Genomic DNA, 249,408 nt, shown 5'->3' with positions numbered 1-249,408 from the left:
GCAGGCGGACTCTCAACCACTGCGCCACCAGGGAAGCCCAACATTCAGTTTTATGATGGGCAGCTCATGTTGAATGGTCACTTGGTGCACATTGGTCAGGCACTCAGTCTCTATTAGGGCCCAATATCGAACCAGGAGCTGTTTTTCAGATGTAATTCTTTGTCAGAGAGGGCATAACCTTGTTCCAGAATCCCAGGGTATGTGCTGCAGTTCCCCATCAGAGCTTGCCAGACTCCACACAGCATCCTTATCCATCACAACAGGGATTTCTAGCACCACTGAACGTGCTGGATCGCAAGGCCCAAGAGGCGGGGCAGCTTGTTTACAGCCTGGACCTGCTGCAGGGGACTGTCTTGCTCTGGGACTCACTTAAAACTGCCAGCCTTCTGGATCACCTCACAACTAGCTTGAGGTGATATTCTCAAGTGCAGCACACCTAGCCTCCAAATCTGAAGAGTCCAAATAAATGATGTGTCTCTTTCTTAGTGCTGGAAAGTTTAAGGAGCAACATCTTGTCTTTTATAGCAAGGTCCAGACCAGGGCTTTTGGAAAGGAGGTGACAATGGAGGGAATCTGAGGAATCTGTCCAGCATAGCAAATATACAAATACACAAATATCTTTCTTTACTTTTTCATTCCTACCATTTGCATTCAGGAAACAAAAGTGTGTGTGTGTGTGTGTGTGTGTGTGTGTGTGTGTGTACCATCCTACCCTGTGTTCAGACTTTACCAACGGCCCACCATTACCTTGTATAATCAGTTATTACTTGATAAATAACTGCCAAGGGCAGGCTTTGCCTTATTTGAGGGTTACCTGGCATCATTTTACAGGTGAGAAAACTGAGATCAAGGTCAAGAGTCTTAGCTTCAGTCACACAATGAGAACATTAGTCTTAACCTGGGGCTTCCAACTTGGGACCTCTAGGTATGGGAGTGGGGAGGGAGATTAGAGCCACCAAGTCTTGAGTGTTTGCCATTAGCAAGCACCGTGCTAAGTGCGTTACAGGCATAGACTCTTATACCCTTATACAGACCCATGAAGGAGATGCTCTGATTATCATCCCCACTTCACAGACAGGGAATCTGAGACTTAAGAAGGTCAAGGGACTTGCCCAAGGTCACACAGTCAGGAAGTGGGCATTAGAACCAGGTGGTCTGGCTTCAGATATTGGGATCAGATCTGATTAACTACTAGCCAATACAGATGGCAAGAAGTTAGGGACATAACCCCATACGGATGGGTGGGCCCTGCTTCACTGCTTTCCCACTGAATGATTTCATGTTAAAGATACCTGAGAAGACAAGGCTTCCCTGGTGGCGCAGTGGTTGAGAGTCCGCCTGCCGATGCAGGGGACACGGGTTCGTGCCCCGGTCTGGGAAGATCCCACATGCCGCGGAGCGGCTGGGCCCGTGAGCCATGGCTGCTGAGCCTGCACGTCCGGAGCCTGTGCTTCACAGCGGGAGAGGCCACAGCAGTGAGAGGCCGCGTACCGCAAAAAAAAAAAAAAAAAAAAATGATACCTGAGAAGAGCAGAAAAGGTGCAGACTTTTCAAGACTTTAACTATCACCAGAACAAAAAGCCCTCTAAGGAATATGCCTGTGAAGACCAAAATGTTCAATCTGTAAAAAATCAGAATCCAGGAAACTTTTCTAACCACAGGTCATAACTGTACCCTTTTAGTAAACTATGCTTTGCTGCAATTTCAACTCACAACATGGACTCATTTGCAAAACCATAGTATCTTTGAATGTAGTTTTTCATCCAGCAGAATGTGCTTTGCTGACATGACAAGCGATCATGACACACTTCCACAATGCTATGGAAAGGAGCAGTGATATTTCAGATTTCACATAATGCCTTTTCTCTGAACAGCTCTAGGCATTTACAGGGCCAAAGGCATTACTTTATAGTTACTCTTGCTCTATCTATTTAGTCAACAAGTATTCTCTGCCTACAGAATACCAAACATGCTAGGGGCTAGGCATGCAAAAGTAAATAAAAACTCAACAACCTGTTCTTTTGGAGTTCACATCTGGGTGAAGAGAAGTGCCCACGGCATATTAACCTTTTAGTGCCTCTTACTTCTTATTGAAAACCAGTAGGTAACAAAAGAAGCACACTATAAGTGAGGGACTGTGAACTGAAATGTTCACCCTTAGCCCTCCCCTCAACAGCCCCTTTCCCCCATGGGTCTGCATGTGTCTGGCTGCGTTTCTAAATCATAGCTTTATTTTAGAATTAGTACATGAATTTGTAATGAGCCAGGCCTAGTAAAGCTGTTCCTTGTTCTTATGAAGGTATGAAAAAAACTTCCTCTATAAAGTAATATACATAATAACTGTATTTACAATTTTTTGGAAAATTATAAGGCCTTTTGCAAATGTAATATTAGTATTGACACTGATAAATTAGATCAATTTCTTACTTTTTAATAGTAAAAGAGCTCAAAGAGCATCCGATTTCCTCGAGTCAACAATGAATCAGATAGAGAAGATCAAGACGGCCAAGTAGAAGGACATGGAGCTCACCTCCCCCTACAAACACATCAAAACTACATCTTTATGTGGAACAGAATACTAGCTGAAAACTGGCAGAAGATCTCTTATAGAACTAGAGCCACAAGAAAGATCCCCATGTAACTGAGTAGGAGGAGAGGAAAAAAAAAAAAAAAGGAAACAATGAATCAATGGCAGAAGAGATAGGTTTCCGAGTTTCTTTTCGTTCTTTTCCACTCCAAGGTGAAAATCTTCTCTTGTTTATGTTGAGTTCCCAGTACCTGGAAAAATGCTAGCGTGTCCGAGATAGTCACCATATATTACCATGTTGAGAACATTTTTAAAAGGAGAAAAGAAAGCTTTTAGAGAATTAAAGACAGCCCTTCTGCACATGAAAAGATGCTCAACATCACTAATTATTAGAAAAATACAAATCAAAACTACAGTGAGGTACCGCCTCACACCGCTCAGAATGGCCATCATTAAAAAGTCTACAAATGGGCTTCCCTGGTGGCGCAGTGGTTGAGAATCCGCCTGCCAATGCAGGGGACACGGGTTCGAGCCCTGGTCTGGGAAGATCCCACATGCCACGGAGCAACTAAGCCCATGCGTCACAACTACTGAGCCCATGTGCCACAACTACGGAAGCCCACGTGCCTACAGCCCGTGCTCCACAACGAGAGAAGCCACTGCAATGAGAAGCCCACGCACTGCAACAAAGAGTAGCCCCCGCTCTCCACAACTAGAGAAAGCCCGCGCGCAGCAACGAACAACCAACACAGCCAAAAATAAATAAATAAAATAAATAAATTTTAAAAATGTCTACAAATAACAAATGCTGGAAGAGGTGTGGAGGAAAGAGAGCATCCTATACTGTTGGTGGGAATGTATATTGGTGCAGCCACTATGGAAAACAGTATGGAGGTTCCTTAAAAAACTAAAAATTGAGTTACCATATGATCCAGCAATTCCACTCCTGGGTATAAACCTGAAAAATGTGAAAAGATACATGCACTCCAATGTTCATGGTAGCATTATTTACAATAGCCAAGACATGGAAGCAACCTAAATGTCCATTGACGGATGAATGGATAAAGAAGATGTGGTACATATATACAATGGAATATTACTCAGCCATAAAAAGAATGAAAGAATGCCATTTGCAGCAACATGGATGGACCTAGAGATACTAATTGAAGTAAGTTAGAAAGACAAAGACAAATACCATATGATATCACTTATATGTGGAATCTAAAATATGATACAGGGGCTTCCCTGGTGGCGCAGTGGTTAAGAATCCGCCTGCCAATGCAGGGGGCACAGGTTCAAGCCCTGGTCCAGGAAGATCCCACATGCCACATAGCAACTAAGCCTGTGTGCCACAACTACTGAGCCCACATGCCACAATTACCGAAGCCCAGGCACCTAGAGCCCATGTGCCGCAATAAGAGAAGCCACAGCAGTGAGAAGCCGGTGCACCGCAATGAAGGGTAGCCCCTGCTCGCCGCAACTAGAGAAAGCCCGCGCACTGCAACGAAGGCCCAACGCAGCCATAAATAAATAAATAAATAAATAAATTTATAAAAAATAAAATAAAATATTATACAAATGAACATATTGACAATACAGAAACAGACTCATAGACATAGAAAACAAACTTATGGTTACCAAAGGGGAAAGGGTGGGGGAGGGATAAATTAGGGCTTTAGGATTAACAGATACACACGACTATATATAAAATAGATAAATAACAAGGTCCTACAGTAGCACAGAGAACTGTATTCAATATACTGTAATAAACTATAATGGAAAATAATATGAAAAAGAATATATATGTGTATATATTTTTTGTGTATATATATTCTTAAGAATATATATGTATAATGAATATATATGTGTATATATATGTATAATGAATATATATGTGTATATGTGTATATATATGTGTATATATATATGAATAATGAATATATATGTGTATATATATGTATAATGAATATATATGTGTATATATATAATGAATATATATGTGTATATATATAATGAATATATATTTGTATATATATATATATATATATATATATATATATATATATATATGTATAATGAATCACTTTGCTGTACACCAGAAACTAACACAACATTGTAAATCAACTCTACTTCAATTTAAAAAACAAGCCCCTACAAGCAGAGGTGGCTCCATGTTGGCACCTCCCCATCTCCTCATGCTGTGCAATGGTCCCCTCCACAGGCCACTCTTCTGCAGTTCCATATGTGTCTCCTTGCACACAGTTGCAGGACAGCCTCTGTCACGGTGAAGACTTCTTCTTCCCCATGCACACTTGTGCCTGCCGTGGGCACCTGCGTGGATGAGAATGTCAGAGGCAGAGAAGACTCTAGGGCTGTGGAAAGAGAATAGAAGTTGGGTCTGTTTGAACTCCTGCTCCACCGCCTACCGGCCCTGTGACCTCGGGCAAATCCTGCAGGCCCCCTGAGCCTCAGTTGCCTCACATATAAAATGGGGATAACCCAGACTAAGCTGTTGTATGTAGAAAATATGCTGTGACTCATGCAATGCTTCGTCAATTGGAAAAGTCTGCTGTGTTTCTGTATCATTATTTTATTTATTATATCAATAGAGTAATAAGAAATGGAGATCCATCCAGTTGGCCAGTTCAACAGAGATGAACCTCCCAGGATGTGTCAGGCAGCCTAGGCATTGGGAATGCAGCAGCAAAGATGTGCATGGCCCTTGCCCTCTGGGAGCCTGCGTTCTGGGGAAGGGAGAGGAAAAGAAATGGGTAACAAATCAGAAGGATAATTTCAGATCGTGATACGAGTAATAAGATGATACTGCAGGATGTTAGATGTAGAGTAGACGCTGCTTTGGGAGGCCACTCCTGAGGAGGCGACAGACACTGTAACCCACTGACCAGGTGAGAAGGAGCCAGCCCTTCAAGGTCTGGGGAAAGTGTCCCAAACAGGGGGAACAAGAGTACAAAGACCCAGAGCACTGTGACAGTCACAGGGCCAGGCACCCAAAGCAGCTGCCTGCCTGTGGGATGCTGACCTTTCCTGAGAGCCGCCCGCAGTTGGGGCCAGTGTGGCTCCCTCGCAGGCCTTTCCCATGCCAGCCACGCCAGCCACAGCAGCCACACCAGCACTGGCTCAGTTACAACCTCCCGTAATAGCCTTTCCTTGGGAAGTAGGGAGGGCTGGCCCAGGCCTGGGGCAGGGCAGAGCAGGCCTGAAAGGTGTTGGGGAAGATGGAAACAAAGACAAAGGGCAGAAAGGAGGGGTGTGGAGGTGCTGCAATGGTCTCTCCAGCCCAGATCTGGTCTGTCTACCCAGCCCAGATTCTGCAGAGATTCTGCAGAGAATTCCAGAATCCTGGTCACCCCCGTCTTGGGATTCTGTCTTTTGGACAGGGAGGACCCTGGGATGGACTCTCTCTCTCCACCCCCCTGAGTAGGAGGACACCATGAGGATGAGCACTGCTTGGTATTAAGTACCTACTCGCCACCCTCCCAAGAGAGAGAAGAATCGAACAGCAGAGCCTCAAGTCTGACTATCAGTACTCAAACACCTGATTGCCATCTTCTCCAAACGTGCCGTTTAATTGATCACCAAGTTGGGGGTGTGGGCGGGGAGGTGGCAGGCTTGGTGCAGCTCCACCAAACGCCACGACTCTGCTCTGGCTGCTCTGTGTGCACAGCAACCACCACACCCCACCTCCCCCCACCGCACCCCCCTGCTTCTGGAAACCATACCCACTGCTTTGATACACTGTGTGATAACTGCAGTGGAAGTACTTTTCACCTTTAAAATGGAATAACTCACTCTCTTTGTCTGGAGGCCTGGGCCCAGGCCAGCAGCCTTGGCAAGGAATTAATTCTCTTAGACCCAGGTACAGCGGATCCCTACCATAAATGCAGACCGGGTTCCTGTCCTGTCGCCAAAATCTTGCGTGTGCCTCAGCATTTTGTCAGGTAGGTGCGCTTGGAAGAGCTCTAGCACCTTGAAGCTGTGACTGTCTCTCACCCTTATTTGTATTTTCATCCCCCTCCACCCTTGTGCCAAGGTCAACCTGGGCAAGTTGCTTGATCTCTCCAAGCTTTGGTTGCCTGGTCTGGAATGTGGGAGAACACCTCTCTGGAAGGGCAGTTGTGGGATTCCATCAGCAAATGGGTGCTGAGCCCAGCAGAGGGTCTGTCTGATCTGCAGGAGGAGCTCAGGAATTGTTTTCTCTTCTTTCCTATAAGTTCCTAGCAATGTGATGGGAACATTTAACCACTGTCTCCTCAGGGCCGGGGCAGAGGGTCAGACCTCAGGTCTTCCCTCTGGCTGGGCTTGTAGCATCTGGGTCTGGTCCCTCCCCTCTGTCCTGTGAGCTGCCGGGTTGGTAACGGGAAGGACTCAAGAGCACATGTGAGATGGCTTGTCTGCTGGTGTTCCCTTCCCAGAACGCTTTCCCTGAGTTCCTGAATGTATTAGTATGCTCGAGCTGCCATAACAAAACCCACAGATTGGGTGGCATAAACAACAGAAATTTATTATCTCATAGTTCTGGAGGCTGGAAGTCCAAGATCAAGGTGCCAGCAGGGTGGGTTTCTGGTGGGGTCTCTCTTCCTGGCTTGCAGGTGGCTACCTTCTCACTGTGTCCTGACATGGCCTCTCCTCTGTACTCACGTGGGGAAGAGGGGTATATCTCTGGTGTGTCTTCCTCTTCTTTTTTTTTTTTTTCCTTGCGGTACACGGGCCTCTCAGTGTCGTGGTCTCTCCCGTTGCGGAGCACAGGCTCCGGACGTGCAGGCTCAGCGGCCATGGCTCACGGGCCCAGCTGCTCCGCGGCATGTGGGATCCTCCCGGACTGGGGCACGAACCCATGTCTCCTGCATCGGCAGGCGGACTCTCAACCACTGCACCACCAGGGAAGCCTGTCTTCCTCTTCTTATAAGGACACTAGTCCTATCAGATTAGGGCCTCACCCTAACGACCTCTTTTGACCTTAATGACTTCTTTCATGGCCCTATCTTCAAATATAGTCACATTGGGAACAGGGCTTCAACATATGAATTTTGAGGGGGGCAAAATTCAGTCCATACACCAAATGTCAAACCTGTCCTCTTCCCTCAAGGAGCTCAAGTTCTAAGGTAGCTAGGACCACAGAGGAGAAGCGGTCATGCCCAGAGCCATGTGCATCCTCCAGGACTTGAGAGGAGAGAGCTCTCTTCTGGCTGGGGTGATGGAGGAAGGAGTCTCAGAGGAGAGTGCAATGTGGGGGCATCTGGGCTGGGCCTTGATAAGAAGTTTTGGGCAGAGGGGTAGTCCCAGGCCCAGGGGAAGTCTGGGCAAAGACTTGGAGCCATGTGAAGAGCAAGCCGGGTCAGATCAGTTTGCCGTTCCCACTTCTCTTCTGCTTCTCTCCCCTGCTGTGGGTACTTTGGGAATGTGTGTGCTGCCAGAAGTTTCCTCAGGCTGAATTTGCTGTTAGAGTGAATTGCAACATGGCAAAGGAAAGGGCTGGCTGGGCGGCAGTGACAGGAGTGCAGCGGAAGGAATCCTGCAGCAGCTTGAGCCCCTGCGCCAGCTGGCTGGCCTCTCATCCAGATGGTGCAGGGTTAGAGCTGGCAGTGCCTGGAGGGGGCGGAGAGGGATTGCAAGGACCGTGGGACCCTGGGAGTCTGGAGAGACTGCGGAGAGGGTTCTTGGTGATTGAGAGTCAGGTTCCAGGACTGCTTGGAGGTACTGGGGAAGGGAGAGTGGTGGAGAAGTGTAGAGGATCCTGGAGATCTCTAGGGACTCCAGACCACCAGAGGAAGCTCCAGATGTGCTGAGGTGCCTGTGAAGCTGGGGGCACCAAAGGCACCAAGGGCGTTGTGGGTCAGCACAGGAAGATGTTCAAGGGAGTTTGGGATCTCGTAGACTCTGGGGGGTGGAACTTGAGGTCTAGGGCAGCTGGGGAGATTTAGGGTTCCCACTCTCTCTCCTCTAGCATGTCCAGCGTGTAGACTTTGTGACTGGGAAGGAGTCATGGCAGTCAGGCCTGCAGACTTCCTAGTGCAGCCCTTGGGGCTGAGGCCCTCATAGGTGGCCTGGACCTCACCCACGACCACCTGAAGGAGAACGCAGGTAGCCCTGCAGATGACTGGGTTCAGGCATTGTGCTGTGAGGGGTGCAGTGGACTTTCCATTTGACAGAGGCCAGGAGCAGTAAATTACCAATAACTTGCTCAAGCAAACTAGTAAGTATGTTTAACTAAGATTCAGTTCAGGTCTGGCTCCAAAGGCAGTATTTTTTTCTTCTCTGCACTCCCTGCCCTTGGCTGGTTTGTTATCATGAATTCACGGAACATCTATTAAAAACCTATTATGTACTGGAGTGTGTGATAGTTTCAAGGGCTACAAAGATAAATAAGACTCGAGGGCAGTGGAGATACATAGGTAAACAAACCCAGATAATTCAGAGTGACAGGAGCTAAACTAGAAGCCTGTGGTTCAGGGGGCGTGTAGGAAGGAGTGGTCCATGCTGCCCAGGATAATGCTGTGAAGGGGGAGCGAAGTCAAGAAGGCTTCAGTGGGGCTTCCCTGGTGGTGCAGTGGTTGAGAGTCCGCCTGCCGATGCAGGGGACACGGGTTCGTGCCCCGGTCCGGGAGGATCCCACATGCCGCGGAGCGGCTGGGCCCGTGAGCCATGGCCGCTGAGCCTGCGCGTCCGGAGCCTGTGCTCCGCAACGGGAGAGGCCACAACAGTGAGGGGCCTGCGTACCGCAAAAAAAAAAAAAAAAAAAAAAAAAAAGAAGCCTTCAGAGAGGAGGTGGTAGTTGAAAGAGCTGGTTTAAAGGGTGAGCAGATGATCCTCAGGATGCACGGGAAGGGGAGGGTGGAGAGAGTGGAGGACGTTCTGGGTTGAAGGAGCAAAGTGAGTGAAGGTGTGGAGGCTTAGAGCTGCGGTGCCATCTGGGGGTGGCATGGGTGTGAGGGGCAGACAGCTTGAGAGGTCAGCCTGCTTGGGAGCTTTGCCTTTGCTGGTTGGCACCGGGGAGCTATTGAGGAGCTTTCAGCAGGGAAGTGATGAGATCTGAGTTTCAGTTACAGTGCTCTCAGAGCCCTGGGTCTTGCACGGCTCCATGGGACTGTCGTGGTGCACTGCAGTGATCTGTCTGCATGCCTTCTTGCCCAGGAGACAGTGCGCTCTGCAATGGTAGGGCCTGGCTTTTGTCCATCTTTGTGGCTCCTTCACCCATGGCAGGAATTACTGTAAGCAGGGGTTTAGCACATACAACATGCTCAAGGAGGTTTGGCGCTGCAGCCAGACCATTGTACAGTCTGCCATCCCTGCCCATAAGGACTTATGCCCATCCCTCTCTGGAGCCCTCTTAGCCCAGTGTGGGACACCTTGTAGAAAACAGGATAGAGTGGAAAAATTGTGGACTTTCAATCCCAGCTTTGCCATTTATTAGTTGCAGAACTTTGGGCAAGTTATTTCTCTTCCTGAAGGCACGGTTCCCTCATCTGTACAATGTCAGTGATAGAATGAAGCTCACAAGATTATTCTTTTTTTTGTGTGTGTGGTACGCGGGCCTCTCACTGTTGTGGCCTCTCCCGTTGCAGAGCACAGGCTCCGGACGCGCAGGCTCAGCGGCCATGGCTCACGGGCCCAGCCGCTCCGCGGCACGTGGGACCCTCCTGGACCGGGGCACGAACCCGTGTCCCCTGCATCGGCAGGCAGACTCTCAAGCACTGCGCCACCGAGGAATCCCCAGATTATTCTTTAAAAAAAAAAAATTTTATTTAGGCTGTGCCAGGTCTTAGTTGTGGCATTCGGACATCTTCGTTGTGACATGCAGACTCTTAGTTGTGGCATGCATACGGGACCTAGCTCCCCGACCATGAATTGAACCCAGCCCCCTGCACTGGGAGTGAGGAGTCTTACACATTGGACCACCAGGGAAGTCCCCACTTTATTCTTTATGTTCGAATGTATGTCAAGTGTAGATATGTAGAAGGTGCTCAGTACATTTGAGGTCCAATAATCATAATAAACAATGACCCTCATGGGTGCTGGTCACTTACCTATTGTCTCTCAGCTCTAACCCTCCCTTCTATACTCTGCTCTGTGAGGCTGGGGCTGACTCTGCAAACCATATTTTGCAGAGCGTATTTTGCCAGTGGGCTCTTATTAAGTTCTGCCAACAGGGAGGTTGCCTACAGGGAGAGAGGGGAGGACTTGCTTCTTCCGGTTGCTTCCTTTCAACGTTGCTCCAGCACCAGCTGGGCAGCACTACCTCCTCCAAGATCTGGATCCCACCTCTGGGGTATCCCTTCCCTGAGGTTCTAGACTCTGACAACCTCAAACTTACCTGCTTGTTTTCCCAACCTAGGGGTGGGAGCTTCCTCTTGCGGGTTTTCTCTGTGTTACTTAGTGTTCCCTCTTTGCTTTTCAGCCCTCCCACACGAGTAAAGCCAACCCCTTATATTCAATACTCTCTGTAGAAATACCTAGCGTGGTTTCTATTTTCCTAAGGGGCGTCCTGACACTAAAGTCATGGCTATATAAGGCAGCAGGTACTCAGTGCCCTGTGGATGGTGCAGAGTTCAGAAACAGCCTCAGAGGGAGCCCCAGAGACCAAAGATGAGTCAGGGAGTGGGGCAGATGTGGAGGCAATTCCCAGTAGAGCGCAGGTCAGGTGATGGGCAGCATGGTGCAAGCTGGTGGATAGGGAAGAGTCTAGACTGATTAGAACATGAGGTTTGTTTTGGGGTGGGGCAGATCATGATGCTGGAAAGGCAAGTTGCAGCTAGAAGTGGAAGGCTTACATGCCAGGGAAGATGCAATTTAGAGATAAAGAAGGGACTGAAGGACAGAGAGGACAAATCAGTTTACTCTCAGCCCTTGAGGCTGGGTTCGTGGTAGAAGGGGCTGGACCTCCAGGAACTGGTTATGTGATCTTAGGCAAGTCATTTGGCCTCTCAGATCACTGATGCCATCCTCTCTAAGTGGATTTTCCATACACTTTGGAAACAGAAAGCGCTTTGCCAGCATAAGGAATTATCGATATTAGATACTATTCTAAGTAGCTCTGGGGGAGGGGCTCATAGGAAGGAGGAGGGTGTTTTCAGGCTGGGAAAAAGACAAGGTGAAGAATGTGGGGGGAGGCCTCCAAGGGTGTGATGGTCCACACTCAGATTGGGAGGCAGAGGGTGGGGGAAGGGATAAAAAAGGAAGCCACGTTTGGGTGTTGGCGTGGTATGTGGGTAAGGCTGAGGAATGAGCGGGGGTGGGAACCTAGGTTGCCACAGGCCCTGGAAGCCACTATAGGTGGAGGCTGATCCTGCAGGGCTGGTTGGGGAAGGTGGTCCCAAGGACTCTGCAAGCAGAGGACTGTGGGCCTCCCTGTGGGTGGGCTCAGAGTTGCTGGGGATCTCTGTCTGCTTTTCTCTACCTCCCCCCTGTTTTATATCTTTCCAGCCGGAAACATCGTGGGGTTACAAAAACATGCTGCCAATTCTAAATTCACGCAAACCGACTTTGGCCCAGCCTAGAGCATAGAGGAAAAAAATGTTCATGGAGAATATGTATTTGTCAGACCCCAAGGTAACCAACCAGGCAGACAGAGGGCAGAGCCAGGGCCCCGCCCGACTCTGACCTCACCCTTCCTGAGCCCAGGACTTCGACCAACTGGGAGGAAGTCTCATTCCTTTCAAAGCAAACTGCTTGTTTTTCACAACATAAATAATGTATGTTCTTTAAAAACATAAAGAGAAAAGACAGATAAGCAAAAAGAAGATATGAATCATCCACAACCCCATCTCCCAGATGTATATTTACACTTTCAGATACTTCTCTGGGTTTGTACATGTAAATGTAAAAAATGGCATTTATATTATTTGCAACCTGCTCTTTTCACTCTGCAGTTCATCATGGCCATCTTTCCATGGCACTAAATGTACTTCTGCAGCATCTTTTTAAATGATGTCACAATTAGATAACAACAACTATAATTTGTACAGTGCTCTATAGCTTACAAAGCACTTGGTGTCCATTATTTTATTTCAGCCCTTGGCCTTCTCTCATGGAGGTCTCTCCTTTAGGTAATTCTGCTGCCAAAAGAGGCCACCCCTGCCTCCTTTGCCCCCTGCCCCCCCCCGACCCTGTTCCCCGGAAGTCTTTCTATAGCTCCACCTCCATTCTTCCTGCTTCAGCAGCAGTCAGTTTCTACTCCAATTGCCATTTGGAGAGATGCATGCTGGCTAGACCCCTCTCCTCCATCTCTGCTTCTTCCTGCCTGACCCAGCTGTCAACCTCTGTCCTTTGGTCCACATGCTCGCCTTTCTCTGCCTCCTAGAGAGGAAGGAGCCTCTGTCTCATTTGCTTAAGAATCCTTCTGCATAGTCTCAGAATGTGGTCCCCACTGCCACCCTAGCCATCCTTCCCCTCTCTCCCCCTGCACCTCTGCCCACTTCCCCTCTCCTGTCCAATTCTGCTTGAGGACCAGCTTGATACAACCTGAGAGGGTGGGAACCTGCGTGACCCTCTGCTCCCTCAGGATGTGACCCCTCTTCATCTCCAGATACGACCAAGCACAAAGTTTCCCTGTTGTTGCTCATGAGTGGGGGTGGGTGGGGGCCAGAACCACAGAGAGCCAAGGGGCAGGCTGGGGTGTCCTCAGAGCCTCCAGTGCATGTGTGAAGAGGGGTTCTGAACTCCTGCCTCCCTGCCTCTCTGGGTCTCCTCTCTCACACCCCCTTCCTCTGCCTGTTTCTCCCGCCTCACTACCTCCCCAGCATCCCCATCCTTTCCTGTCCTCCCTCGGCCTGACATCTGACAATGTCCCTGGTGCTTGAGAGCTGCAGCCACTGGGGGCGGGGAGAGAGACAGGAGGGAATGTCTTGTGCCCCTCCTTCTTTGTCCTAGGATTTCAGTTGACATCTTTATCCTGGGAGTGCCTCCCTCTGCCCACCCCCACCCTGACCCTGACCGGCGGCCCCATCTCTCCTCTCTCCCCTCTGTGGTGGAAGTGAAGATGGGAAGAGGAGCTCCTGGCCTGCTCAGTCCAAGATGCCAAACTCTTCAGATGTCCTGCCTTCCCAGGGACCTGATGAGGAAGCTGGGCTGGAGTATCTACTCAGCCAGCTACCATCCTGGGCAGGGGGCTACGTCTCCTGGCTTTGGAGAAGAGCAAGTGCCCCTGAGTTTGGGTGATCCAGATATTCGGGCCCAGGAGGCACTCCACCCCTCACCACACCCACCCTGAACGCCTGCCCCATGGCCCTTAGGCCTCCTTTCCACAGCGAGGGCATCAAAACTCTTAGCTGTGTGGCCCCTTTGAGACCCTTCCTTCAGCCAGGCATCAGGGGTACCTGAGCACTTGATCTCAAGCTCCTGATCATGTGCCCAGGGGCTCACAAAATGCCCTCCCTTCTGGCTCCATCCCAACCCCACCAGCCTGGATTCTTGAGCTGGCACATTCAGCTTCACTTCCCTCACTCTCTCCAGGGACAGATAGTGTCCACTCACTAGTAGTGCCTTTAGATGAGTGACCCAGAGGGGCTCCTGTTCATGGCAGGCAGCCGGAAGAAGCCCCAGGTGTTCAGGCCCTCTGACTCCTGGGCAAAGGTCAGGAGTGGGTAGGAGGTACCAGCACACTGCCCACCGGCCTCACAGGGATGAGAGGCCCCCAGACTTTCCCTTGTGCCCCTGGGGGTGGGCACTGCTGGCCTGAGGAGTTGTTCATTGAAGCCTCATGCTGGAAGGAGGAAGACCCTCGCTGTGGGGTAATGGCTGTGACTAACATCTCCCTTGTCCTTCACCTCAGCTAAGGTTGGAGAAGAAGACAGACAACTCCTGGACCAGGGGAGGGGCTTCCACAGCGTTGTTGACACTAGGCCAAGGGGAAGGTCCAAGTTTCTACTCCAGGTTTGCCCCCTGGCTGGGCATCTAAGACCTGGTGCCCTGCCATCCAAGCTCCCTGGGACTCGGGGGGAGCATGAGGCTGTGGGGCTGACACAGGAGCAGCATGCTGACCTCTCCTGTCTTCGTACCTGGCTCTTCCTCCTACGTGATGATAGCCAGGAACCACCCTGGCTGCAGCCTTCTGTTCTCTACCCAGAGCCTAGAGGAAGAGGAACTGTGAACACCCCTATTTGTCCTGCCTCAACCAAGGTCTGGTCCAGTGGCACAGCTCACCTGACCCTGGACCACTTGACCTCGAACCCTCCTGCCCCAGGCCTTTGGGCCTCTCACTATGGAGGACTCCAATCTCTTCCTCACAAAGATGCATCCGTTGCTCCTGAGCTGGGAGGGGGTGGGACATGAGACCTAGAGCCTCCAGCATCCCTTTGCCCAGGTGGGGGACTTGACAAGAGGGCACAAGAACAGTTCCAAGGGGGTAGATGTTAAACATGTAATTCTTTTATGCTAATCTGTCTCCACACCATTTCCTACCCTTCCTAGCCAGCTGCAGGTTATTTTTTTCTGGTCTTCTGTCTGAATCGGGGTGGTGGTGGGGGGGAGGAGGAAATCAAGAAAATTGTTTCTGGACTCTCTATTTTAGTCACTGCCTTCATCTTTCTGCCTCTGTGGTAGGTGTCCATCACTCTCCTTCCCCGGGCCAACCTATTGTCTGTATTTAGCTGTCTCTGAGAGAGAACACTTCTTCCCTCCACAAAGCTTCCCTGTATAGTTGGGAAGTCCCTTCTGAAGTCTAACCACCATCTTTCTTGCTACCTTATTACATCTACTTTTTTTGTCTTTAATTTTATTGGAGTATAGTTGATTTACAATGTACATCCGCTTCTTTTCTAGGACATAGATGGCAGTAGAGTTTGTCTTCCAGCATCCCTACGTCTTTCTCCAAAACGTTCTTTTGGGGCAGTCACCACCTGCTCATCTTTGGGGGTGAAGCACAGGCAGTGTTTTTCTGAAGTCCTCTTTTCTTCAACTCCCAATCCCTTCTTTAAGCCCTTCCACATCCACATGCCCAGCGCTTCCTGAGCGCACAATGTCCCATCCTGTGGAGGTTAGGGGACATGGGTGGTGGGGAGAGGGCTTGACCCCAGTGCTGCCCTCTGGGCCTGTACAAGTGCAGGTGTGCCTGTCTGCTGTGCGAGTGTGTGGGTCTCAGATCCAGGGCTTATGTGTGGAGTCTCTCCTCCCTTATACTCGCTGGTGGCCTGAGACCAGCCACTCAGGGAGGAGAGAAGAACCTTCCCTACTCTTTTTTCCCCAAGCTGTGGTTCCGCCAGCAACCATTAGGGGTCACTGTTGCCTTAGCCAGCAATGACAGGCAGGGACAGGGAAGGGCAGGGGTGCGTGCGGTGGGACACGTGGACCCTAACAGGATAGTATCTGAGTTGTGGTTATCATAGAGACGGCCTCGCACAGACTCATGCACACTCCACTCATGCCTTAAGGAGCTGTGGTTTTCAGGACAGGTGCTGGAGTGAGCAAGCACGCTTAGAAGTATAAACCTCCGCAGGACCCCTGTGTGTGGCAGCATGGGAGCTCTGGCCCTGAGGACCTGGATGCAGGAAACGCTGATACAGGATGCGAAAAAGCCTTGAGCCAGGCCCAGCCCCTTCTGCTACTACCCCCTTCACCAAGGTTTTAAGTCGTTCATCTGCAGCTCCTCCCCTTCGAATGCCCTGACGGCACTGGCATAAGAGCCTGGAAACAGACTCCCATGTGCTCCTTTAACCTGCCTCCGGGGCATCTCTGCTCCTGGGATGGAATAACAGTAGGGAGCCAGACACACAGACTCTGCTCTGATGTGTGTCCCCTGCCTTGCCTGGGGGGCATCCAGCACGGACTGGTGATGTCATCAGTACCCCTCCCCCACCCCAAGTTCTGCCCACTTCAAGTCTGTCTTGTGATACCCCAGGAAATGTCTGCCCAGTGGAAATAGGGAGGGGTGAGGTGTGGGGGACGGGTTGGTGAGGCTGGGGGGCCAGATACGAAGGTTCCCCTTCCGGGCTCAACCACTTCTGGCCACCTGAGCCGCAGATAATAGCAGGATGGTCCTGCTTCACTGCCATGGCAACCCTGGCTGCTCAGTCCTCATGGAGGTGGTGTTTGACAGCAGTGTATTTATCCTATATCACTGCCTCAGGGTCACCACCTCAAGTCCCCAAGGAGGGAGGGAGGAAGTTCATCCAGTGTTAACACCATATAGATGGAGAGATAATGGGCTGCCCGGGACCAGGGTATAAACAGACCTCGGCCTTTATTGTGCCTTCTCCAGTCTTCCCATGAGAGGCAGGGGTGGGGGGCAGAAGTGAGGGCAGGGAGGAAGCAAGGCTATTAAAGCCTTAATAATCCAAGGGTAGGAGGGGGATTGAGGTGGAAAGGACCGGGAGAAGGGGTGAATCTGCACCAAGGGAACGCCCTGGAGAAGAGGAAGGGGGAGCACCAAGCTTGGGGTCTTTGGGTATGGCAAACGAGAGGAAGGGGGGTGAGGGCAGGCCTCCAGGCCAGGCTGGGGACCCACTCGCCCGGGTCCCTGGGTTCTCCCCACAACCCCTGCGGAATGGGGCAGAGGGGAGGAGGTGAGAGGAGCAGTCACGTGGACGCCCAAACCCAGCCTCCCAAACACACACAGAGAGGGTTCCAGGCCCGATTCTGGCTGCTCATCTGGTTTCAAAGGCGCTGATGGCCCCAGATGCCCACAGGAGCTCCGAAGCCGAGGGTGGGGTTCTCCAGACCCTGCCTCTGGGGCGGGCAGGCCTCTCTTCCTAGTCTGAGTAGGCTCTCTCACTCAGAGGGCAGGGTGTGTTGTCCACCGTCTAACCTCTACTTGTGTTGTGGCCTTCATTACTTTTTCATGGAGGATCAGATTCCTGAGAAAATCTGTCCTGCCATGACCCTGCTCTGCCCTCCCCATCACCCCCGATCTGTCCTGCTCCTGCTCTCCGTGCCCCCCTCGGCCACCCCCTGCCCTGTCTCAGCATCTCATGGCTGCAAAGGTCAGGTCCCTTCCTCTCTGCCCATGGGAGGCCAACCAGCCAGGGAATGGGGTGCCCCTCAGTGCACTGGACCCCCATTTTGGGGGCTGAAGTCTGAGGAAGCCCCTTGAGGGGTTGGCGGGGAGTCGGGCTCTGCATCTGTGGGCAGCAGGGAAGCCCGGGCCCCCCGGCACTCTGGGCTGTAATAGAAGGAAAGGAGGCGGAAGGAGGGCCGCAGCTCTTCCTGTATGCTGTCCAGGATGTGGGTAAAAGTTGGGCGCAGGCGCGGGTTCTGCTGCCAGCAGCGGTGCATCAGCTCCTGCCTGGTGGAGGTTGGGGGGCAGTGTCAGAGGGGTGCACACGTCCTGCCTCCTGCACTGAGAGGGTCAATCAGTGTGATTGTAGGGGGTGTCATGGGGGATTATGTCTGTGAGGGTCACAGGGGAGTAAATGGGGGTTGTACTGGGGATTTTGAGTTGGAGGGCTCAGAGCTGGGAATCAGGGCAAGTAAAGGCATCAGAGGAGGTGGGCCAGACTCACGGGGGTGGGACAGGTATAGGCAGGGCAGACTGGGGTGACTCACAGCTGAACGGGACAGCTCTCCAGCTCCTCTAGGACCCCGCCATCCATGACGAACTTGAGCACCTGCTCATTGGATAGGCCCTGGTAGGGTTGTTCAGCCAGGGTCACAATCTCCCAGAGCACCACGCCAAAGGACCTGGAGGACGCGGAGGAGGGCCTGAGCCCAGCACCCTTAATGCAGCTCAGCGCACCCTAAGGAGTGCACCCAGGCCTCTCCCAAGGCCCTGCCTCCACACCCCCTGAACCCTCTGCTCCAGCCAGGCCCCACCAGACATCCGAGTGGGTGGTGAAGATTCCATCTTTGAGGGACTCAGGGGCCATCCAGCGCACAGGCAGCAGCCCCTTCCCGCCCTTGCGGTAATAGTCTGTCTCATACACATCTCGAGTCATCCCGAAGTCTGGAAAGTGAGGGTAGACGGGGTGTGGGGCAGCAGAGCCATTCACCAGCTCCTGCCCCAGGAGTACCTCTCCCAACCCTCTCCACCTCCACAGTCTCCAAGAATCCTGGAATGTGAGGGCTCAAAGGACCTCAGAGATCATCCCATCCAAATCCCACTGCCCTCGGACGAGGAGACTGAGATCCAGGGTGGGGGGGCTATCAGGGACAGAGCTGTGGGACAGGCCTGGGTCTCCTCAAGCCTCGCTTAGGGGGAGTCACTCTACCCAGGCTGCCCTCACCCGCCTGGCCCCCTCTGTACCCCCGATCTTGACGGTGAAGTCCTGGGACACCATGCAGTTTCGGGCCGCCAGGTCTCGGTGCACAAACTTGTTGGCAGCGAGGTAGGCCATGCCATCCGCGATCTCACCAGCCATCTGGATCATATCTCCCAGTGCTGGCCGAGGGAGCCCAGGGTTGTTCTAGAGCCAAGAGAGGGGGATAGTGAAGTAGGAACTTGAGGCTGGACTCCTGCCCGATGATTACCCCTACAACTGTGCCCAAGTCCTCTCTAACTCCCCAGCCCCTCACCCAGGATCTTCCTGGTCCCTACCTCTGCCTCAGGCCGCAAAGATCGAAGATGGCTCTTGAGGTCCCCTCGGGTCATTAACTCCATGATGACCAGAGTTGGCTGGCCCTGAGACACCACACCCAGGAGACGTACCTGGGATGGACAAAGAGCCTGGTTGCAGGTCTACCCAGTTCCCTTGATCTTTCTGGACAAAAACCTTGTTGTGCTGCCACAACTGACCCAGACACCAACCCTCCCAACCCCAACCGTGACCATAACCCTAATCTTGACCTAGCAATGACCCTGACGCTAACCCATGATCTTCGTCGATCTGACTATCATCCCAATCTTCATGATTGAATCAACTCTGACCATGATCCTGATAATGATGTGAACATTCAGTATTGACTTCCACCATGACTGACTTCAGCCCTAGCCACGGTCCTACCTTGGCCCTCTGATGACCCTGTTTCGACTCTAACCCCAGCCATGAGCTTTACCCCAATTAGGATCCTAACCACAGGCCCAACCCTGAACTTGATGGTGCCCTGAAATCATCTCTGATCTTTTCCCTCTTACCACATGAACTTCACCCTAATTTTGACCCTGACGATGCCCTTGACCCTCCCTTACCACATGGTGACACTTGAATGCCTTCATGACAGAGGCTTCCTTGAGGAACTCAATGCGTTCTCGTGGGCTGGCCAGCTCATTCACGGTCTTCAGGGCCACGGGCGTGAGCTCCTCTCCAACCTCAAGTCCTTGTGCCAGCCCCTCGTATACCATCCCAAAAGAGCCCTGGCCCAGTTCCCGGATTATGGAGATCTGCTCCCGAGGCACCTCCCACTCATCAGGGATGTACACTGAGAGGAAGTGGGAGTCACAAGGCAAGGGTACTGCTCTCTGCCACACCTCCACCCACTTCTCTTCTCTTCTGAAGTGCTCGGGTCCCAAGGCTGCCTTCTCCAAGATGGTCTGGAAGTCTGCCTCTTCTCCCCTCCTGTCTCCCTTTCCCACACCACCCGTCCAGCCACCCCCAGACCTACTATGAGAGGCACTGAAGTACTCCGGATTCACAGAGGTATACAGCGTGCTGTTTCTGCAATGGGAGGTGAGAGGGTCAGGCTGGAAGGGTCCTCGGGGAGGAAGAAGCAATGTCAGAGGACAAGGAAGAGGGACATTACAAGGAGGAAGGAAGTTACTGATCATACCCCTAGCTCTGATCAGGGTGACCCCTGGGGAACACCAAGCACTTTCCAAGCTAGTCTTGGTCCTAGTCCTGGGATCTGGGATCTGACAGGCTGGGAAAAGGGAGGACAGAAGTAGAGAAGCTGCTGTCTGTTCAGCTAGTCCTCAGAACCCAGCTAATCAAAGTCCTGCCCTCAGTTCCCTCTCATATCCAGCCCTATAGGGGGATCTGACTTCAAGAACCTCACGATCCCAGGACACATCCTGAGGTCTCCTGCTTCTCCCCCTGCTATGATAGGACCAGTTTCATTAGTTCTCAGGCTAAGAGTATGGGGACCAACAGACCCCGTATGCCCAGACGGAGGGGTTTCCCAGGATTTGGGACTTTCACTACCAAAATCAGGAAAGTCCCAGGCAAACGTGGACAAGTTGCTCCCCCAAACTGAAAGGTATGTCTCTTTCCTCCATGCCGCCCCCAGGGGAAGAGTTACTGCTTCTAAGGAATTCCTTTCTGCTGCCTCTGATTGCACTGACCTTATGATGAGGGCTCAGGGAAGGGGGGGGTTGGGAACGAATGGGACTTGTCATCACCTCTTCTTGCTGTAGAAGAAACCGAGGGCAGCAAGAATGATGAACAGCATGAGCCCCACAGGGGTGACAGTGAGAAGGACGTGCAGCCCCCCGGAGTCTTCCTCCTCTGGTGGCCAGAGGGCAGCAGAGGGTTGGGTCAAAGATGGAAAAGTCAGAAAAAAAGAAAAAAACAATAATAATTTTAAAAGGTGGAGAAATCAGAAGGTAGAGGACATTTCTCTTTCCACAATGGGAGGTGAGGATGGGGGAGGGATGGGGTGGAGGGGCCTGTGGTTTCCACAATGGGAGATGTGGCTGGGGACCCAGGTGGGGCTGTTTGGAAGTACAGGTCTGGGACAGCGGCTCTGCGTACCTGGGCCAGGGATGTAGAAAGCGACACCGTCTGTCCAGGAGCCATTGCCAGCCAGTGAGGTTGCCCGAACTCTGGCAGAGTAGTTTCCAGGAGGCAGCAGGGCCAGGTGGACGCCCCCAAACTTGGCATATCGCAGGCGGGACACACACAGCACTGTGGCCTCCTGAGGGCAACACAGAATAGCTGGCTGGGAAGAGGATGGAGGCACAAACTGGGGCTAGGTTAGGCTGTCTCCTGGGGTACCTACCTCTCCCAAGCGGCGGTACTTGATTTCGTACTTGAGAATGAGTCCGTTGGGGTCTGGTGGCTCAAGCCAGCGTAGGAGAACACTGCTCTTGCTGGCTGCCTCCCAGGCCACCTTCCCCGGGATGCCGTCAGCCTCTCCTGCGGGAGAGGGCATCAGGCAGCCCGGCCACAAGTATTTCCTCTCACCTTCATGTTCAAACCCAAGGGCGCTAAACTGGGAGGTTTGAGGAAACGCTGGGATTATGGGGACTGGGAAGGTTGAGCAAACTGCGGCCCTGAGGTTGGCGGGAGGTCAAACTGGCTAGTTGGAGCACTAAGTGGATGGGGTCCTTGGGGTCGGTGTGTGGGCGGGGTAGAGCTGGTGGGGGGGTGTCACCTACTGTGGGGCATGGTACGCGCAAAGACGAAGGTGGCAGCGCTGCAGCCCACAGTGTGCGCCGCGTGGTTGCAGGCATGGATGTCGATCCGGTACTCTGTGAAGTGGCGCAGGCCCCTCAGCACCGCTCGCTCCCGGGGCACTTTGTCCTCCTGGATCTCGAAATCCGAGCTGTTCCCCCCCAGCCGGAGGGCCCCGGCTGCCCGGCGGTGCCTCCCTGAGTCCCTAGGGAGGGCGCAAGTCAGAGCCAGGCCCCGGTCCCGGGAGCCACGCCTCTCGGCCCCTGCTCCGCCTCCGCTCACCTTTGAGGGCTCTTATTGATGGACGTCACCTTCCAAGGGGATCTGGGGAGACCGGGGGATCGGGGGTGGGTGGGCCCTGTCAGGCCCGCCTGGAAGGCGCCCCAGTGCCCTCTGCAACGGCGGACCGCCTCCCAACCCCACCCACAACCCAGGCCCCGGCCCACCCCCACCCCCCGCCCCGCAGACCCCGCTCATCAGCACCCTGGCCTCCCGGCTCTCTCGTGCCGAGACGCACTTGGGGATGGTGATGGCGTTGTGTAGAAAGTTTTCAAACTTCTTCTGGAAGGAGGCCTCCTGTGCCTCCAGCGGTGGCAGGACCTGCCCAGGAGGTGGATGCTGGCAAGGGCAGCAGCCAGGCTCCCTGTCGGCCTCGAGCTCCCCGTCTTCGCGGTCGAAGCGGGGGTCGTTGTTGCTGGTGGGCAGCCGCAAGCCTGGTGCGGCAGCGGGAAGGAAAGAGTTAGACTGGCAGCGCCCGCGGCCCGACACCCCACCCCTTCCGGTCCGCGCCTCCTCCCTGCGCACCGCGGTGGCAGTAGTCATTGAGGTAGAGGTCGCTGTCCTCTGCCAGGCGTTGCCACAGCACCAGGTAGTAGGTGATGTTTCCGTTGCGCTGGGTCGGTGGCTTCCAGCGCACCAGCAGGTGGGAGGAGGAATTGGACGTGGAGATGACGTCCTGGGGCACTGTGGGTGCTGGGGGTGTGAGTAGGGTACAACTGAGGGGCTGCAGATCCCCCTTTCAAATACTGTCTGGTTATGGGTCCCTCTCTCTGAGGTCCAGCCTCCCAGCCTCTATAGGCCCGGTGTTCAGTGACCCAGCTTCTCTATTTCTGGTGCTTGGGCTCCCCCATTCTCTCTAGGACCCAGGCATTTAGCTCCCAACCCCCTTCAAAGTCTTCAGCCTACCTGCAGGTAAGGTTCGGAGGTAGATGATGGGGCTTTGGGCTCCTTGGTGGGGGCTGTCCTCTGCAGTGGTCAGCGTGATGGCCCGCACAAACACTGCATACTGTGTCCAGGGCTTGAGCGGGGCTAGGGTCACACCTGGCTCCTGGGTGCGGCTTAAGGGCAGTTCCACGTCCAGTAGGTTCCAGCTCTGGGCCCCACAGGCATCTGGACCTACATGCTCTGTGGCATTCTGGAATGGGCTGAACACCCCATCGCTAGAGATGAGGGGCAGCTCAGCCCCAACCCCAGTTTCTAGCATCCCCCTCCTCTCTGAATCACTCCAAGACTGTCATTGTCATGCTTCTTCCAGTATGAGGGCATTCAGAAGCAGGTGTGGGTCTGCCCTTTGGGGCAGGTGCCTTGTGGGCATGACACACTCACTGAGTGGGTCTGCTCAGAGCTGTAATTGAGCCAGGATCCCCAGTATATCTCTAAGGGAGCACAGCCATAGCCACACTGCAAGGCAGATGCTAGGGGAGTTTCCTGAAAGACCTCGAAGATTCTCTGCCCTTTGAGTCCAAAGGCAGTGGTGTATAGTCCTGCAGAATGTGAGCTGTACAACCGGTGGGTAGGGGTGGGAGGCCGGGGCTTTACATTGCAGTCCATGTTAGCATTCCTTAACGTGTGGTCCATGGCCCAGAAGATTCAGCATTACCTGAATGCTGAAGCTTGTTAGAAATGCAGATTTATGGGCCCTGCCCAGGACTAATGGAATCAGAATCTGTGGGAGCGGGGCCCAGGAATCTGTATTTAACAAACTCTCCAGCTCCTCCTGCTAGAGTCCTTCATCTTCCACTGAGGCCTAGGAGGGCCTTGGCCCTGTGAGCAGGCCTCCCACCATTAGTTTTTCTCCCTTCCTCCCAGGCCAGGACCCGTGCTAGTGGGCAACTAAGATCTCTCCATTTTAATTCACAGGAAATGATTCCAAACCAGGTGGCTCCCATATTCTATCTACCACAGAGGGCTAGTACTCCTCACTCCTGACCTCCCAGCTTGCCTTCCCAAATCCATCTCTCTACTCTAAAGAGTTCTGTTTTTGATCCCTAGCCATGCTTTTGGAGAAGTTCTTCCTGTGGTCTAACCACTATCCATCCTGCTATGGTCAGTACATTCTCTCCAAAGAAAAGAGCAGCTGCTGGTCCTTGGTTGTCCCTGCTCCCTCCCTTCCTCAGGCTTTAATGAAATGCTGGCAAAGATATGCATAAAACTGACCAAATTTGTGGGTACTTCCCAAACCGCTGCTGGGGCAGGAGCATGTGGTCGGTACAAAACATTAGCATAGTGTATTGAAGTTTAATTATCCGGGCCTTCCCAGCAGGGCGCCTCTCCTGGGCTTTCAGAAATCCTGATTGTCCTCTCCTCATCACTGGTTAAGGTGAAACTGAGGCAGGAAGGGATGAAGAAGGTGAGAGGAGAGAGCCAGACGTGGGCCCTACGAGGGAGTGCGACTCTGGGGTCCTGGCTTGCTGGCTCTCCACAGCCCCCCCGGGGCTCTGCCCTCAACTGCCTTCAGTCGTGAACAAATTGACGTGGTCGGGCTCTGACCCCGGCCCACTCTGGCCCCGCCCCCGCTCTGGCCCCACCCGCTCTGGCCCCGCCCCCGCCACTCACGACTCTTTGTAGTACACGATGAAGCTGAGTAAGTCGCGAGCCTCCAGCGGCTCGAAGCGCTCCCAGCGCAGCAAGATACGGTCGGCCTCCGTCACGTTGGACACGAAGCGCAGGGTGCGTGTCTGGCCTGTTCGGGGTGAAGGGCGAACACTTGCTCTTGACCTTGTTGAGTGCACCTGCTTGAGCCGCCTACTCCCAACTCCCACCCTGACGCCGCAGCATCCCACCCCCAACGTGGCCTCTGAAGAGAAATTATCACATTGTCCCCTTCAAGCGTCCCCTTCCACCCGGGAGCATGTCTGGTGTATTTCAGTGTGTGTGAAAGTCAGCATGTGCACGCGTTTGGGTGTTCCTTGGGGTTACATCTCTCACTGCCAGGGTGCCAGGGGTTGGGGTATTGGGCCTCACAGGCAGATCGGTCTCCGTTGGTGCGGGGGTTGATCTCTGCCTTGTTTTGCCGTCCCTTCGTGCCAGTCACCTCCTCCAAGCGGTAGATGTGTTCCAAGCAGAGGCGTGGGTTGAAGGCGAAGTATATTTTGCCCACGGGAATGGTGAGCCCCGCAGCCACCCAGGAGCCCAGCTGCTGCAGGTTCTGGTTGTCCAGCACGTACAGAGTGTAGTTCCTGGGGGAGGCCAGGGAACCTTGCTCTGCACGGCCAGTGGGGGCAAGGGGTGAGGAAGTGGGTGTCTTATGGGTTCTTCCTGAAGGGGCTGCACTGGGGGCACAGGGAAGGAGCGGTACACAGCAGCCCACCCACACCAGTACATACGGGGCATTCGTACACACCCACTCGGTGCCACTGACCAGAAATGTGAGGTCCGGCAAGTCACCCACACTCTGTGTTTTCCTCATCAGTGAAATGGGGTCAACTGTTTTTCTGCCTCCCTCCTTCCCTCATCTCACATTAACTGAGCACCTGCTATATGCCAGGCTCGGTCCTGGCTTTGGGGACACAGGGAGGAGTGGGACTCAGCCTGGGACTATGCCTCTCCAGCTGGAGCGGGGGCACCCCTGGGGGTACATGAGAAACCACTTGGCTGGATGGATGGTAATTTAAAACATTATTTTGAAAAATCCTGGCTACATTAAGGGTAGGCCTCGACTGGTAAAGGTAGGAATGGGTTTCAAACCCAGGCAGTCTTGCTCTGCAGCTAAGAGGATCAGATGGTAACAATTATAGCCAATACATATAGAGTTATATGTAACTATAATTTTATGTAGTAATATATACTTTGTTTCAGGCTCCGTTTTAAGTGCTTTATGCATAACAACTTAAGTAATATTCACAACAGCCCTAAGAAATAAGTAGAGTTACATTAACCCCATTTCACAGATGAGAAAGTTGAGGACCAGAGAAGTTAAGTAACCTACCCAGAGTCACACAGCTAGTAGGTAGCAGAGCTGGTTCCCATACTCTTCACCACAGTTTTGGGAGTGTTGGGGAGGAGATGAGATAGAGGGAACTATTTCTGACCCCTTACCCATCCACCATGGTGTCCCCCCGGATTAGTTTGAGGTTCTTGAAAAAGCCTAGGGACACGAGGGCAAAGGAGTGCTTGATTTTGAGGAAGCCAGTGATGGTCTCTACCAGTCCCAGGCTGTGCTGCAGCTCCAGCTCCAGGTTATCTGGGAATGGGGAAGACAGGGCTGGAGCAGGGGCAAGGAAAGTGATGGTTCCATTGGGAGGGGGGAGCTGAATGGGGGCCAAGGGAAGGGGGCCCTCAGGGCTGGGACCCAGGATGGTGGAAAGTGGTGCTTTAGCTGGATCATTGTAAGGGGTGTGGCCAGGAGGAGAGGTATGGTCCTGAGGAAGGCACTAACAGCCTTGACGAAGATTGAGGATGAGGCTCCCTTCCACGTGGGTGCAGCCCACCAGATCCTGTGCTGCCTGGACAGAGTCGATGGTCTTGGTGCCCACCTTGCACTCTTTGGGGCATAGCCCCTCGCATTTGTGGCAGAATATGCTAGTAGGGGCAAGCAGAGGATGTGGCATGAGCCCTGGACCAGTGTGGGCCTCCTCACTGCTCCAAGGGTGCCCCCCGCCCACCCGACACTCACCTGCTGTCATTACGGGTGAAGCCTGGAGGGCATTGGGCCAGGCAACTACCCTGGTGGATGCCAAAGGTGGAGGCGCGGCCAGGCACAGAGCGCAGGCTGGCACAGTGCTCGGCCGTGACGCAGCGCCAGGACTCATGCTGGTAGGTGCCTGGAGGGCACGCCCTGTGGCAGGCACCCTGGAAGTAGAGGTGGCGGCAGGCGACACAGGCATGGGGGTCTTCTGGCCGGCTGCAGCCTCCCAGGCATTCAGTGTGGCAGCACTCACCCCTAACTGTGCAGGCCAGCCCACGGGGACAGGGGCACACTGTGGGCAGAGGGCTGCATTAGACCTCACCCACGCCTCCTTGGTCCTGGCTCCACCCCCTCCTCCTGGGCTAACTCTCTTAGTCTGCACCCAAACCCCTCCAGCTCAGATGACACTGGTTGCCGACTCTGTTTTCCGCAGACAAGGGCTCTTGAAGATAGGGACCGTGGCCCCTCTCTGTGACCCCTCACCTCCCACAGTGCCTAGTCAGGGGTGTCAGAACTCAGGACCAAGCAGTGACCTTGTCTATCAGGGCTGCTGCTCCCCAGCCTGCTGTCCTGTCTAGGCCTAGTGCCCAGATCATTGCCAGGCATGGGGCCAAGGTGAACAAGTCAACTTCTCCTGAGGACTGAGGTCCAGGGCAAGGTGGGTCTGGGAGTGTGTAGAAGGAGGGGCCATCCCTGGTCATTTGACCCATGCCCCTGCCCATACTTCCTCCCTCCTTCAGCACTCTGCCCTGGGTGGGAGGTGGCCCCAAGCAGATGTGGATGGGTTTGGGGCTGGGTGCCAATGGCCTGGCTACTCTGCACAGCGGCAGCTGGATGTCTGTGGGAGCGATGCGTGTGGCAAGGGTCAGCCAGGGTGTGTTGACACTATACAGAGAGAGGACGTGCAGCAGCTGTGTTTACAGCCAACAGGGAGATATTGGGGAGGTGGGGCCCAGTGGATACAGCAGGGATCTGGTTACTCTTCTGCCCTCACGCTGAGGCATTGGGGTGAGGGGAGCTGACCTCCAGGAGCTGCGTGGAAAGAGCCCCAGCTTGGGGACCCCAGATCTGCTCCCAGTCTCTGAAGGTCTCCTTTCCCTCCCCTATAACTTTCACTTCCTCCTCCCACCATCCCCTCCTTATTCCACTCCTCCTTTTCTCCACTCTTTCCTTCTGTTTCCCCTCCATGCACCTCACCTCCTAAAGAAGATCCCACTTCACGTTATTTGTCCTCACCTGCCCTGTCAGTCATCTGTCACCTCCTCCTTTCTCCTTCCACCCAGCTCCCAACCTTCCCATTTCAATACTGCCAGCCTGTGTGCTGTGGCCATTTTTATCAGAAGCATAGAACTGTTAACATGGCCCAGGCACTGCTCCAATGTTTTACAGAGTAGCTCATTCTTCATCACAATGCTCTGATCGTTTTAGGAAAGTGAGGCACAGATAAGCTAACATAGCTGGTAAGTACTAGAGCTGAGATTCAAACACAGGCCAGTCGGCTTTGCTCTTGTCCACGGCCCCATACTGCTTCTTGTGCAGCTGCCTTGTATCCATTCATGCCACCCTTCCCCTCCTCACCATGTCCAACTTATACCTATCTTTTACTGTCTCTCCATAAGTACCTGATGCTGTCTTGTGCCCACCCCTTGACTGCCTTATGCTACATCAGTTGTTTAACTTTTCTGAGCCTCAGTTTCCTCATCTGCAAAACTGGAATAGCAACAGCACCTCCCTCATAGGATGAGTGAGGATTAAAATAAATAGTGTCGGCAAAGTACTTACCCATACCATCTTATGGCCAGCCAGCCCCATTTGACCCTGCCCCCTCTGTGCCCCCTAGTCGTGTTCGTGCCAGTGCCCACCTCTCTGGCAGTGGCTGGAGGTCCAGCACCTGTAGTCGGTGTGCCCGCTGAAGGTGGTCCTGGCACAGGGCTCGCCAGTGGCACCCAGCACGCCAGGGCACACGTTGGCACACTCCTCGCCCAGCTTGTTGCCCACAATGTGGTTGGCGCCAGGTGAAGGCTGCAGCAGGCCCCAGTCAATGGTGGAGAGGTGGCAGAGCTCCTGGTTCTTCTCCACGCGCACGGCCCCACTCAGCACGGCCCCCAGCGCTGGCAGCCCCACGTCCCGCAGGTGCGGCATCTCGAAGATGACCAGCGCGTAGCCCAGGAAGAGGCGGGCACCGCGGATGACCGCTAGGTTGGGGAAGAGGTCACGCAGGCTTTCCAGGCCATAGACACGGAAGAGCAGCAGGTAGTCGGTGACCTGAGTGAGGCGTGGGAAGCTGAGACCACGGAAGTCCTCGCCGGTGGCTGTGAACATGAGCAGGATCTGCAGGTGGCCCTCCACCACGCTGCAGTTTTCCAGCCGACGCAGCTCTGCCACCTCTGAGCGGATGTCCAGGCTGGGGCACACTGTGGGTACAAGTGCAAGTAGCCCTCAGTACCATTTGGGCCAAGCACCCCATGCGTGACCTCCTCCCTGGGCCTCAGAGGCCTCATTGGCAGCTTGGAGGATTCCCACCAGATGAGCCAACATGGACAAAAGTGAGCTCCTGAACTTCCCTCCCAAACTCACGTCCCCTTCTCAATTGATTGCAACTTCATTCTTGCAGTCAGACTCCAAAGCTAAAGCCTCTATGATTCCTTTCCTTCTCTAACCCCTATACTCTGTGGGCTCTACCTTTAAAATGTATCCAGAGCCACCTGAACTGCTTTCACCATCATCTTCTCCTGGCTTTACAGTAATAGCTTCCTAAATAGTCTCCTCACCTCCACCCTGTCCCCTCTTTCTTCTATCCTCCACTCTATAGCCGGAGTGGAAACACAACGCACAATTTGGATCACTTTCCTCCACTGCTCAAAACTCCCCAATGGCTTTCATCTCACTGATGAAAAGCCAAAGTCCTTACCGCAGCCTACAGGGCCCCTGCAACTCTCAAACTTCACCCACTTTCTCTCCTTCAGACACACTGGCCATGTTGCTGTTCCTCAAGCAATCTAGCCAAGCTTCTGCCTTGGGGTCTTTGCACTTTCTGTTCCCTCTGGCTAGAACACTCTTCCTTCTCAATGGTTCCCTCACCTCTTTTAAGTCTTTGCTCAGATGTCACCTTCTCAATGAGGACTTCTCTGACCATCCTATTTAATATGGTAACACTCCCTACTCCCTTTCCTACTTTTTTTTTTAAATAAATAAATTTTTAAATTTATGGCTGTGTTGGGTCTTTGCTGCTGCGCGGGCCTTCTCTAGTTGTGGTGAGTGGGGGTTTCTCTTCTGGCGGTGCATGGGCTTCTCATTGTGATGGCTTCTCTTGTTGTGGAGCGTGAGCTCTAGGCATGCGGACTTCAGGAGTTGTGTCACTCAATAGTTGTGGCTCGCGGGCTCTAGAGCGCAGGTTCAGTAGTTGTGGCGCACGGGCTTAGTTGCTCTACGCCATGTGGGATCCTCCCGGACTAGGGCTCGAACCCGTGTCCCCTGCATTGGCAGGCAGATTCTTAACCACTGCGCCACCAGGGAAGTCCCACTACCCTTCCTAATTAATTTTTCTCCAAATGCTTAACACTGGCTAATATACAATTTACTTATTTATTTTGTTTATTGTAAGCTCCAGAAGGGCAGGGATCATTGTATAATTCATTGGTGTATCCTTGGTGCCTGGTATAGTGCCTGGCACGAAATTGGTGCTCAATAAATATTTGATGAAGGAATGAAGGAATGAAATCTGTGACTGGGCAGCAGTAGTCTGAGCTTCAGACACTCCACTTCTCTCCCAGGCCTGAGAAAGCTAGATGCCTGGTGCCTGCATCTGTTTACTCTTGAAGGGACATTCCGTGGTTCCCATTGCCAAAAGTTCAAGTTTAACTCACTCAGCCTGACATTCCAGGGTGTTGATAAACTGGGCCCCGCTAATACCTCCAGCCTCAGAAGAGTTCCTTGGCCTGCCAACACCCTCAGTTCTTGTCCTGAAAGCCTCAGGTCAAGCCCCCACCTTCCCTGACCCTCTGAGTTAATCACTTCAGGCTCAGCTGCACTTAGTCCAGCACCCACACCAGAACACCTGGGGTATTGCCCCAACATTGCTTTCTGTCTGTCTGTCACCCCCTCCAAGGAGGGAGGCTGCTGAGGGTGGGACCCTTGTTAGTCAGCATCCCCACATGGTGCCCAGTTCAGGGCAGGAACCACTGGGCACTTCAGGGATTGTGGGTTGAATCGATGAACATCTGGATCCCAAGTCCACTCCTCCCTGGGGGACCTGGGTTTGTCTGGCTTCTTTGGATCGCAGGGCCCCAGCCCCCCTTTTCTTTCTTTCCCCAAGGCACGTAGGACCATTCTCGTAATGGGCTGGATACCTGGTCCCTGCCCTCACTTCTCCCAAGGATACCTTCCATGGTCCCCACTCGGGAAGATTCAGGTTTGAATCCTTCAGCTTGCCATTCAAGTCCTGCTAACCTCTCCAGCCTCCACTCCCTCCCTTCCTACCCAGCCCTCAAGCAACAAGACAGCCATCATACATACCCAGGCCCATCTCCTGATGGTGAAAAGGGGGTGGCCAGGCTAGGCTGGCTCCCTGGGGCTTACTCCACACCTTCTCCCTGTTGTCATTAATGGTCCCTGTGCCTGGCTCTACCCAGCAACTGTGTGTGTGTGTATGTGTGTGTGTGTGTGTCTGAGCACATGCAGGTACACATGCACACACACAGAGAGGGAGAATGAGAAAACACTTCTAGTCCCTCCAGGCAAAGGCCAATCAGGCTCTGCAGGCAGATGGGGGGTTCTCTCAGGAGCCCACATGCCACTTCCCATCATGCCCCAGCCTCTCTAGGGCTCCCCTGATGGGAGTCATTTGGAAAAACAAATCTACGACCTTCACAGGTTAACCCCTGCCTGCCTCCCCTCAGGACACGGTGGTGTGCAGAGTTGCACTGGGAACAGGACATCTGGGTCCCCTGACCAAACACCGCCCTCCCTCGCCCCGCTGCCCCCAGGGCCGTGCTCCTGTCCTGACAACTGTGCTCCTGGCTGGCACTTGTTATGCCCTGTCCTGGCACAGCAGTGGAGGAGGGGAGGGGTGGAGGAGGGGAGGGGTGCGGGGGTGGGGCTATGCCTTGCAGGCAGTGCCTCTGTGACTAGCACTCTTCAGGGGACCCCCTGCCTCAACCCATTTACATCACTCCTCTATCTCTGCAGGAAGGGGAGACTCTGCTCTGCCCCTGGAAGTCCCAGTCTGAGGGCATCATGGGACCCCTCAGGCAGGCACAGAGAACTGGATTCCTGAGTTTCCTCAGTCTGGAAGGGAGTGGTGGGTGTGGGGAAAGGGACATCTCTTCATCCTGCCTTGGAACCTTCCACTCTCAGCACTTTTTCCTCTCCCTGCCAAGCCCCCAGCACCCTCATGAGGGCCACTTCGTCTACATGGTCCCAACCCCCAAAACCTTACACATGGGAAGTGTTTAGCCTGGGGACTAATTAAAAGAAGCTCCCTACCCCAGCGGATGGGCCCTCAAAGTGGGGGACATGGGACAGAACCTGGAGGCAGGAGCTCAGGACCCCAGTCTAGCTTGATCTCTCAATTCTCTGAGCTTCAGTTTCCTGTCGGCACAATGGGTTCAGTTACTTAATGGTGCCTAGTTTTCAGCTCCCCTTCCCATCCTGGCCCCTTTCCCATTCAGTGGCTCTAGAAAAGACCTCTAAGACTAATCCCCTCATTTTGATCCTCATTCAGGGTTTACTGGGATCACTGTTTCATAAGCAGGAATGGAGGACATCTATTCATCCCTGTTTCAGGGTCCTTCTCATTTCCCAGGGAACTGAGAGGAAAACACCCACCTCTGGGAAACTAAATGCTCTTCCTGGTGGGAAGTCCTTCTGAGACCTAACCCCAGTCTTCATGTCGAAGGAAGTAAATAGATGTGTTCTGGCTGGAAGCTCAGTGTTTGGCCTCCCAGTCTGCTGGAAGGGAGATGGGGCTCCAGGAGACAGTGCTGGGGACTCACCCTCGCGAGTGTCCAGGCTAAATCCCAAGGAGAGGAGGATCACAAGCAGGCAGGCTACCCATGGCCACAGACTGGGCACTGCCATTGTCTTAGTCCTGCCTTGTGCCCAGTCCTGGCTCTTCTCCAGATGGCTCCAGGGAGGAGAAGGACCTGACAGGCCCTAAGGGACACAGAGATGCAAGCTTCAGAGGGAAGGGGAAGGGAAGGGGCAGAGCGACAAAGAATCCCCCACAGAGATGGCAGGAGACAGAAAAAAAGTGATGAGACACAGGGACACAGACGGTGACAGGCCGCTGGAGCCGGAGACTCAGCGTGACAACCGAGACAGAGAGATGAGGACAGAGATGCAGACAGCAACGGGAAGAGACTCAGAGAGGCTTCCAGGGAAAGAAAGTCACACAGGGTGCAGAGCAAAAGGCAGCGCAAGAGGCCGGTCAACCCCGAGGGCGGAGCAGAAGCCCGGGGAACAGGCAGAGGAGAGTAGCGGGGGTCCCGGGGAGCGCGGGACTCGCCGGGGACAGTCTCCCCGGGTCCCTCTGGGCGCGCTCGGCTCCCCAGCGCCAGCTGGCCGCGCTGCCGCAGTATCTCCCTGGGTGCACGCAGGGGCCGCGCCCAGCTCCCGCCTCCTCGCCCCAGACCGAAAGGATTGGTTTGCTGGGACCTCTCGGTTCTCTCCGCCCCTCCTGCCAAGCCAAAATATTTAGCCTGACAACTCAGGGGTGGACAGGTCTGTTGGGGAAATAAGGCCAAAATACAGGGGGATGGTGGGCCAAGAACAGAGCTCCCCCCAGCCCCGCTGCGGCTGAGGTGGGTCCCCCCTCCCTCGCCCCTGCGGACTTCTCCCAATTGGGGCTGCACTGCCGGCCGAGCGGCGGCGAGCGACCGGGCTCCTCGGGGAGGGGTGGTTCTAAGTTCGGCCACCTGCTGCCTTGACACCTGCGGGGTAACTGCTGGCAGCAGCGACCCGGTGAGCTTGAAACCCGGCGGGAGTGCGACCTGTCTCCGGAATAGTCAAGTCCTTCACTTCTTTGAGCCCCTGGCAACCTCCTTAGGAGCCTGTCACTTCTGCTTTCGGGCGCAAGGCTCTGTCCTAGTTAAGTCCCTTGGTTCCAACCAAAATCCTCGTGGAGAGGGCAATGACCCCGTGGGGCCCCGCTTCTGTCTGGTCACCTTCCTGAATTCAGGCTACTTGGTCGGTCGGTCTGTCTCTGTCTCGGGAAATTAGGGGACAGTCTGTGCTGGGGCCCTGATGGAGAAAACTCTCCTCTCGGAAGGCTTCCTTTGCGGGTTCCTTGGGCCCTTGTCTGCCCTACCCTTCTCCAAAAGTCCCTCCTCCAGAACCCCTCTTCCTTCCCCTTTCCCCGGCTTGAGGCCCGCGGGGTGAAGGGGCTGGGGCCTGTCCTCTGACTGCTGCTGGGGACCCGGAGCTTTCCGGGTGCGCGGCCTCCTTGGACCGACGGGTCCCCAGCTCCGCCCGCGGGCGGCTCCCGCGTCCGAGGAGCTAAGAGAGCTATTAATTTCTCCGCGCAGAAATCGATGCTCTTGTCAGAACGGCGATCGATGCCAGCCCAGCCCAGCTTGGCCCTGCCCAGCCTGGGGGCCAGTGCCGGCTGGCTCGGGTCAGTGGCTGATGCTGGGTCGCCAGGCGCCGCGCAGTGGGGGCTGCAGACTGCGCCCCCACCCACCCAACCTCGGCGGAGCTCACACCTTTGCGCGCGGGCTTCCAGCGCCACCCTGTGGCCTCTCCTGGAAATCGGCGTCTCGGCTCCCGGGTCTCCATTCTCCGGCTGTTTGGGGGCAACACCTTCCCTTTCTGTCTCTTCTGTTTTCCTTCCCCAGGTCTTGCGTTTGGTCACTTGGGGATACCTTCCCATTCCTTTCTAGGCTTTAGAGAGTGTTTCCCCTAATTTATCCCAAGTGACATGCACAGTCCCTCAGGCACGCGTCCCGTGCGGAGTGAGATCTGAGGCCGGGAGCTGGCTAGGATGACCTGGACGGCAAGCTTTCCCAAAGCTCAGTCATCTCCCCTCCCCCCTAAATATAGCTTCTTTAGGCTGGAAGAAATAATGTATCAACTTCCCAGTTCCCCTACTCCCAGCAGACACCTCCGAGGAGTTCTGCGGCTGCCCTTCCGCGTCTCCTGGAGCTGGGGGGATCTTGGGGGAGTAGGCTGCCAGGGTGGGGGCAGAGTTGGGGACTTAGAAGAGGAGGGGGAGGGGTTGGAGTCAGAGGGGGCGGAGCGAGGCCGGGCGGGGGCCGCTGGCTCCGCCCTTTCCTGGCGGCTGGGTCTTTAACACTGCCCAGCGCACATGTCGCGGGAAGCCAGGCAGCCGCCGCTGGAAGCGCACAGACGGCTGCCCGGCCGGGGCGAGGCGGGCGCCGCCGCGATGCTGCGAGGCGGACGGCGCGGGCAACTCGGCGGGCACTGCCGGGCTACGGGGCCGGGCAGCCTGCTGGCCTGGCTGATGCTGGCATCTGCGGGCGCTGCACCCTGCCCCGATGTCTGCTGCCCCCACGGCCCTTCGGGGCTGCGCTGCACCCGGCCTGGGGCCCTGGATAGCCTCCGCCACCTGCCAGGCGCCGAGAACCTGACGGAGCTGTGAGTGTCTGACGGGCGAGGGGGCGCAGGGACAGGCGGGTATAGCAGTGCCCCGTGGGCACGGGCTCGCCGCTTGCTTGCTGGATCAGGTGGGGCGGGCGCGGCGGGAGGCTGATACCGTGCAGCCCGCGGCTGTGCCTCGGCTTTCCTCCGCTGCCCTGGCAGCCTCCGCAGTTACTGCCTGGAAGTTGGGCTCAGGGCAGCTGCGGTGCCAGCTTCGAGGAGAGGAAAGGGGGCTCTCTGTGGACCAAATCTGAGAGAGCCCAGCCTTCTAGAAACCGCTTTCTGGAGCTCAGCCAGGAGTCCACCCTCTGCCCTATGCAGGGGGTGGTTATCTGCAGAGACATCCCCCCGCCCCCCAGTTTGGCAGCCTCACCATTTCCCCTTTCCAGGGAGAAATCAGCCCCTCCCCCTTCCTTGTCATGACCAGGCAACACCAATTCTCTCTGGAATTGGGAATTGAACTGGAATAGGTGGGAGGCGCTGAGGAGCCATAGCTTGGTTGTTGAGCTCTCTTCTTCCCGCTTCCACCATCTCTTGTCCACACCACCTCTTTATTTGGATGTGGGAAATGAGAGCCCCACCTGGCTTCCCTCTCCCCACCCCATCTCCCTCACCACCCTTGTCTCCCTACTTTGGGCAGGGAGTCAGGGGCCTTGCTGAGAGACTCTCCTCCCTTCGGGACCGGAAACTAAGAGGAATCTCCAGCATTTGCAGTACTCTGACATCCTGCAGTAATTGGTTACAAAATACTCAAGTACTTTTTAGCAGTGGGTGAAACCTATGGGAGTATTCTGTACTTACTGGCCTAGAGGTACTCAAGTATCGCATGGTGGTGGCTGGAAAATACTTGAGTATTCTATGTGGCTGGCGGGGCCAGCAAGACTTCTAGAAGAAGAAAGGAACTGCTAGAATATTCTCCTCCTGTGGCCTGTGTGACAGGCTGGAAGGTATCTGAGGCAGGGGCCATCGATGTCTGGAAGTGACTTGAGCAGCCTGTGATAATCTGCACTGAGTTACTTGGGTATCTTGTGGTAATTAACAGGAAGGTACTTGATCTCTCTCCCTAATGGCCCTAGGGAGATGAGGAGGCAAGATGGCCTTGTCTTGGTCTGGACCTAGGTTTCTGCATGATGGAAGGGGGCCTGAGGTCCAGACTGCCACCCCCAGTCCCGTCCATTCATCACTCTGGGCCTTCAAAGCAGGGCCCAGGCTCCTGAATGCTCCCCATCAGCGCTCTCTTTTTCTGATTCCCTTCCAAGCCCCTAGTAGGTCCAGCTGGGGGAGTGGGGGGTGGGAAGTGTGGACAGGTTGGGGCTGTGGGGGTGGGAGGCATGCAGGGTGGTGAGCTGAGCTGTCCCTCTGGGTGGGGTGGCAGTCTAACCCCTGCCTCCACCTGCAAGGTCCCCTCCTCCTTCCTCACCCGGCAGAGCTAACGAGGAGATAATGGACTCGAATAGACAGATTGATTATGAATCCAAACGAATGAGGCAGCTTTGAGCACGCTGCCTGACAGTTTGCACACACCCAGCCACACTACGTTCTCACCCCCTCCCGGGGTCCCTATAGCTCTAGGTCCTTTGGGCAGGGGCTGGTGGGGGGTTGGCAGGACAGGGACCTACTCTCTCTCAGAGTCACTGGAGTTGTACTCCCGAGACCTCAGGGGACTGAGGACCTGATGCCTGGCTGTCCTGCAGGGGCCAAGTCTGGGAAGGGCTGGCGGGGAGGGGTCATTCAGCCTGGTCCTGGTTCCCACAATTGAGGAAAGTACATGGTAGAGGGGGAGAGTTCTGAGAACAGGCAGTGAGTCAGGGGCCCCTGTGTGTGGGGGAGGCAGGCCTGACGTGCCACTGCAGGGCAGCTGACTTCTCAGGAACTCCCTGGCGTGCCAGATCCAGAAGCTGGACAGGGCCTGGGGCGTCAGAAATCCCCCACCCCTGCATGTCTGCTTTTACTTCTTTCTTTCTCTTCTTCCCATCTTGCTTTCTCTGGCTCTCTGTGCTCTCTGTCCCTCTGTCTCCCTTTTCTTATCTGTCTCTCTCCTTGTCTGTCTGTCTCTGTCTCGCTGCCAGTCTCCTCCTGTCAGTCCTTCCTCCTAGGTGTCCCTGTTTTGCTATCTCTTTGTTTTTCTGCACCCTGCTCCCCACCCTCCGCCTTCCCATTGCCCTCTCACTGTGAAACACAGCCACTCGGTGCCTCTCCACTGTCCCCAACTCTGACTCCCTCCTCTCATTGCCCCTCTCCTCCTCCCTGGGTCCCTCCTGGGGCAGGGAGGGGCTCAAGGGGTCCCTGACTGACAGCCTCTATGCCTGTCACTCGCTTTGCTGAAAGATGGGGGGGCGATGGAGGGGTTGCTTCTTGAATGTGGGGAGGGACCAGCTATGAGGGGGAGAAGGTGGGGTGTGTGCGTGTGTGTCTGCGCGTGTGCGCGTGCACAGCAGTATGGGTGAGCCCAGACGGTGGCCCCTGAGCGGTGTGTTTGGGAGCGCATATTTACATGGCCACAGGGCTTCCTTTGTGCTGGGTGGGGCAGTGGCAGGGATGAGCGTAGGCCCTTTGTGGAAGCGAGCGTTTCAGCGCGACCCCCTATTGTTGAGCGTGTGCAGGAGAGGCTCTGTGTTTAAAAGCAGAACGCCAAGCTGCAAATGGACTTGTGTGTGTTTATGAGTGTGAGTATGCCCACACATTCTCACATGTGTGTGTGTGTGTGCGCATGAGAGTTGTGCAGCTATGTTTGTCCCCATAGGAGAGCGTGAGCATGCACATGGGCACACCTGGGGGTTCACGCATGCATGTGTGGACGTGTGTGAGGAGATGTGTCTCTGTGCATATGTTTACACATCTGTGTGTGTGCATGCTTGAGTGTGTGAGAGTGTGCATGTGTGGTGGTGTGGGGATGCATGCATGGGACGGTATGGCTGTGTGAGGTGGTGGATCTCCATGCATATGAGGATGCATGTGTGTGGGCATGCCTGTGCATGTGTACGCGTGTAAACAGGTTTTTGTGTGACCGGGTGCATGTGTGCACACGTGCATGTGATTGGGAGGGAGGGAGGTGGGTGGGTGTGGGAACTCGAGTGTGGGCCTGGGCCCCTGTGACTCCCATCCCCTCTCCCCACAGCTACATCGAGAACCAGCAGCATCTGTGGCAGCTGAAGCTCAGTGACCTGAGGGGCCTGGGGGAGCTGAGAAACCTGTGAGGGGCTCCACACAGGGCCTGGGGGACCAGAGGGTCAGGGAGGGCTCAAGGGGCCTGGGAGGGGCGTGGGAGGACCTGAGAGGCTGAGGATGGAGGGGCTGGCTGCTCAGTGAGCTCAGTGGTCTCAGGGGTCCAGGGTGGCTGAGAAAGCTTTGAGGAGGGTGGGGAGGGGTCCAGGGCTCAGCACGGGGGACCGGAGGGCTGGCATGGGCAGAGAGTGTGACCCAGGGGGGCTACGACTCTTGGTGTTGATCCTGCTGCACCCTCCCCAGCACCATCGTGAAGAGTGGTCTCCGTTTCGTGGCGCCAGATGCCTTCCATTTCACTCCTCGTCTCCGTCGCCTGTGAGTGGCCAGGGCTGGGCAGAGGGGGGTGAGAAGACACCTAGGCTTGGGTGGCTGATGGGCTTGGCCCTCCCCAGGGAACTGTTCTGAGGAAGGCCCCAGCCTGGCCAGGGAAGTCATTCCACCCGTTCTCCTGGGGCCTTCTTCTCATCCACTTCAGGGATGGCGGTACCCTCAGCTCCCACCCCTGCTAGCTGGAAGGTCCTTCTTGCTGTCTCACTTCCATGCTTCATGCTACAGGGACACTTCTCATAGGTGCCTGCCTCAGTTTTATTCCCAGGGCTCAGATATACAGCAGTCCAAAGGGAGCAAGGATCGGGAACAGGGCCCTGGGTTCTGGCCGGGACTCTATCTCCCACCTGCTCCCTGGCCCCTGGGATAGCCTGGGAGCTGGGGGATCAGATCTGCCACTCAGGTGTACTCCCCTGGGAGTCACAGCCACCCCTTCCGTAGAGGAGGGGGAGGGGCAAGGGTGGGCAGGAGACACCTCCAAAGGAGAGACCCTTGGAGTCCCTGGCAGCCCCTCTGAGGGTAGGAGTTCAGCTCCTCCCCTCACCACTGGCAGGTGGAGAGATGGGAAGTGTGGTGGGAACCTGCCGTTCAGAGTTGTGCTGGGTACTCTAAACTCTCTGTGCGTCCATGACTTAGCAACAATGACAGACAAAATGAGGTGATGTTACCCTCACTGACTGTGTACTAGGGCTTCAGTTAAAAATGCGTACTCAGTGACACCTCACGATACTTAGGTCAGTGGATCTTCACAATCAACCTGGTGAGAAAGGTAGTGTCATCTCAATTTTTTTTTTTTTTTTTTTTTTTTGTGGTAGCGGGCCTCTCACTGTTGTGGCCTCTCCCGCTGCGGAGCACAGGCTCCGGATGCTCAGGCTCAGCGGCCATGGCTCACGGACCCAGCCGCTCCGCGGCATGTGGGATCCTCCCGGACCAGGGCACGAACCCGTGTCCCCTGCATTGGCAGGCGGACTCTCAACCACTGCGACACCAGGGAAGCCCTGTCATCTCCATTTTATAGATGAGAATTCTGAGAATCAGACGTGTTCAGTTTCTGGGCTGAGGTCATGCAGGTGTAAGTGGCAGGACAGAGGCACACTCGGTTCTGTCTGGCGCTAAGGCGGGTATTCTTGGGGATCCCCCTGTGGTGGCCACTCTCCATCTCAGCCTCCACAACCTGAAAGACAGCTAGGCAAGGGGAGGGGTCAGGGCAGGCCCCTCAGAGGCAGAGGGTCTCCGGAGTGGCAGCCTGGTGCAGGGCACAGAGTCCTGGAGCTGGCCCCTCACCCAACTCCCTTTCTCCATCTCTACAGCTAGGGGGCTGGGGGCCTGGGGTCCCTTGCAGCCAACTTTCCTTAGTCCCTGAGGAGGGGAAAGAAGGAGGAGTGGGGAGGGAAGCCGGGGAAGGACTCTGAGATCCTCGGCACGGCATCCGTCCGGCAGGCAGCAAGGGAGTGTGGAGGCCCCGTGCTCCCCCTCCTCCTCTGGCCCCGTCCTGGGCTCTGTGGGCAGGCAGCACAGATGGAGCCCCTGCCCCCAGCTGGGGCCTCAGCACTTTGCCAGCTGGGGCCAAGGCTTGGGGAGGGGCAGCGGCTGTTCCCTCAGACCACCCCGCCTCCCTGGGGTCTGGGGAGGGGGTTCAGTGCGGTTAACCCTTGTTGTCCCAGGGAGAAGAGCGGGACTCAGAGAGCCCAGCCGGTGCCCCCTCTCCAGTGACTCGCGGGCTAGTTGTAGTTGCCGGGGCTGGGGTTGGGGAAGCCAGATGTCAGCTTCCTCCTGGATCCTCCCCTCCCTCACACTGGTCGGAGCGAGGTCGCTCGCTCACAGGGTCTGTCTGCTCTGTCTCAACTCCCGCAGGGATCTGTCCTTCAATGCTCTGGAGTCTCTCTCCTGGAAAACCGTCCAGGGCCTCTCCCTACAGGAACTGTGAGTGTGGGGACTTCCAGGGGCAAGAGCAGCAAGTGTGTGTGTGTGTGTGTGTGTGTGTGTGTGTGCCCTCGGGCACTTGAACCTCTGTGTGAAGGTATGTGTCGCTGTGTCTGTGTGGAACTTTGTGGGGGGGGTGTTCTCTCTGGGGACCGCGTGTTTGGCTGTCCACATGCATGCTTGTGAACCCCCCCATCAAAGCAGAAGCTTCAGGCCCACCCATTGACGTGTGATTGCCCTGGGCACATTTGGGGTGGGGGGTGGAGAGCTGGCCTGGACAACTGATTGTGTGTGTGCTTGGGGGGCTGGGGGCTGGCATGGTTCTCGGGGCCTGTGCACACGGGCACATCCGCCCACAGTGTTCATGGGATGGGTGGGACGGCAGTGGTCCACGTGTGTTTGGTGGGCGCCTAAGGCCTCTGGGTCACCCCAGAAGGCTGTGCCCTTCTCTCCTTGTCACCCTACTTGGAGCCCTCACCTGGCTTTTCACCCTGGGGAGCCCAGGTGAGGGAATTCCACGTAGCCCACAGCTGGCTGTCTTTGACTTTCGGCATTCTATTTCTTTCAGCAGTGTCTTGTGAGGGGGGTCCATGAGAGGAACTTCTCCCGTGTCCCCACTCCTTCACCTCTAGACAGTCCACCCTGCTGTCTAACTGCACTCCCTCTTGCTGTAGTACTTCCTTCACATCTGCCATTCCCCTGACTCTCTTGGTGTCCCCCACACCCACCAGAGTCCTGTCGGGGAACCCCCTGCACTGTACCTGTGCCCTGCTCTGGCTGCAGCGCTGGGAGGAGGAGGGGCTGGGCGGAGTGCGGGAACAGAAGCTACAGTGTCCCGGGCAGGGGCCCCTCGCCCTCATGTCCAACACCAGCTGCGGTATGTGCTGGAGGTGATGTGAGGGTCTGGGAAAGAGCACCGTGCTTGGGGAGAGGGCACTGGGCAGGGCTCAGGGGGTGAGCCCTGAAGAGGGACTGGGAAACGGGCATTGGCAAGAGCTGGGGGAAGCTGAAGGTTGGGGGGCAGGGGCAGGGTCTCTGAGGAGGGTGGGAGAAGGAGCACCACCCTTGGGCGGGGCTCGGAGGCTGCTCCCAGCTCTAACGCCCCTCGGGCATCCTGGGCCACCAGGTGTGCCCACGCTGAAGGTCCAGATGCCCAATGCCTCCGTGGACGTGGGGGACGACGTGTTGCTGCAGTGCCAGGTGGAGGGGCAGGGCCTGGAGCAGGCTGGCTGGATCCTCACGGAGCTGGAGGAGTCAGCCACGGTGATGGTGAGAAGCCCTCCACCGCCCGTGCCCCCATGCCCCCCTCCTGATTCGAGGCCTGCACAGAGCACAGGAGACAAAGACAGGGAAAGAGAGACAACAAATAAGAAGCACATAAAGGGTGAGGGATGGACAGAGATGGTTTAGACCCCTGGGACTAAGGCTTGTGCTGCTGGGCAGCCGCAGGCATGCACTTGCCCTCAGGCCAGGCCCTGGCCCAGCAAGGACCCCAGGCTCCACCGATCCGCCAAAACTTAGGTCCCCACTCTGAGATCACGGTGCTGGCCACAAGAGAGAGGGTCACAGAGCCCTCACATGTTGGAGCTGAGCAGGGGAACCCAACAGACCAACTCTCCCATCCACCTTCTTTCTAGATAAGGAAACTGAGAACCAGGGACAGGGTGCAATATTTGTGGTCCTGCACCCAGGCCAGTTCTTGGGGGCCTTTCGGTCATTTTCTGGAGATTCTGGAAGCAACATCCTCTTGAGTGTGTGATGAGCATATTAATAAAGGAGGCACAGGTCTGGTTCCAGCTCTCTCACTAATTAATTCTTGGAGTGACTTTTGGAAAAATCCCTCAACCTGCCTGCATTTTGGTTTTCTTATCTGTCAGCTGAGGAGGTAGATATGATGGCCTTCTGATGTCCTGCCTGCCTCTGGGCACTCTCTGGCCTCTATATCTCTTATCCAGATCGGTCTTTGGGCATCTTCCCAGGTCTTGCCCTTTGTCCTCAGGCTGGCGGCGGGCAACTGAGAGTAGCTGTAGTTGACTCAGGAGGCCTCATGGACAAGGTCAGCAGGGGCTGACGTTGGACTGTGCCCACCCTGAAAGCTGGCCCCTCATGGGTGGACACAGAGGGTCCAGTCCCTGGAAGGAGCTGGGTCAGTGAAAGCAGGGGTGTGGTGTTCAGTTTGGAGGCCCTCGCTTTGGGAGTGGAGTCAACCCCAGAATTGCTGGTGGCCCCTGGAACAATATTGAAGGAGGAACCACTGGACCCCTGAGCAGGGGGTCCAGACATGGTGGAGGGACCACAAGCCACTGAGTGGTTTCTCCTCTCCCAGAGATCAAATCCACTGAGAGTGAGTAATGGAAAAGGGGACAAGACAGAAGCAAGAGGCTGGGCATGACCATCTGTGGAGAGACCTTTGATAAGCTATCTGTTTTGGGAAGCTGCAGGTTTTTGCTTTTCTCTTTGGGAGCTTTACATGTTTGCTACCACTTCTGTTTTCTGGAGACTTCCTATAGAAAAGCCATAGCCTAACTGGGTTAAGTGGAGGGGAGGGGAGGCTGGTCCCCCTCAGGAGTGTGAAGGGTGGCAGAGCAGCTCAAAGGGAAGAGTTCATGGGACCCCATACCCCAGGGTGACTTGGAGGAGATGGGACAGCTGAGAGAATCTTAGGGCAGGGCTTCCCCTTGGGGTGGCTGGAACCCAGGCCTTGAATAAGAGGCTGCAGAGCTCTTCTGGAATCTTTGAACTCACATATTCCAGTGGAAGCCCAGAGAAACTTCACCTTTCGTTGTATTTATTCAAGGGATTCCACATTTACAAAATTTCCAGATAAATCAGATTTGTCCACTACTTCATCTATGTTCATCATTTTATGAAACTAGCTTTCTAAAATGTCAAAAGATCATTTTGTTTACCTCTTCAGCTTACAAAATAAGAAAATCTTGGTTTAGCAAGATTAAGAATTGTCTTAAGGCCGTATAACGTCCATGGTGTCTTAGGAAGAGAATCTGAATCTGATTCAGTCTTTTGATGATGATTCAGAACCAAGTCACTTAGCTTCTCTCTAACTTCACTCTCTTTTTCCATCTGCCAAAGGTAGTCATCATGATTCTACCGTTGCTTCTAACTGCTGCCCTGTTACCAGCACCATCTCTTTGTTTCTGATCTTCCTTGGGCTGAGACTGAGTTTCTTAGAACTATGTGTAAAACAAGAATGAGTAGGTGGTGAGGTCCTAGCTGGTTTTCCAATTAGTTGTGCATATGTAGTACTTGGGATTTGTGACATCTATTTAGCTGTTTAGATGGGTGGTTTTATGGCTTGGGGTACTTTGTGCCTATTTTGAGGTTATTGGTTGTGTTCTAGATTTTTCAGATCATTAAACAAATGATCCAGGAGAATCTGCAAACAAGCTCTAAAGGAGGGCCATTCTCTGCTATATTCTCTCCCACACCTTTTTCCTTCCCCTCCCTCCCAGCCTTTCTCCCTTTTCCATCTGGGCCAGAGGGGGTCCCCAAAGACATCAGCTCCAGCTGCCCTGCCTCCAATCCCAAGCTAGCTGAAGCTTTTCTTGATTTTCCCCTTTCTTCTCTGACCCAGCAATCTGGGAGTCTGCCGTCCTTGGGACTGACCCTGGCCAATGTCACCAGTGATCTCAATAGGAAGAACGTGACGTGCTGGGCGGAGAATGACGTGGGCCGGGCTGAAGTCTCCGTCCAGGTCAACGTCTCCTGTGAGTCCCAATGACTGCCCCTGTGCCCACCCCCATCCCTTCTTCCCTGAAAAGAGCATGTGAGCGTGGGGGGCTGCAGGAAAGGAGTGGGATGTGTGTGTCCACAGCTGCTCCCTCCCAGCTGTTTCCAGATTCCCATGAAAACCTGATCCTCCTCCTTTGAGGGAAGTCCTGGGGGCTCGTCAAGGCCAGAGGGCTGGAGATAGATTTATTTTTGGCCCCTGCCCAAGTCTTGCTACCTGAAGCCCTCAACACCAGCTGCCTGCCCGTTCTCACTGCTCTGCTGTATTTCTTCATGTCCGTTCCTCCTTAGAACTTTTGCCCTACATCCTAGTTTTATTTTTTTTAATTTTAATTAATTAATTATTGATTGATTAATTAATTAATGGCTGCGTTGGGCCTTAGTTGCGGCACTCGGGATCTTTCATTGCGGTGGGCGGGCTCTTCATTGCAGCGTGCTGGCTTCTCTCTAGTTGTGGCCCGGGTTTAGTTGCCCCCCTCAGCATGCGGGGATCTTAGTTCCCCCATCAGGGATCGAACCCGTGACCTCTGCATTGGAAGGCGGATTCTTAACCACTGGACCACCAGGGAAGTCCCTACATCCTAGTTTTAAAAGAAGAAATTCCCCACCTAAGTTCCCTTTAGGCTTACTGCCTAACTTCCCTAGGTCTGCCACAAATTATTTAAAATCTTCTATGTTATATAAATTTTTCTTCTTGTGAAACATAACATACATAGATATGTACATAAAACGTATACACCTTAAACAGCAATTATTCTTACCAGCAGTTCAGAAGACACTCTCTTCCTCTCCCCATTCAGAACCCCATCCTTCTCCTCCACCCCATCCTGACTTTTATGATAATCATTTCCTTGCTTTAAAAAATAATTTTAGGGCTTCCCTGGAGGCACAGTGGTTGGGAGTCTGCCTGCCGATGCAGGGGACACGGGTTCATGCCCCGGTCAAGGAGGATCCCATGTGCCGCGGAGCGGCTGGGCCTGTGGGCCGTGGCTGCTGGGCCTGCGCGTCCGGAGCCTGTGCTCCACGACGGGAGAGGCCACAGCAGTGAGAGGCCCACATACTGCAAAAAAAAATAAATAAATAATAATAATAATTTTACACACGTATGCTTCTCTATCAATATGGTTGAGTTTTGTCTGTTCTTGTACATTATATAAATGGAATCATACCTCGTATTATTTTGTGTCTAGTTTTTTCTGCTCAACATTTTTTTTTTAAGATTTATTATTTATTTTATTTATTTTGGCTGCGTCGGGTCTTAGTTGCGGGATCTTAACAGGATCTTTGTTGAGGTATGAGGGATCTTTCGTTGACGTGTGTGGGTTTTCTGTTTCTAGTTGTGGCCCGCAGGCTCCAGAGTGCTTGGGCTCTGTAGTTTGTGGCACGTGGGCTCTCTTGTTGAGGTACGCTCAGTAGTTGTGGTGCATGAGCTTAGTTGCCCTGCAGCATATGGAATCTTAGCTCCCTGAGCAGGGATTGAACCTGCGTCGCCTGCATTGTAAGGCAGATTCTTTACCACTGGACCACCAGGGAAGTCCCTCAACATTATTTTTGTAAGATTCGTCCACGTTAATGGGAGTAACTATTAGTTCATTCAGTTCACTGCTGAGTAGTATTCCATTGCATGAGTGCTGGCTGGAATTCCAGTATCAGTTGTGAGTGTGTATGTAGGTATATATATATTTTCTATTATTGAGGGGCTTTTGCTTCTTTCAGGTTGGGTCTATTTCAAACCCATAACTTTTTTCAAAAGGTTTTAAACTGTATATATATATATATTTTAATATATATTTGTTTGATGTTTAGGCCCCCTTCCTGATCTTTTTAGGCTTGATTACACTTAATTTTTCTAGATCCCTCATCCAAAAGACTCCATGTCTAATTTCCATAAGCTGGTACCCTACTTCTCTAGGACTGTTACTTATTTTCTTTAAAGCCACCACTTAAGTTTTTTAAGCTTGGGTTTTATATACCTGCTGCCTGATTTATTTCAGATTTACTGTCAGCTTTCTTCAAAACGTCTCTCCTTATGAATCTCTTAGGGCCTGCTGACCAGTTTCTCTTAGGCCTACCCCCTGATTTCCAGCTATACACTCCCACCCCCACCTAGGATTGGTCAGGTCTGTAGCTGCTTCCAGACTCTCTCTGTCCCCCTCTCTGGCCCACAGTCCCCGCCAGTGTGCACCTGCAACCAGCAGTGGAGCAGCACCACTGGTGCATCCCCTTCTCAGTGGACGGGCAGCCCACGCCCTCTCTGCGCTGGCTCTTCAATGGCTCTGTGCTCAACGAGACCAGCTTCATCTTCACCGAGTTCCTGGAGCTGGCAGCCAATGAGACCGTGCGACACGGCTGCCTGCGCCTCAACCAGCCCACCCACGTCAACAATGGCAACTACACGCTGCTGGCTACCAACCCCTTGGGCCAGGCCGCCGCCTCCGTCATGGCCGCCTTCATGGACAACCCTTTTGAGTTCAACCCTGAGGACCCCATCCCCGGTGTGAGGGCCACCCTGAACCCTGCCCCCTCTCCCTGGGTTCCACCTGGGTACAGATCCAGGTGTCCAGGGATGCCTGGCCCACTTCCTGCTGTGATCCTGACCTCAGAAGTTGGAGTGCCTGGTCTTGGACAGAAAGGAGCCTGGGGTTCTGGTGTCCAGCTCTGTGCTGTCCTCCTTTGCCCCTGCCTCCCCCAAACTCCAGGAGTCCTGAACCCCTGAGCTCTTCCATTCACTTGGGCTGGCTGAAGAGAGAGCCACGCACCAGGGCATCCCTGGCCCAGCTGGAAAAGGGCCAAGTGCATCTTCTCCCTTGAGGTCCAGCAGCTCCACCTCCCCATCCCAGCCCCACCCAAGAAGGGATGAGTCCCAGAGGGGGAAGGGGACGCGCTGCTCTTTTCCCCATCTGATTGCTTTCTCTCCTCCCTCCTGCTGCAGTCTCCTTCTCGCCAGTGGGTGAGTAGCCCAGGCTGGAGGGCAGGTTCTGTCTGGTCCCTGGAGCTGCGGCTGGGGCAGGGGGTACAGTTAACCTGATCCTTGGGGGGTCAGCTGGGGCCAGGGTGGGGAGTCGGTAGAGGAGACAGTGTGTGCCAAAGCCTATCCTTCCTGCCCTGTGTCCCCATAGACAGCAACAGCACATCCGGAGACCCAGTGGAGAAGGATGAAACACCTTTTGGGGTGAGCGTGGGAAGTGGAAGCTTGTCCAGGACTTTAGGATCAGGAGGCCGGGCTAGAGGCTCATCTGCATGTCATTTCTGGTCAGAGCACAGAGATCAGTAGAATCTGGCCTGAGCTTAATCAGCCTCCTTCACAGCCGTGACTTGGGGGCCCCAGGGGAGGAGGAGGCAGGTCTGGGGGCCTGGCTCTGGGCATCTATGCAGGATGGAGAAACAGTTTGCTATGGGGGAGCTCTGAGAGTGCAGACAACCCCCAAATCTGACCACCCCACACCCTCAGGTCTCCATGGCCGTGGGTCTGGCTGTTTTTGCCTGCCTCTTCCTTTCTACGACATTTCTTGTGCTCAACAAATGTGGACGGAGGAACAAGTTTGGGATCAACCGTGAGTTGGGGAGCTGCAGAATGGCTGTCTGTCAGTCTGTCCATCTGGCTTTGTTTCCTGCTGGGTCTTCCCCACTCTGTCCACTGTGTGAGGGCCTGTGCACACGTGGAGTTCTACAGAGTGTGTGTTTGGGGTATACGAGGACTGGCTATGGGGCTTGTGAATATGAGTGTGTCGGTGCTGGAGCTGGGGTAGTTTCAGAGGTAGCATCTGCTAATTGGTGGCTGGATTGTAGTCAAACACTAAGTGGGTCTGGGAGGTCTGGGCTCTGCGGGGGGGCAGTGGGGGGTTCTCTGGTGGCCCACGGGGCCTGGGGTTGGACAGGAGCCAGACAGAGAATGGCCTTAGTGCCTCCCCTTCCTCCTGCCTGCTGTCTTGCTTCCTAGCTCTTCCGTTCCTCCCGTGCAAGTTATGACACCCGCAGCCTGACAGGAGCTAGAGTGTGTGCCTGGGCTGTGACCCTTCCATGTGACTGTGTCTCCTCCCCAGGCCCCACCGTGCTGGCTCCAGAGGATGGACTGGCCATGTCCCTGCATTTCATGACATTGGGTGGCAGCTCCTTGTCTCCCAGCGAGGGCAAAAGCTCTGGGCTCCAAGGCCACATCATTGAGAACCCACAGTACTTCAGTGATGCCTGTGAGGGGCTGGGTCAAGGGTGCGGGCGAGCCTGTGTGTGTGTGTGTGTGTTTGTACATGTGTGTGTGCATGTGTAGGAGCCCCTGTGTGTCATTGCCTTTGCCCACCCCAGGCCTGAACAAGCCTTCCCTCCCACCCCGCTGCCACCCATGTCCACATCATGTCATGGGGCTTGGTGAAGGTGTGAAGGCTCACTTTCAGTGTCCATCCTTCCCTTTGCCTGGCACACCCTGTGCAGAGCACAGCCCTGCTGGACAGTCCTGTCCTTGGCCCTGTCCCATCCTTCCCAAGACTGGGGCTCTTGTCTGACCCTGCAAGCCCCCCGACAGGTGTTCGTCACATCAAGCGCAGAGATATCGTGCTCAAGTGGGAGCTGGGCGAGGGCGCCTTTGGGAAGGTCTTCCTAGCTGAGTGCCACAACCTGCTGCCTGAGCAGGACAAGATGTTAGTGGCCGTCAAGGTAAGACCTTGGCCATGTGATATTGCCGGCCCGGGCCCCCCTCCCAGAGCACCATCTTTCCAGGATGGGGTGCTCAGGCTGGTGGGTGGGAGGCTGAGGTCTGGCATGGTTCATGACTTGGGGGTGGATGGGTCACCTTGGACGTGGGGAGGTCAAGGCTGGGCCCTCACCCGGGCCTGTCCCTGCCCCTGCCATCCAGGCGCTGAAGGAGGTGTCTGAGAGCGCCAGGCAGGACTTCCAGCGGGAGGCCGAGCTGCTCACCATGCTGCAGCACCAGCACATCGTGTGCTTCTTTGGCGTCTGCACCGAGGGCCGCCCGCTGCTCATGGTCTTTGAGTACATGAGGCACGGTGACCTCAACCGCTTCCTCCGGTATGAGGGCCTGGCCCTGGCGCTGGCCCCTGGCCCGTCGTCCCTTCCCTACAAGCACATCCCTGCTTGTCTGCTGAACTGCAGGGGGTGGGACACCAAGAAGGAGCAGGAAGGCCCTGTCCACAAGGCAAATGTGAGGCAAATGTGTGAATGTGAGGAGACTCCATGCGGAGGACAGAGCGGCAATGTCAGGGAGGTTGCCTTAGCAGAAGTCACGAGCTGAATCTTCAGGATGGGTGGGCTTTGCAGAGAGTGTGTGCACTTGCGTGTGGCACACAGAAGCCAGGCCTGTAGGAGGTGGCCGTTTTGATAACTATGATAACAGCAATAACAGACATTTATCAGGCACTTTCCACGCTCCAGGCACTATGCTCTATATTTTATAATTCATTCTAATTATGACTGTCTGTGCTTATACATATATGTCTGTATAATAATATAAATGTATATTTATTTTTCATAGTCTCCTAGCATATATGGCAATTTATACTTGAAGAAAGTTACCAAAAATTCATTTCTTTGGCTTTGGACAGAACAACTCTGATATGTTAACTAATTTGTACTGATAATTTTAATAACTTCAAGAAATGTACCCATTTCTCAGATGAGGCTTAGAGAGGTTAAGTGACTTGCTCAAGGGCACACAGGTAACAAATGGTCCAGGGAGATGTGACCCCAGGCGGAGCCCTGCTCTCAACCCCTGACTGTGATGGTCACTTATTCCCTTCGTCGAGTCCTCCTCTGATGAGGTGGACCCCCTGTGAGTTTGGGGCAGTGTGAAGGCAGGGAAAGGGCCAGGATTTGGAATCAACTGTGACTTATTATCTGAGACTACTTTGCCAAGTAGATTTCCTCTCTGGCCTCAGTTTCCCTACCAGTAAGAGGGACAACGGGGGACTGTGGTTCTGGATGAGTGTGTTTGTACAGCTGATGGTAGTGATTTGGTCTCCAAACATTCCTTTGGGAGTGACAGGTCATTCATGTAGCCAGGTCGCAAAATTCAGCTGGGAGAGACCCCAGAGTATGAGCTTATCTTGAGCATGGGGAGGAGCCTGTGGAGGATGTGGAGCGGGAAGGAGGTGAGGGCAGACCTGAGGTTAAATGTGGAGGTGAATTGGCTCAGAGGAACCCAAGTCAAGAGGAGGCCAAAGAGGAGCCCTTCCCCTTACTCACCAGATGCGGTGTGGGCTCTGTGCTAGGGACCGGATGCAAGCCAGGATCCATCTGGGGTCCAGGATGGAAGAAAAGCAGCTTTATATAGTGGACAGAGCACGGGGAAACCAAAGGAGGGAAACATGAGATCTCCTAGATGAGTCTGGAAGACTTCCCCTAGGAGGGGCCTATTTCTATTTCTCCTCGCCTCTGGGCCTCTACCTCTGCCTGGTACACTGGGTCTCCTTCCCAGCCCCTTCACCCACCCCTATCCCCGACCCCTTCAAGTGGCTTACCCACCTCCCTTCCCAAGGGCTTGAGTATCAGTTTAGATGTCTCTTCTTCCAGGAAGCCTTCCCTGACTTCTTCCATCCCTACCCTGAGAGCCCATCAGGTGCCCCCCACACTGTACTGCTGTAACCTGTTTATCTGCATACTACCCTCCACTGTAGCTCTGGTGCTTGGCACATTGGAGATGTTACCTGGAATAAGTGAAGAAATAAATTGTTGAGGAGAAAGTTGGCCAGTAGGAAAGGGCAGTACTGACAAAACCATCAGCTCAGACAGCTTCAGAAGAAGGAATATTTGGAGAATGGAGATGAATGATCAGGGACTGGTCTAGAGGGATGGCTGTGGGGAGGAGGAGGGCATCCTGGAAACCTTTGGAAGGAAGGCTGGATACCGAGGGCAAAGGTGAGAGAGGCAGGAATCAAGGACTACCAGATTTCAGGCTCACAGCCTGGGTGGGGGATGTTCCCTTCATTGAGGCAGGGGCAGGCCTGGGGGACGATGCTGAGCATCTTCGCAAGAGCTGAGTCGGAGGTGTACCCGGGCAAGAGATGTAGGGGCCAGTGGGCAGCTCCAGTGGGCTTGGAGTTCAAGGGGGCTGCCTGAGAAGAAGGCATTAATGTGGAAAGTGTGGGCACCAGTGGAAGCTCTAGAGGTGGGGCACACCAGCCGGCCCCCATCCCGGTCCCTCCAGACAGCTGCCTCCCCTGTTCTTTCCTTCCTCCATTCCCTAAGTCCCTTCCCCTACCCCCCAACCCCCAGCTCCCTGGGCTCCCTTCTCTCAGGCTCCTGGGGGTTCTCTCCTCCCAGCCTATCCTTCTCCCTCACTCTTTCTCGAAGGTCCCACGGGCCTGATGCCAAGCTGTTGGCTGGCGGGGAGGACGTGGCTCCAGGGCCTCTGGGCCTGGGGCAGCTGCTGGCCGTGGCTAGCCAGGTTGCCGCGGGGATGGTGTATCTGGCGGGTCTGCACTTCGTGCATCGGGACCTGGCCACGCGCAACTGTCTGGTGGGTCAGGGACTAGTGGTCAAGATCGGCGATTTCGGCATGAGCAGGGATATCTACAGCACCGACTATTACCGCGTAAGTCTTTCACCCCGACCCCTCCCACAGCATCCAAACTGTAGACACGCTAATGCCGAGTCCCCCTCTGGTGCCTGCCCTTGCTGGGCATGCCTTCCTCTTCCTCAGGCAGTGTGGTGTCTGAGACTCTCTAGCTCTGATTTTTAACCCTCCTCCTACCCCCTCGGCCCCCAGTGCAGGAGGGTCTGTCTCCACTATCACGGAGGGAAACGGCACCATCGGTTTTTCCCTTTTAGCCCTGGGCGGGTGAGCCACTTCTATTTATTTTTAATGATGGGACTGGGGGCGGGTCCGCGTCAGGAGAGGCTGTCCGCGGTGGGCGCCCGCAGGAAGTGACGCAGCGCCCGCACGCCGGCAGGTGGGAGGCCGCACCATGCTGCCTATCCGCTGGATGCCACCTGAGAGCATCCTCTACCGCAAGTTCACCACCGAGAGCGACGTGTGGAGCTTCGGCGTGGTGCTCTGGGAGATCTTCACCTACGGCAAGCAACCCTGGTACCAGCTCTCCAACACAGAGGTCAGCCCCGCTCCATGGGTCATTCCCTGCCGGCCACCCTTTCCCCGCTCCTTCGGGTCGCTTTTTCAGGAAATTCTGTCCCCTTCTGCCCCTCATCCCACTGCCGGCAGGCCGGGCACCCATCCAGCATGACACTGCTAACACTGCTCTCTCCACCCCAACCCTGTTCTTTTCTCACATTCTTCCTTCTCCTATTCTAACTGGCTCCTGGGGGAACCTCAAAGCACTTATAAATGGAGCCCAGACCTCCATCCCTAGCTGCATTTTATAGACCTAGTAGGCATCATCAGGGTGAAAGGGAGAGGCATGGAAAGAGGAACACAGCACGAGAGGGCCTGATGCTGCAGCAGGAAAGCTGGAGGTTAGACTGTAAGAAGGATGGTTCTACACCTCCCCTTGCGCTCCTGGCTGGACACAGGTGTTCCCTCTCCCAGAGCAGCTCCCCCCACCCCCTCCTTGGCTCGCAGCTGTCAGTTTCCATTTCTCCTCCTAATGCAGTCTGCTCCCTGAAGGCTGGTGGCGTGGGAGAGAGGGTTATAGATTTTAATTTTCTCAAGCAGTGAGAGAAGGAATGGAATTAGTGCCGCCCATAACCCAAGCCCTCTAATGGTGAGGGAGGGAAGAAGGGGGGAAGAGACTCCAGGCCCTTCAAGCATCTCCCTGCCACAGTCTCTCCTTCTTTGGATCCCTTAGCTGCTCTTGCAGTCCTTCCTGTAGTTTAACTTTGATCTTTCCTGCTGCAGTTTTCTTTTAAGAGCAGCTAGGTCCCCACAGAGTGGCACCTACAGAAGAGAAGAAAAGTGGGGTTGCCCTCCACCTTAAAATGCAAGCCAGCCACTTTTCAAGGCCTTTACCTGCAACCCTGCTCTGTTTTCTTTTTGCCCTCTGGAGCCGAGAGATGGAGAACCCTTCCCTTCATCCATGCAGCCCTCAACACTAAACTGATGGATTTGGCAAATGCCTTGGCCCCTCCCCTTCCTTAGCCCACCTGGCAAGTCTTCCTAGGGTCTGATTCCAGCCCTTCGGGATACAATTCTACCCCAGCCCAACCCTCCCAGGGTCTCTCTAACTTTAATCCTTCCACTGCTCAGTGTCAGAGTAGAAAGGAATCTCGGGATTCACTGCATCCTTTCAGATTATCACGAGGCCCAGACATATCGTATGACCTGCCTTGGGAGCTTCAATGAGGCAGAGGCAGTGCTGGGTCTGGCCTCACTCTCCTGCCCCCAGCCCAGTGTGCCCTCTTCTCTCTCCCTCTGGTGGCCCCAGGCGATCGAGTGCATCACGCAGGGACGTGAGCTGGAGCGGCCGCGTGCCTGCCCACCGGAGGTCTACGCCATTATGCGAGGCTGCTGGCAGCGGGAGCCCCAACAACGCCACAGCATCAAGGATGTGCACACCCGGCTGCAAGCCCTTGCCCAGGCGCCTCCTGTCTACCTGGATGTCCTGGGCTAGGAGGCTGGCCCAGGGGCTGGGGCTGGGTAGCCGGAATACTGCAGCCTGCCCTCAGCGACCCCCATGGCTCCCAGCAGCCCCAGGGTGATCTCAAAGCATCTAACTCACCCTCAGCATGCGGGAGGGGACAGGTGGGGTCTGAGAGCGGAGGATGTTCCTGCTTCTCTAGGCAGGGTTCCGCCATAGCAATTATATTTATTATCCCTGGGCTGTGTCTCTTGCCAATTCTTGGGATGATGTCGTTCTGGGAGGGGGTTATTGGGGCTCTCTGGGACCCTCCCCCTCTCTGCTTAACCTCAGCCACGTACCCCTGCTGCATGAAGCTGTCACCTCCACCTCGTAGTTGTGGTTTTTGCCTCCCAGTCCCATGGTCATCCTGTCCGCCTGGTGGTGAGGCAGCCTCAGGTCAAGCCTCCCGGACCTTCAGACCCTAATTGCCTGTGTCTGTATTTCATTCAGGAAGGCTGCAGTAGGAGGGATTGAAGGTAGATGTGGAGGTGGACAGGATGGAAGCATTGGTGGGGTGAGTGTTCCTTGTATTGGTGTGCCCAGAACAGAGCAAGCACACAATACAACAAAAGGTTGAGAAAGAAAAGGGGGGGACGGCTTGCGTATGTGGGCGCATGTATGCATGAGAGCGCACGTGCGCGTGCATGCGCACGTGTGTGTGTGTGTGTGTGTGTGTGTGTACATGTGGCAGGTACAGGGAAGGAGTAGGATAAAGGAATGGTTGAGGGCAGCAGGACCCCTTGTTCCTTCCCCTCTGTCACTCTTCTTGGCTCTAAGTTCTTTGAGATCCATACCTGGAGGCCAGGAATTGAGCAAGGTGGCTATTTCCTAAGGACCAAGCCATCTCCCCATTCCATTCTGCCCGAGGGAGGAGGTAAGCTCTCCCTTCCCCTCTGTCCCTTGAAACACCACTGGCCCGAGGCCACCACTGGCCCGAGGCTGGGTGAGGTCCCCCATCCCAGAACCTGGGCCCTGCCCCCATCTTCCTCACCCTGGAGCCAGGGAGGAGCAATTTCCTCCCACCCTCAGCCCCATCACTTCCAATCACCTGCCCAGCTCCTGCAATAACCCACGCTCCCCATGGCTCCTCAGGGCTAATGGCGTGGCTGTCTCATGTCCCTGGGTGCCCAGCTCTCCCCACCCGGTGATTCAATCTGGGTCTTATCACCCCTAGGCCTAGCCCGATGGTGTCTGCCTCTTGTCCAGGCTGGTTAGTGCTAATGGAGGTCTGACTCAGGGCTGCGGGCTGATTGATGCGGGGGTCTGGTCCTTGAGGGCCAAGTTCAAAGGCCCTCCTCTCATGCCCTGGGCTGAGTGGGGCTGATGCTGCGCCACCCCCGGGAGGGAGGGCTTCAGCAGAAGTGATTGGGAGGAGAGGAGGTTGGAACGTGCTGGGAGAGATAGGGTCAGGGGATCAAATCCAATAGGTGAACCCAGAGACAGTGCAAAGAGAGAGACAATGCAGACACAGAGAGGGACAGGACCTAAAGACGTGGAGACAGGCTGAGAGACTGTCGAGAGGGTGCAAACAGAGAAGGAGAAAGAGACACACAGACGGATGGACACAGATGAAGAGACAGAGGTGCAGATGAGTGACGTAAACAGACACAGGTGGGACAAGCAGCTGAATCAGAGTGTCCTGCAGAATAGCGTGGCCTCCTTGGAGGGTGCCTTCTATCTCACCCACACTCCCATCCTCCCCACCTCCTCAGGCCCCTTGAGCCTGTCTTCAGGGCCGAGGAGGGAAGTGGTACATACTTCCAGCTTTGGAGACTCTGTGGGTAGAGGCGTAGGGGGCCTGGGGTTTGGCCTACATTGTGCATCACTGAAGCAGAGGGGATGGAGGTCAGGTGGCCGAAGGAACCCGCCAGGGCATGTGGAGCGTTACCAAGGTCGAGAGCATCAGAGTCTCAGAGGCTCTTAAAACCACAGCTGGAGGTATTGCTGGAAAAGCTGGACAGGTGAGGTGAGGGGTTCTGGGAACAAGGTTAGGACAGGGAAAGGAAAATGCTGGGAGACTGTGGGAGAGGGAATTGGATAGCTTTCATCGATCTGGGAACAGGAGCTTAAGCCAGTGACTTTGATTCCTTCAGGCAATCGGGGCCTGGGGCCTTGTCCTGGGTGGTAAGGAGGGAGCTTGCACCCACTTTGCCAGCTTCATGGCCTAAGAGCCCCCGTAGTCCGTTCCCTTCGTTGATGGGCACGTAGATGAGCACGTTGACAGGCACACCAGCCTACCCTACACAGCCAGGCGTGCACATGCAAACGTGTACACACATGGCACCTCCCCCCTCCCCGACTCATAACTGTTGGATCCCATTGTCTTTAATGGTGCTCCCCCTCATGCCACTGTGACACATGCCCCATCCCTGTTAATTACCTCCTGGCTGTGCCAAGTCCATTAACTGCCACGCCCACCCCTGCCACACACACACCAGGGGCTAAGCACCAGCTGAGATGAACGCCTGCAGGGGGATCAATGGAATGGGGCCCTGAGGACCCCATGGGGAGCTGGGACAGGGACAGCCACCTGAGGCTGTGGGGATCAGACGTCTGAGTCCCCCAGACCTGGTGTAGTTCCCCCTCTACCCCTCCCTCTCAGAGATAGGTGTCTCGGTTGGGAGACACAGGCTCAGATGAGGTGGTGGATACTGCAGGAACACCCAACATTGAGGAAAGAACCCAGAACTCCCCTGTCTAAGGAAGCTTCTGTCAGCATCTCCACAGGGCTCTGGAGAGAAGGAATCAGTGATGCAGAAGCCAGTGTGGCTCCCCAGGGGCCCCCAGCAGGGGGGATGGGCTCTCTACAGAACCCAAGGGTCCAAGCCTTCCAAGGCTGACCCCCTCAGCCTTCCTAACCAGCCTCTGCCTCTTTCCTGTCTGCTCCCTTGGGGGCTGGATTCCCGACAGGAGGGCGGAGCATCTGTTCAGGTTTCCAGGAACAGTGCAGGCAGAGGGCTGGGGCAGCCTGGGTGGACAATGTCCTGTCCTGTGTCCCCTTGAACCACCAAGCTAAAGAGAGGTCCTAGAGAAATTCCAGACTCCATAGGCCCTGGACTCTCTAAGTACCAGCTGGAGAAAGCCTGTTTTGCCCAATTCCTTACGTGGCCTTAGACAGGCTGTCCAATGAGAGAGGGGCTGACAGTCCTGGGAGGAGCCAGGACCCAGAAACCCCAACTTTCAGTCTACAGCCAGGCCGAACCACCCGAGGAGAGTGAGGACTCCACAGCTCCAAGCATCAGTCCCCTCCCAGATTCTCTCTCTGTCCATCCCCGCCCCCGTCCCCGCCCCCCACCAGCTCTGACAGACTCCAGTGCTAAGATGGAACGTTTGAGCAGCTCTGGCTCTGGGGCAGTGGGGAGAGAGACCTGGAGCCAGGAGATGGAGAAAAGACAGGGCCAGAGCTGCCAGAAGAGCCCACTAAGGGGCAAAGACAAGGAGAGAGGGGGCAGCCCGGAGCAGTGCAGAGAAACAAGAGGTGCGTGCATAGGGCATGGAGAAAAAAGCAGAGAGCCCCAGCTTCGGCCCAGAGCCCTGGGGCAGCGTGTTTTACTCTGAGCCCTTGGACCAAGAGGCTCTTTAACACCCCCTCCTACTTAGCTGGGTCCCTTCCTCTTTTTCCAGGGCTTGGTTCCCTGGAGATCAAGCTTCTAGACTCTGCAGCCAGGGTGCCTGGTTCTGTACCTACCAGCTCTGTGATGCTGAGCAATTTACACAGCCTTTGTGTGCCTTAGTGTCCTCCTCTACAAAATGCAGATAATAATAGCACTAATCTCCTAGGGTCACTATGAGATTTAAACAAGTCTCACGTGTAAAGCTTTTCCAATGAGGCCTGGCCTGTGGTAGGTGCTATATAAATGTTTGCTGTTTTCATTCCTCTCTTTCCTGCACTTCCTCCTCCTTTTCCACCTCCTTCTGTCTATCCTATGACAGGCTTTGAGCACCCCAGTCCCAGGCCTGGCCCTGGTCTTTGGGGTGGGATAGGCCAGGCTGGCAGGAAGAATATTTTGGGGTGATAGTGCTCACAGAAGAGAAGCTCTTGTCCCCTGATCCAAACCACCCCCTCCAGCTGCACCAGCTTCAGAGAGGTCTAGCCTGGCTGTGAAGTGTGTGAGGGAGGAGAGGGCTTCTCTCACCCTCTGAAACCCCATGGGCTGTTGGTCTCTGGGGATGCCCCCAATGGGCCCTGGTGGAGGATGGGCCCTGGGTCTGCAGGGATGGCAGGGCCAAAGCGGCCCCCACTTACCGTCCCATCAACTCCTGTCCCTCAACTCTCTGACGTCCCCCAGTGGGAATTCCCCTCCCGGCTCACCTCCTCTGGGAAGCCCTCAGGGGTTACTTGGACCTCGGTGCCCCTGTAGGGTGCTTCTAAGGTCACAAATCCTCCCAGACTCTGAGTCAGGTCTCCAGTGTATACATCCAGGAGTGGAAAACATGCTTCTGAGGCTTTCTACCCTTTAACCCTGTGGCCTCCCACTCCTGAGTGTCAGGAAGTCTTTCTTGCTGTCTACCCTCCTGTTTCCCACCTGGATCTGAAGGGGTTACTTAGCTCCAGGCCTGCCCACTGCAGGTCCCAGATGCCTGGGGCCTGTGGTCAGAGCTAATGTAGGAGAGAGTTGGAGGACAAGAGGGGATAAAGTTATTAGCATCTTCATCTTTGAGGGATATCGATTGTCGGGTCTCCAGGCTCGCTTGGTCTTATAATGGGGCTCACGGGGGGTGTCGGGAGGGGCTCAGAAAAAATCTCATGAAGCTTCCCCACCCCTTATCCTTAAGTGGGAGCTGGGCTGCCTGGGTTTTCTCAAAGGAAGACATGCGGAGACACAATGTGGGGGACAAGGGCTGAGATGGACGCAGAGGGGCTGAGAGGGGAGTTAGGGCTTGGTGCCCTGGGCAGGGAGCAGACTGTGGGGTGAGAGCTGGAGTAGACTTGGGCTTGGTTTCAGTTCACTGCCCTTTGCTTTAAGGTGTGTGTGTGTGTGTGTGTGTGTGTGTGTGAGAGAGAGAGAGAGAGAGAGAGAGAGAGAGAGAGAGAGAGAGGGAGGGAGAGGGAGAAAAGGCAGGGATCCCTCCTCCTGAGGCTCATACGCATTCAGCTGAGGCAAAGCCTCCTCCATTGACACGTGAATGTTCTGTGATACATTACCTGCCCCTCTCCAAGCAGCTGACTGAATGTTTCTGGTGTGATTCTGTGTGTGGTGGTGGGCAGCCCCTCCCAGTGGAGTGTGTCGCCCCCTTCCCACCCCCAGGGTGACTTTGGTCCCAGTGCGTCAGGTTTTGTGTTCGTGTTTGAGTCCCCGTGTGCTGGTTTGTGTAAACTGGGCTCTCTGCCTGCGTCTGTGCAAAGCCTTGCTCCTGACGAAATCACCAGGGATGTAGGCAGGGGAAGGGGCCGAGGGATCTGACTGCCCACCTTGTCCAGGGGGCCCCTCTTCCAGCCAGAGGTTTTTTTTAGCTCCAGGCTGACCATCTGCAGGGGCGGGGATGGAACTTAGATGGCAGAGAGGCTCCAAGGGGTGAGAGCCTCGGAGAGGGAGATGTGGTGCTCTTGGGGACAGAAGGGCACAATCTCCCTCCCTCCCTTCTGTCCCTCCCTCCGGATTCCTCTCTTCTCTTTTCCTTCGGAAGCAAGGAGGAGGGGGGCGGGAGTGGCTTCTTGGGCAGGGGGTCAGACTCTGTTCCTTTTGCCCCGGGAGGAGCTGGCTTCCCCTCCGCTGGGCTGGGAGAGGAGGTAATTAATGGCAGGGAGGCGGGGGGGGGGCATGTTCAGGGCTAATGTTGGTATTAATCAGCAGCCGGTCCCCAGTGAGGGATAGGATTCAGCTGGGGCACTCTGTGTGTGTGTGTGTGTGTGTGTGTGTGTTGGGAAGTGGGGGGCTATGGAGCACCAGGGGTTCCTGGCTCATCCTGTCAGCCTCCCTTCCTCCCCAAAGTGCCCCCCTCCCTTGCCCTTGTTTTTCTGGAAGTCCATCCTGCTATCTGTCCTCCAACCTCCTGCTGGGGGAGGGCCAAGATCCCTCCTCAAGTCCAAGTCTGCCCCTGGATGTGGGGGGGAAGGCCACCCCCCATGCCCAAACCCTTCACTAGCTCTTATTGCGGGCAGGAGGGCACATTAGGTGATTCCCGAGGCTGTCAGCCCTGCTAATTGCCTCTCAACCTTCCCTTCATCACCATGGCGGCCCCCCCATGAACTCCATTAGCCCCCCTCCCCTGATAGCCCCTAAATCAGCCCCAATTATTCACAGGAAGGGGGGCTGGGCTGAGCTGTGATTACAGCTAGAGTGGAGGGGGTGAGGGACAGGACTTGAGTGCCAGGCAGACTGGCGGGCAGGCCAGAGGCAGGGCTGGGAGGGGGAGAGTAGGGCGTGGGGACCTTTGGGCAGATTCAGGGCAGAGACCACCCAGGGAGGGACCTGGGAGCCTGAAATAGGGATGGAAGTTCAGATTGGAAGGTGGGCAATGGGCAGGGTGTGTGTGTGTCATAGCTTGTATTTCAGTGCGCCCACCCTCCCTTAACACCCAGGAAGGTGAGGGAGAGGGTCAGCTGGGCACACACCCTGTCAGTGGGTCGTCCTCACCACTGTCATCAGCATCCTTGCCAAGCATTTAGGACATGCTTGGTTGAAGAGGCAGAGAGAGCAGCAAGAACGTGCTATCCTTTCTCCTTCTGGGCTTTCCTGAGAGGACCTCAGGGATCCTTTCGGCTCCTGTGGGCTGCGTGGGGCAGAGGCTGAGCCACCCGCTCCGTCCCTGTGTCTGTGTGTTCTGGAGCGCACCTCTGTGCAGCTGTGGCTGAGACAGGGAGTGGCCTGCGACGTGTGTGCTGACGTCCAGCCTCCTGAGGTGAGTTGTGTGTCCAGGAGACAGTGAGACCAGCCCCGTGTCCCACTCAGCCCCTCTTTTGAAGCTGGATCGGGGAGCCCTCTCCACCCATTCCAGTTCCTTCAAGACCTCAGCAATCCCTTGCCATCCTGGAGGGAAGAGGCACCCGCTCCCTCTGTGGGCACGTGCTACTGTGCTCTGAGATCACGCACTCCTCGGCACGTCCAAGCCATCAGGTTGCTCCCTGGATCAGTGCCGTGGCCTCCTCCCCAGTCTCCCTGCTTCCACCCGTGCTCTCTACAGCCTATTCTCAACACAACAGTCATTCCTTTAAAACCTGAGTTGAATCATGTCCCTCCTCTGTCCCGTAACCTCTAGTGGCTCCCTGTCTCATGCAGAACAAAATCCAACAGCCTTATCACAGCCTACAAGGCCCTGCAGATTTGACCCCCATTGCACCTCTGTCCTTGACATCTCCCACCATGCTCCCGGCTGCTCACTCAGTTCCAGTCTCCTAGCTAGTCTGTGAACATGACATATGCTCTGGCCCCAGGGCCTTTGTACTTGCTCTTCCTCTGCCTGGAATGACCTTCCCTCAGAAATCTGTGTGACTCCCTCCTTCACCTCATTTAGGGCTTCACCTGGAGGATATCTTTTCAGTGAGGCCTTCCCTGACCACCTCTCCAAAAACAGCACCCTCAGCCCTCCCTATCACTCTTCCTGTTTTGTTTTTCTCTATTTTTTTTTGTTTGTTAGAGCACTGTTTTCATTGCCCATCGATAATTTGGTTTTATTCTATAGCTAATTACAGGAACAATCCTATTAGAGAAAAGCATTGAAAACTCTTGTGTAGTTAGGACTAAAGGTGATAGCTGAAAAAGGCTCACTGAGGGATATTTCAAAGTGTATAGTGATTTTATAACAGAGTTTGTGTTGAGTGAACAATAACCACTTGCTCTGGAGAATTCCAATATGGTAACATGAATATTCCTTCAAGGTATAAGGCGAGGAGAGAGATTTGTACAAGTCATTATTCATTGCAATGGGCAATGAATGTTGTCTACATGTTTTTCTCTAGTTTTTATGATAACACATCATCTAATGCGTCATGATTTTACTGATTTCATTTATCACCTCTTCACCAGCACTACTACTAGAATGAAAGCTTCTGTTTTTTTTTTGTTTGTTTGTTTGCGGTACCCGGGCCTCTCACTGTTGTGGCCTCTCCCGTTGCGGAGCACAGGCTCCGGACACGCAGGCTCAATGGCCGTGGCTCACGGGCCTAGCTGCTCCGTGGCATGTGGGATCTTCCCAGACTGGGGCACGAACCTGTGTCCCCTGCATCGACAGGCGGACTCTCAACCACTGCACCACCAGGGAAGCCCGAAAGCTTCATGTTTTTACCTTTCATATTTAGGCAGAGATTTTTGCCTATTTTGTTCATATCTCTAGCCCTTATTCATGAATCAATGAAGGAATAATTGACTCTTTCCCCGATCAGCATGTGAGCTCTTTGAGGGAGGAAACTTTCATTTCTTCCCTAAATAATTTAAATGTGAAGGTCTTAAAAATGTGCCTAGGGGACTTCCCTGGTGATGCAGTGGTTAAGACTCCGTGCTCCAATGCAGGGGGCCCGGGTTCGATCCCTGGTCAGGGAACTAGATCCTATATGCATGCTGCAACTAAGAGTTCGCACATCACAACTAAGGAGCCCTCCTGCCGCAACTAAGACCCGGTGCAACCAAATAAATAAATAAATATTAAAATTTAAAAAAAGTGTGCCTAGTAATCAGTAGGGTTTGTTTAATAAAAGTTAGTAGTTGCCATCAACATCATCATGATGTCATTTCCTCTGTATCCCAGGTGCCAGTATCAGGCCACCCAAGTTGGCTGTTCTCTTGCTCTCTGTACATCCCCCGCTTGACCAGTCCCTGCTTCACCTACACCCTAGTCCGATGACTGACCTTCCCTCTTAATTGTAGAGCCTAATCAGCAAATGCCTACATACTTGCTCCCGGCCCCAGCTAGTGATTGCTCTAATCTTTAGATCAGAGCTATCTTCATTATGGTAGTTTATCAAAAGGGGGAGCCCCTCTGCTGGTTACTCTGGCAACTGATGAGCCAACCTGACATCAATTCCCTCTATAACTGGAACCTCCCTACCCCACCCCAACCCCCTGCCCCGTGTCGCTCCAAGATCTTGCTTCAGATGTGTAAGATCCCCCATCTATTAAACCATTAATGTCTCTATCAATGACTCCAGGTTCTTTCTTTGGTCTTGAGGCTGGGCAATTACAGGGCTTGCAGGCCTGCGGATGCAGCCCAATACCAGATAAACACAAAACAGGTGCTACTGAACAAAAGGATGAATGAGGACCTTAGGCCCCCTTGTACCTTCCAGGGAGGCAACAGGGGAACTTCCATCCTTCTAGCTATAGGGCTGGGCCCAGGAGGCAGAGTTAAGGCCCAGAGACCCTGGAAGAGCATTGCACAGGGTGGCAGCCGTTTACTCTAACGATTATTGTGCACTTACTTTGTGCCAGGCTCTGAGATCACAAAGATCATTTCGACCTGGCCCCAGTCCTTGAAGAACTGAGAGTAACGAGAGAGGGGCGAGTTAAACTTTCACATGCAGGGGTGGGATGGGGAGGGAGAGGCAGAAGCTGGAAAGGCTCCCAGAGAAAGGAAAGTTGAGCTGAATGTGAAAGGATGAGAACAAGTGACCCAGGTGAAGGAGGGAGGAGAGCATGTTCTTCCTCTCTGGTCCTCAGTCTCCCCATTTACCCCTCGAAAGTGCTGGATCAGACAACTTTCAAGGTTCCTCTGGCCTCCGACATGCTGCAACTCTATGATCTTTGGCCTCTGGACCCTGGATCTGTGCTCTGGTTTCTACTGCCCCCTGTTGGAAATTTTTGGTAACACTGGAGTCAGGAAAAGCAACACCCAACCTTGCCTTCTCCTTTCCTTCCTTCCCCAAAGTGAGCAGCACCATCCAATCCGCGTCTTCCCTTCACCTTCCACTTCTCAAAGCAGCAAACTAAACAACACTTGCTTGTATGTCAAATAGAGAATATTCTCAACACATTTTTTTTTTGAATTTTTGAATTTTATTTTATTTATTTTTTTTATACAGCAGGTTCTTATTAGTCATCAATTTTACACACATCAGTGTATACATGTCAATCCCAATCACCTCTCAACACATTTTTAAAAATAAATTTTAATAATGGTTATGTTTTCTTAAATTTATTTATTTATTTATTTATTTTTGGCTGCGCTGGATTGCCATTGCTTCATGCGCAGGCTTTCTCTAGTTGCAGCCAGTGGGAGCTACTTTTCCTTGCGGTGCGTTGGCTTCTCTATTGCGGAGCATGTGCTCTAGGCACGTGGGCGTCAGTAGTTGTGGCACATGGGCTTAGTTGCTCCGCGGCATGTGGGATCTTCCCGGACCAGGGCTCGAACCTGTGTCCCTTAGCATTTGGCAGGCAGATTCTTAACCACTGCGCCACCAGGGAAGTCCCTCAACACATATTTTTGACAAAGGTCTTGAAGCCAGAATACATGAAGAATTCATAACTGTTATAACCCAGCAATCCCACTTATTTTTTTTAAAAAGAATATTTATTTGGCTGCGCCGGGTCTTAGGTGCGGCACGCAGGATCTTCAGTTGCATCATGCGAACTCTTAGTTGTGGCATGTGGGATCTACTTCCTTGATCAGGGATGGAACCCAGGCCCCCTGCATTGGGAGGGCAGAGGCTTATCCGCTGCGCCACCAGGGAAGTCCCCCCCACTTCTAAGTAGAACTGGAAAAAACTCAATGCCCATCTACTCATGTAAACACAAATTGTAATATATCCATACAATGGAATACCACTCAGTGATAAGCAAGGAATGAAAGCCTTATGGTAAATGAAAGGAGCCAGACGTAAACGAGTACATATTGTATAAGTCCATTTATACAAAATTCTAGAACAAAAAATCTACAGTGACAGCAGATCAGAGATTTCATAGGGCTGGGGTTCGGGAGGGAGGATGGAGTAGCGGGTGGGGCGTTATCTGCAAAGGGGCACAAGAGAAGTTTGGGGAAAGGAAAATGTTTAAAAAATTTTTTTAAATTGGGTGGTGGTTACACAGATGAACACATTTGTCAAAACTCATCAAACTTGGGGGAAGTTCCCTGGTGGTCTAGTGGTTAGGCCTCGGCGCTTTCACTGCCCTGGCCCAGGTTCAATCCCTGGTCAGGTAACTAAGATCCCACAATACCCATGGCATGCCAAAAACAAACAAACAAAAAACAAAACTGCATCAAACGAGGACATCGAACTAAGTGAACAAGCCAGACACATACTGTAAGGACAAATATTGTGTGATTCCAGTTATGTGAAGTACCTAGAGTAGTCAAATTCATGGAGGTAGAGAGTGGAATAGAGGGGTTGGAGGAGGAGGAATGGGGAATTATAGTTTAATGGGTACAGAGTTTCAGTTGGGGATGATGAAAAAGTTATGGAAATGGATCGTGGTGGTGGTTGAACAATATGAATGTACCTTATGCCACTGAACTGTACACTTAAAAATGGTTAAAATGGTAAAATTTATATTATTTATATTTTACTATAATAAAAAATGTAAAGGACCCTCATCGAACTGTACACTTTTAAGTGGGTACATTTTAAAATTTATGTCAATTATACTTCATTAAGTTGAATTGTAAAAGGCGCCAAAGAGGAACGTACCTGTCTTACTCTTCCTGAACTATTGTAGATTTCTCTGTCTCGGGCGGTGGTTTGTAGAGGGAGCCCTGTAATCAGAAGGACCATAGACCTTGGTTCAAATCCTTCTTTTGCCACTTACGGATGTCCTAATTACACGAACAATGTCATGTAAATAGAACCTATCTCGAGTTAAGGATTGAAAGAAGCAGCACCTAAAGGGCTAACGATGATGAAAGCAAATGTTAGTTGTTACGAAAATTGCCTCTGTCTCCTCAGAGACTGAGAAGGGAAGGGTGCCCCAAGAAAGGTGGGGTACAGGTTGTCGGCCTCCGGAGTGACGCCTTCTCCCAGGTCCGGTGCGCGGGCTGTGGGGAGGCGGACGCTGGCCGCGAGGTGGCGCCCGGCTCGGGTTGGCTCCGCGCGGAGGCTGTGGCGCGAGGTGCACAGAAGCGCCCGGGCCCTGGACCAAGGGGGCGGGCAGAGGCGGAGACTCCGCCGAACACTGCTTCCCTGGATCACACCCTCCCTCAGGGTGCTTTCGGGCGGCCAGAGAAGCGGAGAGGGCTTTTCCCGGTGCTCCTCTCCCAGTCTGGGATGCTGTCGGTCGGTCCCCGGGTTGTATCTTTAATAAGGTAACGGTTGTTGGGCCTCAGTGGGAAGGTGCCTGACGTAGACGATCTCACTGATTCCCCTCCACCACCCCACTTTGCAGATAAGAAAGCTGAGGCCGGAGAGGCGGAGTACCCCAAGGCCGCACAGCTGGTGAAGAGTCGAGGAGTTTCCCAGGCCCGGGGCCCCTGCTCTTCTCCCCTGCTCATCCCCTCTCTGCGCCCGATCCAGGCTGTCGGGTCGGCCCCGCCGCTCGGCCTCAGTGGTCCCACCCCTACACAGCCTCCCTCCCGGGCATTCTGGATCTCCCCTCCCCCGGCTCCCGGTTTCCTTGTCAAAACTTCCTGCCTTGGCGAGGGCCTGAGTTCCCACCCCCTTCCTGCCCCCCGCCCCTCCGCGCCCCTCCCCGCCCAGCGATCCACAACTTTCGGCCTCCCCGCCGCTCTCGCAGTCAGCCTGGGGCTCCACGCAGGGACCCCCGCCCTGTCCTCCTCCAGGCCCACCCCGGCGGTCCCCACCCCAGGCGGACAGCGAGATAGGGTCCAGAGGCAGGTGAGTGAACCGCGCGCCCCTGGTCCCGCGACCACCCTGCACTGGGGGACCTCGGGGTGGGGGGGAAAAGAGAGACCGACAGAGAGACCTGAAGGGGTTGGGGCAGTGGAGAGGGGCCAAAGGGGATTGGGGGTTTCCATCCATAATGAAACAGCATGTAAATGACATGCAAATGAAGCTGTTTCCTAGGCCCTTGTATGGGACTTTGTGTGTCCAGCGGCTGCCACCACCCCACTGGCCCCCTTTCAGGGCTGGAGAGAGAAGCCCTCTACTTGGCTGAAGGGATGTGTAGTGTTAAGAGCACCTGCATTGGAGTTAAGGCTGCCCAGGTTCGAATCTCGACTCTTCTTACTATCTGTAGGATCTTGGTCAAGAGACTTCACCTCTGTGTCTCAGTCTCTCATTTCTAAAAGGGGAATAATAAGATATAGTGCCTCCCTTATGGGGTTGCTGTGAGGCTAAGATGAGCATAAACATGTCTCCTGCTTAGAACCGTGCCTGCTCAGTGTTTATTACAGTGTTGGCCCTCTTCCCACCAGGAGACACGTTTGAGGAGGATGGAGGGAAGGGGCCCAGGTTTATAGGTCCCTGGGGCTCATCGTTTTGCCGGTTTGAGGACTAAGAAGTTGGCCAAAGGTCTCAGGCATGTGGATCCCCAGAAAGCCCCATGGGCTGGTGTGTGTGAGGGGGAGTGAGGGTGGGGGGCCCCGGAGCCCAGGCCCCAGCAAGGCCATCCCTCACCCCCACCCCATCTCCAGCCTCCAGTAGTGAACTTTCAGCTGTCTTGCTCTGGACTTTTATGAGTGGCCTCTCCCGAGCTTGGGCTGTGACCCTAGTCCCCGGGGATGGGAACAGTTTGTGCTGGTCTGAGTTTCCCAGGCTCCCAGGCTCAGCCAGACCTCGGCTCCAGGCAGGATTGGGCAAGGGGTCAGCTCTCAACCCTGGCCTAAGCTGGGCCTGGGGGGTCGGGGAGCTGTCTGAGTCCTGCCTCATCCCAATCCATGATACAGTCCCTCTGTGTGGGCACACGGGAGCCAGGGTGTGGGACAGCTCTCCTCTCTCCCGCTCTCTGTGCCCTGCTGCTCCCTCTTCCACTTCTGAGGTCTCCCAAAGTCTACCCGCTAAACTTGCCATTGCAGTTGGGGCTACCCTCCCTGCCACCTAGGAGCTGGGTTAGCCAGGCTCCCCTCTGTCTTCCTCTCTTCAACGGAAGGTGAAGCCGAGGGTTGGCATCTGTTTCTACACTACCCCCCCACCTCCGCCTTCCATCCCCTATCAGACCTTCCCAGAAGAGGAAACTAGCTCTGCAGGCAGTCCCATCCACAGTTAGGAAACCTGGATAGAGATAGAAGTCGCTGGGCTGCTGTCTGCCTCCCCCCACCAACACATTCTGCTGGAGAGGGGACCTGGGCCAGGCAGGGCCTCCACCACAGTGCTCAGAGCTTCTCCTTTGAGTAGTCTTGGAAACCTTGAAAGAGAGCCCTCCCGGGATGCAAGAGGGGCCCTAGGGCCCATCCTAGCTCTGGGGAGGGTGTCCGTACCAGTCCTGGGGGAGGTACCATAGAGGCTTCTCTATGGGGGAGAAGCCAGCAGGAGAAGCAAGAGAAGACAGGGGAGGAGAGAGGGAAAGACAAAGACAGAGATATTGAGAGACAGACAGATACCAACAGACAAGGAAAACACAGGCAGAGGCATAGAGACTTCTGGATACAACAAGGCCCAGAGGGAAGCGAGAGGCATATTTGGAAAAACAAGAGCAGAGACTGAGAGAAAGAACAAGAAGGTGGTAGAGGAGGTAAAACAGGAGGAAGTCCGAAGACCAAAGAGAAATCACAGGGGTAGAAGGACTAAAAGGGGCAGCACAAGCCTTTGGAGCTTGATGGACCTGGTCCAAATCCCCACCCTGCCTTTGGTTGGCTGTGTGACCTTGGGCAAATTACTTAACCTCTTTGGGATTTTCTTTTTCTCTTCCTTCCTTCTTCCTTCCTTCCTTTCTTTTCTTTCTTTCTTTTCTTTCTTCCTCCCTCCCTCCCTCCCTCTCTCTCTCCCTTTCTTTCTTGCTTGCTTGCTTTCTTGCTTGCTTTCTTTCTTTCTGCATGGCTTGTGGAATCTTAGTTCCCCTACCAGGGATTGAACCTGGGCTCTCGCAGTAAAAGCGCTGAGTCCTAACCACTGGACCGCTGGGGAACTCCCTGGGATTTCTTCATCTACATAACAGGTGGCATAATAGCACCTACTTTCTAGGACTGCTGAGAAGATGAAAAGAAAGGATCCAGCTCACAATATACATTTAACAAGGGGTGGGAATTGGTGTTAGAGCACCCACACATGGCCAGATGGAGGTCTCCAGAAACAACACCGGGTGGGTGCTGGGCCATGGAGCCTCGTGAGTCCCCTTTCCTGCCTGTGCCTCCTACCCCACCCCACATAGTGGCATCTGAGGCCTAGTCCGTCTGTGTAGGAGGTGGTGTGTGGATGGGCAGTGAGGGGCGTAGTCCCTGGGCCAGAGGTTTGGGATAAGGGCTCAGGCCCTGCGGGCACACTCCCTCCTCTCCAGGTGACTCAGTGCCCTGCACTCCCATGCACTCAGCCCAGAGGAACTTGGAGGCCAGCCCTGAGGAATTCCTGCCTGAGGTCAGGAGAGCAGGTCTGGAGACGCCTTTTACTTTGTAATGTTGGGAAGTTCTTTCTGAACTCCACCTTCCATCGAATTACCAGTGTTGTGTCTTGAGGGCCCTAGAAAGAAGGTCGTGCTGTCTGGTGAGCCGGGGACAAGCCACAGCCTCCAAACATCTCTCCCTGTCCCGCTTCCCACAAAGTAAGGCTGGGCTTACTCAAGTCAGAAAGGATTTAGAGTTTATCAGTCCATCCACTCCACACAATGTTTAATTACTGCCCACTGGGTGCCAGGCACCCTAGATGCATGTGTGTAGGTGCTGGCCAGTGCTGGGGACACAGTGGTCGGGTAGGCAGAGAAGTGCCCTGACCCCACGGTGCTCCATTCCAGTGGGGAAGACAGACCTTAATAAAAATATAATGACCACGGGATGGGAACCTTGAGGGAACACCTGGGGGGCAAGCAGCCCACTAATAGAGCCTGGGACAAGAATGGAAGTGGAGGCTGTCCCAGCCTGGTAGGGAAACCAGACTCACAAGCTGGCAGTCACAAGATGGGGTACATTACCTCATCCATCCATCAGACTTGAGGTGTTCCGGGGCCTGTGAACTCCTGACTTGACCTGGGTTAGTCCCACCTGCCCCCAGAGGAGGGACACTGGTGCCTTCGGCTAGAGTTTGGGGAAGTGTTGGGTCTCGGGGAAATGGTCTATGTCCAGTATGGAGCCGGCCCCAGGGAAGAACTGGGGTCCTTTGGGCCACAGGGGTCCGTGGTGAGTGTGCTAAGAGCCTGGAGGAAGGTCCAAGGAAAGGGAGGAACAGGTGAGGTGCGGAGCCACTGAGGGGCTTCCTGGAGGAGACTGGCCTAGAAGGATGGGTAGGACCTGGGCATTCCAGGGGTGGCCTGGGCAGAGGTGGCCGTGCGGTGAGAGGCACGTCCAGTGTGATGGGAGCAGAGGCTGGCCACCTGGGCCCTGGGCGCCCTTTCCTGCAGTGTGGGGAGCCACAGAGGCATTAGAGGGAGGCAGTGGCCAGAGCAGAGCTGCGCTTTCCGACAGTATCTGGGGGTGGCAATCAGCAGGGGGAGCTGCTCCCTGGCCTGTGTCACCCCAGGGGTTACCTCCCACCCCCCACTGCTTTGTTCTTTGAAGCAGGTTCTAATCCTGCTGTTGCCTCTGCCGACCAGTTGGCCCTTGGGCAAGTCCTTTTACCTGAGACCCTCCATGGTCTCTCCTGTGAAATGGAGAGGGGTAACAATCACTCCACCTGTGGGTGGTGGTGAGGGTCCGGACTGGCTCTAGCTTCTGGTAGGCACGTGCTGAATGTTTGGTGAATCAGAATCCCTGCAGTTTCTCTATTTCCTGATGAGTAAACAGGTCGGGCTGAGGACCCTCTAGCTTCTGTTTCCTGAGCCACAGAGAACACAAGGCCGGCCCCTCACCCCTGCTCCCTCCCCGCCCAGCCTCTGGAGCACATGCAGGCTTCCTGTCCCTCCATCCGGCAGACATGCCTGGTGTGCCGAAGGCCTGGCTTGGCTGGATGTAGGAGGGGCTCTCTGTTTGTGCGTGTACAAGCGTGTACACGGGTGTTCTGAGTGGCACGTGGAGCAGAGAAGTCTAGGCTGCTGGCGGAGCTGGGTTAGAGGGCATCTCTGTATGGGGAGGGAAGGGAAGTCTTTGGACTCAGGATCACACTGCTGAGTGGGAAGGACTAAGTGATCCTGTCTCCATGGCAAAGAGAGGTTAGGAAAGGGCACAGAGAACAGACACAGACACAGGGGAGATCCTGAAAGACAAGAGAGCTACAGGGCGAGGCAACCTTGGCACCAAGCTAAGACACAGGGCTTGACTGGTGGATCGTGGCTGGAGTTCAGCCTACACTCCATACCTGAAGGTGGATTCCCTAGTGCAGTGAACATACTGCACAACTGTACGTGGTAGCCTTGATATAGAAAAGGAAGGAGAGAGGCAGAAGAGACCAAGAAACTGATGGAGGAAGAAAAAAAGACAGCAGAGAGTTTCTGATGAAGAGCAAGACAAAAGGCAAAAAGAAAGAGGCAGAGAGCCTAGAACTTGGAGGATTCTGTTTTTGCATCAACACATGTCCACTGAGCAGCTTCTGGTCTGAGGCTCAGTTCCAGGATGGTCATTGGAACCAACATTTCCAACCCCCATTGAACCCTGAGAGATATGGGGTGTTATTCTCCCATTTTACAGATGAGGAAATGGAGGTTCACAGGGCTCAAGTGACATGCTTGAGGTCGTACAGCTTTTAAGTACTAGAAACTTTGGCCTCCAAGATGGGAAGGGGGGGAGAGAGAGAGAGAGACAGAGAGGAGGCACCAGTGGAAACAAGCAAGAAGCTGGAGTTGGTGCTCAGGCTGAGGGCTGGGGGGAAGTAGAATCCAGGCGTCCTGCCTCATCAACCGCCTTTGGCTTGAAGACGTACCTGGCGGGCAGCCCATCGTTCTGGGGGATCAGGTTCTCTGGGGAGCCTAGTCCCCTCCCCTCCCCACTTCCTTTCTCTCTGTCAGCATCTAAGGCCCTATTCCCATTCCCGGATCATCCTGGGGGTTCTTCAGGAAAAAAAAAAAGAAAGAAACAGCTTTTCCTGGAATTAATACTCAAAGAGTATGACAGTGCCAAGGGGAGTGGAGAAGGGGTGTGATAGGTGCAGGAGGACTGGGGCTGAGGTTGCCATCATGGAGACTGCAGTTGTTCATTGAGCTTCTTATGTAGCTCTCTAAACACTTATCTGTATCAACTCATTTATTACTCTGCAGAACAATCCTACAAAGGGAAGTACCATTATCGTCTCCGTTTTCGAGATGAGGGAACTGAGAGATGGGATTCGAACACAGTTTTGAATGGGGGTGGGTGGGAGGGGATGCAGAGCTCAGAGGGTATCCTTTGCTGTACCACCTCCCAGAGAAGAAGAGCCGCTAGAAGGGAGCTGGTGGGGAAGTGCCTCTTGCTGTCTCACTTCCATCAGCCCCACTCTTGCTCTCTGCCTTCTACAGACATGGATCATCTCCTGTCCACTAGGAACTCCACTCCCCTCCCAGAGGCCCCAGACTCATTCCCCTCCTCCTAGCAGGGTTAGGATTGGAGTACAGTGAGGGTAGAGGGACTCCCCACCAGAGGAATCAGGCTGAACAGGAGAAGAGCAGGGGAGGCGAGCTGGGTTGGGCCCTGTGTGGGCTTGGAGGCCAAGAGGGCAGGGATACTGGGGGCTCTCGAAGGCGGGACTGGGGACTGGAGGGGGGGGGTCCTGGCCAGGCGCCCAGCTGCTTTGCATCTCGAGGTGGAGGAGAGAGAAGTGTCAGCTCATTCTTGACTGTAAACACATCCCGGTTCCCACGCCTCTGATCGCGTTCTTGCGGCAGCCCCCAGCCTGGTCCCCTTCTCCTGTCCAGCTCCCTGCCAGGCTCCCCCTCGCCATAACCAAGGCTGTTAAAAAGAGATGTAAAGCCCCTGGGATTCCCGCCTGGGCTCGGGAGAGCCTGGAACCGCAGGGATGGATCTGCCAGTCTGGGTTTGGATCCCAGCTCTGATATTACCGGCTGTGTGGCCCTGGGCAGGGAACTTACCCTCTCCTTGCCTGTTTCCTCATCAGTAAAATGAATAATAATACCTACCACAGTGGGTTGACATAAGCTTTACACGAAATGATCTGTATAAATTGCTCAGCACTCTGCCCGTGCCAACACAGTAAACAACATATGGGGTCACATTAGTTTTCCAATTGTGAGGGAAGGTGTGTGGGTCCCTCAATCCACAGGTGCCATGGAGGAAGGGGGCTGAGTAGGGGAAAGGCAGGGGGCATCTGTATGGGAAGAGGGAGAAGGGAACCTACAGTGGGGGCCCCTGGGGTCAGATGGGGAGCCAGTAGTTGTCTGATTTAAACCCCTTGAAGGGGCACGTGTAATCACAATAGCCCCAGTTCTGCTGGGACTGGAGGTGCTGGGGAAGGGTGGGCCAGGGTCTCAGGTTCCCTAGCCCCTCAGGGGCAAAGGCTCAGATGGGAACAAGCCTAGGGAGCCAGGCTGGAGCTCTGGGCTCCTGATCTGGCCTGTGTTCTCTCCTCAGGGTCTGGGGCTGGTGAGGTCAAACCCTGCCCCTCCCTGCCAGGATCCCCATCTCATCTCTCCCCTCCCTGCGGACCACCCACTGATCCGCATCCACTGAAGCCCCATCCTGGCTTCCAGCCCCTTCCACTGACCAGCTGAGATCTTCTCTGCTCTCCAGTCCTACCCTGAGGCCCTTGGGAAAACAGAATCTCCCCACCCCTCTAGTTATTAGAATCAACCCCCTGGGATTAGGGTCAGGCCCTCCGCATGCTCCCCTGCCCATCTCGAGGCCCCTCTCAAATTCCCCCGGGTGAATCATTTCCTCCAGAAGTTGGTTAAGAGGAGGTGGCTGGTGGGAGGGGGCTGCTGTAGATGAGAGGAAGGACAGCCCCTCCCCTTTGCGCCTCACCATGGCCTTCCTGCTGCAGGTCTTGTCCATGTCACCGCAGCGTCGAGCTCCGGGGACAGATCCAGGCCCAGGTAAGCCTGGGGGTCCCTGCGTGGCTGGAGATGAGGCTCGCCCAGGGACAAGGGTGATGACCCTGTATCCAGACAGATTGAGCTCCAATTGGAGGACAGGACCCCCATGCCAGGGGCACAGTGGGGGCTACAGGAAGAGGGGAGTGTGGACCAAACTGGGGGATGAAGAGGGGGAGATGCGTGGGGGGCTCAGGGTCCTGTCCATGGGCTTGCTGCCATGCACACTCGAAGAAGTGGGGAGAAGGTCAGCTGGGATCAGACAGGGTGGGCCTGGGAAGGTGACCGGAGCAGGGTTGGGGTGAAGGGCAAGAGTCTGGGGATGTTGGGAGAGGGAGTCAGCTGTTGGGGAGGGAGATGGGGGTTGTGTGGGTGGAAGGGCCAAACTATGGGGGTCGTCTGAAGGGCACTCCTGACTGTGGCCTGGCTCCCTGAGGCCAGGCTGCGTTCCTCCCCACCGACTCCCCACCCTCCCTCACATCCTACCTTCCAAGTTCAGGGTGGTGGGAGGACAGAGCCACCCCATGCTCCGCCCATGATCATGCTGCCTGCTGCCCTCCCCACATACACACATTCTAGCCAGGTTCTGTTTCCTGTTTTCAGGCTCCGTATCATGAGCACCGGGATCCCCCAGGACACTCTCTGGGCTCCTCAGGCCCTGGGGCCCAAGGGCCCTGTCGCCCTGCCCCTGGCTCACCTGAGTTTCTCAGGCCCCAGGATGCCATAGAGGCCTGGTGAGTTACCTGGGGACTGAGGATGGATGGGAGGGACACAAAAAAGACTCCAGGTGGAGATCTGCCCTGGGGGAGCTGTGATGGGGCCACTAACCAGAGTCATGGGCAGGCCTTGCTGCTCTGCAAGACAGGAGGGGGGTGGTGGGTAGAAATTTGTGGTGGGTGGGAGGGAGCCTGGGGAGGAGAGGTGGGCCAGCCCAGCCGCTGAGAGGGTGGGGAGCAGGCTGGAGGGTTTACTGGTGGGGCAGAACGCAGCAGTGGGGCGCAGTTAGGTTAGGGACCATCCCTCTGAGTGCTGCCCTGATGGGAGCTGAGAGCGGCCCTTGGGGACCCTGGGAGTGTGTGGGTGGAGGGCCTGGGGTGGGTCCCGGAGGCAGGCATTCCAGAGATACTCAGCGGGGTAAGGGGCCAGCTACCACGACCTTTCTCTCTTCTCGGGGAAAATTATAAGCAGATGTGGGCGCCTCAGGAAGGCGTAGAGGAGGGAGCCCGGGCAAGTTAACAGAGAATCTGAGACTGGCGGGGCGGGGACGGCGGGTGCTCAAGGGCCTCTGCTGCTCCTGAGCTCAGGAGCAGAACAGGCTCCTCTGAGGTCCTGACCTGCTTCCCACCCACTGGACGAGGCCAGGGGTGGAGGAGAGGGGGAGCAGCCCATTTCCAGATGGCTGGTGGGTGGTCACAGGGAGGTGGCGGCTTCTCCTTAAGTCTGAGGCCAGGCTGGGGACTCCCTGGGTGATAGCACCTAGAGCTGGGTGTAGAGGTATGCTGGCAAGGCTTTAGCAACCGGCTTCGGTGGGGGGATGGGTGGGTGGGGGTGGCCCTGATCTGTGGTGTTTGCTGATTTCCATGGTGCCGATTTCCACCCCCGTGCTTGGTTTCAAGCTACTACTGTGACATCGCTGAACAAGGAGTTGGGAAGAGAACTCATGATTGGCTCTCAGAAGTCAGTATGGGCCGTGCCAGCGCACCAGTGGTGGGGAGGGGCCTCCTTCAAGGTCACCTGGACCTAGCCCTACTCCCACCCCATAAAGCAGGAAGCCCCTAACAGCATCAGGGTGGTTTTGGCCTCTGCCTGCCTACATCCAGTGATGGGGAGCTCACCACCCGAGGTCGCTGATTCCATCACAGAACTGCTTTGACCGTTGGAAAGTTCTTCCTCTAACTGAGCCCAAGTTGGCTTCCCTTATAACTTCCCTTCGTTGGCTCCAATTTCACACCTTGGTATAATATCAAAGTGCCCTGGGTAGGGGCTGTGCTGGGGATTGGGAATTCAGGCACAGGTCCCTGCCTCTAGAGGTCATGGTCAGGGAACAGGCACTAGAACAGCGGCGTGTGGGTGAATGGTGCTGGGGGTCCCGGAAGGGATGGGTGGGGGCAGTCTGCCAGTGTGGATTGGGAAGCAGGGCAGGGAAAGAGGAGTGACACTTGGGCTAGACCTTGAAAGGTGAGTGCTTAAAGTGAAGAATGGGGGGGAGGACGTCCAGACAGAGGAAACCGTGTGAGAAAGTCTCAGAGGCATGGCAGTGCTCCACCTGGTCAGGAATAAGACCTGGAGCCTGGGAAGCATGGGCCAGAGGACCAGAGCCTCATCTCTTCTGCCACCCCTGCTTGGTCTCTGCAGAGACTTGGTCCTCCAGGTTTGTGGCTGCAGTGCCCCTCACCTGCTCCACACCTGGCCCTGTCACAGGCCTCAGCAATGTCACCACCTCTGCGGGCCCTCTTTCTCCTGGCCCTGGGCCTGGGGCTGGCTGGAACCCTCAACCCCAAGGACCCCAACACCTGCAGCTTCTGGGAAAGGTGAGAGAGGGCCCCTGCTGTGCCTGAGGGCTGGAAGCCCCCAGCTCCCCATTCTCCCCACTGGGGCTCCTCTTTCCAGTTCCCTCCCTCGCCTCCTTCCCTTTCTCCAGCCCTCACCTCCCTCCTATTTCTGCTTCTACTGTCTCTGCTCCCCTAGATGGGATGCCTCTGATTCCATCCCCATCTTGATCTTGTCTCAGTCTCCATCTCAGCTGTGACCCTGTCCTTTCTTTGTCCCCATCCCTTGGTCCCTGTGTGAGGCTAGCTGCAGGACAGAGCACAGGGTAGGAGCCATTCACTATGGGACAAGCAGAGGGGCTGGCCCAGGGAGAGCCCAGGGGACAGGGCTTGGCAATAAGGCCCAGGGCAAGATTTGGCCAGAAGTGCTTCAACCTATCTCCATCAGCTGGGCCCAGAAGTCAGTTCTAGCTCAATTTCCCCATATAGGGAGAAGGAGGTGGCGGGGAATGGAAGGCTGGAATGGAATATTCCCAGGAATATTCCAACTCTGGGAGGATCCCTCCAGATTGAAGCGGGACAGATGGGGGGTCCATCCTAGGCTCGAGGGAGCAAGCCTGAATATTCCCTCGCACCCCCGCTCTGCTCTGCCACCTCAGGCCTCTCCCTGCCCTGGGCCCCAACTCCGTTCCCTGTCTTGCAGCTTCACCACCACAACCAAGGAGTCGCACTCCCGCCCCTTCAGCCTGCTCCCCTCGGAGCCCTGTGACCGGCCCTGGGAGAGCCCGAACACCTGCCCCCAGCCCACGTGAGTGCCCGTCCCCTTCCATCGGCAGATGGGTGCCAGAGGAGCTGCCTCGGCCCCGGCCTTGCCGCTCTGCACCCCGATTCTTTTCTCAGAACCTTTAGAGTTCAGAGGAAGCATCTGGCCTCAGGGCACTCAAGGCATGTTGTGTGTGGGGTATGTGTGTTTGGGGTGTGCGGATGTGGTGTATTGTGTGCATGTGTATGGCTGGATGGGAGGCAAGGAGGGAATGTTCTATGCTGCCCCAGCTCAGAGTGCTGGGCAGTGGCCCAGGCCTCCCCCAGTGCCGCACTATAGAAGGCTGGAAGCCGGGGCCTCGGCAGGGAGGACTGAGGGCCACCTCTGGGTCTCCCCCAGGGTTGTCTACCGGACCGTATACCGCCAGGTGGTGAAGACAGAGCACCGAATGCGCCTGCAGTGCTGTCGGGGCTTCTATGAGAGCAGCGGAGCCTGTGTCCGTGAGTCCTGGGTGGGGCGGTGGAATGAGTGGAGCCTGGGTCACCTAGTCCTTCCCTGCCCTCACCAGGGTGGGGCTACTCCTCTGCCCTCCGCTGGCCCTGTTGTCTCTAGGGACAAAGCTGCCACTTCATACCTCTGTCTCTAGCTGTCCCTATGTCTCTCCCACTCTCTCTCTCCATGTCCCTCAGCAGTCTCTGGCTCTGCATCTGTCTCTGGGCTGCCTGTATCTCTCTGTCACCGTGTCTCAGGACTCCGTGTCTGGCTCTCTCTCTGACTCTTCCTGTCCCTGTTTCTCTGTTGCTATCTGTCTCGACCTGTTGCCATCCAGTCTCTCCTGTCCCCTGCCCCCAGCACCCTGAAACCCCCAGAGCAGAGCCCGCTCTGTCTGCCTCTCCCCTTCTCTCAGCCTTGGACCATCACCAGCCCCTACAGAGACCCCTGCCCAGCCTGAGCCCCCAGCCCAGCCCCTACCCTCTCTCTGGACAGCATCCATGTCTAGTCCCTACGTGAGGAACCCTGCCTGCCCATTTCCCAACAAGGTGCTTCCAGAATTTCACAGAAAGGAGCTCGGGAGTCCAGAATCCTGAGGTCTTGACAAGCTCTGACCTGAGTTGCTTTACTCTCAAGTCTTTTTGCGTCTTAGAGGCAGAACTGCTGCTTGGCGAACTCCAGGTCCCTGGTGTGGGAGGAAGCTGGGGTTAGGCTTCAGAGAATAAAAGGTGGGTACGGCAGGGGTGGAAGCATCTTCTCACACACACCCCACCCCATCTCTGCCCCAGCGCTTTGTGCTCAGGAGTGTGTTCATGGCCGCTGCATGGCACCCAATCAGTGCCAATGTGTGCAAGACTGGCGGGGCGACGACTGCTCCAGTGGTGAGTGGCTGGTGACGGCAGGGCATGACCCCTTGTGCCTCCAGGGATGCAGAACCCTTGGGCACACCCTCCCTACCAGGACACAGGTGCTTAGGCCCCCAGAGTGATCACCCAGCAGAGTCCCACTGCAGCCAGCAGCCTTTTCTGGAGGTGTGGTATAGGGGGAGGGGCCAAAGCCAGACATGGGGGCATGTGTGGGGGCCAGGACACAGAGACGGGGACTAACTGGAGGCTGGGGAGGGGCAAGACCCCTGGTGACCCCATTCTGCCCTCCCGTCCCACAGCTTGTGCCCCGGGAGTTTGGGGGCCACAGTGTGACAAGCCCTGCAACTGCGGCAACAGCAGCTCCTGTGACCCCAAGAGTGGGGCGTGTTCCTGTCCCTCTGGGCTGCAGCCTCCACACTGCTTTCGGCCCTGCTCCCCTGGCCGCTATGGCCCTGCCTGCCAGTTCAGCTGCCAGTGCCATGGGGCACCCTGTGACCCCCAGACCGGAGCCTGCCTCTGCCCCCCAGAGAGAACTGGGCCCAGGTGTGTAACAGCAGGAACACACACTAACGGGATTGCAGCCACAGGATGCACGGGCATACGTGGGGACACAAGGGGACTCAGCATCCCAAACGTGGGGATGGAGTCAAGAGGCCCAGATCCTGGTCCCAGCTTTGCTGCTCGCTGGTTGAGCAACCTTGAGCAAATCACTGACTCTTCACGTGTTTGTTTCCGGCCTGTAAAATGGGAGCAGTATTGTCCACCTAGAAGGGTTGCTGTGAAGATAACATGAACTAGCGTGTGAGCGAAAGCACGTCCCAAATTGGGGCTGAGATAGGGACGCAGAGAACCCTACTGCAAGGCAGGGTGCAGGGAGAGCTGGGGAGTCACAGGAGGGAGAATGTGCATCTAGCTGGAGATCAAAGATCCAGCTTCATGGAGGAGCTCTGGCGTTGAGCCCTCAGGACAGAAAACCATGGCAGGCAGACGTGTTGCCCCCAGAGGGACGAGCATGAGCAAAGGTAGAGGTGGAGCAGGGGGTGCGTGGAGAGCAGACACGCCACCCATGGCTCTTCGCTCTACCCCTCCTGATGCGGCTGGGTGTCCCTGCCATTTCCAGTCCTGGAAACGTTTGTTTTTTGATCCCTGCAGTACCCAAGAGGGAAGGGATGGGGGTGAGATTCGAAGGGTGGGTGTGACTCACTGAGCCCTGGAGTCGGGCCTTCCTCCTGGGGAGGGCCTGTTTGTGGTTGACCAGCCCTTGGGGGCAAAGGGGGAAGCAGGTACTGCTTGTTTCCATACTGACCTCACCCCCTCTGCCCAACAGCTGTGAGGTGTCCTGTTCACAGGACGGTGTTGGCTTCTCCTGCCCCAGCACCCCTCCTTGCCAAAACGGGGGTGTCTTCCAGGACTCTCGGGGCTCCTGCAGCTGCCCACCTGGATGGATGGTATGAAGGGTGGGACCTGTGGGTGTGAATTCTGTGGGCGGTTCTCTATAGGGCTCCCAGGAGGATGTGTGTGAGGGGGGTAGGCTGTGTGGGCCCTGGAGAGGTTTGAGGGTTTGGGGTGTAGGGGTATTGACGGGTCCTGTGGCCATGGGGAGGGGGCTGGGCTCCTGGGGCTCTGTCGACCTCTCACCCCCACAGGGCACCATCTGTTCCCTGCCCTGCCCCGAGGGCTCCTATGGACCCAACTGCTCCCAGGAATGTCGCTGTCACAACGGAGGCCTCTGCGACCGGTTCACCGGGCAGTGTCGCTGCGCTCCGGGATACACAGGGGACCGGTGAGTGGTGTTGGCCTGGGGTGGGAGTGGCCTGGGGTGGGCCGGGGGCGGCGGCGGGCGGCGTGGCCAGGCTCACTCCCGAGAGGCGCCCAGGTGCCGTGAGGAGTGCCCCGTGGGCCGCTTCGGGCAGGACTGTGCTGAGACTTGCGACTGCGCCACGGGCGCCCGCTGCTTCCCGGCCAACGGCGCGTGTCTGTGCGAACACGGCTTCACTGGGGACCGCTGCGCCGAACGTCTCTGCCCCGACGGCCTCTATGGCCTCAGCTGCCAGATGCCCTGCACCTGCGACCCGGAACACAGTCTCAAGTAGGCCGCGGGCACTGTGGTCAAGGGGTCTGGAGGCCAATGGGAGAGGCCTTCGGTGCTGAAGCCACCGGAGTCACAAAAAGGACCTAGGGCGGGGCAGATCTCACAGAAGGGAAAGGGGAGGGGCCTCGGGGACGGGGAGAGACCGCTCTCGGAACAGCACCGAGCCTCCCCGATGTCCCCCTCAATTCGGCGATGCTCGGCTCCCACCACGCGGAGGGGGCGGGGAAGTCGACCTGCGGACCCGGGCTCAGACCGCGCCGCGCCCCCGCCTCCGCCCGCAGCTGCCACCCGATGAGCGGGGAGTGCTCTTGCCTGCCGGGCTGGGCGGGCCTCCACTGCAACGAGAGCTGCCCGCAGGACACGCACGGGCCCGGCTGCCAGGAGCACTGCCTCTGCCTTCACGGCGGCGTCTGCCAGCCCGACAGCGGCCTCTGCCGGTGCGCGCCCGGCTACACGGTGAGGCGCGCCCCGCCGCGAGGGAGGTGCCGGAGAGGCCCAGGAGCCCGCCCGCTCCTCTCACTGGTGCTCCCGCCTGCTCTCAGGGCCCGCACTGCGCTAGCCTCTGTCCCCCTGACACCTATGGAGTCAACTGCTCCGCACGCTGCTCCTGCGAAAATGCCATCGCCTGCTCGCCCATCGACGGCGCCTGCGTCTGCAAGGAAGGTAACGGGTTGGGGTCTCCCGGAAGGGGATTTGGGGGCGGGGCCATGCGAAGAAGGGAGAGTCCAAGGGTAGGGGCAGGCCAAGGGTAGGGGAGAGGCTGCAGGGTAAGGGCGGAGGCACTGGTCAGCAGCTGGACTGCTGGGAAAGTAGCCAGGCTACTTCCTTCCTGGAATATCCGCTTTGCTTTTTTTCAACCACAAAAATCCCAATTGTCCTTAAAGGCCCAGGCTAGAGGTACCTCTTTGCAGAACATTCCTCATCCTCAGACATACAGAATCACAGAATGGCAGCTCCAGCAAGGGCCTCGGAGATCTACCAGGGGTGGCACGTTGGCAACCTTTAGGCTAGATTCGGACACAGATATGTTTTGTTTGACTAGCTCTCTATCACATTTAACAAAAGTCCAGTCTCCAGTCCCCACTCCTCCCTATTGTCTTACACATGATCTGGAGAACTCATTTAGTTACCTGTTGGGGCCTCTGTAAGCATTTGGGTTTGCTGCCACCCCCCTTCATTTTGCAGAAGAGGCAACCAAGACCCTGAAGGTGGTGGTGCATCCCCAGCGGTCTTTCAGCCTTCTGTCCAACATCCAACAGTTTCTATGCTTGTCTCCTATGCGGCCATGGGCATCCCCCCCACCGCCAGCCTCAGCTCATAGCGCAGAGCCTGGCAGAGCCAATGCCCAGTGTGTGCTTGCTCAGGAGGGGAGCCAGGTCCCCATGCCTACTTGCAAGTCCCCTCTTCCAGGTTGGCAGCATGGTAACTGCTCCATGCCCTGCCCGCCTGGAACCTGGGGCTTCGGTTGCAATGCCAGCTGCCAGTGTGCCCACGAGGCAGCCTGCAGCCCCCAAACTGGAGCCTGTACCTGTACCCCTGGGTGGCACGGGACCCACTGCCAGCTCCCCTGCCTGGTAAGTGCACAACAGTCTGCCTGCCTGTGGGAGGAAAGGGCACAGCACCCCCCAGCTGACTGGCCTATCCTACCCTCCACTCCCTCTCCAAGAAAGGGATGTTTGGTGAAGCCTGTGCCAGTCGCTGTGACTGTGACCATTCTGATGGCTGCGACCCTGTTCACGGACACTGCCAGTGCCAGGCTGGCTGGACAGGTGAGCGTTCTAGGTGTCCAGGCCCCAGGCTTACTGTGGAGTTGGGGGATGTATCCCACAGGACATGTGTTCAGAAGAAACCCTACAGAAGGGGAGCCACAGGCCAGGCTCATCCTACCCCTCTCACAGGTACCCGCTGCCACCTGCCCTGCCCTGAGGGCTTCTGGGGAGCCAACTGTAGCAACACCTGCACCTGCAAGAACGGAGGCACCTGCATCCCTGAGAATGGCAATTGTGTGTGTGCACCTGGATTCCGAGGCCCCTCCTGCCAGAGATGTGAGGCTCCCTCCCCTCCCCCTGCCTGCCAGCAGTAATGTGCAGTGCAGTGTCAGATGCCCGAAGCTCCCACTCTACCCCTCTTGGTCTCTTGTGCTGACTCCAATCTTTGGGCCGGTTGCTGCAGTGGGAAGGAGGCAGGGAGAGAGTGGGGTCACGGGCTGACTGAGGGTTGGCCCCTGCCCCTGGTCACCACGAGCCCCTTTCCCCCAGCCTGTCAGCCCGGCCGCTACGGCAAACGCTGTGTGCCCTGCAAGTGTGCTAACCACTCCTCCTGCCACCCTTCGAATGGGACCTGCTACTGCATGGCTGGCTGGACAGGCCCTGACTGCTCCCAACGTATGTGGTGGCTCATGTGTCTGAGCATGTGTGCCTGCTGAGGGGGTGGGCTGAGGACCAGAGGCTTCCGTTCCCCTGCTCCTGGGTATAAAAGCCTCTGAACCCACCTTGATTCAGCCATTTATATAAACACTATAAACAAATATTTATTGGGCATCACCTACATGCTGGGTATCGTTCTAGGTGCTTAGGATGCAGCAATGAACAGATCAGGGAAGAAAATTCCCTGCCCTTCTGCATGGGAGGCCTGAGAAAAGCAGTGTTTGTACGGGGGCGGGGAAAATCATAAGCTCAGTTTTGGACATGTTCTTTTTTTCTTTTGGATTGCCAATTTATTTATTTATACATGGCCTCTTTCCCACATAAATATAAGAAGGACATCATGGAAAAGATTAGTCCAGAAAACCGAGTCAAACAAATTTTGAAAAGGGGAAATGAGAAGCAGTTACTATGAAAAAGATGGGCAGGGTAGAGGGAAGTAATCTTGGACAAGAGTTTTTCCATAGAATTCAGTAACTACTATTAGATTTTTTGCTAGTGTCAGATACACAAAAATTATACCTTGAATAGTGTAGACACTTATTTCTCTCTTATGTTAAAAAAAAAAAAGTCTAGAGCTAAGCAATATAGGATAGTTTGGAAGCCTTTGGTTGTCTGGCCCTGGTCACGTTATTCTGAAAGTCTATCAGGTAGGCAAGTGCAGAAGTTAAGCAGGCAGCTGGGCACGTGGGTCTGGAGTTCAGGCAAGACACAGGGCTGAGGATAAGCATTTGTGAGTCATCAGTGTGTAGATACAGTTCAAAGCCTTGGTGCCCCTGGGGAGACCAAAGCTGAGCTGAAGAGTTCAGCGATGCTGGGGGCTGAGAATTCACTCAGGAGGGGCTGGTCCTGCCCCCCAGACAGGCTCCAACCTTGTCTCCTGCAGCATGCCCTCTAGGACACTGGGGGGCCAACTGTGCCCAGCTCTGCCAGTGTCGCCATGGTGGGACCTGCCACCCCCAGCATGGGAGTTGTTTCTGCCCCCCAGGCCGGACCGGACATCTCTGCTTGGAAGGTACCAGCAGAAGGGGAACTCCATGCCCCTGCCTCCAAGTCAGCCCTAGCCTGAGGAGGGTACTGCTGTTCCCTGGCCACTCTGATCCCCGCCTGCCTCCTCGGCTCTCTAAACAGGCTGCTCTCCAGGGGTGTTCGGTGCCAATTGTTCCCAACCATGCCAGTGTGGTCCCGGAGAGAGGTGCCACCCAGAGACTGGGGCCTGTGTGTGTCCCCCAGGGCACAGTGGTGCCCCCTGCAGGATTGGTGAGTTCTCATCTAGCCCCCTCCCTACCCCCACCCGGCCCCGCACTGTCCCCAGGGAACCAGGACACAGGTACATGCCCAGGTCTCTGCTAGGTGGTACCCTTGTATCACCCTGCCCCCTACTGGGGCCTCTCTCATGCATGCATCCCAAGCTCACCAGTAGGGCCAAGACACTGTCCTGAGTGACCACCCCATCCCCCACAGGAAGCCAGGAGCCATTCACCATGATGCCTACCTCTCCAGTGGCCTATCACTCACTCGGGGCAGTGATTGGCATTGCAGTGCTGGGATCCCTGGTGGTGGCCCTGGTGGCGCTGTTCATTGGCTACCGCCATTGGCAAAAAGGCAAAGAACACCAGCACCTGGCAGTGGCCTACAGCAGCGGGCGACTGGACGGCTCTGAGTACGTCATGCCAGGTGAGCTGGCCTGGGGGCAGGGACACACATGAGTGGCTGGCTCTTAGGTACAGGGCAGATGGGGTGCGGGGCTCCTGCATCCCTCCCTGGACCTTGTAGATGGGAAGCGGGGAGTTGGAGAGAGTGAAAGAGGTCAGAGAGGCTGATTATGGATCTCCTGGAACAGAATGAATGTCTTGGGCCCAGGCTTGTCTCTGACCCGGCAGGTCACCCTGCAACTGTGTCTGTTTGTGCAGATGTCCCTCCGAGCTACAGTCACTACTACTCCAACCCCAGCTACCACACCCTGTCACAGTGCTCACCTAACCCCCTGCCCCCTAACAAGGTCAGTGTTGGGGGCGGGGATGCACTGTGGATGCCCTGTGGGCACAGCCCGGTTCTCGGGAAAGCTCCAGCCATGCACGTCGCTCTCCCTGTGAAGCTCCAGCCATGCACGTCGCTTTCCCTGTCCCACCCCTCCCCTGCCAGGTTCCAGGCAGTCAGCTCTTTGCCAGCCTCCAGGCCCCTGAGCGGCCAGGTGGAGCCCACGGGCATGATAACAACCACGCCACACTGCCTGCTGACTGGAAGCGGCGCCGGGACCCCCCTCCAGGGCCTCTGGACAGGGGTAGGAGCCTGGGGGCCAAGGCCTCTGGTGAGGGTGGATGTGCACAGCCCAGCGTCCTGCTCCATCTGAGTGCGTGTGTCTGTGGAAGGGGATTCTGGGCCCCAGTTCTAGAGGAGGTGGGACCTTGGGCAGGGGACCAGGGGCCTGATTGCAGGTTGCTTTCTCTTCCTCAGGTAACAGCCGCCTGGACCGAAGCTACAGCTGTAGCTACAGCAACAGGAATGGCCCAGGCCCCTTCTACGGTAAAGGTGAGGGCAGGGCAGGGCGGGGGAGCGAGGGAGGGAGCTGCGCTGGGGTTTAGAGGCCAGTGCCTCCACCGAGCCTGACTTCTTTCCCCTATCTTTAGGGCCCATCTCTGAAGAGGGGCTGGGGGCCAGCGTGGCTTCCCTGAGCAGTGAGAACCCCTACGCCACCATCCGGGACCTGCCCAGCCTGCTAGGGAGCCCCCGAGAGAGCAGCTACATGGAAATGAAAGGCCCTCCCTCAGGGTCCCCCCCCAGGCAGCCGCCTCAGCTCCGGGACAGCCAGAGGCGGCGACACCCCCAGCCAGAGAGAGACAGTGGTACCTATGAGCAGCCCAGCCCCCTGACCCATGGTGAGCCTTCCTTCTCCACTGGGGCAGAGAGAACAGGGACAAGGGAGGTGGGAAACGAGAAGGGACAGAGGGCGAGGATGCGCAGTGGGCGTGAAGTGGCAGCAAGAGCAAGGCCTTTGGGGTCAGACTTGGGCTCAAACCAGGCATGATGTTTGGGAAGTCACACTGCCTCTTAGAGCCTGTAGGTGGCGGTACCTCCCTCACAGGGCTGAGGATTTGAAATGGTGGTTTTACAGCACCGAGTTGTAGACTTGATATCCAGAAAAGCTGGGAACAAGGCAGGTGACAGAGCATCTTCCTATCCTGTGAGGTGGGCAGGTCGAGATGGCCTCCCCCACTGGCAGCTGAGGAGCTGCACAAACTGGCCTATAGCCAGGCACTACGCATCCGTCTTCCGGCAGAAGAGGCTGGAGAGGGGAGGAGAGTGGTGGGAAGGGGGAGGAGCCACCTGCTTCTCATCTTCATCCCTCTCTGTCTCCAGACCGAGACTCTGTGTGTTCCCAGCTCCCTCTGCCTCCAGGCCTGCCTCCTGGCCACTATGACTCACCCAAGAACAGCCACATCCCTGGACACTATGACTTGCCTCCAGTACGGCATCCCCCGTCACCCCCACTTCGGCGCCAGGACCGTTGAGGAGCCAATGGTGTGCAGAGGTCAGCACACCGGTTCTTTGCTGCTCAAGGCTGAGGACAGAGCCCGCTGTACCCTGCCAGGAGCAGGGAGAGGGCTGGCCGGCCATGAACACGAACATGTTTAATAGAGGAAGTGAATGCAGAGGAGATGGGAGCCTGGCTCCCAGGTTCTACCATGGGAAACACTGGTCAGCAGGAAACCTGTGTTCCTTTTCCCCAACCCATTGCTCCCCAAGGCCCCCAGGGCCCTGTATACATAAACTGGTGGGTTGAATGTTGCTGGATAACTCTGATTTCAGATTGCTGTAAGAAGTGTATATTGGGTAACTTTTCTGTGCACTCCCGGGCTAGGCTCTGTGTGTGCGTGCACGCGTGTTTTCAGAGGGTTACCAGGCACTGATCCTGTCCTGGGGCACTCACTATATAGTGGAGAGGCAGCCCAAACCCAGTTAACTCTAGAAATAGCGTTACTGGCCTCCCTGCATTCATTTGGTACTTCCGCCAACCAACTGCTTCAAAATACAAGCTGGTTAGGTCACCCCTGCCTGAAAGTCTCCGTGGGTGCCCCATGGCCCTTGGGCTACAGTCAAAATTGTCCAAAGCCTTAAAGGCTTTGCTGGCCTGGCCTGCCTGTCTCTTCAGCCTCACTCTCAACTGTGTTCCCTGTCACTCTGCTCCAGTCACACTGGCCTCTATGTCCTCCTGTCATCTACATGTCTTCCTACTACAGGGACTTGGCACATCTGGAATGCTCTCCCTCCCCCACTCACCTGTTAACTCCTGCTTGTCCTTCACACCCCATGTTCTCTTTCACAGCACTGATTACTGATGTGTTCATTCACCAGTTACCTGCAGAAGGCCTACAGGGTGCCAGGCACCTCTGTAATGTGTTGCTTTTTAGTGTGATTATTTAATTAATCTCTGCCTCCCCCACCAGACTCTTAAGTTCCCTGAAAGCAGGAATCCTGTGTTTATATGTTCAACACTGGCTCCCCTTGGCACATGGTAGGCACTCAATAAATGTTCCCCCAGAGGCTGAGTGGCTGAGTGAGTTAAAAGTACCAGTGGTAAGTGCTGGCAAGTGCTAAGATAGCTGGGCAAACTGGTGCTCTGAGAGCTGAAAGACTGCATAGGTCAGAGTCTTCCCCAAAGGGTAGTGTTTCTACAGGGGAACAGCACAAAAGCTCAATGGTGGGAAGGTCTGGGAGTGGCGGTGGGGGAGGGGAACAGACTGGAGTGGGGAGGCTGGAGCCCGGAAAGCAGAGGGGAGAGAGTATACTCTGATAGGGGTCCAGTAGGGTCTAGGCTACCTGAGGACTTTGAATCCAAGATTTCTTGGAAGCGTGACCCGCCTTCTAAACTCGTTAGCGGATCAACTAAGTTCCCAGACCTCCAGGAGGCTACATAGATGGGGTCGAGATTACAAACCCAGAGCCCGCCAAATCGTTAACTCGGTGGGTCTCTCTGGGCCTTTTCCATCAGGAGTCCTCTCCTTACAGGGTAGGAGGGCCGACCCCAGAGAGTGGACCTGTCTCCACCCGGACTCTGCTTCCCTAGATTCCTCCGACTGCCGCTATCTCTAATCCCGGCTTTCCCCGGTTCCGTTTCCCGGGTGACTTTGGACAGCTCCTTGCCTGCCCCCTAGCCCCGCCTCTCCGTCCTGGTCTCGCTTTAGCCCAGCCCCCTCCACTCCGGTCCAGTCCGGTATCCACTCTTCTCCCTCCACCACGGCTCCGCCCAGGTCCTTCTCCCTTCGCACAGGGTCCGCGGCGTCCGGCCCTCCAGGGCTCCAGGGCTCCTCTACCCTGTGACCCAGGGCTGCCCAGGCTCCGCCCTGGCCCCGCCCCTCTCGGCTGCCCTAGTTCCGCGGCTCCGCCCTCCGGGCTCCTCCCGCCCCCTGATGACTCTGTGGTGCCCCCTGTCGGCCTCGCGTGCGCTCTGTGGTTGCCCCTTGCCCTCGGGCCCGCCCACCTCGCTCGGTTGTCTTGGAGAGGGACGCTGAGGCGACGCCGCGGCAGGCGGGTCCCGCCTGTGGACGCGGAATAGAGACCCTTGATTCGGCCACCTCCAGGGCGAGCCCCACAGAATCCCGTCCTGCCTCCTTGCCCCCGTGAGTGTCCCCAGAGTCTCTGCGGACGGCACCAGCATGTCGGGCGAGGCGAGCGCACCACCGGTGGCCTCACCCAGGGCCCCGCGTTCCGGGATCCAGAAGTCATCCGGTGCAGTGACCAGGAAGGGGGACCGCGGGGCCAAGGAGAAGCCGACGACCGTCCTGCCGCCGGTGGGGGAGGAGGAACCCCAAAACCCTGGTACGCTGGTGGCGGGGTTGGGGGAATCAGGCCTCTAGGGTTCTCCGCGCGCTCCCACCAGCCACTCGTCGCTCGGGTTAGCCAGATTGGATGGGGCGTCTTCGTTGTGCCAGGCAATGGCGGGCGAGACAGACGAGCCAGTAAATAATAACAGAATTTTTGGCGCTGAGGAGCGCTGTGTGGAAAAGGGCTCCACCAGCCGAAGTTCAATATGTGAGTGTAACTAGCTCCTGGCACATGGTATGGGTGTTATAAGTGGTCACCGTTATGAGGTGTGCACGTGTTATTAGGTACGTTTCTTCTCTGTAGTATGGAGTCCTGCCCTGCCTATTACTGGGAGGCACAATAGAGTTGATGGTGAGAAAGTATTTTATAAACTGCAGATTCACTTGTTCACTCAACAAATGTACACTGTGCACCCAGCCAAAGCGCCCTGCTCCATCCTGGGATATGAATCACAGTTTTAGTCCCAGCACAGTTCCTGAAACTCAGCTTGGCAGATGTTTGAATTGAACTTGATCTTAAAGAAGCCACACTCTGGTTTGGGATGCTGACAGATACAATAAGATGTGCTAATTTGTATCAGAGAAGAAGGTCCAGGGAGTGATGGAAAGACACAGGGGTGCTGCCAGGAGGTGACTTTGAGTTTAGTTTTATAGATATTCATTCATTTATTCAACAATTACTTTTTGGATGCCTGCTCTGTGGTCAGGTCCAATAGAAAGAGAACGAGATGGACACAGTCCAGCTGGAATGGAATGTACATTCTCTAGGAAAAGAAAACCATTGGAAAAGTATGCGTATGAGTGTGGCTCTTTATGTTGCAAGTGATAGAACCCCAACCCAAATTAATTATCCACAAAGGGGAATTGATTGGAAGGCTTCTTGATTCAAATCTACAAGCTTTGCCTTCAAAGAGGGACAGGAACTTGCTGTCTCTGGACTCAAGGAAAAACAACTTGGGAAAAGACTGATTGTCAGACATTGGTCAGGTGCCATCTCCTTGTCAGTGCTGGTGGCTGGGGGGGAGGAAGCTATGGGAGCTGGAGAAAGAGCATTTTCCAGAAGGAGAGACAAGACAGGATAGAATCTCTTACAGATATGAACCTAGTTACATTAACACACACACACACACATACACACATACACACACACTCACACCACTCTGGCTGCTGTGTGGAAAATGGAGTGGCAGAGGGAGAGAATGAAGGCAGGCAGCTGAGTTACGAGGCATTTCAATAGCCCAGGTGAGGGACAGTGGTAGTTGGACTCGGGTAGTGAGGGAGATGGGTTAGGCTCCTTGGCAAAGTACTTCCAAGGTAGAAAAAGAGTTGGTGAAGTAGTGGATGGGGTGGAAAGTGGGGAAGGTAGCAAGAATGATTCCATGTTTCTGTACTGGGCACGGGGTGGGTTAAGGTGCCATTCACGGAGACAGGCAGGCCTGAAGGAAGAGCACGTAAGAGATCTCCAAGGGGTGATGTCGGCTGAGCAGCTGCATGGAAGCGTGTGGAGGGGTGAGAAGATGTCAGGGCTGGAGATGTGAATTGGGGAGCTGCTGATGTTTGGGTGCATTTAAGTCCTGGGAATGAAAGAGATTCCCCTGGGGAGGGGGGAGTGGAACCGGAGACAGGAAAGGGCTCAGGACCCAGCCTCAGTGATCTTAGAGGAGAAGGAGCTCCCCCAGGCAGGGGGAGCCAGAGGGGTCGGAGAGAAAGGGAGTGATAACAGGACAGGGCCACAGGGTCACAGCGGCTTTAGCAGCTGCTATTGTGTGTTGTGGCAGGGCTCAAATGGGGTAGTGAGTGAAGGCAGTTGTAGGAACGTTGATAGATTGAGAGGACATCGCATCTGGTGGCTTCTATTTCTCAAGGAGCTACGAGGCAAGGTCATAACGAGTGTGAGGAGGGAGTGTGGGAGGGGAGGAGAGCAGGAGCAAGGCCCTTTCAGAGCTGTGCTGCCCACTAGGTCACTGCTAGCTACAGCCCAGTGGTGGAACACTTCCATCATCCCATTACGTCCTGTCGGGCAGTGCTGGTTTAGAGCAGTGGTTCTCTCTGGACCATCTTTGGCATCATCTGTGAGCTGGTTAGAAATGCAAATTCACAGACTCTACCCAGCCTATGGAATCAGAATTTGGGGGGATGGGGCCCAGCAAACTGCTTTAACAGGCTTTCCTACTGATTCTTACAGAAAGATGTTGAAGTTTGAGAACCTCTGTTTGGGGAAAGATGGTGTGAGTGAAGCAAGGAAGGACTGAGGGCCTCTCCCAGCAGAGGGAAGAGTCCGGGAAAGCAGGCAGTGTGCAGGAGTCAGCTGTACAAGGGGCTCCCCTAGCCTTCCAATGCCTCCTCTCATCGGCCTCGTCCATTCTGCTAATGTCTCTCCGGTGTCTGTGTTCCCCCTGACGTCTGGGTGCCTGTGTCTCTCACCCTTTTGCCACGAGAACCCTCAAACCTCTCTGCATCTTGCCCCACAGTGCTGAGCAGACGTCCTGCCAGCCCCCCTGCACCCTCCTGGTAGGCTCCCTGCTGTTGGCTGCAGGGGTTCTGTCGGGGGCACAGTCCCTGCAGCGTCCGCTGCCTGTGGGGCTCCAGGCTGTCCTGCACTTGGAAGAGCAGGCTGGCACCAAGCCCACCCTTCTGCCTCCAGTTTCTCGCCTTTGCCAGGGACACCCCTTCCCATCTCAAGGAACCACTTCTTGTTGGGATGCGCATGCAGGAGCAGGAAAGAGCAGGGGTCTTTGGGGACTCAGGCACCTCAGGTTTGCGTAGCCCTCAGGATGGGAAGTGGTGGGCATCTGTCTGAATTAATAAAACTCTTGAATGAGTTAAGATTTCCAAAGCATATATAGAACAGTGTGGGACAGGAGTAAGTGCTATATCAATGTTTGCTGAATAAATAAAAGCCTATCACCCTGCTGGGCCTCGGTCTACCCGAGTGCGGGCGTGGGGATGGGGGTGGGAGCGGGGGCAGGTGGAGAGGTCCTTCTGCTTTCCTTCCTTTGCTCACATCAGGCCTGGGCCTTCTTTCTCCGTGTGACCCTGGGCAGTCCCTGCAAGGAAGGAACGTGGGAGGAGGCTGGGCTGGGGAGGCGGAGGCCCCCCAGGGAGCGGAGAGCGGGAGTGGAAGCGGCCTTGACCCACGGGGTGGGTGGACGAGCCGGCACATAAAAGAGGCGCCCTCATTGTCTACATTCCACGCGCTTTAGTCCCCTTCCTCCCAGGTCTTGATTTCCCAGTTTCCTCTCAAGTGTTTTCAGTGTCGGTCTCTACAACGCATCTTACATGTTAAAAATGGCTGTGAGGACGTCTGTCTCGATGGAGGGGCCGCTGCCCGCCCAGAGGCCCGAAACCCCGCGCTGACGAGCGTGGGAACGCGGCGCAGTGCGCCGATCCCTGGCGGGCGGGGGCGCAGGGCTGGGTGGGACGTCCTTTGGTCTCTGCTGCCCTCTGTTGGCAGCCTTGGGCTACAGGCGGCGGGCGTGGCGCGGCGCTGCGCTTCCCCTCCCGCTCTCGTCCCCGCCCCCACAGAGGAGTACCAGGGCACCGGCGTCCTCGAGGTGGACTTCGCTGAGCTCTGCACGCGGTGGGGCTACACGGACTTCCCCAAAGTGGTCAGCCGGCCCCGCCCGCACCCGGCCTTCGTCCCCTCCACCTCTACGTCGGAAAAGCCCACCGTAGGTGAGTGACAGTGGAGACCCCGGGGTGTCTGCCAGGCCTACCGCGTCCATCCCCCATCGCACGGCGGGCCGAATGGCGGGGACGCAGGGCAATGTGTGTGTGAGTGAGCGGGGTGGATTCAAGGGGGCTGGTGGGGAGGTGGGGGCGGTCTTCCGTTGTCCTTTCCAAACCCTCGCAGATGCGGGTCTGGCGGAGTCCTCCAATCCCGCGGCTCCGTGGGAGCCCTCCCGGCCTCTCCGGCTCCCGTAGGCCGGCCGGGGCGTGGGGCCCGGGGGCGGTGACTCTGCCCCCTCCCTCCTCCCCCGGCTCCTCGCACCCCTGCCTTCTAGACGAACAGCGGCTGTCCCGGTCCTGCAGTCTCAACAGCCTGGAGAGCAAATACGTGTTCTTCCGGCCCACCATCCAGGTGGAGCTGGAGCCCGAGGACAAGTCCGTGAAGGAAATCTATATCCGCGGTGAGGTCCGCCCCCCACCCCCACCCCCCGGTCCCTGTCACCAGCCGTCCACCACTGCACCCCTCCGGGCCTGAGGCGCCTTCCTCCTTTCCCTTCCGCAGGTTGGAAGGTTGAGGAGCGGATCCTGGGTATCTTCTCTAAGTGTCTGATCTCCCTCAGCCAGCTTCAGGCCATCAAGTGAGGGGACGTGGGGGTGGGGGAGGGGCAGGAGGCCAGTGTTAGAGACGGGCCACCAGTGGTCTGGGAGAAAGAACTGAAGGGGCACGGAAGGCCCCACCTGGGGACTGTGCGGAAGGTGATAAGGAAGAATGTGGCTGGGGTGTCAGGGTGGCTGTAGAGGACAAGGTGGGAAGGAGGTGGTGCTCCAGCTGCGTTTCTGTGCTTCCCCCCATCTCCAGCTTGTGGAAGGTGGGGCTGACTGATAAGACCCTGACCACCTTTATCGCCCTCCTGCCTCTCTGCTCATCCACGCTCAGGTCAGCAGAGGGGAATAGGCAAGGTGGAGGCTACCTGGGTAGCCTGGCTGGCTGGGTGGTCAGAAGTGAGCAGTTTGGGGACGGGGGTGACAAGTTCCAGCTCCTGTGTCCTGGGCTGGCATCCTTGTGGAAAGAGGGTGCTGCTAGTGTCTGTTGGGTTTTGAAGCTCCCATCTGACAAGCAGTGGGGTCCCCTTTTCTGCCTACTCTGGTACCTAAAGAACCTACCTTTGGGGCCTTATCCCCTCTCCTCTCCATCAGTCCCACCACTACCCGCTCTCTCCCTGGAGGTTCCTCACTGCCTGGTGTCTGGCACTGTACTAGGGACTGGTTCTTATCCTACAGGAACTGGCAGTCCAGTGAGGGAGGGAGAAGGGCATAGGAGTGGATACTGCAGGGCACTGTGGGGACTGTAGTGGTGGAAGAATGGTTCATGAGAGACATGGAAGGCTGCCTGGAGGAGGTGGTGCTAAGCTGAGCCTTGAAGGAGTAATAGGAGGGGGTCCCGCAGGGAACTGGGAAAGGGCATTCTTGTATAGGAGGGAGCCAGAGCAAGGTGTGTAGTAGTATAACTACAGGGGTGGTTGCTGTATAAAGGACACAGCTGATTTGGCTGCCCTTTGTTGAAGCTCCACCAGCGCCCTTGACTTCTCCTGCTTCACAGAACCCACCGTCACTGGCTTGCCTCCTCACTTGTCTTTCTCCTGTAGATGGGATGGATGCTTCTTGAGGGCAGGGATTTTGTCTCCTTCAGCTGGAGGTCCTTGGGTGCTCTTTGTCTTGAACACCACAAAACGCATATTGTATTCCATCGTGGGAATTAGAAACAATTTAGCCAGCAGGAGAATAACTATAGAATTCATCTTAATATGTAAAAATGAGTCAGATCAACATGACAAAAATAATTAAAAATAAATGCAATCAAGTTTAGATGCTAGATGAGCCAGGCTGAAAGGTTGGGCAAATATCATGAGAGAAACTTTTTTAAAAAATTAATTAATTAATTAATTAATTAATTAATTAATTTTTGGCTGCGTTGGGTCTTCGTTGCTGCGCGCGGGCTTCTCATCGCTGTGGCTTCTCTTGTTGCAGAGCATGGGCTCTAGGAACATGGGCTCCTGTAGTTGTGGCATGCGGGCTCAGTAGTTGTGGTGCATGGGCTTAGTTGCTCCGTGGCATGTGGGACCTTCCCGGACCAGGGCTTGAACCCATGTCCCCTGCACTGGCAGGCAGATTCTTAACCACTGTGCCACCAGGGAAGTCCCCAGAGAAACTTTTTTTAATAGAGAATTTTCCAGCCATTAGTTTCATTTTTTTCTTGTGACTTGGAAAAACACCTCCATTTCCTCAGTACTGTTGGAGAAGCCACTGCCTTGTGGAGGGGTCATGTATTGGGTACCTATTGCTGTGTAACCAGTTACTTCAAAACGTAGTGGCTTAAAACAAGAAACATTTATTATCTCACAGTTTCTGTGAGATAAGTCCGGGTGTAGGTTAGCTGGCCCCTCTGGCTCAGCGTCTCGGTGAGGTTGCCGTAAGGCTGTTGGCTGGGGCTGGAGCATCTGCCGCCAGGCTCACTTATGTGGCAGCTGATTGGCCATAGCGCCTCCACTCGGGAGCCTTTCCACAGGTCATCTGGGTGCCCTCACCACTTGGCAGCTGGTGCCAGGGTTGGAAGCCACAGCCTTTTTGTAACCTAAACTTGGAAGTGACAACCCATCGCTTTTGCCATATGCCATTCATTAGAAGTGAGTCACTAGGTCCAGCCACACTCAAGGGGAGAGGATTACACTGGGGCACGGATACCAGGAAGTGGGGATCACTGGGGTCATCTTAGAGGCCCCCTTACCACAGCTCACTAACTCTGGGGAGTAACCCCTTCACATGGCACACTTCTGGATTTCTAGTCTGGAGAACTGTCACATATAACTTCCTGTATCAGGGAGTTGGGCGGGGGGGTTGCATCCTTTGCCTCTGTTTCCAAGCTGCTTCCCAGAGCCCCACCCTTCCTCTTTGTCCCCTTCCCTCGTCTGGCCTCAGTGGTGCCTCCTGGGTCTCAGATTTCCCCCACCCTCAGGAAGGTGTCTCTGGAGGGGAACCCGCTGCCGGAGCAGTCCTATCACAAGCTCATGGCAGTGGACAGCACGTGAGACTCCTTTCCCTCACCCCCTTTCTCTGGGCCTGCCCCCCATTCCAAGTCACCCTTAGTTCCCACGCTCCCTTGCCCCTCCAGCACCTCCCCAAGCACCCTCAATTCCTGCCTCTCCACCCTCAGATTGAACGGCCCTCCTCATGCCCCCGTTTTCCGAGGTTCTGGGGAACGCCCAGGACCCCGTGTTTCCTGTGACCCGCGTTCTCCCTCCTGCTGCCCAGGATCGCGCACTTGTCTCTGCGGAACAACAATATCGACGACCACGGGGCGCAGCTCCTAGGCCAGGCTCTGTCCACGCTGCACAGCTGCAACCGGACCCTGGTCTCCCTCAACCTGGGCTTCAACCACATCGGTGACGAGGGCGCGGGCTACATCGCAGACGTGCGTGCGAGGCTGGCAGGGGCCCCCCCGCGCGAGCTGTGGCGGCCCGGGGCTAGCCGGCTCACTGCCCCTCCCTGCCCCCTCAGGGCCTCCGGCTCAACCGCTCCCTGCTCTGGCTGTCCCTGGCCCACAACCGCATCCAGGACAAGGGCGCCCTGAAGCTGGCCGAGGTGGGTGTGCGGGCTGAGCGGGGCCGGGGAGAGACCCCCACATCCTCCTGCTCCCCGGGCGGCTGAGCGCGAGGTGCCTCCCCGCCGCAGGTCCTGCGCCCCTTCGAGCTAACGCATACCGAGGTGGTGGAGCGCCGGCGCCTCCTGCTGGAGAAAGGTTCGCAGGAGCGCTCGCGATCGGTGAGGAGTGCTCGGAGCCTGAGACCTGAGCCCTTGGAACCGCTTCCCAGGTTGGCTGCTTTCAGCCAGCTGGCCGAGTCTTAACCCGTCCTTTCTCCCTGTGTCATGACCGTTTTTCTCTCCGACCTCTGCACAGATCTAACAAACGTTTGGGTTCTTACTGCAGAACCAGTCTGCGGGCGGTAGAGTGTATTGGTTAGGATGACTAGATTTAGACCGCAGGGACTTGGAATCTGGCTCTTCCACAAAACCGCTTGGGACCTTGGGCATGTGACTTAACCTCTCGGGCCTCAGTTTCCTCACCTGTAAAATGGGGATAACTGTACCTGGCTCATAGGATTGTTGACAGGATTAAATGAGTTAATTCATCTAATGCACTTGGAACAGTGCCTGGCACTTAGTTAAAAAAATGTCAGCTACTATTTTCTCCCTCAGTATGAGTCTGAATGCCACCTCCCCCCACCCCCAGCTCATCCCTGGGTCTCTCTGCCATTTCTTCCCAACAGCACCTGCCCCAGAAGGGTCCCGAACAAATTATGTTAGCATTTAGGCGGGGAGATTGGGGTAGGGGTGCTGCCAGTCCGACTGCCACCCAGGCATGAGGCTTCCCCTCACTCCTCACTGGGGAAGGGGCGCCGGATTCTTCCTCCTCCATCCCCTCCCATTTGTGAGCACAGCCTTCCACCTCTCGACATGGGGACGACTCCAAAACAGAGCGTGAGAAGAATCAGCTGATGGGGGTCAGCAGTTTTGCAATGGTGGAGAAAGACAAGACACAGACAACGAAGACCCCTAAGGGTCTGGGCAAGAAAAAGAAGTCCGGGGTAGGTGTGCTGTGGGCAGCAGAGCCCTGGGCGCTGCAGGAACAGGGGAGGAAGCTTCCTTGATTTGCGGGTGGGGCGGAGGGAGGAAGCCCTTTGAAAGGCTACCTCTGGCCCCACCCACACCTGCTCCCCATCTGCCAGGGAGGTAGGACTCTCATCTCTCTTCTTATATCCTCCACAGGAAGTGGTGAAGAAAGAGGAGAAGTCGGGGTCTGGGCAGTCACCCACACAAGGAACCCCTAAGAAAGAAGACTCCACGAAGGCAGGCAAGGGGAGTAAGTGCTAGCTAGCACCCCTCTGCGGCGCCCACTTGGTGTGGAGGAAGGAGGAGCACGGGGAGGGATGCGGGAGGCCTGCGCTGAGCTAGACTTCTCACCTTGATGTCGGAAGCCCCATCCGGCCCCATCCACGGCACTCCACACCGTTTCTCCTGGGCTGAACCCCTGTGGCCCTGCCCTCGGAGAAGAAACCCACCTAGACCTAGCTGGGGGTCCCCCCTCCAGCTCTATTTCTGTTGTACCCAAACCCAGAGTTTGAGGAGTCCCCTTCCTCACCCCAGTCCATTCTCTCTGGGGAAACTGAGTGGTATCAGAGGTCTGCGCTGTGTATTCTGGCTCCTCTTCCCACTCCAGAGGTAACCATCCCTGAGCAGAAACTAAGCAAGGGAAAAGGGACCAAGACTGGGAGCAAAGAGAAGCGCAGCATCCTCCTGGAGTCAGAGGTAGGCTGCAGGAGAAGCGGGGTGGGGGACACGTCCCTGGGGTCCAGTCCCCCAGCCTTCCTGGGATGGAGTCTCCAGCCCTGTACTGTGGCAGCAGCCACTTCAACTCACATTGTGTCCTTAGTCCTGGCCCCCTCCCTAATCCAACCTGGGCTTGCAGGGGGTAACAGAGCTCAGTGCCCCCTCCCCTTCTACCTTTACTTGCTTATTAGGAGCCCACACTTTTGATCCTCTGCCTCAACTCAGTCTGCTTCCCAAAAGGCCATTTGTTCCTCACCACCACCCCCATGATTGCTTGTACAGTTGCCCAGGGAACGAAGCACATTCTCCTTTGCCCCTGCCAACAGCTCCCCAGGAGGGCAGGGTCTTTTCCTAGTCGTGGTACTACCCCCACCCTGTGCACAGCTACTTGAGACCCTCTCTCCTTTGCTCCTGGAGCCTCCCTTTTCTATTTAAACTTGGACCAACTTGTTCCTTGCTTTGGAAACCTTCTTGGACTGCTGACTCTGTAGCTCCCACCCCTCCGCAGTGGACTCAGCTAACCCTAACGCTAACCCGAGGGCTATCTGTCCTCACACAGGCGCACCTTGTTGTATTGTGCTTTGCAGATTTTTTTTTTTTATACAAACTGAAGGTTTGTGGCAACCCTGCGTCGAGCAAGTCCGTTGGTGCCATTTTTTTCCAACAGCATTTGCTCACTTCATGTCTCTGGGTCACATTTTGATAATTCTCTCAATATTTCAAGCTTTTTCGGTATTATTATATTTGTCATGGTGATCTGTGATCAGTGATCTTCGATGTTACTACTATGATTCCCCGAAGGCTCAGATGATGGTTAGCATTTTTTTTAGCAGTTAAGTATTTTAAAATTGAGGTATATACACTGTTTCTTTAGACATAATGCTATTGCACACTTAGACTGCGATATAGTGTAAACGTACCTTTTACACATACTGGGAAACCAAAAGAATGTGTGTGACTCGCTTTATTGCGGCTGTATGGAACCGAACCCACAATATCTCTGAGGGTATGCCTGTGTTCTGTCATCAAAAGACCTCCCCACCTTGGCAGGGAACAGCGCCTCCACTTTTAGGAGTCTTCTCTGGCACCCAGGATAAGATCTTACAAAAGAGAAAAGTCAGGTGGAGAAAGCGGGCGAGGGTTGCTTCTCAGTGCGTTTTCTGCCCCTGCCCCAGGCTTGATCCAGGCTGCTGTTTCTCCCCAGGACTGTTGCATTTTCCTCTCATCCTGCCTTTAGCGTCATCTCCCTCCAGTCCATCGCGCTCATTGCTCTCCCTGTTAGGAATTACTTAGTGAATGCCAACACACTATTTCATGCCTTTGCACCTGCTGCCACTTCCCCCCGATCTTTATCTGACGGGGGCCACATGCTATTCAGATGTCAGCTCACAGGCCACCTCCTCCAGGACACATGCCGAGACCCGCTAGCTGTGCCTCCTCTGTGCCCCCGGAGTACTGAGCTTCCCTCTGTCAGCTCTGACAACATACTGCATTACTCTCTCTCTCTCTGGCTCCCCTCCACAAAGCTGCTTCTTGAGGGTATGGGCTCATTTATCTTTGTATCCCCAGCACCTGGGACAAAGCCTGGACTGTAGCTGGCCCTCAAAGCATGTATGTTGAATGAATGAATGAATGAATGGCCTGTTGACCAGCTCCCCTCTCCTCTGCTGCAATCAGTATTCTGCCTTAGCAGCTGGTTGGGGAAGCTGCTGAGATGGTCAACCCTCTTCTGGAGCCCGTGGAGCACCGAGATGGGAAAGTTTTCATGCCTGGGAACAGGGTCCTTTTGCATCTCAACCTTCTCCGTACGTTTGCCAACCCCCCCCACACCCCGCCTTCCTGCCACAAGGCTAGCTGGGCCCCATGCGGTCGCAAGGGTGTCCCCGCCCTGGCTCCACGGAGCGGAACCTGGTTCTCCAGTGGTTGGGCATCATGATGGTGAAGGCCCTCTGGCACGGGGCTTTGGGGTGGGGGTGAGGGAGGTCAGACAAAGGAGGCATCAGAGAAGTAGAGCTGGAGTGAAATTAGTCCTATAGGTAAGTGAGCTGGGGAGCTGGGGGAGCAGGGGCTTAGTTTTGGAGGAAGAGGGTCGCAGAGGGTGTCCCGTGAGGGTGTAGTCAAGAAGGAGGTTGGCAGTGTCGGAGGCCACGTCGTCTGCTCCTTCCACCAGGAAACCGCATCACAGAGGTGGGGCTAGAGGCCTTCCTCACCGCAGTGCAGTACCAGGCACAGTTCTCCAAGTCCAAGAGCGCGTCCAAGGGCCCCGTGGGGCTGCTGTGGCTGTCCCTGGCGGTGAGTCCCCAGGGACTGCAGCTGCTGCAGGCAGCTTGTCTCCCCATTTCCAAGACAGACCTGTAGTTTCCCTCATTCTTTTTTATCACAACACAGCCTTCATCTCTCTTGCTGTGAGATAGGCAGTCACACTCCTTTGCCTTTTCTCCATGTCCCCCAGCCCCTAACCCACCCTGTCCCAGGAAATGTTTTTCTCCCAGATGATTAACCTTCATTGCTTTTGTTAGCTATCAGCCTTCCTTTTCTTCCTTCAGAAAAACTGCTTCTCCCCACAATGTCCTGCGTACACCACGATCCAAGAGCTGATGCTGCCAAGGGACCCTGTCAGTAAAGCCAAGCACAAAGAGGAGGCGGCTGTGGCTTCCTCCACCTAGTCCCCTCCCACCTTCTACCCAGAGATTCTGGGCCACAGAAGCATCTCCTTTCCATGTGTGGGTTGGACCTCCCACGGGAGAGCTCAGATCATTAACAAAGTCTATTGCTATACTTTTTTCCTTGAGGCTGTCTGAAAACTTTGTCCCAGAACTACTGGGAATATTTGGACTTTGCGCCTGTTAACAGCGTGTTGACATGGCCAGAAATGGCCGAATAGCTTTATGGTTCTGCTGGGGGTGATCTCAGCCCCTCTGGTGGTGGCCGACCAGGGGTGTTGCTCTCCTGCCTCCTCAGGACCTAGTTCTTGCTTGCCCAGACCAGAGTCACTACCTGTACCACCCGTCCCCGTTCCCTGGAGGACATGTGATACACAAGGGTTTGCATTGCCTCTGGTCTCAGAGGCAGAAGGGAAAGACTTGGGATAGTAACCAACACGCACAAGCTGAGCGGAAGAGCAGGTGGGGCAGAGGGATGGAGCGCGGGCTCCACCCTTCCACCCTCCTGGGTCCCTTCCCCCTTCTGCTGCTCCATCTGGCCCACGTGTCTGGACTGGTTTGGAGGAGGGGCAAGGGCTCAGCTTATGAAAATGTAGAGTTGTCAGGCTGCTTTAGAGGGGGTGCTGAGTCTCTTGTCATCTACGTAGCAAAGTCCAAGCACTAAACACGAACCCTAATGACACTGCCTGCTGCTGTCAGCCGCCTGAAACCAGAGCCACCCAGACAGTGCGGGGGCCGGAGGAGTCAGGAGAGCTGGGGGCCCCGACTCTTCACCCTCAGTGCTGCCTCCACTGAGATGACCCAACCGTGCCCCAAGAGCACCCGGCTGGCTTCTGGGGAGCTGACATCCACTCTTCGGCGAGCGTCCCTTCTTCACCTCTGGTCACATCCTCTCGGCCCTGACTCCGCTTTCTGTTGCCTGGACAAGAGCCCTGCTCTCCCTGCCAGCACTGCCTCTCTGCGAGGCTCTGTGGCCTTCACAGTCCTCTCTCTGCCTCTCACCACCTGCGCTGCTGCTCAGCCTCTCGGCGGCTGGCTGAGCTTTTGCAGGGAGCAGCTCTTTGAATTCCCAACACTGAGCACGTAGCAGGTGCTCTCCAGTAACAGCCAGCCTCTCCAGTTACCCCTGCCCGAGGCCTTCTAAAGCTCCAGTGGATCCGTGCAGTTCTTGTCCTCACCCCTACACTTTATCAAGAACGAATCGTGTATTAATTCTGATGCCCAACTAGACTGTAAGCTCCCAAGGTCAGCACTCAGCATCATGTTGGGTTTAGGAGGGAAAACATTAGTTAGGGGGGAAAGAGAATTTGTCCCTTAGTCCAACAATAACGGCAAAGAGAGGCAGTTTGAGTGGTTACCGTCCTGGGGGTGTGGCCACGTCTGATGAGCTGCTTCCAGGGGGTGTCGGAGCCTGTGGGAGGACGCGGAGGGCCGATGACAGCAACTGGCCAGGCCTCTGAGATGACCCTCCCCTGTGTATTGCCTTTAAAGTCCTGAAGCTCACTGAAGGCAACTCATGAGGGCTCTTGATTCTGGGGCCACTGCGTGCGTGCATGTGTGCGTGCGTGTGTTGTCTTTTCGTGTTCTGGCCATGGGGGCTGTATCGCTTAGTCTGAAGTTCAGTGAAGTGCACATCTGGAACTTCGGGAGAGAATATGGCAAGGCCTGGGTCTGGGGCTGCCTTCTGTTCCCTCTATTCAATTCCAATCAGTCTCAGAGGGAACAACCACAATATCTTTTTTTTTTTTTTTTGCGGTACGCGGGCCTCTCACTCTTGTGGCCTCTCCCATTGCGGAGCACACGGGCTCCGGACGCGCAGGCTCAGCGGCCATGGCTCAGGGGCCCAGCTGCTCCGCGGCATGTGGGATCTTCCTGGACCGGGGCACGAACCCGTGTCCCCTGCATCAGCAGGCGGACTCTCAGCAACTGCGCCACCAGGGAAGCCCAACCACAATATCTTTGATCACAGCAGTTCCAAGAATCACACACACACCACCACAGTTGAAGAATATTTAACTTTTCTTAAAAAAAAATCTTAACCATGAAAGGAAGAAAATAAGAGTATACATTATTTTAACAGCAAAACAGTCATTTCCATATCTGTATTTTATATATATTATATATATTTATATATATATATGTATATATACACCTAGCACAGTGTGTATATTCTATTAGTCTGTGGGGAGTGGAGTGGATGTGGTAATAGGGGCCAAGGCTGTGGTGGCCCCTGGGGATGGTCCTAGGTTAGTTTAGGGACTCCAGCATTCAAACCCCTACCCCCACCTCCCTGGGGCCCAGTTTTCAGCTCTGTACCTGATACACTGGTTTTCTATAGGGAGAGGGTGGGGCAGGGTGGACACAGGTGGGGTAAGAAGTTCCCCTGAAGATGAGAAGTCCTAGGAGGGAGGGAGTAGCTCAGCACCGAGCTGCAGAGGCTAGGCTCTCCGGCCAGGTGGGCGGGAAGCTGGAGGCCTTCTTGCCTATGGGAGGGCGGGGGCCCGGAGCGCTAAGGGTTGGCTCCACCTTTGGGCCCTGATCCTGGAGCTGGGCTGCTAACAAAGAGATACAAGTGAACCTCCTCTTCCCTTAGCAGTCCCTCTGTAACTGCCTTCGGCACGCCAGGATCAGAAACAAAGAAGGTCGAGTTATTTACAATAGCAAAGATGCACATACAATACATACATATTTATAGGAAACCAAAGTGACAAAGAGAGGAGAGGTGGAGACACCCACCCCAGCCTTGGGGTCCTGTGGAGAAGGGAGGGGAGGAAGAAAGTGCATTTACACTGGAGCCGCCTCCTTTCACCCGCACTGGCTTGTCTGAGGGCACCCACACAGACAGGCGCGCACACGTACGTGGGACAAGGGGGGCCTTTCAGATGCAGTCAGCATGCTTAGGAGACACAAGGCCTTGAAGGGTTGGGCTGAAGGGAGGGGAAAAGACACTGAAACTTGACTCCAATCTGAGCAGACCAAGCAACATGCGCATCTCCCCCGCGGGTCTTGGCTGGAGCTGTCTCTTCAACCGCCTGCCTCCACAGCATGGAGGTTTGGGCTCTCCCCACCCTGTGCCCTGCCTCAGGCCAGTCCCTAGAGGAGGAGTCGGGACGCGGAGGATTCGGTGGTTTGGACAGCTACAGTCCTGGAGATGTGGCCGCGTCCGCTGGGCCGTCTTCCAGCGGGGCGTTGGGGCCTGCAGGGATGTGGGGATGGCAGTAAGGAGCTGGCCTCTGAGATGACCCTCCCTCTGTGTTCTGCCTGCAAAGTCCTCAGGCTTGTGAGAGCAGCTCTTCAGTGCCATCCTTCCGTGACAAGGCATTCTCCTCCTCCAGAAACCCCGGAGTTCCCTGTGCGACCCGGAAAGGGCTGCCTACTGAACCCCACTTCTGTTCTGTCGGCCCCCAAAGCCCACGGGTAGGTATGGGTCTGTCTTCCTGAGCTGGAACACAGCCGTGGCCCTGGCCCATGCGATCTGCTTCTGAACCACTTATTAAGAACAGGTTTCAGATGTGAGACGAGGCTCCCCCTGGTTTATTATCTCCATAACCCAAGAGAAAAGAGGGTTCAGTTATAAGTTTCCCAGTTTTAGGGGAGCTTCTGTGGGCCTTTCCTAAAATGACCTCTTTCTGAAGCTGAGGGAATGAATGAATGAACTGTACTCAGGGGGAGATGAGGCCCCTTCTCAGAACTCCCTTCCGTGTCCTCACACTGCATGGCAGTGCTTCCTCAGGAGCCGGAGGCCTTGGCCCTGCACACCCCACCCCAACCCCGGAGGACTTCACTCACCGTCCTCAGGGCAGGGCCCCAGTTCGCAGCTGTCCCTGGAGTCAGAGGCCAGGTGCTCCTTGGCTGGAGGGGACAGGGAGCTGTCTATCCATCTAGCTGCCTCTGTGTGGAAACCGCCCACAGGCGTGGTACCACCAGATGACTCTCCCCCGAGGGACCCGAGCAGCTCTTTGTGGGCCAGCTCCATGTCCTGGAAGAGTTGTAGAGGGACATCTGCTCTCAAGCCCCTCTGTTCATGAGCCCCTGGGGAAGGGGCAATGCCCTCTTATCCGTGGGGTCCAGGGGATGGGTTGGTTGTGCTTGAGGGCGGCTGGGTGGGCTGAGGGTAGAGCCCCAGGCCAGGATCTAGGGCTCCCATGGAGACACACTGTGTGGCTCACTCATGTGGGTGATGGGTCTCGGAGCAATGGACTGAGGCCTCCAGGGTCCCAAGCCCTTACCTTGAGCCTGTTGAGCTTGACGGTGAGCTGCTCGATGGTACGGAAGATCATGCCCACGTCCCTGAGGGCCAGGCTAGGGGGAGAGCGGCCCGGGCGCCTTTGATCTCCATTGCCTTCCCGCAGCGCGGGCCGAGGAGCCGTCTGCCAGGCAGGGAGGCCATCAGGCTGGGAGGGGCCCACGCGTGCCCCCGAGGGGTCAGTGCTTGAGTCCAGGGGTCCTGCCGGCATGCTCACGTAAAAGCAGTTCCCTGTCCCCAGCAAGACAAAGCGATTAGGAGGCAAACAGAGAGGAAGTCTAAGCCATCTTCTGCTCCCCTGGTGTTCCCCAGGCCGGCTGATGGGGCCAGGGAAGCCATCCTGCAGACGAGCTCGGAGCAGGCTGGCCTTGTGCTGCCTACCAGTCTCCCAAAGGCCCTTCTCCGCCAGAGAGCCTTCGAGATGGCGACTTTGCTCGGCTTGGCCCAGAGCAGGGGAGACACTTAGTGGTGGAAGCTAAGGGAGAAGGGGCGGGGTGGTTGTGTTTCTTCTGGGAAACAGGAGTGGCTCCCATTCCCAGAAGGAAGGGTAAAGAGGGCGTGGGCTGGTTTTAGGCACTTTTGAAGAAGAGCAGGCGGTAGCCTCCTTCACTCGGCCCCACCTCAGGCTCTGCTGCTGAGCTTGGACACGGTGCCCCAACTGCCATCTATTTCACGATCCTTGAGGTACCTCAGCTCATCAGAGGGGGTCGGGGACACACAGAGAAGGACGTAAGGCTGACTGACAGGGCAGTAAGCATAGGTAAGTGCCCAGGAGCCTGGAGGGCCACGTAGGCCCTTTTCCACAGTGACACTGGATTGTGGCTAGTGTCGGGGAGAGGTGGCTCAGAATGTCAGGCTAAGGACACTGGGCCCTGGACACTGGGCCAGGCTTCCCCACCCCCTTTCGTGACTAAGCAGAGCTGCTTAACCCTACTGCTTTGAATGGGGCCTGCGCCACTCTCGGCGAGGGGCTGGCACAGGGTCTGTTCTCCCGTCTTCAGGCCCACGTCCTACTCCTCACCCATTCCAGACAGTTCAGGGAGTACATACGGAGGTGTGTGGCCATGTGACTGCAGGCAAGTGTCTAACACCTGAAGCCCAGTTCTGCCCCCGTGGGCCCGCATTCTAGCCCTGGCCTGTCTCTGGCTCCAAGGAGAAGTTCATTACCCGTAGCCTTTGCTCCGCCTTCCACTTCGGGTGGCTCAGGCTCTGACTGGCCACTCTCTGGTAGTGCAGGGACAACTTTGCTGCCTGCCACCTCAGCTGCACCGACACCACCACCAGGGACAGTAGAGACTGAGAGAGAAGGAGAGGGAAGGGAGAGAGAGTAGGAAGGAGAGGGAGAAGGAAGGGGGGAGGGAGCGGGGGTGGAGAAAAAGGGAAGAACAAAGTGAACGCAAGATCACACATGATTATACCCCAGGGAGCTAAAGAGAGCCGCTCCACCAATTCACCAGAGGAGAGAGAAGGGAGGTCAGGTCCCAGAAACCCAGGAGAGAGCACACACCTTGGGCAGATGGAAAGAAAAACGCTCCTGGAAAAGGAGGCAGAGCTGGGCACTAGGGGAGGAAAGGAGACCACCTAGCACTAACGTGGACCCCCCCCCCTCAACCCCTCGAGAGCATCCCGTGCTTCGGTTCATCTTTCCTGCTGCACTCCTCAGACCAGGCTGCCCTCTCTTCAGCTTCCTCCCTCCCCCGAGCTCTGGCCAGACAAACCTGCCCTGAGTCCCCATCCTAGCCAGTCTTGGCTTTTCGTGTCTTACCGTCCACGGCATTCCACAAGCTGGGCGCCCTCCCTACGTCCCTGCTCATTCACCACAGCCCCACACTCCCCACGCGTCTCCCCAGCCTTGTCCTCAGCCTCCAGTCTTGGCTCCACCTCTAGTCCCGCTGCCACCTGCATCCTACACGCCAATTCCTTCGCTGCTATCTGGAGTGACTGGCTGCAAGCATCTGCCCTTGTCTTTCTGGGAATGAAGCTCCTGAGAAGAGCCCCACTTTTCCTTAGAACTGGAAGAGCAGTGAAAAATGCTAGCAGAAACTTTTATTGACAGTTGATTTGTGCCAAGCAGGAGTATTATCTTTATATTGTAGAATGAAGTCCAGAGGTGATTCAGATTTTTGCCTAAGGTCACACGGGTACTAAGTGATGGAGCTAGGACTTTGCATCTCAGCTGTCTGACCCCAAAGCCTGTGCATGATAGCAACATGTCTCCTTTCCCCAGGATCTGGACGAGCCTCTGCACACATGGTTTGCAGGATAGAGGCGGGGAAGGAAGTAGCCATCTGGAAGACTCAGCGCTACCCTAGCAAAACTGGGCATGTGTCTCTCCAGTGGACACCCCAATTTATTTTACCTTTTCTCACAACTTTGTAACTTCCTGTTGCCTCTGTGCTCGAAGCTTCTTCCTCTGGATTCCTGTCCAGCTCAGGAGATTCCCAGATCCCAGAATTTCTGGTCCTTGGGGGCAGGTGTTCCAGAGAACAGACAGCCATGTCCTCCTGCTGGCCCCACTCTGGCCCTGAGAGCCGGGCACTGTCCCCTTCACCCCCAGTGGGAGCTCGCCCTGGGGAGCCTGGGTCCCAGGGGTGAGAAGTGATGCTGATGACAGAAGGTGTAGGTGTCAGGTCATCCTCGGGCTCCCCAGAAGTCTGTGGGTCCATGGGGCGACCCGGCAGCAGGCTCCACAGGATCAGGTGCCGCAGGTTCTCCACTGGAGGAGAAACAGGGCGATGGCTTCCTAGAAACAGGACTACACACCTCGCCAGTCGGGGGAGGGTGCAGAGGTGGCAGGAGGGCCACTGCTCCCCTCTCCCACAGCCATCTTGGTGAAACTGCTTCAGTCACAGGGTGGAGCTGGGGGACTCTGGCCAACCAGCTGGGTGGGTTGGGGGGAGAGGAATGACAATTGTCTCTCTGCATCCATCTCTCCTCAAACACAACAGGGAGAGCCTTTGAGTAGGTAAGAGAGTGGGTGTCTGCCATGGTGTTCACAATGGCCATGCTACTGGGGCACCGGGGGCTGACGGTTGGGGCCACGAGGCACTCACCGTCCTCCAGGGCTGCATCGGCGAGTCCTTCCATGAGCAGAGGGCCTGGGAGGGGCAGGAGGATGGGGTCCCTTGTCCTGCTGCCCCTGTTCTCTCCATCCAGGGAGGCAGAAGGGTGAGGCAGGGTACCCAGCTCCTCTTCTTCTATGCTGCCCTCCTGCTCGGGGCCCTCTAGCAGGACCGGGTGCTTCCCTTTGACCCTCTGCTGGGGCCCAGTGCCTGTTTTGGATGGGAGGACAGTGTAAGACAGGGAAAGAGGGAAGGCATGTATGGGTTGATCCCAGGCCCAGCTTTGGGTTCAAGGGGCTGGGAACATTGGCTGATTCCACAATGTTTACTGAGCACCTACTATGGCCAGGCACTGTCCCAGGCTCTTGGCATACATCAGTAAATAAAACAGAGATCCCTGCCCTACGGAACTTAAATTCTAGTGGACGGACATAGAGAAAAATAAAATAAGTAAGAAAATTGTCTAAATAAATTAGAGAAGTGCTACAGGAAAGAAGAAAACATAGCGCAGGGTGTGGGAGATCAGGAATGCTGGTATTAAACCGAGTGGTCAGAGAAGGTATATTGGTGCAAAGCTGACACCTGCACAAAGACTTGAAGGGGGTGCGGGAGTTAGGAGAAGCATTCTAAGCAGAAGGAAACAGAAAAGGGACCCAGCCAGGGAGCCCACCGGGGAGGTTTCTCTCTAAACATGAGACCCTAAGTTATTTCACATAAAAACCCAACGAGAATTCTGTCTGAGACCCTCTTGCCCCTGCCAATCCCATCCCGGTGACTGTATCTTCAGCCCTTTGGGCTCCCTATCCCTGCCTTCACAAGACTCCTGTGCCTGCAGATCTGAGTGCATTCTGCTCTCCGTTAGGCACCCCCGGACCTGACTGCCCCTCTCTTCCTCCCCTGCTCGATACCTGGCACCCAGAGAGCCCAGGTTGAGAGCTCTGTTCAAGTGAGCTGGTCCACATTCGCTTCAGCCTGTTCTCCTTCCTCTTCCAGACTCTTTCTTCCTCACTGTTTCTTCTCTACTCTTATCAAAACCTCACACCTCTGGCCCCTACGGCCCTCTCTCATCACCCTCACAGGCACACCTGGCCACCTCCCTACTGTGCCTACAGAAAATGGAATGGGTTGGGCTCCCACAAAGACAGCTCAGGGGACTTACCTCCAGGCACTGTCTCAGGCTCTGGCTCACTACGGAACACCTCGGAGTCATCCAGTCCTACCCTGAGGGAAGGAACAGCCAAGGGTGAGAGAGGATCGCCTGCTGGGAATTCTGGCTCTCTGCCAGCCAGGAGGAGGTGGCCGTGTCATGAAATTCCACTCTGGCCTCCTGAGTTGGGATGGGCAATGAAGGAGCAGGGCCCAAGGAGGGAGGGGTTTAGACTCCAGCACCTGCCATCTGGCTGGCAACTCGGAGGGGCGGGTGGGTGTCGGCCAAGCTTCTCCTGGTCATAACTTTATACCCCCCACCCCACTTCAGGCACAGTCTCTACTACAGCCGAGTGCGGGGCTGCAGGGGGAGAGCAGACAGGGACGGAAGGCAGAGATGTGAGGGTACCTTCTGCCACCTGCCCGCTGACGTCTGCTGCTGAGGCTGCCCATCCCCAGGGGTGAAGGGCTTAGAAGCAGCAAACAAGTGGCCTGGAGTGGGGATGGTGAGGGGGCCTGGAGGGCTAAGCACCTGCTGGGCGTGGGGCTCTGGCGGGCTGGCTCCTGGGGGCCTGAGGGCGGCGGGTGGACGGGCTTTGGGGCGGCTCCAGGGTGCCTGGTGGCGTTCCGCACAGCCTCTTCTAAGAGCTCCATCCACCTGTTGCTCAGCAGGGACAGAGAGGACTGGTGATGAGAACAGGACCGAGGCACACAGCCTCTCCCCTTACCGAGCCCCTGCGTCAGAGCTGCAAAGCCCTTCACCAGGCCCTGCTCTGAGGACCCCCTCTGCCCAGTGGGGTCCCCCCTTCCTTGCAGTCCTGACTGGCTGCTCACATTGGGTTACATTACTTGCAGCTACCAATTACTGAACACCAACCCTCTGTTACTAGTTGTGCTAAGCATTCTATATCTATCTCTCTTTTTTTTTAATTAATTAATTAATTTTTGGCTGCGTTGGGTCTTCGTTGCTGTGCGTGGGTTTTCTCTGGTTGCGGCGAGCGGGGGCTACTCTTCGTTGTGGTGCGCGGGTTTCTCATTGTGGTGGCTTCTCTTGTCGCAGAGCACGGGCTCTAGGCACGCGGGCTCAGTAGTTGTGGCTCGCGGGCCCTAGAGCGCAGGCTCCGTAGTTGTGGCTCGCGGGCTTAGTTGCTCCGCGGCATGTGGGCTCTTCCTGGACCAGGGCTCCAACCTGTGTCCCCTGCATTGGCAAGCGGATTCTTAACCACTGCGCCACCAGGGAAGTCCCTCTATGTCTCTTCTTTCTCTCAAAATAACTCTCAAGAGGTAGCATTATCCACATTTTGCAGATGAAAACCCGGAGCCTGAGAAACTGCCTGACTCAACCTATCTCCTCCCACCGTGCCATGCTGCCTCTGGCTGGCCACTGTTGGGAATACGGGTGAGTGAATGCCCTGGTTGGGGACGAGGGTCCCTGATGCTAATGCCTTTGAAGAATGTGGGCATTTGCAACGCTTGATGGGGGAAGGGAAGAAAAACCCCAGGGGAAAGGAGCGGGGCCAGAGAAAGGAAAGCAGCCTCAGAAAGGCTGGAAGACTGCTGGGGACTCCTCCTCCCTAGGGCAGGCCTGCTCATGGGGTCAGGGGCGGTGACACTGTAAACCTCTCTACTCCTGTCTTATCTCCCACTTCCCCTCAAGGCCCCGTCCTGTGAATGCTCTGGGGCGCAGCCCTGGCCTCCCTGTCCACATCCTCATACACCACCCTGGTCCCAAGGGGAGGGCAGTTACATGGGACCGCCCACCCCCCATCAGGCAATCCTCACGTGTTCTTGTCTGATGACGTCAATGCCACCAGCTCGTAGATCTGGGGTGGGCCCAGCTCCGAGGTACAGATAATGAAGAAGGCCCGTTTATCTGTGTGAGAGAGAGAAGGCAGAAGGGTCTGCATTGGGGGTGGCAGAGGCATGACCGCAGCCTGAGCCAAGGCGACAGAGTGCGGACTTGAAGTCCTCACCCTCAGCCAGCTGAAGAATGCAGCACCAGACGGACCTGGGTCCTCAGAAGCACTTGGGGCTCGCTTACAAAGAGGACAGAGGCAATTCTGGGTCCCCTAATGCCATCTTCACAGCCACCCCCATTACCTCTCGCTTTCCGAACAGCGAAGGCTGAGGGATGTACGGTGCTTAGGGTTTATGAAACTACATCATACCCATCCTCCCTTTATACCCCCCTCCAAGAGACAGATATCACCCCCCCCCCAACCCCCGTGTTATAGATGAAGAAAGCGAGCCTAGAGAATCTGGTTGCCTGGCTCTTGCTCCAGAGCCCTTCTTGTACACACTCTGCTTCTCACTGAAATGCTCTGAGCACTGGACCAGGCTCTGGACTGTGGGTGTGTCCGTCTTCTGCAAGCAAGCTCTGCCCATCACTTTTGCAGCAGGAAGGCTTGTCCTGCTCTTCTCTGCCCAATTCTGCTACCTCATCCTCAGCGCCCACATCCCATCCCGCCTGAACCACGCTGTCCTCCCTCATCTTGGTCCCCATCCTACCCATCACCCTAACCCACGTTGGACCACATCCTCCTGCTTCAATGAGTCAGGGCTAGGAGGAAAGGAACACAGGTGGGCTGATAAGTTCTGTACAGCCCCAGATCGGCCCCGCATCACCCAGTGCTCACTGGACACGAGGAACAGGGCTCATGGCCCTGGGTGTGGGCCGGCTGGGACTGTCTCCTCACGGGTACCTGTGGCCACGGAGCGGATGAGCACGGCATTGAGCTTGAGCACTGGGCTGAAGGTCTGCTTGCTGTCCGAGGAGCCCACGGCTGTCTTGCTGTGGCACTTCAGCAGCAGCTTCTCATCCTGTTTCTGCAGCAGCACGAGGAGGTCCTCCAGCAGCAGCACGTGGAGGTCTGGAGGGGTGTGGTGCTTGTGAGGTGTTCTCTGTTGCCCACTCATCCCCCACTAACACATGGGGTACCAGAGGCTCCTGGGTAGTCAGCTCCAGGATCTAGGAAGCCCTGGAGTCTGGTGACCTCTGATGGCTTTGTTTTTGGTCCTTCCTCCCCATGCTGTGCTTAAGGAGCCCTGAGCTCTCATCCCCAGTCGTGTTTCAAGCTGCCTCCTTACCATCCCTTTAGAGCACCGGGTACAGGGCTTATGATCCAGAGAGGGAAGAGCCCAGGGGCAGTGCCCTACCTAGATTCCCTCTTGGCCCCAGTTCCCTGGCACTTACCCAAGGTCTTATCTTTGCTGATCCTCCAGGTCAGGGGCCCCTCATGGATCATCTTTCTGGTTGTAAGATCCAGACTCTGTTAAGGAGACACCATTTATTCAACAAATATCTGAAAACCTAGACATTGTGCTAAGGTGCTGGGCATCAGTGGTGAACAAGAGTAGTCCTTGCCCTCACACTCCTGTGGGGGATGCAGACAAGTAAAAAGGCAACTACAAAGTCATGTGCCACGTGCTGTGCTGGGGGATATGCCGATGGTTCTGGCAGGGGTCTCTCTACCCCCTACTACATGCTGTGTACTCTCCTGGGATCACTCTGCTTTACCTGCCCTTTCCCTCAGCTTTATGTTCTCCCAAATGACCTTCACCTTTACCTCGAGTTTACTCCCATCCCCTGCTCTCCCAGACTGAGTTCGAACATCTGGCCTTTATGGTAGGGCTGTCTGCCCTTGTCTATCTCGGGATGGGGTGACAAAGGTAACGGGGGCTGTGTGTATTCCAGGGCCCCCATCGCGCCATCCTATCACAGACAGGCCCAGGTCTCCTCCCCTCCACCTTCTCCAGGTCCTGACCGGAGCTCTGCTCCTAAGGGTGCCCGAGAGGCACGTGCACATGTGGGGCTGACGATGCTGCAGCCTCAGCCTCCTACCTTGAACTCTGCTGCCAGGGGGTTGCTGGCCCTCTCCAGGGAGGTGGTATCCAGGCGTTTCTGGTAGCCCTCTAGACGGTGCCGGTTCTCTGTCTGCTTCACTGCTTCATTCACATACTTGAGAATTTCCCGGCACTGATCCCGGGCCCGGCAGAGTTTCTCGTGCTCAGAGGTGCCACCTACCCATGGGGCAGAGAAGAGGTCGTGAGGGCTCCTGCCTGAGAAGTCTGTCAGAGTCTGAGAGTGCCTGGCTACCAAAAGCCACTGGCCAGTCACCAACCAGCAGGGATGGGTGTAGATACGCCACCCTTGCCTAACTTGGACCTCAATCGTAAGGATAACTTGTACTGAGGGTCCTCGTGTTTCAGACCACGGCTCTGAAGACACCCACAGCTCTTGGGAACTCCTGCCTAGACCACAGCCACTCTACAGGTGTGGAGGACAGGAACGGGGACAGGGACTGTGGGTGATGACAGTGATGGTGTGTGTCTCTCTCTAGGAACACCTGTTCAAATCAGGCTGTGGTTCTTCCCACTTCTACACACTGACGCCAACATCCCAAAGTGGAGGGTGGTGAAAGCTGCTCAGGATCCCAGGGACAGTGACAACCTGGGGTTAGACCCCCCCTATTCAGGATGGTCCCCTACTCCTGTGGAGTAAGCACGCATGGCTCTGTCTTTTGTGCATCGCACAGAGACGTCCAGCAGGGGGATCAACAGGGCTAAAATCCGGCCACAGCCTCTGGCGTGGGACCACGATCCTCAGAGCAGCCAAGGTGCCCTCTGTGCGCTAACCTGTGTCACTCAGATGCTTCCCTCTGATCTGCACAGAGGCCCCACACAGGCCAGAGGCAGCCCTTACCTCCTCCTGCTGCTCAGCACCTTAGTTTTGCCAAAGCACATTTACAATCGTTACCTTCTTTGAGAGTGACCGTAACAACACAAGGATGAAGACCCTGAAGACCAGAGAGGTCGAGTGACTTGCTAAGGACACAGAGCCAGTCAGTGCTAGACCCAGGCTCTGAGCTGTGGGCTGCTGCCTCCCCACGGCAGCCTTCTGCGAGCCCTACCCTCCGTGTGCTTGATGATGTTCTCCAGCAGCAGTGGGTACTTGGTGAGCCGCTGCATCTCAGAGATGATGAGGTCTCTAAGCTGCAGGCGCCGGCACTGCGGGTGGCTCTCAGCCTCCTAGACACAAGGAGGAACAGAGGAAGACGTACGTCAGCCTGGATTATGAGCTGGCCGTGGGCTCAGGACACGGAGGATTGTGCGAATGCCAAAGAGGTCCTAATCCCAGAGGATCACTTAGAAACGGAGGTGGCAGCTGCTTGCTTAAATATTTAGGGAAAGGTTGGTGGGGGCAGGAAGACAGCAGCCCAAAAAGGGGATATGGTCAAATAAGCCACATAAAGCAGGTATTATTCCCACTTTATAGACAAAGGAAACTGAGATCCATCTAAGTAAATACAGGCACTGGTAGGTGAGCGGGGCCTTCTGATGGCCAGTCCAGTGTCTCCGTCTTGAGAGCAAGTACGTGTCAGTGTTTCTGAAGAGGGGGCGTTGGGGAGGGTGTGGATGGAGCAGCAAGTTGCCGTTTACCCTCCCCTGTAGAGAGAAGAGGCCAAGCGCCTGGAGCTGGGGGCCAGGAGGGGAGTCCGGGAGATTGTGGGTGAACCCGGGTAATTGTCCCCCTCCGTCTTATCGAGTGAGCTATGACTGAACTGGCTGCTTTCGGTGGCGATGAGGGGAGGCCGAGCGTACCTGCATGAAGAGCTGGAACCGGCTCTCCTTGCGCTGCCTGGTCTTGATCAGCTCCAGGGCGATGGACTGATAGGAGCAGAACTGCGCGGCCACCTGCTGGAGCTCCTCCCGGGCGGGGCCGTCAAACTGAGAGGCAGAAGGGACACCACACGGCCCCAGCCTCACACCCCTGCCTGGGACCGCTCCCCCCGACCTCCTCTGCCACCTCCTCCAGGCCTGGGCAGCCATACCCGAGCCAGCATGAGGTCACTGACTTCTTTGATGATGGGGCCCTCCTCCCGGAGCTTCCTCATGGCTTCACACCAGGAATCTGGGGCAAGGAAAAAAGACAGAAGTGCCTGGGGTTGAGCCGCATGGCCGGGCCCTTCATGACGAGAGGAGAGGGATCTGACGGCAGGGCCGTGGGGCAGGGTCTCAAGTCATTTCACTTGTGGGGGGCTGGAATGCTGATGTTCAGGCTGCATGTCAGGTTCTCTAACCAAAGAGGACTGTTGGGGGCTATCTGCTCGGGGGGTCCTGGCATGCGGGCAGAGTTGGGGCAGAAACCTGAAGGCTGGCCAGGGAAGGGGGCAGGCGGGGTGGGCTCCTCACTGTGGATCTCGATGAGCTCGGGCAGGTTGGGGAAGAGCCGCGCCAGCTCCTCCCGGGGCAGCAGGCCCTCCTTCTTCATCCGCTGGTAGAAGATCAGGTCCAGCACCCGGAGTGTGCGCAGATGGGAAGCCTCTGTCACAAACAGCTCTGAGCGGGGGCAGTGACGAGAAGGGGCAGAAAGACAGAGGGAAAGCCCGTCAGCAAGGATCTCGTCACTACTGTGACCTCCAAACCATCTTTGGTGCTGGTTTCAGATGGTGCGTCAACTTCTCTCTCCCCAGGGGCCAGAACTGAGGTGGCCCTTACAGGAACCACAATGCGGCCGCTCTCGCCCCCAGGCCCACCACTATTTTCTCTACCACCATCTGCGCCTGAGGCGCTCTGCACCTGGTCCCGCCTGAGTCTCACCGTTGATGACCTCCTGCCGGTCAATTTCCCTCTGGCTTAGCCCAGCCACCACATCCTTGCCCACTGTATGCTGCCAGTTTTGGGCATCGGGCTCTGGCTCCAGGTCAGACAGCTGGCCCAGATCATCTTCTAGGAGGTTGGGGAGGAGGGCGTCTGCGCAGAACCCCAAGCTGGGGGACTCAATGCTCCTGGGGGAAAACAGGCAGCTTGGCATCACACGGAGGAAAAACTCAAACACGGGGCTTGTCCTTCCGCCTCCTGCCCACCCTGCTTGCCGGGGGCCCATGGGAAGCCAGCGGGCCACGAAGAGGAGCTGCACCACCAGCCGGCCCCTGGAAGGGGAGCGGGGGCAGCTGAGCATGGCTGGGACACGGACACCTAACAGAGGCGCTACGGCACCCATCACTCACCTGCGGCCCATTTTTGGGGTGAAGGGAGGGGTTGGGTTCTCAAGAGACCTGTGGAGAGAATGTCAACTCTCAGCAACCCTCTGCTCCTGCCCGGCCCCCAAGATATCAGCGGGCTGAGCCCCTGAGCCCTACCCACCTGGTGGAGAGGCTGGAGGCAGAGGACGAGGCTGACTGGTGGAGGCGGGCGGCCTCTGCGGCCGCGTCCATGTCCACGTCGCTGCGAGAACGGGGCACATTCTCTGCCTTCCGGGACCGCTTCATCTCCTCCCGGCCCTTCAGGCTCTCAGAGCGGCCCAGGCGAATCTCTGAGCGAGAACTGGATGGAGAGGGCAAAAGACCTTGGGGTCTTATAACTGGCCAGCTTTGATCTGCTGCCCCATCTCAGCGGTGCCTCAGCGCTTCCACCCCAAACACCAGACCCAAAGGGTCCCAACTCCCGGTGGCAGACGCTGCTCAGTGACAAACCACTTCTGCTATAAAATCCTTCCTTTCCCCAGCCCAGCTGGATGGACAGAGCCTCTCAACTTCCTTGTGACTGGTCAGGAAGGGATCCCAACAGGAAGGTGAAATCTGGGACTAACAGAATCAGACTTGTGGGGTATCCGGATGCCAAAGACCCCAAGTCCCCGTCAGGAAAGCTGTGGACACCAAAGTCCCTCATCAGGGACAACAAGGTCCCACCCTCCCCGCCGCTGGCCATCTCATGGCCAGCTCATCTGGCCCTCTGCTTTGGAACAGGTCGGCTCCCACCTTGGACTCTGCTTGAGGCGGATCTCTCCTTTTACAAGATCTTTTAAGAGGGAAGTAAAAGCACCATCTTCACACACTCCTTAGTATTCTCCACACTGCCTGTCAGAAAATTCTATCTGCTGTTGAATTCCCACCCCTCCAGTTGTGATGTGGATTGTGGATTTCTTCCATTCTTATCCTGACAGCATCCTTCCTAGGCTTCCAGTCCCCTCTTGGGAGCAGACCAGCTTGGGAGGGTGCTTACAGGGGTCTGTTTACTGATGGGCAGGAACCTGCTCCCTGGCCTACCATGCTTGGCCACTGAGTATCTGTGGGGCTTGATGAGATGCTGACGACTGGGTGTTGCTCTTTTTTGAGCCCTGCAGTGCATCAGCCCTGTGACAGCTGGCATCTCTGACCCCTAGCTGCCCCAAGATGGTGCCTCCCCCCATGGTCCTGCTGGGCTAGTTCTTTGCTGACATTATTACTCATCTACATCCTGCTCTGCCTCTAGGACAACAGAAGGCCTGGAGAGTCTGGAGAGCTCTTAATAGCACAGCAGGTTGCTGCAGAGAAGGAGGCAAATGCCTTGGTCTCCATTCATCAAGTCTCTCTGAACTGCCAGAGGATCCGAATGCCGCTCCCCCGCCCAGGTCCTGAGGGTTCGTCTGCAGGGTTAGAAACCATACTACCAGCTGATGCCCTACTGAACTCACCCCCTGAAGTCTGACAGAACAATTGCAACACAGACTAACTCAAAACTTTCACCAGTGCCCCACAATGGGTCACTTCAGCACCCAACAAACCTCATGCAGTGAGGTTCCTGGGGCTTCTTTCAAGTACCCAGAAGTGAGTAATGATCCCACCAAGAAGTGAGGCATACAACCCACCTCTGGCCAAAAACTCCTAGACTATTGCTGCCTAGAATTGGAGGCTTCTTATACCAGTTTAGTTTCTACGACAACCTCTGACCCACCATGCTGCCGATGCCATTTCTTCTAAGATTGTCAGTGAACTCATAACCAACAAATCCAAAGGCTTCTGCTGAGAGTAGATTTAGAATCCCAATGAATGTCTCAGGGCAAATTTACCTGACAACCTGAAGAATACGTTTACAAATGGTCTCAAATATTTCCTCAAAATGTTGATAGTATATCTTATAATTGTACATTTGATACATCTGTAAGATCACATCTACCCCAGCAATTATATAATTTGTATATTTAAGTTACTCGGTAATATTAGAACTCAACCTCTGACCCCAGTACAAATCTAACCTTTATCTTGCCGAAATCTTTGTTAATTCTCACTATGGCAAAATCTTTTAATGAGTATTAAGCTTATAAAGGCTTAGTATAAACAGAAAGGAGTAACCCTGCATACAAGCAGGAATGTTCGACTTACAGTTTGATAATTAGTTATTTCAGGGGTAAAGTGGTTTGACTAATCAGGCTGCTACATGCTGACTTGCCTTTGGGTCTGCCTTTGGTCCAGCTCAGCAGTGCACACAGGAACTATTTTTGTATACACAAGACCACATTTACTATACCTCAGGTGTGACTTAAGGAATTTGCGAGGATGTTTCTGACTACAGGCAGTTTTCACTTTAAGTGCTGGCTACAGAATTTTAGACATGACTTGATGGCTGTCATGCCACAGTCAAGAGCAAGTCTAAGAGTACATTTCACCACCAGAGAAGGGTTCTTCTCAGAATCCGGCCAAAGGTGGAGAATGTGAGCAATGTCACAGCCTCCATTCCCCTTTTTCTTCTTGAAAGAGGAGCAGTTTGTTTTGAATCAATGACCTTTCTATTTCTTCGCTGAGATGTACATCTGATGCCCAAGTTACACAGTCTGCCTTGAAAGCAGCCAGCAGAACCTCATCTCTAGCTCTCTTCTTCACGGGCGCCACAGACTGTCTTTGGCCTGACTTCCTTATTGCCCAGGATTTCCCTTCGCCCCACTCTGTACTCTTCTCTAGCCTTGTCATTTAGGGTTTCCTGACTAGCTGCTTTATAACATAATCTAGCTCATTCTTGGGGTGGAGGCTACTGAGTGGCCAGGGGGTGAATCCAAAGGAAATTTGAAAGGCATATGGTTCTTGGACTGGAAGGTCAGGGGCCCTGCTCTCTCTCCCGCTGGCCTGATCACCAACACATAGTATGTCTTCTTCTGAACATACCCAGGCGGGGAGGTTGGGGGACAGGGAGAGAGCTCTGTAGTGGGAGCCTTACAGTCTAGTGGGGGGTAAAGTAGCTGGCGTTGAACCTTAGCCCTGAACCCTGCCCACACTCCCCTCCCTGGGCAGCCGGCAGGCCCCATCCAGCCACTGCTACCTGTCGCTCTCCAGCAAGTCCTCGGGAAAGCTTCCTGTTGAGAGTCGCTGCATCCCAGGCTCTGGGGCATCGCACTGCTGGTTGTTCTCAAAGTGCTGAATCATGTTCCTCACGTTGCCTGGTTTGACTGGAAGCAGAAGAAAGATAATGAAAGATACTCTGCTTTCTGTTCAGGGATGACTTCTCGGGGCCCTCGCTCCCCTCTAGCCCAGAAGACAGCGATGAGCAAGCATGGATGAGAACAGCATGGGGCTGAGGGTCAGGAGACATGATATGAGCCCTGGCTCTTCTACTATGTGGTGTGGCACGGGCAGTCCCTCCACCTTTCTGGGGGCTACTCTTTCCTCAGATGCAAAATGAGAGGGTTTGAAAGTGCATTTGCTATGGATACTTCTTTTGGCTCTCACATTCTTTATTACAGTGATTCTCACGCTTGAGAATCATTACTAGGTTATTCCCAAGAGCCATATATGTGTTAAAAAAAGTTAGCCGGGAAGACCAAAAACACATCAACCTTGGTATAATTTGGCCAGGTTGCCAAATTTACCAAGCACTTTTCAAATTTATACTACTTTTAGAGTTCACCATTTCTGGTTTTCCTGGACTCTCCTTTCTGTTCTTTCTGCCCTCACCCCCACCTCTTCCTCTCCATCATTAAAGAATCAGACCCTCCATTACCAGTGAGGGGGGTCTTAGCAGGTACAGAGGAGAGATGTCACTCTCTGGCATTCAAATTCCAGATGCTTTTCAAAGCTAAGACAAAAGAGAGCTGTTCTTGTTCAAAGTAGAGAAGGCAGGTAAGAGAGTAAAAAGGTGTAGGTGATGCCATGTGGAGACCCTGGAGAAGAAAGCTCAGGCCCAGGGGCTCTGTGGTTCCTATCTCCAAAGTCGATTAGCTCAGCTCCAGGTCCAGGATGTCAGAATAGGAGTTGGGCTAAAGATGCTGCTCTGCCCGGACCAATGGAAGGATAATGGGATGGGGAAGGCAAGACAAACAGCCCCAGGCGCCAGGCCCTGGTCCTAACCACACTAACCAGAGATTCTGACATCGAAATATACAAATTTATAAATCTCCCTGTGTATCTAAACTTGAGATTCGTAAGAAAATTTCCAAGCCAGAGGAAACAGAAAAACATTTAGCTGGTCTCTTCAAAGCTCACAATTTCATATCCTTTAGGCAGGTAATGTTTTTCTAAAACTGCAAAATAGGTGGCTGCGTATATGTGTTAGGAGTAGGGACTGTTACCATCACTCCCATTTTGGAGATCTGAGTCAGATCTGCCTGTCCCAGACTGAATGTGCATCTGGGCCTTGGGGCAACTGCAGCAGCCAGGGTCAGCTGTGCAGCCACAGCCCGGAGCATCCCTGGCTGGGTGATGACGTGGGAGCCTGGGAACGTCCTATAACAGAATGCCTCCGGGCAGAGCCCATTGTTCCCTCTCCCATGGGCCACTTGGAAAAGACCCAGTTCTTGGGATATAGTTACACCCTAGCTGTGACAAGGAACAGGTGTGGCCCTGAGATTTGGTATAACTGAATAACCCAGAGTAACAGGGGAAAAAGACACGTAGAAAGGAATGCGTTTTTGAAAAGGGCAAAGTTTTCATCAGTAACCTTTGCTCTCCCGTTCCTCCATTCTCTGAATAACAATGAAACTAAACAAAAGTGAATTATATGTCACTAACAATCAGATACTTTCACTAATAAACAGGGGCAATAGCTGATGATCCTAAACAGCAAGGTTCTCAATACTGAGGCTTTCTAGCTTTGGTGGGTGTTTGGTCTTTAGATACGCATACAGACTCGTCTGATGTCCTGGGAACTTGAGAACATCAAATCAAACCATGAAATGACAATAGAAAGATATGACTCAAAGAGATGGTGAATACCCAGCATCCTTATCCTCTCTTGGGATCAGCAAACCTACCCTGGGTGTTCCTGTTCCCTCTCAGGCTGACATAAAGCAAGCAGCTTGGGCAGGGCTGCTCGGTCTCAGGCCTGCTGCTTGCCTCATGCCTGCCTCGGGCAGGGTGGATGGGAGGAGGTATGTGTTAAAAACTAAGGGCCTGGGTTTCAAGGCCATTCTTTTATTTTTTCCATTGTTTTATAGACTTTTTTTCTCCTAATATTTCTTTACTTATATTGTTTAAAATAGCATAACAAGTCTAGGGATTTAACTTGAAAAATAATTTTGAAAATCATTATCTTTAATTGTCACTAATTTATATAAAGTGAATTCTAGCAACAGATTAATTTCCTGATTGCATCTCACTGCTATCTCTCCCCTTGATTTACTACAGAACCTAGAAAATATTAATCACTTTAACTGTACGCATATGGACCTCACTGATGGGAAATGAACCTGCCCAGTTCTAGGTTCTAAGCTCCTCTGGGTTAATGTCTGTTATATATGTATTTATTTTTGATACATAGAGTCTAGAAGATATTAGGCCTCTAACATACATACGTTAGGGTCATTCTCTTTAACTGTTGCAGTGACGCTGTGCTGGCAAAGGTAAGAGTCAGGAGATGAAGGTGCTACAGTGAAGGACTTAAACAAAGGAGATGATAGAAATGAAAATATCCCAAGGCAAAACTGCTGAAGACCCATTAGGTACTACAAACAACCCCATATAACATTCAAAACTGAGGATTTTATTATTTCAATTGAAAACAAAAATCTGAGGAACTTGTACAGGACATTTCAACATGCGAGGGTTTCCCTCATTTACAAAGAGCCCTGGACTTTTGAAGCGCATCCACGGAGAGCTGACAGAATGAGAGAAAGGCTGCAGGCCGTGGACCAGTCTTGGAGAGCCTAGAAGCTGGCCTCTGCCAGCACTGCCAGGAGGAGCTGCATGGTGCCGGGGGGCAGTGCCCCGGCCCCTCCCACCCTGCCTTAGGTAGGCAGAGTCCTGCGCCCAGCGTGAGGGCAGGAGCCTCTGGGCAGGCACCCCTGGGCAGGTGTTTGTGTCATGGGGAGCTTTAGCAGCATGGAGGAACATACGAGAGTAATGGAGTGAGGAAAGGGAGGGAGGAAAGAGAGCCAGGACAGGAGGTGATGAAGGAGAGGGGAAGAAGGGCAGACAGGACTTGGGAAATGGAAACTCAATGCTAATGCAAAGAAAAACCCAAAGAAAATGGTCCTTTTACCTTCCACAGGGGACAAGGGAATATGAAATGCTAAAAGAAAACAAACAAAAACAAAAGTAAACCATGAAAAGTCAAATTAATGTTTCAAGAGTCAAAATAAAAATTACATCAAGCTGGAAAATGAAAGGTAGTGGCAAAAATCAGGGCTGATCTAGTAGAGTCCCCTCCTCTCCCCTTCCCCCAAGGCAGCAGTTTCAGGAAAGGCAGGAGGCCCATGCCATGGCCCTTCCCAGATTCCCAAGACTAACACTGGGGTCTTAAGATAATGACTGGGAGGGCCAGCAGCAGTGTCCAGACAGATGACACACAATTGGGAAGAGATCGGTGACAGGATCCATGGAGGTCTGGGTTACTGATGGCATGAGGGGAGCCTCTGGGTCCCAAACCTGCTCCCCTTCCACCTAGTTCTGCTTAATTGAAACCCTCCATCAAGGGCCCATAATTGCTCCCAACACACAGGCCCTCAGGAGGACAGACAAGTCCATGGATGAAGGTGAAGGAAGCACTGACTGTCAACAGGGCAATCTTGCCAAGGGGGAGATACTCCTCTGCATGGCTGTTCAGTATCTACAACTGTCTCTGAGTTCCTAGACCCAGGGACTGGCTCGGCCTCCTTGGCTCTGAAGCAGTTCCCTGTACCTCAGGAGCCGTCACTGGGTGTGGCAAGGGGAGAATGCAGTAGCACCGAGAGGAAGCTGCGACCTTAGAGTTTGTTTGGGCCTTTGGCTGCCAGAAGCACAGAAAGGCCCTCTGCCAACATGCTGGCCTGCGAAGGGGCTGACGTCCCTGTCCAAGGCTTTGCTCCCCAAATACTCACTGCTCTGGGAAGAGCTTTTGGGCTTCCCGATGTACTTGAGGATGGGGTTTCGCTTCTTGTCCTCCAAGGCATCCTTTTCTTTCTTGGAATTGCTGCTCTGCTGAGATAAGAGACACTAGGGTTTGGAGAAGGTCCCAGTACCCAGACTGGGCCACTGGTCACCGTGTTACTGCCTCTATGACTAGCCCTAAACAAGCAACTGGAAAGCAGGCTCATGCTTGTATCTGATCTAGCACATCTGCTTCCGGTCTGGGACTGGAGGGAGGGAGAGGGCTGCTCTAGTTTGGGGATTCTCAATGACTCTCCAGGTCTGCCTCAGCGCAGGAACCGTGCCAAGAGATGATTCTTTCTAGGGGAGCTCTGTCACCTTCTTGGTCTTCGGGAAGAAGGGTAGCCACTTGTCCTTGTCAGGAGCGGACTGGGCCTTCTCAGCCGTGTTGGAAGGTCGTGCTTCTCGAAGACGGATGCCCGCATGGCTCATGTAGGTATTGAGGGCGAAGTCCATGGGGGCACTGTAAAAGAGGAATGGGGGCGGTGAATCGGAAAGCGCCAGCAGGTGGAAGGGCTGGGACTCTGCTTTACACAAGCTCCTCACCACCACCCAGTGGGGTGGCGAAGGGCCAGGGCATTCAGAGGGAGGCCCAGAATATTCAGATGGGACAGCAGGCAGAAGTCGGAGAAAAGTCTTGGCTGGCATGACTCCCAGAAGAAATCGTATTCTTTTCCTCCACAGAACGCTCCCTAACAAGGGGACAGTGGTCAGTGGAAGGACGCGTCAGTTCACCAAAACATAAGCAGCTAAGCCATGGGCGACAGTTGAGGCCCACAGCTAATGTCCTCAAGCACATACACAGGGGTGGGGTGGCAAAGGGATGCGCAGAAACACCAACCGGCCCCTGCAAGTCCAGGTAAGCTGCCTTTGCCACCACCCACCCCAAGTACAAGGAGAAAAAGAGATGGAAATGATCTGTCAAGTAGCTTCCAACTGCCACAGATGAAACTGTCCAGAGCTCTGTGTTTAAAACTGTATTTGCCTCTCAATTCGGTAGACAGATTATCCACTTTGTGGATTCAATGAAGCAAATGTTTCGGCCCTGGCTTTCGTCTTCTCTGAAACAGACTTCTAACCCCATCTTCTCTCCCTTATTGAGTGCGTGAATGCACTCTCATTTTAACACTGGCTACTGAGAAACAAAGAGACATGTATATAGGCTTCAAGGAAAAAAAAATGTGCCAACAGAGGAAGCGTGCTGTACCCTAGCTCCCCTCTGCAGGTGCTGCTAACACAGGCTGATTCTATCACTGCTCCTTTCGGTGGTTTACAAGAAAGAAGTGGGGAGGCAGACACAGGGCTAACGTGGGTGGAGAAGAGGAGGCCAGGAAGGGGAGTGCTGGCAGCTTGGTGTCTTCACACTGAGGAGCAGACCCACGTCCCAGGCAGTGATCCCCGAGTATCAGGGCCTGGGCCTCATGACCTCCTTGCGGGTACACAGACATCTGGAAACTAAACTTGGACAGACGGTGATCCTCTGAAGCTAGGGACTCCCCTATGATTGGCAGAGATGCGATGCCCAGTAGCTCAACCCCACTCCTTCCCACCTTGATTCAACCACACAGACTCACTCACCTCCTGTCTTCCTCGTATTTGGACCTGTAACAAAAGAAAGAACAGATGACTCAGACTGCAAAGGCAGAGGCTCGTCTGCCTGTGCAAGACTGGGAGGAGGGTAAGTTCTTTCCTAGAGGAAGGGAGCAGGTGACGAAAGGGAGGAGGATGATAAAAAGGTCAGACTCAGACTCTTGGTCTCAGCTCTGGAGCCAGCTTGGGGCTCAGGAGGTGAGGGTTCTCATTCCTCCGAGGGGCTCAGTTAGCACCAGAGTGATGGTGATGATGGTGTCCTTCCAGCTAAAAGGAAGGGGAATGAGGCAGATACAGCTCCTCACTTGGTATCTGTTCCAGCCTCTGAAGCTATCACGGAGGAAGAGGCTCCTCTTTGTGTCCACCTAGAACTAAATTAGAAGGGTTGGGCTGACACTGAGGCAAGAGGAAAGAAGATGAGGGCACAGAGATAATACCTTGAGACCTGATTCAGAGGAACCTATTTAAAAGAGGTTAATGGTAACAGCAACTAATACTGTGTGCTCATTACGGGCCAGGCACTATTCTAAGCTATTTACACGTATAATATTTACACTCAAAATAATAGGTCTCATATCTTCATCTAACGAAGCTAGCGCTTGCTTCTTTTAAATAGAAGCCTTTATAATAAGCAGGGTGCCTGTGCTGTCAATAATAACCCCCACATAACTCTGTGGTGCCTACGACCTCAGAACAGGCTCGGTCAGGTTTTGCCACCATCCCTGGCATGGTCGGGGTGATTAGTGCCATCTGACTGCTAGGGAAACTAAGGCCCAGAAAGATTCAGGGTTTGGCTGAGGGTTAGAAGGTTGTTTTCAAAGAATATACCCTTCCTGTGGGACCTCATCTGGTCTCATCTCCAACCCGGATCTCTTGTCAAATGCCAGATTCATCTATGCAGTTGTCTACTCAAATCTCCAGTTTGATGTCTAAAGATTGCAGATTTTGACACGACCGAGACTGAGCTCCCGGTTTTCTACCACAAAACTGTCCCTCACACAACTGTCCCTAACTCGACTGATGGCACCTTTGTCCTTTTAGTTGTTTAGGTAAGAACTGTGGAGTCTTCCCTGGTTTTCCTTTCTCTCACATCCTATACATCAATTTTTAGGAAATCCTCCTGTTGGTTCTACTGTCAAAACATACTTGGAGCTGACCTCTCTTCACACCCTCCATCGCCAATTCTCTGGTCGGAGCCCTACTGCGTGGGTTCCCGTAACTGATCTCCCTGTTTGGAACCCCTCCTTGTTCTCCCACCACCCTCCACCCACCCTCGAGTCTCTCACAGCTCCAGTGGCTCCTAATTCACTGAGAGAAAAAAACTAAAGACCTTAAAACAGTCCACAGGCTCTGCGAGGCTGCTCTTCTTGTTACCTCTCTGACTTCAGCACTTAGCTTCTTAATCTTCTCTGGCCACACTGGTCTCCTACTGTTCCTCAAATACATCAAGCACATTCGTACTTTGCCCTGGTTGTTCCCTCTGCCTGGGATGCTCTTCCCCCAGGATATTTCCAAGGATGACCCCCTCACTTTCTTCAGTTGCCCAAATGTAACTTTCTGGATGAGGCTCTATTTGAAATTGCAACCCACTAGCTCAGGTGCTCCTGACCCCCCTCAGCCTGCTCTATTTCCCCCCCTCCCCCCAGCCTTATTTTCTAACATAGTATACAATTTACTTATTTATTATATACTGCTTTCTCTTCCCACAATAACGTAAGCCCCACGAGCATTGTTGTTTGTTTACTAATATATCCAGGAGCCTAGAACACTGCTTAGCATCAGTGGGGACTCCACAGAAATTTGCTGGATTGAAATATCACTGTTAGTAGAGACTAACGAGATCATCTAGCCCAATCTCTGTCATTTTAGATGAGACCAAGGTAGACGAAATGGCTTGATCAAGGTCACACAACTACTCGGGACTTCCCTGGCGGGTCCAGTGGTTAGGACTCTGCGCTTCCATTGCAGGGGGCACGGGTTTGATTCCTGGTCGGGGAACTAAGATCCCACGTGCCTTGCAGCGCAGCCAAAAAAAAAAAAAAAAAAAAGTCAACACAACTATTGAGTGGAAAGAAGTACTGGGGTGAAAAATCTACCTCTAAGCCTGCAAGTGTCCCTACAAAGTCATCCCAGGCACCTGGGACACTTTTAGAAAATAAGACTGGAAAGATGCAACCACAGCAGCTGTGCCAGAAGTTTCTTAATAAGTTTAGTTAGGCTAGTCCTTTGATGTGATTAGTTAAAAATAGTTCAATTTCCCATGAACCACCTGCCTCCTGAAGGAACTTTATTCCCTGGAGAATCACAGCGTGGTTCTCACACTCAGCATCAGATATGACCTTACAGCAAAAAGGGAGAACCGTCACGAAGAGGCTAGGGAGGGGAAGCAGAAAGCTCCCTGCATTCCTGGAGCCCGTGGTTTGTCATAATCACCAAATTACTGTCAGGAGCCCCAGGCTCTGCAACTCCCTAGAAATTCCTGCAGCCCCAGCCTGAGAAATGAAGCAGGAGGGCTGGACTCTCCCCATCTTTCAGGGGAAGACTTATCAGGCAAGCAGTGGAAGAGTGGGAGAGGTTGGGAAACAGACCCACAAAATACATCAATCTGTGCAGCATGTTCAGGGGGTAGAAGTGGATCGGAGACTCACAAAATGTCTCCTAGGGCAGCCAGCTGCTTCTCTGCCACCTGGCGCTCGCGGAGAGGGTCCCCATCCAGGTCCAGCAGGTCGTTTTCACCATACAGGCTCCCCAGCCCCAGAGTGCGCTTTGTTCTGAGCCAGAGAGACACACAGAGAAAGAAACACATGTACATCATTGCTGGACAGAGAGTGAGGCGCACATACACACATCACAAGAGATGCACACACACCACAGGGGAAAGAGAACGGGTGAGGAGGCAGGGGAGAGAGCAGGAGGTGGGGGGCGCCAGGTACCTGTAGTCATGGATCTGCTCCTGGATCTCTGGCATGGCTGCCTCCTGAGCCTCACAGAGAACAGTGCGCACGTCCTCGCCGCTCCGCAGGCGCAGGTCTGCGGTGGGAGCCGAGGGGAGACAGATAGGGGAGGGATGTCAGGAGGAGGAGGTTATATGCTGAGCATCTTCAAGCCTCTTAGCTCCCTGGGGGCACCGGGAGGGGAAGCTGGCTTTCTGCCCTCCTGTTAACCAAGGGAAGTGGAGGCCTGGATCTACCAGGTCATTCTTGAATTCAGGACTGGAATCCTGACATCCAAGTCCCAAGACAAGGACAAAAACATTTTCAGGGTGTTCTACACTCCATTAAGTGGGGAAATATTAAAGTCCCTCTCCGGATGTGTCTAGACGCTGCTGCCCTCTGACATCATGTGCAGACCTCTGAGAGGCTCATTCTCCTTCCACTGACCCAGGGCCAGCTCGCAAGGCTGAAAAAGGCAAGGAAACCTAACTCCCCACCAGAAACTGGAAGGTGTCTCTCCTGTCCCTACATTCACCCTCTGCCTGTGCCCATAAGCTTTCCTATCATCTGGGCCTGTAAAGTGCCTCTTTTCCAAGGCAGCTTCAAACTATTACCTCTAGAAAGCTCCCATGATTAGCCTCTCAGACTGATATCCTCTTTCTACCACCTCCCTCAGCTCTTCTAGTCGTGGCTTGAGAGTGAGAAGGGAGCACAGCAACTGCCTCGTTCCCTGCCTCCTCACTCTGTGTGAGTTGAGGAGCTCAAACGAAACCAGAAGAACAAAAATACTCCGGAGATCCTGACCCTGCAGGTGGGGTGGAGCGAGGCACTGGTTTCTGTATTTTTAAAGAAGAATTCCCCAAGGGATCCTGATGCTCGACCAGGCTTAGGAATCCAATTTCCTCTTTGTACAGATGAGCCGACTGAGGCCCAGAGAGGTCACATGGAAGGTTGGTAGGAACGACCCCGGTCTCCTAACCGAGTCTTGTCTCCCCGCAACAAGCTCCCAGGCAGGGTCTGTTCTGTCTGTGCTTGTCCGTAAGCTACCGTGAGGAGTTCTGGAGGAACTGTCCCTATTTCCCCCTATCTGAGAACAGCTGCCCAAGGCAGGGACTATGTCCCCCCGACCCCCCGCCCCTTCCTGAGGGCCCAGCACAACAAGACGGACACCAAGAGGAGACTAACCGTCCTAGGAGCCAACTTACCAATTTCAGCCTGTAACATCTCTGGGACCTTCACTCTCAGAGGCTAAAAGACAGAAGGGTGGGGGCAGAAGTGGTGAGATCCACACACCCCAGGGGATGTGGGAGATACTGTGCAGAGGCAAGGAGGGCTCCAGAACACCATCTTCTCTCTCCCTTTCCCTCCACTCACCTCTCTCCAACTGAATTCTAGGCTCGGGATTTGAGAAGTGGAATCTGAGGTGGCAAGGCAAGTTGGGACTCTACTCTGAGGGTGGCACCTGTACTCTTCCCACTCTTATTTCAAGGACATCAAGAGGCATGGAATGGAGAGGTTCCAAAAAGTGGACTGGTACCAATTTAGCAGCATGGGAGAAATCTTTATGAGGCGATTTGATGGGCTTCCCCTCTCCTTCACTCCCAAGGGAAAACTGGCCTTATGTTACCAAGTCTTCCAGTGAGCACAGTGCCTGGCTTTTTTGCTTTACGACTACCTGACAGCTGGACATTGCGGTGGTTCCATAACAGCCAACAGGGAACAACTGGCAGCTCTCACCTCCTTACTCAAGACCCACTGAAGGGGGCAAAAATAAAAATCTTGAGGAAAAGTCGTTTATTCCCCAGTCTCATTAGTCCTAGTAGCTTACTGCCAGATGAATAAAGTCATTTTGGAATTAGTTTAGTTGATCAGATTAGAAAGTCTAAGATGGGAACTGCCCTCTGCAGGCCGAGGTGCTGCCGCCAGTGGGATCCCTGACACATCCCTGGGAGCTATGTCCAGCTGCAGAGTGCTCATCCACCCCAGACACTCTGGGGTCCCCTCCCTCTGAACCCTGCCTTGGGGCAGTAAGAGCACGTCAGGCTGAACTTCAGAAATCTGGGCTCGCCTCTTGGCTCACTGATTTCTATCATCTGATGTCTCTGGGCCTCTGTTTCTTCATCCCAGGGATGGGTAAGGCAAGGGGAGTTGAAGGGAACCAGGGCATTGATCCAAGGGAGAGTAATTAGGACTTGGTGCAAGTTCTTTTTCTCCAAACATTTCAGAGACAGGCAATGTGCACTCCACCTTGCTACATGTGGGCAAAAGAGGTCCAGAGAGATCAATCTTTAGAGTGGAGCTAGGAACAGAATCCAGGAATCCTCTTTAAGAACCTGTCTCCAGGGACTTCCCTGGTGGTCCAGTGGTAAAAAGTCCGCCTTCCAACGCAGGGCACGTGGGTTTGACCTCTGGTCGGGGAACTAAGATTCCACATGTTGTGGGGCAACTGATCCCACGTGCCACAACTACTGAGCTTGCACGCCTCAACTAGAGAGAGAAAACCCACCCGCCACAACTAGAGAGAAGCCCATGCACAGCAACAAAGATCCCGCATGCCTCAATGAAGATCCCACGTGCTGCAACTAAGACTAGATGCAGCCACAAAAATAAAATAAATATTAAAAAAAACAAAAAAACCTGTCTGCATTCGGCCTGAGTGTTTTGCTTAGTTTTTCCTCTGCCTCTGAATGGCCAAACAGTATAATAAAATTGAAAATTGTAATACAGTCTATGACTGCCTTACCGCATTTTTCTCTAGGAAAATATTCCAGATGTCTTTTCCCAAGCTTCGGGAATCCTTGGGGTTTGTTTGCTGATAAACTTCTGCACACAAGTAAAAAAGCTGGGAGAGAGAAAATGGGTTAGAGCAGCGATTCTCAACCAGAGTGCTTTTGCCCTCCAGGGGACAGCTAGTAATGTCTGAAGGCTTTTTTTTTTTTTTTTTTTGCAGTACGCGGGCCTCTCACTGTTGTGGCCTCTCCCGTTGCAGAGCACAGGCTCCGGACGCGCAGGCTCAGCGGCTGTGGCTCACGGGCCCAGCCGCTCCGCGGCATGTGGGATCTACCCGCACCGGGGCACGAACCCGCGTCCCCTGCATCGGCAGGTGGACTCTCAACCACTGCGCCACCAGGGAAGCCCTGGAGGCATTTTTGATTTATATCTGGAGAAGTGCTACTGGCATCTACTGGGTGGAGTCCAGTGATGCAGCTAAAGATCCTGCCATGCACACGACAGCACCCCACAACAAAGATTTCCAAAGGTCAGTGGTGCTGAGGTTGAGAAACCCTGGCTTAGCATGTTTCAGAAACCTGTGGTAAGTCATCCCCACCCCTTGGCGCGCACACACATATTCCCCCAAAGCAATCTCTCCTCAACCCTGTATCCTCTCCACACTTGACATTTTGTCTTATACTTGTTTATCTGTTGTTTTAAAGGGTTCAGGTGTTATTTCTCTTTGTGCTGTGCCTCGTCTTCATTCAGGAATGCTTCTGAGATACCAGCGTTTGGGATGTACATGCAGGTGCTCACTGAACACCTGTTGAGCAAACAGAGGCTGACTCTGGCTTCTAACAGTGGTAGCCCCGGAAAGGAAGAGCAGCAGTGCATGCATGCCACGGGCAAGAAGTTTATTCTGGAGTACATGACAGCAGCCTCTCTCCTTCACCCCCCTTCCTAAGCAGCTGAGCACAACGACAGAAACTGGTAAGGCTGCTGGCTCTGGGCACTGTCGCAGAGCACCCCGACCTCCATCCCGTCATGATCCTCCTTGTCATCACCTTCAGACTGAAGACCTTTTACCACCTTGCCCCTCTGCCAAGCTTTCTTGTAGTAACACTGTATACTTGCAGAGGGCTGCTCTCTCAACTCCCCACTGTCAGTCTGTATGCACCTTCATTCCAAAAACCTAGAAAGACCATCTCCTCCAAGCAGACCCAGAACGACAGCTTTCTTGGCCCAGCTCTCCTGTTCCTCCCTGTGCTATCGATGCGGTTAGCAGTGAAGAATCCCTTCCACCTAGGTTGCACCTTCTTTTCTATGTTGTCTCTGTCCTCGAGATGCATGACCATGCCCATGGATCTGACTTATGACATCTAGAGAGCAGGGACAGAGGCCAAGCACAAGCAGGCACTCAATCGAGACAGATACTTGCGACTTACCAGTGGACTGGGGTCTGCCTGAGAGAAGATGTACCGTAGAAAAACCCCCAGGTGAGCCGGCCGTGACTTAAGTTTCTCAAAGTCCTGGAATATGATGTCGCTCTGGAAGGCAGAAGGACAGGCAGGGCTGGGGGGCAGAGAAGCACTGCCTGCCCCAGCTCAGCTCCCATGCTCCCTGCCTGCCAGTGCTGATAAGCACGGCCCCTCCCGTACGCTCCCTCACAGCTGGTGCCAGTCCAAGCGCTTCTAGTCCGGAACAGCAGGTACGACAGAGAATGATGAAAGGAGAAAATCAGGAAACTGTTACCTCGTTGTTGAAATAACCCGGGTCATAATCTTCCTCTGGGCCAATAATTAAAGGCTTTGGGCTTTGATCTACACCCTGGGGGAGAGAGTTGAGTTGTAGAGATGAGAGGTCGGAGGACAGGGATCCAGCCCCCTCAGTGGAGTTTGGTTAGTGACAGCATGGCACTGAAGGGGAAGGCCACACGGGGCTGGTAAACACCGGCATCTCACTACCACCCCCCAAATCTCAGAGAACAGAAAGAATGACTTCCACTTGCAAGAAGGCAACTGCTTCTGGGTGGGGCAGGGCAGACTCAGAGCAGCCTGGTCACATGACGTATGAAGATGGGAAGTGAGAGAAAGTGCTCTCTTCCTGTTTGTGAAAGATCTGAGGAGGGAGTGTCAGCCCACAAAATAAGAACCTAGAGCTTCTGCTGGACTGGTGGGCCGGGGCTCTGTTGTTCTCCTCAACAGACCCCCCGCACCCCAAAACCACGCCCTCCAAACCTAGTGTCTTCCACAGCGCTCCTCTACAGTTACCGTGTGCCCTCCACCCCTGCTGGAGGAGAGCTTTGTGGTCCATCTCTGCCTCCTTGAGCAAAAGGGGATGGAGGTTTGCCTTCTCCAACACCGTCTCCATCATCTTCCCTGCCTGCTCAAGAATCTATGGTAGATTCCCCATTTCCAGTCTAAAATCCAAGCTTCTCAGCTTGGCTTTCTCTCTTTCCCCCTTATGCCATCGATTAGGTCTGATGAGAGATTTCATACTGTATAAACGTTTTAGATGCTTCATCGGACAAGCCTTTCTCCTAAAGGTTCCTTGAGCTTTCAAAGATTTCCTACCAACTATATTTTTCACTCAATTCACTCTACCTCATTTTCAGTGATTCCCCAACAAGGGCTGGGCTCTGGAACCCATCTGGAGGAGTCACTTCTCATGCCTACTTTTTCTCAGGCCCAAGATACCCTCCTATTCCACCTTCTCAAGGGGCTTTTCCTGACGGTTCCTCCCTGACACTCCTCACTCATTTTTGTTCTCCTGGGTATTTACAGACCCTATGCTCAGAATGACTGAGTATAGAACTCAAGAGACCCAGGACGCATCTCAGAGATCAGAGTCTAGCACTCACTTATAATGGCATGTTGGAAGTTGCAGAGTCAGGCCTGATGTGCTGGACCTGAATTCCTCAGACACATCCTGAGTATCCTCCTCTCCCCTAACACCTTAGTCTCTGAATCCCTTGGGATCCAGGATACCCAGGGGGTGTGGGATGATCACTTCTGTCTCTACTTGGCTCTCTAGTGAAACCTGAAAGCACTAGGTTGTTGCTTGTTTGGGCGGGAGGATTTATTTTTTTAAAGTCTTTACAAACATACAGTTTTTCTGACTGCAAAAGCAGAATATGTTTATCATAAGAAAATCAAACTGCAGAATTACATAACAATGTTTGAATTCCCTATGATTCCACCTCCCAGCTGCTGCAAGTTTCATGGGTAGTACAGGTTTCCACCTTTGCTCTTACTAACATAGATTATTATTAAGAAACTGGAACTATACTATATTTGCTCTTATCACTCAAAAATAACAACTTAAATAGTTTTCAGAAGTCGAAACAAATTCAGAGAAGGAGGAAAAGGACTCCAAGACCAATTACTCTACACCTGCTCCTATTAGCCACCTAAAGGAAAACCTCCCTTAAGAACACCATGTGCACCTGACCCTGCCTGGCAGCCTGACCTTGGCCCTGTAGTACTACTAAGGGGGAGTGGTGGTGGCGGTGGTGGTGGAGGAGTGGGAGGGGTGATCAAAGAGCGTCTAGGACAGGAGGCAGCCCTGCACTGGGGCTCTGGAAAACTAAGTTCTAGTCTGATGCTGCCATTAGCAAGCTGAGTCCTTGAATGGTCGCTTAGCCTTTCTCTGCCTCAGTTTTCTCACTGAATGAAGATTCTAATGCCTATCTCTTTTTCTGGTGGTAAGAATTAAATGAGATTTGTTCCTAAAAGATCTAGCACAGCAGCAGGTACACTAGGCATTTTAATACTTGTGAGATCCACTTCCCTGCCTTTCCCCCTCCAAGATCTGAAAGTAACTAAACTCTATCCTATGGGGGGAACTAGAGCATCCAACGGTAGATGATGTTGGTTTTAATATAATGGCAAATTTCCTTTAAAAATAAATTTAAGTTTTAAAAAGTGAGTTAGCTTAAAGAAAAATATTAAGTAACATTATATAGTCGGTATGAGGATATGGAAAAAAAATTTATGGTGGTAGCAGATGAATTTTAAGAAACACTGCTTGACAAAACTCGGAGCTTTCTTGCCAGTGTCTCAAACAAGGAATGACCTAACCTCTGCCTGAACAATGACAGGCAATTCCCTGGCTCTCAAGTCAGCCCATTCCATTGTCTGATAGCTCAGGTTCTTTGCAAGCTTTTTTCATGGAGCCAAAAACTGTCTTCCTGAAATCTCCCCTGGACCTAGTTCTACCCTTGAAAGCAGTGGCTTTCAAATCAGGCTTTGCAGAACCTTAGGGCTCTAGGGAAGTGCCCCTGAGGTGGGGGCCGAGGTGGGGAGATTGATTAGGAAAAGTCCCAGATAGCTGAGCATTTATTTGTTTTCTGTATTAGGGTACCAAATAATAAGATTTTGCTCAAGAAAAGGACTTTGCTAAAGAAAGAGAAGATTGAAAATTAGTATTCTGGAGAAACACTGAACCAACCTATTTCCCATTCTATACAGACATTAAAAGAAAGACCAGCGATCTGCTCCTTGGACATCACTTCCCTACAGATGCATTCACTGACTCTTCACCCAGAAACTGAGATAGCCTTACTTCCATGTATGCATTTGAACCATGTTCTTCCTTTACTATTTGTCCTCTAGTAAGTGTCTATCTCAAAACAGGGTTTAGTCTGATCGTTCAAGGCCACATATGGGTAACCCAGTTCTGAAAACAGGGAAAGCAAAAGCGCACGGTGGCTCTGATCACTCACCTGGTCACCGCTGGGGGGAACCAATGCATCTGAGCCCTGCTGCCTGTGGTGCTGGGCCACCCGGGCCATGATCACAGGGGAGGTTCGAGGACTGTCCAGCCCAGGGTCTGACAGTACTGAGTTCCGATTCACCAATGACTAGAGGAACAGAGAATTCTGTGAGAAGAAAACTCGTCCAGGGACTTCCCTGGTGGCTCAGTGGTTAGGAATCCGCCTGCCAATGCAGGGGACATGGGTTTGAGCCCTGGTCCGGGAAGATCCCACATGCCTCAGAGCAACTAAGCCCGTGCACCACAACTACTGAGCCTGCACTCTATAGCCCGCGTGCCTAGAGTCTGTGCTCTGCAACAAAAGAAGCCACCACAGTGAGAAGCCCATGCACCGCAAAGAAGAGTAGTCCCTGCTCGCTGCAACTAGAGAAAGACTGAACGCAGCAACGAAGACCCAAACGCAGCCAAAAATTAAAAAAAAAAACACCTCATCCAGAAGACCCTCAGGGCTCTGCTCGTTGGCTAATAAAAGTCCAGTACTTACTCTGTGCCTGACATTATACTAGCCCTTGGTTATGTATCACCTCGTTTAATGCTCACAATAGCCCTTTGAGGTAGAAACTATTACTCCTCCCACTTCTCACACAAGGAAACTTAAGACTTGGAGAGGTTCTGGGACTTGGTGAAGGTCGAATAGTTAGTAATGTGGTATTCCCTGGATGCAACCTGGGCAGTCTCAATCCACTGCCCACTAGGCTGCATTGCCTCCAGATGTGGAGCCCGCAGGGGAATGTCAACTGTGGATTATTTAGGACCCTCCTCCCCCTTCTTGGTGTCTTTCTGACATACTGGTCCTTCCACGTACATTCATCATCTTCCCATGAATAGACAGGAACAGTAAAGAAAGAAAATTCCAACTATTATTTAAAATTAGGTTTTAAACATGTTTTCAATTACTTATTCACATATTTAATTAAGCTGGCTAAGTAAATATTTTGCTCACACCATTATTACTTCTTCCATTCACTCTTATTTTTATATTGCAAGTTTATATTTGCAATTAATATATGCAGACTGAGAACACCTAGAAGACAACCTTTGAAGCCAAAGCCTGAAGTTCTTCTGACCACTCCAGAAAAGATAAGCTATTCAAGTACAGAAAGATCTGTGACAAAGAAAGAGAGGCTGCCATCTCCGATTAGGCCAGGTTCATTGTATTACTCTAAGATGGCGTTATTCGCAGACAGGTGGCAATGTGTTTTTGGTCCAGTCACTGTTTTAGAGAATTTTCGTCTCTGCTCCCTTACACTCAAAAAAGGCTTGCTACAGTTAAAGACATGGCCTCTTTCTCCACCCGACTCTGTACTACAGAGTTGACGATGATAAAATAGAAGCCAGATTTGCTGATCTTGAGTGTAGGATGCCTTTGAACCCCCTGTTTTTGGATCCCAGAGCAGAATGACTAAAACCCTTGGAACTGGAACGATACCAAAGGGCCACAGATGACAGGCCAGAGGCCTTGGTATAAGCAGTGAGCATAGAACCTTTAGGTGTTCAGAGAAGGAAAACTGAATGTATGGTTTTAAAAGAGGCTCCCCCCGCTTTGGCACTCACCTCGCCGAGGGAAGGAAAGCGCTCTGTGCCAGAGTCCAAGCCACTGTCCCCCTCCTGGGAATCCAGAGAGAGTCGGCCTGAGAAGAAAAGAATTTACACAGTGAGGAAGGAGCTGTGGTCTGGGGGAAAGAAGGGCCTTTATTCTGGGAACCTGTGCCCAGGGCAGGAGGGCAAAGCTGCCACCTGCCTTTCTTTCCCAGTTTCCCTTCAGCTCTCTTACACGACTCCCCGAGAACCTCTACATCTAGCTTTTACCTACCTGTACACCTGAGCCCAGGCAGTGTCACCTCCTAAAATAATCCTCCATAGCTCTACCTTGCAACGAGTGCTAGCCCTCAGTTCATCCCAACCCTCTTCTGATTCCCATCCATTTCCTCTTATGACAGCATCTCTTGAGCTCCTAGCTGCTAGGCGCTGGTAGGCATGCTGTTGTCTGGACCACCATCATTCTAGTATCTCCCTGGCACTTATCTATCTGTCCAGGGCTACTGGTTATACACTCATTTCTACTGAATAAGTTGTATCCAAGTTCCCTGTCACTGGTACTGCTTTCTCTCATTATTCTATTTCTCAGAGGCAGGGACTATATTTTTTCCCCCTGAATCTGCCCCAAAGGGAGGGGACAACAGAATAGACAAGAAATGTAGACTAGAGATGTGCCAGAGAAAAAAGGCGTGCTGCGGGGACTCACCTTCTGATGATCTCTGGCTGGTGTCACCATATAGCGGAAGTATGTCCTAAAAAAGAAAGGTCCGGAGGGTGGACAAAGGCTGTGAACCTCTCCCCTTACTGTTTTCCTCCAATCAACCCTTCCCTCAGTCTCAGCAGATAACATCTGCTTATAATTAGTGGCCTCTTCTGCTTCACTGCCTGAAAAATGCCCCTTTGGAAGAGCTATTGCTTCATTTCTACAGTTTGAGGAGAATGGTGACCCCTAATGGTGAAAAGGGAGCTTTACTATTAGTAAAATTCTAAAAACTTACTTGGTTTCTCATCCTGGACCTCAAAGCGTCTATTGCTTTAGTTGGGCTGGACACAGAAAGAACTTCCGAACTATCAAGGAGTATGAAAATCTCTAGCAGATGGAAAGCTCTGCCTCTAAAGATCTTTGAAGACTGACAGGCGCTGGACTGGGGCTGACCAGCCATTTGTGGAGGGAATTATGTTGCTAGTGCTTTACTGCTTATGATGCACTCTTGTCTATATCTCATTGAGTTTTTCAACAACTCTGAGGCAGGTATAGTACTCCCATGTTATAAATGAGGAAACAGAAGCCCAGAGATTTTAAGTAACTTGCCCAAGGTACACAGCAGGTAAACTATAAAGCCAGAGCTGGCGCTCAGACCCCTAGACTCCAAGCTGAATGTTTCAGACTCAACCACTTACAGAGCACACGAGCGCAGAGGCGGCAGCAGCAGCACACACACACCGGCCCCGTGCTGAGGGCACCCTTTAGTTCTGACAATACCACTGTTAGGCAGATCCTGCCGTAGCTCCATTTCATAAATGAGGACACCAAGGCTCCCAGGGATTAAGTCACTTGCCCAAGAGTCTTAAAGCTGGTGAGCATTATAGCTGGGAGGTGAATCCAGATGGTCTAAGTCCTAAACCTGAGCTCCCATCAACCATGTGATACTGAGAAGTCCTTCAGAAGATAAAAGTTTCAATTTGATTAGCCTGTGTTTCCCAGACTTTTTTGATCTGGCTGTTCTGAAAAAGAAAGTAGATCATCCTCAAATAATTTCTATTGGCTTTGGCAAATATTATTCTTGGAGATCTTAAAGTTTTGGGAGAGTTACTTATTTACCCAAAGAACTAAGGCCCGATGGAGAGAAGTAAGACACTAATTAATACTTATTAATTAATAAGTCCCTGACTAGAACAGATAAGGAAGTGCCTCCTCTCTGGGATTTCCCACAAAGTGTGGTTAGTACTGCTACAGATCCCTCTCAACTGACTGGGGATCCTTTACTTAGGCTGACTTTTAAAAGTGCTCGTATTTCTTTGAAAAGACCCATTACTGGAGGGAGAGGTGATGGGAAAAGCTACCAGATGAATACTGAGTAAAATTAGTGTCGGAATATACATCAGCTATGAGGAAACTACCCAGAAGGGGATGGATAATTAGGAGATCAAAGCCGACAGTCTGATTTATTGCAGTATTTCTTTCTTTCTATTGCAACTGTAAGCTGCTGGAGGGCAAGAAACAGGCTATTTCTTTTTATGGGATCCCAAGTGTCAGGACAGTGCTCAGTCTCTATGGAGCTATATAAAGAACTGCTGACCTCGTGTTTCTTTGTAAAACACTAAACACTCACTAGCTCAGCCCTGTGGTCCTGTAGGACTCGGGAAGCCTCTGTCCTAGATTTCTCCCTCATTCTCCCCTCCGTCCACCTGCACGTGCCCTTCCTAGAGCTAAGCCTACCATCACTCACCACTAAGCCACCAGTCTCCTGCTGGATCTTCAGCTGTAACTGAGTGACTCGCCGCCGGGCGCCTTCGATCTGCTCTTCCAGCAGGCTGCCGGGGTTCCGGCTATACACCTCACAGATACGCTGGGGGGCGGGGAGGGGGCGAGGAGGACAAGGAGGAAGGGAAAAGGCAGAGGAGTGGTTAGTAGAGAATGGACGACTCACCAGTGGGGAGAGTAGGCAGTTATCCCAAAACAAAGAGGAGAGAAAGGAGATCTCTGCCTCCTAGGAGATACATGTTATTTCACCATCACTCAGGAGCAGAAAGAGGTATAAATGGTGAGAAAAAGAACACGAGGCAACTAGAGAAAGAAGACATGACACAAAGGCCCGTCCTGATCTGACCTGTTCTTAAGGCCTACTTGCTAAATGAGGTCTTCCTTGACTGCTGCTGAAGGGTTAGATATTTAAGTGACTGGCCAGACCAGCACACACAAAAAAGTGCTAAGGAGGAAACATACACACAGTGAGAACCGCAGGAGATGAGAGGAAGAAGCACCCCCGTCCCCCAGCCCTGTAGCTGGGAACCACTCTGAGACTTATCTAGCATCCTCCCAGCATACGGCAGAGCACAGCATGCGTGTTTAGAGCTTGGGCTTTGCAGTCAGAGAGGCCTGGCTCTGAATTCTGGCTTACTAGCTGTGTAGACTTGGGCAAGCTTTACTACGTCCTCATGGATCAAATGGAGATGACGGTACCTGCCTCTGGGGATAGCTGTATGCTCTGAATGAGATTATGTATGGAAAGTGCTGAGCAGAATGTCTGGTGCATAATTACTTGACTGAATACATGGCAGCTATTATTATTTTACTACCAAATGAAATGCTCAGTGAAGTTGGTGGGTTAAATAGTTAAATAAAGACGTTGGGTGCACATTTTCTCCAAGATCGTCTGGGGCCATACTTGCTGTCTCATCTTCTCCATGCCTCTCAAGCCCCCAACGCTCCTCTTAGTCTCTGCAGATAGTATCGGCTGGAAAGAACTTTCCCAACTTTACTCCATTTCAAGGCATCTGCAGCCACCCTTTCCCTCTGCCTCACAATAGAAACTCTGTCTAAATCTTCCACAAGGTTAGTGCCTCCAGCTGCCTCGGGCTCCTCTTCGGCATCGTTCACGTATCTCCAGTCTCCTCTTTCCAATGGCTCCTTCCCCTCATCCTACAAAAATGCTTGTTTCCTGTCTTAAAACAAAAACAAGCCACTACAACAAAACCTTTTCCATCAAGTCTGATTATTCTTCAAGCCACCGTCTCAGTCTTTTCTCCTTCCTTTCACAGCCACATGTTTCCAAACAGGAGTCTCTATGTAGAGCCCAGACTTCTTAGCCTTCCAGCCACTCTTCAGCATACACAGCCTAGTTCCGCTCACCACCTCGCTCTTCCAAAGGCGAAATGACCCAGTGGCTGAATCCAATGGTCTCTTCTTAGTCCTCATCTCTCCAGACCTCTTTCAACACCCACCTCCTCCAAATGCTATCCTCTTTTGACTTCTTAACTTGACACTGTCTTGGGTCACCTCACACCCCTCTCCCCAACCACAGCTTTATCCCTTCCTCCTCTCTTATATCTGGGTGAGCCTTCAGCCCCACAAACATTTACAGAGAGCTGATACACACCAGGCCCTGTGCCAGCTGTGCAGGAGGAATATGCAAATGTAGGCATGGTCCTGGCCATTAAGGAACTTAGTCCAATAGAGGAGGACAAATAAATAATTAAAATACAAATACAACAGCAACTGCTGTGATGTTAGAGGTTGGTGCGGTGTGCTACAGAAGCACGGATGTTCCAAAATTCCGCCCTCAGCTCTCTCCTCTTTTCTGCAGCGGTGTCCTAGGTGATACCGTCTAGTCCCCAATTTCAACTACCACCTGTATGCTGAGGCCACCCGAATCTCTATTTCAACCCAATCTTGTCTCCTGAGGTTCATCCTTGTTATCTCCATGTGCCTGGTGGATGATCTGTTTATCTGAACTTCCCCATGGGTGCTTAAACTCAGTACATCCAAAGATTACCTTCATTCCTTTCCCCTAAACCCTGCTCCTCTCTTCTGCCTCACTCCATCAATGGTATCACCATCTGTGTAGGCACACAAACTTGGGGCTATCTTTTCTTTCTTCTTCTTTACCTCCCCCTTCCAGTTGATAAGTTCTACTGATCTGACCCCTCAGATGTCTCCCATTGCCATCCCTCCTTCTGTTCTTTTTTCTTTTGGCCACGCCGAGTGGCATGAGGGATCTTAGTTCCTCGACCAGGGATCGAACCCGTGCCCCCTGCAGTGGAGGCGCAGAGTCCTAACCACTGGACCGCCAGGGAATGGAGGGGATTCAATGTGTCTCACATTGCCATCCCTCCTTCTGTTCTTATTCCTGCTGTTCTTGTTAAATCGGTCATCATTCTTTTTTTTTTTCCATTCAATCCACTTAACACACTTTTCTAAAGAAAACTGATTTGAAGATACGATCACTCCCCTACTCAAATCCTTTGATCAATTCCCACTGCTTTCAGAATAAACTTTAAGCTCATCATGGTACTGAAGGCCCAAAGCACATTCCAGAGTGAAAAAGACTGAACCCAACTGGAATGTCATCCCATGAAGCCTTCTCTGATCACTGCATAATTAATTATTCCTTCTTTTGGGCTTTAATGGCATTTAAAAATATTTTTAAAATTATTATCAACATATAATTCATATAACATAAACTTCACCATTTTAAAGTATACAATTTAGGGGCCTTCCCTGGTGGTCCAGTGGTAAAGAATCCACCTTCCAATGCAGGGGACTCGGGTTTGATCCCTGCTCGGGGAACTAAGATCCCACATGCCACGGGGCGACTAAGCCCGCACACCAAAACCAAGAGCCGATGCACGGCAACGAAAAAGATCCCGCAGGACGCAACTAAGACCTGACGTAGCCAAAAAAATAAAGAAAATAAATAAATATTTTTTAAAAGTATACAATTCAGTGGTTTTTAGTATATTCACAGAGTTGTACAAACATCCCCACTATCTAATTCCAGAACATTTCTATCAACCCAACAAGAAAGCAGTCACTCCCAATTTCCCCTTCCTCCACCTCCTGGCAACCACTAATTTACTTTCTGTTTTTACGGATTTACCTATTCTGGACTTCCACACAAATGGAATCATACAATATGTGGCCTTTTGTGTCTGGCTTCTTTCACTTAGTCTGTTTTCAGGGTTCTTCCATGTTAAAGCATGTATCAGTACTTCATTCCTTTTTATGGCTGAATAATATCCCACTTTATGGATACAACACATTTTGTTTATCTACTCATCAGTTAATGGGAATTTGGGTTGTTTCCACTTCTTGGCCATTATGCAATTAATCAATGTTATTATGAATGTTTATGTACAGGTTTTATGCTTTGAACTCTCTTGGGTATACACTTAGGTGTGGAATTGACAGATCGTACGTTTAATATTTTGAAGAACTGCCAAACTGGCTGCACTATGGTGGGAATAGATTAGGATAGCGGATATGTAGACAAAATATAAACAAACATTTCTCCAACTTCTCCACATGCTCACCAATAACTGTTATTTTGGCTCTAGCCGTCCTAGTGCATGTGCAGTGGTATCTCGTAGTTCTGGTTAGCCTCTCCCTAATGACTAATGATATTAAGCATCTTTTCATGTGCTTACTGGCCATTTGTATGTCTTCTTTATTGGACTGTGTATTCAAATTCTCTGCTAACTTTTAAATTGGGTTGAGTTTTAAGCGTCTATTACATATTCTGGTACTAGATCCTTATCAGATATATGTGCTGCAAATATTTTCTCCTATTCTGTGGTTGTCTTTTTACTTTCTTGATAGTGTCCTTTGATGGATAAAAGTTTTTAATTTTGATGAAGTCTAATTTATCTTTTTTGGGGGGTTGTTTATGCTTTTGGTGTCACAGCCTAGAAACCACTGCCTCATCCAACGTCATAAAGATTTATACCTATGTTTTATTCTAAGAGTTTCATAGTTTTTAAAAATAGTTTTAGTTCTTACATTTTAAGTCTTTGATCCATTTTTTTTTTTTTTTTTTTGCGGTACGCGGGCCTCTCACTGCTGTGGCCTCACGTTGAGGAGCACAGGCTCCGGATGCGCAGGCTCAGCAGCCATGGCTCACGGGCCCAGCTGCTCCGTGGCATGTGGGATCTTCCCAGACCGGGGCACGAACCCGTGTCCCCTGCATCGACAGGCGGACTCTCAACCACTGTGCCACCAGGGAAGCCCCTTTGATCCATTTTGAGTTAAATTTTGTTTACTGTGTGAGGTAAGAGTTCAAATTCATTCTTTGCATATAGATACCCTGTTGTCGCAGAACCATTTGTTGAAAAGACCATTCTTTCTCTACTGAACTATCTTGACACTGTCAAAAACCAACTGACCATAGATGTATGGATTAATCTCTGGACTCTGAATTCTATTCTACTGATCTATAGGTCTATTTTTATACCAGTACCACACTATCTTGATTATTCTATGACTTGCAGCAAAATGTAAGTATCAGCACTTATTATAGTGCAGTATAACTTTATCTTCATTTATCCATTGATATTCTACTGGATTATAAACTCCTTAAAGGAAAGATTCATCTCTCACTTATCTTTATAACCATTCTAACCTTTGTCCCTAGCACTGGCCCATGCCTCCACTGCAGCACACACACAGTACCTAGCACACAGCAGGGACTCAATGTTCGTTAAATAAATGAGTATATTTTCATGTCTTGGTGCCTTTGACCTATGCTGTCCATTTACCAGCATTCTCTTCCTCATCTCTTTTGCCTACTGAAGCCCTATCCTTCAAGGCCCAGCTGAAATACAATCTTCTCAGTGAAGTTTCCCTCACATTTCCCATTATTAATTAACTGCTCTCTTCTTTGTTCTCTTATTGCAAGCTCTTTGTTCCTCCCACTTTCTTACTGTAATATGAAATTTCCCCATGAGATTGTAAACATGTTGAGGGCAAGAACTGTCTAATCGTTTTAATCTCTGTATACCGTAGGAGCTAAAGCAATGCTTTACATACAGTGGGAACTTAGAAATTTGTTGAATTGAAATGAAGGGGCAAGGAGCCCACTGTAAGCCATGGCTATTATAGGAATCTGGTTATTCCCGTCCAGCCAAATTAATCTTCTTCCTGTCTTCCCTGTGCATCATTCTCCAGGCCTGGAAATCTCTCTGCATCCCCTCCTCCATCAGCCTGGCCTGGCATTCATCCCCCACCCCCACCTTCCTTCCCTCTTATCCTTCCCTTCCCAGAACCTCTAAGATCAATTCCAACTGATTTTCCTCAGTTCTCATGTTCCCTCATTTTATTCTACCTGTCTCATCACTTGTATTTTCTCTACATAGTCACCATTCTAATCTATTACCATAAGCTCTATTACCCTATTCACTCTATCCATCAAATTCTGCTTTAACAAATTCCATTGGCCTATGGCAATTCATTAGTAGTCCTGCAGTTTGACTTTTTAAGGTTTTACTGTGATAGGATATGGCCTGCAAATTAAGTTGTACACACTGGCAGATTGCTCTGATAAAGTATTATTTCATTAAGGCAATGGCCAGTCTACCCTCAGCAGCGACCTTACCTGTAACTCTTTCTCCTCCTGCCTCAGCATATTCCTAAGGATCTGGGTGGCATGTTTTTGAAATTCAGGATCCTAAGAATGGAAAATATGACAGTAGTGAGAATTGGGGACCAGATCAATAGCTTTTATTCTCGTCTACCAGCTGATTCCTGGTGAAGGAAAGCTATGAGTAGAGCCTGGGTTGTAAGAATGTTTTGTATAACACTCAGTATCTCACTGAAATTCAGTAAACATAAAATCTGACTTTGATTTCATTCCTAATTTCCTAGAAACCCTGGCTGTAATCAAATCTGTTATCAATTGCTCTCTGAAGTCTCCCAGGACTTGCTGGTCGGTCTTCTTTCCAACCAGAAAATCCTGTTCCCTATTCCTATCTGCCTCCTGTCCTCTTTTAACTCCTCACACAGGTTATCCTGGCCCTTGGGTTCTCTCCCTACTATTCTTGTCCTTTCCTGACTCTCTCCCCTACAGACTAGGCTCCATATTTCATTCCTCCAACCAGCCTTTTTCCCCAGGAAGCTTATTCCCCTACTCCTTGACTTATTCCATACCCTTGTAACAATGACTGGCAACAGTCTTTACAGATGCCTCTGACCATGGCTGGAGGTGTGCACCTTCTCCCTGATGGGGAGGAGAACTCTCAAAGGGCCTCCTTAGAGTCTTGCACACACACAGGAAACTGCTGCTGCTATCTGATAAAGTACATATGCACTTACGTGGAAAGAGGACACTAAGGCATGGAACACCCCTTTAATGCAGTTCTCATTTTGCTCTACTTTTTGATGGTCTTCATACAGCTCTTTGGCTTGTCTCTTCCTGCCAGTCTGCCATTTGATTTAACCTGCTTTCATTCCAATGCGGAGCTCTTCAAAGGGACACCAGAATCAGGAGAGGAGTAGGAGGACCATTACCTGCAGAGGTTTGGGTCCTGTGATGCGCTGTGGAGGTGGCAGAGGTGGAGGGGGTGGTGGTGGTGGGATCACAGGGGTGACTCGGGGAGCTCCTGCTGGAACTGGGTCCTGCTGGGGCCCAGAGACACCAATGGACGAGGGTGAAGAGCCCAGGAGGGTCAGTGCAACATAGGCACCAGCTGGAGGAAGGCAAAGAGAGGCTTGCTCAAGTGGTATTGTTCTCAACAGCAGACATTCAAGGTACAAAGGAGGGGGTTTTCCCTTCTCCTTCCATTAAGCTTATAATTCTGCAGGTAAAGTTCTCCTCACTTTTAATGCCCCACCTGTTCTTTAATTCCTGTCCTTCCATCCTGCATCAACACAAGTATCCCTTCCTTCCCTTTCCTCATGTAGAGACCTCAACCAAAATCCCACCCGGAACTATCTGGGAGCTGCCTGCCCAGTCCCTGTTTCCTGGGACTGGGAGAGGGGAGTGAGCAGTATCTGAGTGAGACCTGGTCTTAGTAGAATATGATCTAAAACATAGGGCAAAGATGGGTGGAAAAATAAAGATGTCGGATGAGAGACTAATAGTGTCTCCACTTGAAATGACAGTGGGGAACTGTGGTAGTCTATGGCACTGATCAGGCCAAGAAGACAGACTTCGGCTGCCTCGCACGTCTACAAACGAAGCCTCCTGGAGCAACAGGCCTGCTTCCACCCATGCCCCATTTGATCCCCTAATTTCTTTCATTGTCAGCTCTCCCCAACTCACATTTGATAAGCTTCACCACTTCCAGATGTGAGCTATTGGTCACCATGGTGCCGTTCACCTGTTGGGGGACAAACGACATTATTGAGTAATGGCAGTGGAAGCCCAGGGGATCCTTCTCCTAGGTCAATCGCCACTCCTTTAGGGAGCCATTTATCAATGTTCTCTAGCATAGTAGAACATTACAGAAGCTTGGTCAGAGTCAAGAAGGGCCTAGAATATGGAACCCAGCTATCTTAGTCCCCAGTCTCTGTCACATTATACTACTCACTCTCATGGTACCACCCCCCCCACCCCCACTCAGTGGCTGATGACAGCTGGTACGAAAACGGAAGTGTGGAGGATGGCCAAGGCCAGAAGTGATGCTGCACCCCCTCCTCTGGGGGCGGAGAGGGAAGGTCACTCACTTTGATGATCCGGTCGCCCTCTTTCACACCGGCTTTCATGGCTGCGCCTCCTGTGAGGAAGGAGAAGGCCTGGTCAGCAGAGCCCCACGACATTTCCAGAGGTGGCTGAATCTACACCAGCGACCCTGTCAGATCACCTTCCCCCTCAAATCTCTTCTCACCTCTCTGTGTCAAGTGCCTCAAATGCTGGGTGTACGTCCTATTCTGCTCCAGTGACACAACTACCTTGGAGCTGGACTGGACTGTATAAGGACACATCTCTTGCTCTTTCCTCCACCTGGCTCAGCAGCCAGACTTCCCCTCTGAGAGCCAGGCCAAGGTGGCAGAGAGGCATGGCCATGCTCTGGGGAGAGTAATGTGTGCTTTATTTGAATGTGTCTAGATGTGTTCCAAGGTCAAATAAGAGTTATTTCTATTATCCAGTGGGAAGAATGAGTTCACTGTATTAAATAATTGCTGAAGTAATAATCATTTTTAAGAGGAATATGAGAAAAGGATTAAAACAAGCGTTTTCAAAATGTGGTCCCAAAGCCCTGAGAGGTTCACAAGGATATTATGGGGGTTCCTAGCATTAAGGATAATAATGATCACTGCTTTATTTTCTGTTAAAAAGTTGTTCTGGAGCTGCAGTGGCTTTTTTTTTTTTTTTTTTTTTGCAGTACGCAGGCCTCTCACTGTTGTGGCCTCTCCCGTTGCGGAGCACAGGCTCCGGGTGCGCAGGCTCAGCGGCCATGGCTCACGGGCCCAGCCGCTCCACGGCATGTGGGATCTTCCCGGACCTGGGCACGAACCCGTGTCCCCTGCATTGGCAGGCAGACCCTCAACCACTGCGCCACCAGGGAAGCCCACTGCAGTGGTTTAGATCACCACGTACAGTTGTCCCTCAGTATCCACCAGGGATTAGCTCTAGTACCTCCCACAGATATCAAACTCTGCAGATGTTCAAGTCCCTTACTTAAAATGGAGTAGTACACACCTGCAGGTTTCGCATCTGTGGATTCAACCAACTGCAGATGGAAATTTCAATCTGCAGTTGGTTGAATCCATGGATGCAGAATTCTCAGATGCGAAACTCGCGGATATGGAAGGCCAAATGTAGTTTTAAATAAGTTAGAGTCCTAGTTTAAGTTATACCCAGGAAGCATAAGAAACACTAATGATGAGATAAGTTCATGAGGGACTTCCCTGGTGGTCCAGTGGTAAAGAATCCACCTTCCAATGCAGGGGACTCAGGTTTGATCCCTGGGTGGGGAACTAAGATCCCACATGCTGCGGGGCAACTAAGCCCACACACCACAACTACCGAGCCCACGTGCCTCAACTAGAGAGTCCACGTGCCACAACTACTGAGCCCACGTGCCTCAACTAGACAGCCCATGTGCCACAACTACTGAGCCCGCATGCCTCACCTACTGAGCCTGTGCACCGCAACTACTGAGCTTGCGTGCTCTGGAGCCTGCATGTCACAACTAGAGAGAAGCTTGTGTGCCACAACGAAGAGCCTGCGAGTTGCAATGAAAGTTCCCACGTAACGCAACTAAGACCTGACACAGCCAAATAAATAAATAAATAAAATTAAAAAATATGTTCACTCAGAAAGCTTATTAAAAAAAAAAGAAAGAAGTTCACGAGAAGCCTAAAAATTATGTTTCTTGTAAATCTGCCCCAAGATGATCCTTAATCTGTAAGTTGCATTCATCTGATCAAAACAAAACTCCGACAAAGCACATCTAGACGTTTCTAGTCTGAAAAGAGAAATTACAGTGATGACTACATTCCAATTTGGCTTTTCAGTATTGGGACCCAGACTACCCTCATCTAAAGTGTGCTATTGGGCTTCCCTGGTGGAGCAGTGCTTGAGAGTCCGCCTGCTGATGCAGGGGACACGGGTTCGTGCCCCGGTCCGGGAAGATCCCACATGCCGCGGAGTGGCTAGGCCCGTGAGCCATGGCCACTAAGCCTGCGCGTCCGGAGCCTGTGCTCCGCAACGGGAGAGGCCAGGGCAGTGAGAGGCCCGCGTACAGCAAAAAAAAAAAAAAAGTGTACTATTTATGGAAAAGTACTTGCAAGTAGCTTGAAAACTCTCTTTTACACTGTCATCTAGAATCTAAAGGTGGAGAGGAAAGAGCTATTTTGCCTGAATGTATGAAACACGTGAGGTGACTTCTAATAACTTAGGGATTAAAAGAAATTAAACTTTTCAGCGTAAAGAAATTAGAGCAGAAGTTCTAAACTTCAGTAAGCATGAGACTCACCAGGAGAATTTTTTAAAAAGCATAGTCCTTGACCCCCTTGCTAGCAAGTGATTCAGTACTTCTGGGACTGGGCCCCGGAATGAGGATTTCAATCATCCTAAGGACCTAGGTGATTCTGATGTAGGCAGAACACAGGCTACACTCTGAGAAACAGTGAATTGAGAAGGCTAAAATCTGGAAAAGACAACAACTGCTTTGTTACTCTTGTGATTTCAATGCCAATCCAAATGAAGTCTCTCCCTCTCTCCTGCCCGAAATACTCATACATACACAGATTTTCCAAAACTCATATTTTACTGCAAGCCATCCTTTTGTTCTTTCCTCTCTAGGTCTGAGAGGAGGAAAAATTGGAAGAGTGCTGAACTCACACTTCACTGGAGGGGATCCCCATACTTTCTGTATCAAACAGACCATAGAGGCAGAGTACAAGTTACTGGCAGTCCCACTTGCTCTGTCTCGCCCTAGTACAGGAGCCTTGAGAGAATATGGAAGCAAAGAAGAAAAGTATCTTTTCAGAGCTCTACCCTAGGATATGAAAAACAAACCTCTCACTGACAAAAGTTAACTACCGAACATAAGGAGCTATAATTACTTATATCCTTGTATGATCCACATACCTCATTTTGGTCATAAATTTGAAATTCTCTTTTCACTTTTCCCATTAAATAAATCCCAAATATTTCTCCCAGGTTATGTAAGTATATTTCCATCCCATTTTGCACTGTACTTAGTGGGAAAATGCTGGCCTGTCCCCTACCCCTTTCCTTGTACTCTTCTTCAAGCCTATGATGTGTCACGTTGCCAGGCCCAATCCCATTTGCTACACTGAAGTTCACTCCTGTTACAGATACTTGCTTGTGTCAGGGATACTTGCTTCATACTCTCCCCTACTCCCATCTCCTTCCTGATCATCTTCTTCAGTCTGGGTCACTTAACAACAATGATTCTACCACCTGACATATGATAGTGCTTTGAAATATCTGAAGCTTTTTCACACATCACTGATAGATTTGCTTATAATGCCCTCCCACTCTCTACTCCCTTCCCACCAAATTTCTATCCTGCCAATGTGTTTTCCATGGCCATCTTTCAAACTACTCCTGAAATCCTATTTTCTTCTAAGGAGGCTTCCTAAACTGATCAGAAGGGAAATACTTAGCTTCAAACCACCAACTACCCAAATACAAACTTACAAACACCTTTTCCTCCCACGTACTGTCCAACACACATCTTTAGGTCATTTATTACTTAGTGTTAATATATCTGCAAATACATTTAGACCAGTGTGCCTGTCTCAACTGTGAACTGCTGCAGCACAGTGACCATTCGTGCACGGAGCAAGGTCATGTGAAGGTGAGAAAGAAGAAAGCGGGTCTTCGATTTTTCCACAGCATCTTCCAACCCAGGATGAGGAGCTCCCCTGGAGGGCAATCAGGCACCTGCCTGATGACCTGAAGGCTATTCTGCCATTTTCACACTTCCAACAGGGGAAACAAGCCTGGAGTGTGATCCCTAGACATTCTGCCTGGAAGCTTAGCGTTGTGGAGACTTCCCCAGATGCCCCTGGGGAACCAGTTCTACAATGAATCATTCATGCCCCAGGATGCCCAGGCCTCCAGAGAAAGCACATGCAAGTTCTTCAAGTCCTATGGCACTGTCACATACATGGTGGCTTTGTAAGAACACTGCAGGCAGCAGGGACGCAACACTCACCAGGCCGCACAGACTGCACCAGAACAATGCGATCCCCGCTGACTGTGAAGCCGAAGCCATGCTGGTCCTTTTGGATGATGACACAGCGTTGAACAAGACCTGGTGAGAGGTAAGGAGGAGAAAGAAGGGAGTTCGGTAGGAACTGTCATCAGAAAGTTAGTGCACACAAGACAAGACCAACCCAGGGAAGTCCCAGTGTGTTTCTTCCTCCAGAAAGCCTTTCCAGATTCCCCAGACTTTTCCTGCCCCCACACACTATTGCAATGCCTGCCTTCCTCAGTGATCGACAAAACCCTGTCACCTACTCTGTATTCTATACAAGAAATTCCTTTCTCTGAGGTGCTGAGATGTTTGTCTCTCTTATGTATGTCTGTCTTTTTAGGCCTGTTTGGGTGAGACTGGTCGAAGAAGGGGCATGGCCAACTCCAGCCTGAAGGCTAGTGTTACAGAGAAGCAGCCCTGGGATTGAAGCCTAAGTGAGACTGGAAGTTTTCCATCAAATTACATCCAATGAATACAGCAAGTGGGACACCAGTGCTTGTTGATTCTGCAGAGCTGGGTAACTCACGTGGGGTGACTGAGGGCTGGCCCCTTGTCAAAATCCAGGGAAGAATAAATGACAAGAGAAAACCCTGTTTGTCACACATACAACCATGTGCAGAGCGTAGGAAAAAAGAGAGACTATAACTCCTAATTGACTCCATCCCTGTGGGCGTGTACTAGACATCGTGCATGTGTGCAGGTATGTGTGACTGCTTCCTGTGATGGAGAAAGCATGAATTCTAGAGTTAAAACTCAACTGGTTTCAGGTCCTGGTTTTGTCTCCTACAAGCCTGTACACTTGGCAAATTTTTTAACCACTGTGTCTCAGCTTCCTCATCCATAAAATAGGTATGATAAAATCTACTTTCTACAATTGATAAAAGGACTGAATAAAGGACTGAATAAGGTAATCTGTATAAAACATATAACACAATATCTAGCACATATTATGAGCTCAATATAAAGGCTAAGTTGCTTTACATCTGGGGTATACGGATCTGTCTGTATGGGTAAACACCTCTGTGTCTACGTGTTAATGCCCCGAGAAGGTTACCTGTTGTCTCAGAGGTGTCGGAGGGTTGCCGGTGGTGGGAAGGGGACTTGCGTTCAGGTGCTGAATCTCCCAAAGACAGGCTACTTAACCTGGAGAAAGAGCAAGAAAAGCACAACAATGAATTGGGCAGGGAGGGACCAGCCTTGTAGCAGAAGGAAGCTCTGTCAAAGGGGCCCTGAGTCTTGGGTAACAAGAGACCGACCCTCTCACCCTGTAACCCGCTCAATCTGGTGGGAGATCAGCCACATCTACACCACTGGCAACATCACCTATCTGGAATCCTAGGTTGGCAAGGCAAGCATGATCTCTTTAATACCCAGCAAGGCGTGAAGGGAAATAGCCCTTCCTGGAGTCAGGAGACAAAGAGACAATAGCAAGAACAGAGTGTGAACAAATACACATGCTTGTTGGGTCTTACCAGGCTGCAATGGGGCTGATGGAACAGAACGGAGGCAGCAGAGAAAATGAATGCGAGAAAAAGACAAGAAAAAAACAAACAGCTAGTTAGTTTTAGGTGATGATTTGTAAGGAAGGGGGGACTGGAAGGCAAGGATGGGGGGACTGGAAGGCAAGGATGGGAGGGTCACAAACACACAGAGGCCTGCAGGGACACAGCAGAGGACTGCAGTGGCTGTATCAGAGACACTTTCTCTCACTTTAGCTTCGTCTCTTCGTCCCTCTCCAAAACAAGTGTCTCTAGGAGGGTAACTAGGCCTTTAGTTGGGTAATTGGCAACTTGTACCCTTTTCTAGAAAGGAGGTGTACAATGATGACCCAAGCCTCTGAAATTCCATTTATTTTGTGTGTACCATGGGAGAACAGGAATCTGGTCTGTTTGGTGGTAGTATTCCAACCCCATTCCTACAGCCAGCTTGAGGCACCCTGTTTAGAAACTATTAAGGCCCTACAACCTCAAGGAACCATGGATCACCAAACCAGATCTAATAACAGGGCCCCTGCAGGAACAGGAGAAGCTCAGATCATTTCTATGCCTCTCCTTTTTAGAAAAGTGTACAAGTTGCCAGTTCCTAATCAATAGTTGCTGCCCCTCCAGAGGGTGTCTCCTATTCATATCTAGCAAATGACTATGTAGAAGGGGCTTCATGTAAGCACTGTGTGCAGTGGCAAAACACTGCAAAGAATCTAAGTGTTCATAATGGGTGACTGGTTAAATAAACCGCAGTATATCAATATAATGACACAGTATTCAGTCATATAAAAGAATGAGGGGGCTCTTTGTATATGATAAGGAATAGTCTCCAAGACATGCTGTTGAGTGGAAAAAGGAAGATGCAGAATTATGTAGACGGTAAAAGAGAAGGAATGATTTGTTTATATGTTTGCTTACCTATATATAAAATGTGTAAAATAACTCTGAAAGGGTACAAAAGAAACATATATCACTGGTTGCCTCTGAGGAAGGAAACTGTGCCAGGGGCAAAGGGATGGAGTTGGAATCTTTTCATTATCTTCTTGTTTGTACCATTTAAATTCTGAGTCATGTGAAGGTACTAACTATTCAAATAATAATTACAACACAGTACAAATAAATAACTTTTAAATTTAAAAGAGGGGTCTTCTTCCCCCCTCACCCTGGCACCCCACTTACCTGGACAGGTGAGACTGCTTTTTACTGGCTGATCTTTGGATCAGAGAGAGAAGGACATCAAGGAAGAAGAGAGCGTGGGGCCCAGGAGAGAGTGACGCAGGAAAGGAGGAAGCAAGGAAGAAAAACGAAACAAGACATAAACCAGACAAGACACTGGAGATGGTTGGTTTAAAAGAAAAACCACAATCAAGCTTAAGAAGGACCCGGGGTGGAAACTGGCCAATGCAGTAGAACCCCCTTACTAAAATGCAGATTTACCTGTGCCATTTTGCTGATTAAAACCTTTTAGAGCTTCCCCATTGTACTTGGGAGAAAGGTCACCCTGTCTTCAAGCGAGGCCATTAGCCACAGCATCGAAAAGGAGGTACTGCCTGATGCCAGTCAGCACCCCTCCACTGTCTCCCACAGCTCCCAGTACCTATCCTGACTGTATACAATCAGCAGAGATGCTTGTGTGCTTGTCCGTAGGGCTGTAAGGTCCACGAAGTCAGGGTGGTCTTGTTGATCAGCACCCCCTGTGCCTGACACAGTGAATGCTCCGTCCTACTTTTGGTCCCCGCTCTTCACTGTTCTCTCACTTGCCATGGTTTCCGGCTCCTGGCTCCGCCCATACTGTTCCTTCTTCCCAGATGTTCTTACTCTACTCCCCATTACCACACCTGTCAGCCAGACAAGAAGGTGGACTTCCAGAAGCTACAACTTCTGGCTTTCTTCAAAGTACCCTAGTCCATCATGCCCTGCCACCCCCCACCTCCTCATCCAAGGTAAAGATTCAACTTAGCTCATCATTTAATAAGTGTCCTAGAATCTATGGATGATAACTAAACTTACTGTGGTAATCATTTTGCAATACATGGATACCAGGTCACTATGCGGTACATCTTAAACTTAGGCAGTGCTGTGTGTCAATTATACCTCAATAAAATGGAAAAAAAAAAGTCCTAGGGCTTTCCTGGTGGCGCAGTGGTTGAGAGTCCACCTGCCGATGCAGGGGACATGGGTTCGTGCCCCGGTCCGGGAAGATCCCACATGCCGCGGAGCGGATGGGCCCGTGAGCCATGGCCGCTGAGCCTGCGCGTCTGGAGCCTGTGCTCCACAACGGGAGAGGCCACAACAGTGAGAGGCCCGCATACCGCAAAACAAACAAACAAACAAAAGTCCTAGATTCTAGAACGGTGCTATCTATCTAATACAACAGCCACTAGCCTCATGTAGATATTTAAATTTTACAATTCTGTTTCTCAGTTGTACTATGGGTAGTGGCTACCATACAGGACAGTGCAGAATAAAACACTTCCATCGCTGCAGAAAGTTCAATTGCACAGCGCTGCTCTAGATACTATGCCAGGCACTATGGGGTAAAAAAATGAATAAGACACAGTCACTTGCAGATAATGGATGAGGTATACATATGGAACTTTAGTATAAAAACTGAATGGCAACAGCTCCGCTCCCCACATCGGTGAGGGATTCTCAGAATGAACTTTTAAAGGTTTTTTATTCCAGCTGCTCATCTGCTGTCTTCGGCTAGATCCACAACATCCCACCCCTGGGTTACCCAGAATGGGCTTGCACTTCTCCCTCCTTACTACTTCAGGAGAAAGCCCATTCTATCTTGGGACAGCTTGGGCCACCTCCTTGCCTTGTTCTGCTTGACTCTGCAGGAAACTGGTTTCCTATGCCCACATTTAAGCTTAGAAGGAATGGTCTGGTAACTTAACCTGGTTTGGTTTTGCATTTAAGCTAAGTTGTGAGCTGTTCAACGTAACGCAAAGCACATGAAGCCAAGGTTTATGTACCTGGCTGTAGAGGACTGTTAGGGGCAAAGACAAGGATCATTTCAGCAGCCATTGAAAGCTCCTCTAAAAAAAAAAAAAAAAAAAAAAAAGAAACACAGGCTAGGGCAGAGACAGTGGAGGACATGGGGGATTACAACATAAGTATAATTGTAACAGATGCAAATTTTTTTTTCTCTTTGAGAGCTTAAAGGAGGAAAAACTACCACTGAATTAGAGGAGGAAGAAACACCTGTATCAGCAGATCAAGACTTTAATGGTGGGCTCTCCCTCTTCCTGATGACATTCCCATCAAAACTGGGCAGCAGAGATCAGATTCCAATCAGCCTAAATCTGATGGGTATGGAGAAGGCCCAGGAGAGTAGAGAAGTTCCCGCAAAATTTGTGGCTCTCTAAATGACATCACTGAGATAGATCTTCTGAATCAACTTCTCAGTAACCCCCATATTTATCCAGTCAGTTATGGAGACTGGTAAGTCCTTTTATGTTTTCCCAGAGTTGCTCCTTCCTTTACATTATCACTGATATCCATCACTTTAAGCCACATGTCCATTGCCTCAGTCTGGATGACTGAAAAAAAAACAAACCTCTTGTTTTCACTCTCCAGTCCCTCCAGCATTCTACCACAAAGGACTAACTTTCCCAAACAATATTTCTTTGGGTCTCACCCTGGTCAAGAACTTATGATTTCCCCTTCTTACTATCTATATGATCGGATGTGTGTGCAATTACCTGGTGTTAAAGGCCTTTCATCAAGTGGATCCAAGTACCTTTCAGATTCACTCTTATTACTTGTTCACTTTTCCTTACCTCTACTGGATCCTAAGATTCTGTGCTCATTCTCACCTCTGCTTTATGAAGACCTCCATCCCTTCTCTCTATCCCTCCTTTACTCCTTTTTCAAGGCTCTAGTCAAATGGCATTGATTCCATGAAGCATTCCCTGGCCACTGCAGCTCACATTTCTTTTACCCCAACATTTTTTGGGAAAATTTTCAAACCTATTATTAAAGTTGAAGGGGCAGCATGATGAACACCTACATACCCTTCATCTAGATTCACCAATTAACATTTGTCACTTGCTTTATCTTTCTATGATTATACACTTTTTCCCATTTGAAAGTTGCACACATCATGACATTTTACCCCTAAATACTTCAGCATATGTCCCCCAAGACCCTTGGAATTCTATATAACCACAATGCCATCAGGACACCCAATGAGTTTAACTTTGATACGATAATATTATCTAGGGCTTCCCTGGTGGCGCAGTGTTAAGAATCCGCCTGCCAATGCAGGGGACACGGGTTTGAGCCCTGGTCCGGGAGGATCCCACATGCCACAGAGCAACTAAGCCCATGCGCCACAACTACTGAGCCTGCACTCTAGAGCCCGCAAGCCACAACTACTGGAGCCCGCGCGCCTAGAGCCCGTGCTCCACAACAAGAGAAGCCACAACGATGAGAAGCCACGACGATGAGAAGCCTGCGCACCGCAACGAAGAACAGCCCCCACTCGCCACAACTAGAGAAAGCCCATGCACAGAAATGAAAACCCAACACAGCCAAAAAATAAAAACAAAAAATAATAATATTATCTAATATATAGTCTATATTCAAATTTCCCTAATTGTTTCATTAATCTCCTACATAGTTGTTCCCCAACTGCCTCAATACACGATCCAGTCAAAGATCTCAGAATTGCATTCATTCATGGTTTTTAGATTCATTTAATCTAGAATATCAGCCCCCTGCCTGCCTACTTTTCTTGGTCTCTACTAACACTGACATGTAGAAGAGTTCAGGCCAGTTGTCTTATTGAATGGCCTGCAACAGATCTGCCTGTCTCCTCAGGATTAGATTCAGATTAAACATTTAAAAATAATATTAGATAAGTGATGTAGCATAACTTGCCCATTTCTGGTGATCCTAGGTTTGATTACTTAGATAAGTTGGTGCTCCTAAGATTTCTCAATGGTAAAAGTATATTTTCCCATTTGAATTAGTGGGAAATCTGTGGGGTGATATTTTGAGACTGGTGAATATCCTGTTGTCCAACAGCTTCCCACCCAATAGTTTTACTATCTATTGATGATCCTGGCCTGAACCACTTACTGCACTGGTGGCTGCAAAATGGCATTTTGGGAAAATTTTCAAACCTATATTAAAGTTGAAGGGGCAGCATGATGAGGTGAAGGAATCCTATCATTCCTTCTACATCTATTAGCAGGCAATCTTGTAAAGAAGGTCATTTTGTCCCTTTTCTGGAATAGTGCTATGAACTCATGAATTTTTTTCCCCCAATGCAGTGCATTATAATTCATTACTGCTTTTAAAAAAATGTTAAAGTTGTCCCAATTTGGCTGGTGGAAGCTTCTACAAGCCAGCTGTGTCCTTTAAAGTGTCACTATCTGTCTTTGAGTGCATCCTTATTTTCTGGCACACACACAGAAATACTCCAGGCTCACCTTGTATTTTCCCTATGTCAGACTTTGACTCAAACATTTCTCTAAGGAGCCCTGGTTCCTTTTAGTAGGAAATGTATTTAGAAACAAGGTCTGGATGCTAGGTGTTCATTGCTGCTAAGCTGTCACTGCTTCTAGGCCCTTTCAATGGACAGAGCCAGAAAATAAATTGATTAAGAAATTGTGAGTTCACAATAAAATCTTGTTTAACTCCAACACTACAGGGTTCTTCCTCATCTTCCCCAATTCCATATTTTATGTTCCTTTTCCCATAGTGAGAACCTTATTCACAAACAACAGTAATATATTTACTCATTTGCTCTCTTCTGTAATACATCAAATACTGTTTCCAGAGTTACTACATCAGTAACACTGGCAACAGCAAACTTACTAAGTAAAGTTCAGCGTTTCCTTGCAATTCTTTCTGTCCTTAGACTATATCCCACTAAAGGTATACAGCCAGTACTGTGTGCAAAAGTTACTTTGGATTAATTCTTCTTTATGTTATCAATTTGAAATGCATTTAGGTTATTTATTTTTGGCTGCACCATGCAGTATGTGGGATCTTAGTCTCCCACCAGGGACCGAACCTGCGCCCCCTGCAGTGGAAGCGTGGAGTCTTAACCACTGTACCGTCAGGGAAGTCCCTAGGTTTCTTTTCATATTTGTCTGTAATTTTAGGGTTTGCTTTTTCAGGTTTATTTATTTAATTTAATATTTTGAATTTGTCAGACATTTACATGGTTGAAAAGTCAAAATGCAATTTAAAAGGTATATTCAGAAGTGTCCCTGTCCCTTCATCCCACTCCTCCCCAAGTAACCACTTTCATTTGTTTTTGGTTTTCTGTGTTTCTTCTTGTAAAAACTAAGCAAACACATATAAATACTCTTATTTTCCTTTCTTGCTTCCACAACAGGTAGTATCCTACACCTTTTAAACTTTGATTTCTCATTTAATATACCCTCAAAGAAACTCCATATCAGTTCACAGAAATCTTCCATTTCCTCATCCTTTTCTTTACAATGCAGCCCACATTCTTTCACAAAGGTTCCTCCTGCCTACACTGCTCCCTATCATCTGCTGTGTTAGTCCTGCCTCTGCCAGAGGGCAATGGTTACAGGGTGTTCTTCCTGGTATGTTCTCCGGCACCAGCCACAGGATGGGCGCTCTGCAAATACATGGTGAAACAAGCCTCCTCATCCTAGCCTAGAGGGTGTGTGAGGAAGCAAGGAAAGTTCTGATGACCTTCCAGACAGCAAAGTTGAAGAGTGGTACCAGCCCACAAATCCCTGCTGTTGGCCTATGGTATTTGTGTGTGTGTGTGTGTGTGTATACACCATATATACATATATGCATATATGTGTGTATACACACACACATACACATATATGTATATATGTGAGTTTAAAATTAATTGTTAAAAATTTTAAAAATCAGGCAATTTCATATTTAAAAATACAGGTTTCTGGTTTCTCTTGAAAAGGCAGAAGTTCTGGCATCACTGGGGCTTTAGTCTCATATGGTGACAGCTGGCTTAAGCTGGGTGGTATCAGCCCCTTCCAATGGGAGATCTCTTCATCCTCAGCCCCATCCCACCACAAATGTGTAAATGAGGGAAAGGCCGAGAATATCCCTGTTCTGTGATAATAATTATTAAGTTCTTACTAGCTACCAGGTACCATGCTAAACATTTGACATACATTATCTTATTTAACCATCACAAAAGCCTGGTGAGGCAGGTAGTACATCTCCATTCTCAGATGAGTGAACAGAGGTTAAGTAACTGACTTCAAGGTCTGTGTTCCTAAACCAAAAGCTATATGACCTGTGCCTGTATGTAGATCTAATTGGTCTTTACTGGACTTTCTCTATTTTCTTTTTTACGTACATATGTACACACATGCATACATATACAAACACACATATAATATATACATCTCACATGTGCACACAAATATTATATGATGATATATACATGAGATACAAATACATAATACATATATGCAATACATGTATATAAAGATATATAACACATATGATAGACAGATAGATATAAAAAGTACACTATACATAGGCTGACCTAGGTGTTTTGAGTCTGGGGCAAAGTAATGTTCTTGAATCCCTGCCCAAAGCGAGGAGTAGTAACCAGGAAAGAGCTACTTTGCCAGGACCTTAGTTCTAGATAAAGTCCACACTCACTGAACCCTGACCTGGTCCTACTGGTCTGGTTTCCCTTATCTGCCAGGGTGGAGCTTTAAGCAGCTTCCTGGAACCCTAACTTTCCAAGGATTCTGCCTCTGGGTAGAATTTTCCCCATGGTCTGAGGCTGGAAACATAGCACATCCCTATAGTAAAGAAAAGAGGCCAGTTTGCAGACAATCCTTGCTGACAGAATATGACACAAATGCTCCCTAAGAGCTTATGTAATTGAAGACATTTAGAGGGAAAAAAGGGTACAGATCAAGTAAAAGCAGTGGTTTCAATCAGAACCAGAGTGCAAAGTTAACACTTTAAATGATGTTGCAGAAAAGCGTTGGGCTTGGAAATCAGGGAAATTCAGATGCTAATTCCAATTCTGTCTCTAATTCACTGTGGGCCACTACCCACTTGACTTCTACACGTGTCAATTCTCTCATCTGTAAAAGTAGAGGGCAGAAAAATGGAGTGGGAAAGTCTCTGGTAATGTAGCCAGAAAAGGCTCACATCTCAAGTGGATCATTTACTAGCTAAGGAGCAGCATATGAATTACTTGAGGCTCCAACCCTGTGGGTTCAACTCAGCAGGTCTGTGGTATGAATACTATTTTTATTTCAATAGGCAGTCCAAGTGACTCCTTATTTAGAGGACCGTAACTTTGAGGAACTCTCAAAACAAGTCCCTTAACTTCTTAGTCTATCATCTGTTTTCCCTGGTAGACCTTAAACCCCTTGAGAACAAGGACGGCATCTTAGTCATCCTTGTAACACCAGTCAAGGTCCAGCAAAGCGTCTTGCGCATGGTGGGCACCTGCTCCAAAATGTTTGCTGAAGGAATGTACACGTCCTTTCTTTCTCCCAGAGCTGAGGTGAGGATCAAAGAGGTAATATTTGTTAAGTTCTCTGGAAGTGTAAAGTCCTATGCAAATGGCTCTACTGTGTTTTCTGAAGTCTTGTTCAGGTCCAGATTGGATGACCTACACTCAACATGTGTCAGAGGTGAGCGGAACAGTACAAGATTGAGTGAGTGAACAATACGTGGAAAAGTGGGGATGACTCCTGGTGTGTTCTAATTCTAGGTAGGGCAGAGCCAGGAAAGCTCTCTTTCGCACTTCCATGAAGGACTCCTGGAGAACAAGAGGCATGGGGACTTGTTTGATGATCAGAGCAGACAACTTGGCAGACGGGGGTTGTGTGGAGGCAGAGAACTGGTATGCCGACAGGGTAGCACGTGGCCCATGTGGTATGGTCTGAAAAGCACAGCTTTAGGGGTAAAGTATGGGCTCCAGCTCAGGCTCAGCCTTGTCCTCACTGTGTAGTCTCAGGCAAACCACCCAACCTCTCCAAGTCTCAGTTTCTCAATAACAAATGTGGGTAATTCCACTTTCCTCAAAGGGCGACTGGAGGAACCAAATCACCATGACGGATCCCTCGAAGCTAAAATGTTCACACTGAAATCAATCTCCCCAGCCCAAGCCTGACCCTGGCTCCTGAGCAGATAGTTCCTCCTCAGGAAACAGGGCCACACACAGTCGCTCATGCCAGAAACCCGAGTTATTTTTGACACCCCTTCAAATCTAACCAACCGCCAAGTCCTACTGATATTACCTACTATTATTTTTGGAATCCACTTACTTTTGCCCCTTCCTGTCACACGCTGTTGGAAGACACCTCTCACCTAGAACAACTGGTCTCCTCACATCTCCTCCAGCCTCCACTCCTTTAGAATTCACCCATTCTCTATACACAGTCAGGGGGGTTTCTTCAGAAGATAATTTAGAACACACATCACCCTTCCGTGGTTTCCTGCTGTCCTTGTATAAAGTTCCAAATCCTCTGCATGGCCTGGCAGGTTCTCATCTCTTGTGCTTCCCCCGCTGCCCCCCACCTTGCTCACTATACTCCAAACCTAGGGCCCTTCTCTCTCACCTCGGCCAGGCCAACTCACGCTCATTTTTCATGGCTCAGCGTAAATGCTTCCTCTCAGCGAAGCTCTCTCCGATACCCAAGAAGCTGAATCTCCCCTGAAATTTCCCTTTGCAATGCCTAACTCAATAGTAACTAGTTATTTGGGTGTTTTCCTGATTGTTTAATGTCTACTTTCCTCATTTAATGATAAACTTCATTGTATCTTATTCTCTAGAGCACATAGCAGCTCCAGAACACAGTACATAGTGGACATTCAATAAATACGTGTTGAAAGATGAAATCAGATAATACACACAAAAGAACTTTATAGACGTCAAAATATCGTAAGCACAGACTTACCATCAAAAGGAAGCATTCTGAGTAACCTCCACAACGCGTGTATGTTAGGGTTAAATCCACAGTTTCACAGTTTTAACAAAGGCTAAATGAAGTAGGAAGGTGTTAGCCTCTCCATGCACTTACAGCAGGGACTGACATCAACCTGGCTGTAAGAACTGGTTAAGCTCCTAAAGTCTTCCATATCTCAGATCTCTAGAATCCAATTCTGTACACAAAGCAGCGAAGCATTCACTAAACAAGAAAATGCATGTTAGGATGTGTTGGTAACTACAAAGTAGATCTGGTTGAGGGGATGGCCAAAGGAGGAATCAGAGAGGAGACATTTAACCAGAGCCTGGGGAAGGGTGGAATTCTGATGGGAAGCTGTGCTGTGCAAGGACATGCTAGGGGGAGGAAACAGCATAAGTAGAGGCACAGAAGGAGGTCAAGAACACAGCGAATTTGGTGAGGCTGTCAGTGCATCACAGGGGAGAAAAGAGGAAAGGGCCAGGCAAGAGGAGTGAAGAGATAAAACTGAAAAGACAGGGCTTCCCTGGTGGCGCAGTGGTTCAGAGTCCGCCTGCCGATGCAGGGGACGTGGGTTCGTGCCCCAGTCCGGGAGGATCCCACATGCCGCGGAGCGGATGGGCCCGTGAGCCATGGCCGCTGAGCCTGCGCATCCGGAGCCTGTGCTCCGCAACGGGAGAGGCCACGGCAGTGAGAGGCCTGTGTACCGCAAAAAAAAAAAAAAAACCTGAAAAGACATGGGTTCTCGTCCTGGTTCTGCCACTTAACAGCTAGTGGACATTAGGAAACTCTCTCAAACTCACTGAGTCTCAGTTTCTCCACCTAAAAAATGTGGATAATTCACCTGCCCTGCTCTACCTATCTGCCCTGCTCTACCTATCTCATAGAGCTGCTGTGAGAATTAAATGAGATAGGGAATATCAAAGGTTTTCAAAACTAAAACAACATATTCATGTTAGGAAGTACAAGGACAGAGGAAAAGGTTAGGGCAGGTTATGGATTTTATTCTTTACAGAGGGGAGCTGTTGAAGGTTTTCTAGAAGGGAGTAACAGAAGCAGATCTAGTTCCTTAAAAAACTAAACACAGAACTACCACACGACCCAGCAATCCCACTACTGGGCATACACCCTGAGAAAACCATAATTCTAAAAGAGTCATGTACCACAATGTTCATTGCAGCTCTATTTACAATAGCCAGGACATGGAAGCAACCTAAGTGTCCATCAACAGATGAATGGATAAAGAAGATGTGGCACATATATATACAATGGAATATTACTCAGCCATAAAAAGAAACAAAATTATTTGTAGTGAGGTGGATGGACCTAGAGTCTGTCATACAGAGTGAAGTAAGTCAGAAAGAGAAAAACAAATGCCATATGGTAACACATATATATGGAATCTAAGGGGAAAAAAAAATGTCATGAAGAACCTAGGGGTAAGACGGGAATAAAGACACAGACCTACTAGAGAATGGACTTGAGGATACGGGGAGGGGGAAGGGTAAGCTGTGACAAAGTGAGAGAGTGGCATGGACATATATACACTACCGAATGTAGAATAGATAGTGGGAAGCAGCTGTATAGCACAGGGAGATCAGCTCGATGCTCTGTGACCACCTAAGAGTGGTGGGATAGGGAGGGTGGGAGGGAGGGATACGCAAGAGGGAAGAGATTTGGGAACATATGTATATGTATAACTGATTCACTTTGTTATAAAGCAGAAACTAATACACAATTGTAAAGCAATTATACTCCAATAAAGATGTTTAAAAAAAAAAAAAGACAGGTCTGACTGCAGTGAGTAGAGTGGACAAGAAGAGATTAAGGCTGGAGGCCCAGAGAACAGGTGGGGCAGAGATGATGTGTACCTGAATGAGAGCCCAGCTGCTGGGATATAATAGCAAAGGCAGGAGAGAGAGAAACCACTGAGAGTGGCTGCTGGAGGCCGACATGAGGAGTACCTTCCGGCTCTGCACTGTGTAACAGGGAAGCCGCAGAGCACCCGAAATGTGACGAGTCTGAACTGAGACACTGTCAGTACCAAATACACACAAGATCTCAGAGACCAAGTACAAAAAAAAAGAATGTAAAATATTAATAATTCTTATATCGATTACATGTTGAAATAACATTTTGAATATATTGAGTTAAATGAAATACACATTAAAATTAATTCACCTGTTTCTCTTTACTATTTCTAATGTGGCTACTAGAAAATTTTCAGTTACACTCAAGGCTTGCACTCTGTTTCTATTGGACAGCGCTGGTCTGGCCTCCTCTGGCCACAGCTGTACTGCACTGTGCCTTCTCTCCCATGGCAGGGCCTTGTGCCCTTCAGACCAGTCAAAGGAAGCTAGAAATCTGCCCAGAGTCACTCCTCCCAAGCTCCTTTGTTTCCCACAGCACCTGCTACACGTTTCTGCCAAAGCACGTCGTACATGGGCGCCGACCTTTCTCCCTTGTTTGCTGGACTGTGAGCCCCTGAGGGCGCACCACAGCGTCTCTGGAGCCCCAGTGAGGAAGCAGTGAGCCCTGCTCTGGGGGCGGCCGTCTGCAGTGCTGAGCAGAGAACAATGCCACACGACCCTGGCTGTGCACCCTTCTCTTCACTCAGAACCCAACACCCCACCAGCCTCCCAGGCTCTACCAGCACAGGTATAGATGCACATCTGATGTCTATAAGTTGTCACACATCCCTCAGGAAAAGCTCAACGCTCAGGCTATGCCCAGGAATTCAAACTGATATTGAGGAGCGGCGTGGGGGAGTGTGGAGTTAGAACGGGCGTGTGTCCTGGCTCTGTCTCTGATCATTTGTGTGACCGAGGCAAAGTTACTCTCTGTGATCCTCAGTTTTCTCATCTACAAAACTGGAATGCTAGCTACCTATCCTGCAGGGCTGTTGTAAGAACTGGTGTAATGTAAGTGAAGTCTCTAGCACAATGTCTGGCACAGAGCAATGCTCAAAAAATGACTGCTATTCTTGTTATTTATGAGACCCTAAGTCAAACATAATTAGTAAGCTACTGCTAAAGCCATCACATCCTGCCTCACAGCACAAAATAAACAAATTTTGAGTTATCTAATACAGACGCAACCATCTCACAGATCTCCTCTGAAGCAAATGACCTATTGCTATTATATCAGTTGACATCCATTTACTTTTGTCTAAGTATCCTCCAAACTGCTACCTTTGATAAAAATAATGTGCTTCAGGACAGAAAGAGGAGACCAGGAGACCGGGATACCAGTGCTAATGCTGCCATTCACTAGCTGTGTAATTCCGTGTGTGTGTGTGTGTGGTTTGGGGGCGTGGCGGCGCACACAGGAAGGGAAATCATGGAGATCATGGAGGCTGCCATAGCAGCAGGGAGGGAACAGGCCAAGGTGGTGAGAGGGCAGGACTGACAGTCTAGACATCTGGGTTCTAGACCAAATCTGCCCCTATTTTTTTGTTTACCCTTGAAAAAGGAGAAGAAAATTATATAGAACAAGCACCTAATACGTTACAGGCATTCATTTAATCCTCACAATAACCTGGTGAGGTAGACATTGTTATTTTCTTTAACAGATGAGAAAATGAGATTTAGAGAAGTTAAATAGTTTGCCCAAGAACACAGGTGCTAAATGATAGAGCCAGGAACATGAGCTTAAGTTGGCCTGACCAAAGTCCAGTCTTCCCCTCTCAGCACCTTGACTTCATCTCCTGCAATGAAGGGGCTGGACCACATTATTTCTCATCCTTTCTCACACTAACGTTGCATGATTCTTTGGCCCTCACCATGTTTCTTTGGCATATCAGGTCTCTGCACCCAGAGGGGGCTCAGGGAGAACTAAATTCATTCGACTAGGAGAAAACAGTAGACACCCTCACCAACAATCATCTAGAAGCACTTTGAGGTCCGCACTGGTAAGGCCCACAAGATGGCTAAGAATATTTTTATTCATTTCCCAGTTTTCACAAAAGCAAAGGAATAAGAAGCAAAGCCTAGAATTCACGAGGTAAAGAATAAGCATCTGTCATAAGGCCCAAGGCTTAGGAGGGTGGAGTGGAAAGGGCCTCCATCTATGGAATGAGGTTTCTTCCTTGCCTACATCATGCCCACTGCGTGACAGTGGACAAGCCACATAACACCTCTAAGTTTCAGCTTTTGTGCTGGTAAAACAGGAAGATGACGCTTTGCAGTTCTCACAGGGCACCGTGATAACTAAATTATTTGTAAACCAAAAATCACTCTACAGGTATATCTTGTTTTACCTAAAGTTTTCCTGGAAAGATAAGTAAATGTGTCCTGAAGTGAACCCTCCTGAAGGTGATGATACTAATTTAAAAACAAACTTTCAAAAGACTGGGTTTTCTTAAAGCAAGGCATACCTTGCTTTCCACTCTGTAAAAATAGAATTGTTATTCGAGTCAGTTTTTTATTGTTGGCACAAATAAAGGACAAACCAGAAAACAAATAACCCAGAATAACAGCCAATCCAAGAAGTCTCCGTTTTGCTTTAAAAAAGTTTTGTCGTTTGTCTCAGAAGATTCACCTTTCTGATTTACTTTGTTAAGGTGGATTTTAAATTAGTGGTTTCAATTCCCTGAGTTCATAACACAATCATTAGGAAAGTACTTGGTGGCAGAAGAAAGCTAGTCTTCGATTTTAAAGCTGCCGAGGCTAACCCATAAAATGAGTCGCAGAGGTAACTTGAGTTGCCGTGGCTTGACAGTACCACGTCTGCTCTTCTTTGCAACCCCTTTCCTACCTCAGGGAGGTGGTGCCCTTTTCTTCAGCTGAGGTAACTGCAGGAAGATGCGAATCTAGCCATAGCATCGAAGCTACCAACTGTAATGGGGGGAGGGGACCCAGAACATCCCAGGCTGAGCATCCCTACCCTCCACATTCTTAGCTAGTGACTTCAGGAAGCCCTGCCGGAGGCAGAGAGAAGAAAGAAGGGTGGGGGTGGGGGCTTCTTCTCCAGCCTGCAACAGGCTCCCTACAAATTCCTGTTCCATCCTCCTAAAAACTGCCCGGAAACTCCCCTCCTTCTGGAAGCCTTCCTCAGTTAACTCTCTAATGATGACCACTCCTATTCTCTGCAACCTGCTAGCCCTTAAGCATTTGACTTGTGCTATAAACACATATATCCTTGCCTCCATATTACTTTAAAAGGGAACTCAAGTATTCTGTGTTTTGTCTAATAAAATACTTGTTCTGAAGGAAGGACTCACTGTCTTCTATTTTTGTGTCTCTTTAGCACCTGCATCTCCAGCCACCTGACCTGGGCCCTCCAACCAATAACCTGAGCTCTACAAGGGATACTTTACAGACATAGTTGGTAGGAAGCTGATAGAAAGCCAGCCAGAGAACATCTGAGTCAACTTCCCTAGTAGCCAGATCCCCGTAGCTCTCGTCGCAGTTTCATCGCCAAGTGATCCACTTTGGACCTCTCTGACCCTTACTCCCTCCCCTCATGTTGACTGATGGGACCGGGACTGCTGGACCAGCCACTGTTATTAAAACATAAACTTGGCCTAAGACAACTCCAAGCAACAACTCAGGTATATGCCTGCCTGAAAGGAGGTAGAATGGGCAGACCACAAACCAGAACACTCCACTGGCTCTGCCTAGCTGGGTACTTCTTGAGTCTGCTGATGTAGCTCATACACGTAAAGAGAGGAAACCAGCTGCTGCCTTCTCTGTTGGGGGAGATGCCAGGCCATTTTGTGGGAAGACAAGGGTTTTTAGAGCAATGGCTGTTAACCACTTTCAGCAAGTGCTCCTGCCTCTTATATCCTTTCCTACTGAATGAAACCTTTCATACTGGGGTGGGGTGGGGTGCTGCACAACAGTGGAAGAGATATTAAGAACACAAAAATTAGGGAGTTCCCTGGTGGTCCAATGGTTAGGGCTTGGCGCTTTCAATGCCGTGGCCCAGGTTCAATCCCTGGTTGGGGAACTAAGATCCTGCAAGCTTCGCGGCATAGTCCAAAAAAAAAAAAAAAAAAAAAAGACAAAAATCACTGGCGCTGGGAGATGGAACTATAACCCCCTGTGTAGGTGAACAGAAATGATAAGCATTTGTTCTACACAGCTACATTTTAGAGCACATAATTTGACTCAGTTTACTACCAGGCAGCATAGGTTAGTTTAAATAAAGTATCCTGGGGGTTTGAAGCTCTGGATTATAATCGTAGTTCTAGGCCTTCGTTTCCTTATGAGCAAAGAGTGTGGTGGCATGTGCGTGTGGAGGGAGTGACACGGAGAGGAATGGATGAACCAGATGGTTCCCTGCAGTGCCTTTCCAGGGGCCTGGAAAACATACTCTTTATTCTATCCAGGCACAAATCCTATTATAATGAAGTTTTATTATGTCAACAAGAGACCACCTTGAGCAGGGCAGTAACAGTACTTCAACTTGGAAATCGCCAGTCTCCAAAACATAATCTTTAGGAATCCAACCTGGATTGACCAGGAGAGAAACAATGGCAACTGAGCACTAGTGTTGATTTTATCCATGCACAGAGTATATACTCAATGAAAATGTGTTGAACGGTGAATGACCGACCTTGAAATTCTAACTCTTCCCAAACTCCAGTGCTCCAAATAGCTTACCCTTGTCCTCTGGCCCAGTCTTCCATGGCTGAAGGCAAGTATCACCTGCTCTAGGAAGCTTTCTCATTAAGTAGTGCAACTTCTCCAATGACCTTTTTATTATTTACTAAATTCATTTCTGCTGCATTTTGAGTCCATACTCTATCACTTAGCACTTGATTGTTTTCAAATTTTTTCATCCATATTGATCATGTCTCCCTCCAAATAGATAATAAACTTAAGAGCAGAAATCCTGTTAGATTCCTTGTTGACAGAGCCCACAATAACTAGCACAGTGCTAAACATGTACTCTTAGTAAACACTAATTGTGAGGTAACTGACTGATAGATGAGATTCCAGTGATGACTACAATGATGAGAGCTAGCATGTTTCTCAAGCACTTACTGAGACAAGACAGTATGATTAGGAAATGTAGGCTCCTGAGTCCCTGTCTCAGATGTAAATACTGGTTCTGCCACTTATTAGCTATGTGACCTGACAAGTTACTTAACCTCTCTGTGCCTCAGCTTCCTCATCCTTAAAATGGGGATAGTTATAGTACCCATCTCTTGGAATTGTTGTTAGGACTTAATTATTTAAAACATAAAACTAAAATGCTTAGGCCAGGGCCTGGTCACAGCAAGAATAATCAATAAATATTAGCCATTCTTATTTATTTAATCCTCACAACCACCCTATGAACTGGTACTATTAATGTTGTGGTTTTATAGTTGGAAGCTGAGGCACAGAGAGTTGAAGTAACTTGCTTAATTTCATGCCTCCAGTGAGGGAGGTGGAGCTGGTATTTGAATCCAACCAGTTTAACTTCAGAGCCTGTTCTCTGCTAATGCTTTGCTCTCTAGTTAGAGACAGTTTTTACCACCTATTTTACTTTACCATAGATCCTTTTTTTTTTTTTTTAACTGAAGTATAGTTGATTTACAATGTTGTGTTAGTTTCTGGTGTACAGTAAAGTGATTCAGATATATATACTGTTTCATGTTCTTTTCCATTATGGTTTATTACAAGATATTGAATATAGTTCCCTGTGCTATACAGTAGGACCTTGTTGTTTATCTATTTTATATATAGTAGTTTGTATCAGCTAATCTCAAACTCCTAATTTATCCTCACCCCCAACCTTGGTAACCAGAAGTTTGTTTTTGCCATAGATCCATACTTAACTTACGTCCGTGTTCTCTTGAAATCTCAGATCACAGATTCAAGATGACAGGGATTGGCTGCTTATTTTTCCATATATGAATTTAGATTCTGCTAACATTTATTAAGCATCTGCTGGGTGGCAGGTGTAGTGCTAAATAGTATTTCATTTGATTCTCAGAACTCTGAACATAAGTATTTTACAGATGAGGAAGTTACAGTTCAGAGAAGATAAAGGACTTGCCTGAGGTCCCAAGGTTAGTGATGGCTCGTGCCAGGACTGGAAGTCAGATTCCCTGTCTCCAAGTCCAATAGCCAGTCCTCATTAAACCTGGCTGGCTCTGGGTTTTTCCTGGCACAAGCATAAAACACAGTGCGGATTACCATTTATACTTCTGCTGGCCAAACACACAGGCTTTGCAATCAGATCCCCGGGTTGGTAATCCTGACGCTGACACACTGGCTCTGTGACCTCAGGCAAGATATTTCATCTCCCAACCTCAGGTTTTCCCATCTGTAGCAGAGGTTAGTAACTACTTTGCTGGATTGTTATGAGATTAAATGGTGCATTCCTTACAGCATTTAGCACAGGGTACACAATAAATACCAAAAATGCATATTACCTTTTACTCTTATCAACACACCATGAGTTGCTCCCTTACATTAGTCTAGCATTTCCTCATCTACTACTTAGGAAGATCCCTGTAAAAAAGACAGATGTTCGGACTTCCCTGGTGGCTCAGTGGTTAAGAATCTGCCTGCCAATGCAGGGGACACGGGTTCAATCCCTGGTCTGGGAAGGTCCCACATGCCGCAGAGCAACTAAGCCCGTGCGCCACAACTACTGAGCCTGCGCTCTAGAGCCCGCGAGCCACAACTACTGAGCCCATATGCCACAACTACTGAAGCCTGCGCGCCTAGAGCCCATGCTCTGCAACAAGAGAAGCAACCACAGTGAGAAGCCGGCTCACCACAATGAAGAGAAGCCCCCGCCCACCACAACTAGAGAAAGCCCGCGCAGCAATGAAGACCCAACAGTGAACACCCAACGCAGGCAAAAATAAATAAATTTATTTTTTTTAAAAAGACAGATGTTCTAATCAAATGACAGATGGGAAAACTAATGTCTAGAGACATTAAGCCCCTTACCCAAGGTTAGGAAGAGTTCATCTCCTAACTTTCGGCATACAACTCTTCACCAGATCTGGCTATCTGCCGCCTCTCTAATGTCCCGAATTTCGGAATATACAACCTCTCGTTCAGTTCCAAAGGAGGGCCTTGTAGTCCTAAGACTATCCTAATTGCCCCTTTAGAGCTTTAGGGATTCACCCTGCCCACCCCCCAAGCAAAAGCGGGTGCTGGGCAAGTTGTTCCAAGTGGAAAATTCAACTCCATCCCAGGCGGAAACCCCAAATCTCTGCTGTTCCAGCAGATTTCCAGGACGTGCTGGCTCCCAGAAACCACAATTACAGGCAAGCTCAAGGCAGAGGAGTAATTACACCCATACCATCGGCTCAGCAGTCTCTTGGCCTCTCCCTCCAGGGCTGACTCCATCTATCTACCTCTCCCATCCCCCTCACACAAACCCCATCTCAACCACTGCTCAGTGGAGAGAGATGCAATGGGAATTTCCATCCTTTCTTTCTTCCAGCTCTGCTCCATTTCCAGAAAACCGAAGAAGGGTCGGGTGAGGGGGGAAAGAAGCCATCTCATGGATATAACTAATGCCGAATGGCAGCAAGAGCCGAAAGTTATTTTCACAGAAAGAGAAGCATTCTTGAGGCCCCTCCCCTCAATCCACGCCTTATTTCCCACAAAGATGACGTCGGGAAGGAATTCTGTGGGTGACACCCCCAAATGTGAAAATGAACGGGATCTTGTGGAATAGGAAACAGCAACCTCAATCTCTCCAAATGGAACAATCTTGGCTGGACATAGAATGAAGAAAAGATGACATCTAGAAGCCCAAAGGGATCTAGAACTCTTAACTCTTACCTCTAAGATCCTAAAAAAGTCTTGTAGGAAATCTACCGCTCCCAGAGTGCCTCCTAATCTTGGCTAACAGGAAAGAACGTCAGACCTCGCCTTCTTTTCTAAAATTGCTGCTCTTCTATTCTGAAACATGGGACTGATGTTCTGGTTATTTCAAACTCCAGCACAAGGGTACTTAATGTAGTACCTTCCTTCTCCCTTCCGTTGTCACTGTCCATTGCTTGGGTTGGGGATTTGCTCAGCTTAGCTCTGATGATTGCTCTGGATACACCATTACAGAACAGAATGCTGTGCCCTACTGCTGCCAGTGGTCTCAGGGCTGTCCCTACCTCCTGCCCCCACAATGCTGAAGGCTTTCAGTGGGTCTGAGTACCCGAGAATCACCTCCAGGAACTCTCAGGAGGTGAAGTGAATGTGGCATAGGGCAGAGGATAGGGATGGGGTGGTATCCCAAATAGGGAGTGGACCTCAACATCCTAGAGGGCTTTTGAACAGTTATGGCTCAGAGGTCAGAAATGAAGGTTGTCAGGGCAGTTTCTTGAGGCCAGTCCAGAGCCCTCACAATTGTGGTTGACAGAGCAAACTGAGAAAAGCCCCAAAGCAGACCCGTACTGACCCAATTCCACCCATCAAAACCGTACTTAAAACATATTAATCCTGGGACTTCCCTGGTGGTGCAGTGGTTAAGAATCTGCCTGCCAATGCAGGGGATGCGGGTTCAATCCCTGGTCTGGGAAGATTCCACATGCTGCGTAGCAACTAGGCTCATGCGCCACAACTACTAAGCCTGCGTTCTAGAGCCCATGAGCCACAACTACTGAAGCCCATGCACCCTACAGCCTGTGCTCTGCAACAAGAGAAGCCACTGCAATGAGAAGCCCGCGCACCATGATGAAGAGTAGCCACCGCTCGCCACAACTAGAGAAAGCCCGTGCACAGCAACGAAGACCCAATGCAGCCAAAAATAAAAATAAATATGTTTAAAAAAGAAAAAAATAAAATAAAACATATTAATCCCAAGCAGCTTTCCTTGATTTGCTCCTAACCAACCTCTCCCCCTAGGCAGGCGTAACCTAAGCCTTCATAAATTCACTCTGTATTATTAGTTACTTACAACAACCTCAGTGAAAAAACAAACAGCCATTCAAACCATTTATTTCAAGTTATATTTGTCATATCCAGCATGACCAAAGACGAACACCTCTGTGGAACTCACTCCACAAAGACCTCATTTGTGCATTAAATGACACTTGTTTTGACACTCTTTTTCTAAGTATTTTTAAATCAATATACTTCCACATCTCTGGTTTTCCCAACTAAGCTGTAAATTCCTTAAGAGGAAAGGATGTGTCTTCCACTTTTGAAATATCTTTGCATTCTCTCCCCTCTGTCGGCCACCTGGATAAAATAGGTGTTTTTTTTTTTGCACAAGCACATATGTACACACACACACACACACACAGCATCCACTACAAAATATATGATTCTACAAAGCACTGCTTGATCCACTTGTTCGACAAACCAGCTGACAAATGGCCATTGACACATGACACAAATCTAAGGAACCAGATAGCCAAAGAAAAACTAGAGATATTCAAGATGGAGCTACACAACCACATGGGCTAAGAATCAGAGGGTTGGATTAATTAGATGACTGCCAAGATTCCTTCCAATCCTGAGGCTGATTCTGATTTGAAGACAGAGTGGGACTGAGGGAGAGAGGTGGGGGGCAAGGATGCATCCCATCAAAAGCACTATAACCACAGGATAGAATTTAGTCTCTCTGTCACCCTTTCCAGGGCTTAGAAAAAAAGGGTTCTGAGGGCAAGAAGTGGACACCTCTCTGATCCTGTTTGCCCTCTGGTGCAGAAGTCTGCTTTGGAATGGGACTCAGTGCTCTGGTTCTTGGAAACACAGGGGAAGTCAGGAGGCACGTGGACAGGGGTCAGGTCAGAAAGGTGGTGAAGATGGCAGTGACCGATGAATGGTTTCACCACCTGCTGGCACCTCCTTCCCTGGATCATGCTGAACCTTTAATGATCTGACTGATATGTGAAACCATCCCCATAATCCACCAACTGTAAATGTGCCAAGGGCTGGAGCCAGAGGATGAAGTGGCAGCCCCAGATCTGTAGGATGAGGCCTATGCCACAGGCCTAGTGAGGATGGGGTTCCTGCAGGGACAGCCTGGCTGAGATTAGCAGCCCTTTAAATCCTAACTGACTTGTGTTAGAATTTCTCCCCTATAAGGTTCTGTGCGCTCAGGCAGCAGTTAGGGGGAGACAGGAGAGAGGCCAAGATGTGACTTACTCTGTGAGGAAAGGAGAGAGCTCCTCACCTTGTGTTAGCCTGCTCTCTGCACACATCACAGGGCATGGTGAGAATGAGAGGATGGAAAGAAATACAAGGCAGAAGAGAAGAGTCAGAGATGGAATAAATGCAGATGTGAGATGAACAAAGTGAAGAAGGGGAGGAAGTAGGGAAGTTACAAAAGAAAGGGGAGAGAAAAACAAGAGCATGACAGGATAAAAAGATTTGGGATCAAGGGCTACGTGGAAAGATGTGGAGAAAGGAGAGGAGAAATTAGGGCAAAAGAGAAAAAGCATTCAAAAGGGGAAAGAAGGGAGTCGTAGAACTATTTAAACATCAAACTAGCTCAGGAGTTGGTACAGATTCTAAGGCAGCCAGATTCTCCCAGACTCTGACAGCAGGGGTGTTAAATGGAACTCATTACAGTCTTTGGGTTGAGATTTGTAAAAGGGCTGTGAAATCATTAATTAACACAGAGTGTCTGGCACAGAACAGGATGACGCAGTGGTGGGGAGAAAGATTAGTGGAGAGAGGAGTGGGTAGTTGGCAAGCAAGAACCAGGTTTGCTGCAGGATTTCTGGATTACAGAGCTTTCCCTAGCAAGGTCTCAGTTTCCAATCTGGCTGTGCAAAATTAAACACACTCTCTTCCGGGTTCAAGATGGCGGAGTAGAAGGACGTGCTCTCACTCCCTCTTTCGAGAGCACCGGAATCACAACTAACTGCTGAACAATCATCGACAGGAAGACACTGGAACTCACCAAAAATGATGCCCCACATCCAAAGACAAAGGAGAAGCCACAGTGAGACAGTAGGAGGGGAGCAATCACAATAAAATCAAATCCCTAACTGCTGGGTGGGTGACTCACAAACTGGAGAACACTTTTACCACAGGAGTCCACCCACTGGAGTGAAGGTTCTGAGCCCCATGTCAGGCTTCCGAACCTGGGGGTCTGGCAACCGGAGGAGGAATTCCTAGAGAATCAGACTTTGAAGGCTAGCAGGATTTGACTGAAGGACTTTGACAGGACTGGGGGAAACAGAGACTCCACTCTTGGAGGGCACACACAAAGTAGTGTGTGCATTGGGACCCAAGGGAAGGAGCAGTGACCCCATAGGAGACTGAACCAGACCTACCTGCTAGTGTTGGAGGGAGGCGGGGGTGGTGGTGGTGGCTGTGCCTCATCATGAGGACAAGGACACTGGCAGCAGAAGTTCTGGGAAGTACTCCCTGGCGTGAGCCCTCCCAGAGTCCACCATTAATTCCACCAAAGAGCCCGGCTAGGCTCCAGTGTTGGGTTGCCTCAGGCCGAATGACCAACAGGGAAGGAACCCAGCCCCACCCATCAGCAGACAAGCGGATTAAAGTTTTACTGAGCTCTGTCCACCAGAGCAACAGCCAGCTCTACCCACCACCAGTCCCTCCCATCAGGAAACTTGCCCAAGGCTCTTAGATAGCCTCATCCACGAGAGGGCAGACAGCAGAAGCAAGAAGAACTACAATCCTGCAGCCTGTGGAACAAAAACCACATTCACAGAAAGACAGACAAGATGAAAAGGCAGAGGGCTATGTACCAGATGAAGGAACAAGATAAAACCCCAGAAAAACAACTAAATGAAACGGAGATAGGCAATCTTCCAGAAAGAGAATTCAGAATAATGATAGTGAAGATGATCCAGGACCTCGGAAAAAGAATGGAGGCAAAGATCGAGAAGGTGCAAGAAATGTTTAACAAATATATAGAAGAATTAAAGAACAAACAAACAGAGATGAACAATACAATAACTGAAATGAAAAATATACTAGAAGGAATCAACGGCAGAATAACTGAGGCAGAAGAATGGATAAGTGACCTGGAAGACAGAATGGTGGAATTCACTGCTGCAGAAGAGAATAAAGAAAAAAGAACGAAAAGAAATGAAGACAGCCTAAGAGATCTCTGGGACAACATTAAACGCAACAACATTCGCATTATAGCGGTCCCAGAAGGAGAAGAGAGAGAGAAAGGACCAGAGAAAATATCTGAAGAGATTATAGTCGAAAACTTCCCTAACATAGGAAAGGAAATAGCCACCCAAGTCCAGGAAGCACAGAGAGTCCCATACAGGATAAACCCAAGGAGAAACACGCTGAGACACATAGTAATCCAACAGGCAAAAATTAAAGACAAAGAAAAATTACTGAAAGCAGCAAGGGAAAAATGACAACACACAAGGGAACTCCCATAAGGTTAACAGCTGATTTCTCAGCAGAAACTCTACAAGCCAGAAGGGCTTGATATACTTAAGGCGATGAAAGGGAAGAACATACAATGAAGATTACTTTACCCAGCAAGGATCTCATTCAGATTTGATGGAGAAATCAAAAGCTTTACAGACAAGCAAAAGCTAAGAGAATTCAGCACCACCAAACCAGCTCTACAACAAATGCTAAAGGAACTTCTCTAAGTGGGAAACACAAGAGAAGAAAAGGACCTACAAAAACAAACCCAAAACAATTAAGAAAATGGTCATAGGAACATACATATCAATAATTACCTTAAATGTGAATGGATTAAATGCTCCAACCAAAAGACACAGGCTTGCTGAATGGATACAAAAGCAAGACCCATATATATATACTGTCTACAAGAGACCCACTTCAGGCCTAGGGACACATACAGACTGAAAGTGAGGGGATGGAAAAAGATATTCCATGCAAATGGAAATTAAAAGAAAGCTGGAGTAGCAATACTCATATCAGATAAAATAGACTTTAAAACAAAGAATGTTACAAGACACAAGGAAGGACACTACATAATGATCAAGGGATCAATCCAAGAAGAAGATATAACAATTATAAATATATATGCACCCAACATAGGAACCTCAATACATAAGGCAACTGCTAACAGCTCTAAAAGAGGAAATCAACAGTAACACAATAATAATGGGGGACTTTAACACCACACTTACACCAATGGACAGATCATCCAAACAGAAAATTAATAAGGAAACACAAGCTTTAAATGACACAACAGACCAGATAGATTTAATTGATATTTACAGGCTATTCCAACCAACAACAGCAGATTATACTTTCTTCTCAAGTGCGCACGGAACATTCTCCAGGATAGATCATATCTTGGGTCACAAATCAAGTCTCAGTAAACTTAAGAAAACTGAAATCATATCAAGCATCTTTTCTGACCACAATGCTATGATATTAGAAATCAATTACAGGGGAAAAAACGTAAAAAGCACAAACACATAGAGGTTAAACAATACGTTACTAAATAACGAAGAGATCACTGAAGAAATCAAAGAGGAAATCATAAAATACCTAGAGACAAATGACAATGAAAACACAACGATCCAAAACCTATGGGATGCAGCAAAAGCAGTTCTAAGAGGAAAGTTTATAGCTATACAAGGCTACCTCAAGAAACAAGAAACAAGAAACATCTCAAAATAAACAATCTAACCTTACACCTAAAGGAACTAGAGAAAGAGGAGCAAACAAAACCCAAAGTTAGCAGAAGGAAAGAAATCATAAAGTTCAGAGCAGAAATAAATGAAATAGAAACAAAGAAAATAATAGCAAAGATCAATAAAACTAAAAGCTGGTTCTTTGAGAAGATAAACAAAATTGATAAAGCATTAGCCAGACTGATCAAGAAAAAGAGGGAGAGGACTGAAATCAATAAAATTAGAAATGAAAAAGGAGAAGTTACAACAGACACTGCAGACATACAAAGCATCCTAAGAGACTACTACAAGCAACTCTATGCCAATAAAATGGACAACCTGGAAGAAATGGACAAATTCTTAGAAAGGTATAACCTTCCAAGACTGAACCAGGAAGAAATAGAAAACACGAACAGACCAATCACAAGTAATGAAATTGAAACTGTGATTAAAAATCTTCCAACAGGGGCTTCCCTGGTGGCGCAGTGGTTGAGAGTCCGCCTGCCAATGCAGGGGACACGGGTTCGTGCCCCAGTCTGGGAAGATCCCACAGGTCACAGGGCAGCTAGGCCCGTGAGCCATGGCCACTGAGCCTGCACGTCCAGAGCCTGTGCTCCACAACGGGAGAGGCCGCAACAGTGAGAGGCCTGCGTACTGCAAAAAAAAAAAAAAAAAAAAAAAAAAATCTTCCAACCAACAAAAGTCCAGGACCATTTACCAGATGGCTTCACAGGTGAATTCTATCAAACATCTTTAGAAGAATTCTATCAAACATTTAGAAAAGAGCTAACACCCATCCTTCTCAAACTCTTCCAAAAAACTGCAGAGGAAAACTCCCAAACTCATTCTATGAGGCCACCATCACCCTGATACCAAAACCAGACAAAGATACTACAAAAAAAGAAAATTACAGATGAATATCACTGATTAATATAGATGCAAAAATCCTCAACAAAATACTAGCAAACAGAATCCAACAACACATTAAAAGGATCATACACCATGATCAAGTGGGATTTATCCCAGGGATGCAAGGATTCTTCAATATACGCAAATCAACCAATGTGATACACCATATTAACAAACTGAAGAATAAAAACCATATGATCATCTCAATACATGCAGAAAAAGCTTCTGAGAAAATTCACCACCCATTTATGATAAAAAACTGTCCAGGGCCTCCCTGGTGGCGCAGTGGTTGAGAGTCCGCCTGCCGATGCAGGGGATACGGGTTCGTGCCCCGGTCTGGGAGGATCCCATATGCCGCGGAGCGGCTGGGCCCGTGAGCCATGGCCGCTGGGCCTGCGCGTCCGGAGCCTGTGCTCCACAGCGGGAGAGGCCACAACAGTGAGAGGCCCGCATACCGCAAAAAGAAAAAAAAAAAAAAAAAAAAACTGTCCAGAAAGTGGGCACAGAGGGAACCCTACCTCAACATAATAAAGGCCATATATGACAAACCCACAGCAAACACCATTCTCAACGGTGAAAAACTGAAATCATTTCCTCCAAGATCAGGAACAAGACAAGGATGTCTACCCTCACCAGTATTATTCAACATAGATTTGGAAGTCCTAGCCACGGCAATCAGAGAAGAAAAAAAAAAAAAAAGGAATTCAAATTGGAAAAGAAGAAGTAAAACTGTCACTGTTTGCAGATGACATGATACTATACATAGAGAATCCTAAAGATGCCCCCAGAAAACTACTAGAGCTAATCAATGAATTTGGTAAAGTTGCAGGATACAAAACTAATGCACAGAAATCTCTTGCATTCCTATACACTAATGATGAAAAATCTGAAAGAGAAATTAAGGAAACACTCCCATTTACCACTGCAACAAAAAGAATAAAATATCTAGGAATAAACCTACCTAGGGAGACAAAAGACCTGTATGCAGAAAACTATAAGACATTGATGAAAGAAATTAAGGATGATACAAACAGATGGAGAGATATACCATGTTCTTGGATTAGAAGAATCAATATTGTGAAAATGACTATATTACCCAAAGCAATCTACAGATTGAATGCAATCCCTATCAAATTACCAATGGCATTTTTTACAGAACTAGAAAAAAAAATCTTAAAATTTGTATGGAGACACAAAAGACCCCGAATAGCCAAAGCAGTCTTGAGGGAAAAAAACGGAGCTGGAGGAATCAGCTCCCTGACTTCAGTAATCTACAGCAATCTTTGATTACACAAAGCTACAGTAATCAAGACAATATGGTACTGGCACAGAAATAGAAATATAGATCAATGGAACAGGATAGGAAGCCCAGAGAGAAACCCACGCACCTATGGTCAACTAATCTATGACAAAGGAGGCAAGGATATACAATGGAGGAAAGACAGTCTCTTCAATAAGTGGTGCTGAGAAAACTGGACAGCTACATGTAAAAGAATGAAATTAGTACACTCCCTAACACCATACACAAAAATAAACTCAAAATGGATTTGAGACCTAAACGTAAGACTGGACGCTATAAAACTCTTAGAGGGGCTTCCCTGGTGGCGCAGTGGTTGAGAGTCCGCCTGCCGATGCAGGGGACACGGGTTCGTGCCCCTATCCCGGAAGATCCCACATGCCGCGGAGCGGCTGGGCCCGCGAGCCATGGCCGCGGAGCCTGTGTGTCCGGAGCCTGTGCTCCGCAACGGGAGAGGCCACAGCAGTGAGAGGCCCGCGTACAGCAAAAAAAAAAAAAAAAAAAAAAAACCTCTTAGAGGAAAACATAGGAAGAACACTCTTTGACATAAATCACAGCAAGATCTTTTTTGATCCACCTCCTAGAGTAATGGAAATAAAAACAAAAATAAATAAATAGGACCTAATGAAACTTAAAAGCTTTTGCACAGCAAAGGAAACCATAAACAAGACGAAAAGACAACCCTCAGAATGGGAGAAAATATTTGCAAATGAATCAACGGACAAAGAATTAATCTCCAAAATATATAAAAAGCTCATGCAGCTCAATATTAAAAAAACCAAACAACCCAATCCAAAAATGAGCAGAAGACCTAAATAGACATTTCTCCAAGGAAGACATACAGATGGCCAAGAGGCACATGAAAAGCTGCTCAACATCACTAATTGTTAGAGAAATGCAAATCAAAACTACAATGAGGTATAACCTCACACAGATTAGAATGGGTATCATCAGAAAATCTACAAACAACAAATGCTGGAGAGGGTGTGGAGAAAAGGGAACCCTCTTGCACTGTTGGTGGGAATGTAAATTGATACAGCCACTATGGAGAACAGTATGGAGGTTCCTTAAAAAACTAAAAATAGAATTACCATATGACCCAGCAATCCCACTACTGGGCATATACCCAGAGAAAACCATAATTCAAAAAGACACATGCACCCCAATGTTCATTGCAGCACTATTACAATAGCCAGGTCATGGAAGCAACCTAAATGCCCATCGACAGACGAATGGGTAAAGAAGATGTGGTACATATATACAATGGAATATTACTCAGCCATAAAAAGGAGTGAAATTGGGTCATTTGTAGAGACATGGATACATCTAGAGACTGACATAGAGTGAAGTAAGTCAGAAAGAGAAAAACAAATATCGTATATTAACGCATATATGTGGAACCTAGAAAATGGTACAGCTGAACCAGTTTGCAGGGCAGAAATTGAGACAGATGCAGAGAACAAACGTATGGACACCAAGGGGGGAAAGCATCAGGGGTGGGGTGTGGGGGTGTGATGAACTGGGAGATTGGGATTGACACGTATACACTGATGTGTATAAAACGGATGATTAATAAGAATCTGCTGTATAAAAAAATAAATTAAATTAAATTAAAAAATAATAAAATAAACTCACTCTCTTCTCTCTTTACTCAAATGCCACCTCAGATGGTCTTCTCCGACCACCATATCTAAAACTGCAACCCTGCGTTTCTGATACTTTCTATTTTCTCTTCAGCAATTATTACCTAACACATTATCCTTTTATTCCTTATTTAATTCACCTAGAATGTAAGCTCCAGGAAGGCAAGAATTTTTTGTCTCTTTTGTTCACTACTATAGTCTCAGTGCTTACAATAGTTCCTGGCACAAAGGAGATGCTCAGATACTCAAAAAATACTTATTAAATAAAAGAATAAACCTAACTCCATTTAAGTCTAAACCCATTCAGCTGCCTGAGAGAATGTAACGGGGAACATTATAAATAACTCAAAATAGAAAATAATGCAAATGCAACCTCACAGAATCATAAATGTTAAGGGCTAGAAAGAATCTCAACATCCTCATTTCACAGACAAGAAAACTGAGGATTGGAGCCTTTGTTATGGACTAAATGTCTGTGTTCCCCCCCAAAATCATTATTTTGAAGCCCTAACACTCAGTGTAATGGTATTTGGAGATGCACCTTTGGGAGATAAAGAAGGTTGAATGAAGTCATGAGGGTGGGGCCCTCATAATGGTATTTGTGCCCTTATGAGAAAAGACACCAGAGAGTTGGCCCCCTCTCTCTCTCCATGTGCACACACCAAGGAAAGGCCATGTGAGCACACAATGAGAAGGTAGCTGTCTACATGCCAGGAAGAGGCCCTCACCAGAGCCCAACCACGGTGGTAACCTGGTCTCAGACTTCAAGCCTCCAGAACTGTGAGAAAGTCAATTTCTATGGTTTTAAGTCACCCAATCTATGGTATTTGTTATGGCAGCCTATGCTGAGTAAGAAGGCCTTTAATTGAATTTTTCTGGGTCCTCTAGTGACAGGGTGAGAACTAGAAGCCAGGGCTCCTATCCCAGGTTGGTGTTTTCTATTACACCAAGGCCTTGGAATGTGTTTGCACATCAGTGTAGGGGTGCTGGCCATTTTGGAGATAACAACAGTGGGAGAAGCTGGAAAAATGGGTTTAGCATCTCTATCTCACCCTTTATTCAACTCCTCAGAGCTTCTCACTCGATACTTAGAGCCAATGGCTTCACCTCTTGGAGAGATACAAACAGAGCTACTCTCCTAAGTCCTGCTTCATTCCTTCACAAGGTGGGGAAAGGAACAAAAGGCAAGGCACAGCTTTGCTTTCAAAGGCTTTTCCTCCCAGCTGTTGTTGAGTCACAAAGTTGCACTCAGGAGTGGGAGTTAGTAAAGGCCAAGTCCATAGGAAGTGAAAAGTCAGATTGCCTGGTATGTCACCTGTAGGTAAGTGGGAATGAACTGAAATAAATTCTAGGGGCAGGTTAGAAATATCACTCATGCACATATTTAAAAACTCAAGTGGGTGTATATTAAATTTTAAAATCATGACTTTCAGGTGACCTCCTTCATCTCTTCCAAAAGTCCGCTTATCGAGTATAAAATGGATTTATACTTAATATCTTCCCAAACGGCTCAGAAATCTTTGCATTTATAATCACATTTATCTTTATCAATAGTTAATAACTATTTATTGGTACACAGAAGTGATTTAGACATCTGAGGCATATATTAAGGTAGAGGCATGATTCTTGTCCTTGGGAAATTTACAATCTGAGGAGTTAGGAAGACAAAGGCAAAAGAGACTTAAGTTAAGGCAAAAGAGAAGTTAAGTGCAAACCCACAAAGAGCCAATTGTTTACAAACAGTACTGAGTAACAAATACAGTGATCAGAAGATGGGGCTCTTCAAGAAGAGTAATCCTGAGGTCACTGGTATTGCACTAAGCTCTTAAAGGGCAGCCAGAAGGGATAAACACCCTTCTTCTATTTCTCCTAGCTTCTAAACCAAAGTGAACCACGATTTGACCTAAACACAAGGGGACTCCTTATCAATGCAAATTCATTAGCTAGTCTAAGCTAGCTGGTGGAAAACTTCTAGAGGGGTGAAGCTCGTCTACCTGGCTACAAAGTCCTCAACACACTAAGTAGTCCAGCTCTGAGCCGTTTCATTCCACTACAAAAGCATGCCACCCCCAGTTCAATATTCAGTGGCTGAATCTCACTCTGAACCTCTCTTGCCTTCTCCCAACATGAACTTGCTTCCTGGAGCACCTATTAAATTCTATCTCATCCTTCCCTCAAAAGCAAACAAATAACCCACTGCTAATATCAAAGGTGAAAGACTGGCTGCCTTTTCCCCAAGATCAGGAGCAAGACAAAGATATCTGGTCTCATCACTTCTTTTCAGCATTGAGCTAGGGGTTCTAGCCAGGGCAATCAGGCAAGAAAAAGAAATAAAAGGCATTCAGATTGATAAGGAAGAAGTAATTCTACTTCTCTTCACAGATGATGTGACCCTGTATATAGAAAATCCTATGGAATCCACAAAAAACTATTAGAACTAATAAATGGCCACAGCATACAAAGCTGATATAAAACATTTATATATCTATACACCAGCAATGAACAATACAAAAATGAAATTAAGAAAACATTTCCTTTTTAATAGTAGCAGAAAAATAAAATACCTGGGAATAAATTTAACAAAAGAAGTGAAAGACTTGTATAGTGAAAAATACAAAACACCATTGAAAGAAATTAAGTGAAAAGATCCATGTTCGTGGGTTAGAAGATTTAAGACTGTTAAAATGGCAATACTCAGGACTTCCCTGGTGGCGCAGTGGTTAAGAATCCACCTGCTAATGCAGGGGACACGGGTTCGAACCCTGGTCCAGGAAGATCCCACATGCCGCAGAGCAACTAAGCCCGTGCACCACAACTACTAAGCCTGCACTCTAGAGCCTGAGAGCCACAACTACTGAGCTCACGTGCTGCAACTTATGAAGCCCATGTGCTCTAGGGTCCACATGCTTCAACTACTGAAGCCCTTGCATCTAGAGCCCGTGCTCCACAATAAGAGAAGCCACTGCAGTGAGAAACCCGCGCACCACGACGAAGCGTAGGCCCTGCTCACCGCAACTAGAGAAAGCCCACGTACAGCAACAAAGACCCAATGCAGCCAAAAAAAGCTAAGGAAAGAAATGAACCCACTTGTGAACCTTACCATCTAATAATGTTAGTCTGTGTCTTCTACATAAACAGAAACCTTTAAAAAAAATGGCAATACTCCACAAATTGATGTATAGATTCGATATAATCTCTATCAAAATCGCAGGGTTTTGTTTTTTTGCAGAACTTGACAAGCTGATCCTAAAATTCATATGAAAATAAACAGCTAAAACAATCTTGAAAAAGTTGGAGGATTCATATTTCTCAATTTCAAAACCTATAGTAATCAAGTCAGAATAGGACTAGCATAAGGACGGACATATAGGTCAACAAAATAGAGAATCCAGGAATAAATCTTCACATTTATGGTCAACTGATTTTTGACAAGGGTTCCAGGACAATTCAATGGGAAAAGAACAGTTTTTTCAATAGATGGTGCTAGAACAACTGGAAATCCATAACAAAAGAATGAAGTTGGACCTGCTTCACATCACACACAAAAATTAACAAAATGAATCATTGACTTAAATGTAAGAGCTAAAACTGTAAAACTCTCAGAAGAAAGCATAGGAGTATATCTCTGTCATCCTGAGTTAAGCAATGATTTCTTAGACATAAAACTAAAAGCATAAGCAACAAGTGAAAAAATAAACTGGTCTTCATTAAAATTAAAAACTTGTGCTTCAAAGGGCAACATCAAGAAAGTAAAAATACAATCCACACAACGGGAGAAAATATTTGCAACTCATACAGCTTATAAGGGACTTGTAACCAGAATATATTTTTTAAAAACTCATATAAGTCAACAATAAAAAACAAACAAACAAAAAACCAGGGGACTTCCCTGGTGGTGCAGAGGATAAGACACTATGCTCCCAATGCAGGGGGCCTGGGTTTGATCCCTGGTCAGGGAACTAGATCCCACGTGCATGCCACAACTAAGAGCTCACATGCCACAACTAAGAAGCCCTGGAGCCGCAACTAAAGAGTCTACCTGCCACAACTAAGGAGCCCACCTGCAGCAACTAAGACCCGGCAGAACCAAATTAATAAATTAATTTAAAAAATGGGCAAAAATTTTGAATAGACAGTTCTCTACAGAAAAGATATAAATGGCCAATAAGCACAAGAAAAGATGTTCAACATCATTAGTCATTAGGGAAATGTAAATCAAAACTACAATAAGATACTACTTCATACCAATCCTGAGGGCTAGAACCAAAATAATGGTAAATAACAAGTGTTGGTGAGGATGTGGAGAAATTGGAACCCTCAGATATTGCTGATGAGAATGTAAAACAGTACAGTCACTTTGAAAAACCATTTGGCAGCTCTTCAAAATATTAAACACAGAATACCATATGACACAGCAATTCCACTCCTAGGTGCATACACCCAAGAGAACTGAAAACATATATTTACACAGAAAGCTGTACACAAATGTTCATAGCAGCAGTATTCATAAAAGTCAAAAAGAGAAAACAACCCAAATGTCCATCAACTGATGAATAAACAAATCTGGTGTATCCATACAATGACATATTAAGCAGCGAGAAAAAAGCGAATGAAGTACTGATACCTGCTACAACATGGATGAACATGCTAAGTGAAAGTAGCCAGTCACAAAGACCTTACATTGTATGATTCCATTTATGTGAAATGTTCAGAATAGACAAATTCATAGAGATATAACGTAGATTTGTGGCTTCTTGGGGCTAGGGTGAAGGGCAGGGAGCAGCAAAGAGGAAGGGCTGCTAATGAACAGGGGGGTGTTTTCTGGGGTACTGAAAAATTCTAAAATTAGATGGTGGTGATGGTCTTACAACTCTGTGAATATACTAAAAATCAATTAACTGTATACTTTAAATGGGTGAACTTTATGGTATGTGAAATATATCTCAGTAAAGCTGTAAAACAAAAACATAAACAAAAAACAAACAGCCATCCGCCCCCCACACTTCCCTAGGTTTACTGATTAGAAGAAAAGATCTTTCCTTGAACTGTCATACGACTACTTTCCACATCCTCTACTCGAGATGGATACGTATCCTTCATATATCCAAAGTAAACAGTTTCTCTGTCTAGGTATTAATTTGACATTTTTGCTCAATCATCTATGTTGAATCTGGATAAAAAGAGAACCTATTTCACAGTATTTTTTAAATAGATTTATTTATTTTATTTATTTATTTTTGACTGCACTGGGTCTTCGTTGCTGCACGCGGGCTTTCTCTCCTTGCGGCGATCAGGGGGCTACTCTTCGTTGCGGTGCTCGGGCTTCTCACTGCGGTGGATTCTCTTGTTGCAGAGAATGGGCTCTAGGCGCAGGGGCTTCAGTGGTTGTGGCATGCGGGCTCAGAAGTTGTGGCACACGGGCTTAGTTGCTCCATGGCATGTGGGATCTTCCTCCGGGACCAGGGCTCAAACTCATGTCCCGTACACTGGCAGGAGGATTCTTAATCACTGCGCCACCAGGGAAGCCCTATTTCACAGTACTGTTGTTGAATATTAAGTACTATTTAGAACAGTGCTTTATATAGTAAACGCTATTTAAGCTTTAAGTTACTATCATCATCATCACCATCATCACCATCATTTCTGAGCCATTCATTCAACAAAATTTATTGAGTGCCTAATGTGTATGAAGAAGCACTGCTAGGTTTCAAAAGCAAAATAAGACACAAGTCAGATTCTCCTTCCTTGTCTGATGCAAAGTCATGGAGGGTCTTTAGATAAGGGTGCCATTTTGGGTGGCTGATGGGGCAGTGATATGGGAGGGGGAACCTGGAGTTTACAGGCTAATATTCATGTGGACTCCTCATCCTATGCTCTGCTATCTAGTGTTGAACGTCTGTAACTAACTACATGCCTGGACCGCTGGCCATAGTTGCTCTACACTAGAGAAATCGCGTTTATTTCCAGGACTGAATTACGTTTCCCTGCCGTCACCTGTACTTGGGTCTGTTCCCAACTCCTTGCATCTCCCATTCCGACCCACACACATCAGAAGCCTTGTCCAGTGGGTGGGTTTATTTCAAAGGCACAGTCATTTTGGTTTTCCCTATCCTGCTTTACATAGCACAGCCATGCTTCGCCATGTTCACTCATTGAATGCCTAGCAAACTCCTGCTCATTCCTCAAGCTTCAGATCAAACGTATTAATACCCTGGTGAAGCATTTCCCTGCCTCTTCCCCAGCATAGCTGCTCACATCCTCCCTCCCTCTATTACAGTACCTCTTATTCTGCAGAGCAAATCTGTTTATGGGTCTCATACAACACACTGAATTCCCTGAATGTATTTTCTTTTTATCCCTTAATTCCTAAGATTTTCACCTCCACTCAATCTCCTCTACTCACTCCCAGAACTACACACTTTGGATCCTGACTATGTCCAGAATACTTCCACCTTCAAAGACAAACTCCAGTTCCCCTCACTCTCACATTCAGTCCCACTACATCTGCTCTTTCACCTATAAGTGACCTCACCAGACCCTTCTATTTTCCTTCCAGGTGTCAGCCCCCTCTTGGCTTCTCTTCTGTAGTTGATCACCTGAAGTCACAGTCCTGATTCCTTTGTACCTCCGATCCTCCATCAAATGTGTCCAGCAAACCAGCACTGCAGCAAAACTCCCATCTGTGGCCTCTGTTCCTGTTGCCAGTTAGGTGGACTCAGTTAGCTGGGGAAAAACCACACTGCCATGCAATCCTGCATGCAGATCCAAGGTCTCCAACCTTTGTTAGGCCTTTAGTGTCTCCAGTCAGGGCTTTATTAGCCCAATTCTCTTTTTCACACCCTCTCCACCACCACTCCAAACATTTATGGCTCTCCTCAAGTTCTGTATTTAAAGCCTGCCCTCACGTTATCATAAGGTTGTTTTTCTTCTGACCTCACTGAAATAATTAGAGTCCTTAGGCATATTCTTCTTCAATTTCCTACTTCTACCTATAAGCTCCTCAATCAACATTCACACACATCTTAGCTACTTTCGTCTAGTCAAGGCCCTCTCACGAGGTCCCTGACTCCACTCCCCTCTGCTTCCTCAGGAGCTCCTTCTCTCCTAAATCTTCAGGATCCCCCTAATGCTATTGGCTCTACCACCTCAACCCATAAATTTATCCAAATCTCTCTTAACCTGAGGAGAAAGTATTTCCTTCACCCAGAAAGCTCCTTTAGCTTTTACCAAGCAACCTCTTTCCTCATCCAGACTTCTGGAAAGTATAGAGTAGTCTACACTTACTATCTTCACGTTTTCACCTCCCACTTACTCTTCAGCCCACTGTAATCTGACTTCTGCCTCCGGACACTGATGGGATTGTTTTCAGTAAGATTGCTGACCCTGAACTGTTAATAGTCCCTTAACTGAAAGTTTGAAGGATTTTCTTTTCTAGATCCCGTCAAACTGGATTTCTCTCTGCATCTGACAATGCTGATCTCTCTCTCTCTCTTTCTCCTTCTGGTCTGCCACTCCCTTCACAGGGGACAGTGTCTACTCTGGTACTTTTAACCAGCTCTCATAACACTGATGACTCCCGAAGCTTCTTTTCAGCCCTTAGACTCTCTCAAGTTTCTGACTTCTATACGTAACTTTCTAGGGAGACACCTCGACCTGTAAACACTCAAACTCAATCCACTGAAAACCTCATCTCCGTACACCCCACCTCTTTACTACTCCTGTATTCTCTCTCTCACCCAAAGTAGAGACTCTGGCAATCAGTCTCGACTCTTCCTTTTCTCTAACCCCATAGCCAGTTAAACGAGAAATCCTGTCAGTTTAATACAAATGTTTATATTTCTCTTTTTTTTCCCCTCTACTTCAGGACTTACAAGAGACCCAGTTGGCATGTGCTTAAGTGCACAGACTCTAGAGCCACAGTGCCTGAGTTTGAATCCCAGTCCCACAACTTACAAGCTGTGTGACCTTAACTCTCTGTAGCTCTTTATCCTCAGTGTGAAATGGGGACACTAACAGAACCTAGCTTGCAGGGTTGTTACGAGGAGTAAAGGAGTTATTAGGTGCAAATTGCTTAGAACAGTGCCCGGCACATAACAAACACTGTATTCGTTTTTAGTAAACAAACAAACAAAAAGCAACCTCACTTTGCTCCCCTGACTGGGTCAGTTATCTTTATTCTGTGCCCCTAACTCACAGTGCACATCCCCATCACTGCACTCACCCTGCGCTAAGTTATTTATTTAACAGTCTGTGAGCTACTTGAGGCAGGGATTGTCTTATTCACTCTTGCAGCCTGAAGGTCTATTGTCATACATGCACTGTAGCCCTCCCCTTAAGGCGTGGGGTGTGTCTGTTAACCATCATAAGATCACAGAGGGCTTTAACACATGCAGCATAGGTATGTGCAGTTCACTTCTTCTTACCCCCCGAAGGAGGAAGAAGCATTGGAATGGAAAATTGGCCACCAGATTCTTCGAGCATTGGTCCGCTGGGCGTGTTTCCCATGGTGAGTCGGATACACTCATTTACTCAGTCAAGAATGTTTACTCAGTTCCTACCATGTGCCAGTCGCTTTGCTATATTGGTCCCCGCCTTCTGGGAGTTTTCAATTCAGGAAAGTGAGAGATTCTTTTTGCAACAGGGTGACAGGAAGAATGAGGTCATGACTACGGAGGTTTCAGAAACAAATAAGAAGTGTGGATATGTCTAAGTTTTTAGCCTTCCTCTATGATAGCAAGCAAGATTTCTCACCTCTAAAATGAAGAGTGCTGTTAGTGTTTCTTAAATTATATCATTTTACAAACGAATAAAATACTAAATTCTAGAAGAAGAAGAAGAAGAAGAAGAGGAAGAGGAAGAGGAGGAAGAAGAAGAAGAAGAAGAGGAAGAGGAAGAGGAGGAAGAAGAAGAAGAAGAAGAAGAAGAAGAAGAAGAAGAAGGAAGAAGAGGAAGAAGGAGGAGGAGGAGGAGGGGGAGGAGGAGAAGAAGGAGAACCTACAATCATCTACTCTCTGGTGGCCTGGAGAAATTTCCTTATCTATAAAATGCGAATGATCCTATATTATTTAGAGAAGCCCAAAGCATGACAACTAGGCTAAAGAGAAATTATGCCAATACACACACATTAGTGTCTATTTAGCACCTCCTACTCACCAGATTCCGAGAAATATGCTGGGGCTACAAAGTCAGAAGCTTACTTCCCCTTCAATGTACATGACAGGAGAAATGTAAAGACCTCAGGAGTTGCTATGAGAATTTAAAAAGTAACAGGATACATGCTAAAGTGCTTTTTAAAAAAACAAAACAAAACTGCAGAAATTGGGACTTCCCTGGTGGTCCAGTGGTTAAGACTCCACGCTACCAATGCAGGGGGCCCGGGTTCCATCCCTGGTCAGGGAACTAGATCCCACATGCATGCTGCAACTAAGAGTTTGCATGCCGCAACTAAAGGAGCCAGTGAGCTGCAACTAAGGAGCCTGCTTGCTGCAACTAAGACCTGGTGCAACCAAATAAATAAATTAAATAAATATTTAAAAAAAAAACAAGCTCACTTTATTTAAAAAAAACCAAAAACTTGCAGAAATGGGGGCAATAGTACCGAACTCATAGGGTTCTTAAGAACACAGCAGCATAATTTAGTATTAAGAGTAACATGATATCAAATATCCCTGCTCCCACTGCTCCTGGTCTCAGGTCAGTGAGATTTAAGGCTAGAAGCAAAGGCTGTTGCCTTCATGTAAGATTAAAAAAAAATAAGAAGAAGAAAGAAAAAAGAACTAACTACAGATAAAGATGTAGTCCTTTCAGACTCTCAATAATAATAAAGTAAATACAGTTGTACCTCGGTATCTAAGGGGGATTAATTCCAGGGCTCTTCCACCTGCCACCCCCGGAAGTTCAAGTCCCTAATACAAAATGACAAAGTATTTGCATATAACCCCTGACATCCTCCCATATCCTTTAAATCATCTCTACATTACTTATAATACCTAATACAATGTAAATGCTATGTAAATAGTTGCTGGTGCACAGCAAACTCAGGTTTTGCTTTTTGGAACTTCCTGGAATTTTATTTTTTCTGAATATTTTTGATCCAAGGTTGGTTGAATCCATGGATGCAAAAACCCAGGACATAGAGGGCCGACTGTAACTAACAATCAGGATGGGGAGGATGTAGAATTTCTCAGGACAGTGTAGTTTAAACATTTTCCGATCAATAATCTCTGAGTATTCTTTTGTCAATCATACCCATCCAGGGTAGCAGCAGGCCTGCAGAGATCATTTCATTCTCTCCCCTGATTCTGAATCGCCTTGCCTCGAAGTTCCCAGCGTACTCTGCATCATAACTACTATGGCACTTACTGTACTTACTTGTTAAAGTAAAATTACTTGTTTATATGTCTGTCTCTTCCATTAGTCACTAGATAGTGACTGACACACAGTGGATACTAAAGGTTCACTGAATGAATAAAGGAATGGATAGAAGGACTTAATAATCCCCTTTTTATTTATTTTTAAAGAATTCCTAGTGAGGGAGAATCCAACGTATGCTTCACATGTCTAGCAAAAAGTTATAAAATCCTGATTTTTCTCCAAAACTCAAAAAATAAACAGATTAGAAATGAAGAGGCAAAGCTCATCATTTGCCAACAACATGATTTAGAATCAAACAAGCGGTTCTAAAATCTTAGGGAATTAACAAAAAAGCTATGAGAATTATTGACTTTAGCAAGGTAGCAGGATACAGGATAAATACATAAAAATTAATATTTATACATACTGACAGAAATAACTGAAAATTGATATTTAAAAACTACAATTTAAAATGGCATCCAAAATATGAAATATTTAGGGATAAATCTGACAAAAGATGTGTAAGACCTGTACACTAACAACTACAAAACACTGCTGAGAGAAATTAAAGACCTAAATGGAGAAATATACAATGTCCAGAGATCGGAAGACTGAATATTGTTAAGATGCCAATCCTCTCCAAACTGATCTATGGATTCAACACAATCTCAGCTGTAACCCCAAAAAGGCGTTTTTGTAAAACCTGACAAACTGATTTTAAAATCTACATGAAAATGAAAAGGACCTAGAATAACCAAAATAATTCTGAAAACAAAAGAACGCTAGAGGGAATTCCCTGGTGGTCCAGTGGTTAGGACTCCGCACTCTCACTGCTGAGGGTCCGGGTCTGATCGCTGGTCGGGGAATTAAAATCCCACAAGCTGTCACAAGCCGTGTGGCGCGACCAAAAACAACAACAACAACAACGCTAGAAAACTTGTATCATCTGATATCAAGACTTATTATAAAATGACAATAACCAAACCAGTGTTACTGACAGATTAATGGAACAAAGTAGAGTCCAGGCCACACACATATGATCAACTGATTTTCAGCAGAGGTGCCAATGCAACTCAATGAGGAAAGAATACTCTTTTCAATAAATAGTGCTAGAACAACTAGATATCCGTAAACCAAAAGAGATAATAACCTCAATTCTTATCTCACACCCTATACAAAAAATAACTAAAAATAAAGCACAGATCTAATGTAACAGCTAGAATCATAAAACTTCTAGGAGAAGACCTTACTTTGAATTTGGCAAAGATTTACTTAATCAATACAAAGAGTATAAACTATAAAAGAAAAAACTGATATAGTGGATTTCATCAAAATTAAGAATTTTTGGTCTTCAAAGACACTGTATTTTGCTGCATGCAAATGTGAAACAAGTTTTAAAAGACATTGTCACAAAAACGAAAAAGCATGTCACTGGGAGAAAATAGTTGCAAAAACATATCTGACAAAGAAACTGTATCTTGAATACACGAAGAACACTTACAATTTAATAACTGAGTTAATACTAAGCAACTATGCCCACTTAAAAAATGGACAAAAGACCTGAACAAACACTTCACCAAAGAGGACATAAGCATGGCAAACAGGCACATAAAAAATGTTCAGGGACTTCCCTCATGGTGCAGTGGTTGGGAGTCTGCCTGCCAACGCGGGGGACACGGTTTTGAGCCCTGGTCTGGTGGAATTCCACATGCTGTGGAGCGGCTGAGCCTGTGCGCCGCAGCTGCTGAGCCTGCACTCTAGAGCCCTCATGCCACAGCTACTGAAGCCCGTGCGCCTAGAGCCCGTGTTGTGCAACAAGAGAGGCCACGGCAATGAGAAGCCCACGCACTGCAACAAAGAGTGGCCTCTGCTCACCGTGGCTAGGGAGGGCCCATGCACAGCAGCGAAGACCTAACACAGCCCAAAATAAATAAATTAAATAAGTAATAAAAATAAATTTTAAAAAAATGTTCAGCATCATTAGTCATGAGGGATATGCCAATTAAAACCACAATAAGATATATTATTACACACACACTAATATGGTTAAAATTAAAAAGACTGACCATACCAACTGTTGGCCAAGATGTAGAACAACTGGAACTTTCACACATTGTCTAGTGGGAATGTAAAATTGTAAAACCATTTTGGAAAACAATTTGGCTATTTCTTATGGTGCTAAGCATATACTTACCATATAACCCAGCCAATCCTCTCCTAGGGTTTACACAAGAAGGAAAACATGTGTCCGCACAAAGACCTGTACATAAACGTTCATAGCAGTTATATTTGTGGTGGCCCAAATGTCCATCAACAGGAGACTGGATACACAGATTATCCATAAAATGGAATAAAACTCAGCAATAAAAAAAGAATACACTACTGATACATACAACAACATGGATTAACCTCAAATAATTGTGCTGAGTGAAAGTCAGGCAAGAAAAAAGGACATAGAGTATAATTCCATTTATATAAAGTTACAGAAGATGTGAACTAATCTACATAGATAGAAAAGAAATCCCCAAGGATAGTTTCCTGGGGATGGGAAAGAAGAGAAGAGAGAGAACGAGATTACAAAGGGGCATGAGGAAACTTTTGGGAGTGATGGGTATGTTCCTTGTCTTAATTGTGGGGATAGTGCCACAGATGTACACAATGTCAAAATGCATCAGATTATATACTGTAAATGTATACATTGATTGTAGATCAAATATAGCAGAATAAAACTATTAAAAGGAAAAAAAACACATTAAGGGAAAAAAAATATTCTGAGTCCACACTGGAAACTAAACATTGCTCTTTTCAATTATAGAGATGCAGGCAGTCTCTATTACCTGGTAACACAAGTGTGTCCCAAGACATTCTGTTCATTATTCCAGGTCACAGTGCTGCTAGACCATAAAATGAGGCAATGGCTTCTGGATTTAAAACAGGAGAAAATCGCAATATGTACATACACACTTGCATTCTATCTCTTTACACATACAAATGATTAATCAATTGATGCAGAGGCAAGTCCTAAATACCCACATTAATGGAGAGGCAGCACAAGTATTCAGCGAAAACGTATAATACAAAAAGCATTTTCATTTGCCTTTGTAATTGAACATGTGGTCTTGTTTTTCAGAAGATATATCTAGGGATGTTGGGCTTTGACTAACGTTAAAATAAATTCTTTTCCCCCCCTATTTTTTACTAGAGCAGGAGCTAAGGAGTTCAGAGTGGCAAGGCTAAATTACAACACTGACATGGATAAAGCAATTGAATTAAAAGCATTCGCACATATCCACCAATGTTATATACTTACAGGGAAATGTCTGCCCACGTGCTCCCCACTCACTCTCATGAGCTCTCCAGAAGAGCTTTTCTGGGTCTCTAAATGCTTGTACCTCAATGTGAAATGTGTTATAGCCTGCCATCAGAAAAGGTGGCAAAAGCCAAAGATTTAATGCTGAGATTCTGTCAGTAAATTCTCAGCAATTACAGTCTCTGATGAACCAGTTGCTACTTAGGAAGGAGGGAGAGAGACAGGTGTGATGGGGTACACAATTCAGGTAGAAGAGAGCTGTTCAAGAGGATTTTAGGCCAGCAGAATAAGCTGTTCTTAGATGCTTTCAGGTGGGCACTACAGAGATGCATCCTTCCAGTCCTAAAGCCTTTATTTAGTATTTATTTGGGCACAGCAAATGCTGAGGACTAAAAAAGAGAGAAGAATCACAGATACGTCCTTCCTCTGCAATGTTCCTCATTCAAAAAAGAGACAATGACAAGGACACATTTAAAATCAAATTAATAACCATCAAGGATATAAATTTCATTATCATTCAAAATGCATCTAATATTAAATCTTAATTATGTGGCCATGTAATGGGAGTTTTCAATCTAAGCAATAATGATAGGATTTCAAAAAAGGAAAACCGGGCTTCCCTGGTGGCGCAGTGGTTGAGAGTCCGCCTGCCAATGCAGGGGACACGGGTTCGTGCCCCACTCGGAAGATCCCACATGCCACGGAGCGGCTGGGCCCGTGAGCCATGGCCGCTGAGCCTGCACGTCCGGAGCCTGTGCTCCACAATGGGAGAGGCCACAACAGTGAGAGGCCTGCGTACCGCAAAAAAAAAAAAAAAAAGGAAAACAGCCCAGATAAATGAAAACAACTGTTGGTTATCTATGCTAAAAAGAGGGGCAAAGTAAAGCAGTGGTAAGAAAATTAGACTAAATTCAAAAGTCTTACTTTCCTATTCTAGTCCTGACACTACGTAGTCACAGGAAAACTGCTTAATTTATGCTTCAGTTTTTCATAGGAACCCTAATCTCATAGTGCTAGTCTAAAGATTAAATAAGACTATATGCACAAAAATTATCATCAAAATGCTAGCATACTGAATCCAGCAACATGTAAAAAGGATTATATACCATGACCAAGTGGGATTTACCCCAGGAATGCAAGGTTGGTTTAGCATAAGACATTTCTCTAAAGAAGATATACAATGACCAAGAAGCACATGAAAAGATGCTCAACATCATCAGTCATTAAGAAAATGCAAATCAAAACAATGAGATACTACTTTACACCCACTATAATAAAAAAGACAAATAATGACAAGTGTTGGAGAGGATGTGGAGAATTAGAAACCCTCACAGATTGCTGGTGGCAATGTAAAATGATGCAGCCACCTTTGCAAAACAGTTTGGCAGTTTCTCAAAATGCTAAACACAGGGCTATCATATGATCTAGTCATTCTCCTATGAGGTATATACCCAAGAGAACTGTAGACAGGGATTCAAACATATACCTGTACACAAGTGTTAACAACAGTATTATTCATAAATCACCAAAATGTGAGGCTTCCCCGGTGGCGCAGTGGTTAAGAATCCGCTTGCCAATGCAGGGGACACGGGTTCAAGCCCTGGTGCGGGAGGATCCCACATGCCACGGAGCAACTAGCCCCACAACTACTGAGCCTGCGCTCTAGAGCCTGCGCTCTAGAGCCCACGAGCCACAACTACTGAAGTCCGTGCTCTGCAGTGAGAGAAGCCACCGCAGTGAGAAGCCTGCGCACCACAACGAAGAGTAGCCCTCGCTCACTGCAACTGGAGAAAGCCTACATGCAGCAACGAAGACCCAACACAGCCAAATAAGTAAATAGATAAACAAAAGATGGTACATATACACAATGGAATACAGTATTATTCAGCCATAAAAAGGAATAAAATTCTGACATATACTACAACATAGATGAAACCTGAAAATACGCTAAGTGAAATAAACCAGACACAAAAGAACAAATATTGTATGATTCCATTTATATGACATGTCCAGAATAGGCAAATCTATAGAGACAGAAAGTAGATTAGTGGTTGCCCGAGGCTGTGGGCAGAGGGGAATGGAAAGTGACTGCTAATGGGTATAAGGTTTCTTTTTTGGGGTGATGAAAATGTCTGGTATTAGATAGTGGTGATGGTTGCACACCTTGAGTGTGAATTTTATGGCATGTGAATTATGTTTCAATAAAGCTGTTACGAAAAAAAGAATATATGTGAAAACACTCAAACTGTAAAACTGCAAAGTAATGCACAAACACAAGGGATTATTATGATGCAAATAAATGGCTGTGGATTGTGAAGTCATGAAGGTTAGATGAAGTAGCAATTAAATCAGCCAATTCACTAATCCTCAAAAATCTTGTCTGCAGGTATGGGAGGTGCCCAGCTTGCTATGTATTTTACATCTAATGTATTTATCTCTTGACTTTAGGGTACATTTATAAACAATTTGCTTTTCACCTCTGACCAATAAAGATATATTAAAGCTAAGATGTATGGGGGAAGGGAACAAAAGCCCATAGAAACCTACCCTATTCCTAAGTTTAAGACGTTTGTAGGGGTAAGGGAGAGGGGAGAATGGGGAATGACTGCTAATGAGTAAGGGGTTTCCCTTTGGGGAGATGAAATGCTTTGGAACTAGACAGAGGTGATTGGTTGTACAACGCTGTGAATGTACTTAATGCCACTTACCTGTATATTTTAGATGGTTAATTTTATATTATGTGAATTTTACCTCAATTTAAAAAATAAAAGCACAGTCTGTTGGTTAAGGGGAAAAAATGTTTGTATCTGTGCCACAGTAAAAACAGTAGCGATTTTTAACTCAGTAATTATGCCCATCATCTCCTGCCTAGATTATTGCAAGAGCTTAATAGTCCTTCCTGCTTTTCTCTTGAACCCCTAGTCTATTCGTAATACCAGAGAAGATCTTTTAAAAGGTGCATCAGATACGTCACTTCTCTGGCATCTTGAGTGACTATTCCTTTATTATTCATTTCATATTTTTTGAACACATATCTCAGGTTAAATATCTGCCTGAAAATATTAAATCCCCATAACCTCTAGCACAATGCTGACATACCAACCTGGGATCAATACACATTTCTTGTTGAAGTCAATTAATTGCCAAATAAGACTCGAAGGTAAAATCAGAAAGCAGAGGAGATTCCTTATCTCTACCAAGCTGCCAGTAAGCTCCCTGGCTGTGAGCTGTGATGCCTTTATTCCGCCCTTGCTGCTTAAGGGTTCTTAGATCTTTTGCAGGTGCCTTCCCAACTAGCCTTTAGGTTCCCTAAAGTCAGGGACCACTAGTCTCCATTATCTTCCCCAAGGCATCTAGAAGAGGGGTAAGCACATAATACAGGGCAGGAGTAGATGCTGATGGAGATGATGGCAGCCAGAATGAGATGGGGGATAAATCTGGTAGAGAGGGAAGAAGAACCTCAGATTCCAGTAGGATTCATGCTGCCAGCTTGTTATCTCATCCTTCCCTCCTCACCACCCCTTCTCCATGCCCTCCTGAAGCTGTGGGTCCCTAGCCCTCTGAGCCAGTAATCCTGCCTCAGCCAATTTATTTTCTAATCTTGTAGCTTTCACGTAAAAGGCTCTCCATGAGATTGATGGTGACAGACAGGAAGGCCACACAGATGAGCAGGCTCCCCTGTTAATAAACACCAGGGAGGGAAGGCACCTCATTCATGGGAAAGACAGAGGAGCTAAGTTGTATCAGAAGGGAGGCAATTCCAAAAGCTGGAAAGAGCTATCGAAACAGTGTGTCCTGGGGGAACCCACCTCCAAGGAGGGAGAGGAAGAAACAGCAACTAAGCCAGCTGAAGGGAGATGCCTCCCTCATGCCCTAGGCTCTTCCTCACAAGTATATAGTGAGGTTAAAGTACAACAATAGATGGAAAGTGCTTTGAGGAATAAAAGCACTGTATAAATGGTTGGTACTGCAAGGATTATTATATTAAGTGGTTCTTATCCTTTGCCTGGTTTGTGTCCTAGTTCTTCCAACAATACCCTAATAAAACTCCCCAAGCATTGGATCACCAAGACAGGAAATGAAATGAAGCAGACTCTCAGTCAAGAGCCCCTGATGACACAAGTATCAATTTGGAGGCAGTGGCAGATCACCAGCAGGGTCAGATGCAGAGAAAGCATCAGTTTTGCATCTGACTTTACTCTCCCTCAACTGAAGACAAGAGAACTTTAACCACTTCGGGCAATTTTTTTTTTTCTATCTTCTCTAGCTACCTTCCCATCCTTTTGCTCATTCCATGCTTCCTAGCCTATAAGCACTATTTCTCAGACCCTCCTGCTAGAACACACACACACACACACACCCTCCTGCTAGAACACACACACACACACACACACACACACACACATACATATATCTATCTATCTATCTATCTATCTATCTATCTATCTATCTATCTATCTATCTCCCCCAACTGGGGGGAGCCTTTTCCAAAGTAACCAAGCTCACAGGGCTCCCAAGGAACTCAATCTCTGGTGTAAAGGATAAAAGCGGCAGAGGCGAGACCATGGGAGGAAAACACAGCTCAGAGTCCCAGATCACTGTATGACTGTTACAGAGAAGGTAGGGCTAGAATGGTAGAAGATTTTGTCTGAGTTTACCTCCTTCAGCAAAGACTAGGAGGTGGAAAGCGATTTCTGAGATCAGTCCTGTGGGGCTCCCCGGAGCTCTGGGTGATTAAGAGTGTTAAACAGGGCCCAAACCAGACACCCTCCTCAACCAAGGAGAGGAAGTCCAGGATTTAGAGCCAGGGACCTAGGTTCACTACAGTTATGATTTCAAGTCTCAACTCCCGTGAGCCTCCATGTTCTTGTATATAAAGGAGAAAAATAACTGTAATGAGTATATATCAGAATGACTGTTAAAGCACTTTCCAAAAAATAGTAAAGTGCCTGACAAATGCCAGTTGTTATTCCGGATCTTCCCCTATCCACCCTTCTATATACTTATACGGTTGGATGTAGTGTCATATGAGAGAACAAAAGGGTGTGGGACTTGGGTTTCCCTACAGTGCCAGATGGATTAGAGTTAGCAGTTAGTAAGTGTGAAAAGTTGCAAGAACTTTTAACCAAGAGAGAACCAGTCAACACTTGAACACTAGCTGATTAAAGTTATTGGAAAAACCCCAACTGGAGAATTTAGGGCACTAGCTGGCACCACTTAAAGAGCACAGAGCTCAGTTGTAAGTACTACAGGAGTATTAGAGATGACAGAACAGATAAGCAGATATGACATAAAAATCAACAGGGATTTATGTGGTGAGAGATACGGGGAAAAAGGAGAAACCTGAATCAAGCAGTTAATCAGGTAAGACTTCACTAGTAAGTAAGTTTGGAAGTGGTATTTGGAGGACAGGAGGGACAAAAATTAACCATAAAGAAATTAAGTGACTGTGGCAAACTGAATTTTCCAAAAGTAACCACAACAGTATTTCCCATTCTTCATGCCACTCCCCATCAGGAGGTGGCGTCCATATCCCTTCCCTAATCCTGGCCCGGCCTTTGTGACTCCCTCTACTAATAAGAAGAGTAGGGCAAAACTGACACTATGTGACCTCTGAGGCTAGCTCATAAAGGGTGATGCAGCCTCTGCAAACATCACGGGATGCCTGCTCTGGGAGTCTTCAGTCACCCTGTAAGAAGCCTGGCTACCCCCACCCCACCATGTGGAAAGAGAATCTATAGAGATTCCAGAGAGAGGAAAAGAAAGAGACGGAGAGAGAGAGACAGAGAGAGAGAGTTGAGGAGCTCCAGCTGTTTCAGCTCCCAGCTGTCTTGAGTCTTCCCAACACAGGGGCCACAGTGAAGAAGCCTTTGAAGCCCAGGCCAGGTCGGCCCCTATATAACTGCACCTGTTTGAGAGATCCCAACTGGGAACAACTGCTTAGCTCAACCCAGTCAACCCCCAGAATTTTGAGCAAAATAATTAGTATTATGTTAAGCCAATGTTTGGGGTGGTTTGTTATGCAGCAATGGATATTTTGAACAATACTGATCTGTGCAAAGCCTCCATGACCAGGACAGCTAAGTCACACCTAAGGGATGGGGACCTGGCTCATCCAACTAGAGACTATAAGATAGGAGGTGGTAATGAGATGATAATAATAGCTAGCATATACTGAACTCTTAACTATGTCAGGTATTTTGCTAAGCACTTTACATGCATTACTTTTACTTAATTTTTGCAAGAACCCTATGAGAGAAATACACTTTTTCTCAGGAAAAACTGAGGCTGAGAGGGATGGAGTAACAGGAAACCCAGGTCTATTTGACACAAAAGTCATACTCCTAAAAACTCGTCCGTACTGCAACATGGTGAGTAGAACCTTAAAGAAGTGACCGAAGTTCTACAGATTAACATGAGAGTTGGATGGATCTCAGAGATCAAATCCAACTTTCCCATTTTACAATTGATGAAACTGAGAGGCCTAGCGAGGTAAAGTGACTTAGCTTAAAACTAAGTAGGGCTTCCCTGGTGGCGCAGTGGTTGAGAGTCCGCCTGCCAATGCAGGGGACACGGGTTCGTGCCCCGGTCCGGGAGGATACCACATGCCGCGGAGCGTCTGGGCCTGTGAGCCATGGCCGCTGGGCCTGCGCGTCTGGAGCCTGTGCTCCACAACGGGAGAGGCCACAACAGTGAGAGGCCCGCGTACCGCAAAAAGCAAAACAAAACAAAACAAACAAACAAAAACTAAGTAGGGACTAACTAATAGGGATGGTTGCACAACTCTGTGAATATACTAAAACCCACTGAATTGTACACTCAACAATAAAAAGACAAGTAAACAGGGACTTCCCTGGTGGCCCAGTGGTTAAGAATCCGCTTTCCAATGCAGGGGACGCGGGTTCGGTCCCTGGTTGGGGAACTAAGATCCCACATGCCACGGGGTAACTAAGCTGGTGCGCTCTAGAGCCCTCATGCTGCAACTAGAGAAGCCCGAGGGCTGCAGTGAAAGATCCTGCATGCAGCAACGTGTGCCACAACTAAGACCTGATGCAGCCAAATAAATAAATAAGTAAGTAAGTAAATAAATAAATATTTTTAAAAAAGACAAATAAACAAAAAATGGACAAAGGATTTGAATAGACATTTCTCTAAAGAAGACATGCAAATTGCCAATAAGCACGTGAAAAGATGCTCAATGTCATTAAGAAAATGCAAATCAAAATCACAATGAGGTACCACTTTATACCCACTAGGATGGCTATAATCAAAAAGACAGACAAAAAAACAAGTATTGGTGAAGATGTGGGAAAACTGGATTCTCACAGTTTGTTGATGGGAATGTAAAATGGTGCAGCCACTTTGGAAAACAGTTTGGTAGTTCCTTAAAATGCTAAACACAGAGATAGCATATGATCCAGCAACTCCCACCCTAGGTATCTACCCAAGTGAAATGAAAAGATACATCCACACAAAAACTTGTACACAAATGTTCATAGCAGCATTATGCATCATAGCTGAGCAGTGGAAACAACCCAAATGCCCGTCAACTGATGAATGGATAAACAGAAGGTAGTATATCCATACAATGGAATATTATTTGGCCATAAAAAGGAATAAAGTAGTGTTATGTGCTACAACATGGATGAACCTGGAAAAATATCATGCTAAGTGAAAGAAGCCAGGCGCAAAAGGCCACATATTGTATGATTCCATGTATAGGAAATGTCCAGAATAGACAAATCTATAGAGACAGAAAGTAGATTCATGGTTGCCTGGGGCTAGTTGGGTGGTGTGGAGAGTGGCTGCTAACAGATACGAGGTTTCGTTTGGGGTGATGAAAATTTTCTGGGATTAGATAATAGGGATGGTTGCACAACTCTGTGAATACACTAAAACCCACTGAACTGTACACTCCAAAGTGGTGAATTTTATGGTATGTGAATTATATATCATAAAGCTGTTAATTAAAAACTTGTACTCAGGGACCTCCCTGGTGGTCCAGTGGTTATGACTCCACGCTTCCACTGCAGGGGGTGTGGGTTCCATCCTGGTCAGGGAACTAAGGTCCTACATGCTGTGCACGGTGGCCAAATAAATAAATAAATATTGTATTCATTCATTTAGTAAAACTTTACTGAGCATCCACTCACTACACAGTCCAGGCACCGCAGGGTACACACAGATAAGGCCCCTGAGTAGTTTAAAGGTGCCACACTGCTTAGTGGAAGAATGCTCAGTCACTTCTGAGATTTTATTCTTCCCAAAGTCACTGAACTTACCCGGCCCCAGAGTGCCACTCTTTCCCCATCATTAACCAACCAGGAGGCAGAGAGGGAGGGAAGTTTCCTTCCTCTTGGATAGTGAATGCAAACCTCAGGTCCTATGGGGAGGCCATGGACAAGGAAAGCTTATCGGCAAGAGATTAAATATTCAAGAGACTTGATTCCCGATTTACCAATCTCTTTTCCTGGAGGATACTCTTCACCCGTGTCAAGCAAACCTGATGTCTGGCTCCCTCAAAGATTTACACATTTTTACCAGTGAGCCTGGCCAGGGGGACAGGAAAATGGAAAGAGCACTAGGCTAGGGCTCCGTAAACACAGATTTTTTTTTTTAATCCCAATCCCACTGTTTACTAGTTTACAGACTTAGGCAAATCATTAAAGCCTCCCTGAGCTTGTTTCCCCACCTATAATATGGGAATGCAAATACTTGCCTGGACTACCTCAATAAAATAACAGACCAAAAACACTTTGCAAACTACGTATCATACCGCAGAAATACAAAGAAGCGCCATCATTATGGAACTCTTATCTCGGCCTTATAAACCTTCCATCTTTCTCTCCCTGTCAATTGTGTCCTCCCCTACTTTAAAAACTGACTTCTTCTCTTGGGTCTAATCTTTCCTTTAATCCTGTCACACATCTCCCCTTCGGCCTCTCCCACAGGCAGTCTCTGATGTACGCTAACCTCTGACTTAAGACAACCTAGTTCTACCTTGAAAAAAATGAACTCAAAGGCTTATTGATGGGGACTAAGGGGCTCCATTTTTTCTCCTCTTCTTTCTGACCAAACTTCATAAAAGGATTGACCAGACTATCACCCTTTCCTCACTGCCTCTTCCCTCTTAAACTCACTGCAAACCGGCTCCTCCCCACATCCCCCCAAGGCCATGAAAATCCTCCTAGTTACTAAATCCAGACACCTCTCTATCCTTTCCATCCTCTGCCTCTTGGGAGCACTTGACACTGCTGGCCACTCCCTCCCTTCATTTCTGAGATTCCACACTGCCCTGGCTCCTGTTTGCCTGCCACTCCCCACCAGTCTCTTGTGTGGGATCCTCTTCCTTTGCCTCACCTTTGAATGCAGTGCCCCTCAGGGTTCTGTCCAAGGCCCTCTTCTCACTCTACACCCTGTCCCTGGACAGCCTCACACTTGCACCATTCGGTCCAGATGTTGATGACCCACATCCCAGCACGCCCTCCTGACCTCCAGGCCTGTATAACCAGCCGCCAACCTACTGAACAGCTTCCCTGGGATCTCCCACAGGCACTTCAAACTCATCATGTCCAAAAGGGTCTCCTTCCCTCAATCACGCTCTTCCTCCTCAGTTCCCCTTTTCACTGAATAGTACCACCCACCAGCCCAAGCCAAGGAAAAGGCTGTCAGCCCTGCCCCCCGCCGCTTCATGCCCCCCCGCCCCATAACCAACTACTTAGTCTTCTAATCCTTCATTTTTCTCCATCTCCACTGTCACTCCCCTAGTAGAGGCCACCCTCACCTCCTGCCCAGATTACCACAATGGGCTCCTAATTTGTCCTCCCTCTCTATTCTTCTGTTCTTTCCATTTAAGCGTCCACACTGCAGTCGGGGGACCTTGTTTTTCTAAAAGCCGATCTTACCATGTCACTCCCTACTTGTCTTGCAAGGGTGCTTCACTGCTCTCAGGATAAAGTTGAAAACTCCTAATAGGGAGGATTACATGATTCCCAGGCCCTATAGCTCCTGTACGCTCCTGTTTCATTTAATTAATTGTTCCAAGGTCTCGCTATAGACCATAGCTACTTTCAGCTCCCACGCCACCATGTCCTTCCTTTTCTTCTGTCTTCAGTACATGCTGTTCCCTCTGCCTGGACTTTCCCTTGCTCAAGCCTGGCTCTCATTTTCTGGCCTCAATTAAAGGTCACTTCCTCCAGGAAAGTTTCTTTATTGTCCCTCCCATTTGCTTCAACTGATATCACAGAAGATTTCAGGGTGGTATCGTACAACTCCTGCTTGCCCGCCGTCTCCCCACACAAAACCACAGGCTCCCAGAGGGCAGGGTAAGCGACTTATTCACATTGAATCCTAGTGGCTTGAGGGGCACCAGCCAGCGAAGACTTATTATATGGACCAATCTCCTTATTTGAGGGATAGCATGAGTATTCCTAAACCTCAGACCCTATTCCTGTGAACACACTGAAGCCCAAGTGGTTTTCTGCCCCCATCCCTAGGGCTCGCAGAAAAGGGTCTGCGGTTCTAGTCTCATACAAGGTCCCATTCACAAAGCTATTTACTACACTCTCTCCAGCCACCTCCCCCCAGAACAACAGTGGCCTTTCTCTGCAGCAGCAGTCTCTTGGAAGGAAGCTTCTGAGGGCTGTGCTCTGGGAAATGAATGGGGCCAGCCTGGGGCAGGCAGGACAATGGCAGGGCGGGTCCTGTGCCCCGTCAGACCCCTGCAGGGAACAGCAGCCCGGAAACCAGGCCGCCAATGGGGAAATCCCCCGGGAGCTGGGAGAAGCTGAAGGCAAGCAACCGCAACAAGGCTGCTCTGTCCCTAGAAGAAATACCAAGTGCCCAAGACCTAGCACCCAGTAAGAACGAGGGGAATTCTTGGTCTCCCTTCCTAGCAGCAATGTTTAGAGTTGCTTTCTTGAAATCCCTTGGGTAGGCATGGAGGGAACTGGAAATGTCAAGAATGAACTACAGTTCAAGTCAGGTAACTGAGGGAGGAGTATACCTCGTATAAAGAGAACTCTACTGAGCACTAGAAGACAATCTAGAAAAATGAAGAGACATCGCTTTTGAACCCTGAGAAACAGGATAAGACACAATAACCAACATAAAACATGCAAAGAATGGAAGAGCACCAACATTTATTTATAACAGTCGACCACGTGCTAGGGATTCTGCTAGAACTTTTATATAAAGTATTTTATTCCAACATACAAAAGATAATAAGAGTCCAATTGCTATATGTATGTGCAAAAAGAATGTTGAATAATATAAATATACTGTAGAGTTTGATGATATTAACCAGAAAAGGTCACCTTGAAGGAAATAAGGCTAGCCGGAGTTGGGGAGAAAAAGAGAACACTCATATAAAGATGTGGAAAGAGTGATGTGGGCCTGGGAAACAGGCTAGCCTACCTGAAGCGGGATGGTAGGGGACAGTAATAAGACCTACAATTAGTGAGATGTGGGCTGAACTGAAGCAAGAAGGCATGGATCCCAAGCTGGGAGTTCGAACTGGAAAGGAAAGACACTGTGCAAAGAAGGTTTCCAGTGAAAAAGGATCGACTTAGGACGAGATCTTCCGCACCTTATTTTTAACTAGTACCGTCCTGTGTTTGTTCAGTATGTTCCCAGAGCCATGCCTGTCAGTCCTCAGTTTAGAATCAGCACAGGTCTCAGCACCCAAGCACAGGTCTTCTCGTGGTAGCTGAGGAGAGTTCAGGCCAATCTGGGGTCCTTGCCAAACCAAATGCCTCAACAACACTCACCAAATGTTTGGCTCTATAGAATTCACAAAATGCTTTTACACAAATCGTCCTGATCCCACAGCTAGTTAGCGGAAAAGCTGGGACTCACACAAAGCTCTTCTCACTTCAAGTCCTATACTCTCTATAATCATGCTACTAGGATGGTTTCTGCAGAGATACCCCTTGAGCCCTGGAGTTTGGTCTGCAGTGGGGGAGTGGGGTATGATTAATTAATCAGGATATCAAATATATGCTAATCTCCTCAAATCATGACCCCATTTCCTAAGGGAGCTCTCAGAACTCACTGCCCTCTCTCCCTCTCTTTAGAAGACTGCGCTGAAGACCTCTAAATCTATTTGGTAGAAACAGCCTAACCTAAGGGCCTCAGCAAATAAGTATCATTTGATATGCTATGTTCAGTGAATTGCTGGGTACCAATGGGAGGCAGAAGGACTTTTTTTTTGCGGTACGCGGGCCTCTCACTGCTGTGGCCTCTCCCCTTGCGGAGCACAGGCTCCGGACGCACAGGCTCAGCGGCCACGGCTCACAGGCCTAGCCACTCTGCGGCATGTGGGATCTTCCGGGACCGGGGCACGAACCCGTGTCCCCTGCATTGGCAGGCAGACTCCCAACCACTGCGCCACCAGGGAAGCCCGGCAGAATGACTTTTAATGATGGTCTTAATCTCTCTAGCAATAGCCAGTCTCCAAAACTTGGGAACCAAATCTGATTCAGCCTTAACACACATACCCTGTTAGTTTTCCTTCCAAAATGTCTTTCAAATCCTACCCTTCTTTGTTCTCACATTATCTTTTGCTCTCTTCCCACCTACATAATAATATTAGAATTCTTTCCTTAAACATTCCTTTTATCACCACATATTACACAAACCTTGCTGGTTCCCTTTTTCCTACCACATCCAGTCTGAATACCTTTATCCACCCCCACGCTCCCACCATACTCACCTTGACAACCTAATTTCTCTCTGCTCTACAAAGACCAATACTCTTTCCATCCTGAGACCACCCAATGCTTGGTTCTGCCCCAGAACCTTTGCTTATGTTGTTCCCCTGGTCTGAAAGAGCTTCCTCTCTTTCTTCAACCTAAATAATTCCTAACCACCCCTCCCCTGGCTATTCTCACTAGCACCAACTTTCTACTCGTCTCTAAATGTACCTTTTTGGTCTACATCAAGATTCAGTAATGAGGTACTACCTTTTTATTGTTTTGTGTTGCTTCATTAATTACATTTCCCAACAAGAATGTAAGCTCCACATTCTTGCAAATTATCTATCAGAACACTAAGAACTGAGCTGTGCATGGAGCTATTTGATAAATATTTGCCATCCAACCAACTGATTGCAAGTGCCACAGATCATAGGTCATCATCTGGAAGGTTGTTAGATTGGTCCCGTTCCCTCTGTGATTTGATGCCAGTCCACGACTGGTGACTATAGATCCCATTGCACCATTTTATGGTAGCTTTAAACACTGGAGGACAAAGTGCTGGAAATCAGGACTCTGAAATCACTTCACCCCAACTTTTCAAAGCCCCCTTCTCACACATTCACGTCTTAGTTTGCTATTTTTAGAATGAGGAGAATCCTGAAGAAGTCAATAAGGATGACAGAGGGGTACTAGTGACTTTAGGGCCTATGCTGAAATCAGAAGTAAAAGACAGGAAGATGGACTTAAATTGTAGCAAAGGAGGAAATTCCCTGGTGGTCCAGTGGTTAGGACTCGGCGCTTTCACTGAGCTGGATTCAACCCTTGGTCGTGGTCAGGGAACTAAGATCCCGCAAGCCACACAGTGGAGCCAAAAAAAAAAAAAAAAATTGTAGCAAAGGAAAAATTGGGATTCAAAAGAATTTACAACTATTCAACTCGGGGAACCACAAGAGATCACTGAAATTGGGAGCCCCTCAACCTTCTGGACCAGCTCAAGAGACGCCCTATTTGGAGTCAAGAGGAAAGGGAAGAGGAGGATCCCCTAAGACTTAAGACTTCTGTGATTTTCCCCTCAAATCTGTCCAATTGTTTTAGGACCATAAATCTGGGTGTTCTTCCAGGCCTTGAAAATGTCTTCCAAATCCTACTCCAATTTTATTGGGGGCCACAGGTCTCCCCGCCTCTCCCCACACTTCCACTTCCACATCACTGTCCTTCTTCCACTTTCCCCTCCCATTTCATCAGACAGCTCTGTTCCCTGGTTTTTTCAGACTTTCGTTTTCACTGGTTTTCAGGAAGGCAGATAGGATTCCTGAAAAAAAGTCCTGGCTCACTGAAAGAACGGGCACAGGCATTATGTTTTCAGAGGCTCAGAGAACATAACAGCTAGAAGGTATCAAATCTGAGAAGTTGGCTACCCTAATTCACTCATCTATTTACTCGGATGCTGGGGGGTCTTCCCTCAGAACTCCAAAGCTCTTTTCACAGGGGATCTAACACAACCTTTCATAAAGTAATGATTACTTTTTTCTTTTGAGACCACAATCTGCAACTTCTGTAGTCCTGCTTTCCTCCATGGGGCAAAGGAGTGACCCTGGATGCCACTAGCAGGTCTACGCTTGGGTCTTTTCCCAATACGGTGATTGAGGAAAGAAGAATGCACAGTCCATGGGGAAAAGGGTTTCCAAACCACATGATAAATCTTGAAATTAAGTTTTAAAAATAATAAACCAATAAAATGGATTTTTAAAGGCAGTGCCACTATGAAGATGTGAAGCAAATTCAGTCAGTATAGATTAAAACCATTCCTCTTATGTTTTATGGAACTTCAGCATTCAGCCCTTTCACATACATCAGATTCCCAGATCTTTAAAGCAGTATCACTGCTACCCAAAAGATGCTATCCAAAAGTTTCCAAACTCTATTCCACGAAGGTTGCGAGTTTCCAGAACTCTTTTGTCTTTATACCAATTTGGGGATTAGCCATGTGACCTTCACAGAATCTTTTTTATTTCTGATGAACTCATTGTCATTTAACTTGTCACATTTTTTGTCTACCCTCCTAAACAGAACAAAAGGGACTCTGACAGTGCTCTATTAAAAAAAAAAAAAAAAAAAAAAAGCTAAATCAATTTGTTCATCAAAGGGTGCTCTTTCAGAAATGTTTTTGAGTATGTGAAGGTAAGCTCAGCCCTTTCCTGCTCATAATGGTGATTAATCACCAAATGCTTCATCTGCAAATCCACTGCCATCTCTCATCTCACGCCTGGAGAGCACAAGGGTACATTCTGGAGAAGACTCAGCATTTCAGGGGACTTACTCTTTGTAGTTCTGGATCCCTGTCACTGTTCTGGGAGGCCAACCTCGAAACTAGGCAGAAACTCAGCTGAATGTCTGGGGGTTTCTTGTTCCCAGGGCTCAGTAAGAACCTGAAGTGCAAAGGGGGAGCCTGAGGTGGGAAGAACCTCCCCCCACCTCCTTCTCCGAGAAGCCCCGTCTCCTCAGCCTAGGCTACCAGCTTTTCTTCTCTACAAACGTCCCCTCAGCCTGAAGGCTCTTTCCTCCTTCCTCTGCCTTTTTCTCCCTCCTCCTCCATACACTTCATGAAAGATTTTGCCTCTTCTAAAAAAAAACAAAAAAACAAAAAGGCTACAGGCTGGGGAAAAGTTACATTCAATCTCAGATCCCTGATAAGGAACAGTTGCTGGCTCTGGGTTTATTCTGAATTAGGCAAGTCATATGCTTCTAAAACAAGGAACAGCCAGAGATCATAAAACAAATCCTTTCTATCCCCATCTAAGGAAGCCAAGGTAGCTCAAGCCTCTCCCATTCATCAAAATTCCTGGGAAGGAGATTCAATAACCTTCCCCTTCTCATATTCTAGTATCATCACCCAACCCTGACCACTAGAAAAGTATGCCTTCTTTCTAACCTCATGCACTTCTGCAACAGAAATGCCTGTTCACTCTGGTTAAATTCTTCAAAACAATGGAAAGATCTTTCAGTCACTCTTAATTTGTTTTGGGCCAGTTCAGAAAGCAGTGCATGATGTTAAATCAAATTCATGAGTTTACCATATAAAAGTTATAGAGTTTTAGTTTAGAAAGCAATTTGAAATATATTATCTAATTTGTTTTTAATGTTGTTTTTTATTTTTATTTATTATTATTATTATTTTTTTTTTGCGGTACGTGGGCCTCTCACTGTTGTGTCCTCTCCCGTTGTGGAGCACAGGCTCCGGACACACAGGCTCCGGACGCACAGGCTCAGTGGCCATGGCTCACGGGCCCAGCCACTCCGCGGCACGTGGGATCTTCCCGGACCGGGGCACGAACCTGTGTCCTCAGCATCGGCAGGCGGACTCTCAACCACTGCGCCACCAGGGAAGCCCTTAATGTTGTTTTTTTAAAAAAATATTTTATTTATTTATTTGGCTGCGTCAGGTCTTAGTTGCGGCACTCGGGATCTTTTGTTGTGGCGTGTGGGCTTCTCTCTCTAGTTGTGGCACATGAGCCCCAGAGCGCACAGGCTCAGTAGTTGTGATGCTCGGGCTCTCTAGTTGTGGCACGCTGGCTTGTGAGCATGTGGGCTCAGTAGCTGTGGCACGCAGGCTTAGTTGACCCTCGGCATGTGGGATCTTAGTTCCCCCACTAGGGATCAAACCTGCATCCCCTGCATTAGAAGGCAGATTCTTAACCACTGGACCACCAGGGAAGTCCCTATCTAATTTGATTTGCTCCTTTCAATAGCACCATGAGAAAGACACAATAAGTGTTACAATCCTCAAATGACAAGCTATGTGAAAATGTTTGTGAACCGGAAAGCATTTCATATAAATGAGCTATTGCCTTACATATGAGGAAACCAAAGGAGGCATGTGATTTGCCCAAGATCACACAGTTAAGGGGAATGCCAGGGCTCAAACCAAGAACTCTCAGCTTAAATCTAGTACTTCTCCATTTGCTTTGGTTCTCACATAAGCTAACTATCTCTGAACAGAGAAAAGCTGTTTTATGGATGCAAACTCCTAACCCCTCTGGCCATCTCAAAAACATTTGCCATGGAGAATTAGGCAAATGGATATAGATGGCTTAGCAAAACTCTTTACCATTCCTATAAAAATAATTCAGTATTATTATCTCAGCTTGCAATATCAAACACATTTTTAGAAACTTTTGAGAAGAACACACATTAACAGGCAATAAATTGCCCATGGACAAAAACTGAAAGGGACATGAACAGCTACACTTTAGCCCATTTTTCGCTAACAACTGATTAACACTGTAAGATCAAGATTAGCTGCAAATACTTCAAGTTTCTTTGGACCCAGAAGTCACTTCCCAAGAGGGGATTAAAGACTCTGCTGGATAAATATTCCACAGCCTTCTATTCTTCGAGCCACAATCTCTCTCCATAGACATGGTCCTCCATGCTTATGTCCTAGAAAACATGCATCACCTAGGAAGCCTCCTCTAATTGACCTTACTTTGACTACACTTGAGATTAACACATGAATGTTGAAAAATCTGAAATGGATGAATTTATACATGCTGACATGTTCACTCAATCCAATATTCGTTTGTCAAATATTTAGTGAGCACTCACCCCATGCAAGGCACTAAGCCAGGCGTGCAGGCTATAACTGAGCAAACAAAACACAGTTCCTACCTTTACAGAGCTTATAGTCCAGTGTTGCTTTTATGTGGTCTTCAGGAGTCTTAAACCTTTCCTAGTTCCTCAAGTAGATTGCATGATCTTTGTAAGCAAGAACTGCATACTTAAATTTTTTGAAACATTGAGCACAGCACCTTACACTTACGCTCTCTAAACAGCAAATTGATAAACTAAAAGAGAATCCCTGACTCTATAATCTGAAATCCCTTCACTCAATCTCTCCAGTATGGTGTAAAATTGTGTAAAACTGTAAATTATTTAAAATCCACAGGGTCTTGAATCTGAGATGTCAAAATAGCCAATAGAATGAACCTACTGCTAAAGGGGTACAATCCAATACAACTGGAGATACCGTGAAGGGGACCCAAGTCCCAGAACTGATCCTTTAATGGGGAAGAGAATTGGGGTAGTGGTAGAGGTGAGGAACGCTCTCACCCTGCGAAGCTCCATTATCCCAAGTGCAAGGGGGTTCTGAAAAGCATCTTACCCTACTGCCAGAAAGAATAAAACGGGGCCTCCGCCCCTGTCCCACAGGACCAGTATACAAACCTACTTAGACAGGGTGGGGCAAGAGAAAGAGCCTCGGGTTCAGAATCAGAAGACCTGCGACTGAGTCCAGATTCTGCCACTAGTCAGGGAAGATGGCACTGGGCTAGCCAGGTATCCCCCGTGAGCCTCAATCACCCCTTCTGTAAAATGAGAATAATAACCTCTGATTTGTCTGCCTCACGGAAATATTGGGAGGCTCAAATGAGATACACTCCTATGAAAGCACTCAGAAAAACCGTGCTATACAAATCCTGATAAGACTGTGAGGGTATGCAAACTCCCAGAGGAGCATCTTACACTAGGCCAGGAACCTTCATTGCCTTTTTCTTGTACCCCCAACACCTGGGTTTCCATCTGCTCACATCTCTGAATTCAGAGAAATAGTTTATCCCCAAATCTCAAAAAGGCAAGTGCGCTAATTCCCAAATTCCAAGAGGATGAAAAGAGAAGGACGCGCCTCAGTTCTCCCTTTACAAGAGTCAAACTAAAGAGAAGCCAACAAAAAGGGGAAGGGATGGAGGTTCAAGCAGCCACATATACTATCTGTCCTTTGTGGCTGTCTGCCTTCTCTCCACTGCCAAGTCAGGTCCCCGTCTGGGGACTGCTGAACTAATCTAAACGGGACTCTGAGGCAATACAGAGATTAGTGTTTGGGGGAGAGAGAGATTGTATCATTTTAGGCCACATTCCACAGCCCAAAAGAAATTATTATCAGCATGGATAATCAAAGGTTAACTGGACAGGGAGAAAACAATTGTTCCCTTGCAAATATTCTTCCCTGTCTCTCCAATAATTTTTTTTTCTTCCAGGCCCAGTCCTTTCATTTGCTTGTTCAGTCCTCCAACCAACCATCCATCCAGCACCCAAAAAACTACCCTAAAGACTCTCAAGGAGAAAAGGTTGAGGAGGAGAGGAAAGGAAAAGGCAGACACCTTACAAAGTTGTAAACTGTAGTGTTACCGGTGATGGGGCGACTGGGAGGACTCTTGGAGGAGGTTGGGGGGGGGAGGGCATCCTGTGCTCTGACTCTAAGGGCCAGTGCCTCTGCCCATCAGGCCTAAGAGCCTAAAACAACCCCTTCGGGCTCTAGGCAGAGGGAAGGCCCATTTTGCAGAGTCAAGCTTATTAAAAACGGCTTGGAAGATTTAACCTAGAGCATCAGCTGGTTGGCAGATTTCAATTAAACCCCAAGCTTGGAGAGGAAGAAATTCTAGTGCTGACCTATGCATTTTGGGGGCCATTATCAGCCACCGGTAAAAATCCAGACCTGTATGGGTGCAAAGGGTGTTTCTGTCCCATCATTCAGGCCAAGAACATCCTCCTCATTCTAGAAATGGGATCCACCCCATCACCAAGCCCCACCATTCCACAACAACCAGCCGGTGGAGGCCCACGCCCCTGCCAGGGCCCTTCCCCCAGCAGCTCCGACACCTAAAGCCGGTCCCAATCACCCTTGGGGTCTCACGTGACCAGGCCTGTGCCCGCCTCCCACCCCTAGGCTGGCAAGTTAGGGACTCAAATTCAGCCTCTGGCCTGGCAAAAGTCAAAGGCGGCTGGAAAGCATTTCCCCCTCTTTCCCCACTTCTGGCGTCACTGTCTACTGTTTATATTTAAAAAACACTGAATCAGGAGATATGTTTTGAACATGGACACACACAGAGGGAACATAAACACACATGCCCAGAGAGTCCCCAGAGACCCCACCAATTCCCACAGCCCACACAGACCCTTCTTTTGCAACCCTTTATCAAAATGCAACACTTTCCCTCCCAGTCCTTCCTTAAGTAAGTGCTGAAAAACCACATTATTAGCAAACTTACCTGTCTATACTCTGGGGTAACCTTACACTCATGGTTTCTCAGTGTCTCCACGGTTCCAGAATCCTGTAGTTTTGATGTCTTGATCAGGACTGAATCGCTTGCAATTTTAAAGAAAGATGAGAGGATGGCCTCCCAACTTGAAGACAGAATGCTTTTTCTTCCAGCTCTCAGGACCCTGGTAACTGAAGCTCCATTCTACTTCTACCAGTTAACATGGTCTCCTTTCTTAGCCCCCTTTTCCCCTCCCCCCCTTAAAAAAAAAAAAAAAACAGAAAAAACCCGAAAGAAAAAGAGAAAAAACTATGACCTTCTTAGAAACCAAAAACCCAACCACAAATCTCTTCAAGGTTAGCGCTATGGGCTTAAAAAAAAAAAAAAAATCACAGAAAGAACGTGCCTTCAAAATATCAATCTTAACTGCAAAATATAGATAAAAACCATCCTTTTAATCTAGCTTTCCTAGCTGTCCTTCTGTTGGCAAGAGAGCCTCAAGCTCCAAAGGGGGAAAAAATAATGCTCTGGTCTCCAATGCTTAAAACGACAACAAATATACTGACGGACCAAAAAGAAAAAAAAAAAAATCCAAATTGACACCTGGAAAAAATCTTCCAGCTGATTTGCACAGTAAAAAAATAAATAAAACCATACACTAGTATGTACACAACAGCACTCCTTCCAAGTCCAGTGCAACCCTGGGAACCAAAATTATGAATTTCCTTAAAAAAAAAAAGCTTTTATATGAAAGGTTTTGAAATTCTTAAATGAGCCAATCGCAGCAAAAAACAAAACAAACAAACAAAAAAAACAAGGAACACCTGAAATGCAATGCTTTTTACCTTTAAAATGGTAGCAATACCACAAACCAGAGAAAAATCTCTGAAAATATTCTCTCCTTTTCCTTTAAACTTGCAGGTTTCTCCACCTACCCCAGCCTGATTCCCAGCCTAGGTTCGGCCTTTTTCTGAAAGACAATTTCCTGAGTTAGTTCTGTTTTGCTCCTCCACATCCAGGCTCCGAAATTTTCTCTTGCCTCAGCCTCCATGAAACGGAGATTTCGCTTCTTCCCGTTCCCCCTGTTCTCCCTCTCGCCTGGCCAGAAAAACTGCTCCCTTATTATTAATAGTTTGGATTATTATTGTGGATTTGAGTTCGAGGTGGGATATTCCTCCACACCAGCCTCCTGGACAATCCGATCACCTGGCTTCTCTCGCTCGGCCTCTCTTTTTCCTCCCTTTCCGCCCCTCGCCTAATCTCGCAGGCAGAAGCCCACCGCGCCTCGCGCAGGACCGCCGGCGGCCTCCGGCTCCCGGCTCCGCTCGCCCGTTCGCCCCACGCCCGACCGCCGCGCTCCGGTCTCGACGGCCGCGGGACTCCGGGCTCGGGCGCAGGCAGGGAAGGCGGCGGCGGCAGGCCGGCACGGGAAGACGTCCGGCTCCCGGCGTCGCGGCCGCGCTCGCCTCCTTCCGGGCCCCTTCCCCCCCGGCTCGCCGCTCGCTCGGGCGCAGGCCCGGCCGGCCGCCCCCTCCCCGTGCTGCCCTCCCTCCTCCTTCCCCGCGAGCCTTTCTCCTTCCCTCGCTCCGGCGGGGGCGGGGCCGCAGGCTCCTCCTCCCAGCGCTGCCCGCCGGCCTTTCCCCTCACGCCGCTGCTAGGGGCGGGGGCGGGAAGCCGACCGCCCTTCTTTTCCCTGAGTGCCGAGGCCGCGGCTCCTGCCCCGCCGGCACTTCTCTAGGTCTCCGTGTGCGCTCTGCCCCGACGCGACCCCTCGCCGCCGGTTCTCGGCGGGTCCCCTCCGCGGCCCCACAGTCGCTGGCCCTGCCCCTCAGTGCGGCCTAGCCGATCCCGAGCTTAGCCGGATCCCTGGCTTTTCCCGGCCTGGCTCGCCGGCGACCCCGGCCCGGACCCCGCGAGTCACACGGCGCCGCCTCCGCCGCCGTCACCACCCCGGACGCCTTCTCACTGCTTTCCCTTGGGTGCTTTTCCCCCTTTTACTGCCCTGAGCTCAAGACCTGACCTTTGTTTCTTTCCCCTCTTCCCACCCTGCTGCGGTGCCCAGCGCTCCTAGGCCCCCTCCCCACGTGGACTGGTTTTTGCATTCACCATCGTTACGCCTGCTCTCCCACCGCCTCTGCTCACACTACCTCCACCTCTTTTCTCATCTTATTTTTCAGAAATTTGTCGCGGCCCCCTGCCTGGGTGCCAGGAGCTCTTTTAACCTTTTCCTCCCGTTTCGGTGGTCCTCCTCACTTCTAACACCCACCGACACTGCGGGAAGAGACCCTTCTGCTCTTCCCACTCTGGTTGTTTGGGCATCTTAATACCAGGCTGGGTAAAGTGTTTTTGAACTCGATGGAAAATCCTTTCAAGGACAGTTCTATTTTCATAACCCCCTCTCAAAGAATCAGGTTTCTAAATCTTTCCAAGTAGCATGACATTAGTCAGAAGGTCCCAAGCGTTATGGTTAAAAATAATTAAGACAAAAAGGAAACTTTTTCATTAGGACTGGGGAGTGAACTTTGTCTTCTTGCCTGGGTAAATGCTATTGTAAAATACCCTGCGGAGGTGGTGTGTTTGCATATGTTCTCTCCCTTCCACACCACCTTGATTGTTCTGGGGGAAAATACACGTATCTGTGTATTTACCCACACACATCCATAAGCAGTAAAGAGGGATCTGAGTGACCCCAGCAGTGTTAGAAGTGATGAATTTGCGAACAGCAAGAGGAAAAAGAAACTAACAAGCATCCTCTGAGGACCCAGAATGAACTAGAACCTTCCTCTGAATTATACCAGGTACAAGTTGGTAAATAAAAGAAAGAACTTCACCCCATCTCCACCAACCCCTAGGCCAGAATCCCCAAAGACAGGCGGTCTGCCCGGAATCTGAGGCACCACAGTTCAAATTTCTACTGACTTTGTTGCTTATTCCCTTCCTATACTACCTGCAAAAATGTTCCCAAATGTGCACACTTGTTCTATGGTGATAGACCAGTGGTCACCAAACATTTTTCTTATCATGCTTTGTTAATCTATGTAATATTTTTAAACAATTTTTTACATGTATTTTATTACATACATTATAAATCTTGCTCTAGAGTAGAAATATTAAAAGATTAAAATAAAGATGAAGTGCATTTTAAAATCGTACTTTTTAGTGAAAGTTAATGGCTGTCATGACTGGAAAAGATGCTTGTCAAAGAGGTAGAGTCAAGCAGAAGGAGTGCGTTCTTGATTGCATTTATTAAATTATGATAACTCATCTTCCTATCCTCCCATTCACCACGATGCAAAGGCTTTTAATTGAAATTCAACTAGTAAATTTACAGCTCAAGTCAATCAGTCCTTCTTGAATGACTGGAAGGTTTTACATTTTATATTTTTAACAGATGGGTCCAAACCCCCTTGGAAGTATCATTTAGATTTTTAAAACAGATTTAAAATTTTTGTTTCTTAGTTTTCAAGTGTGCAGACAAAAGTTTTACAGGTGAAACACACTGTTTTTGGTGATTAAAAAAATAGCAGTGTGGCTTCCCTGGTGGCGCAGTGGTTGAGAGTCCGCCTGCCGATGCAGGGGACACAGGTTCGTGCCCCGGTCCAGGAAGATCCCACATGCTGTGGAGCGGCTGGGCCCGTGAGCCATGGCCGCTGAGCCTGCGCTTCTGGAGCCTGTGCTCCGCAACGGGAGAGGCCACAACAGTGAGAGGCCCGCGTAAAAAAATAAATAAAATTATCAGGGACTTCCCTGGCAGTCCAGTGGTTAAGACTCCCAGCTTCCAGTGCAGGGGGTGCGGGTTTGATCCCTGGTCAGGGAACTAGGATCTTGCAAGCCGCACAGTGCCACCCAAAAATAAATTTTAAAATAACAGTTTTGGAACCATTTCAGCCAGGCATTTTCCAAATGCTTTCTCAATAAGCATGAGTTTCTTTAGAAAAGCAGTAACTTTCCCACTAATTAATAGACTGTCATCTTCACCTTGAAGGGACAGATTAAGTGGATTTTTGTTGTTTTTTGTTTTTGAAAATAAGTGCTAGATAGTATACTCTTGCCAGCCATTTTTGATAGAACTTTGTAAAATAAAAATGTGTATCCCTGCTTTGTTCTATATCTCTTTTTAGGCCTCTCCCAGGAGATAACCAATGAATCTCAGCAGAACAAGAATTTTCATGGTCATTTTCCCTGTCTTTACTAAAAATTGTAAAGTTTGTAGCAATTAAGAGGCTTATTTTTATCCAGTGGATGGCATACATTATAAAGAAACTGAATGTCTGAACTGTGTGTGGCATTACTGCAGGTTCCTGGAAACATCTCACGTACTGCACGTGACAGATGACCTCTGAAGTAGTGACCCAGTGAGAGTGCTAGGTCAGGCCTCAGACCGTATATTAAAGATAAATAATAATAAATATTAATATAAAGCTTAGTTATTTTTACTATTGTTAAATACTATTGTGAATGCACTTAAATATTTTCCTCTTGCAGAGCAGTGTACCTCTGTGTATACTCCACTTTGAAGACTGTGGGGATGGGGGGGTGACCTTAGCAGGATAGAACTCGCTGAAGTTAGCTGGTCATTTAAGTGAACTGCAGTCTCAGTTCTGGGAAACAAAAATATTAGATTGTACCCAAGACAGACTAGGTTGTAGGAATCTGGAAGCAGCTGTTGGTTAATGAAAAGAGCACTAGACTAGGAATCCAAAGACCTGAGTTTGTTTGGGGCTGTATCCCTTTCTAGCTTTGTGACCTGCTGTTTGCAGGTTGTAAGGATTAAGTAAGGTCAAGCATGGGCTCTGTAAACTACAGATTGCTGGGCAGGAAAATCAGGATAAACGTTAAGAAGTGATATCTTGAATCGACAGAGTCCTTTTACCTTTTTTCCAAGAACTCTATTAACAAATGAACCCTCTCTGCCCAACATCCTGTGGGATAGGAAGGGCATTCATTGTTATGTTCATTAGTTGTTAGGTTAAATTTATTTACACTTAAGGAAACTATGGCACAGAGAAGTTTTAGGTAATTTGCATGAAATCCCATTAGTTTGATACATTTAGGCTTGAGTTCATACCTCCTCATTTTTAGGTGAGGGAAGCAAAGGAAAAAACTGTGTGTGTGTGTGTTGAGAGGGAGTCTAGAAACTTAATATTTAATTGCATAGCTGAGGGAGAGCTGTGATGGAGAAACTTGAATGGTTCCCAATGTGAGTTCTAGAGAAGCAACTTTTTCATGCAGAGACAACCTCAGCCCAAACCAGGAGTAAAGTCTAGAAAGACGGACTCCAGGTTTCAGTCATTCTCCTTCTGGGATGCTGTTAGGAGACAGGCCTAGCAAATAAAATCACCACTGGAGGGACAGTGCTACTGTTTATTGAAGACTTTTTATCCCTCTTCAACCTTTATCAGTTGGAAAAATGATGCGGAGAGGCTTGCTTAATTAAGATATTGTTTAGTCCTAAGGGTGAGAAAACGTTATGGTTTATTTTTTAGCTGATTTAGATTTCTCTAGAATACTTCTGGGTAGCCAGAATAACCAATATTAAACCTCTGTTACAGATATCATTTCATTGTCACTCAGAACATTCTGATCATTCAACCTGTTGAGTTCCCAATAAGATTTTAATATGAAGAAATATCAAATAATAATACCCAAAACATACATAGTGCTTACTATGTAAATACTGTTCTAAACAAACTATGAGTATTAACCACTAGATCGTCTCAGCAACCTTTTGAGGTGGTTATTATCCTCATTTTCAGATGGGAGACAGGGGCTCAGAGAGCTAAAGTAGCTTGCTCAGGGTCACAGAACTGGGGACACAGGCAGTTTGGCCTCAGAGTCTATGCTTAACTGTCAACTGTACTGGCTATATGTTACAGGCACTGGTGAAAAAAAAAAAAAACCCCAAACCAAAACCAAACCAAAACAAAGAACAACGCATAGACAAAAGCTTATCAGAAAGAAGAGGTGCAGGGCTTATTGAGGAGAAACTGGGGAGGGTGGAGCTGGAACTAGAGGTCAGCGGTTTAACTCCTCAACCCTCCAGAGAGTCATTTTTCCCATGATGCAGTGAACAGCGAATTTTATCTTAGTGCTCTCTCACGTCTTCGTCTCCCTTCTCAGTGTCCCTTGAGATATCACCCCCAGAAATTTGCTCCCTCATCACTTTTGAGGATCTCAAGGCATTCAGTGGAGAAGGGACTTCTCACCTTAATTCCCACTGAGGGGAGGTCTGCATTGTCTATGGTGTCACGTCTCAGGTGTGCACTCCAGCCTCCCAAGTGTGGTACCTTCCTGTCTGTTGTTACCTTAGAAACCAGCTCTCTCCCATCAGCACCCCTAGTAGCTGAGACGAATTGAATAACAGGGAAGGTGCCAAGATAAGTTGTAAAGGGAAATGTGTGAAAGAAAACCAGTTTTAGATTGAAGGCTAATATTTCGGAAGTTGGGTGTGTTATTTTTTTCCTCCCAATAGGAAAAAGTACCCAGGATCAAATGCGAGATACAAAAAAGGTGAGCTACCAAGGGGAAGATTAAAAAACAAAAAACAAAAAACAAAACCTGCCCAAAGCCTGATTTAAAAACTGAAAAATATCCTTTAAAAATTTTGGGGCCTCCCTGGTGGCGCAGTGGTTGAGAGTCCGCCTGCCGATGCAGGGGATACGGGTTCGTGCCCCGGTCTGGGAGGATCCCATATGCCGCGGAGCGGCTGGGCCCCTGAGCCATGGCCTCTGGGCCTGCGCGTCCGGAGCCTGTGCTCCGCAACGGGAGAGGCCACAACAGTGAGAGGCCCGCATACCGCAAAAAGAAAAAAAAAAAAAAAAAAAAAAAAAAAATTTTGACATACAATAAATTACACATATTTAAAATGTACAATTTGATAAGTTTTGACACACATGAAACAACCACCACAAATCAAGATAATGAACATATTTATTATCTCAAAGCTTAGTCTTGCTCCTTTCTAATTCTTCCCTCCCACTGCTTCCAACTGGACCCCCCCTCTCCCGTCCTAGTCCCTGGGTGATTGCTGATCTGCTTTTTTCCCTAAAGATTAGTTTGCATTTTCTAGAAATTTATATAAATGAAATCATAGAGTATGTGTTCCTTTTGATATGGCTTCTTTTACTCAGCACAATTATTTTTAGATTCATCTATGTTGTTGAATATATCAATTTATTGCTAAATGGCATTTTTTAAATTTCAATTTTTGATTGCTTATTGTAAGTTCATAGAAACACAGTTATTTTTGTGTATTGATCCTATATCCTGCAATCTTACTTATTAGTTCTAGTAGATATTTTGTAGGTTTTATCAGATTTTCTATGTAGATGATCATGTTGTCTGAGAATAAGGACAATTTTACTCCTTCCTTTCCTATATGCATTCCTTTTATTTCTTTTTCATGTCTTACTGTGCTAGCTAGACCCTCCAGTGTGATGTTGACCGCACTAGTAAGAGCAGGCATCCCTGTCTTGTTTCTTTTTATTTATTTATTTATGGTGGTGTTGGGTCTTTGTTGCTGCACACGGGCATTCTCTAGTTGTGGTGAGCAGGGGCTACTCTTCGATGCGGTGCACGGGCTTCTCATTGCTGTGGCTTCTCTTGTTGCGGAGCATGGGCTCTAGGCACACAGGCTTCAGTAGTTGTGGCACGCGGGCTTCAGTAGTTGTGGCTCGCGGACTCTAGAGCGCAGGCTCAGTAGTTGTGGTGCACGGACTTAGTTGCTCTGCGGCATGTGGGATCTTCCCAGACCAGGGATTGAACCCATGTCCCCTGCATTGGCAGGCAGATTCTTAACCACTGCGCCACCAGGGAAGCCCCCTGTCTTGTTTCTGATCGTAGGAGGAAAGCATTGTTTTTTTCACCATTATATATGATGTTATCTGTAGGTTTTTCATAGATGCTCTGCTATCAGGTTGTGGACATTCCCTTGTATTCCTAGTGTAGCACCGCTGGTGTAGTAGTATCATGCAATATTCCCCTTGTATTCCTAGTGTGCTGAGAGTTTTTATCAAGAATACATGTTGTATTACATCAAATTCTTTTTATGTATTGACTGAGATGATCATATGGTTTTTCTTCTGTATTCTGTTGATATGGTGAGTTTTCAGTGTTGAACCAGCCTTGAATTTCTGAGATAGACTCCACCTGGTTATGATTTTATATATTGTTTGATTTGATTTGCTAAAATTTTAAGAATTATTACATCTATATTCATGAAAGATATTAGACTGTAGCTTTATTTTCTTGTAATGTTTTGTCTGGTTTTGAGTAGTGATGACTTCATGGAATAAACTGGGAAGAATTCCCTTCTCTTCAAGTTTCTGGAACAGTTTATGTGGAATTGACATTATTTCTTCTTTAAACGTTTCATAGAATACCCCAATGAAGCCATTTGGGCCTGGAATTTTCTTTGTGGGAATGTTTTAAGTTACAACTTCAGTCTTTTTAATAGGTATAAGGCCATCTGAATTGTCTATTTTTTTTTGATTGAGCTTTAATAGACTCAGTTTTGTAAAGAATTTATTCATTTCATCTAAGTTTTTGAATATATGGGCATGAAGTTGTTAATAATATTCCTATATTATCTTTTTAAGATGTATAAAATCTGTAGTGATATCTACTTTCTTATTCCTGATATTTGTAACTTCTTTTTCCTAGCCAATCTGACTACAGGTGTATAAATTTTATTAGTCTTCTCAAATAACCAGCTTTTCAGTTTCATTGATTTTTTTCCCTATTGTTTTTGTTTTATTGATTTCTGCTCTGATCTTTATTGTTTCCTTTCTTCTGCTTACTTTGGATTTCATTTGCTCTTCTTTTTCTAGTTTCTCACAGTTGAAGTTGAGATCATTGATTTGAGATCTCTCACAGAACCTGACTATACTGGTACCCTGATTTTGGATTTCCTGCTTCTGGAATTATTAGAAATAAATTTTTGTTGTTGGGCTTCCCTGGTGGTGCAGTGGTTGAGAATCTGCCTGCCAATGCAGGGGACACGGGTTCGAGCCCTGGTCTGGGAAGATCCCACATGCCACGGAGCAACTAGGCCCGTGAGCCACAACTACTGAGCCTGCGCATCAGGAGCCTGTGCTCCGCAACAATAGAGGCCGCGATAGTGAGAGGCCCGCGCGCCGCGATGAAGCGTGGCCCCCGCTTGCCGCAACTAGAGAAAGCCCTTGCACAGAAACAAAGACCCCACACAGCCAAAAATAAATAAATAAATAATAAAATAAAGGAATTCCTTAAAAAAATTTTTTTTATTGTTAAAGCTAGTCTATGGTAATTTTTATAGCAGCCCAAATTGACTAAGATAGTTTCATTGACTTTGTCTATTTTTTCAAATTCTCTGTTTTATTTATCGCCACTCTAATTTTTGTTTTTTCTTTCCTTTCGCTAGCTTTGGGTTTAGTTTGCTCTTTGTTTTCTAGTTCCTTATGATGTACAGGTGTATATTTATGATTTCTCTTTATCCCTCTTACTGGCTTATTAACTATAACTTTTTGTTGTGCTATTATAATATAATTCTTAATTTTTATCATTGAATAACTTCAAGTGATATTATACCACCTCACATATAATAATCTCCCAGGTTTTATGCTATTGTTAGCATACATATACTTTACTTCTACATGTGTTGTAAATCCTGTAATATGTTGTAAAACAGTCAATTGTCTTTTAAACTTATTTAAATAATAAAAATGGAAGTTTTTGTATTTATCTACATAGTGACAATTTCTGGTGCTCTTCATTCCTTTGTGTAAATTGAAATTTTATCTGGTATCATTCTTTCTGTCTGAAACACTTCCTTTAACATTTCTTGTTGCTGGTGTAGGTGATGTGCTTGGTGTAATTATTTTCTACTTTCTTGTGCATGGGGTTCATTGAGCTTCTTAGATCTGTGGGTTATGGTTTTAGTTAACTTTGGAAATCTATTGGTTAATTATTTCTTCAGATATTTTTGTCTGTTCCCCATCTCTTTCTTCTCCTTTGGAGACTGTGTATATTAGGCCACTGAGATATCTCACAGCTCACTGATACTCTGTCTTTTTTCTTTTCATGTTTCATTTTGGATGGTTTCTAGTGCTATTCTACAAATTCATTAATCTTTCTTTCTGCTATGTCTAATTTATTGTTAATCATATCCAGTGTATTTTTCATCTCAAACATTGTAGTTTTTTTTTGTAAGAAGTTCAGTTACATTCTTTTTAAAATTCCTCATATACCTATACTTAATATGCCCAGTCTTTCTTCTAGCTTCTTGAAATATGGGATGCAGTTATAATAACTATTTTTGTGTGTTAATTCTATCATATGTGTCATTTCTGGGTCTGATTCAGTTGATTGATATTTTTCCTCATTATGGGCCTTAATGTCCTACTTCTTTGCATGCCTGGTAATTTTTAATTGGGTGCTGGATATTTTTGTATTCCTATATATATTCTTAAATTTTGTTATAGAACACATTTAAGCTTCTTGGAAGCAGTTTAACCCTTTCAGGTCTTGCATTTAAGCTTTGTTAGGTGGAACAAGGACAGTATTTAGTCTAAAGTTGATTCCCTCCCCCTATCCACAGCTACTGAGGTTAGGTCTTCTGTGTACTCTGTATGACGGCCTAGGAACCATGAGGTCTTTCACTCTGGCTGGTAGGAACAGGCACCTTTCCTGGCCTTGTGTGAGTTTCAAGGATTCCTCTTTCTAATCCTTTCAAGTAGTTCTGTCTTCAATCTAGGATATTATCCTCTCACACATGCACTGATCTAAAGTCAGCTGAATACTTAGGGGGGGCCCAGTGCAGCTCTCCGGAGTCCTCCCTTTGTGCAGTTTTCTCCTTCTGATATTCTGGCCTCTGGCCTCTAGCCACCTTGCCCTCCAGGACTCTCAGCTTTGTCTCCTCAGCTCTGGGGCACTATTGCACCCCACCTGGGCTCCCCCTCCCTGTGCCTTGGCCTGGAAACTTTGTCCGGGAAGTAAGCTGAAGCAACTAACTGAAGGACTCACCTCATTTGTTTACCATTTCCCAGGAATCACTATCCTGCGTTGCCTGGTCGCCAATGTCTTGAGAACTGTTGTTTTGTATATTTTGTCTATATTTTTTAGTTGTTTCAGTTGAAACAATGGAATTCAGTCCCTATTATACTTTCTTAGCCAGATGCAGAAATTCTGGCTTGCCTTTTATTTTCAAACTTAAACCCCGACTCTATACTTAAAATTTGAAGAATTTTCTTATTGCTGGAATTAATTTTTTTTTTTTTTTTTTTTTTGCTGTACGCGGGCCTCTCGCTATTGTGGCCTCTCCCGTTGTGGAACGCAGGCTCCGCGGCCATGGCTCACGGGCCCAGCTGCTCCGCGGCATGTGGGATCTTCCCGGATCGGGGCACGAACCCGTGTCCCCTGCATCGGCAGGCGGGCTCTCAACCACTGCGCCACCAGGGAAGCCCTGGAATTAAATTTTAAAGGAAGGCTTGTCATGCTACCATTTTAGAAGGGAGGATTTTCAGCCTGTTATGGGCTCTTGAGCCAACTCTCTGGCTTTGAATTTTGGATCCTCCAAGATTCAAGATTCAAGCTGTGTGGCCTAGGGAATGTTAATTAATTTATTTATGGCTTATTTATTTATACACATTTTAAAATGTGTATAATAATAATACCTTCCTTATAAGGTTGTTATGAGATTTAAATGAGTTAATACTTGCAAAGCACTGTGCATTGCCTAACACAAAGCAGGTGGTTATCACATGTTAGCTAGTCATATGTATGAAGAGTGCAATCAGATGAGCTTGGCTAGTGCAGGCTATAGATTGGTGGGAACTCATGAGAAGTGAGGTTGGTAAGGTGGATGGGTGCAGCAGAAGAAGGCTGCGAGATTGGGCTATTGGGTTTAGGTGAGATAGAATAGACCTATAAGCACATGAAAAAATGTACAACTCCTAGTAAGGGATATAAATTAAAATAAGATAATGGGAATTCCCTGGCAGTCCAGTGGTTAGGACTCCGTGCTTCTACTGCAGGGGTCACGGGTTCAATCCCTGGTCGGGGAAATAAGATCCCACATGCCATGATGAGGCCAGTCCCCAAAACAAAACAACACAAAACAAAACACAAATAAAATAAGTCTGTTTACCTATAAATGTCAAATTGGCAAAGCATTAGAAAGATGAAATTATCTATTGTGGGCAGGAAGGGTTCCATGAAATAAAAACTCATATTGAGTGAGTGACTTAGTAAAAATTAATTTTAACTTTTTTGGGGACAATTTGGTAGAATGAATAGAAAGTCTTAAAAGTGGACATATCTCTTTTCCTCAAAGTTATTGAGATATAATTTACATATAACCCTGTGTACAATGTGATGATTTGATACACGTATATAGAGTGAAATGTTTACCACAACAAGGTCAGTTAATACATCCTTTACCTCACATAATTACCATTTCGTTGTTGTTGTTGTTATGGTGAGAACATAAAAGTTCTACTATTGTAGCATTGTCAAGTATACAATACACTATTGTTAACTATATCACCATGCTATACATTAGATCCTTGGAACTTACTTATCTTATATCTGAAAGTTTGTACCCTTTGATCAACATCTGCCCATTTCCCCCACCCCCCAGCCCCTGGTAACCACCATTCTACTCTCTATGTCTATGAGTTCAGTGTTTTTAGATTCCATATATAAGTGGAATCATACAGTTTTTGTCTTTCTCTGTCTGACTTATTTCACTTAACATAATGGCCTCGAGTTTCATCCATGTTGTTGCAAATGGCAGGATTTCCCTCTTTTTAATGACTGAATAATATTCCATTGTATTGCTCATATCTTTTGATCCAGTAATTCCTCAAGGATGTTCATGGCAGCAGCATTGTTTATAGCAAGGAATAGTTGGAAAAATGCCTGACGATATGAAACAATTAATTGAGTTACAGCCCAGCTATATCCTGGAATAGTATTAGGTATCCTAACTGTGTAAAACAAAACAAGAAACAGAAAAATATTTCTACACACACACACACACGACTGTTAGTCAACACTCCAAAATATTAATAATATTATTTCTGGGAGATGGAATGACAGGTTATCTTTCTGTCACCCAATTCCAAAGTGGGGGGTAAGAGTGGTTGGGTTCTACACACCAAGTAATTATCTGACACCAGCTGAGTGTCCCATAATTCATTTCAATTCTGATACTATCTATCTGGAGATAGCATCAGATTCCACAGGTTAAGGGCTCAGTCCCACAAGACTGCCCTCCACTTTAGATGCAAATTGCAAGTCCAGGTTGTCACCTGTGCTTCTGATCAACTGGCTATAAGTCAGGGGTTCCCGTGACCCCCTCCTTGGGTTCTACTAACCTGCTAGAGCAACTCACAGAACTCAGGAAAACAAGTTACTTGCTAGATAACAGCCAGATGGAAGAGATGTAGAGGGCAAGGTGTGTGGGAAGGACCTTGGGGCTTCCATGCTCTCTGAATGCCACTCTCCCCACACCTCCATGTGTTCACAAACCCAGAAACTCTTTAAACCCTGTCTTTTCAGGGTTTTATGGAGGCTTTATTACATAGGCATGATTGATTAAGTCATCGGCCATTGATGATTGAACTCAATCACCAGCCCCTCTCCTCTCCCTGGAGGTAGTGGGAGCTAAATGGGGAGACTGAAAGTTCCAACCCTCTAGTCATATGGTTGGGTCCACTGGCAACCAGCACCCATCCTTAAGTGTGGTCCAAAAGTCACTTCATTAACATAACAAAATACATATTTGTTGCTCTCATCACTTAGGAAATTCCAAGGGTTTTAGGAGCTCTGTTCCAGAAACTGGACAAAGACCAAATATATGTCATTATAAATCAGAATATCACACAGGTGATTTATATCTTCTTCTTTATACTTCTCTGTTTTTTCCAAGTTTTCAGCAATAACCTGTAGTAATTTAATAGTTAAAAAATCTAATATATTTAAAAAATGATTTTAATTTTAATATAGGACAGCAGGGAGCCAGCAAGATTATCTTGTGGAGAAGGAAAAGGGTAAATACGGTATTTAATTCTAGCAGCAGTATGGAAAGTGGGATGGTTAAGACACAGATATTCTGATGACCACTTCTTTATATACTTGAGTAAGTTTCACTGGAAGCTTCTGGGGAGTCCTGCACAAGGACTTGCACACATAATGACCCTTCCTGCCTGCATTTTGAGAGGGACGTCACAAGGAGCTGCTGCTGCCTGCAGCTCTCTGCTGGCAGGATGGGCTCCCTGCTTGGTGGTTTCTGAGAAGCGCGCATGGCAGCTTCAGGGAGAGCCCAGCATGGCTGCCAAACTATTCTGATGCCTCACTAATCCTCACAGCTGGTAAGCACATAGCAGTCAAACTAGAGAGATTCTCCACCAAGATTGAAAAGACTCCAAGAGGGGGAAAGACCTGGCCTTTTCTGAAAAGTGGGTTAACATGAAGGATAGAAGTGAGAGGCTGGAGGGGTGTCTTGTGAGATAGGCTGAAGGCTGAAGCTGGAAATGGGAGTCCCAGAATGAATGTGTGGGGCAGGCAAAAATTCAGTTCTAAGATGAATGAAGATGGAGGAGCAGAAATTAATTGGAGTAAAATGGGCATTGGATGAAGGGGGCAACTCTAATCAAATAAGAGGTAGGACTGGGAGAAGCCCTTGGAAGCGTCGAATTTTCCTTATGGAGTTACAAACCTTCAAGATGGTGGTGCCTAAATAAATAAATAAATAAATAAATAAAACAAATACCCCTCTCCCCCCAATAAAAAGGGAATTCCCTGGTGGTCCAGTGGTTAGAGCTCCACGCTTCTACTGCAGGGGGCACGGGTTTTATCCCTGATCAGGGAACTAGGATCCCATATGCCTCGCTCAATAGAAAGGAGTCAGCAAAGAACCAGTTTATCTGAGCAGAGGTGAGTGAGTGAGGGATATGGAGGCTATGGGTACAAAGATGGACTGTTAATAAAGAGTGCCACTTATGTGCTAAGCAGATGGACCAAGCTAGGTAAGCCAGGTTAGCACAGACAGCAAGGAGCACCCAGGTTGTGTCCATGGAGTTTAGGTAGTAGAGCTCAGCCCACAAGCCAGGGAAGCCCATGGTTATGACTGAGGAGTGTAGAAAAGCTGAGCATTGATATGCGGGAATCCCAGCAGAGTGTGGGCAGCAAAGGTAGGGAGTACTGTACCAGGAGGTGGGGAGCCACCTTTAGGCTGTCATCTTCTAGACAGGGGTTCACAGATTTTTAGAGCTGTGAAATTTCTTGGAGATGACCCAATTTAATCCATCCCCCTTTTTTTCCTAGAAGGGAAAATGGAAGCCCAAAGAGATGATCATTAAGTCTTCCATCTTCTTTGAGACTCTTACCGTCTAACTACACGACTATCTACTCCTATTTGTTATATAGGGAATTGACATATAAGGAACTGATCATATCTAAGATTCTGGAATCTTGCTCATAGCCTTTCTGTAACTCGTGGATGCTACCATCATCTTGCACAGTTCCAGGGTCAAAATAAATGACTGTCCAATGTTCAAGCTCTTTACGTGCTTTGACCTTCTAATGTTCAACTCCTTTTACTTTTGCTCTATACCGTCCACTTACTCTTATGGCCATATCATGGGCCTTATTATCACCTGATTCTTTAAGTTCAATATCCTTGGCTACAACTTCCTACCCTACCCGTCCTCCAATTTCTCTAGTCAATCGGCCTAGATTTATGATCTATCACTTCAATAACTCACTTATCGACGCTCTCAAATGCATTGCTCTCTTGTAAACTTTAACCCAAGAGCAGCACACCTGTCTCCCTTTTCTGACCCTACGTCTGTTCTGCTGAGGACTGCTGGGGAGTCACCCAACCATGGAATTTAACATTAGTACAAATCCATGGTCTTTTACCATGAATTCCTGCGATCCTGTGTATTTCTGAGTGGTATCAACTCCTCCCCTCTTCTCCATAGCAACTCTTGTAAATCTCCCCACTTGCCTCAAGTGTTCCCCACCATATCCCTTCTCACTCTTGTTTTATGAGGGGGAAAAAAAAGATGGTTGATTTCTGGTTTTCAGCCTGGCACGTAAGGAGCTTAGAGTTACCATTCCATCTTAAATTTTAAAAAAGTAAAATCTGAACAAAATGCAAAATCAACAATTCTTAGATTTACCAAATAAGTGAAGTCACAGGGCAAACTGCTGCTCTCCCAAGTTGGAGAAATAGATACACAGATACAGAGACTCACATCTACCAGAGAAGAAACCCATGAGCAGAAACTTCCATTGGAACCAGAGCTGGGGTAGGAAAACCTGACCTGTAATTGACAAATTGCTTGAGGCTCAGTGTGGACAAGTTTGAAAGTTAAAAACTGCAGGGTGACCCAGTCATGGGTGAGTGGGAGGCACCCATTTCTGTGAGTTTTGCCTCTAGGAGCCCTATTAGGACTTCACAGTGAGTAATGGAGAAAAATCCCTTTGTGTTCTGGCAGAGGGTTGGGGGTTGGTAGGTGGCGGGGAGGAGAAATACATTAGAGTAGTCTGTCCGTCTTAATAAGGTGTGCCCTCAGGAGAAACTACTTTACTGGGGCTTAAGCTGCTGGGGTTTTATCAGAGCCTAACCTATCTGGGGGAAGGGAAAATATCCAACTCCAGCCCCCTTTAGGGGAGGGAAATCTTGAGAAGCCCTGGTGAAGTTCCCAGTCCAGGAGCACAGGCTCACTAAAAGATGGAGACCAAATCATAGATCTATAGAAAAACTCCCCTCCCACCAGACCTTACCACTACGTTACTAAAGCCCTGTTTACCTCAGTTCCTTTTACCCAGGGCATCATGTCTACTTTTCAGCAAAAAATTACAAGGCATACTAAAAGGCAAGAAACACAGTTTGAAGAGACTGAATAAGCATGAGAACCAGAGTCAGATATGGCAGGAATGTTGGAATTATCAAACCAGGAATTTAAAAACAAACTATGGTTAATATGCTAAGGGCTCTAATGGAAAAAGTAGACAACATGAAAGAACAGATGGATAATGTAAGGTGTAAGATGGAAATTCTAAGAAAGAATCAAAAAAGAAATGCTAAAGATCAAAAACACTGTAACAGAAATGAAGAAGGCCTTTGATGGGCTCATTTGTAGACTGGGCACAGCTGAGGAAAGAATCTCCAAGCTTGAGGATACAACAATAGAAAAGCAAAAAGAAAGAAGGCTGAAAAAGATGGAACAGAATGTCCAAGAGCTGTGTGAAAAAATACAAAAACGTAACATGCACGTAATGGGAGTATTAGAAAGAGAAGAAAGAAAGGAACAGAAGAAATGTTTGAAGTAATAATGACTGAGAATTTCTCCAAATTTATGTCAGACACTAAACCACAGATCTAGGAAGCTCAGAGAACACCAAACAGGAAAAATGCCAAAAAAGACTATACGTAGGCATATAATATTAAACTTCATAAAATCAAAGATAAAGAAAAAAATCTTGAAAGAAGCTGAAGCTGGGATGGGGGTGGTGGAGAACACCTTACCTATAGAGGAGCAAAGATAAGGATGACATCTAACTTCTCCTCAGGAACCATGCAAGCAAGAGGAGAGTGGAGTAAAATATTTAAAGTGTTAAGAGAGAAAACCCACTTGCCTAGAATTTTGTACACTGCAAAATATCCTTTAAAAATGAAGAAGAAAAAAAAAATGAAGGAGAAATAAAGACTTTTTCAGACAAGCAAAAATTGAGGAAATTTTTTTCATTAGACCTGCCTTGGAAGAAATGTTTTAAAAAGTTCATCAGAGAGAAGGAAAATAATATAGGTCAGAAACCTTAATCTACATAAAGAAAGAATAACACTGGAGAATGAATAAGCAGAGGTAAAATTAAAACTTTTATTTTTCTTATTCTTAATTGATCTAAAAAGTAACATTTTGTTCAAAATAATAATAATAGCAACAATGTATTTGATTATGTATGCATGTATATATACACACACAAATATATATATATATGTGCTTATGTATAAGTGAAATGAATGACAGCAGTGATACAAGGGACAAGAGAGGGGAATTAGGAATATCTTATGATTATGAGATATTGCACTACCTGTGAAGCAGTTTTTTTGTTTGTTTATTTATTTATGTATTTATTTATGGCCGCACTACGCGGCATGTGGGATCTTAGTTCCACAACCAGGGATCAAACTCATCCCTCCGGCAGTGTAAGCATGGAGTCTTAATCACTGGACCACCAGAAAGTGGACTTGAATTAGTTGTAAGTATTATATTGCAAACTCTAGGGCAGCCATTAAGAAAAGTAAAAAAAAGAAATACAACTGATATGCTAAGAGAAGAGAGAAAATGGACTGATATAAAATGTTTAATTAAAACCGCAAAAGGCAGAAAAAGTGTGGAAGACAAAAATAGGAACAAAGTACAAGGGCAACAAATAGAAAATATGGTAGCTATTAATCCAACTATATTAATAATCACTTTAAATGTCAACGACCTAAATACACTAATTAAAAGACAAAGATTGTCAGAGTGGATCAAAAAACAAGACCCAACTATGTGTTATATAAAAGAAACCCATTTTTTTTTTTTTTTTTTCTGCACCATGCAGCTTGCAGGATCTTAGTTCCCTGACCAGGGATTGAACCTGGGCCATAGCAGTGAAAGCACTGAGTCCTAACCACTACACCACCAGGGAACTCCCAAGAAACCCACTTTAAATATAAAGACATATATAAGTTAAAAGTAAATGAAAAAGATTCACCTATTTTCCTGTTGTATATATCTCCTTTGTTGACAATAAATTATTTTTTATTAAAAAAATTAATGGTTGGAGAAAGATATACCATGTTAATACTAGTCAAAAGAAAGTAGAAGTGGCTATATTAATTTCAGACAAAGCCAACTTCAGAGCAAGGAAAGCTGTCAGGGCTAAAGAGGGGCATTACAAAGTGATAAAGGGGTCAATATTCCAAAAATTCCAAATTTAAAAAAAGTAAACCTTATAGGGTTTTGGTAATAATTTAATGGTTTATAACTATAAAGTTATTAGAATATTAGCTGGCATATAGTAAGCACTCAACAAATGTTAGTTATTGTTATACTATTAGTATAGGCTCATGAACGTAGGGTCTGTATGTATCTTGTTCATTGTCCAGTGGTGTGCTGGAGCCAGCTTGTACAAACTGAGCTCATTTCTTTCCAGTTCCACATTCAGAGATGTCACAGAGCTTGATATTGACTATGGTGGGAGTATTTACACCCTGGTAATTGGCTAATGCTTCAAATCAGGGATTTTTTTGGTTTGTTTTTGGAGAGCTGGTTTACTAGTATGCCATTATCTAGTCTAGTGCCTAGCACTTAGTACGCACTCAGTAAATATTTGTTGAATGAATAAACATGGCCACAGTTCATATGTTTAACTATTTCATTAGGGTCTCTTCAGTCATACCTTTAACTGAATAAGGCTCAGTGTGGAATTTCTTATCATAGGAAACCCTTGCTGTGTGCATTACTGGGGTGTTACTTGGGTGGTACCTGGTTGCTCTCCAAAAGCAAACCCTGGCATTCTTTCCTTCCAGTTTTGGTTTCTTTGAGACATTTGACAAAGGGGAAGAGGAACAAGAAGCAGAAGACCATCAGAAGTGACTCATCCTGATGAGCTGGGCTGGTCGAGGGTCTCAGGAGTCAGCATCCAGTATCTGTGTGTGGAGTCTGCTGTAAGGCTGCTATTTGGGTTTTGCAGCCTTGAGATTTCTGTGAGGATGTCAGAGTGAGTGAGAGAAGGTCATGAGACTCAGTGTGTGTACTAGGCCAACACGAAAATGATGTGTGGAATTGATGGTAGATGTTTGAGACCAGCTGCAGAAGAGCCCCTGATTATGTGAGGGCCATGAGAAGGTAGGGGTAGGGCATGGAAAGGGAGGGTAGGAAGGAGGCAGGCTCTTGTTGAAGAGGATGCCTTTAGAGGGCTTTTGGGGGGGGGCGTGTTCAGATGTGGGACCCTCCATATTACAAGCAGGTATAAGATCATGTTTCAGTCTAATTGTCATTTTCCTTTTTTCAGTCTCCTTTCTTCTGTAAAATGATAGTAAAACTTGATCCTCCCCCAGTGAGTATGTATTGGGGGGATGTGGGTTTGGAGAAGGGAAGGTATGTGACATATTTGTCATTATAATTATTAGCAGTACTATAGGATATTAGCTTCACCACAAAAATGACATTATTGCTTTACACCTTACAATAATAACACACGCTTTTACAATTTTTATTTGATCTTCCTACTTGATCCTGTGATGTAGTTATGGCAGATATTATTTACTTTAAAAATTTATTTAACTTTAATATAAATAATACAATCTTGTAGTTTAAAAATCTTAAGTATAAAATATTTGCAGTGAAAAATCTATTTTCACATCTGTCCTTCAGCCATGCATTTCCTTCTCCCCAATAGGTAACCTTTGTTGTTAGTCCTGTTTACTTTTCCAGACGTTTAAATGAGTTGACCTAAAACAAATAGACTGCTAGATATTTGGCCAGCAAAGATGGGTTTATTCAGGATCAGCAGAGAATTGCAACCTTGGCGAGCCATCTGCAAGTCCCGCCAACCGCAAGGGAAGGAGAACAATCTTTATAAAGAGGAAAAGGAAGTTGAGAGGGCTATAGTAAACAAAAACTCCATGGCTTTCCAGGAAAGAAGAGGGGGCTTTCTTCTTCCTATTGGGCTCTGCTGTTATCACAGGGAGTAAGAGCTCCCCCTTCTGGTCTCCCCACTCCATTTAATTGAGGTTTCTGTTTATCAATTTTTTACAAATGCCTAATCAAGTAAACATGAATCTGTGTTTCCCCCTTTCTAGACAAATGATAACATCCCATGCATACTGCTGTGTACCTACTTTTCCTCTTAAAACAAATCTTAGAGGTATTTTGACATCAGTACACAAGGTGCTTCTTTTTTCTTTTTGTCTGTGCACAGTGTTCCATTTTATGGATGTACTCTAATTTGTTTAACACTGTGGGTGGACATTTTGGTTGCTTCCATTATTTTGCTTTTGAAACCATGCTGCATCGAATTCCCTTGTAACTTTGCACCTGTGTGAGTTTATCTGTATGGTCCCTGTTTCATAGATGGGACAGTTGAGACTCAACGTGATGCAATGACAAGTCCAAGGTCACAAAGGATCACTGAAGCAAGTTCTACGGCCCAGCCACTGTGAGAGTTTCCCACTACTACAACATGGAACCTGGGTTTTAGTTCAGCAGCCATTGTTTCATGCTGCCATGGCCAGGTCCTGCCTAGGTGCTAGCCCTGTAGAGATGGGGAGGGACCTATTTGACCCTACCTATAGGATAAAAAAGAGCTTCTGAGCGAAATCCTAAAGGATGAGCAGGAGTTAGCTCAAGCAGTGGACAAGATAGGGCCTTTCGGTCCATGGGACAAGCAGGCACCCCAAACCCAGAAGTACAAGCAATTCAGTACCACCAGGATGTCAAGTGGGTGGTGGGAAGTGGCTGCAGAAGTATTTCTTGAGTGTTTGTGCAGGTGCAGCAGTGAGCTCCTGGATCCCGTGCTATATTGAACTTGGACTTGGTTCTTTAGGTCTCAACTCGAAGTCAATGGAATTTCTGCAGAAAGGTTAACTTTTTTTTTTTTTTTTTTTTTTTTTTTTTTTTTTTTTTTAAAGAAGATGTTGGGGGTAGGAGTTTATTGATTTATTTATTTATTTTTGCTGTGTTGGGTCTTCGTTTCTGTGCGAGGGCTTTCTCTAGTTGTGGCAAGCGGGGGCCACTCTTCATCGCGGTGCGCAGGCCTCTCACTATCGCGGCCTCTCTTTTTGCGGAGCGCAGGCTCCAGACGCGCAGGCTCAGTACCTGTGGCTCACGGGCCCAGTTGCTCTGCGGCATGTGGGATCTTCCCAGACCAGGGCTCGAACCCGTGTCCCCTGCATTAGCAGGCAGATTCTCAACCACTGCGCCACCAGGGAAGCCCCAGAAAGGTTAACTTTTGTGTTTTACTTTTAATAATATGAAAAACAAATGAGACAATCATTTAGGATCAACTGGGTGGCGTTTTATAACCTAAATTGCCAAATGACTTCAGTGTCTGCATTTGCTTTTTTTTTTTTTTTTTTTTTTTTTTTTTTTTTTTTTTTACTTTTTATTTTATATTGGAGTATAGCCGATTAACAATGTTGTGATAGTTTCAGATGCACAGCAAAGGGACTCGGCTATACATATGCATGTACCCATTCTCCCCCAAACTCCCCTCCCATCCAGGCTGCCACATAACATTGAGCAGAGTCCCCTGTGCTATACAGTAGGTCCACTGGTTATCCATTTTTTTTTTAAGTTTATTTATTCATTTTTTTAATTAGTTTCTGCTTTATAACAAAGTGAATCAGTTATACATATACATCTGTTCCCACATCCCTTCCCTCATGCATCTCCCTCCCTCCCACCCTCCCCATCCCACCCCTCCAGGCGGTCACAAAGCACCGAGCTGATCTCCCTGTGCTCTGCGGCTGCTTCCCACTATCTATCTACCTTACGTTTGGTAGTGTATACACGTCCATGCCTCTCTTTCGCCTTGTCACAGCCCACCCTTCCCCCTCCCCATATCCTCAAGTCCATTCTCAAGTAGGTCTGCGTCTTCATTCCCGTTTTGCCCCTAGGTTCTTCATGACATTTTTTTTTTAAATTCCGTATATATGTGTTAGCATACGGTATTTGTCTTTCTCTTTCTGACTAACTTCACTCTGTATGACAGACTCTAGGTCTATCCACCTCATTACAAATAGCTCAGTTTCGTTTCTTTTTATGGCTGAGTAATATTCCATTGTATATATGTGCCACATCTTCTTTATCCATTCATCCGATGATGGACACTTAGGTTGTTTCCAGCTCCGGGCTATTGTGAATAGAGCTGCAATGAACATTTTGGTACATGTCTCTTTTTGAATTATGGTTTTCTCAGGGTATATGCCCAGTAGTGGGATTGCTGGGTCATATGGTAGTTCTATTTGTAGTTTTTGTCTTTGTGATGAGTTGGCACCAGGTAGCGCTGCTTTAATTGTCTCAGCTAATGAGAAGAGAACAGAGGAGGACTCAGTATGTAAATGAAACATTTGTGCCTCCGGGAGGCCAAATGTCTCCCAGCAGGCTGAGTGAACAAAGGGTTAGCAGAAGTTCCAACGGAGAAAAGTGGTAGGAGAAGTGAGTCATTGCACGCCCGCCAAACTCCAGAGACCCTGCGCTGGACGGATCAGTTCCACAATCACATTTTGTGCAGCAATTAGTTTCAGCAAACATCATCTGTCACAATAAATTAATGTTATTATTTTTAAATGTATTGGTTTTATAGTTTTGTTTCTATTTAATTGGTAAATTGCCATTGCTTTTATAGTTTTATGTACTGTAAGTATATATTTATATCTAGTTTTATGCCTATATCTATTTAAATGGCATTATAATACAGATAAATTACCAATGCTGGGGATACAAAGACCTTTTTTTCCTTTTAGGGGAGCTACTGAAGGGTTTTGAGTCTCATGATCAGACTGGCTTTTTAAACAGAACGTCCTGGCAGTATGGATTATGGATTGGAAAGGGACAAGCTTAGACTCTCTAAGAGGCTGGTGGGGGCCTAAACTAGGTCAGTGTAACATTGTCCAGAAAACAATAGATTCGAGAAATGTTTAGGAGGTGAAACTGGTAGGATTTGGTGACTAGCCAGGTGTAGGAAGTGAGGGAGAAAAAAGCTTGGCCTGACACTCTAGTTTCTACTTGGTTGTAATCGGCTAAATTGTGGTGTCATTAACTAAAGTTAGAAACTGAGAGAAAAGGGGAGTGAGGAGCAGCACTGGATGATAAGACAAAGAATTCCATTTGGGACATGATACAGTTGAGCTGCCTATGGGACAATGAGGCAGAGATGCTCGGTGGGCAGCTGGACCGATGAGTCTGAAGCTTGAGTCAGAGGTCAGTGCTGGCTGTGCAGATGTTGTGGTAGTTAAGACAAGGAGACAAGACGAAACTAAAACCATCTAGGAAGCATGTGTAGGATAAGCAGAGCTGTGGCCAGTGTTTTGGAGAACACTGGAGGTGGGGGAGCAAAGGGGAGCCCAGGAAGGAGTTTGAAAAGGAACAGTCTTAGGAATGGGAGAATTGAGAGGGGATAGATCTTAGCAACTAATGGAACAAAGGGTTTTCAACAGTGTTGCATGCAGAGGAGAGGTTGAATAAGATAAGGACCAAGGTGCGGTCACTGGATTTAGTAATATGGAAGTCACAGAAAAACATGGCACCAGTTCCCTTCCTAAGCCCCAACACAACTTTGGAATCCTTCTCAACTATGTGCTCCCTAATTGTGGCCCCAGACAGTTAATTAGAGTTGGCACAAGAGTTGACACCTGCCTGACCTTCCTTGCTTTGTACAGGTGGGAGGGGTTACATCACTGGGGAGACAATCCATTCCTAGGACTGGGAAAAAGGACCGGGGCAAGGGAGGGAAGCCTCGAGCGGGAAGTGGAGTAGACTGAGAGGAAAGGAGCGGGATATAGGTAAGAGACGATTTAGAACAGATGCTAAGAGCTGACCTGGGATCAGCAAAAGACTTGTGAGGACCCAGATGAGGGCAGCTACATGGTAGCACCTTGTCCTGCAGTTGTGGGATTTCCTCCATCAATCCATGGCAAGCTGGGGTAGGAAAAGTGAGTGGGATTGATTATATAGGGATTGATACCCAGGGTTTGCTGTTCCAAGTGACCCAGGACAACTTATTCTTGGGGACCTTTGAATCTTCAACTGAAAAACAGATGGGTTGGACGCATGATCTCTCTGGCTTCATTTCTAAGTTCCTGGCAATGGTCCACGGTAATTGTGCTGTTTGAGTCTCATTCCATTTGGATGGAAAACCTCTGGCCCAGAAACCAAATCTTACCCATTGCTTGCTTTCCTCAGGCTGAACCTTCCAGGTAATTACTGCTGTGTTCACTCAATTTTCCCCTGGTGGGTTGCTCTGACTGGTCTGAGTCTCTGAAAGGTTAAGGACAAAGCAATGAAAGAATTATAAACAGTATTAATTGTGATAGTATTAACATTTCAAATGGAATTAATAGCTCCCAGTCACGTGACCAGATACATTACTTTTATAGGTAATTATGATAAGTAATTAACACTAAATAAGTGATTCCTAACCTGGTGCCTGGAACATTTTCTTCTTCCCTTTCCTCAAATCCTTATGAAAAACTCTCTTTTTGACTAACCCTATTTCCTACCTTTATCCTTAACAGGCCATAATATGAATTTAAACTATCTTTCAAATATTGTATTAGTGAGGTAGCCTTTGTTCCCAATTTTTTTTTCTTTTTTTTTTTTTTTTTTGCGGTACGCGGGCCTCTCACTGTTGTGGCCTCTCCCGTTGCACAACACAGGCTCCAGACGCGCAGGCTCAGCGGCCATGGCTCACGGGCCCATCCGCTCCGTGGCATGTGGGATCTTCCCGGACCAGGGCACGAACCTGTGTCCCCTGCATTGGCAGGCGGACTCTCAACCACTGCGCCACCAGGGAAGCCCTTTTCCTAATTTTAAAGCGGGAGAGTCCAAGTTATAAATGGCATACGAGCATAAAAATGTTCAGTTGTCCTCACCATTTAAGACAAACTGAAGAACCGAAGAGTGAAGTAACAGTTTACTCTTATTAATAAAAGTGGGGGAAGGTGGGGAGAGGTCATAGTTGCTGAGGGTCCAGGGGATCTCATCCTTTTCAGTTGGCATCATAGGCCAGCACTTGAAGCAAGACTATGGAGCCAGGTGGCTTGGATTTGAATCTGGCTCTGCCACTTGCCAGGAAAGTGACCTTGAACCTGTTGTTTTACCTCTCTACTCGGTGTCCTCGTCTGTAAAATGGGATGATAATAGAGTCTACCTCCTAAAGCTGTTGTGGGTTTTGGATGAGCTGATGTATCTGAAGCACTTATGACACAGCTGGCTCATAGTAAGCAGTGTGTAAATGTGGCTGCTTGAAATATTATAATCTTTTTGGAGGACAGTTGAGCAATATGTATCTAAAGCCATTGAAATGTCATAATTTTTGACCCAGTTATCTCACTCCTGGGAACGAACCTCAAAGAATTAATTTAAAGAAAGAAAAAGATTGTAACTATGGACAAAAGTTTTGAAAACATTTTATTTACAAAACAAATAACAAGAAACAACTGAAAAAAACCCACCGAAAGGGTAATGGTAAAATATATGTTATATGAACATGATGGAATAGTCTGCCGCGGTTAAGATGATCAACATTAATTTCAGGGACTTCTCTGGTGTTCCAGTGGTTAAGAATCCTCCTTCCAATGCAGGGGATGCAGGTTCTATCCCTGGTCGGGAACTAAGATCCCACATGCCGTGGGGCAACTAAGCTGGCGTGCCTTAGCTAGAGAGAAGCCTTCGTGACACAACAAAGAGCCTGAGTACTGCAACTAAGACCCGATGCAGCTAAAAAAACCCAAAAACCCAACAAACAAACATTAATTACAAATACATAATGAAGTGTTTATGAAGTAATGTTTGATGAAACAAGAGATCACAGAATTGTATATCTGTTTTGATAACTTTATAAACAATTGGCACATGTTGCTTGGCTTTCTGTGTTTGGTAATTAGAAAGGACTTCTTGAGATTTACTTTTAGGTATTATATTTTATTTATCTTATTCTATCTTATTTTATTGGAAGCAAGTTTATTTAAAGAGACACATTCCATATGGATAATGCAGTTCATCTCAGAAGGTAAGAGCGGCCTACTTCTAGGTATTTTAAAAGTAGGTTGATTACTAAACAAAATTCACATTTAAATTAGGTGTTGCACATGTATGCCGAAACCTTGCCTCTCGAGTGCTCAGTCACCTGCCGTGACTGCCGAGCCCTGACCCGGCCACACCCCACCCTCTTCTCCCCGGCCAAGTCACCTATGTTCCATGCAAGGCACTGACTCCTGCCACGCTGTCTGTGACCCTTCACAGAGGAAAGGGTCTCAAGGGCACCTCAGAACCTGGCAGCACAGTGTTTGGCATGTAGCACTCATTTAAGAAATGCTTGTTGAATTATATATATGTGTGTGTGTGTGTGTTCATATGTGTGTGTATGTGTGTATAAAGCATATACGGTACTTGAATTTTTTCTCCCCTCTTGGTCAGAGTCTTCATTGGGGGGAAAAAGGGAGAGGATAGATTCTCCTCATTGCCAGCAATGATTCAGGGCAGCAAATACTTTGCTTCTGTTTTTGTTTTGAAATGTCCGAGGCCTCTTCCATATGCTAATCAAGTGTTCCAGTGACAAAACACCTTCCATTTAACTATTGTGTGTTGCACCACCCTGAGAAAACCAACCTTATGGGGACACCGTATTAATGCAAATCAGACAATTAGATGACAGAACTAGACAATATGTAATCGAGCACCAAAATGCACACAAAAAGGAAAATGTTTGCTACTATGGGCATATTAAAAATTACACAAGACTAATTTATAAAACAGAAATAGACTCACAGACATAGGAAATAAACTTATGGTTACCAAAGGGGAATGGGGGCAGGGAGGGATAAATTAGGACTTTGGGATTAACAGATATATACTACTATATATAAAATAGATAAACAACAAGGTCCTACTGTATAGCACAGGGAACTATATTCAATATCCTGTGATAAACCGTAATGGAAAAGAATATAAAAAATAATATATATATAAATAAATATATATAAATAATATACAATATATATAAATAAATAAAGAATATAAAAATAATATATATAAATAACATGTATAAATAAATATATATGTATAAATAAATATATATATATATATAAAACTGAATCACCTGAAAGTGACACAACATTGTAAATCAACTATACTTCAATTAAAAATAAAAAGAGGGGCTTCCTTGGTGGTGCAGTGGTTCAGAATCCTCCTGCCAATGAAGGGGACACGGGTTCGAGCTCTGATCTGGGAAGACCCCACATGCCGCAAAGCAACTCAGCCCGCGAGCCATAACTACTGAAGCCCGCGCGCCTAGAGCCCGTGCTCCTCAACAAGAGAAGCCACCGCAGTGAGAAGCCCGCTCAACGCAACAAAGAGTAGCTCCCGCTCACAGCAACTAGAGGAAGCCCGCGCGCAGCATCGAAAACCCCAATGCAGCCAAACATAAATAAATAAAATAAATAAATTTATTGAAAAAGAGGAAAAAAATCACACAGGAATAACTTTAAAATTTTCCCTCTCAGTATATAATTTGCTCTTATTTCTAAGGAATTTTAAGGGCCTCTTGAAGCCTCAATCCATGTGATTATGGTGAGGTGGAAAGAACATTAACTGATAATTAGGAAATTTATGCTCTGAATTAGGCTCTTCTACATGTATGATTTTGAACAAGTCCCTTCTTCTCTCTGGGCCTGTAAAATTAGGAGGTTGAACTTGATGATCTCAAACGTCCCTTATGGCTACTAATGTCTGGTTCATGAAGCCTGGGAGTTCTGACGCCCTAAAACTCTGCTGGAACCCAAGTGTGCTTCTGTCCCTGCCTTTGGTGCAACAGAGTCCAGGGCCTGGGAGCAGGGGTTGGTGAGCTGGATTTGCTGTGTCTTGCCCTGGTTCCCACCCCTCCTAGAAGAAAGCTGAGCATCTGCTCCGTGCTCTTCTCAGAGGACGCTGATGACCCCAGTGGGCTAGAGGGTGTGATGTCCAGCGTTGATGGCTGCACCCGACTGTACCAGAGGAACTGACAATCTGCCTTCTGTTTTCCCATTAGACCTGTGGATCCTTTGGTGAATAGTCCAAGATTTGCAAATGGGGTTTGAAATAGGAGGGTTCTTATAAAATATTTTTATCCTGCAACTCCCTTCCTCCCCTCGGAAGACTCCAAGGTGCCCATCACCCCTTCACCTCAAGCAGCGCCCCCCATGGTTTCTACCCACCCAGCCTGGTCCCGAGCTCTGAACTCTTCGGATCACTGGTGTTGACTCTGGCCACCAGAGGGCACTCTTGCAACGTGTAAACCAACAGTTCTCTTCGCGTTGGTGGAGCCTGGGTCCCATCTTTGCCAGAACATCTGGACTTGCTGAAGCCTTTCTTAAGTGATTCTCAACCAGGCACGGTTTCTTCCCCTGGGGGGAGCATTTCACCAGGTCTAGAAGAGGAGGCTGGGGGAGGGTGCTACTCGTATCTAGAGGCCAGGGATATACTAAACATCCTGCAATGCATAAGATAGCTCCTCACAGCTAAGAATTTTGCAGCCCAAAATGGCAATAGTGTCGAGGTTGAGAAACTCTGCTCTCCTTGAATCTGTTGTCTAAAACGCAGAGTGCACCACCTGGAAATTTATGTCCTCTGAAGCTGAGCTTTCTGTCTCCTGGGTTCACCTACTCTAAAAAGAAATTTTAGAAAAGTGACCACAAAGCATTTTTCATTGCCTGAAACGTAGGGGTCATAGCAACCACGAACTTCTGAAGAGGAGGAGGGGTCAGGCAGAGGGTACATGGGGGTCCCTGTTATGGGACCCTGTTCCCCAAGGCTGGCCTCTCTGAACAGGACCCAAACCCTATGACAGTGTGATCCAGTTCTTTGTGCCACAGCAGACAACACTAGCTCTTTGTCTCCCCAAACTGGACAGGATGATGGGAAAGCCCCAGGCTGGGTGTTCGTCCTTCTTGTAGGGCTGGGGATGGGCCTGTGACTTTGGGAGCAAGTGAGAAGCAGTTTTCACTATAGCTCCTAGGATCTCCTGGGAGCGACACTCTGAGGTCCCCTTTTTGGGCATCTGGGGTAAGGGAGGGAGACTGTGATGAAGCCCACTCACAGATCCTTTCTCCTGGCCTATACCCTGCTTGGAAGCCTGGGAGCTGGGTTCCTTGCTCATCTTAACCTTTCTGTGTGGTGAGGGCTTAGCCCTGCCTTACTCTGGGTCTCTCCTTCCCCAGTCCATCCATGAGAACATGTGCCTGCCACAAAGGACTGAGAGGCAGTGAGGTAGCAGAATGAATAGGGAGCTCTGAGAGAGGGATGCACCCCTACTCTTTGGATGAGGGCCAGGGACAAATGATGGACAAAGGGACCTTCTGTGCTTCCTTAGCTTCTGCTCTCCATCATGGGAAGAAAGTGGAGACAAATCCTAAACCTGTAATTGGCAGCCTAGAGATAGGAGAGCAATATGGTTCCATTGCCTTGGCTCCTGGAACATTCTTCTCTTTTGGCCTTTCCTTGGTTGAGCAAAAGACCCCTCTCTATGTGTCCCCTCCTCCCCCAGCCACCTGATGCTTCAGTTGGCTCCCCTTGTCATTCTTTGGACCTGGGGTGCAGAGGGAGAGGGACCCCTTCCAACTCCCTCCTTCATCCCCAGCCCTTAAAACTGCTCAGAGGTCCATGGCAGGGATCTGGGGGTCATCCTGTGAAGACCCGTGCTCTGCTCTTAGGTTCCTTCCTTGACGCTGTTTTCTCACTGGCCAGGAAGGCTCCTCAGGCTACAGTTTCAGCCTTTCTCTCTGGGACATGATGGCAGCAGAAGGGAGGAGAGTGGCTGGCTTGATTCCTACTCTTCCTCCTAACCCCCCCTCCCCCCTTCCCATCAGGAATCTTGGGTGGTGGTTAACTCCATACCAGATCAGAGGGCAGCAGGAACGCAGCAGGGGGTGGTCAGCCAAGAGGGAGGTTTGCCAAGGGCATTTTATTCATGGTCTGCAGTGAAGTATTACAGAGCTGAGGAGGCCCATCCCTCCTGACCCCACTTGCTTGGGTCTTGGGGAAAGGAAGGGACAGGAGCTCCCAGGGTCGCAGAAATCAGAGGGATCGGAGAGAGCTGCCCGGAGGGGCAGGAGAGAGAGGGGAGACCTTAGCCTGATGAGGGACAAGGGCCCCAGCGAAGAAAGGAGTTGCCCTGAGACTCGGGGAACAAAACAACTCCTGACCCTTCCCCAACTTAGACTCTTAATTTCCTGTCTCATGTGGGTAGGTATAGGGCCTTTCAAATGATGGAAACCTATGGAAACCTTATTCCCTTTCTCCCTCAAAAAAAGTTGAGATTAAGAATGTCTCCTTAATCTGATTAGCAGTTTGGTGGGAGGGGGCACTCTGCCTCAGTTTTCCCCATCCCCACATATGCTTTTTCCCTGCGATACCCCACATCTCCTTGCGTGCAACTCCGTTCCTTCAGATCGTTCTACAATTTAAAGCTGTTTCCAGCCAGGGGAAGGAGCAAAGCCAGAAGGGAGGTAAATAAGAGGTGAGATGGAGTTTGGGGGACACCCCCCCACACTTCACATCTTCCTCCCCCATTAAGTAGGATCCAAGGGCCACACTGCTTCGAAGTTCTCTGGATTGGGGGTCACAGGACTTTCCTCTACAATGTAGGGTTCCTGCCTCTCTGAGGAGAAGCCCTCCCTGGGATCCATCGTGGGATCAGGCTTTACCTCCAGCCCCTCGGGCCTCAGGCTTGAGAGCCAGAGCCTCTCCCCAGCCCCCTGCGCCAGCCCGGCCAACAGAGGAAGGCCGGGAAAATGCCGGGATGCTGGGGCCCCTGCAGGTCCTGGGAGCAGGGTGTCCGGCATGGAGGACCCTGGGAAGTGCTGCCCTGCGGGGACAGGGGCCAAAAAAGGCCCTGAGAGGTGGGGCCAGTCAGAGGGGACAGGGGGTGGCAGGGGAGGGGTGAAGGAGGCAAAACTGGGAGGCTTGTCTTGGGGGCTCCCCAAATGGCAGCAAGGGCTGAGCCGGCAGGGGGCTGGGGTAGAGCCAAGTCCTAGAGAGAGAGAGAGAGAGAGAGAGAGAGAGAGAGAGAGAGAGAGAGAAAGGGTCAGCGAGTCCCCACCGCTGGAGATGTCTCCTTTCTCTGCCCACTTCCCATTTCTTTCTTTTTTTTTTTTTTTTTTTTTTGCGGTACGCGGGCCTCTCACTGTTGTGGCCTTTCCCGTTGCGGAGCACAGGCTCCGGACGTGCAGGCTCAGCGGCCATGGCTCACGGGCCCAGCTGCTCAATGGCATATGGGATCTTCCCGGACCGGGGCACGAACCCGTGTCCCCTGTATCGGCAAGCGGACTCTCAACCACTGCGCCACCAGGGAAGCCCTCCCATTTCTTTTTGCTCCTGCTTGAAACCTTCTCTCCCCACCTGTGCCTCACATCTTATCGTAAATGTCGTCTCCTCGGGGAAGCCTCTGAGCCTTCCCAGCCTAGGTGAGAGCCCCTGGACTCCCCCCTCATCCTTCCTGGTACTCTCCTCCAGGGCCCGTTGCTCAGAATCAGGAGTCGTTTGTGTGATTATTTGATATCTGTGTTCCCAACACTGTGGTGGCAGGAACTGTGTCTGTTTTATTCTGGATCCTGGGATCCAACCCAGCCTGGCGCGTATTAAGTGCTCAATAAAAATGTGTTGGATGAATGAATGAGGATATTCTTTGCCATAACTCAGTGGATCAATTCTTCACTCTCCTCGTCCCTGCAGCAAAGGACTCTGGTTCTACTCTAGCTGGGCAAAGATCTAGTTGTGTGGCCCTGGGTTTGTCATTTAAATTCTCAGTCCTCGGCTCCTTCATCCATAAACCCCCTGCTCCCAGCTAAGATCAAGCAGCATCATGGGGCCTGCTGAGCTGTGAGGCCAAGCATGTGGGGTGAGCCCCAGCCTTCCCCTTCTCTGGTTGGCTCTGGCCTATAGCTCTCCTCTTCCAAGAAGCCATCCCTCCTTCCATTCCTTCCAAATCTGCCCTGTTTCCCCAGGATCCTGCAATAGGGACTCCTAGCCTGGGATCTCTGGGGATGATTATATAGAACTTCACACCACTTTCTATAGTTCAAAAAAGCTAACTCCAGCTCCACATTTTTTCTTAGCAAGTATCAACCCAAGGTGATGACATCAGCAGGGCTATAGTTAGTAAAAACTGGAAAAACAACTTAGTTATTACTTAATTCATCCGATTTATTTGGTAGGAATAATATTTCTGATGCTGGATCTGTGAAAGGGGAAAATAGTAAAAATGATCCTTCATGAGGAAAAGCGTGGAGACCCCTGCCAGAGTGTACCTTCTCCTAGGTCACTATCCTTTTCTTGGGTCCTTAGATGACGTGAAGACGGCTGTTTTCCCCCAGGAAGGTTGTGTCCCCTGGGGCTCCTGGGGGCAGTGTCCCCCCTCAGGGCCCCACAGCTGAGTAGGCATGTGGAGAAGATGGTTCTAAGAGTCCTCCTACCCGTCCCCGTCCCTTCCCAGCTCTGGTCCTGCAGCTTCTGCCCCTGGTTCAGTAGTCCTGGCCACTCTTCTGCCCAGAAGCAGCTTCCTCTCTTGACACCAAATGCTGTGAGTGAAGGTGGAGTGAAGGGCTGGCACACCCTTCTGGAATCCGGATCCAGAAGTGGGCATGTGGCTGCTACCAGACTCCCAGTGACCTAAAGCTGCTTAGTGTGCCCCAGGACCCAAGCACAGGCAGGGCCTGTGTACCCACAGAGGGCAGGCAGGTGCAAAATACCTCACGCCAAGCGGGGGCTCCCCAGGGAATATTTTTTTTTTTTTTTTTTAATTAATATGCATCAGTTTATTTTATTATTATTTTTTTTTTTCGGTACGCAGGCCTCTCACTGTTGTGGCCTCTCCCATTGCGGAGCACAGGCTCCGGACGCGGAGGCTCAGCAGTCATGTCTCACAGGCCCAGCCGCTTCGTGGCACGTGGGATCTTCCCGGACCGGGGCATGAACCCGCGTCCCCTGCATCGGCAGGCGGACTCTCAACCACTGCGCCACCAGGGAAGCCCCAGGGAATATTTTTTGATTTCCCCCTCATAGTTTCCCAAAGAGAGCAGCTCTGTGCCCAAGGCATTCCCAGGGTGGGTGTGGGTGGAAGAACAGAGAGGTGTTCAGGTGCTGTCTTGCTCCAGGCTGCCAGACTTGTGGCCCTACGAGTCCTAGCAGGTCTTGGGCTGCCTTACGCCCACAGCCTTGGCTGAGCTCATGAGGACCCAGACCCAGGTGCCGTGCATTCTCTGGGAGGTGGGACCTCTGGGCTCTCAGCTGCGCTTGGGTGGGGTGAGGGCCATGGGTCTTTGTTCCATGAAATTGCCAGAAGTGGAGGGATAGGTCTTGGGCCTCTGCAGAAGAGTCTTGTGTTGGTCAAGTGTCTCTGTGATCTTTTTCACAGAAAATCTGACTTTGCCTCTTCCCAGCTTACAGCCCTGGAAGAACTGGCCTCTGCCTGCATTTTTGCCGTGTCCCCCTCCATCACCATGTGTTGTCACACTGGCTTCCTCCTGGTTCCTCTTTCCTGCCTCAGGACCTTTGCACACCTTATTCTCTCTGCTTGCTATGCTCTCCTCTCTCCCTCTGAACTAAGCTGGCACCGATTTACATTTTGGGTCTCAGCTCAAATGTCACTTTGTCAAGGAAATCTTCCCGGCTGCACCCTGAACTTCCCTGTATCAGTTAGCACAATTATCCTTACTTATCTACTTGTTGGATTATTAACTGAATGTCCACAAAACCCCTCTTGTCTAC

At 49.5% G+C, this 249,408-nt stretch overlaps 6 protein-coding genes across 21 annotated transcripts in view; 3 read left to right on the top strand and 3 right to left on the bottom strand.

The window, feature by feature from the left end:
- Positions 1 to 16,749: 16,749 nt before the first annotated feature.
- Positions 16,750 to 33,120, bottom strand: INSRR (insulin receptor related receptor). Its single transcript, XM_081224543.1, has 22 exons — positions 32,641 to 33,120; positions 28,510 to 29,061; positions 26,636 to 26,939; positions 26,399 to 26,541; positions 26,059 to 26,203; positions 24,985 to 25,199; positions 24,577 to 24,703; positions 22,927 to 23,165; positions 22,546 to 22,713; positions 22,259 to 22,454; positions 22,024 to 22,065; positions 21,726 to 21,946; positions 21,347 to 21,483; positions 21,100 to 21,262; positions 20,748 to 20,853; positions 20,015 to 20,067; positions 19,602 to 19,831; positions 19,011 to 19,121; positions 18,720 to 18,879; positions 18,290 to 18,419; positions 18,023 to 18,157; positions 16,750 to 17,762 (listed from the first exon to the last, which is right to left on the bottom strand). The coding sequence occupies exons 1-22, from the start codon at positions 32,723 to 32,725 to the stop codon at positions 17,519 to 17,521; spliced, it is 3,906 nt and encodes a 1,301-aa protein (XP_081080669.1). The 5' UTR covers positions 32,726 to 33,120; the 3' UTR covers positions 16,750 to 17,518.
- A 1,892-nt stretch (positions 33,121 to 35,012) lies between these two features.
- On the top strand, positions 35,013 to 53,979 carry NTRK1 (neurotrophic receptor tyrosine kinase 1; the record flags this gene model as incomplete). Of its 2 annotated transcripts, XM_081224541.1 has the most annotated exons (17): positions 35,013 to 35,239; positions 38,361 to 38,435; positions 38,711 to 38,782; positions 40,649 to 40,717; positions 41,449 to 41,594; positions 41,844 to 41,986; positions 44,310 to 44,442; positions 46,633 to 46,959; positions 47,397 to 47,414; positions 47,584 to 47,636; positions 47,916 to 48,018; positions 48,508 to 48,654; positions 48,984 to 49,114; positions 49,314 to 49,486; positions 51,767 to 52,007; positions 52,366 to 52,524; positions 53,794 to 53,979. In XM_081224541.1, the coding sequence occupies 17 exons, from the start codon at positions 35,028 to 35,030 to the stop codon at positions 53,977 to 53,979; spliced, it is 2,388 nt and encodes a 795-aa protein (XP_081080667.1). The 2 variants fall into 2 exon arrangements, with proteins under 2 accessions (XP_081080667.1, XP_081080668.1); XM_081224542.1 differs by lacking the exon at positions 47,397 to 47,414 and having other exon boundaries at positions 35,028 to 35,239.
- A 12,569-nt stretch (positions 53,980 to 66,548) lies between these two features.
- Positions 66,549 to 87,507, top strand: PEAR1 (platelet endothelial aggregation receptor 1). Of its 6 annotated transcripts, none has more exons than XM_081216606.1 (25): positions 66,549 to 66,685; positions 73,799 to 73,850; positions 74,451 to 74,581; positions 76,269 to 76,378; positions 77,040 to 77,144; positions 77,499 to 77,599; positions 78,380 to 78,472; positions 78,757 to 79,000; positions 79,785 to 79,905; positions 80,104 to 80,240; positions 80,334 to 80,546; positions 80,831 to 81,005; positions 81,092 to 81,212; positions 81,960 to 82,123; positions 82,216 to 82,318; positions 82,448 to 82,594; positions 82,808 to 82,933; positions 83,859 to 83,987; positions 84,104 to 84,232; positions 84,437 to 84,649; positions 84,886 to 84,974; positions 85,118 to 85,256; positions 85,430 to 85,504; positions 85,603 to 85,851; positions 86,333 to 87,507. In XM_081216606.1, exons 4-25 carry the CDS (start codon positions 76,278 to 76,280, stop codon positions 86,482 to 86,484), a joined length of 3,126 nt encoding a protein of 1,041 aa, XP_081072732.1. In that variant the 5' UTR covers positions 66,549 to 66,685; positions 73,799 to 73,850; positions 74,451 to 74,581; positions 76,269 to 76,277; the 3' UTR covers positions 86,485 to 87,507. The 6 variants fall into 6 exon arrangements, with proteins under 6 accessions (XP_081072732.1, XP_081072734.1, XP_081072733.1 ...); XM_081216608.1 differs by having other exon boundaries at positions 76,203 to 76,378; positions 80,134 to 80,240; XM_081216607.1 differs by having other exon boundaries at positions 76,203 to 76,378; positions 85,430 to 85,498.
- A 1,007-nt stretch (positions 87,508 to 88,514) lies between these two features.
- Positions 88,515 to 100,598, top strand: LRRC71 (leucine rich repeat containing 71). 3 transcript variants are annotated; one of them, XM_081225056.1, is made up of 15 exons: positions 88,515 to 88,792; positions 92,323 to 92,472; positions 92,802 to 92,927; positions 93,029 to 93,104; positions 93,326 to 93,403; positions 95,480 to 95,548; positions 95,776 to 95,935; positions 96,022 to 96,105; positions 96,196 to 96,285; positions 96,963 to 97,109; positions 97,291 to 97,384; positions 97,742 to 97,830; positions 99,545 to 99,656; positions 100,022 to 100,143; positions 100,398 to 100,598. In XM_081225056.1, exons 1-15 carry the CDS (start codon positions 88,630 to 88,632, stop codon positions 100,515 to 100,517), a joined length of 1,680 nt encoding a protein of 559 aa, XP_081081182.1. In that variant the 5' UTR covers positions 88,515 to 88,629; the 3' UTR covers positions 100,518 to 100,598. The 3 variants fall into 3 exon arrangements, with proteins under 3 accessions (XP_081081182.1, XP_081081181.1, XP_081081183.1); XM_081225055.1 differs by having other exon boundaries at positions 99,542 to 99,656; XM_081225057.1 differs by lacking the exons at positions 99,545 to 99,656; positions 100,022 to 100,143; positions 100,398 to 100,598 and adding an exon at positions 99,421 to 99,532.
- A 1,912-nt stretch (positions 100,599 to 102,510) lies between these two features.
- ARHGEF11 (Rho guanine nucleotide exchange factor 11) lies at positions 102,511 to 216,383 on the bottom strand. 8 transcript variants are annotated; one of them, XM_081256684.1, is made up of 42 exons: positions 215,749 to 216,383; positions 214,913 to 215,009; positions 151,832 to 151,920; positions 150,736 to 150,834; positions 146,768 to 146,817; positions 146,364 to 146,421; positions 145,610 to 145,788; positions 144,699 to 144,770; positions 139,059 to 139,178; positions 137,315 to 137,360; positions 136,624 to 136,700; positions 135,020 to 135,157; positions 132,049 to 132,123; positions 131,742 to 131,843; positions 130,328 to 130,426; positions 128,790 to 128,832; positions 127,585 to 127,681; positions 127,300 to 127,422; positions 124,640 to 124,663; positions 123,380 to 123,524; positions 123,013 to 123,112; positions 122,196 to 122,225; positions 119,043 to 119,169; positions 116,115 to 116,294; positions 115,979 to 116,026; positions 115,569 to 115,756; positions 115,161 to 115,307; positions 114,800 to 114,879; positions 114,570 to 114,695; positions 113,879 to 113,996; positions 112,810 to 112,988; positions 112,162 to 112,237; positions 111,671 to 111,838; positions 110,751 to 110,841; positions 109,501 to 109,626; positions 108,982 to 109,043; positions 107,814 to 108,032; positions 107,120 to 107,476; positions 105,928 to 106,056; positions 104,744 to 104,991; positions 104,304 to 104,493; positions 102,511 to 103,710 (listed from the first exon to the last, which is right to left on the bottom strand). In XM_081256684.1, the coding sequence occupies exons 2-42, from the start codon at positions 214,942 to 214,944 to the stop codon at positions 103,652 to 103,654; spliced, it is 4,716 nt and encodes a 1,571-aa protein (XP_081112810.1). In that variant the 5' UTR covers positions 214,945 to 215,009; positions 215,749 to 216,383; the 3' UTR covers positions 102,511 to 103,651. The 8 variants fall into 8 exon arrangements, with proteins under 8 accessions (XP_081112810.1, XP_081112809.1, XP_081112811.1 ...); XM_081256683.1 differs by having other exon boundaries at positions 214,913 to 216,383; XM_081256685.1 differs by having other exon boundaries at positions 123,013 to 123,109; positions 214,913 to 216,383.
- A 29,829-nt stretch (positions 216,384 to 246,212) lies between these two features.
- The window catches only part of ETV3L (ETS variant transcription factor 3 like), a gene marked incomplete at both ends in the record, with an annotated part of 5,722 nt that continues 2,526 nt past the window's right edge, over positions 246,213 to 249,408 (bottom strand). Inside the window, one exon of the mRNA XM_081258174.1 lies at positions 246,213 to 246,673. Within this exon, the coding sequence (XP_081114300.1) occupies positions 246,213 to 246,673 (461 nt within the window). The remainder of the gene's footprint in view (positions 246,674 to 249,408) is intronic.

Source organism: Mesoplodon bidens, assembly GCF_964165515.1.
Source record: "Mesoplodon bidens genome assembly, chromosome: 2".
Classification (NCBI taxonomy): Eukaryota; Metazoa; Chordata; class Mammalia; order Artiodactyla; family Ziphiidae; genus Mesoplodon; species Mesoplodon bidens.
This window is presented reverse-complemented; position numbering and strand designations above follow the sequence as displayed.

Excerpts from the sequence above, each read along its gene's own strand:
- INSRR (XM_081224543.1), bottom strand. The coding sequence starts at position 32,725 with ATGGCAGTGCCCAGTCTGTGGCCATGGGTAGCCTGCCTGCTTGTGATC. Across the intron at positions 29,062-32,640 it reads TAGCCTGGACACTCGCGAGG|TGTGCCCCAGCCTGGACATC; the intron begins GTGAGTCCCCAG and ends TTGTACCCACAG. Across the intron at positions 19,832-20,014 it reads GTACTTCAGTGCCTCTCATA|TGTACATCCCTGATGAGTGG; the intron begins GTAGGTCTGGGG and ends ACTTCCTCTCAG.
- PEAR1 (XM_081216606.1), top strand. The coding sequence starts at position 76,278 with ATGTCACCACCTCTGCGGGCCCTCTTTCTCCTGGCCCTGGGCCTGGGG. Across the intron at positions 80,547-80,830 it reads GACCCGGAACACAGTCTCAA|CTGCCACCCGATGAGCGGGG; the intron begins GTAGGCCGCGGG and ends CTCCGCCCGCAG. Across the intron at positions 85,505-85,602 it reads AGGCCCCTTCTACGGTAAAG|GGCCCATCTCTGAAGAGGGG; the intron begins GTGAGGGCAGGG and ends CCCTATCTTTAG.
- LRRC71 (XM_081225055.1), top strand. The coding sequence starts at position 88,630 with ATGTCGGGCGAGGCGAGCGCACCACCGGTGGCCTCACCCAGGGCCCCG. Across the intron at positions 92,473-92,801 it reads GTCGGAAAAGCCCACCGTAG|ACGAACAGCGGCTGTCCCGG; the intron begins GTGAGTGACAGT and ends CCTGCCTTCTAG. Across the intron at positions 97,110-97,290 it reads GCAAGAAAAAGAAGTCCGGG|GAAGTGGTGAAGAAAGAGGA; the intron begins GTAGGTGTGCTG and ends TATCCTCCACAG.
- ARHGEF11 (XM_081256683.1), bottom strand. The coding sequence starts at position 214,944 with ATGAGTGTAAGGTTACCCCAGAGTATAGACAG. Across the intron at positions 146,818-150,735 it reads GGTGCAGTCTGTGCGGCCTG|GAGGCGCAGCCATGAAAGCC; the intron begins GTGAGTGTTGCG and ends CCTTCCTCACAG. Across the intron at positions 104,992-105,927 it reads AGGCGGAGCAAAGGCTACGG|GGAACTGCTTTTACGTGAGC; the intron begins GTAATGAACTTC and ends TGCTGGGGACAG.